The sequence below is a fragment of the Heptranchias perlo genome, chromosome 3, assembly GCF_035084215.1.
Source record: "Heptranchias perlo isolate sHepPer1 chromosome 3, sHepPer1.hap1, whole genome shotgun sequence".
In the NCBI taxonomy this organism is placed as follows: Eukaryota; Metazoa; Chordata; class Chondrichthyes; order Hexanchiformes; family Hexanchidae; genus Heptranchias; species Heptranchias perlo.
This window is the reverse complement of record NC_090327.1, coordinates 62,216,206-62,474,233: the sequence shown is the minus strand read 5'-3', so window position 1 is coordinate 62,474,233 and position 258,028 is coordinate 62,216,206. Positions and strand designations below refer to the sequence as shown.

The following is a 258,028-nucleotide window of genomic DNA, read 5'->3' as shown; positions in this document are numbered from 1 at the left end:
GAAAGGAACGCTGATTGCAGGTAAGTGCTCAAGTGGGTCCAAACTTGCGTGCTGCCTGCGCAGGGGCCATTGGGCGCGGGATACTACCGCATCGCGCTACCCACGCCCAAAATCATCGCCTATCAAATTTTTCCCCCTATGCCTCTATTTATGACGTATCCTCATTTAGCTTCATGATGGGAGATTCCTACATCCCTTCCATATGACCTGAAGCTCTGCACTCTCACTGATTGCTGTTTGATCTTGTGTTGTCTTTGTGGCACTACACATCTTCAATAAGAATTTTATTTTCACAGGTTTGAAATATCAGTGTGAAAAACTATTGATGTGATTGGAATAAAATGCCCATTCTGGCTGATCTCCAATTTTGAATGCTGTTACTAAGGTGAACTGTATAAAATAATCTAACACTATAGGTCATACTTTCCTCTGAAAATTATTTTTTAAGAAAATGTATAAACAAAGTTGAAATACTTGTAAAAAGCAGTAATTCACCAGGCCTGGCATCAGTCAGCGTGATGCAGCATGGTACCCAATTGGTGCCCCACAGCTCACCAGTCGAAGCCTTCTCAAAATCAGCCATCTCAGACACCGCTCTGCCCAGGTTCTGGCTTTAATGTCCTTTCTGTAATGGAGAAACTTAAAACTGCACAGAGTTCTCTAACTGTAGCCAAACCACCTGGCTGTACAAATTTATCATTACCCCTTCACTCGTGTACTTTATGCCCCTTTTATAAAACTCGAAATGCTATTGGCCTTTTAGTGGTTTTATCTCTTTGTACCTATGTATTTGAACTCTTAGGTCTCTGTTCATCTACACCTTTCAGCATCTTGTTTAATTAATTGAGTACTGAAGGTATTTTAGAGCTTTTAGATTATATTGCTGTAAAACTTCTCAAGGATTCCACCTGTCTCCCACCGTAATTCCAGCCGGAGACCAGTGGAACACCCAGAAAAATGCGGAGATCTGAGTTGCTGCCATTTCTCAGAGTTTCTTGGTTGTCCTTTAAGGTGCAGAACCTCCGTCCACCTCTTAAAAGGCAAATGACAACAAGAGGGTGGAGCCAGGGCTGGGTTTCCATTCACTGGGAGATCTTGCCCTTAGGCTGGACTGGGATCCAGCGCATCAATGGATGCCAATACGTGTACCAGCCCTCACAATGGATGCCAATACGTGTACCAGCCCTCATCAATGGATGCCAATAAGGTGTACCAGCCCTCACAAGGGCTGATGTGGTCCAGATCAGACAAAGAAAAGAACTCCTTTAAAAGAAAATTAACAGAGCAGCCCCCTTGCCCAAGGGGGCCGAAGGGACCATGGCTGGGGTCGGGGTGGGGAGGAGAACTGAGAAAACCCACCTTCCCCCATGGCAGTCGAATTTTCAGTGTGCATGGGACATACAACTGCCAAAGATGTGCCCAAAGTGGCACTTGTACCCACCTGTTCCATGAAAGTGAGGTGCGTAACCGCTGGGATCAGATCCCGGAGAATTTTGGCCCCTACTTCTTTAATATCAGATGGAAATTGTTACACTTCTCAATCCACTATCCTCAGAAAAGAAAAATAATCAATGTTTCATTTTGAAAGCAGGAAAAGATTTGGTCTTTGATCTGCTTTAAGTATTTCTTAATAACTCAAACCTACTGATTTTAAAACAACATTTCTGGACACTCTATTAGTGGATATCATTCAAGGGTACAAAGGATATCAGGATGAAGCAGAGTTGTTTAATCTCTGTAGATAAAAGGAGTTCCTTTTACTTCACTGGATGGCATCTCTGGAGACTTTTGAAGAGATTTTGAAATCTCTTTAGATTTTGTTTCTGATTTGAAACCAAGGGCTTCGTAAGCTTTGATCCATGTTTAACAGGAGGCAAGAGCTGATGCTAATACTGCACCTTTAGCCAAAGATGTTGGAAGCAAACCAATGTGAACACAATAGTTGCAAGTAACCTGGCAAATCCAGGACAAACATCAGCCAGAGACTTCTGCACAGCTTCCTGTGCACTGACCTAAATTTGGAGAGAGCAATAACATCAGAAAAAAACACTAAAATAAACTAACTTTCTTCATCAAAATAATATGGTGACCGCTCTTACTGGATAAAGCGCCCGATACAACAATTGGACTAATGATAGAAAAATGAAAATTCTGTTGAAAGAAGAATTGGAACAGATCAGTATCAAGGTTTGATGAATAAAATTTGCATTGATGAAGTACCTTTTCACTCGCACCAGGTATGATATGCTGATGCAGAAAATACTCTCCTGTCAAACATCTTTAAAATGTTCTAAACAGATTCTCCTCTGAGTTGTTGCCCATTTTGGGAAGGATTTGGGACAGTAAAAACAGCAGAATGGGTTCTTTAAGGCTACTGCCTAAAATCCATCCTAAAAAAGTCATACCTGCATTCTCCTCCCAAAACCCTGCAGTTCCCTTTAAGACCCGCTAAAATTTCTTAGTGCCCCATGTAAATGGGGCCAAGGGATGTGGCCAGCTCTTCTGATCCAATCGCCTCCATTTCTGCCCCATACTCACCCCAAATAATTAACACCACTATAAATCATGTAGTAGAGGATTTATCAGGTATTCCTGAGATGGATTCAGTTTAAACGAAGACATTTTGTGTGCTCATACTGACCGTTGGTGTTTCTTTCCATTTATAGTGTTCTTTGCAGTGTTCTTTAGGGGTTGAATCAGGACTTTTGCTATTACTTTTAATCAGCTTGGCTCAAAGTACTGCCCAGCACTCTAGACATGGATTTCCCTGTGGGAATACCTTTATTTTTGTGTTATGAAGAGGAGGATGATAAGGATATACAAGAGGACAGATTAGAGGCTTTTAGAGTCAGACAGCATAGGAGGCATCTCTTCCCTACATGTAAACACTCAGTCACCGGGATCTACAGACCAAGAAGGTCTTACTTAGACTTCTCTAAACGTCTGTGTCTCAGGAGGATATGTTTCCTCCTGGAGGTTATTAGGGAACTATGTCAACAATCATTGTTTCCTTTCACAGCATGTTTGTGAGGCAACTAGAGATAAACAAATTCTCAATCTGGTTTTTAGCAGTGACATCCATGTGGGGAACACGTGGCCAGTTTTGATCATATCATTAGGTTTAATCCTATTGGCCAATCTATTGCTGGTCCCAGATTTTAAGATGGACAACTGTACAAAAAATGGCTGAAGAACTGGCAAAAGTTGACTGGGTAAACCTACTAGATAGGCAATCAAGTACTGAAGACAAATGAGTTCTATTTAAAACCATTCTCAAACAGAATGAAGCCATATATGTCCCAATGGTTAAAAGAAGGGCACATGGTTGTTGAGGAATGTACAGAGGCAAATTCGAATGAAACAGAAGGCAGTCTACACTCTTAAGGCAACTAACTCACAGGAAGACAGGGAAAAGTATCACATGCAATTAAGGAAGACAAAAACAGCTATATGATTAGCCAAGAGATCTCTGGAAAAGAAGATGGTGCGGCATTATGGTAGTAATAGCAAAAGCTTTTTCTAGCTATGTCTGTAGTCAGAAGACCATAAAGGACCATATAGGGCTACTAAAGCATGCTGTAGGGCAGATTCAAACTGATTTCAGGTTATGGCAGAGTTGCTAAATGACTATTTTACATCAGTCTATACTCCTGTAGATGATGTTTATGTTCCAGATGAAGGGTGCTTAGTATTGAATAGCGGCATTAATATTAAAGTAGATAGTAATGTCATCTTGGCTAGATTAGGAAAGCTCAAAATTGATAGGGCTCCAGGTATATCCATCCAAGGGTGATTAAAGAGATGGGATAGTTACTCTGTGAGCCCAATGTCTGTATCTTTAATAATTCATTAGAGTCAGAGATAGTTCCCTTAGACTGGAAGCTAGCTCATGTAGTTCCTATTTTCAAAAAAGAAAAATCAGAACCAGGGAACTACAGGACTATCAGCCTGACATCAATTATTGGGAAGGTGCTAGAAGGGATCGTAAGAGATGCCCTTTAGGATGACTGGGAAAGGGAAGGGGCCATTAGAAATACACAACACGACTTCCAAAAGAATAGGTCATGCCTAACAAATTTGATAAGAGTTTTTTGAGGAAGTCGCTAGAGTAGTGGATGAGGGTAATCCAGTAAACATCGTCTACCTGGACTTTCAGAAAGTCTTTGATAAGGTAACCTCACATTAGGTTACTTCAGAAGATAGAATCTTGTGGTATCAGTAGAAATTTAACAAGATGGATTAGGAATTGGCTCCAATCTCGCAGCCAAAAAGTGGTAGTTAATGGATGTGGTTCAGCTTGGAAACATGTTACTTGTGGTGTCCCCCAGGGATCGGTCCTAGGCCTGCTACTCTTCATGGTCTTTATTAATGACCTGGACAGCGATGTTGGGAGTATGGTAATTAAGTTTGCAGATGACACCAAAATCTGTGCAAGGGTTAAGATGGTTGAGGAGTGCAGTCAAATCCAAAAAGATTTAGATGTGCTAGGGGAGTGGGCCACACATTGGCAAATGGTGTTTAACTTAGATAAATATAGTGTTATGCATGTTGCCAACACAGAATACAGGTATCATTTGCAGGGAACAATATTGAAAGAGGTCAAGTGACAAAAAGACCTTGGTGTTATTGTGCACAGATCACTAATGTGAGAAATTGTAGCTAAAGCTAACAAGACATTGGGCTGTATTAATAGAACCATTCAGTATAAATCAAAGGACACCATTTTGTCACTATACAGGTCACTGGTCACACCGCATCTAGAGTACAGTGCCCAGTTTTGGTCCCCCCACATGGTGGGTAATATAACGGGTTTGGAAAAGGTCTAGAGGAGAGCTACAAGAATGATTCGTAGCCTAAAAAACATCTCAGCTACCCAGATAGGCTCAAGGACCTTGGTCTATTTACTTTAGAGCAGCATAGATGGAGAGGTGACCTGATAGAGGTCTATAAAATAATTAAAGGCTGGATAGCATCGCTATTAATAGATTATTCCAGTTTAACAGATTGGAGAGGACCAGGGGACATGTGTTTAAACTATGGAAGAGTAGGAATAGACTGGATGTTAGGTGGTTCTTCTTTTGCCAGAGAATTGTGAGCTTGTGGAATACATTGCTGGCTGGTGTGGTGGGTGCATGCCTTCAAGAGGAAGCTGGACTGGTTCCTGACTGGGGCAGAGATCACATCATCTGTGTCTTTATAGATAAGTGTCTTTATGGATAACACTTGGTTCGTGTGATCTCCTGGACTGGTTTCGATCGTCTGAGTGTATCGGAGAAAAATTTTACAGAATATTTTTTCGCTTATTCGCGATGGGTCCTTTCTGTTTTTTGCCTCTCCCAGGAGATTACATGGCTGCGGGGGTGGTTGTGAGTGGGGGAGGTCAGGGGAGGGAAGAAGTGTTTAGCCATGGTGGTCTGGCCATCATGGTGTAGGGTAGGCTTGATGGACCAATCGGTCTTTTCCTGCTGATCAATTTCATAAGAACATAAGAAATAGGAGCAGGAAAAGGGCATATGGCCCCTCGAGCCTGCTCCTCAATTCAAAAGATCATTGCTGATCTTCGACCTCAACTCCACTTTCCTGCCCAATCCCCATATCCCTTGATTACCTTAGAGTCCAAAAATCTATCGATCTCAGCCTTGAATATACTCAATGACTGAGCATCCACAGCCCTCTGGGATAGAGAATTCTAAAGATTCACAACCATCTGAGTGAAGAAATTTCTCCTCATCTCAGTCCTAAATGGCTGACCCCTTATCCTGAGACTATGCCCCCTAGTTCTAGACTCTCCAGCCAAGGGAAACAGCCTCTCAGCATCTACCCTATCAGCCCTCTCAGAATCTTATATGTTTCAATGAGATCCCCTCTCATTCTTCTAAACTCCAGAAAATATAGGCCCATTTTACTCAATCTCTCCTTCCTTAGGTAAGGGGGCCAAAGTTGTACACAGTACTCCAGGTATGGTCTCAACAAAGCCCTATACAATTGCAGCAAGACTTCCTTACTCTTATTACTCCAACCCCCTTGCAATAAAAGCCAACATACCATTTGCCTTCCTTGTTGCTTGCTATACCTGCATGATAACTTTCTGAACACCAACATTTAATACATCCTCACCATTTAAAAAATATTCTGTTTTTCTGTTCTTCCTACCAAAGTGAATAACCTCACATTTCCCCACATTACACTCCATCTGCCACCTTTTCACCCACTCACTTAACCTGCCTATATCCTTTTGCAGCCTCCTTGCTTCCTCCTCACAGCTTACTTTCCCACCTAGCTTTGCATCATTAGCAAACTTGGATACATTACACTTGGTCCCTTCATCTAAATCATTAATATAGATTGTAAATAGCTGAAGCCCCAGCACCGATCCTTGTGGCAACCTGAAAATGACCTGTTTATTCCTACTCTATGTTTTCTGTCAGTTAACCAATCATCTATCCATCTAATATATTACCCCCAACCCCATGAGCCCTTATTTTGTGTAACAACCGTTTATGTGGCACCTTATCGAATGCCTTTTGAAAATCCATGCATACTACATCCATTGGTTCCCCTTTATCTACCCTGCTAGTTACATCCTCAAAAAACTCTAATAGATTTGTCAAACACAATTTCCCTTTCATAAGACCATGTTGACTCTGCCTAATCATGTCATGATTTTCAAAGTGCCCATTTACCACTTCCTTAATAATTGATTCCACCATTTTCCCGACTACTGATGTCAGACTAACTGGCCTGTAGTTCCCTGTTTTCTCTCTCCCTCCTTTCTTGAATAGCAGGGTAACATTTGCTACCTTCCAATCCACTGGGACTGTTCTAGAATCTCAGGAATTTTGGAAGATCACAACCAATGCATCCACTCTCTCTGCAGCCACCTCTTTTAGAACCCTAGTAGGTAGGCCAACAGGTCCAGGGGATTTGTCAGCTTTTAGTCCCAATAATTTCTCCTCTACTTTTTCTTTACTAATATTAATTACTTTGAGTAATTGAAGACAATACAAAATATTTGTTTAACATCTCTACCATTTCCTTATTCCCTATTATAATTTTCTGTCTCAGCCTCTAAGGGACTCACGTTTACTTTCACTACTCTCTTCCTTTTTACATACTTGTAGAAGCTCTTACAATCTGTTTTTATATTTCTTGCTAATTTATTCTCATATTCTATTTTTTCCCTCTTTATTAATTTTTTGGTCATCCTTTGCTGGTTTCTGAAACTCTCCCAATCCTCAGGCTTACTACTTTTCTTGGCAACATTATAAGCCTCGTCTTTTAATCTAATACTATCCTTAACTTCTCTAGTTAGCCACAAATGGATCACTTTTCCCGTGGAATTTTTATTTCTCAATGGAATGTATATTCATTGAGAATTATGAAATATTTCTTTAACTGTTTTCCATTGCCTATCTACCGTCATGTCTTTTAATCTAATTTCCCAATCAACCTTAGCCCACTCGTCCCTCATACCTATGTAATTGGCTTTGTTTAAGTTTAAGACGCTAGTTTCGGACTTAAGTACGTCACCCTCAAACTCAATGTGAAATTCCATCATATTTTGATCACTCTTTCCCAGAGGATTCCTTACTGTAAGATTACTAGTTAACCCTGTCTCATTACACAAGACAAGATCTAAAATAGCCTGTTCCCTGGTTGGTTCCATGATGTATTGTTCTAGGAAACTGTCTCGAATGCATTCCATGAACTCGTCCTCCAGACTACCTTTGCCAATTTGATTTGCCCAGTCTATAAGAAGAATAAAGTCCCCCACGATTATTGCATTACCTTTGTTACAAGCTCCTCTTATTTCTTGACTAATACTCTGTCCAATGGTATAGGGGCCTGATAAACTACTCCCACCAGTGTTTTCTTCCCCTTGTTATTTCTTATCTCCACTCATACTGATTCTACCTCCTGATCTTCTGAGCTAAGATCCTTTCCCACTACTGTCCATATGACATCCTTTATTATCAGGGCTACCCCCTTCCCCTTTTTCCATTTTGTCTGTCTTTTCAAAAAGTCAAGTACCCTGGAATATTTAGTTCCCAATCTTGGTCACCTTGCCACCACTTCTCAGTAATGGCTACTAGATCAAACCCATTTATATAATTGTGCCATTAATTCGTCTATCTTGGTACGAATACTTCATGTGTTCGGATAAAGTGCCTTTAGTTTTAACTATTTACTATTTTTCCCTGATTTGACCTTATTCACTGATGCACAATTACCGTTAAAAGCTCTGTCCCTTCCTGTCACACTCTGCTTATCTTTACCCAAATCACTACACTGCTCTATGGCCTTGACTTTTCTCTTTAGATTTATAAATGTCCCTTACCTGAACGCTCTCCCCCAACCTTTTTAGTTTAAAGTCCTATCTACTGCCCTAGTTATTCGATTCGCCAGGACTCTGTTCCCAGCCTGTGGAGTCTGTCCCAACAGAATTGCTCCCTCTTTTCCCAGTACTGGTGCCAGTGCCCCATGAATCAAAACCCATGTCTCCCACATCACTTGAGAAACATATTTAACTCTCTGATCTGTTTGACCTTATGCCAATTTGCACATGACTCAGGTAGTAATCCAGAGATTATTACCTTTGAGGTTCTGCTTATTAATTTGGACCCTAGCTCCTCAAACTCCCTCAGCAGAAACTCATTCCTAGTTCTACCTATGTTGTTGGTTCCTACATGAACCATGACAACTGGATTCTCCCCCTAATGCTCCAAGTTCTTTTCTAGCTGTGAGGAGATGCCCTTAACCCTGACACAGGGCAGGCAACATAGCCTTCAGGACTCTCGGTCACGGCTACAGAGATCAGGGTCTATCCCCCTGACTATACTATCCCCTGCCACTACCACATTCTTTTTTACTCCCACCACTTGAATGGCCTCCTGTACCATGGTGCCGTGGTCAGTTTGCCCATCCTCCCTGCAGTCTTTGTTCTCATCCATACAGGTAGCAAGTACCTCGTACCTGTTGGACATGGTCAAGGGCTGAGGCTCCTCCATCACTGTATCTTGGGTCCCCATACCTACCTGACTTGCAGTCACATCCTCCTGTCCCTGACCACTGACCAAATCTAAACAACTACCTAACCTAAGGGGTGTGACTGCCTCCTGGATCAATAACTCTCCCCCTCCCAGTCTGCAGCTCGGACTCCAGCTCAACAACTCTGAGCCTAAGTTCCTTGAATTGCAGACACTGCAGATGTGGTTGCTCGGGATCTAGTTGGTCTCCATCAACTCCCACATGCTGCAGTTATGACACATCACCTACTCTGCCATCCCTATCTAACCTTGTTTTTTTTAATATATATATCTATTGTTTTATATATTTAGTATGTTTGTATTGGCTGGCTTGCTTCCCACAGGTGCAGGAAGCAATTGATGGAACCCATGTGCAACTCAAAACCCCCTAATGAAACCCCCTCTATTTTATGAAGAGTAAGGGCTTCCATTCCTTCAATGTACAGTTCATATGCATTAATCACCTGATCCAACATCATTGCCAGATAGTTGGGAGCTGCCATAACTCTTATCATGTAACAATCCACCATTCCAGCCCTCATGACTCAAGGCCATGTATCCGGATGGTTAATTGCAATGTAGGGCTATCCTCACCGCTCATAGCTGATGATTCAAGTGAGGCTCCCAGACAGGGAGAATAGATATAATAAGGAATATGCAACTTCAAGACGTGACATATAACATTGGCATTCTGAAGTCTCGTCTTAGGTGCCTGGGTAAATCGAGTGGGATACAGTCCAGCCTAAGTCTCCAGCATCATTGTAGCACATTGCATGCTTCATAATATTGCCATGAGAAAAGGTTTGCTGCTTCTGGAACCTGAAGGCATTGATGATGATGAAGGGGAGGAAGCATCTGCAGCCCCACAGAATGAGGAGGGTGCACAAGAAAGAGAGGAAGTTGAACAGGAGAGCCAGCAGCCAGCTGGCAGAACAAGGAGAGCACAACTGATAGCCCAGTGCTTTCAAAAAATAAAGGTACATTCACAAAATAAAGTCACTGCCCACTTAACAGTTCTCCATCCATACCCTCACAAAGTCTCTCAAAAAGGAAGACATTTCAGAAGTTCTGTTGCAGAAGATGAAGTTATCAAAGCAGATGATCACACAAGTGCACTGTAAAAATATCTACTACAATGAAAGGAACAATGAACTTGCATTTATACAGCACCTTATCATTTCTTCTGGAAGTCCCAAAAGTGCTTTACAACTAACGGATCAATTTTGAAGTGCAGTCACTGCTGTTATCTAGGCAAACATGGCAACTGACTTGCACACAGAAAGGTCCCACAAACAGCAAATTAGATGAATGACCAGATAATCTGTTGAGAGGATAATGTTGGCCAATTCACAAAATAGCAGATAAAAATTGCTCTGATTCTGGCCTTCTGTGCATTCCCACACACTCAGCTCCACCTTTGGTGACAGAGCTCTTAATACCTCTACACCAGCTACATACAGAGCGGGAGCATAGTTAAAATTAGCTCCATGCTGTGGTATGGATACAGAACAGTCAACTCTCTGCCCTGGTCTCCAGAGTAATTGTGATATGCTGCACGTTGCTAGCAGTGAGGAACCTCATCTGCTTTTACGTCCATGGGAATATGAACAGCAAATCAAGGCAATGTCTCAAATGCCTTTTTAGTCAACCAAAAAGTGGTATTAACAACATATTTAAAGATGCTTGCAAATAAGAGTACCATACTCTCGCAATTTAATATAATGATGTGTGTGTTGATGGGGGATGGGGAGAAATTATACCAAAAATAAATTATGCTGCAGTGAACAGAATTTTTAGCCTCACTTCAGAATAAGTTCTGTGTGTTAGATTATAATTTGATACTGTCCAATTCAGGACCTGCTTGGAGAAAATATCTGATGTAAATACTCACCAAGGTATATTTAGGATTGATAGATACAAACTGAATGTCAGCCTGCCTTATAATCAAAGTTTCATTCACTGTCAATTCTGCATGTTCTCAAATGCTTTCTTAAAGTGTCATTTAAAGGGAAATTGCAGTCACAGTCTGATTGACAGACTTCTTGTGCAGTGTTCAAACTGGAAAAGTGTATTTTCAGGTGTGTGCCTAATATCACAGGCTCATTTTACAAATACATGCTCTGGGGATTGCACCCCCAACTTCTCAATATACACCCCCACATGCAATCCTAAAGTAATGCACTGTTTACTTTTTGTTAGGGCATAAAACAATGTTTTCTGGGCTGAGGCCTCTGCCGAGGGGTGACCTGGTTTGGGAGTAAGGTAATGTACATCTACAGCTGATGCATCCAGCTGCTGGTTCTCTTCAGAAAATATGTTCTGTGTGTCAGACTATAATTTGATACTGTCCATTTCAGGACCTGTTTGAAGTAAATATCTGATATAAGTACTCAACAAGCTACATTTAGGATTGATTGATAGATACAAATTGACTATTAATCTGCCTTGTAATTAGAGTATTATTCACTGTCACTTTTACAGGTTCTCAATACAAAATAAGAACAATAGTTTAATATGCTCAGTGAAGCTAAAATAAAGTCAATTAAATGGGACATTTGATTTTATTGTGAATATTTATTGATTTTATTGCACCAATCACACTTGAGATTCAGTGCATTTTCCTCAAGAGTTATTATAATTTAATTCCAGTATATGGTCTATTTTATGATCTGAAATGTATTGCTTTTTTCACATCATAAGGGAACATACTGTATTACCATATGTAAAACTTGAACTCAAAAGGTAAAGAATTGAGGGCAAATGAGTTGGGAATAGATTAATGCATTCCATAGAACCCTTAACAAAGATTTCTAGACATTTATTCGTAAAGGCTCAGTTGTTCATTTCTGAGGACATTATTTTGATTTTGTTCTGTGACACTGGGCTTTAGAACAGATCAGCAGTTGACTTTGCAAATGATTATGAACAATGTTTGTTCAAGTTAGTCTACAAAATGATCCTTGTCGGATTCAAGCAAGTAAGGTGCTGTGGCCTTATATAGAGTTAGTGCTGAGGGGTGACTTTTGGTCATGACAGTATTGACAACACTATCTCCAAAACCTGATCGGTTTATGAGATTACTAATCAATAGTGTAGTTTTCAAGTGGAGTGGAGATGGAGGGTGGGATAAAATTGAACTAGAATGCACAGTCATAATTTAATCTCCATTTTAAAGTCAGAAATTCTATCCTTATTTTCATGTAATACTTCGGTTTTATATTAATACATTTATAGTTACATATTAAAATTTATAGGGCGCTAAATTGGGCCATGTAGAGCCCGTTGTTTCGGCACAACACGGCCTCTGCAACATCCAAGATGGCCATCTTGGTATAGGAGTTTGTGCAGGTGCAGATAATGAACGCTGGAATCAAGTAAAGTAGGGAGAAAATGACTTCAATCAGTGTGCAACGCTGATTTAAAGTGATAGACATCATCTTGGGACTTAACGCTCAACTCAATGCACAGTCTTAACCCCGACCATCTGAATGTGTCTTAGAATGCCTGGAGGACCCCCACCGGTGCTATGTAAAGGGACCATGCAGGATTTACGGGTTAGTGACTGGATTATTGCTTCTGGCTGCCGAGACATTTGTAACTGTTTTTTGGAGGTCTCCTAGACTTCAATACTAGGACGCAGGGACATAGCCTAACATTTAGAGCCAGAACATGCAGGAGTGAAGTTAGGAAATGCTTCTACACGCAAAGTGTGGGAGACTTTTGGAACTCTCTTCTACAGACGGCAGTTGATACTTGCTCACTTGTGAATGTTAAATCTGAGATTGATAGATTTCTGTGAACCAAGGGTATTAAGGGATATGGGGCTAAGACGGGTATATGGAGTTAGATCACAGGTCCACCATGATCTCATTGAATGGTGGACTAGGCTCGAGGGGCTAAATGCCACGGCCACTTGCTGCCTCTTGATATGCGGAACCTTCTCCTGCAAGAAAGCGGGACGTGTGTCTGGGTGATGTGCTTGTCACGGTTGAATAGCTGCCAGTGTGTGTGGCCTGTGAGTTGTGGGTGGGTGGCTTGAAACAGTGGTAATGTGTAAGTGTGAGAGGAAGCATCTGATTGGAAGAGTTGAGTACTGATGGAAAGAGTTTGTTGGTATGTGGGTGATGGGGGTGTAGTACGTGGTGCAGTTGGTAGGAGAGGCCACTTGACAGTTGACCTCACTCACCTTGCCCACTCATGTCAAAGCATTGAACTTCTTCCTGCACTGCATCCATGTTCATGATGATGTGCCCCTGGCATTGAATTCGTCCCCCGCTGCCTCCCACTGTCTTTTGAGTATATGTCTGGAGGGCCTCTTGCTCCCCCTGCCCACTGCGATTATAGGATGTCCCTCCTTCTGTCCACCTCTTGCACCCAAGGTCTCTAATGCATCAGCAGAGAACCTTGGTGCATGCACTCTCGCAGGCCTGGTACCAACTCAGAATGGCGGATTGGTGAGGCCTGGCATGCAGATTGGAGGATGTGGGATTTAGTAGTGCGCAACCTTTATTCATTGTTTTAACAGTGTGATGTCTGATCTCTGTTCAGACTCCATGCAGACAATAGACTGTTATTTTCAGCAAATAACAGGTACAAGCTACCTTTAAGAGATTTCTAAGAAACATCCTCCCTTTAAGAGATTGAGCTCCCTCTGGTGGTGGAAAGTGCAAGTTGCATTGATTCCATGTGCAAGGCTGATTGCAGGTAAGTGCTCCCTTGGGTCCAAATTTCCGTCTTACCTGCCCAGGATCCGTCGGGCACGGAGTGTTAGCGCATCCAAACGGATCCTTATCAAATTTTTCCCCCATAGCACTTTGGGAATCTGAGAATTAGAGTTGGTTAGACATTAGAGTTTCTCTGCAGTACAGGCTGAGAAGCAAATTGAGGCACAACAGCATCACTACTTGTGGGAGGGTATAATCACAGTGTGACAAGTTTACATAGGCAGTTTCCATTATAAATGTGGACATAGAAAAGTTGACATGAAAGTGTGTCACAACAAAAAGTAAGATTTTGAATGTATTAAGGATTACAATGTATAAATAATTTAAAATCTTGCATATAGCACATTTCCTGTCTAGAAACCCTACTTCCTGCATCCCTAATTGAGTAATACTTTTAATGTCAATGTTTTACATTGAAAATCAGTATGTAAACATTTATAATGGAAAACATTATCTAAAAATGTAAACATTTCCTATGTAAACAGTAGCCCTTCACAGTGTAGTCGAAGGCTGTCACTAGTTGGTGAAACTGTGAACCAGTTTCCCAGCTCTCTCTCCATCTCCAGTAGCCATATTGTTTTTTTGTTTGGTGCAGAAGTAAGTTTGGGTTTGTTTTTCATATTAAATTTCTTTCACTTAACTTTTATTTGTCATCTTATTTATTTATATTACTTTTTCTCAGTCTCCTGCTGTCACCCTCAAGCCTTTTGTTGACAGTCAGCCCTCCTCAGGTACCATTCTGAGCTTCCCCACCATCACCTCCTGGTCTCCTTCCCTGCAGCCCTGCTTTTCTTTCTCCCACCGGTGGCCATGTTCCTGTGCCCTGTTGGGCCTTCCCCTGCTCCTTCTGGCCCTGCTCTGTCACACACTGCTGCTGCCTGACTGCTTTCCATGGCATCCAGTTCTTCCTTCCTTCCCACCTAACCTGCTGCGTCAGCCCATTCCCTGAACTCTAACCCTTCCCACTTGTCTAGTGGCCTTCCCGCCCAGTGGGTGCTTCAGCTCCCACACAGTATGTGACAGACCAGCCCCATCATTGCTCCAACGTGAAAACTATACTTCTGCTTGAATGAATAAATGTAAATGGAACTACCGAAAATCCCATGGGGCTTCACAGCCGGCGGCCCTTCAGCTGTGAAAAAGGAAATAACTCCAGCCTCCAAAAGTTGTACTGGGCTTTGGGCTAAATGGTCTTCAACTGCCAAATAAATAATTCTGCCCTGCAAAACTTCGATCAGGCTTCGCAGTGAGCTGGGCTTCAGCCAGGAAACATATGAATCAGGTTTTCAAAGATTTCATCGGGCTTCAGAGCAAGCATCATTCCAACTGCCAAATAAATATCAGGCCTCCAAAAATTCCATGCTTTCAGCCTTAAATTAATGAATTAAATAAATACACTCTCAATGAATACAATCAGCCTTCATAGGGAACCTGCCAATCACAAATCAATCAATGAAATTAGTGTTCCTCAATAGGTACAATCAGGCTTCAGCCAACGCATGCAAACTACAATTTAATAAATTTAGTAAGTGTACCCTAAATAGCAATGGGTCAACCACAATTTAGTCAACTAATTAACTGATCACTAAATATATAAAATCGGATTTTGACAGTAGAACAGTGAGGTGGTGGAAACAGATTCAATAGTAACTTTCAAAAGGGAATTGGATAAATACTTGAAGGGAAAACATTTACAGGGCTATGGGGAAAGATCAGGGGGTGGGTGGGACTAATTGCTAGCTCTTTCAAAGAGCTGGCGCAGGCACGATGGACCAAATGGCCTCCTCCTGTGCTGTACCTACTATGAAATTAAGTAATTAATCCTCTATAATTGTCTTTAGGCCAACCACACCACCTTCAAATGAATCTAAATGTTGCCTAAATACATGAAATGTATGTTAAAATAGCCATTAAACACGAGACCAGACCTCGGTAACAGTAGAACAGGCACAAAATAATTAATCGTCTCAACTATATCATCATTACCATCGCACCACATCTATTTCATTATAAAACACTGAGGCTGAGAATTTCATGGCCTCTGTCCAGCAGGAACAAAGTAGTAGCGCTGCAAAAATCACAAGGCTGAACTTTACTGTCTCATTCCCACTCTTGATCTGCCTCTGGGCATTTTCTGTTCCAGGCGGGAGCCTACTTGCAACATGTGCATTGGAGTCCTGTCATGTACGTAGGACCCAAAAACAATTTTGATCTACCATGGAATCCACATATACTGTGCCTATTGATATTAGTTGTAGAGCGGCCTAACTGGCAGTCCTCAAAGGGATTGCTGTAGGCTGCTCCAAAACCAGGTACGTTGCTGCTCCTTCTAGCCCTATAAAAATCTTATGGCCTGCTGCCAGCCTATCTGCACCCCACCCAGCGGTAGCCTCTCCCCACCTTTAACATTGAACCTTTAGCTCAGCCCCACAGTGGAGCTGCCAGATTTCTCGACCTCCACCCCCACCCCACAAAGTGGCGAGCTGCCTGTCGGAGCTGGTTCAACGCCTGCAGCTCACTGATATCATGCAGGTGAGGCCAGGCCATCAAAACAGCTCGAGCCTCTCACCAACAATATCCACCCAAAGTCAAAATTACCCCCACTATTTCCGAACATTCCCCATTTGGCACAGCAACAAGCATCTACTACTTCCTCCAAGTGTCACACTTCTTTACATTTTCTCTCCCATACTTTGTTAATGACACTCCTGTTGTTATAAAACAGTATGTTTAGTGTTCCTGTGAGAGAGGGGACATCCCACTTGCCCAGAACCAACATTGTATTCACTGGTATCTTGAGGCAGGCAGTTGCCTGACAATTGCTCCTGAGATATGCCACTATTGGCTCATGCACCCACTAGCCCTCTGATTGCATACTTCAGCAGGATCAGTGCTGAAGGGCACTGGCAGATGCAATCCCAGCGTAAATGCCAGGAACGAGGCCCATGTCATTTTAAGGCTTATAATTTTGTCACAGCTAATGATGCTCTTCAGGAAGTCATGGGTTCAAGGTAGAATATATTTTGTGAAAATCTGTAGTTGAGATTAATATTAGAAATGCTTCTTTAGTAGCAGTTTAAGTTACAGTATTGTGGATGATTGGTAAAAACTGATAAAAATAGGAATTGAAAAAGTCAGATATAATTGAAAGCTATGAATTGAAGTACAATAATTTGATATTAAAATGTTTGATAGAAATGTTGTGTAGAACAAGTTTCACATGTTTCTCAATCCTATCCCAGGAACTGGGTGAGCTTCATCGTAAGAAAAATGCATTTTGTTTCTGACATACTTTGTTTTCCCATGGGGAAGGAAGAACATTCCTCAGTGAAATAACCTGAGGCAGGTTTCATCTACCTGATCTACCAACTACCTTTATATTAGATGTTGAACATCAAAGGATGATTTTGAATAAGTCAGCTGTCTGCCGCCTTTTCAGTCAGGGAACAAAATGGATGCATGTCCTTGTGGATTTGAGTTGATTCTGTACACTAGGAGGGAAAGGTCAAAAGATACAATGGATATCAAATATGAGTACAATCATCCTGGTTTTATCTCCATAATTGTTGTTAGATGCAATGTTACAAAAGAAAGAAAAAAAGATTTGTATTTATATAGGACATTATTACAGTTCTCAGAAAAATCTCAAAGTTCTTCATATAATGGATTACTTTAAAGAGGCTAGTGTATAAGCAAAATTAATTTTCTCAGAGTAAAGCAATATGTAATGAGGACTAAGATACAGGATTTAATCCAGAAATACATTATTGAAGTGTACCATTTGTGAGTAGACTAGAATAGAATCTCACTTTAATGGGTGGGTGTCCATTGTTCTGTAACACCTCATACTGATAACAAAATCGTTGCAAATTCAAAAATATTATTCTAAATGACAAACTCAATGTTCAACATTTGACATAAGCAAGTTACCTAATCTCAGCATCATACTTCAATCAATTTTCAGCTTTAGTACTTATTCAAAAAAAACTAAATGCCTTTTTAGTAGACATGCTCTAGTGCTGTGTATCTGAGTACCAAAGATGCACAGGAACTTGAGCACCAATTTTAATCTAACGCACCTGGCGAGAAATTGGTGCCCAATTTATACCCCACCCAATTTTACGCTCCACTGTCTTAACTGGAGCTGAAAATCAAACGGAGTGTAAATTAGGTGTCCGACCCGAACAGTACAGCAATTAAGCTTGAGTGGCTGTAGAGGTACATTGTGTTCATGGTTTCTGTTGTATCAGAATCTTGTCTGTCAACAAAATGGGTGACATACCATGTTCCAAAGTGCTGCACTCTAAGGTTACTACAATCTTTTCAGTAGTGCCAAATGCAAAAAATTTAAACAGTAGTTTTCAGACCAAAGTTACTGGGGGTAATTTTGACTTTGGACAATAGTGTAAAACGAGTGATATCGGATCAGCAATGGAAATGAAAATCGGAGAGATGTATAACAGGCAGCTGATCCGATATCGCCCGTCTCACACTATCGTCAAATGTCAAAATTAACCCCCTTATCTGAAGATTGTACTGTTGACACTTTTCAAATTTGTCACCGTTGAAAAGATTGCAGCATATTAGAAAATAATAATTTGCCTCTTATTTGTGATCAAGGAATTTTGCTTTCTTGTAATGTCCATCAAAGTTCAATGATTATTTAATGAAGGTCAGCATGTATGACAAAATTTCTCTATTATTATCACAAGACCCCTCAAATAACTCTGCACATGAACATTTAATATTAAAAAATGATCTTTCAGTCCCAGATGAACATCATCAACAATAACACCCATGTACTCATTCCAAAACAACCAATAAGAAAAACATTACTATACATACTATATAATAAAATTGTCGTAAATTTCACAAATAAATATTTAAAGGCTAGATTTGAACCCCTCCCGCCTGACAAGAACGTGGCGTACAGGGGGTTAAAACCGCGGCACTGTACAACTCACCATGCCAACCTTGCACCATTTTAGCAGGCATGTATTGGAGATCAAGCAAGGTGCTCGCCCCAGACATGCGTGGACCTCATTGAGATTCAAACGTTGTGGTCCAATGATGTTAATCAAACCCCAACGCTATTTTAACTTTGTGTCATGAGGTCAGCACCTGGTGCCTCATCAGGGAAACCCAATGCTAAGAAGCAGCAGGCCCAGAAAACGGCCGAGTAGGTAAATATAATTTTTAAAAATTATTTTGGTTCCTTGTGGGCCAAGAGGTGCAGGAATGATCGTCTGGGCCCCACAGGAAACCTAGGGCCTCCCGTGCCCCAGGCTTCCCTCACCCCATGATCGCTTCCAGAACACCCCCAGATTCACCTTAGGCAAGGACCGTTCCAGCGGGTGCCCAGCCGTGGCCTCCTTCCGCGCTCCCCCGCTCTCGCCCTGTCATTGACGCTGGGGTGAGGTGGGAGTCAGACCTAACTTATTTAAATGAGGCCCAGAAGTAAAAATGGCATGGGCCTCCAGTCAGCGAGCTAGGGCTAGCATCGCCAGCCCACGCTCAACCCTCACCCCCAGTTAAAATTGTGGCTTTTGTATCTACAGATGTTGTGAGGTTATTATTTTGCTCAAAGTAAATGAGAATGTTGCTTACTTTGCTTATTATCTGTTATTATTTTTTTAAAAGGTGCAATGCCCAGCAGTCAGGGCATTGCACCAGTAGGTGGCACTGTCAGCATAATGTCACATAACATCATGTTAAATGACAGGCTCACCCCAAAGACTCTCAATTTAACAATTGTTGGATAGGAACTTCCCAAACAAAAATCAAGGATAAAATACAGTAAAAAGGTGCTAAGGAAAAAGGAAATGTGAGGAATCAAAAAATTAACAATCTCCTGACAACCCTGGCAGCAGAGAACAGTGTGAATTGTCAATCCAAGCACATAAATGGTGATCATGACTATAGAGAAGAACCAAAGGAAAAATAAAATTGTTTTCCTCAGATATAGCAACCGATGGGTGAGGACCAATAGGCAACCAAAACACAAGATGCAAATAAATTCGGCAACTCTTAAGAGAGCATAATGGTGAAATAAAAGGCGAAAATGTTTTGAAGTCCACATACGTGAAATGCCCTGAACAAAATAACCATCCTGTAACAAAGTTCAATCTTATAGTTTACAGCAAGCCCAAAAAATGAACTACACCTAGCCTGAATAGGAAACGGTCCCATTCACCCCTCCACTGAACAGAAAACGAACCGCACCCTCCCCCACTGAGGAGAGATGTGCCTGCAGGCCCCTCGATGCCAAATGATGGGAAAATGACCTGTTTACACTCTACACACCATGAGGAGAAAATTGCTCAATGCTCCCATCCCACTGAGGAGAAAATAGCCTGCATTTCCCACCTCCACCCCCCCTCCCCCACCTTGAGGATGTGAAGATAAGCCATTGAAACCTCCTCCCTCAACTGTTTAGGACAAATTGGGCCATGGAACCCCCCCCCCCCCTCACCCCACTGCCAATGTTGGTGAGAAACTTGGCCACCATCCCCCTGAAGACGAATCCCCCCCCCTCCCTGCCACCCCAGTTGATTAGAAAATAGCTTGTCGGGGCCCCTGCTGAAGAGAAAATTTCCACCACAACCTCTCTCCCTGCAGATTGCAATATCATCCAAGGCCCCCCTGTTGTCCGTGTCTCTCTCCCTCCTCCAACCGCTCTCTCTCTCTCTCTCTCTCTTCCTCCCTGCTACCACATCTCCTCCTCTGCCATGCTCTACTTCCCCACATCCACTTCCCTCATCATCTCTTCTCTTTTCTCCCTCTCCCATATCTTACTTTGCCCCCTCCCCTGCCTGTCCCTTTGCTTTTTCCCTCCCCTCCCTCTCTTCCCCTCACCCCAATTCCAGTCCCCCTCCCTGTTCTCACCCTTTCCTCTCTCTCTCTCCCTCTACTTTTTTCCTCTTCCCTCTCCCTCTCCTTTTGTCCCCTCCCCATCTGCCTTCTCTCCCCTCAACAACCTTGGTCCAATTGTCATCTTCTAACCCTGCTAGACTTGAAAAGTGCTGTTTTCTGTAAATCTGTAGGTGTCACTTGATCAAAAGCAGCATTGAAGTTGGTTAACCACAATATATTGTAAGAGACAATTGAAAATATCTCATTCCAGACATAACTGTATTTTGAATGCATCAGAATTTGAAAAATTCAGGGTTAAATGCAGAATACTGGCTAGTGCATTCAATATAACAAACAGTGACATGAGTAATTTTAATAATTCTGAAGCAGTGACATCAAATCAACCTTGTATCTCGATGGAATTCTCACAGATGCAGTCCATTACCTTGCCATGTTGTATGAGTAAGCAGTATTGACACAGTGCTGAACAGAATCTTAAACTAAATTCATGCAGAAGCAGGCTAGGCATCCCAGGGAGCCACTCAGTTAAATCCAGCTCATAAAGCAAATGTCATCATTTAGCTAGGGGGCATAAACACTAAACTATAGCTGTAAAACAAGAATAATTTGCTTATAACTGTAACCTGTGTGCATCAAGTAATTGTAAAATTACTGCCCCCCCCTTTAATTAATGACAATTACTGTAATCAAATCCCTACACTTTCTAAAAGATTTTGAGATGAAAGAAAATTATACTACTTGGTGAAAGCCGTCAAAATAACATTTGAAGAAGAAACATGGGCCAGAATATTCCTCGGTGCTGCTTCCGCTCCGTTGGCGTTACTTTGCCAGAAGAGAGGCGGGAACCCCAATTAACGTGCCTAAAAGGGGCTTCTGCTGCACTTCTGGGGAAGCAACGCCAGGGGAAATGGAAGCAACTCCGAGGAATTTCTCTGTCATGGAATTAGGCAGTAATACCTGACAAATCCTAAACTGGATAGTACTGATAATTCTCGACTGCTTGTGGTTTTTTGTTTTGCTTTTAACTGGAAACATGATGTGCAAAATATTAATAGAACATTACAGATACCCATCTATTATGGTTGGGGCTTTCTGCCAACATTATTTCCCAGTTGTTGGCAGAGATGCAGTTTCCATAAGTGGACCGAGTCTCCTATGAACTGAAACATGCACTTTTATGCGTGCCACGAGTGGGATAGAGTGCTATATGACTAGCAATAGATTTACACACCAGCATTTGTTAAGAAAGTACAGCTGGATGTCTTTAATCATTTAGGCCGGTTTGCATCACTGCAAAGCAATAGTTTCATACCACTTTGGCTTCAGACCCGATGCAGTATAATAGCAACCAATGCGATGCGAATTGTCGATAATTTCCAGACCTTACATCACTAACACTTAACCTGGGTACGGTGGTATAGCGGTTGTGTGCCTGGACCAGTAATCCAGAGAACGTGAGTTCATATCCCACCACGGCAGTTTGAGAATTCTAATTCAGCTTAAAAAATCTGGAAATAAAAAGCTGGCATCAGTAAAAGGGACCATGAAGCTGTCAGATTGTTGTAAAAACCCAACTAGTTCACTAATGTCCTTTAGGGAAGGCAACCCGCCATCCTTACCTGGTCTAGCCTATATGTGACTCCAGTTCAACACCAATGTGGTTGACTCTTACCTGCCCTCTGAAGTGGCCTCAAAGCTGTGGCAAATCAGCTACCAGTGGTTCAAATAGAAGGCCCACCACCACCTTCTGAGAGCAACTAGGGATGGGAATTAAATGCCAGCCTTGCCAACGATGCCCGCATTCTGAGAACGATTTAATTTAAAAAATAGCAGCTTTTTAAACTTAATCTTCTCTGCTAAATTTCACCAACATTTAGATGCAGATGAACTCCACTTTCCCTGGCTACAGGGTGCCACAGAGCCAGCAATATATTTTAGGTCTGTCATCTCCAGATCAGTCTAAGCCAATACCAGAAGTCTTACCATCTCTATAAATGTTTGCGAGGTTCCCAGAAGGTGCACAATGTATGTGAATTTTATATTATCATCTTACACATTGCTTTATATTCATTTATATTCCTTTTAATGAGGTGATTTATTAGGATCGTAAAGATTCAAAATTGCAATTTCAAACACGCACAAGATTTTACTCGTATAAGACAATTTTTTTCCAATTACATGAATCTTATTCTTAATGATATCATGAATTTACAAAAAAAGTATTGTAATCTATATACTACCACTAAAAAGGTCACTTTAATTACACTTCATAGGTATTTCATTGGCTGTAAAGTGCTTTGGTCATGAAAGGCACTATATAAATGCAAGTCTTTCTTTTTTATTACACAATGAACCCAATAGCAGCTAGTACAATGACTAGTTACAAAAGAATACTATTAATAGCTCACCAATATGTCAGTATTTTCCAGAATGTAGCTTTTGATTTGCTTTCCAGATGACTGCTTAATATCACTTTGTACTTATGTGGGTGGGTAACAATCATCCTTCACACAAACATAAGTGTTATCAACAGTTTAACTGAATCTTTTAGGCCCCAATTTTAACCCCCCGCGCCCGATGGGTATGGGGTGTGCGGAGGCTTAAAATACTTGCAGCGATCTCCTCAAGTGATTTTCGTTTTAACAGACGCATTCTGTCCAGCCAGCAAGGTTCTCGCACCAGGCAGGCGAGGGCTTCAAGGATACGCAAAAGTCAGGGCTTGATGTCATCATTCAGACCCCAAATGCATTATAACTCTCGGTAGCTGTGTTTGGCACCTGGTGCCGGTCTCGCCAAGGGGACCGGGCGCAAAGGAGCAGCAGGGCCAGAACAGGGCCGAGAAGTGTAAACAATTTTACAACACCAAGTTATAGTCCAGCAATTTTATTTGAAATTCACAAGCTTTCGGAGGCTTCCTCCTTGAGAGGTAAGTATATTTTTAAAAAGTTTCCTTGTGGGTCAGGAGGAGCAGGCAGGCTCTTCCGAGCTCCACAAGAAAACCTAGAGCCCCGGACTTCCCTCCCCTGACCAATCATTACTGATAAAGTATATAAGAATATTGTATTTATTTCATTGTGCATTCAACTGAAAAATTCAAAGGAATGAGTGAAAGTGGATATGTAGTGATCCCAGATAAAATGCCTTATAGAGATAATAACTTGCATTTATATAACACCTTTTAACGTAGTGAAACGTCCCAAGGCGCTTCACAGGAGCTTCGGATGGGCTAAGGCAGGGGCGGAGATGAGCGATATTACGGAGGTGGAAGTAGGCGATCATGGTGATAGAGATGATATGGGGTCAGAAGCTCAGCTCAGGGTCAAATAGGTGGCGAACAGTCTTGTTCAGCCTCCGACAGTGGCCTGGGAGTGTGATGGAATTGGTAGCTAGGGAACAGAGTTTGTGGCGGGGGCCGAAGACAATGGTTTCGGTCTTCCCAAATTATACATTGAAGAAATGGTCTGTGTATTAAGGGCAAGTTGTTCACAGCCTGGAATTTTCCAAGGTAATAAAACACACAAATTTCATAAAGAAGTAAAGAAAGAATATGCATTTATACAGTGCCTTTCACGCCTCATGACGTCCCAAAGCGCATCACAGCCAACAAAGTACTTTTGAAGTATAGTTACTGTTGTAGTTAGAGAAACACTGCAGCTAATTTGCACACAGCAAAATCTCATAAATAGCAATGAGATAAATGATCAACAACAAAAACTTGCATGTATATAGTGCCTTTAACGTAGTAAAACGTCCCAAGATGCTTCACAGGAGCGTTATCAAACAAAATTTGACACTGAGCCACATAAGGAGATATTAGGACAGGTGACCAAAAGCTTGGTCAAAGAGGTAGGTTTTAAGGAGCGTTTTAAAGGAGGAGAGAGAGGCAGACAGGTGGAGAGGTTAGGGTGGGAATTCCACAACTTAGGGCCTAGGCAGCTTTGAAGGCACGGCCGTCATTGGTGGAGCGATTAAAATCAGGGATGAGCAAAAGGCAAGAATTGGAGGTGCGCAGAGATCTCGGAGGGTTGTAGGGCGGGAGGAGGTTACAGAGATAGGGAAGGGCGAGGCCATGGAGGGATTTGAAAACAAGGATGAGAATTTCAAAATCGAGATGTTGCCGGACCAGGAGCCAATGTAAGTCAGCGAGCACTGGGGTGATGAGTGAACGGGACTTGGTGCGACTACTTTAGAGATAGTTATAATATCTTAGTTATAATATCTAATTTGTATATTTTAGGCTTTGACCTCTAACGACCTCAGAATTGACTGAGTCATACAAAAAGTAAAAATGTACATGACATGGAAAATATGATAGTGGTGACAGATCAAACGAGATGCAAGAGCATGATTCAGCTGATCTGTTTAAAAAAACTACCGTAGGCATTTACTGGATCAAGTATTCATATCAGCAGAATAAGAGGGACACATAAACAAATAATTAAAAGAAACAGCCAATACTAGAATAGCAAAAAATATAAAATAATTTGAAATGCCCATTTTTATCTGTGGCATAACACAAGACAAGGTAGATTTTCTAAGTTCTGGCATTTGGTGACGTACCTCACATGGCCCACTGCTATGATTTTTCGATGCAAAGCTCATGGCAAGAGGTACCTCAGCATGTGTGATGATTTGGAATCATGCTTAGAGGATTAACAGAACACATACAAAAATGTCTCGAATGTTGTCCAGCTAGTTTTGACCTCTAATATAGTAGAATCACATTATGTAATGTTAGCACACAAACCCGTTAATGAACTCATATGAAATTCCTCTGCCTGCAATTTTAACAAAAGTGAATCCGTCTATGCTAATTTTACATTGAATGATTTCAATCCATTCGTTTCCAGGCCTTTTAAAATCATATTGGATGTTCAGTTATTATTATTATTATTATGAGTTTTTAAAAAAAGCTCACATTTTGTTAAAATTCCACCAGCAGTTTTTTATCAGAATGGTCGTACTTCAAAATGTACAGATAAATATGAAATTTACAGGTATATTTCTAAAGGATTTAAAGTTACGTTATACTTTAACTAATGATGGTCATAATAGAGAAATGTTAGCTAGACCTTAGCAGCTTGTGCAAATGGTTCACAGAAGAATAGATGATTATTGATATTTTTATCTATCACACTGAATAAGTTCTGATTATGTTGCTCATGAGTTCAGATTTCTGTCTTTCAGAGACTTATCATGGAAACAGTAAACACTCAGGGCTTTTTGTAAAAATAAGGGCATTTCCACTACAAAAATTATTTTACATAAAAATGATCCGCTTTGCCCATTTGAACCCTTCATTTCTAATCATCATATTCCTTAACACTATTATCTTGCATAAATCTCATATCTATAACACTTAAATGTCTTGTAAATTCATAAAAATTTCCATCTTTGGAACACCAGAAGTACATTTAATTGCAGGGATGCTTTCACAGAGATACCTCCAATAAGAAATCTTATGTACATTAAGTGCTTCAGTGACACCCCTCACTCAGGAAGTATCCCACGATAATGTTTGACTGCAGTCCATGAGGAAACTCCAGCACAGTACTGGAATCAGAAAAGGTACTATATCCGCAAACTCTCGAAATTTCAGTTCATCTCATTCAATGACTGTTTGCAGCTTATGGCACAGGAAATGAATGCAAGCTGACAACTTTTCTCCTGAACTGGAAGTCTTGTATCGAAATCCCTCATGGCAGTGCCATGTTAAATATTTATCTTCAGCAGAGCAGCAACGACTCTTCCAAACTGGATAGAAAGAACAGGAGTCCATCAGTTACTGTACTTGGCCTTCCCAGCAATAGGCTGACTTCCAACATAGAGAGGATCCATACAAGCAACTTTGGTGGCAAAGAAGGAGTGTATACAGTGCAGTACTGCAAAAAGGTTGGAAAATTCCAGCTCCTGCATCAAAAAAATAGAGAAGAGAAAAAAATATATATTTTAAAACATAGCATTGAAGCAGAAACTAAAAGGGGCAATTTTAACCCTGCCTGCCTGGCAGACACCGGACGGGCAGGCAGATGAAATTGCCCATGGGACTCGCCCGTCAATGCCACCCACCAATCATACAGGCTATGATTTTAACCTGCTCTGAGAAGGATAACTGCTTTAAGTATGCAGATTGAGCTCTGTTGACATCATCAGGGCCTGATTGCTATTATAGCCATGGGCCTGAGCGAGGAAGTAGTTGTGGGTTTTCCACTAGGCAAACCCAACGGGAAGAGGAGTTGGGGCCAGCAGATGCAAAAAGAGGTAAGTCTTTTTACTTTTTAAAAAACTTTTTTTTACTTTCCTTGTGGAGCCAGGTGCCCCTGCCCCAAGCTCCCCCCAACGATTGACTTATCTGAGTGTTGGAGCAGTCTCCTGTTGTCCCACATTGCATTTCCTCTCGGTGGAGAGCTGCCGTTTTCTGCCAGTTTCGAGTGGGAATTAGACCGGGAACATGCAGATGGGGCCCAGGGTTTGCTGGCCGCCTTGGCCCCCACCCACTTGATTCCTACCATAAGTTAAAATCAGGCCTTAAGTCTACAGAGTCTCTGATCAATTTTCTACTTCTCAATTTTATTTCAGATTCATGTTCCTAAAATTAGACCATTTACTGATTAGTGTAGTAGAGTTTTCATGATCATATGCAAGTACCCCTGGTATTGTTTGGTAAGTCTTTGGCTTTTCATCTGCTACGATGCCTTAAAGGTACCATAAGATTTCTTTACTGATTTCACTGAAAGTAAACATGCAGGTGCAGCAAGCAGTATTGTGTTCAGTTTTGGACTCCTGACCTAAGAAAGGATCTACTTGCCATCGAGGGAGTGCAGTGAAGGTACACCAGACTGATTCCTGGGATGGCAGGACTGTCGTATGAGGAGAGATTGGGTCGACTTGGCCTGTATTCACTCGAGTTTAGAAGAATGAGAAGGGATCTCATTGAAACATATAAAATTCTGACAGGGCTAGACAGACTGGATGCAGGGAGGATGTTTCCCCTGGCTGGGGGGTCCAGAACGAGGGGTCACAGTCTCAGGATACGGGCTAGGACATTTAGGACTGAGATGAGGAGAAATTTCTTCACTCAGAGGGTGGTGAACCTGTGGAATTCTCTACCACAGAAGGCTGTGGAGGCCAAGTCACTGAATATATTTAAGAAGGAGCTAGATAGATTTTGAGACACAAAAGGCATCAAGGGGTATGGGGAGAGAGTGGGAATATGGTATTGAGATAGAGGATCAGCCATGATCATACTGAATGGCGGAGCAGGCTCAAAGGGCTCAATGGCCTACTCCTGCTCCTATTTTCTATGTTTCTATGTTCCAAGCTAGTTGATGGCACCTTCCTTATGGTTACACTGAATAACATAATATTTACCTTACTGTTTTGACCAATGCTGTTGTTTTTATGGAGTTTATTTCTCCAATTGTATTGGGAACTATACGACCTTAAATAAGTTTGGTATGAAAATAAGAGTTAGCACAGCCAACTCTCACTGCTTGAAAACACACCAACATCAACATGTCAGATTGAGAGGAGAGCAATTTGAAAGCAGCAGGGTCTGTTACTCAAGAGGAACAGGACAATAATCACACTGGATCGCAGCCTACTAAAGGATTGATTAAGAAAGGGAAGATAGATTATGAAAATAAATTAGCAAAAAATATAAAAACAGATAGCAAGAGTTTCTACAGTTATATAAAAAGTCATATAAAAGGGTAGCTAAGGCAAACGTAGGTCCCTTAGAGGATGAGACCGGGAAATTAATGGTGGGAAACATGGAGATGGCAAAAATGCTGAACAAATATTTTGTTTCAGTCTTTACAATAGAGGACACTAAGAATATCCCAACACTGGACAAACAGGGGGCTCTAGGGGGAGAGGAGCTAAATACAATTAAAATCACTAAGGAATTGGTACTCAGTAAATTAATGGGACTCAAGGCGGATAAATCCCCTGGACCTGATGGCTTACATCCTAGGGTCTTGAGGGAAGTGGCAGTAGGGATTGTGGATGCTTTGGTAATAATTTTCCAAAATTCTCTGGACTCAGCAAAGGTCCCGGCAGATTGGAAAACTGCTAATGTAACACCCTTATTTAAAAAGGGTATTAGGCAGAAGGCTGGAAATTATAGACCAGTTAGCCCAACATCTGTGGTGGGTAAAATTTTGGAGTCTATTATTAAGGAGACAGTAACGGAACATTTAGATCAACATAATTTAATAGGACAAAGTCAGAATGACTTTATGAAGGGTACGGTAGCATAGTGGTTATGTTACTGGGCTAGTAATCCAGAGGCCTGGACTAAAATCCAGAGTCATGAGTTCAAATCCTGCCACGGCAGCTGGCGAATTTAAATTCAATTAATTAATTAAATTCAATTAATTAAATAAAAAAATCTGGAATTAAAATACTAGTATCAGTAATGATGGCCATGAAACTACCGGATTGTCGTAAAAACCCATCTGGTTCACTAATGTCCTTTAGGGAAGGAAGCCTGCCGCCCTTACCCGGTCTGGCCGAGATGTGACTCCAGACCCACAGCAATGTGGTTGATTCTTAATTGCCCTCTGAAATGGCCGAGCAAGCCACTCAGTTGTAAAATCTCGCTACGAAAAGTCATAATAAGAATAAAACCGGACGGACCACCCGGCATCGGACCACTAGGCACCGGACACGACAACGGCAAAACACCAAGCCCAGTCGACCCTGCAAGGTCCTCCTTACTAACATCTGGGGACTTGTGCCAAAATTGGGAGAGCTGTCCCACAGACTAGTCAAGCAACAGCCTGACATAGCCATACTCACAGAATCATATCTTTCAGCCAACGTCCCAGACTCTTCCATCACCATCCCTGGGTATGTCCTGTCCCACCGGCAGGACAGACCCACCAGAGGTGGCAGTACAGTGATATACAGTCAGGAGGGAGTGGCCCTGGGAGTCCTCAACATTGACTCTGGACCCCATGAAATCTCATGGCATCAGGTCAAACATGGGCAAGGAAACCTCCTGCTGATAACCACCTACCGTCCTCCCTCAGCTGATGAATCAGTCCTCCTCCATGTTGAACACCACTTGGAGGAAGCACTGAGGGTAGCAAGGGCACAAAATGTACTCTGGGTGGGGGACTTCAATGTCCATCACCAAGAGTGGCTCGGTAGCACCACTACTGACCGAGCTGGCCGAGTCCTGAAGGACATAGCTGCTAGACTGGGCCTGCGGCAGGTGGTGAGCGAACCAACACGAGGGAAAAACTTACTTAACCTCGTCCTCACCAATCTACCTGTCGCAAATGCATCTGTCCATGACAGTGTTGGTAGGAGTGACCACCGCACAGTCCTCGTGGAGATGAAATCCCGTCTTCGCACTGAGGACACCATCCAACGTGTTGTGTGGCACTACCACCGTGCTAAATGGGATAGATTCAGAACAGATCTAGCAGCTCAAAACTGGGCATCCATGAGGCGCTGTGGGCCATCAGCAGCAGCAGAATTGTATTCCAGCACAATCTGTAACCTCATGGCCCGGCATATTCCTCACTCTACCATTACCAACAAGCCAGGGGATCAACCCTGGTTCAATGAGGAGTGTAGAAGAGCATGCCAGGAGCAGCACCAGGCGTACCTAAAAATGAGGTGCCAACCTGGTGAAGCTACAACTCAGGACTACATGCATGCTAAACAGCGGAAGCAACATGCTATAGACAGAGCTAAGCGATTCCACAACCAACGGATCAGATCAAAGCTCTGCAGTCCTGCCACATCCAGTCGTGAATGGTGGTGGACAATTAAACAACTAACGGGAGGAGGAGGCTCCGCAAACATCCCCATTCTCAATGATGGCGGAGTCCAGCACGTGAGTGCAAAAGACAAGGCTGAAGCGTTTGCAACCATCTTCAGCCAGAAGTGCCAAGTGGATAATCCATCTCAGCCTCCTCCCGATATCCCCACCATCACGGAAGCCAGTCTTCGGCCAATTCGATTCACTCCACGTGATATCAAGAAACGGCTGAGTGCACTGGATACAGCAAAGGCTATGAGCCCTAACAACATCCCAGCTGTAGTGCTGAAGACTTGTGCTCCAGAACTAGCTGCGCCTCGAGCCAAGCTGTTCCAGTACAGCTACAACACTGGCATCCACCCGACAATGTGGAAAATTGCCCAGGTATGTCCTGTCCACAAAAAGCAGGACAAATCCAATCCGGCCAATTACCGCCCCATCAGTCCACTCTCAATCATCAGCAAAGTGATGGAAGGTGTCGTCGACAGTGCTATCAAGCGGCACTTACTCACCAATAACCTGCTCACCGATGCTCAGTTTGGGTTCCGCCAGGACCACTCGGCTCCAGACCTCATTACAGCCTTGGTCCAAACATGGACAAAAGAGCTGAATTCCAGAGGTGAGGTGAGAGTGACTGCCCTTGACATCAAGGCAGCATTTGACCGAGTGTGGCACCAAGGAGCCCTAGTAAAATTGAAGTCAATGGGAATCGGGGGAAAACTCTCCAGTGGCTGGAGTCATACCTATCACAAAGGAAGATGGTAGTAGTTGTTGGAGGCCAATCATCTCAGCCCCAAGGCATTGCTGCAGGAGTTCCTCAGGGCAGTGTCCTAGGCCCAACCATCTTCAACTGCTTCATCAATGACCTTCCCTCCATCATAAGGTCAGAAATGGGGATGTTCGCTGATGACTGCACAGTGTTCAGTTCCATTCGCAACCCCTCAGATAATGAAGCAGTCCGAGCCTGCATGCAGCAAGACCTGGACAACATCCAGGCTTGGGCTGATAAGTGGCAAGTAACATTCGCGCCAGATAAGTGCCAGGCAATGACCATCTCCAACAAGAGAGAGTCTAACCACCTCCCCTTGACATTCAACGGCATTACCATCGCCGAATCCCCCACCATCAACATCCTGGGGGTCACCATTGACCAGAAACTTAACTGGACCAGCCATATAAATACTGCGGCTACAAGAGCAGGTCAGAGGCTGGGTATTCTGCGGCAAGTGACTCACCTCCTGACTCCCCAAAGCCTTTCCACCATCTACAAGGCACAAGTCAGGAGTGTGATGGAATACTCTCCACTTGCCTGGATGAGTGCAGCTCCAACAACACTCAAGAAGCTCGACACCATCCAAGATAAAGCAGCCCACTTGATTGGCACCCCATCCACCACCCTTAACATTCACTCCCTTCACCACCGGCGCACTGTGGCTGCAGTGTGCACCATCCACAAGATGCACTGCAGCAACTCGCCAAGGCTTCTTCGACAGCACCTCCCAAACCCGCGACCTCTACCACCTAGAAGGACAAGGGCAGCAGGCGCATGGGAACAACACCACCTGCACGTTCCCCTCCAAGTCACACACCATCCCGACTTGGAAATATATCGCCGTTCCTTCATTGTCGCTGGGTCAAAATCCTGGAACTCCCTTCCTAACAGCACTGTGGGAGAACCGTCACCACACGGACTGCAGCGGTTCAAGAAGGCGGCTCACCACCACCTTCTCGAGGGCAATTAGGGATGGGCAATAAATGCCGGCCTTGCCAGCGACGCCCACATCCCGTGAACGAATAAAAAAAAAGGGGGAAGTCATGTCTGACAAATTTGCTTGAGTTCTTTGAGGACATAACGTACAGGGTGGATAAAGTGGAACCAGTGGACGTAGTGTATTTAGACTTCCAGAAGGTATTCGACAAGGTGCCACATAAAAGATTATTGCTCAAGATAAAGAATCACTGGATTGGGGGTAATATTCTGGCATGGGTGGAGGATTGGTTATCTAACAGGAAGCAGAGAGTTGGGATAAATGGTTCATTCTCGGACTGGCAACCAGTAGCCAGTGGTGTTCCGCAGGGGTCGGTGCTGGGTCCCCAACTCTTTACAATCTATATTAATGATTTGGAGGAGGGGACCGAGTGTAACATATCAAAGTTTGCAGATGATACAAAGATGGGAGGGAAAGTAGAGAGTGAGGGGGACATAAAAAACCTACAAGGGGATATAGACAGGCTGGGTGAGTGGGCGGAGATTTGGCAGATGCAATACAATATTGGAAAATGTGAGGTTATGCACTTTGGTAGGAAAAATCAGAGAGCAAGTTATTATCTTGATGGCAAGAGACTGGAAAGTACTGCAGTACAAAGGGATCTGGGGGTCCTAGTGCAAGAAAATCAAAAAGTTAGTATGCAGGTACAGCAGGTGATCAAGAAGGCCAATGAAATGTTGGCTTTTATTGCTAGGGGGATAGAATATAAAAACAAGGAGGTATTGCTGCAGTTATATAAGGTATTGGTGAGACCGCACCTGGAATACTGCATACAGTTTTGGTGTCCATACTTAAGAAAAGACATACTTGCTCTCGAGGCAGTACAAAGAAGGTTCACTCGGCTAATCCCGGGGATGAGGGGGTGGACATAGGAGGAGAGGTTGAGTAGATTGGGACTCTACTCATTGGAGTTCAGAAGAATGAGAGGCGATCTTATTGAAACATATAAGATTGTGAAGGGGCTTGATCGGGTGGATGCGGTAAGGATGTTCCCAAGGATGGGTGAAACTAGAACTCGGGGGCATAATCTTAGAATAAGGGGCTGCTCTTTCAAAACTGAGATGAGGAGAAACTTCTTCACTCAGAGGGTAGTAGGTCTGTGGAATTTGCTGCCCCAGGAAGCTGTGGAAGCTACATCATTAAATAAATTTAAAACAGAAATAGACAGTTTCCTAGAAGTAAAGGGAATTAGGGGTTACGGGGAGCGGGCAGGAAATTGGACATGAAGCTGAGTTCGGATCGGTCAAGGCCCTGTGTGTGGCGGAGAGGGCCCAGGGGCTGAGTGGCCGGGTCCTGCTCCTACTTCTTGTGTTCTTTCGATTTGAGGTTAGGATCAGATCACCCATGATCTTATTGAATGGCGGAGCAGGCTCGAGGGGCCGATTGGCCTACTCCTGCTCCTATTTCTTATGTTCTTATGTACTGTACCATGAAAACAACTTATAGTTGACCATCTTCAGGGTCTATTTAAATATATCCTGATGGATCCTCATCTTGAGCCTCGAATTAAAAAGAAACCCAATGTAACCATCTGGATTTCCCAACTGCACCATGATACTGGTTCACCTGCAGCAGAAAGACCTACTGGGATTGGCACTTAAAAGCAACTATACTTTGCTTCAGTGCTAAAGGCCCTATTACCTGCAGGGAAAAGATATCAATCACAGTATTCCTGTTCCTTCCGATTGAAATCTGCTGACCTGGCTAGGTCTGCTGAAACAGGCCAGAAGTGCTGAGATAGGCATTCTTACCCCTTCAGTCAATCATCCCAAAACACATTACCAGTATCATTGTCTCCACACCATGGATACCTTATAAATAGCGAGTGTATTTGCTATTTCACTCCTTCAGCCAAAAGATCACAATAAGAATGTATACAAGTGTATGTGTGAGAAAGGCATGCTTACAGGCTTTTCGGTTAAAAATTGTTAAGAGCATCAACAAAACAGTGTTCCAGTAATTGTTAACCTTTAGCTAAAGATTGCTTAGATCTTGTCATAATAGTAGGTCATGAGACACCATGGGGGTAATTTTAACCCCCAAGGACGGGTGGATTGGGGGCGGGTGGGAAGGTAAAAATTGTAAAAATGTAAAACCGACCCCAACCCACCTCCAATCTGCCCACTGCCGGTTTCAACGGATACGGGTCGAGGGGTGGGCGACCAATCCGCTCTCAGGAAGCGAGTCGGTCAGTAAAATCTTTTAAGGAGATTGCGGGCCTCCATTTTAATAGCTTTTTTATTTTTAACTCCAGGGGGCCGGGATTCCCGGGCTTTCGGATTCTCGCCATGTAAGAGGAAGCGAGAAGGCCCGGATCAATGGGATTTTATTGTACTGCTTGTGGTCCAGGAGGAGCAGGAGTGTTTCCTTCAGGCCCAACAAGCTTCCCTGCCGCGACCCCCGCCCCCCCCCCCACGATATCTGACCCCCCCCCATGTCTCCGACCCCTCCCACAATGTTCCACCCCCATGTCTGCGACCCTCCCGATGTTCCACCTCCCGTGTCTCCGACCGCCCCCCCCCCCCCGATGTTCCACCCCTCCGATGTCCAATCCCCCCCATCACCTATCCCCCTCCCCCAATGACTGCCCCCCACCCCCAAGACCAACTCCATTCCCCAATATCCGGCTCCAAGTCCCCCGATGTCAGACTTACCTGGCATCCATTCCCCGGCTGCTTTCCCATCCGAGAGGCAGCCAGCGTGTCAATCTCGCTGGCTGTCAGGCAGGAGGCTTGCTTTAAAAATTTAAAAGACGCTCTGACCTCAAAATCGTCAGGACATCCAGGAAACCCATACTTCCAAGTTTCCCATCTGGAAATGCTCCCTCCCGCTCTCTCCACTGCTCAGAGTAGATATCCAGGCCCATGTCTCCATTAGTATCTCAGGTTTATAGTGTGTCACGGTCTGGGAAACTGTTAGTTGCCTGTATCTGTATTGTTATGGAATGTACAGGAGTCAACAGATTGATTGACGTTTGGGCCCAAAATGAGAGGAAGGGGGAGGCTCAATGTCCTGTATGAACTAATGGATGGCTGTAACATATACATAGCAAGACTTAAAGCGTACTAGTTAGAATATTCTTGGAGTGATTGAACAGCTCATTATCTTATCGCAGAGTCGAGTTTGATCACCTCCGGAACCTTGTGCCAGTTTGTATCCCAACATCTTACCTTTGTAGTATGGTATTTTAACAACTTTTACTACTTATCTTGTACTGCAACACCTAATAAAACATTATGCTAAGAACAAAACACCTCCTCGCCTTTTTGATTAAAGACTGAACATACTCCATATGTATTACACATCCTTGCAGTAATTGCAGATTTATAACTGCAGCCATGTATAGCAAACTAGAAAGGTTATATCAACAGCAACTTGCCTTTATAGAGCACCTTTAACATAGGAAAACATCCCAAGGTACTTTATAGAATCATAATCAAACAAAAATCAACATTGAGCTAAAGGTGGAGATATTACGAAAGGTGACTAAAAGCTTGGCCAGAGGTGGGTTTTAAGGAGTGTCTTAAAGGAGAAAAAGGAGTCAAAGAGGTGGAGAGATTTAGGGAAGAAATTTCAGAGTAGAGGGCCTAAAAATCTGAAGGCACGCAGCCCACAATGGTGTGAGTGGATTTGGGGATGCACAAGAGGCTGGATTTAGAGGAATGCAGAGTTCTTAGATGGAGCAGATTACAGAGATTGGGAGATGGTGAGGCCATGAAAGGGTTTAAACACAAGGATGAGAATTTGAAATTTGGGCAGAGGGGGACCGGGAGCCAATGCAGGTCAGCAAAGACAGGGGAGATGGGTGAGTGAGACTTGGTACAGGGTAGGATACGGGCATCTATGACCCCAAGCTGAGCTTTTGACCTCCAATATCCTCTCTATCACAAAGACTGGCTACTTCCACCTCCGTAACATTACTAATTTCCGCTTCTGCCTCAGCCCATCTACACCCCCATCTCCCCCCACCCCGAATTCTCCGTTCCTCTGTCTTAGGCCTCTTGTGCATCATCCCCCTTAGCCCCACCATTGGCAGCAAAGCCTTCAGTCACCTAGGTCCAATACTCTGGAATTCCCTCCCTACAAAACGCTCCACCTTTCCACCTCACGCTCATCCGTTAAGACGCTCCTTAAAACCCACCTCTTTGACTAAGGTTTTGTTCGCCCCTCCTTGTATCTCCTTCTATGGCTTGAAGTCCTTTTATTTTGTCGTACATTATCAAACGTCTTTTGAAAGCCCATATATATAACATCAACTGCACCAACTTCATCAACCCTCTCCATCATTTTAATTTTGTATAGTACCTCAGGCTACCAATGAGATAATGGGGCCCTTATTCTGGTTGGTAAAAGATGCCATAGGTTTGACTAGAAACCAGATAAAACTTCATTGTTGTGGGGGTTGATTAACTGGTGCACTTTCTGTGAGTGTCACTCTTCAATGGAAGTGTGGGGAAACAGAATCATCCCTATAGATTATTAGTCAGAAAATTAAAGTTAAAATAGAGTTTAATAAAAGAGAGAAAGAGGGAAAATGGTGTATGAGAAAGACAAGGTAGGGCAGTAGTTAGCATTTTAAAACTATTTTGCCTTCATTTATGAATTTTAAAGGGTATATTTGTTTAATATAAAATTAATATTATAGAAATAAAGCTATTCTTGATCTCTGTACTACTGTTACTGTAACACCGGGAGATTTTTCAGCATCGGTGTCCATGAAATGTTAAAAACAGAAACGTCTGGCCCTGAGAGTGACTGGTGATCCATGAATTGAAGATATCACAGTGTACAAAATCAGAGAATGTTCATCAACATTCTCCAATGTGGATTGCTTCCCAGTTTTTGAGTATTTATGATTTTTTAACACCAATAAAACTAAAATATCCAAACTGTGCCAGAGTTCAGGAACTCCATAGATTAAAGATGGGTATGTCAGCAAGTGCAAATCGGGTGCTTTGGAGCTCAATTTGCCTCTTCCCTAGTCAGAACATGGTCACCTCTGGGACCTGGCCTGGATCTGAATCCAGTCCACCAGACACCTGGGGTGAACATTTATCTCTGACAGCTCTTAATGGAATTGTTTTTTGTTGGTCATAGTTCCATTGTGAAAAACTGCCTTCCCAATACACATGGGGCAAAACCCACTTATTATATAAGAGTTGTTTTTTAATATACTTTCTCCATGGAAACTCTACAGTACTACTGCATATAATTTCTTCAATTTGTGTCACATATCAGTGGTCTGATTTCCAGAAGCCAATGTGAATAGACTTTAGCACAGGGCATCCTCCCTGAGGACCTCAATAGCCCATTCTCCAGCTGAAAACACAGACATTGTAATCACTTCTCTGGAGGATGCCAAAGTATCTAATTGAAGAACACATGTACTTTTCAGGTAAATATTCTCTTAGGAGAGTTCAATAGTTCATCTCTTTTTTAAAAAATCTGTTGACTGAAGTGGACAGTTACTCTCTCTTATTTTCAACTTGATGAAAATATTCCAGTGCCACAAAAAGATAAATGCACTATAATTATTTTTTTTAAAGCACCATTAACACAGATTTGTCTGGTCTGACATCAGTTTCACACTACATTACCTTTGCTTCAATTTGTTTAGTGTCGATGTTCTGGAATAAAAATTTAATCTTGCTTTTTCCATCATCTGAAGAACCTTTCAGCTGTGAAAATTTGTATCTCCAGAGAACAGCCTGTAAAAGCACGTGAAAAAAAGGTTAATGGCAAAAGAGGTTGTGGGGTGACACCATGCTGACATTTTCTTTCATAGCACATCTCAATTTTGTAACAAAATGGTCATATCTTACTTACTCAATGCAGAAGGGCTAATCTTCAATCAAACATGCAATATGTTTCAATTAGATTAGTTTAGCTGGCAGGAGAGTCAAGAGAAATCATTGCGATTATCTTTCTTACTCTTCATTCAGTCATTTCGTACTCAAACTTTGAGCAAACTGGTTGAGTTCCTGGTTTACCGATCTCCATTCAACACTGGAAAACTGAATCTTTCATTAATTGAGTTCTCCCTCCACCTCTACACAACAAAATACAGCCCCTCATTCATCACACTCTTGCACTGAGATATTTGGTATTTCATTGATTGAGCGCTGTCTGTTTTACACAAAGTCATGATACGGGAGCTATTTTTCAATCTCATGGACAGTCATTTATAATGAAATGTCAGCAACTGGGTTTCAAAGAGCTCTACAAGGGAAAAAATGCTTTAAGGTATTTTGGGGTATGATTCCATCAAATCCATGGCAAAATGCTTCCAGGTTTTTCTCCTAATTCACATAGTAGTAAGCCTTTTTTTTAGGTAATAATAAATCTATTACAGGCAAAAGGCATATGCACGACTGCATACAAAATACTTTTGCACACAAGCTATTTACTTGTATATTTCTCTTGTGATTATAAATGTATTTAATGACTGTGGAATGATCTATTCATTCATTGCTTGAGATTTAACCATTTTTCACATTCTTAAATCCAGTTTGTACCACTTCAGAATGTCAGTTTAGCTCAGTTGTAGCACTCTCATCTCTGACTCAAAGATTGTGGGATCAATGCCCCACTCCTACGACTTGATCACATAGTCTAGATTGAAACTTGAGTGTAGTACTGAGGGACTGCTGTATTGTGGAAGGTGGCTTTCATATAAGACATTCAACTGAAGCCACACCTGCCTGCTCAGATGAGTATAAAAGATTGCATGGTGCTATTTGAAGAAGGACTGGCAGTTCTCCTGGTGTCCTGCACTCAACTGCACCACCAACTCAAAAAAAAACAAATTATCTGGTCATTCATTGATTTTTTGTTTATGGGTCCTTGCCATTTGAAAAGTGGCTATTGCAATTGCCTATATAACAACAGTGAATACAGCTCCAAAAGTAATTTATTGGCTGTGAAGCTCTTTGGGATGCTCCGCGGATGTGAATGATGCCATGTGAATGCAAAGAATTTCTCCTTTCTTTATGATAGATGTACTAGATACAGAAGCATTGGATATGATTCTAATTACACTCATGAGGCAGTCGTGTAAATTTATTGTTTGTGGGTTGTAAAGTAGCCTTGCCTTGAAACAACCCATCTAAATTAGCTAATCTTTGCAGTGATTGTACCTCTGCATTTATTCGCAGCTCTCCCAGGCTGAAGAGGAGCAAATAAAAATCACCCAGGATTCCTGCTTCCAATTGTTATCCAGTGACCCATGGTGGAAGTGGTGTATGTAAAGATAGAACTGAGCTTGGATTTGATCAAATAGGCCATTGATCCTGACTATATAGAGTCACACAGAAGGAATGGCCACTTGATTGAAGCACTGCTGGGCTGCATTCAAAATTGAACCAAACGCTTTAATAGATATGCCTGGAATTTCCATGGAGGTCCTCCCGGTCTGCTGCCAGGACCCCAGGAGAAATGGCATAAACGGCTAAAAACAGCCACAGAGGGTAGGTGCTGATGTTGCTCGCAAGCTGGTGGGTCACTGGCCTGGATTTCCTTGGGCCTGTTAGAAAAATGGCAAGAAAGGATTTCCATTCATTCATGTGATCCCACCAGCATGTGACTGCATTTTCCTTAGGGTGGGCTAATTTACTATTCAGGATGGGTTTAGAGAGGGAATCCTGCTCATGATTAATTCTCTGCTGCTGGTGGGGGGGTGAGGGTTGGGTCGAACTGCAGCAGTTCAAAGGCTGCTGCAGCTTAAAGGGCCAGAACCACAGCATTTTCATTAGGAGGAGAGACAGAGTGAGAGATAGAGAGATAGACAGAGATACAGACAGACAGGGACAGATCTGGAGCTAGAGCTCAAGTTACAATTCCAGTGGCAGAGGGAGGTGCAACATTGGAGCGTTTGCAATGGCCAAAGCCCCCAGATTTTCAGAAGCTGTGTTGGAGGTTTTGTTGGCAGAGATATGGGCAAGAAGAGAAAGGCTCTCTGGCAACCAGGAAAAGGAAGCTCCAGCAAAGAGAGGTTCAGGAAGATTGGAGGGAGGTGACTCGGGTGGTCAGTACCACTTCACCCACCCCCTGAACAGTTATTCACTGCCGTAAATGTTTTGGTGACCTCACTAGGTTGGCCAAGGTAAGTAAAGGCACAAATGCCCCTTCAGATGCTGGAAGCATGACACACCTCTGTACTACCCATATCCGCACAATGTAAAAGAAGAAATGGATGAGTCAGTTATTAAACACAAGAAACCTCATCAACGCCCCCACCCTTCACAGCCACACATCATTCTCCTACTATCCCACTGACCCATATCATATTTGCTTCCCATGTTTGAGTGAAAAGTGAAGAGATTGCCACATTGCCCTCTAGTCCGCCACTACTGGGACCTCTGGCCACTGCTGGAGAGCTCTTGAGGTCTTTCGATTGTGCCTGTCAGTAAAAATTTAACATCTTGATTGAACAATTTTCAGCCTGATTCCAGGACCCCTGCAGACCCTCTGGATGGCCCTCGTGCTAGTTTTCTTCAGGAGCCCCCACTCTCAGCAGCCCAACAAGTATAGAGAGAGGATGCTTAGGCAGGGGTCCATGAATGTCCCCTCCCACCTCATTTAAATCAGAACATTAGCCCTGCATCTCCTACAGGTGCAGGCCCACGAACATTACCAGCGAAATCCAGGAGCAGTGTAAGAGGAGCAAAAATCTGATGTAACGGTCTCTGCCCCATTTTCCTCTTCCTTGTGCCTGGGGATTGCCAAATCCTTAGGTGTAGGGATGAGAAAAACCTATCCTGTGAGTGGTCTGTCTAGCAGCAGTGAGATATGACTTTAATTAGCACAGCGAATAAAGCTCTCCATTCTCAGTTAGTAAGCTGGACAGGTTCACAAACACTATAAATATTTTTATATGTTATGTGAAAAGGAACTGATTGGTTTATGTTCACATTTGAATATGAAATTATATGAATGGATTTGAATAGTCAATAATTAGATATAGTTAAGAGACCTTCACTATTAATGTTGATTAATTTACCATATTAACTGATATGGCAGTGATTTTCAACTAACTTTACAAGGTTTAATTAAATATAAAGAAAGTGACTTTCGATCATAAAAGAGCTTGAGCAAGAAATATACCCCAAAATACTGACGTATTATAGCTCATAAACTACAGGGCATTAATTCAAATTTAGTTATCCATGTGGTAGAAAGTATCTGACATGAAGGGTTTTCTGTGAAGAAATCTAATTAAAGAATGCTTTGATTCAACTTTTGTGATAGCTTTGCGATAAAGCATTGCAAATTCATTTGAGGCCTGCAGTGCTTGAATGTTGAGCTGAAAGAACATTGCAGTAATTTTCAACTAAATTGATGTTAATAAAAAGGCAATCTTAAATTTATTATCTTACCTTTGATACAGCATCAAAGCATACAAAACCCATATTGAAGTCTATTGTCAGTCCCATGAGGTGACTCTCCAGCACACATGCGTAGGTCTTACACTGAAACAGTAGGAAACAAAATAGTGCACAAATAGTACTGCTTCTGGTCACAGAGAGATTGCACTGAAACACATCTCAGGAAAATGTTTTGGTGATTAACTCCCCTCAAGAGACACAATTCAATTTCATAAATATTTGGGGCCATCTTACCACATACTGGGCACTAAATTGGGCTGTGTAGCCCCTGTTGTTTCGGCGCTACACGGCCTCTCCGACATCCAAGATGGCGTCTTGGACGCGCACGCACGTTTCCTGCGTGACGTGCTCCAGACGCCATCTTGGTATAGGAGTTAGCGCAGGCACAGATAACGAACGCTGGAATCATGTAAAGTAGGGAGAAAATGGCTTCAATCAGTGTGCAACGCAGATTTAAAGTGATAGACACCAATTTGGGACTTAACGCTAAACTCAACACACAGTCTTAACCCCGACCATCTGAATGTGTCTCAGAATGCCTGGAGGACCCCCCACCAGTGCTATTTAAAGGGACCATGCAGGATTTACAGGTCAGTGGTTGGATTATAGCTTCTGGCTGCCGAGACATTTGTAACCATTTTTGGAGGTCTCCTAGACTTCAATACTAGGACGCGGGACATAGCCTAACATTTAGAGCCAGGATGTGCAGGAGTGAAGTTAGGAAATGCTTCTACACGCAAAGGGTGGGAGACGTTTGGAATGCTCTTCTGCAGACAGCAGTTGATGCTAGCTCAATTGTGAATGTTAAATCTGAGATTGATAGATTACTGTGAACCAAGGGTATTAAGGGATATGGGGCTACGACGGGTATATGGAATTAGGTCACAGGTCCACCATGATCTCATTGAATGGTGGAACAGGCTCGAGGGACTAAATGGCACTGCCACTTGTTGCCTCTTGATATGCGCCACCTTCTCCTGCAAGAAAGCGGGACGTGTGTCTGGGTGATGTGCCTGTCATGGTTGAATAGCTTCCAGTGTGTGTGGCCTGTGAGTTGTAGGTGGGCGGCTTGAAACAGTGGTAATGTGTAAGGGTGAGAGGAAGCATCTGATTGTAAGAGTTGAGTACTGATGGAAAGAGTTTATTGGTATGTGGGTGATGGGGGGTGTAGTGCGTGGTGCAGTTGGTAGGAGAGGCCACTTGACAGTTGACCTCACTCACCTTGACCACTCATGTCAAACCATTGAACTTCTTCCTGCACTGCATCCATGTTCATGATGCTGTGCGCCTGGCATTGACTTCGTCCCCCGCTGCCTCCCATTGCCTTATGAGTATATGTCGGCAGGGCCTCTTGTCCTCCCCTCCCCACGGATATAGGATGTCCCTCCTCCTGTCCACCTCTTGCACCCAAGGTCTCTGGTGCATCAGCAGAGACCTTGGTGCATGCACTCTTGCAGGCCTGGTACCAACTCAGATTGGCAGATTGGTGAGGTTTGGCGTGCAGATTGGAGGATGTGGGATTTAGTAGTGCGCAACCTTTATTCAATGTTTTAACATAACTCATCAGTGTGTAAACATAGGGATGGGACCTGCATCTGTGTTTTACGTGTACGATGTCTGATCTCCGTTCAGACTCCGTGCAGACAGTAGACTGTTATTTTCAACAAATAACATGTACCAGCTACCTTTAAAAGATTTCTAAGAAACATCCTCCCTTTAAGAGATTGAGCTCCCTCTGGTCGTAGCAAGTGCAAATTGCATTAATTCCTCGTGCAAGGCCTGGAAAGGAAGGCTGATTGCAGATAAGTCCTCGGGTGGGTCCAAACTTGCGTCCTGCCTGCATAGGGTCCATCGAGCGTGAGGTACCAGCGCATCGCCCTACCCCCGCCCGAAACGGACCCTTATCCAATTTTCTCCCCCCCCCCCCCCCAATATTTGAACGGTGACAAGATAATTATGGATGGGGAAGGCCATTTGGACCATCTAAATTCATCCATCCAGGAAGATGCTAAAGTCTCTCCATTACAGCATCCAATTGTTTCTTAAATGATTCCAGGGTATTCGCATCCACTACTCTATCTGGATATCTATTCCATACTTTGATCATTCTCTGTGGAGAAGAATTTCCTGACATCAATCCTAAATTTACCTTTTACTAATTTGAACCCGTGTCTCCTTGTGCTAATCTTGCAATTTAAAATAATAAACCAGATTTATCTTTTCCACTCACTTAACTATCTTATACACCACTGGAAGATCATCTATGCAATGCCTCCTGGGACAGAACTGATGTAAAGGAAGAAAAAGACTGGAATGGAGTGGATGTGAAAGCAACAGAGAAAAAATATCTGAAAATCACACAAGCACCAAAGGTCACAAACCATAGCACTATACATTAATTGGATGCTTTCTTCAGCCACTATAAATTCTACCCGTTAGCTTGACATATCATTGTAACTTTTACAAAGTACCCTCATGGAATAGTTACTGGTAATAGTTTATAATCATTTGCTAACTTAAATATAATATAAATTCCCCTGGCTTGTTCATTCTGATAGTGATTCCTATTTCCAAACATGTAGAGTTGCATCAAATCCCCTCTTGGTGTACAGTTAAGCTAGGAATGCTTGCACTGCTCCTCAACCTCCCCAGTTTTTTTGTATGATGTGGAGATGCCGGTGATGGACTGGGGTGGACAAATGTAAGGAATCTTACAACACCAGGTTATAGTCCAACAATTTTATTTTAAAATCACAAGCTTCCGGAGATTACCCCCTTCGTCAGGTCACCTGACGAAGGGGATAATCTCCGAAAGCTTGTGATTTTAAAATAAAATTGTTGGACTATAACCTGGTGTTGCAAGATTCCTTCGTTTTTTTGTAGTTCATTTTATATTTAGTTGAGGATCAAATTCCTTTTTTCAGCAGGGTTCATAAAATCATAGAACACAGAAAGAAGTTATTCGGCCCATCGTGCTTTTCCTTTACAAGTATATATCCAATTCCCTCTTGAAAGTTACTATTGAATCTGCTTCCACCGCCCTTTCAGGCTGTGCATTCCGGATCATAACAACTCGCTGCATAAAAAACTAAACACGTTTATTATATTTTAAATTTAATAAAAGTTATTAAACTTCAGATATTTATTGTTCTAATTTAAAATGCAATTGAATGTTTATCATGTGTTGTGAAAAGGAAACTGTATCTAAATTCTCCAGAATGTCTAAGCCTGGAGAATCCAAGGGAGCTTCAGTGAATTATATTTTAAGCACTTCGCTTAAATAAAACCTAGAATATATCATTATGCTGCAGTCCATTACAAATGTGTAAACATTTGAGAATCACGAAAGTTCCTTTAAAAAATGCTATTTAAGTTTGAAGTGAAGCTCGTGCATTACAGTCTAGAATAAAGAAGGTTAACACGTATCTCATTAAGGTATATAAAATATTAAATGGTATTGATCAGATAAACCTAAAATATTATTGAATCATAGACCAGAAATTTCATCATAAACCAGGACTGGACAAAATAAAATTTAAACTAAGAATTTGGGACAAAAAAGATCTTCTTGTGGATGCAGAGGGCATGACTGAGGCACTAAATTAATACTTCGCATCGGTCTTCACTAAAGAAGAGGATGCTGCCAGTAGCAGTAAAGGAGGAGGTAGTAGCGATATTGGATAGGATAAAAATAGATAAATAGGGTGTATTTAAAAGATAGGCAGGACTCAAAGAAGGAAAGTCACTCGGTCCAGATGGGATGCATCCTAGATTACTGAGGGAAGTGGAATCTGCTGCCTGTATCCTAACTCGCACAAAGTCCCGTTCTCCCATCACCCTTGTGCTCGCTGACCTACATTGGCTCCCGGTCCACCAACGTCTCGATTTTAAAATTCTCGTCCTTGTTTTCGAACCCCTCCATGGTTTCACCCCTCCCTATCTCTGTAACCTCCTCCAGCCCTACAACCCTCCGAGATCTCTGCACTCCTCCAATTCTAGCATTTTGCGCAACCCTGTTTTTAATCGCTCCACTATTGGCGGTCGTGCCTAGGCCCTAAGCTCTGGAATTCCCTCCCTAAACCTCTCTGCCTCTCTCTTCTCCTTTAAGACGCTCCTTAAAACCTACATCTTTGTCTAAGCTTTTGGTCACCTGTCCTAATATCTCCTTATGTGGCTCAGTGTCAAAATTTGTTTGATAATCGGTCCTGTGAAGTGTCTTGAGATGTTTTACTGATTTAAAGGTGCTATATAAATGCAAGTTGTTGTTGTAAGGGTGGAAATTGCGAAGGCTCTGGCCACAATCTTCCAATCCACCTTAGATATGGGGATGGTGCCGGAAGACTGGAGAATTGCAAATATTAAACCCCTGTTCAAAAAGGGGGAGAGGGATAAAACCGGCAATTACAGGACAGTCAGCCTAATGTCAATGGTGTGGAAACTTTTAGAGACAATAATCCAGGTCAAAATTAACTAGCACTTGGAAATCTATGGGCTAATAAATGAAAATCAGCATGGGTTTGTTAAAGGAAAATCGTGTTTGACTAACTTGATTGAGTTCTTTGATGAAATAAAGGAAAGGGTTGATGAGGGTAGTGCAGTTCGTGCTGTGTATATGGACTTTCAAAAGGCATTTGATAAAATACCACAAAATAGACTTGTTAGCAAAATTTAAGCCCGTGGGATTAAAGGGACAGTGGCAGCGTGGATATAAAATTGGCTAAGGGACAGAAAGCAGAGAGTAGTGGTGAACGGTTGTTTTGTCAGAATGGAGGGAAGTATATTGTGGTGTTCCCCAGGGGTCAGTATTAGGACCACTGCTCTTTTTGATATATATTAATGACCTGGACTTGGGTACAGAGGGCATAATTTCAAAGTTTGCAAAATTTCACATTTGCGAAATTCGCATCAGCGAAAATCAGAAATGTAGTAAACAATGTGGAGGATAGTAACATACTTCAGGAGGACAAAGACATACTGATTAAATGGGCAGACACATGGCAGATGAAATTTAACACAGAGAAGTCGAAAGTGATACATTTTGGTAGGAAGAATGAGGAGAGGCAATTTCAACTAAATGGTACAATTTTAAAGGGGGTACAGGAACCTAGGGGTATATGTATGCAAATCTTTGAAGGTGGCAGAACAAGTTGAGAAGGCTGTTAAAAAAGCATACGGAATCCTGGGCTTTATTAATAGACGCATAGGGTACAAAACAAGGAAGTTATGGTAAACATTTATAAAACACTGGTTGGGCCTCAGCTGGAGTATTGTGTTCAATTCTGGGCACCACACTTCAGGAAGGATGTCAAGACCTTAGAAAGGGTGCAGAAGAGATATACTAGAATGGTACCAGGAATGAGGGACTTCCGTTATGTGGAGAGACTGGAGAAGCTGGGATTGTTCTCTCTAGAACAGAGAAGGTTAAGGGGAGATTTGATAGAGGTGTTCAAGATCATGAACGGTTTTGATAGAGTAAATATGGAGAAACTGTTTCCTGTGACAGAAGAGTCAGTAACCAAAGGACACAGATTTAAGGTGATCAGCAAAAGAGCCAGAGGCGACATGAGGAAACATTACTTTAGGCAGCGAGTTGTAACAATCTGGAATGCACGGCCTGAAAGGGTGGTGGAAGCAGATTCACTAGAAACTTTCAATAGGGAATTGGATAAATACTTGAAGGAAAAAGATTTACAAGGCTGTGGGGAAAGAGCCGGAGAATGGGACTAATTGGACAGCTCTTTCAAAGAGCCAGCACAGGCACAATGGCCTCCTCCTATGCCATACCTACTATGATGCTACGATACTATGAAAGGAACAGAATCTTACTCAAAGACTTTGGAATAATCTGCCTGGTCAGGGTAGCAGAGAAAAAACATTAGGGGCATTTAAAATGAAGTTGGAAGTTGTAATGAGAGAGTTAGGGGACCGGAGGGATGAGCTTCGATGAGCCAAATATTCTTTCCTCATCCTTAAGTTTTTTGCATCCCTTTGTTTGTTTTTAAAATAAGGAAGTAATACATCTTGAATGCTGCTTGTGTGTGTTGTAAAAACCACTATGTAGGAAAAAGTCCACTGTCTCTAGATGTCTCTGCTGCTTATGAAAGCAGTTTCAAAGTTCTAGATACTTTGAATTCTCCGTGTTTAACTTTTGAAAATCCAAGTAAGGCTTATTCAACAGATCCCTTTAGTATCTTATCACCTCCACGACAATGGAGCAGAGGCAAATGTAACAGTTAAGGGTGTTGTGAAATTGTCAACACCAATCTTGGCAAGCCAGTCCTAGATCCCACTGGGATGTCAGTGAGAGCCTAGACAATAATGTACTCATATATGTGTAGACATAACCTGAGGATTTTAAGTTTCCAGTCATTTCAGTTTATAGCTATAGTTCTTGTATAAGCTGCAACAGAAGCATTTCTGACAATTCAAAAATGCTATTATATTGCCAGGACATTATATTCATAATTTATTTACTTAACCAAATCACAGTGACAGTAATATATAAGCCTAAAACAAGTAAAGGATTACAAAGGTAAAGATGAAAAATAACTGCAATTGCTAGAAATCTAAAATGAGGAAATTCGGAAGAAGGAGCTACATCCAAAACCAATCTTATATCTTTTCAGCTGCTCGAGGACTGCCATGAGCATTTTTTATTTTTATTAAATCTGTAAATGTAGGTCAAATCAAGCATTTTTAATTTGAATCAGATTTGGCCCATTCACCATTTAAACAAATACATTGAATCATAACAATTGGAAACAAAATGCAGTTTTCATTAATTTAATAGCAAGAATAACTCAATCAGTTACTGTGGCTACTATTCACACTTCACAACCACTATAACAACATTTGAGCCACAAGAGATTGCTTCATCAGCCTGATCTTATAGGAGTGTCGTTTGGGATTATGTGAACCTTTCTGCTCCGGGTTGATTTAAAATCTATCAGAAAACATATCAAAGTATAGAATCATAGAATCTTACAGCACAGAAGGAGGCCATTCAGACCATTCTGCCTGCTCTTTGAAAGGGCTATTCAATTAGCCCCACTCCCCTGCTCTTTCTCCATAGCCCTGCAAATGTTTCCTTTTCAAGTATATATCCAATTCTGTTTTGAAAGTTAACTTTCTCCTACATTAAACTCATGCTGTTCCTGGGATAATAATAGGGTATGGTAGCCTGGGAGTTATGGTAGTGGACTAGTAGCTTAGCTGCCAGGTGTTCAAATCCCACCATAGCAAGTTATTCAAAATATCTGGCAATTTGTGGACTAGTACTAGAAAAAAATGGCCTTAAAGGCTGGTTCACTAATGTCCTTCAGGGAAGGGACCCACCATCCCTACCTGGTCTAGCCTATAGATAACTGCAGTCCTACACTGTGTGGTTGACTCTTAATGCTCTCAGAGTAACTAGGGCTAGGCAATAAATGCTGTCTTGCCAGTGTTAGCCACATTCCAATAATTATGTAATTAAAACAAAAGCTTTTTAAAATGAATTGACTTTGAAAGACTGGCTATACCAATAGCAAAAAAGTACTCTGGGAAAAGTGAGGGACAGACCTGAAATGAAAATAGCAATGCTTTTATTTAAAGTCTTAAATCATTTGGACTGTGAAATATGATCGGTATTTTGAGAAGTGAGATAGCAATTGCATTCTAAATCAGAAGTTATAGTCAAATAAGACAGTGGAGTCTTACTCTTTGGAGAAAGCTGCTAACAAAAGTATTGTATTGCAAATATTCATCTTTTATATCAGCAATGCTATTTCACAGAAATGTTAGAACAATTGTATTGATTGCCAATTTGATATATATGAAGTGATGCAGATCACAATCTGGAAAGTAAAAAGATAATAGAGTAAATCAGCACATTGAAAACAACAACCCATACCAACTTCATTGGGCTCCTGGTTGCTTACAATGTTGTTAATTCTTCATTCCGCTCTCACTCTGACCTCTCTGTCTTTGGCCTCCTGCACTGTTCCATTGAAGCTCAACTGAAGCTTGAGGAACAGCACCTTATCTTGCTACTAAGCACTTTACAGCACTCTGGCTTTAACATTGGCTTTAACAACTTCAGACCTTAACCACAGCTCTTATTTTCTCTTGGACAGATGAGCTGGTAATGTAGGATGAGTGCACCAGTGCTTTCGGGAACGGGGGAGGTTGTAGGCTAGTGCTTGGGATGGGGGTCCCCTATCGGCACACAGCACCCCTGATGACACCTGCATTTTTCTTTTCCACACTCCCTTCTTGGCTTTGTCAGATTTTCTATGCTGCCCTCCACTGCTATTCTGCTGTAACCATTTACACATCCTCTGGGTCTTAGATACATCTTTTGTTTCTCTAATTTCTCTCTGTATTGTCTCCTTTTGTCTTACACCATTATGACTTCTTTCATTCAATCATCTCTTGTCCTCCACCTAATCACAGAACATCCTTTTGTTCTCCCCGCTCCCTTTTCCTTGGTTTTGGTACTCCTTATAAACTATTCATCAGTAACTTCTTCCGATTCTGCCAATTCTTACAGCATTTTCTGTTTTTATTTCAGAAACTGCAGTATTTCATTTTTTGTTTTCACTATATAACTTCCAATGGGCTGATTTTGATCTCCTTTGTTAATCTGCAGCACACTAAACCGATAATTTATACTTATATTTATATATTTAGTAGTACTACTGTTTGTTTTGGCCTATGAATATTTCAATGAAGGAATAAATGTGCTCTGGCATATTGCTACCCGACTGGTAGCATTTTAATGTTCATCGTTAGAAGGAACTCACAGCATAAGTGAATCTGAGGGCCATTAAAGCCAGTGTGTCTATATTTTTTAGGAAAAGGAGAAGAGGTAGTGAATTTTTTGCGATCATTAATGTGGAGGATATCAGTTTTGGACAATGGCAAGTTTTTCCATTTTGACATCCAGTATCGGTACCGAACATTCCCAGTTCAGGGGCAGCATATATCAGATTATAGGCCACTTGCTTCACCATAATAGACAAGCTATAACACCTTAAGTTTCTAATCTTGGCTATCCCAACATGGAAGGACTATGTGGAAACTAAGTGGTCAAAATGAGAATGAGAACCACTGCTTTGTTTTGACAGCTTAAGGGTGACATTGTCAAAGGCCTAGTCAAAGATAAATAATATTGGAGGCAGAAAGATATTTTGGAATTTTGTTTGAATTAAATTTTGTGTTTGAGGGAGAAATTTTGCAGTCCTTTCTGAAGAGATAAAATGGGTTGGGTTTGGTAGAGTCCATATTAGTGTGGATTGTATGTCATCTGTGAAAAGACGGGACTTGAGAGGCCAAATAATCTTTTGTTGCTCAATGCTTACTTATGTTGTTATAAAGATGTGCTTAACCCCAATAGACTGCCAAGGATTTGTTTGCTTGCATTTTACTTCTCAATGGGACTAAGTGGGAAACTAAATATTATGGGGATGAAATTCCTACTTCGCGGTAGTGCGAAACAGGTGATAGCGAATTGGCAGCCTCTTTTACACTTCACCCAATTTTGACTTCTACTGACTTCAATGGCAGCAAGTGGCAGTGGCATTTAGCCCGTTGAGCCTGTTCTGTCATTCAGTGAGATCGTGGTTGGTCTATGACCTAACTCCATATACCCAATTGAGCCCCATATCCCTTAATACCCTTGGTTCACAGAAATCTATCAGTCTCAGATTTAAAATTCACAAGTGAGCTAGCATTAGCTATCTCTCACCCTTCACGCCTGCACGTCCTGACTCTAAATGTTAGGCTATGATCCCTTGCCTTAGTATTCAAAGAGAGGAGACCTCCAAAAACAGTTACAAATGCATCAGCAGCCAGAAGCAATAATCCAGCGACAAACCTGTAAATCCAGCATAGTCCCTTTAAATAGCACTGGTGGAGGGTCTTCCAGGCACTCTAAGACATGTTTGGATGGCCGTGGTTAAGACTGTGCATTGGGTGGAGCGTTAAGTGCCAAAACGGTGTCTATCACTTTCAATCAGCATGGCGTCCAGCGCACATCATGCTAGAAGCGTGCATTGGCATCGAAGACACCATCATGGATCTCCGGGAGGCTGCGTAGTGCTGAAACAACGGGCGCTACACAGCCCAATTTTGTGCCCCCTCACATCTCTGTTCCTCCACCACCTTCTCCTCTTTGAAGATCCTCCTTAAAAACCACCTCTTTGACTAAGCTTTTGCTCACCCCACCCATTTTTTGTCTGATTATATTTCTGTGAAGCACTTTGGGATGTTTTTCTACTTTAAAGGCACTATATAAATGCAAATTTTTGTTGTTGGAATAAGGTAAATCCTAGATTTTAAAAAGTGCTCAATTGTGTGAGGCTAAAGGAGCAATTGTAGACTAGTGAGTCTATTTAAAATAAAGTGATAGAGGACTTGGGTTTAAGTTGACTAGGGCTGAGATAGTCAAAACCTCTGACCCGCTATCTTACAATTTTCTGTCCAGGAAACTATGGTCAGAATGTTCAACTTCGGGGGGGATGTAAAGTGGGCAATGTGGGATCGTCCACTCATTGCACACCCTGCCTGATTTTCATTTCCATTGTGGAAAGGAAACTCGGGCAGGGTGTATATCGGGCGGCCGATCCAATATCGCCCGTTTTACACCCCTTGTCGAAGTTGGAAGTAACAGTGTAGGTTTCATTTAATAGACTGAATCTATTACTGATTTTTTGTTTTGCACAATTGTGCCTTTCTTTTGTTCTATAGATAATGTAAAAAAAAATGAAACATTTTTAAAAAGCATCACCTTCAAGAGTTTTTTTAAATCTTCACTTTTTTTATGGCAAATCTCAGAAACAACTTTTAATCTAATCCCTTGAGACATTTACTGGCCCCAGAAAACATTTAATCAGTGGCAGAACAATAAGAAAGGTTGAATAGGGAACTGTAATGTAAACATCAGCCTCAAAGTTAGGCAGTGGAATACTAGAGTACAAATACTTAATGTATTGGTTTGCTATTCCTCTCTTTATTCTACTTTAGGAAGTAATCCAACTATTTTAAATGGGCTAACACCTTTACTAAAGTAGCAAAGGGAGGAATTTCAGACAAATGCATTAAATGTTTGCAAGCTGATATTCTGTGGGGGGACTTTAGGACCCACATGTCTTTAATACACAAAGCACTCCTCCAGTGTCCATCATCAACAAGATACAAGGTAACTGAAGGAGAAATTTTAGCCCTGACTTTAACTCAGGGCAGGAATAAAGGTGCGTGAGGGGTGTGGGAGGGCCTCAGTTAGGTAGTCAGACTCTGGCTCCCGCCCAAAGAGGATGGGAATAATGTCACCACCGGCGGGTGAGAGTCAAAATTCATCAGGAGGCCGCTGGGGATCCATGGTAACGGTGTTTCTTTAAAAATTTGTTCATGGGATGTGGGCGTAGCTGGCAAGGCCAGCATTTATTGCCCATCCCTAATTGCCCTTGAGTCTGGCAAGGTAAATCATAATCTGGGGGGGGGGGGGTAGGGAAGCCCATGGCAGAGGATGAACTAAGGTATCCCTGTGGGGCCAGGAGGAGCACTTCTGCTTCTCATGACCCACAAGGAACATTTAAAAATAAAAAAAACACTTACCTGAGCCTCCTGAGGCGAGGATCCCTGCTTTCACTGGTGGGTCTTAGTCGGGCCCATGGTTAAAATGGTCTGTGTGTCTTGTTGACATCATCGGTATGTCACACTGCCAGTTAAGTCAGGCCCCCACTCCTTTGGGTCGGGCAAGCAAAAATGGTGGGGAGCAGGAATGCATCAGGAAAGCAGCACAAACACCCCCACCCCCCACCCACCAGCTTAACTCCTCGCTCGCACTGTTCCCATCAGGTGGGGGTTAAAATCTATCCCTTAATTTCAGGGCAACTGTTAGATTTGGGTAAATGCATTTATTTAAAGGTAAAAGTAGTCAAGCCTTACGTTAACATTCTTTTTGCCTAATTATTAGCCCCATTCAAGCTGCTGCAGTTCCTTTCAACTATTGTTTGGTTAGGTTCTACTTAGCTATTGATTCACCTCCCCCCCCCCCCCCACCCCCCGTTTCATTACATAACTTTTGATATTCTCTGCAATCCTTTATTGCCCATTTGATTCTGTGGGGTAGATCTTGACTTTGTGTGACAGTTAATAGCAAATCGGCAGCCCGTTTAATATCTCTCCTGATTTTTATTTCTACTGACTTCAATGGAAATAAAAATCATGAGAGATGTAAAACGGGCTGCTGATTTGCTATCACCTGTTTTACACTGTCACATGAAGTCAAGATCTATCCCTGTGAGTCCCACTCTCTTGCACCTTTTATTGTCATTTTTATAATTTCCTCAACACGGAAAATATTTCAAACTGAATGGATTCCACTTGCTGAGCAGCCATTGATAAGTGTGGAGAGCCTGAAAGCAGTTTGTCAGATGGCTATGATGATGTTGCACCTCTGGCTGAATTTATATGAGATTCTAGGGATTAAATGTTTTTTTTTTGTCTTTCACCAGATTGGAGAATAGTCAATATCACAGAAAATACTTCCATTTAATTAGAGAAGCAAACTTTTTAAAGTAAAACCTGATGTTAAAAGCAGACAAACTTGTTGGATCGAATGTGTTTTTCCTGTCACTAAAAATTCTTAACCCCCCTGTGTTACCCAGTGCATTTAAACCAACAGCATCAAGTAATGACATCATCATCTGGCAATTTAACACCATAGTAAAATTATCAACTATTGTGATCTCATTAATGATTTATTAATTGTTCGTTTTAATGCCATGATTCACCAGGAGAAAAGGGAATGAGTATGATAACTTTTTTCTCTCTCTCTATCACTGTGAATTGTTCACATTAAATAGATAATGCAAAATCAATAAATCATGAATGAAATCACCAATGTTGGCAGCACGGCCATAACTATCTGTTCAAAAGAGTGATTGGCTGCTCTCAGTAAGTGGAAATTGTTCACATGAAACTAATATTTTACATGTAGTTGATATGTTGAAAACGAACAGTGCCAAGACTTAGATATACAGGAATGTGAGGAACACATATTAAATGGAGCCTGAAGCTTACTTTCAATATATATCCATTCAGACGTCTATTTATCCATGATGGCTTAGCTTTGGTAATACCTGTATTCGTTCCACCTCCAAGAAGGTAGCTGTCTGAAAAGCCTTTTCCCAGAGAATGAGTTCATCTTCTAATTCCACACTGAAGACAAGGTCCTCTCCATTTTCTGTCTGAACACTAAAACAGTGTTTCCGCCGGTCCCACAGATCACTGTCCTGATGAAAACCTGAAGTTATATAATCTGGCATACATCAATTAATATTTTCACCTAACACACAGACATTAAGGATATATATCACAAAGGCAACATTTGATGCTTGAAAGGTGTTTATGTTTAAGTTTCATCCTGAATATTGCAGGAAGTGAATCTTTAACAAAAAGCTTTGGCAAGTCTTTCTTCTAAATTCACTTCCAAATGATGTTGCAATTTGTCTGAAAACGTGTCAATGCACAAAGACATCTGTGTGTTGCTTGTACATGGCATCATTGTGATGATAAATGACATGCAGCCTTTCCCTTTTCCCACAGGCCAAATATTTTAAGTTCTAGCCTCTGAAACTTTTTTCTTTCAACTCAGCATCATATCACTTAGTTTTTTAATGAAAAGGCAGATATTTCAAAATTACTGTTTGAGGGGGCTGCCTTTGACTATCTGGTTTTAATGGCAAAAGGTATCGGATATAAAGATCATAAGACCATAAGAGATAGGAGCTGGAGTAGGGCATTAGGCCCCTCGAGTCTGCTCCGCCATTTAATGAGATCATGGCTGATCTGATTTTTACCTCAACTCCACTTTCCCGCCCTTTCCCCATATCCTTTGACTCCCTTGCTGATCAAAAATTTGTCTAACTCAGCCTTGAATGTATTCAATGACTCAGCCACCGCAGCTTTTTGAGGTAAAGAATTCCAAAGATTTATGACCCTCTGGGAGAAGAAATTCCTCCTCATTTCCATCTTAAATGGGCGACCCCATATTCTGAAACTATGTCCTCTAGTTTTAGATTCCTCGATGAGGGGTAACATCCTCTCAGCATCTACCCTATCGAGTCCCCTCAGATTCTTAAATGTTTCAATAAGATCTCCTCTCATTCTTCTGAACTCCACAGAGTATAGACCCAACCTGTTCAATCTTTCTTCATAAAACAACCCTTCCATACCCGGAATCAATCTAGTGAACCTTCTCTGAACTGCCTCCAATGCAAGTATATCCTTCCTTAAATAAGGGCACCAGAACTGTACGCAGTACTTGGAGGTGTGGTCTCACCAGCACCCTGTACAGTTGTAGCATGACTTCCCCACTTTTATACTCCAACCCCCTGGAAATAAAGGCCAATAATCCATTTGCCTTCCGGATTACCTGCTGTACCTGCTGCACCTGTGACTTCTTGTGTTTCACATACGAGGACACCCAGATCCCTCTGTACCGCAGCATTTTGTAGTATTTCTCCATTCAAATAACATTTTGATTTTTAATTTTTCCTACCAAAGTGGATGACTTCACATTTTCCCACATTATATTCCATCTAACAAATTTTTGTCCATTCGCTTAACCTGTCAATATCCCTTTGCAGACACTTTGTGTCCTCATCACAACTTGCTTTTCCACCTATCTTTGTATCATCAGCAAATTTGGCCACAGTACACTCTGTTCCTTCATCCAAGTCATTGATATATATTGTAAATAGTTGAGACCCCAGCACTGATCCCTGCGGCACCCCACTAGTTACAGATTGCCATTTTGAAAATGACCCTTTTATCCTGACTCTGTTTTCTGTTAGTTAGCCAATCCTCTATCCATGCCAGTGTATTACCCCCAACATCATGAGCTCTTATCTTGTGCACTAATCTTTTATGTGGCACCTTATCGAATGCCTTTTGGAAATCCAAATATACTGCATCCATTGGTTCCCCTTTATCCACCCTGCCCATTACTTCCTCAAAGAACTCTAATAAATTTGTCAGACACGATTTCCCCTTCATAAAACCATGTTGACTCTCCTTGATTGTATTATGGGCTCAATTTTACGGGGAAATTGCGGGTGCTTTGAGGACGGGGGGCTCTGAAAATCGCGGAAATCCCATTCAGGTTCAGAAGCTGGCTCCAACCCGCTGACTTCCGAGTTTCCCAAGGACACACCAGTTAAAGAGCCAAATGTACCTCATTGAGGTACTTAAGGCACTTTACTTGTGACGGATTACTTGGTTATAACGATTTTTAACTTACCTGGGTGGCTTGCCCACCGCTTCTGATTCACGCCTGGTGAAACCAGATGTGAAGGGCCGGATCAGGGAAAAAGAAACAAAATAAAGTACATCAAAAACTATTGAAGGAAGTTAAAACACAAAATCAACCCAACTTTCCACTCTGCTCCGATGTCTGATGTCTCCCTGTCTGATGTCCTCCTCTTCACCCCTCCGATGTCCCCCTCTTCACACCCCCACTGTCCTCCCGATGTCCCCCTCTTCACTCCCCCCGATGTCCCACCGATGTCCTCTTCTTTACCCCAGATGTCCCCTCCGACCTTCCCCTCTCCCACCGATCTTCCCCCTCTCCCACCGATCTTCCCCCCTCCCACCGATCTTCCCCCCTCCCACCGATCTTCCCCCTCTCCCACCGATCTTCCCCCTCTCCCACCGATCTTCCCCCCTCCCACCGATCTTCCCCCCTCCCACCGATCTTCCCCCTCTCCCACGGATCTTCCCCCCTCCCACCGATCTTCCCCCTCTCCCACCGATCTTCCCCCCCTCCCATCTCCTGATCTTCCCCCCTCCCCCCTCCCCTGATCTTCCGTTCCAGCGCCGGATGACATCTCGCTCTCTCTCTTTCTCGCCGCCCCCCCCCCCCCACCCCCACCTCCTCGGGTTGCAGCTCCTGATGGCAGCCGGCCTGCCAGTCAGGCTGGCTGCTGGGCGCAAAACCCCAGACAGCACGTTAATCGTCAGCAATCACCATGCGATCGTACACCTTCAGCCCCCCACCCCCCCGCTGCTGCCAGCCCGCCACCATTTCAAAATTGAGCCTTATGAGTCTCCAAATGTCCTGCTACTACTTCCTTAATAATGGATTCTAGCATTTTCCCAATAACAGATGTTAGGTTAACTGGTCTATAGTTACCTGCTTTCTGTCTCACTCCCTTCTTGAATACATTTGCGGTTTTCCAATCTGCTGGGACCTTTCCAGAATCCAGTGAATTCTGGAAGATTACAACCAATGCATCCACTATCTCTGTAGCCACTTCCTTTAAGACCCTCAGATGCAAGCCATCAGGTCCAGGGGACTTGTCAGCCTTTAGACCCATTAGTTTACCTAGTATTTTTTCTCTAGTGATAGTGACTGTTTTTAGTTCCTCCCTCCCCTTTGCCCCTTGATTATCTACTATTATTGGTATGTTATTAGTGTCTTCTACTGTGAAGACAGATACAAAATATCTATTCAATTCCTCTGCCATTTCCTTGTTTTCCATTATTATTTCCCCAGTCTCATCCTCTGAGGGACCAAAGTTGAGATGTAACGGTGGATCTCTATAAATCTTTAGTAAGGCCACTGTTGGAGTACTGTGTGCAATTTTGAGCTCCACACGATAGGAAAGATGTTGAGGCAATAAAAAGGATACAGCACAAATTCACTAGGCTACTGATTGGTAAGAGGGAATACAAATACAAAAAAAGACTTGAACAATTGGAGCTGTTTTCATTAGAAGAGAGAAGATTACGATGTGATTTGATAGAGGTGTTTAGAATTATGAAGGGATGGGATGGTGTAGATAGAAACAGACTGTTTGGAGTAATTGAGGGGCCTAGAACAGGGGGACATATATATTTAAGATTAAACGTAAAAGATTTAGGACAAAGAGCACAAGAAACTTTTTTACACAGAGGATTGTGAGGGTGTGGAATGCTCTAGAGGTAGTGACTGAAGTAGAGACCGTGCGGGGGAAATTTGACTGCTGCCCAAAACAGGTGCGAAGTCAGTGGAGCGGCTGCACTGCACGCCCAAAGGCAATTTTCAGATTTGGGCCTTATTTAAAGGTCACCAGCAAGCTGCAGGCATCAAACGAGTGCTCCACTGCAGATCAGCAGTTGCAGGAAGGCGAGAAATTGACCTGCTTCCATGTTGAACCGGCTAACAGGCACTTCTGCTCCTTCTGGCCCCACAAAAATTCTCCCAAAACAAATCTGGGCCTTTTCTTGTTTGGTCACCAACGATCCCTTTAAGGAACGCTGGTTAGGCTACTCCATGCCGAATACAAGTGGGCTGTACACACTCCACCCATTTGTACCTGAAAGTTGCAAATGGGGCCCTACAAGCTGTGTAAAACCCCCATTTGTATCTTTAAGAAGACTTACATCTATAACAGGTGGTTATGCATCTCGCACATTTACAGTCCTGCATCAGCTGGGCCTTGGTGCTCTGCCTCCGATTTTCAACCGCCTCAGGCGAGAAATGGGTGGCTGGCAGTTGAAAATCTCCCTCCATGTCACCAACGCAAATAGATATAAACGGATATGATATAACAGCAATTACAGAGACATGGCTGCAGGGTGACCGAGGCTGGGAGCTGAATATTTAGGAAGGACAGACAAAAAGGAAAAGGAGGTGGGGTGGCGTTGTTAGTAAAGGATGAAATCAGAGCAATAGTGAGAAAGGATATTGGCTCAGAAAATGAAGATGGAGAATCAGTCTGGGTGGAGTTAAGAAGCACCAAGGGGCAGAAAACATTGGTGGGAGTTGTCTATAGACCTCCAAACAGTAATGGTAATGTAGGGGATGGGATCAAACAGGAAATTAGAGATGCATGTAACAAGGGTACTAATGTAATCATGGGTGACTTTAATCTGCAAATAGACTGGCCAAACCAAATTAGCAATAATACTGTGGAAGATGAATTCCTGGAGTGTGTACGAGATGTTTTTTTAGACTAGTACATTGAGGAGCCAACCAGGGAACAGGCTATCCTAGATTGGGTATTGTGCAATGAGAAGGGGTTAATTAATAATCTTGTTGTGCGGGGTCCTTTAGGGAACAGTGACCATAATATGATAGAATTCTTCATTAAGATGGAAAGTGAAGTAGTTCAATCCAAAATTAGGGTCCTAAATCTAAACAAAGAAAACTACGAAGGTATGAGGAGTGAGTTGGCTATGATAGATTGGGAAGCTTCATTAAAAGGTATGACGGTGGATAGGCAATGGCTAACATTTAAGGAACGAATGCATGAATTGCAACAATTATACATTCCTTTCTGGCGCAAAAACACAAAAGGAAAAGCGATCCAACCATGGCTAACAAAAGAAATTAAGGATAGTATTAGATCCAAAGGGGAGTCATATAAAATTGCCAGAAAAAGTAGCAAGTCTGAGGATTGGGAGCAGTTTAGAATTCAGCAAAAAAGTACCAAGAGATTGATTAAGAGAGGAAAAATAGAGTATGAGAATAAACTTGCAAGGAACATAAAAGTGGACTGTAAAAGCTTCTACAAGTATGTAAAAACAAGATTAGTGAAGACAAATGTAGGTCCCTTACATTCAGAAACAGGAGAATTTATAATGGGGAACAGGGAACTGGCAGAGCAATTAAACAAATTAGTTCTGTCTTCACGGAAGAGGACACAAATAACTTCCCAGAAATGCTTGGGAACAAAGAGGCGAGTGAGAAGGAGGAATTAAAGGAAATTAGTATCAGTAAAACAATTGTGCTGGAGAAATTAATGGGACTGAAAGCCGATAAATCCCCAGGGCCTGATAATCTGCATCCCAGAGTACTAAAAGAGGTAGCCATGGAAATAGTGGATGCATTAGTTGTCATCTTCCAAAATTCTATAGATTATGGAACAGTCCCTGCAGATTGGAGGGTGGTAAATGTAACCCCATTAGTTAAAAAAGGAGGGAGAGAGAAAACAAGGAACTACAGACCGGTTAGCTTAACATCAGTAGTACGGAAAATGCTAGAGTCTATTATAAAGGATGTGATGTGATAACAGGACATTTAGAAAATATCAATGGGATTAGACAAAGTCAACATGGATTTATGAAAGTGAAATCATGTTTGACAAACTTACTGGAGTTTTTTGAGGATGTAACTGGTAGAATAGATAAGGGAGAACCAGTGGATGTGGTTTATTTGGATTTCAGAAGGACTTTGATAAAGTCCCACATAAGAGGTTAGTGTTCAAAATTAAAGCACATGGGATTGGTGGTAATATACTGGCATGGATTGAAAATTGGTTAACAGACAGGAAACAGAGAGTAGGAATAAATGGGTCTTTTGCGGGGTGGCAGGCGGTGACTAGTGGGGTACCGCAGGGATCAGTGCTTGGGCCCCAGCTATTCACAATATATATCAATGATTTGGATGAGGGAACCAAATGTAATTTTTCCAAGTTTGCTGACGACACAAAACTAGGCAAGATTGTGAGTTATGAGGAGGATGCAACGAGACTTCAAGGCGATTTAGACAAATTGAGTGAATGGGCAAATACATGGCAGATGCAATATAATGTGGATAAATATGAAGTTATCCACTTTGGAAGGAAAAACAGAAAGACAGAGTATTATTTAAATGGTGATATATTGGGGAATATTGATGTACAAAGGGACCTGGGTGTCCTTGTAGACCAGTCACTGAAAGAAAATATGCAGGTGCAGCAAGCAGTTAGGAAGGCAAATGGTATGTTGGCCTTCATTGCAAGAGGATTTGAGTATAGGAGCAAGGTTGTCTTATTGCAGTTATACACGGCCTTGGTGAGACCAAGGAGTATTGGGTGCAGTTTTGGACTCCTTACCTAAGAAAGGATCTACTTGCCATAGAGGGAGTGCAACGAAGGTTCACCAGACTAATTCCTGGGATGGCAGGACTGTCTTATGAGGAGAGATTGGGTCGACTCGGCCTGTATTCACTCGAGTTTAGAAGAATGAGAGGGGATCTCATTGAAACCTATAAAATTCTGACAGGGCTAGACAGACTGGATGCAGGGAGGATACTTCCCCTGGCTGGGGGGTCTAGAATGAGGGGCCACAGTCTCAGGATACGGGGTAGGACATTTAGGACTGAGATGAGGAGAAATTTCTTCACTCTGAGGGTGGTGAACCTGTGGAATTCTCTACCACAGAAGGCTGTGGAGGCCAAGTCACTGAATATATTTAAGATGGAACTAGATTGATTTCTAGACACAAAAGGCATCAAGGGGTATAGGGAGAGAGCGGGAATATGGTATTGAGATAGAGGATCAGCCATGATCATATTGCATGGCAGAGCAGGCTTGAAGGGCCAAATGGCCTACTCCTGCTCCTATTTTCTATGTTTCTATGTTTCTATTTATGAGTAGGTTAGATAGATATTTGAAGGAAAGGGGGATAAAGAAATATGTGTACAAGATGGGGACATGGGATTAATCATATGGAAGATAATCACCAACATGGACTGGTTAGGTGGAACGATGTGTTTCCATGTTGTCATTTTTAAGTAATGCCATGGAATTCTGTCCTGTCCACCAAGGTTAGACTGTACAATTTAGAAAATTCATTTTTTAAACTTTTGTGGAGTTCTCCGGAAGTTTTGCAAGGTTTGCAAAAAAAGAGTAACTTGTAAGTAAAACTAATGATTAATCACAGGGCTGAATTGAGACAGCATATCCTCTGGGAGTCAGGGGCATCTGTTTTTCAGTTAAAGTAAAGCTCCTAATGTTAAAACAAATATGGTAATTTGGATCATCAGTATCCAAATGCTTTCCCTAATTCCGCTGACAATATTTTCCCTAATATTGAACCACATGTGTGTGTTATCATTGGAGTAGTTTAATTTTATTGCCATTACTTGAAGCAAATGCAAGTTGAATAGGTTAATACCCAGTACACAAATCCTCTCTGTCATCATTCATAAGCTCATTCATCACTGCAGTAACTGTTTACATAGTTGAAAACAATCCATCTACAACAGGCCAGTATAACTCCAAGAGCTTTGCATCTTAAAGCTACCTCCACAATAAAGCTCATTGTCCACTATAAGAACAGTGGCCCTGCTGAGCTGATTCCCAGAACTACACGGAAGTATTCACATGGAATAGTGGCAAGCTTTGTTGATAGCTATTTTCCCCGAATACCTATATTTTGCTTCTTCTTAATAAGAAATATATGTACAAATTGATTAAATATGAAACATGATGAGGAGTGGCATTTTCCTGGAAAAGGCAGTGGTGAATTAGACCTATAATCCACCTCTGTTTGTGGCACTCATTAGCTGTTATGCCTAACATAACTAGCTGGTTTTATTTCCCCAACATAACACTACTCCCCATCTTTAATCCTACACTCTTTCGGTTGTAGTTTCTCGATTACCACATGACTGCAACTTAACTGAGTCTCTCAGAGTCTTAGAGCTGTGATGGAGGGTACATTTTCCAATAAGTTATTCTCATTGCTTTATAATACGGTTAACCCAGTTTACATGTTTGGACGGATTTCTAAATTTAAAAAGGAAAAAATAAATAACAGAACACAAAGGAATCCAATCAATAGAAGACGAATGCATTCAGCCAGTTGAGCTGACAAAACTGTTACCCACTGTTTTAAAGCTAGAGCACCATTAATGCATGCCTTGCTTCCAGAGCATAACAATGCAGCAAAAAACAAAATGAAATACATCAAACTCTGCCTTTCGATTCGTGCTTATGCTACACCTTTTACAAAATAATATTTTAGCAATAATTCTTGAAAACATTTGACTTGAAATGTGCCTTTGTGAATATAAATGTAAAAGACTCAACACATTTGTCTGAAATTCCTTCATTTGCTACCTTAACAGAAGCGCTAACCTATTTAAATTAATCACCTGGAAAAACCGAGAACACCTTGAATCAGATGTGATCAATTTTCCAATCCACACACCCATTGAGCAAGGCTCTACACTGGGGAGGGGGGCTTGCCTTACAAAATTTTCCTAATAATATGAAGGTGCTTAATTTTTACCAATACTCGATATTAGCAGCTATACTTCTAGTTTAGAATCACAAAATATACACCATAACAAAACCCATTAGAATATTGTAAAAATGAATTCAAAACAACATACAATAATGGCTCATTTTTTTAACTCTTCGGGCTTTTATAGCCCATTAAATGAAATCCATAAAGTGATGTTCCATCACTTTGAAGCACTAGTGACAGAGCTCAATGGCAAGTCACTGAAATTTATGTCATGGATTTCTATATGGTTCAAAGTAATGTTTGCTGGTGGTTCAAAGAGCACTTCAGTCCAGTTCTGCAGATACTAATAGAATCTGTTTGCTCATACCTTAAGGATTTTGCACATAATTTCATATACTGTGTAACTCCTCACAGCTTTCGTCCAATCCCATGTGGTCACCTGAGGAAAGAAATGATCTAGATGTTTAATCGTTTGGGTTATTTAGCTTTAATGCAGCATGCAGACAACATACGAGCATACGAATTAAGAGGAGTAGGCCATTGGGCCCCTCGAGCCTGCTCTGCCATTTGATAAGATCATGGCTGATCTGATTGTGACCTCAACCCTACTTTCCCATCTACCTACTATGACCTTTGACTCCCATGTTAATCAGGAATCTTTCTAAATCCGCCTTAAAAATATTCAATGACCCTGCCTCCACCACTCTCTGGAGAAGGGAGTTCCACAGACTCACGACCCTCTGAGAGAAAAAATTTCTCCTCTTCTCTTAAATGGGACACCCTTTATTTTTAAACTGTGGCCCCTAGTTCCAGTCTCTCCCACAAGGGGAAACATCCTCTCAGCATCTACCCCTTCAAGTCCCCTCAGGATCTTATATGTTTCAATAAGATCACCTCTCATTCTTCTAAACTCCAATGTATACAGGCCCAACTTGTCCAACCTTTCCTCATAAGATAACCCCCTCATCCCTGGAACATGACTGGAACTAATGGAACATGATTAGTATTTGTGATAATAGAATGCATAATGTTATTTTTTTTTAAAAAGGATAATGTTTAGACAGGACTGAAAATTAACTGGTTTATGGACCAAATTGAGTCATAGGTTTTGTAATGATGAAAAAAAATCTTCCATCACCCTTTTGAAATAACTTTTCCCCACTCTATCTCCCCGCCATCATTTCCTCATCCTGGCTAGGAGGTGTATGGACAGCCTGCTCTCTAACCACCTGTTGGGAACTATATGATAGCATCCTGGGTTAGTTCACCCTTTGACTTTCCTTTTCTGAGAGGAACCAGCACGTCCACCTTTCCTTGATAGGCTGTCCAAGGTGAAGAATTAGCTGTACGCTGAAATCAAAGACATGAAATACACATTTTTTTAAAGGAGTCAAATTCCTAACTTGCCTGTCTAGCCTTTAGAAGGCTTCATACTTAAGTACTGGATATTAGTAATAACAAAATGCTGATTATTTTCAATCTGTTTTATGATTTGCTGTGAGCTTTTACACATTTGGAAAGAAAACATCCACCAACCATTGGCCCACTTCTGCTAATAAAGTTTCCAAAAGAAAAGCTAATGCCCCCTTAACATTAGAGTGGAGCAACTGACAGCATTCCAACTTCAATGACAGTTCTAGTAAATCACATGAGGCCATGCAGCTGCCTCCAGTAGGACTAAAATCCATCTAAAGAAGGCTTTTTTCATTATCTTAAGGCAGCTGTGACCCCCCCCTCCCACCCCCAGCAAATATAAATGCTGCACCGGAGAGTGAAGCTGTCATCTGTTCTGGTTGCGGGCAGGTTGAGTGCTCAGCCTGACCGTACAAGTCACTGAAGCAGTGTCCCACTCACTGGCCTATACTGGTCTAACCCTTTCTCAGTCATTGGGGAGAGTCAAACAACCAGAAAACGAAGAGGCATATTTTCCCCCGTGCTTAAAGTTAATGGAAAAATATTTTACTAAACTGACATTGGTGTCTCATGATGGTTTTGAATAAGAACTTTCCTTTACCTTTATACACAAAGGAAAATATACCCCAAAGTTGTTTGTCCTCGCTCTGGTGCAGTCGAGTTTCTTCCCCCCAGTGAACAGTTGTTTGTCCTCGCTCTGGTGCTGTCAAATTTCCTTCCCCCCAGTGAACAGTTGTTTGTCCTCGCTCTGGTGCAGTCGAGTTTCTTCCCTCCAGTGAACAGTTGTTTGTCCTCGCTCTGGTGCTGTCAAATTTCCTTCCCCCCAGTGAACAGTTGTTTGTCCTCGCTCTGGTGCTGTCAAATTTCCTTCCCCCCAGCAATATAAATAGGAACAGATTCCAAAGCAGTTGCATGCTTGATCTGTATTGCAGAACAGCTTCTTGAAGTGGTTATAACTCAGTCTAGGCTCTAAGTCATGCAATAGGTAGAGACTGATCTTTCACCTGTGACCTGGTTTCAAATAAGATCCAGATTGTTAAGGTGAAAGTGTCCTGTGTCGTGTTTAAAGGTTCATCATGAAATCAGTTTCGACAGTCTTAATGGGGCTTCTGGATGATGCATATATAATGCAAAACTGTCCTTAATTCATCTACAATTACCAACAAATTGTCAGGCTCACCCAAAGATGTGGGAAAATTCATACTTATATAGTAGGAGGTATTCTTCTCTTCTGAGGTTGAAGTTAAAGTAGAAAATGCTGGAAATATACAGTAGGCTGATCAGCATCTGTAAAGAAAAAGAAACAGGTTATGATGTTTCGGCCTCAGACCCTTCTTTAGAATGGGTTAAGATGAAGGGTACATATCCGAAATATCATAATCTGGTTTTTCTCTACACAGACGCTGACCAACCTGCTGTGTATTTCCTGCATTTTCTGTTTTTTTATTTCAGAATTCCAGCGCTTACAATGTTTTTTTTATTTCATTTGATACAGCACAGAAGGAGGCCATTCAGCCCATCTTGCCTGTGCTGGCTCTTCGGTAGAACTATCCCACTCGCCTGCTCTTTCCCCAGAGCCCTTTAATATTTTCCCTTTAAGTATTTATCCAATTCCCTTTTGAAAGTTATTATTGAATCTGGTTCCACCACCCTTTCAGGCCGTGCATTCCAGATCATTACAATTCGCTCCGGAAAAAAATATTTCCTCATGTCGCCTCTGGTTCTATTGCCAGTCATCTTGAATCTGTGTCCTCTGGCCGCCAAGCCTTTTGCCACTGGAAACAGTTTCTCCATATTTACTCTATCAAAACTGTTCATGATTTTGAACATCTCTATCAAATCTCCCCTTAACTTTCTCTGTTCTAAGAAGAACAACCCCAGCTTCTCCAATCTCTCCACAAAACTGAAGTGCCTCATCCCTGGTACCATTCTAGTAATTCTCTTCTGTACCCTCTCTAAGGCCTTGACATCCTTCCTAAAGTGTGGTGCCCAGAACTGAGCACAATACTCTAGCAGAGGCCTGACCAGTGTTTAGCATTACTTCCTTGTTTTGTACTCTATGCCTCTATTAATAAAGCCCAGCATCCCATATGCTTTTTTAACAGCCTTCTCAACTTGTCCTGCCACATTCAAAGATTTGAAATCAAGTCTCTCTGTTCCTGTACTCCTTTAAAATTGTACCATTTAGTTAATATTGCCTCTTCTCATTCTTCCTACCAAAGTGTATCATATTATATTTCTCAATGTTGTATTTCATCTTCCATGTATCTGCCCATTTCACCAGTCTATCTATGTCCTCCTGAAGTATGTTACTATCGTCCACATTATTTACTACATTTCCGAGTTTTGTGACATCTGCAAACTTTGAAACTATACCCTCCATACCCAAGTCCAAGTTATCAATATATTTATTGGAGGAGAAAAGTGGAGCTCCAGTCTGCGTTAAGCTTATATTGTACCTGACTCTGCGATTCTTGATCAGTTGGTGCAAAAAGTGGAGAAGTACTTCCTTTCCCAGCATTGGTACCACATACCTTAACTACAAATTCACCAAAGATACAAAATACATATAAATAAAATTATATTTAGAAAAAGTTAACTCAGAAGGATGTTTCATTTATTTGTGACAGTATGACAAATAAATTCCAAAGAGCAACCAATAAACCAAAGAATTGAGAGTCCTGTGTTAGCATGACCATCGCCGAATCCCCCACCATCAACATCCTGGGGGTCACCATTGACCAGAAACTTAACTGGACCAGCCATATAAATACTGTGGCTACAAGAGCAGGTCAGAGGCTGGGTATTCTGTGGCGAGTGACTCACCTCCTGACTCCCCAAAGCCTTTCCACCATCTACAAGGCACAAGTCAGGAATGTGGTGGAATACTCTCCACTTGCCTGGATGAGTGCAGCTCCAACAACACTCAAGAAGCTCGACACCATCCAGGACAAAGCAGCCCGCTTGATTGGCACCCCATCCACCACCCTAAACATTCACTCCCTTCACCACCAGCGCACTGTGGCTACAGTGTGTACCATCCAAGGCTTCTTCGACAGCACCCCCAAACCCACGACCTCTACCACCTAGAAGGACAAGAGCAGCAGGCACATGGGAACAACACCACCTGCACGTTCCCCTCAAGTCACACACCATCCCGACTTGGAAATATATCGCCGTTCCTTCATCATCGCTGGGTCAAAATCCTGGAACTCCCTTCCTAACAGCACTGTGGGAGAACCTTCACCACACGGACTGCAGCGGTTCAAGAAGGCGGCTCACCACCACCTTCTCAAGGGCAACTAGGGATGGGCAATAAATGCTGGCCTCGCCAGCGACGCCCACATCCCATGAACGAATTTAAAAATATATACGCTTTTTAGGAACATTTGGCCAAATCTAATTAATTTCTGCTTAACCGGTCACATTATTTTAATTGTCTTTTGAGTTCTTCCAGATAGAGTGAATTAATATTGTGTTGTATTTAGGATGACAACTTTTATGTACATACTGTTATTTCTGAGGACACTTAATGACCACAAGTATGACTGAATTAAGGAACAATAGCATGAAGAATAGAAGCACAAGAGATTCAATTTCATTTCTAACAAAAAAAAATCAGATAACTATTTGTACTCTGAGAGTGATAACAAGAACATTCCAAAAACTTAAACAAGTAAAAATAGGAATTACAAACAACTGAATCCATTTAAAAAAACATCATTCTTGGGATGTGAGTGTCGCTGGCACTCACATCTCAAGTCCATCCCTACTTGCCCAGAGAAGGTGGTGGTTCTGGGCCTTCTCCTTGAAATGCTGCAGTCTTGTGGTGATAGTGCCCCACAATAGTGTTAGGTGGGGATCCTCCTGGATTCCTACTTATTAAAGGAACCACCGAGTAAACGCGCTAACTCGGATGACAGCATTCACTGGTATTTTATCTATCAATTGTTAGTAGCCAGTGATGACTAGAGCATAACCATGGAAATATCAATATTTAACTATATTGACCCATCAATTAGAAACAGATGTAAGGAGTCGCACAACACCAGGTTATAGTCCAACAGCTTTATTTGAAATCACAAGCTTTCGGAGCTTTGCTCCTTTGTCAGGTGAAGTGAAGAGATGCATATAGGCACAGCATATATAGTCAGAGAACAATGCCTGGTGATTACAAATAATCTTTCTAACTGCCCTTTATCATACCTCGGCAGAGAGATAATCACAGCAATCATAGGTGTGAATGGTGTTCAAACAGGTTAGTCAGGGAAACATTACATCCAAGAATACTGAGGTGGGGTCACAAGGGGTCAAATGTAGCAGATGCTGGGGTTTGTATTAAAAACAGATAACCTTTTTTTGCTGGAAATCGCAGCAGGTCCGGCCGCATCTGTGTATGGAGAACAAGCCAACTACGACTTGAGTCTGGATGACTCTACGTCAGGTGGGGTTACATGTAGCGTGACATAAACCCAAGATCCCAGTTGAGGACGGCCTCATGGGTGCGGAACTTGGCGATCAATTTCTGCTCTGTTTTTAATACAAACCCCAGCATCTGCTACATTTGACCCCTTGTGACCCCACCTCAGTATTCTTGGATGTAATGTTTCCCTGACTAACCTGTTTGAACACCATTCACTCCTTTGATTGCTGTGATTATCTCTCTGCCGAGGTGTGATAAAGGGCAGTTAGAAAGATTATCTGTAATCACCAGGCATTGTTCTCTGCCTATATATGCTGTGCCTATATGCATCTCTTCACTTCACCTGACGAAGGAGCAAAGCTCCGAAAGCTTGTGATTTCAAATAAAGCTGTTGGACTATAACCTGGTGTTGTGCGACTCCTTACATTTGTCCACCCCAGTCCATCACCAGCATTTCCACATCAATTAGAAACAGATACAAGTATCATGGCAGATTCATAGAATCATAGAAGTTTACAACATGGAAACAGGCCCTTCGGCCCAACATGTCCATGTCGCCCAGTTTATACCACTAAGCTAGTCCCAATTGCCTGCACTTGGCCCATATCTCTCTATACCCATCTTACCCATGTAACTGTCCAAATGCTTTTTAAAAGACAAAATTATACCCGCCTCTGCTACTGCCTCTGGCAGCTCGTTCCAGACACTCACCACCCTTTGAGTGAAAAAATTGCCCCTCTAGACCCTTTTGTATCTCTCCCCTCTCACCTTAAATCTATGCCCCCTCGTTATAGACTCCCCTACCTTTGGGGAAAGATTTTGACTATCTACCTTATCTATGCCCCTCATTATTTTATAGACTTCTATAAGATCACGCCTAAACCTCCTACTCTCCAGGGAAAAAAGTCTCAGTCTATCCAACCTCTCCCTATAAGTCAAACCATCAAGTCCCGGTAGCATCCTAGTAAATCTTTTCTGCACTCTTTCTAGTTTAATAATATCCTTTCTATAATAGGGTGACCAGAACTGTACACAGTATTCCAAGTGTGGCCTTACTAATGTCTTGTACAACTTCAACAAGACATCCCAACTCCTGTATTCAATGTTCTGACCAATGAAACCAAGCATGCTGAATGCCTTCTTCACCACCCTATCCACCTGTGATTCCACTTTCAAGGAGCTATGAACCTGTACTCCTAGATCTCTTTGTTCTATAACTCTCCCCAACGCCCTACCATTAATGGAGTAGGTCCTGGCCCAATTCGATCTACCAAAATGCATCACCTCACATTTATCTAAATTAAACTCCATCTGCCATTCATCGGCCCACTGGCCCAATTTATCAAGATCCCGTTGCAATCCTAGATAACCTTCTTCACTGTCCACAATGCCGCCAATCTTGGTGTCATCTGCAAACTTACTAACCATGCCTCCTAAATTCTCATCCAAATCATTAATATAAATAACAAATAACAGCGGACCCAGCACTGATCCCTGAGGCACACCGCTGTTTCACAGGCCTCCAGTTTGAAAAACAACCCTCAACAACCACCCTCTGTCTTCTGTCGTCAATCCAATTTTGTATCCAATTGGTTACCTCACCTTGGATCCCGTGAGATTTAACCTTATGTCACAACCTACCATGCGGTACCTTGTCAAAGGCTTTGCTAAAGTCCATGTAGACCACGTCTACTGCACAGCCCTCATCTATCTTCTTGGTTACCCCTTCAAAAAACTCAATCAAATTCGTGAGACATGATTTTCCTCTCACAAAACCATGCTGACTGTTCCTAATCAGTCCCTGCCTCTCCAATTGCCTGTAGATCCTGTCTCTTAGAATACCCTCTAACAACTTACCCACTACAGATGTCAGGCTCATCGGTCTGTAGTTCCCAGGCTTTTCTCTGCCGCCCTTCTTAAACAAAGGCACAACATTTGTTACCCTCCAATCTTCAGGCACCTCACTTGTAGCTGTCGATGATTCAAATATCTCTGCTAGGGGACCCGCAATTTCCTCCCTAACCTCCCATAACGTCCTGGGATACATTTCATCAGGTCCCGGAGATTTATCTACCTTATTTTACCTGTCTTTCATATGTAATAGGAACATAGTAATAATTACTGATAAACATTGCTAGCCAGGAGAATATCATTCCTAGTTTATTATCTATTGATTACATGCAGTCACTAAATGAAGAGATAAAAAGAGGACTCTGCATATCCTGGTGACCCATCTGTTAATTATAAACTGTGTAACTATCGTGTGAGAGGTAGGAACAGAATGAAATCTGTGCACCAACTGAAAGATCTTTTCAAATGGTACATTTTTGAGACAATACATGGATTGGATTCATAACAATGAAGCCACTATGTTCGGATTTCTCCTTTTAGAAAAATAAAGCACGGGTTGTTATTCACGAAGTGCCAAATAGACATCGAAGCATTGCAGCAGGCTTTTATAAGCATAGGTTATTCAGTACCTGTATTCATGAAGCAACGGAGTTCAATGAATAGGCCTAGTATTGACATTCTAGTTGAACCTAGTTGTTCAATAGTTGAGACTACAGCATCATGAGGAGGGCCAATAATAATTGGCCAAAAGATTCTTAGCACTATTTTAACTTAAATTATTAAATATATTTATCCAAAAGTAAAGTTTGCTTTGAATTGAAATTTCTGTTATGATGATCTTAGTTGTTGCTATTGCTTTTTGCTTAAAATAAATAAAAGACTTGCTTCAATTTATATCTGCAGAAGAAATCAGAAATAAATTTAGTCTGAACTTGTCAAAAGATAAAGAAGCTGCTCCTTCATCATGACTAAAGAAGATAATATATAAAAATGCGAGCCGTAACTTACACTTCACATAGTACTGCATGCATCTGTATAATATCTTATCATTCTCAATAAAATACATTAACTGCATATTTTTAGTTGTGTACTAAATTAAAAATGTATGTTGAATAAGTCAAAACTGAACAGAATCACTTACCGGAGGCGCTGTAAATTTGTATAGGCAAGAGCCTCTCACAGCTAGATACTTTGGTGTATATAATTTATCCTGCAGCGAGTCTGGTTCCCGGTCTTCTACCCAGCCCATGTAGACTATCTGACAAAGAAATCAATAGTATTGACTAGCCTTACATTTTAATAACTCTATAGTGCTGTTAAAATTACGTATGGAGCAAAAAGGAGCATTCACCTGAAAAGCATTTCATATCAACATCTATTCTTCTGCTTTATCATTTTATTTAAGCCTTTTGTATATATAATTATCTTTGCCCTTAACACCAATTTTTTTTTGCCTTAAGGGTTATATAAATTTTTTGTAAAGTAATAATGATGTGTTTAATTCACATTTTAAGCTTCCATTCTCCAAAAGCAGTCCGTTAGACAGTTCTTAAAACACAGAATCATAGAATCATAGAAATTTATGGGATAGAAGGAGGCTATTCGGCCTATCGTGCCTGTGCTGGCTGAAAAAGAACTATCCAGCCTAATCCCACTTTCCAGCTCTTGGTCCATAGCTTTGTAGGTCACGGCACTTCATGTGCATATCCAAGTACTTTTTAAATGCGATGAGGGTTTCTGCCTCTACCACCCTCTCAGGCAGTGAGTTCCAGACCCCCACCACCCTCTGGGTGAAAAAAAAATTTCCTCAGCTCCCCTCCAATCCTTCTACCAATTACTTTAAATCTATGCCCTCTGGTTATTGGCCTCTCTGCTAAGGGAAATAGGTCCTTCCTATCCACTCTATCTGGGCCTCTCACAATTTTATACACCTCAATTAAATCTCCCTTCAATCTCCTCTGTTCCAAAGAAAACAACCCCAGCCTATCCAATCTTTCCTCATAGCTAAAATTCTCTAGTTCTGGCAACATCCCTGTAAATCTCCTCTGTACCCTCTCCAGTGCAATCACATCTTTCCTGTAATGTAGTGACCAGAACTGTATGCAGTACTCTAGCTGTGGCTTAACTAATGTTACTACGGTTCCAGCATAACCTCCCTGCTCTTATATTCAATGCCTCGGCTAACAAAGGAAAGTATCCTGTATGCCTTCTAAACCACCTTATCTACCTGTCCTGCTACCTTCAGGGATCTGAGGACATTCAATCCAAGGTCCCTCTGTTCCTCTACACCTCTCAGTATCCTACCATTTACAGTGTATTCCCTTGCCTTGTTTGCCCTCCCCAAATGCATTACCTCATACTTCTCCGGATTGAATTCCATTTGCCACTTTTCTGCCCACCTGACCAGTCCATTGCTATCTTCCTGCAGTCTACAGCTTTCCTCCTTACTATCAACCACACGGCCAATTTTTGTATCATCTGCAAACTTCTTAATCTTGCCCCCTACATTTAAGTTTAAATCATTGATATATACCACAAAAATCAACGGACCTAGTACTGAGCCCTGCAGAACCCCGTTGGAAACAGCCTTCCAGTCACATAAACACCCGTCAACCATTACCCTTTGCTGTACCCTACCCTGTATGCTGCTTGACACCAGGGGGCTCTAGATTTGGGAGTCCCAGCTTTTATCTTTGTGGGAACATATTTGCTCTAAACCCTCACTTTCTCCTCTGTGAATGCCTCCCACTGCTCTGACATTGATTTACCTTCAAGTAGCTGCTTCCAGTCCACTTTTGCTAAATCACATCTCAGCTTAGTAAAATTGGCCTTTACCCAGTTGAGAACTTTTACCCCTGTTCTATCTTTGTCCTTTTCCATAGCTACACTAAATCTAACTGAATTATGATCACTACCACTAAAATGCTCTCCCACTATCGTCCACTCCATTCTCCACTTGGGGAGAGAGGGTACTTTAGAGCTGTACAAAAATATAATATCAACCAATGCTGTGCTATGAATCACTTGGTATGAATCACTGTTATGAAGGGAAATCAGTACTGTTCATCTATCTAAAAAGGTTCTTGGACCTAACAGACTTTGTTTGCTTCTATAAATTCTTCTGTTCTTATGTTCTAGGGTTCTTGTGATGAGAATACATGTTGGCTGTAGGTCCCCCACTCCCTTCAATTTAAACTTCACATCCTCCTGTTTAAATTCCTTCATGGCTTTGCCCCACATTATCTCTGTAACCTTCTCCATCCCTACAACTTCCCTGACTCTGTTCCTCCAACTCTGGCCACTTGTGCAATCCCCCACTTCCCTCTTTACCCTACCATTGGTGGCTGTGCCTTCAGCTGCATTGGCCCGATGCTCTTAAATTACATGCCTTAGCCCCTCTATCTCTCCACTTCCCTCTCCTCCTTTAAGAGCCTCCTTAAAATTCAATGGGGTAGTTTTAACCTAATTCACTGGGCGGGAAACCCATGGGATGAGGAGGAACCCTAATTTTACACTCCACCCAATATTACTTTTCATTGACTTCAATGGAGAGTAAAATTGAGCGGGGTGTAAAACCTGTCACTTTTCCCACCTCTTTGACCAAGCTTTTGGTCACCTCATCGCCACATCCCCATCCTGACCTGGAATTTCAACCCCACCCAGCAGGGGAGGCCACCGGCCGCCCATTCACTACTCACTACATATAAACTACTTTGGGGAGGTGGGATTCAGCAACTGGGCTGAGTTTCCTGCCTTCTGCCACTATTATTGCCAACCCAAAGACCACCAGGAGAGGCGTGGTGGCTTTCCCCGGGCCAGCAGTGGAAGGTGGGTGTCCTTTTTGGAGGAGAGAGCCTGATAGTGGGTACCTTTCCCACTCCTCAGACCCAAACACTGATCTTTGTTAGGCTTTGGTTAAGTCTGGCGCCAGATCTTCTGGGCATTTCTGTCACCTTAAATTCTATCTCTTCTACTGGCAGCAATTGCGCTACAATACTATCTGCATCTTCCCTTTCTGGCAGCAGCGGGTCCCTTCTTTCTGCTGGGGATCCTGCTGTGAGCCCACCCTGTAGGCTTAACAAGCACCAAATCTGGAAAGTGGGATTGGGGGGCACGAGGCATCGGAAAGTTGGGCTGAAGTCCCACCCTGACCCTTTCCAATGGGAAATCCAGCCTCTTAACCATCCAATTAGGAGTAAGTTAAGGCAATTAATCAGAGGTTTATCCAAATCTATTACCTCAACAAATGAGAATGAGGCACATGACATATACTAATGTATATTGATGAATTCCCAATGATTTTGACATCACATACTCATGACAATTGAGGAAGCAAAATAGAGACAAAAACTAAATTGCAACAGTATTTCTGCCTTGCTAAAGCAGAATTGTTTATTTTGTTAGCACAGTTCAGTAAATTTAAAAATGACTTCTTTGACACAATAATCAATGTCATCAAGAGCAAGATATGTGGGATCAGAATATCTCAAAGTGAACCTCAACAAAATTCTGAACACCACAGGATTGTTGAAAACAGACTCATGACCTCAATCAGATAGCAAGATGGAGTAAAATAGGGAAGCCGTAAGGTTCTGAAAAACACTTTTGTGGCCTAAGCACATGGTTGCCAATCAGCATCACCTAGTCTAAAAGTGAGATCATCCTCGAGTATGAATACTCCAATGAGTGTGAAATATATTCCTCTTTTTACATATTCTCCCACTGCAGCACAAGTTTGAAAGCATGGCTGATATTTACTTTAATCACCTTGCCAAAAGCAAGTTGTAAAGTCATGAATTCACATGAATAATCTTCTGTGTTCATATACTTCAAACAGGATTGAATTTCACTAATTGAATAATCTAACAACATCCATACAATTGTTCTGTTTGTTAATATTGAAATCAGTACTGATATTGGCACCTTGCACAGTTTTATACAATTGAGTTATGCAGAGTTCATTCATTCTGCGGGTCTGAAAGCATTAATATATTCATGTACAACTAGAAATTACTGTTGGTTTAATTACAGACAAATGCTTAATGGGTTTGAATTACATTGATATGTCTGCTATTTTAATGGATGCATTATTCCATTTAAATATACAAACATATTAGGTGTTTGTCCGTTTATATCACAAACACTAATGTCTAACCTGTGATGTCTTGATTTGTGCCATTGGCAACACAGAAATTATTTCTTCCACAGAAGAGTTGCACTTCTCTAAATGTTACATTTATATCTAGTACCAGTGTGTCCGTTATGAATAATTCTCAAATTAAATGTGCGAAGGTGGAAAAGGAAAAAGGCAAAAGTTTAAATCACTGATGTTAGTATATAATTACTCCACATGGATCTGAATGACCTGTACACTCATTTTAACTGACCTGCTTTGAAAGGATATTAAAAACATAACTTAAAATATCACATAGAGTGGACTTAATCAAAATAAGAGTGAAACATGAATCAGGGAATTCTAGACAAGTAAATGCAACACTGAAGGCAGTGAAGATATTTGAGTAAATTTTATGAAAAAGACCATTGCTTCTTTCAAGGAAAAATAATAAATATTTGAAGAAACAGGTTACTCGGGAGAGGGCAGGAGCAATTTTCATGTGAAGCACATATTGAGAAGGCAGTGGGCAGGGTGTGTGCTGTGTCCGTCTGAAGGATTCAGCCTCGGGCCAATTTTGTGGTTGGGCCCAATTTAAATTAATTTGATGACCTGCCAGTGTGAAATGCGCTCCCTTTAGGCAGCTCGCCATTTAGGAGGGTGAGAAATCGAGTAGGGCAGCATATGAAGGGCCTACAGCAGCACCTTAAAGGGGAGGGATGGAACTGTCAGGAGTGAAAGGAAGTGCCAGTTTGTTTTTTGGAAAGCAGCCAAAAGGCCCTGCAGCCGGCAGCTATTTCAGTCCCTGATTCTGGGTGCAAGCTCCTGCCAAAAGGTGGGCTGGTGTTTGTGGTCTATGCTAATGACTGAAATCGGAAATATAGGCGGGTTCATGTCATGTCGAGGGAGTGCATTTCAGGTGGAAGGGGAGGAGGAAAATCGGGCCCAATAATTCTTTGAAGAACATTTAAATTAGGATTAGGGCCTTTCCAATGAATATAATTTAAAATAAATTGCAGACACATTTGACAAAATTCTTTAAATGTGATTTTAAAAGAAGAATGAGGTTCGTTGGGCTAATGGCAAATTAACCATCTGCATTGAAAAATGGCTTGACAGAGGATGATAAAAAAATGAAGAAGGCTTTGTCTTGAGGGTGGTGACAATTAAAATTCTGCAGGAATCTATTTGGGGATCGCTGCTATTTACACTATTAATAAACGATATGGAGGAGGGTAGCTCGAGTAATAGGACGCTGGCAGATGATGGGTATATGAGAGATTGGTAGCATTCAAAAAGATCTGAACTGAATAGGCTAAGCAATGATAGATGATTATTAAAGGTATTTAATAATCATTGATGATTATTTAGTTTGGAGCATATGAAACCAGTATCCAAAATGCTGGTCCTCCATATTTGCATTGCTAAAACTGGCTCCTTTAACTCAATGACAGAATTATAGATCCACTTATTTGTGGCTCTAGTACAATTCCTCTATTGGGATAAGGGAGCCAGTTTTAGCAATGTGGATGCACGGAGCTGGGGTACACAGACAGCACTCTCCTACAATCCAATCCAAAAAAAGGACCATTGTAAAAGCATCTTAAGAGTGATCCTTAATCCTGGGTTGCTACTTTTCTTGCACATTTTTTCAGAGCTGCATGGATCAAGATCTACTCAGAGACATTGTAAACTTGCTCGAGGATACAAATGCTCTTTCTTGTTGAAATGCACATCTCCATCAGGGCAGGATAATTTGTCATTTTTTAAAAGACAACAAATATTTTCATAACTATATATTTTTAATACATATTAGAGGAGTACTTTAAACAAGAAGTATTCCTCCTAGAATTTTCTTCTCCTTTAAACTTCCACAGCTAAGTGCTGAAAACTGTTTACAGCAACTCTTAAAAAATGTTCAGGAAAGTAAATCTTACATGATAGGTACACATAGAGGGTTTGATCAATACCTTTGTTTAAAAACCTACTTTGATTTAGAATTGTAATAGTTTTCTCCCAAGAACCAAATAAAGCACTGTAATAAATTTGTCATTCTGTGAGTTCACAGGCTATTTACACTTGGAAAAATTGATGGCTTTTGCACAAATGCTGACAGTATATCAATAATATAATGAAATGAAAAAATACTATAATATAAACAGATTAATGGGCTACATTGAGCAGTTAGGAGTCAAAATACCTTGATGGGAAAAAAACAGGAAAGAGGAGTTACACCCTATCAATCTTAGTCCCTTCATGGACCATGTACATTTTAGTCTATTGTGAACTCCAACCCACTTATTTTGTTGCCTGAGGGAAAGTTCTGCATAATTTCTCATTGATCCCCAAAGTGAATGAAGTAAAACTCCAAAATACCTATCTATTCAAATATCTCCTATATTCAACCATGGGCAGTAGGTTTCCACAAATTACATTTCCTTGGTCACAGCAGCTCAGTAATGATTGTATTCCACAAAATATTTGGTTATCTCTACAGTTATCCCTGTAGCCTTCAATCACATTTCTGGTCAGATGATTATCCAGTTTTGTTGTGAAGGAGTTTATCAACACACCATCAGTTACATTTACTGGGTCTCTGTCCCACAGAAACACTATCCTGTCAAGAAAAACATATATAATCTTTTGTCTCGCAGTATATAATCTTGCAGCTGTGTTTATTTTGAGTCTGTGTCCTCTATCTCTATGTTCCAGCAGCCTTCTTGTATATTTTAAATAAATGGATCATGCTCCTCCTCTGTCTTCTTTTTGGTACGAAATTCACCTCTGTGAAACTCTTTGTAATGTTAAGCCTGTCCTGAAATAATCCTTGCAGTTCTTCTCTAAACCTTCACCAATACATAAATGCTCTTTTGAAGATAGGCTGCTCAAAACTGTCTGGTGCTCCATCATCAATGATCTATACAAGGTTAGAATAACTTACCTCAACTTACAGTCAAACACCCTCAAGATGCATCCTTGTGCTTACACTCAATAAGCCTTGTTGGCAGTAGCCTCTCAGTCAATAATCCTACACTGCTACCCTTTTCCTTTTCCATCTTTGTCAGTGCAACTCACTCATTCTGTACAATTTTAATGTATAAATTTTCTGCACCAAAGTACATTAGGCCATATTTAATCCCCATTAGAATTTATCTGTCATTTCTTAGCCATTTCATTGAAATTTGTCCAGATGTCTTTTAATGTCCTTGTACATGTCCTTGTTAAATTTGAACTTTTGATAGAGTGAATCTGAATATAGGATTCACTGAATCTGAATCAAAAGAACAAATTTATCCCATTCTTGTTCTTAGTAGATTCGATATCACCACAAAATATAAATATAATATTTTTAAAGCAGCAGAAAAATATTTAGCACCTAAAGGGTTACTTGGCTGCATAGTCCAGATCTATGAACACCTGAATAACCTCATTAATAATATTAATAATCATTTAATTAACAATTAATGTACATGGGGGATAGTTATGGGCCATCAGCCTTTATTTCAAGGGCATTTTGGCTCCAAAGGTAAAAAAGGCATTGAAGATGTAGTGGATCTGGCTGACAAAAGCATCAATCTGATTTTATTAGAAGTTCCACCTTACCTGTTGGTTTACAGGAAAATTTCTGTTTATCTTTTTAATCTGAGGGAAAAAATATTGAATTAGAAGTATTAAAATGTGAACTAAGATAGTAAAGTAGCACTGTACAATGAAAGAAACGATATGAATAGAAACCTGTATTAATATAGCATTTAAATTATCGTTCTACTGCTTTGTAACGGTGCAATACCATTTTCATCCCATTCACCTATCCAGATCATAAATGCCTGGAGCAAACGTAGGGCACATATTCAAGCTGCAACTTATAATTGAAAGCTTTGGCACACTCACATCCTCAAAGGACTTTACGCATAAAACCATTACATCCTAACCTACCTGCATGATGCAAGATCATTTACTAACACACAAGATGGGTTGTATACGGGGCACATTTGTCTATTACTACACACTCCCATCAATTTACAATATCTCAAGACTGTTCCGACTTACATGTCAAGAAAGGCAAATGATACAAGGGAACAGACCGAAACTGGAGGAGGATTCAGAAATTACAAGCCCTTGACTCCCTTGGAGGAGGTCACAAGGACTATCCTTGCCTGTGCAGGCTTCCCCCAAGTCCAGGGCTAGTACCATGCAGACCTTATCTTTTCCTCCTTCTCACTTACCCTTATACAGGCATATACATAATCACACAAACATCAAGCACAGTATCTTACAATGTAGGCTCTAATTGAAGGTGTGGCCTGGACCCAGAGTTCTAACCTTTATTCCATTTCTGTCATTGTAGCCCTGGGAGAGCAGCCTAACAGCACTGCCAGTGGCCTAAAGTGGCCATTCAGTGCCATCCTTTGCCCTTTCTCCCCCAATCTCCTCTCTTCCACTGTTTAAGTTCCACTGGCTCTAATAGTGGTTGCATTTTAGCCCTAACTACAAGTTCAAGCTGCAAGTTTAAAGTTACCTGAGCCCACTGCCCATCCCCCCACCATGCCTGCTCTTCATTTTCATCAGTGAGCACTGGATTTTTGCTCAAATTTGGCTTCCAAATTCCTGGACTTCTCTGCCGTCAAGACTACACTACTCCACTGGACTACATTGCAAGACTCAGCTGCAGTGACTCTGATCTGCTATTCAGTTGCTTAAATTTTAAGATAACTTTGTCTAGCCTATAGCCCATCCCCCACCGCTGCTGTTACCTGCTGAGCTTATGATGTGGAGATGCCGGTGATGGACTGGGTGGACAAATGTAAGGAATCTTACAAAACCAGGTTATAGTCCAACTGTTTTATTTGAAAATCACAAGCTTTCGGAGGCTTCCTCCTTCGTCAGGTGAGTGTGGAATTCCATGAAAGGGTACCGCATATATAGTCAGAGAACAATGCCTGGTGATTACAGATAATCTTTCCAACTGCCCGTTATCAAGGAAATCAAAGGAGTTGAATAGTGTTCAGACAGAGAGACATTACATACCAGACTACTGAATATACAAACGGTCAGAACCCAAAGACAGAGAGAGAGAGAGAAACATCCGAAAGGAAGAGAAAGAGAGAGAATGACCAGTTGTTATTAAAAACAGATAACTTTTTTTTCGCTGGTGGGGTTACGTGTAGCGTGACATGAACCCAAGATCCCGGTTGAGGCCGTCCTCATGGGTGCGGAACTTGGCTATCAATTTCTGCTCGACGATTTTGCGTTGTCGTGCCTCTTGAAGGCCGCCTTGGAGAACGCTTACCCGAAGATCGGTGGCTGAATGTCCTTGACTGCTGAAGTGTTCCCCGACTGGGAGGGAACCCTCCTGTCTGGCGATTGTTGCGCGGTGTCCGTTCATCTGCTGCTTCTGGATCTTACTGTGACCTCCAACCTCGCCACTGTTTTTCCACCCTACCGAGCGATTCTGCACACCTCCTGGCTCTTCATTCCCATTGAATTACCTCCAGCAGTGCGTCCTCTGATACACTTCAAACGAGAATTTCCTTCAAATCGCTTCTGGACCCACTCGCCCTCCGCACCTGTCTCCGAACCTGGACATCAGTTCGTCGATGCTCCAAGCAGACTCCACCCCATCTACATCAACCTTATCCCACCACGGGACCTCTGGCTTTAACTTTAGACTCCCTCCTGTTGTCTTCTCTCTATTTGCTGTTTATTACCAGGGAATATTGGGGATTAAATTGGATAGGGCCGGAAACCGGGCGCGGATATCGCGATTCACGATTTACTTGTGCCCGATGCTTCCTGCGCAGGCAGGGCAAGACATTCGCCCTGCCTGATGACTTACCTTTAAGCAGCATTAAAAACAAGGCCTGACACGAGGATTCAAGGAAATGTGCACTTTCCACAAGCAGGGGGAGCCCCAATCTCTTAAAGGGAGGATGTCTCTTAAAATGTCTTAAAGGTCACCAGTACCTGTTATTTGCTAAAAATAACAGTCTGCTGTCTGCACGGAGATCAGACATCGCACACGTAACTCACGGATGCAGGTCCCATCCCTATGTTTATAAACTGATGAGTTATGTTAAAACATTAAATAAAAGTTGCACACTAGTAAATTGCACATCCTCCAACCTGCATGCGAGACCTCACCAACCTGCCGATCTGAGTTTGTACTGGGCTTGCGAGAGTGCATGCACCAAGGTTCGCTGCTGATGCACTAGAGGCCTTGGTGCAAAAGGTGGACAGAAGGAGGGACATCCTATATCTGCCAGGGGGGAGGCGGGTGGCAAGAGGACCTCCAGGCATAGGCCCAAAAGGCAGTGGGAGGCAGCGGGGGACAACGCCAATGCCAGGCGCACAGCACCATGAAGTTGGGTGCAGTGCAGGAAGAAGTTCAATGCTTTCACACGAATGGTCAAGGTGAGTGAGGTCAACTGTCAAGTGGCGTCACCTATCAACTGCGCCACTACCCGCATCCACTGCTCCATGCACCACATCCCCCATCACCCACATACCAACAAACTCTTTCAATCAGATACTTCCTCTCACCCTCACACATTACCGCTGTTGCAAGCCGCCCACCCACAACTCACAGGCCACACATACTGGCAGCTATTCAACCACGACAGGCGTATCACCCAGACACCTGTCCCGCTTTCTTGCAGGAGAAGGTGGTGCATAACAGGAGGCAGCTAGTGGCAGTGGCATTTAGCTCCTGGAGCCTGTTCTGCCATTCAATGAGATCATGGTTGATCTGTGACCTAACTCCATATATCCGCTTTCGCCCCATATCCCTTAATACCTTTGGTTTACATAAATCTATCAATCTCAGATTTAGAATTCACAATTGAGCTAGCATCAACTGCCATTTGCAGAAGAGCGTTCCAAAGATTTCCCACCCTTTGTTTGTAGAAGTATTTCCGAACTTCACTCTTGCACGTCGTGGCTCTAAATGTTAGGCTATGTCCCCGCTTCCAAGTATTCAAGTGCAGGAAACCTCCAAAAACAGATACAAATGCATCAGCAGCCAGAAGCAATAATCCAGCAACTAACTTGTAAATTTTGCATGGTCCCTTTAAATAGCACTGGTGAGGGGTCCTCCAAGCACTCCAAGACATGTTCAGATGGTCGGGGTTAAGACTATCCATTGAGTTGAGCGTTAATTTCCAAAATGTTGTCTATCACATTAAATCAGCGTTGCACACTGATTGCATCCGTTTTCTCCTGATTTTACATGGTGCCGGGATTCGGTATTTGCGCATGCGCCACTACCTATACCAAGAAACAACGGGCGCTACACGGCCCAATTTCTAGCCTATCTATCCTAATCTTACTAAGTAACCATGCCTATGTAACATGAGTTTCCGTGTCCATTCGCATGCATGTTTTGGCTGCCGCTCCAGACCCAAGCCCATTGCTTCTTTCTCTCCTTTTTTCTTCTTTTCTCTTTACCCCTCCAAGGCCCCTCTCTCCTGTCATCATGCCTCCTTTCATTTTTCCCCTCTCGAGTACTTTGCCTCCCAAAATCCCTACCCCAACCCTTCAGCACTTCCTACTCTCCTGCCACCGTCGCAGGCTCGACTCCCTCTTAGATAAGCCTACAGCTTCCCTCTGTTCCTCTCTTGGCATCCTCCAAAGGACCCAGCGAGGCACTTATTGCTGCCTTATTACGAGCAGCAACCCCAACTGCCCCATCCTACTCCCTCACCGACCTTCCCGAATCCCCAATTTTAATCGCTCCACCATTGGTGGCTGTGCCTTCAGCTGCCTAAGCAATAAGCTCTGGAATTCCCTCCCTAAATCTCTCCGTCTTTCTACCTCTCTCTCCTCCTTGAAGACGCTCCCTAAAACCTACCTTTTTGAAACAGCTTTTGGTTACCAGTCCTAATATCTTTGTGTGGCTCGGTGTCAAATTTTGTTTGATAATAGTTGTGGCAGGACCTGTAGATATGGTTGGTGGCATATAGGAACACAGGAACATAGTAGGCCATTCAGCCCCTCGTGCCTGCTTCGCCATTTGATAAGATCATGGCTGATCTGTGATTTAACTCCATGTACCTGCCTTTGGCCCATATCACTTAATACCTTTGATTGCCAAAAAGCTATTCTATCTCAGATTTAAATTTAGCAATTGAGCTAGTATCAATTACCGTTTGCGGAAGAGAGTTCCAAACTTCTACCACCCTTTGTGTGTAGAAATGTTTTCTAATCTCGCTCCTGAAAGGTCTGGCTCTAATTTTTAGACTGTGCCCCCTACTCCTAGAATCCCCAACCAGCGGAAATAGTTTCTCTCTATCCACCCTATCTGTTCCCCTTAATATCTTATAAACTTCGATCAGATCACCCCTTAACCTTCGAAACTCTAGAGAATACAACCCCAATTTGTGTAATCTCTCCTCATAACTTAACCCTTGAAGTCCAGGTATCATTCTAGTAAACCTACGCTGCACTCCCTCCAAGGCCAATATGTCCTTTCGAAGGTGCGTTGCCCAGAACTGCTCACAGTACTGCAGGTGCGGTCTAACCAGGGATTTGTACAGCTGCAGCATAACTTCTGCCCCCTTGTACTCTAGTCCTCTAGATATAAAGGCCAGCATTCCATTTGCCTTCTTGATTATTTTCTGCACCTGTTCATGACACTTCAATGATCTATGTACCTGAACCCCAAAATCCTTTTGGACATCCACTGTTTTTAACTTTTTACCATTTAGAAAGTACCCTGTTCTATCCTTTTTTGATCCAAAGTGGATGACCTCACATTGTTTACATTGAATTCCATTTGCCACAGTTTTGCCCATTCACCCAATCTATCAATATCGCTTTGTAATTTTGTTTTCATCTACACTGCTTACAATGCCACCAATCTTTGTGTCATCGGCAAACTTAGATATGAGACTTTCTATGCCTTCACCTAAATCGTTAAAAAATATTGTGAATAATTGAGGCCCCAAGACAGATCCCTGCAGGACTCCACTAGTCACATCCTGTCAATGTTTTCAGGCGTTTTACCCATTAACAGATTTGCCCAGTTTACTGTGGACAGTCTCTGTCTCATCCCATTGAAGTCGGCCTTACCCAAGTCTAGAATCTTAGCAGCTGATTCACTTTTTTCCCTTTCAAACACTACCTTGAACTCGATCATGTTATGATCGCTATTGGATAGATGTTCACGCACAGTTAAGCTGTTAACTAAATCTGGTTCATTACTCATTACTAAATCTACTATGGCTTGCCCCCTTGTTGCCTCTAGGACATACTGCTGTAGAAAACTATCCCGGACACACTCAAGAAATTCACTACCTTTCTGACAGTTGCTAGTCTGCTTTTCCCAATCTATGTGAAGGTTAAAGTCCCCCATTAAGACCACTATGTCTTGTCTAATTTCTGCATTTATACAATCTAGCACTTCAGTGCTGCTGCCAGGGGTCCTATACACAACTCCCACTATAGTCTTAGATCTATTTCTCAATTCAACCCATAAGGTCTCTGTTGGCTGCTTACCTCTCGTTATATCCTTCTTTATCATTGAAGTGATTTCATCTCTAATCACTAAGGCTACTCCTCCCCCTCTTCCATTTTCCCTCTCTCTCCTGTAGACCTTATAACCCGGTATATTTAGTTTCCAATCCTGACCATCCTGCAGCCATGTCTCAGTAATAGCTATCATGTCATACACTCCAATTTGAATTTGAACCTGTAGTTCATTTAATTTATTCCTTATACTCCGTGCATTTGTATATAGAACTCTTAGTTGGGCCACACACCCTAGCCTGACCTTCAGCTTTGATGCTGGGTTAATCGCCTTACGCCTTCTAGTTTTCACTATTTTCTGTATTGCCTAAAGTACACTTTCTTTCTGCTGCTCTACGCTTTTCCCTTTCACTTGTTCTTGAACAACTGTTTGTACTATTTGTATCGTAAATTTCCCCTAGGTCTTCCCCTCTCTTGCTGCTCTCAACTTTACTCCCTTCTGACTCCCCGCTTAGGTTCCCATCCCCCTGCCACTCTAGTTTAAACCTTCCCCAACAGCACTAGCAAACACCCCCACATGGACATTGGTCCTGGTCCTGCTCGGGTGTAACCCGTCTTGCTTGTACAGGTCCCACCTTCCCCAGAACCGGTCCCAATGTCCCAGGAATCTAAATCCCTCCCTCCTACACCATCCCTGCAGCCACGCATTCATCCTGTCTATTCTTCTGTTCCTATACTCACTAGCACGTGGCACTGGTAGTAATCCTGAGATCACTACCTTTGAGGTCCTGCTTTTTAATTTTTCTCCTAACTCCTTAAATTCACCTTGCAGGACCTCATCCCTTTTTTTAACCTATGTCGTTGGGTAAAGCTAGTTTGGCTCTGATGCTTGCTGATCTCCCTAGCATGCCCTCTTTCATCTTATACAAATGCAATTCATGGAACACTTATTTGGGGAACTTTAAAACTAACTCCCATCCTTTATTTTAACTTGACTTGGCAACCACCATGGGGCTCCCAGAGCACCCATGAAACTTTCACCGACCTTTTATGTATCCCCTCTTGTTTCAAGCTTTTCCTGCTGAAATCTCAATTACAGTCAGCTTTTCAATGATTTTTACAAGCTCTTTTTGTTTCAGTGTAAACATGTTCTGGTACAATAAAGGTTCTAAAAATAAATTTTAAAGCTACAACAAATACATCTTTTAGGAAGAAAAGCAAAATGACTGCAATAAAACGGTACCAGAAAACTTAGAAGTTAGAAAAAAAATAATTTGACTCCTTAAGTGCTACACATGGATCTTCCTTATGCTCAGTCTAGATAGGCAAACAGATGAATGCATTTTAATGCTTAAATTTTGTGTGAGATCTAAGCTGCCCTAAATGGGCAAATCAGGCAGGGATTTCATGAAAGGTGGCCAAGGTGGTATCACACTGCTTCTGATAAATTAATCTTGCTCAAATAGGTTGGCTTAAATTGCAGAAATACTACAGATTCTGTACTGTTGCGGTCTGTAAACTACATTAAATTGATGAATAATGTGTCGTATAACTGGACCTTCAGAGTACCCAGCAAAATATTTTGTATAATATTAATTTAATTAAAACAATATTCATTCTCAATCTCCAAGGTGAGGGCTTACAGTCCTGGAAATTGATTTTTTAAAACTTTTGCTCAGTGAAAATATTAAGTATTCCCAAGCCACAGATCAGTTGTGGCATGAAGACATTTACAATGCAATCGACCACAACTCCAGCCTCAAAGAACATTTTCTACCGCATTAGTGTGTGTAGTATCAGTCCCTGTGACATTTCAGGCCAATGTTGTCAAATATGTTTCAGTTAAAGCCTTACTTAGGCAATTTAATGCTGTGGATTGAGACTGTTCAAATTGATATCATTGGAGATCATTAAGAGTTAGCTTCGTTAGGCAGAATGCAGGCATAATACAGTTATCTCTACAGGCAACATACAAAGCTTGATTAAGGTTAGAGAATTCCATTCTATGTGGGTGTGTGGGTGGGGGACAGGCACATTCTTCTGAAGTAATATTTTAAGGAAATAACCCATTTCATTGTTGGTAAGATGCCTGGATAAAATCAGCACTCTCCCCTTCTTTAGTTCCCAACTAATATTGGGAACAATATCAGAATCAGATCTGTACCACAATCAAATATTAAACAAGATGATTTTGTGGATGTAATTAAATATGCTATAATATTCATTGAACAGTATAATTTAGATGTTAAATAACCATATAAACGTTGTTTAGCGTATTACTGTCACTTACTGTAATGATGCCTGAAGCTTTTGTAAAACCTCGCTGTTATTTTCTAATCATAGAAGTACCAATGATTCTTTAATTATCATTTTGCCACTGGCAAATGTGGACATTTTTTTCAGATGATTAAATGGAAACTTTTATGTCTTGATAGACAAACAACATAAGTCATATATAGCAATCCACTTGCTTGCTGAGGTCAAAGGCAAAAACTTCATTTTTTTCTTGAATGCAATGATCCATACTTACATTGTGCTTGGTAAGGTTGGATATATTAATTGCTAGTGCTTGTAGCCAGTCTATACAGTCTTCAGCAGTGAGACACTGAATTACACCACTGCATACTCCATCCACAGCAATTACTTGAAATGCATTTTGCCTAAAAATGTCACAAAACATATGAATAGAAATATTATCAAATATTATACAGTAACCTCGGTAAAGATTGAGAGACACTGGCCTGGATTTTCCTCTTTGGGGCGGAGTTCCTGCAGGGCGGGACTTCCGCCCACCCCTCTGAATTCGTCTCAACCCTAATCCATTTCCCTAGGTCCGATTTGACTTCAATTTAAGATATTAAAAAAAAGTCTATCAGTACTTTTCTTATGTTAGATTGAAACTAACCATCAATGATGTGAAATATAGAAATTTTACCAGAATTCATCATAAATGATGCCCAGACTGCTGTCATAGTGGGCTGGATTTTCTTCTGTGTTCCCATCCAAAATCAAAAGGGACAGCAGAAATGGTGGGAAAATGGGGTGCTGTGGTCTACCGCTGCCTCCCCACCCTGATCTGGATTTCTCATCTCTACCAGGACTGCTGCTGGTTGCCCTTTCCTGACATGCAAATGCTGTTGGGGAGGCGGAGCCCTGGTTTCTGGGAGATTTTCCTTCCATCCACCCCTTTTACTGTTACTCCCCAGGACCACCTGGAGAAAGGTGGCAGTATGCCCGGGTAGTGACAGTAATGGCCCAAAAGTCTCCTGATGGAGGGAGTGGGCCTATTATAGACCTTTGTTCCCTGCACTTTAACTTCTGGCTCTGCCCTGCACTTTAACCTCAATTACAAATACGAAATTTGAACATTAACTTGCTGCAAATAAGTAATATTTTGAACTATTACCTGGAAATATCAGTTCCTGGAATATAGTGTGACAATCGAGAATGAAGAAGGGGAATGAGTCGCAGATCACACCATCGCTTCTCCCACTTCAGGCCTGAGGATGTAGGCCATGAAGAACACGATAATGAATCCTGAAAAATATTACTCATATTACACTTTCTAACAGTAACTCATTTTTTGTAAAGTTTTTGCAAACAAATACAAGTTATTATAATCATACTGTGATGTTTCTTTTATTTAATTATATACTGAAGCAGTAAGATGACGTGGAATATCAAATCAAGCACATTTATTGATAATTCTGATATAGAGAATCTATAATGCTCTGTTAATGTTTTGACAAATACTTTGACAGAAGGTTTGGGTTTAAATAATATTATACCGTTACATTCTAAAAGGGAGGTCATTTTAGACTCCTTGAAGTCAATATAAAAATTCTGAATACACTTCAGCAGCCATCAGCAGCACTGTAGCAAAAATATTGAATGCTTGTTTGTTAGCTCTCACATAAGAATCATGGAGGTGTAATTCCTCTTAATGCACAGGCAGTGGATTAAATAGTTCAAATTTTGCACTTTTTCTGCACTTAGAGGGACACACAACTTGTTCTGCGTGCTTTCTTGGGTGCACCTGCAAGAATTCTGCTTAACAAGTTATACAGATACTGAACTGGTATAGCAGCCTGTGGGCCAAAGCAGCTGTGGAGTGTGCAATATTCAGGAAACTGGAACAACAATGTGAACAGGAGACACCATCATTTACAGATGAACATCTGTGGGTTACAGTTGATGTTGTCTGGGTAAAAACAACTATTTTGTAAATTGTAAACAATTTTACAACACCAAGTTATAGTCCAGCAATTTTATTTTAAATTCACAAGCTTTCGGAGGCTTCCTCCTTCGTCAGGTAAATGTAAATTTTGTAGGGTGTGAAAGAGCAACCCACTAATAACACTCTCCTAGTTTGCAAAATTAAAAATGTGCACCTTATCTGTGCAATTATGTTTCAGCAGATGCAAAGCAATAAATGTAGTACTCTGTGATATATGCCATGTATTGTCTGTGCAATCCCGATTCCTAGCACAGATCCCACTGAAGAACAATGAACCCAATCAACATGATTGCTAGTAGACAGGACTTCCCATTCTCAGAACCAAATAATCCTCAGAGACCAAGGACAAACAAATGATTTCAATCTCTAAAGCAATACTGTGCCCAGCACAAGTGCAACAATGCCAAGAAACCTGAACTACATAGAATTACATAGAATGTACAGCACAGAAATAGGCCATTCAGCCCAACAGGTCCATACCGGTGTTTATGCTCCACACGATCCTCCTCCCACCCTTCTTCATCTAATCTCATCAACGTATCCTTCTATTCCTTTCTCCCTCATGTGTTTATCCAGCTTCCCCTAAAATGCATCTATGCTAGTCACCTCAACTACTCCTTGTGGTGGCGAGTTCCATATTCTAACCACTCTCTGGGTAAAGTTGTTTCTCCTGAATTCCCTATTGGATTTATTGGTGACTATCTTATATTTATGGCCCCTAGACCTGGTCTCCCCTGCAAGTGGAAATATCTTCTCTACATCTACCTTCTCAAACTCTTTCATAACCTTAAAGACTTCTATCAGGTCATCCTCAGTCTTCTATTTTCTAGAGAAACGAGCCCCAGCCTGTTCAATCTTTCCTGATAGGTTTAACCTCTCAATTCTGGTATCATCCTAGTAAATCTTTTTTACACCTTCTCCCGTGCCTCTATATCCTTTTTATAATATGGAGACCAGAACTGTTCACAGTACTCTTAAGTGTGGGCTAATTAAGGTTCTATACAAGTTTAAAATAACTTTCCTGTTCTTCAATTCTACCCATCCAGTAATGAACCCCAGTGCTTGGTTTGCTTTTTTCATGGTCTTATTCACCTGCGTCATTACTTTTAGTGATTTGTGTATCTGTACCCCCAGATCCCTCTGCTCCTCTACCCCATTTAGACACTTATTTTCCAAGGAGTATGTGGCCTCCTTATTCTTGCTACCAAAATGTCCACCTCACACTTAGCTATATTGAAATTAATTTGCCAATTATACGCCCATTCTGCAAGTTTGCCTTCCTGTATTTTGTCGATGTCTTCTTGTATTTTGTCGATGTCGTCCTGTATTTTGTCCATGTATTGATGACCTTCACCCTGAATTTGTAATCAAATATATAATGGCCTTATAAAATATAGATGTAAATAAAAGTCTTGGGAATTCAATAAAAAAATAAAAGGGTAGATTTTCCAAGTCTTTGTCCATGATGAGGTACCAGTACATATTGGAAAATTGAGGCACCTTGCCAGCGATTTACTGATACACACTGGTAGTGGTTGAGGACTCACTCGCAATATCTACCCTATAATTCATACATGACATTATTGGGGCATTTAAACTCTTAATGTTATCTCTTATTGCTCAGTTTCTTTTGATTGCTAGCTCCATGTATTGTCACTTTTTTACAATATATTTTCATGTACATATAAGTTAATGTAATTTTCTTGTCATAACACTCATGCTAAAATGATCACAGCTCTCTGTACTTGAGTTTCTACTAAAATCCATTATAACAGCGATAGTTGGTTCAGGTATTTTACAGTGAAATGGGTCGCCTTGAACTTCTCTCAGAGGAAAACTGCTTCCTACTGGGAGAAATTTTGTTATTGCTATTGCCTGCTTAATGCCAATTTTGGGCTGCCAAATTGAAAGTGACAGTAACAGCAATGTACTGCACCATTTGCTGATGGAAAGGATCAACCATCTGACTTCATGCAAATTCACTGTAAGGAGATAATTGGGCATATCATAAGCAAAATACAATAAAAGAAAAAACTTCAAAGCATGTTACAAAAATAGTGGTCCAGAATTTCCATGGGGATTTTCCCAATCTCCTGCCATAATATCAGTAGGACATTGGTGGTGCCCCCGGAGAAACAGAGTAAATGGCAACTTTCAGCCATTTACACCATTTTTCTGGAGATTCTGCTGGTCTCCCACTGAAGTTAAGGCGATTTGGAGAAGCCCTGCAGAAATTCAAAGCCAATATAATTTCAGTAACAAACACAGTCCTGAATTTCCACAGGTTTCTCCCAATATCCTACCATAACTTTGGTAAGAGATTGGCGGAACCCTAGGATAAGTGGAGTAAATGGCTATTTTTACTCATTTACACCATTTGTCCCCTACCAAAGAACCCATACAGAAATCCCAGGTGCTGCTCCTAGGTTGTGGCATTGTCTGTAATGAGTGCCAATTGTGTTGTTGGGAAGATTGGCAGGAAGTTTGTGACTGAGCTACTGGGGCACATTTTCCTTTGTTTGCTATTTTTTGTGAAAAAATAAACATGGGTATAAAGCAAGGAACAGGACTTTGTACTCATGTCTATCTACTTGCTAAAAATAGCAAACAGAGGAAAATATACTCCACTATTGAAGCTACTACAAATAGGAAATAGTTTTGGCACATCAAGTTTAAATGTAGAATTTCATCTTACTGTAATATTGGGATGGTAGTTAAGATGCAATCCACTGTCGCAAAGTGGAGAAGATGTACCACTGCTCTGGTCACTGGGGACACCTGTAAGCAAATAGAAAATACATTGATATACAGTCAAATTCAAAGCTGATTACTTGTGGTTTGCATTACGTTCAGTAATACTTATAGAAGGATCCAAAACTGCAGTATTCCCCCAGATAACATGATAAAAAAGCAAAGGACAAGAAAAGAAAATTTGGTACATCTAGCCAATCGCTCCCACAGGTCATTTACAATCCTTCTGAGCATGGACTCTGTCCCATTTATTTAATCTCCTGACAGAGAAAGGTTTACATACATACTCCCTGACAAATAAGTTAATCAGACAGAATATCTAGCTGGTTGTTTTCCATAGATTGCAGCTAACAGGTCAATGATTAGAACACAAATTTGGAAAACCAAACCAAACATAAAGTAGAAAATGGATAGACTCTAGAATGAGGTACCTTGGTGGTAGTCAAAAGATTATTTGTTAAATTTTTTAAAAATCTATAATGTTAGCCTTTTAGATAATGAGTTGGTGAGTTCATTCAATAGGATTTTGTTAGACTTTGGACCAGAAACCCACCAATATGAACTCACCAGTAACAATGCTCATTTTGTGCTCTCAAGTATCTAAACAGCCACAGCCGTTATTCGAGCAGTGGAGAGTGGCAACTCGAAGGAAATTAGGAGGAGCAGTGAATCCAAAGAGCTTCTACAAATACATAAAGGGCAAAAGGGTAACTAGGGAGAGAGTAGGGCCTCTTAAGGATCAACAAGGTCATCTATGTGCGGAACCACAAGAGATGGGTGAGATCCTGAATGAATATTTCACATCGGTATTTACGGTTGAGAAAGGCATGGATGTTAGGGAACTTGGGGAAATAAATAGTGATGTCTTGAGGAGTGTACATATTACAGAGAGGGAGGTGCTGGAAGTCTTAACGCGCATCAAGGTAGATAAATCTCCGGGACCTGATGAAATGTATCCCAGGACGTTATGGGAGGTTAGGGAGGAAATTGCGGGTCCCCTAGCAGAGATATTTGAATCATCCACCGCTACAGGTGAGGTGCCTGAAGATTGGAGGGTAGCAAATGTTGTGCCTTTGTTTAAGAAGGGCGGCAGGGAAAAGCCTGGGAACTACAGACCAGTGAGCCTGACATCTGTAGTGGGTAAGTTGTTAGAGGGTATTCTGAGGGACAGGATCTACAGGCATTTGGAGAGACAGGGACTGATTAGGAACAGTCAGCATGGTTTTGTGAGAGGAAAATCATGTCTCACGAATTTGATTGAGTTTTTTGAAGGGGTAACCAAGAAGATAGATGAGGGCTGTGCAGTAGACGTGGTCTACATGGACTTCAGCAAAGCATTTGACAAGGTACCGCATGGTAGGTTGTTACATAAGGTTAAATCTCATGGGATCCAAGGTGAGGTAGCCAATTGGATACAAAATTGGCTTGACGACAGAAGACAGAGGGTGGTTGTAGAGGGTTGTTTTTCAAACTGGATGCCTGTGTCCAGCGGTGTGCCTCAGGGATCGGTGCTGGGTCCGCTGTTATTTGTTATTTATATTAATGATTTGGATGAGAATTTAGGAGGCATGGTTAGTAAGTTTGCAGATGACACCAAGATTGGTGGCATTGTGGACAGTGAAGAAGGTTATCTAGGATTGCAACGGGATCTTGATAAATTGGGCCAGTGGGCCGATGAATGGCAGATGGAGTTTAATTTAGATAAATGTGAGGTGATGCATTTTGGTAGATCGAATCGGGCCAGGACCTACTCCGTTAATGGTAGGGCGTTGGGGAGAGTTATAGAACAAAGAGATCTAGGAGTGCAGGTTCATAGCTCCTTGAAAGTGGAGTCACAGGTGGATAGGGTGGTGAAGAAGGCATTCGGCATGCTTGGTTTCATTGGTCAGAACATTGAATGCAGGAGTTGGGATGTCTTGTTGAAGTTGTACAGGGCATTGGTGAGGCCACACTTGGAGTACTGTGTACAGTTCTGGTCACCCTATTATAGAAAGGATATTATTAAACTAGAAAGAGTGCAGAAAAGATTTACTAGGATGCTACCGGGACTTGATGGTTTGACTTACAGGGAGTAGTTAGACAGACTGGGACTTTTTTCCCTGGAGAGTAGGAGGTTAAGGGGTGATCTTATAGAAGTCTATAAAATAATGAGGGGCATAGATAAGGTCGATAGTCAAAATCTTTTCCCAAAGGTAGGGGAGTATAGATTTAAGGTGAGAGGGGAGAGATACAAAAAGGTCCAGAGGGGCAATTTTTTCACTCAAAGGTTGGTGAGTGTCTGGAACGAGCTGCCAGAGGCAGTAGTAGAGGCGGGTGCAATTTTGTCTTTTAAAAAGCATTTGGACAGTTACATGGGTAAGATGGGTTTAGAGGGATATGGGCCAAGTGCAGGCAATTGGGACTAGCTTAGTGGTATAAACTGGGCGACATGGACATGTTGGGCCGAAGGGCCTGTTTCCATGTTGTAACCTCTATGATTCTATGATTCTATGAATGTCTATAGCCTGATTCATGGCTATGGAAATGCATATTGCTTAACTATGCAGAAAAGGAATAGTCTTTTGGAGCTTCAGGGGTGACAACCAATATTGTCTGTCATCAAACAATGGCAATAATATCTTCCCTAAGAGATGTGTGTCTCATCAAGGGTCCAGATCTTGATGAAGGTCTGGAAAAAATTTCACAACCACAAGAAAAGCATCAAGCTGAGCCAACATTACAGTAAATCAAACATTAACAATAAAGTCATCCAGAAAATCAGGTGCAGCACAAATTGGGTGTGGTGAACTCTGTGCCCAATTCTGTGATCTGTGTTCCCACTGAGTTCCAGAAATAGAGGCTCCGATTTCAACGGGGGTGGGAACAGTGTGCACGAGCCCTGAAGTGGGCGACGTCTCCTGAAACAATGGAGACTTCGAGCCCCGGCTGATTTTAACAATTTCCATAAATTTTGTTGGACTTCCACCTAAACCCGGTCAGATCCGCTTCTTGGCTGGTGGGCGGGAGCGGGAATTTGGGTGGCAGGAGGCCGCCATCGGGGAGCCGCGAGAATGGTTCCCAGCTGTCAGATAAGTGGTGTTGGGGTCGGTTTGCACTAAGGGAAGGAGGGAGGGGAAAGCCCGAGGCAAGGAAGGCCCAAGGTTCCCTTGTGGGGCCCGGCGGAGCAACCCTGCTCTTCCTGGCCTTTAAAAAGTTTTACCTACCTGGGCCTCATCTTGTCCATGATCCTGCTGCCGGCAGGTTTGGTTTGATGGGGAAGCCACCACTGCTCCCCCACTCAGGCCTCAGACTAAAATTGCACCTGATCTGCATATTTGAAACAGGACCCTGCTGCCTTCCTGCAGGTATCCTGCTAGTTTGCTCAAAGAGCAGGTTAATATTGGTACACACCAGGAAAGTGCTCAGCACATATTGGGCAGCCAGCAGCTGCTGACCCTCATATAACGTGGCCCTGTTGTTCTTGATGTGCTGTGAGAGATGTGAGCCCATTTGTGTGCAGACATATTGCCTGTGCAGTGGCAGCATTGTGCTCAGGCTACATAATTATGTCAAGTTGATTTTGCTAATTTGCACAATAATCCTAGTACCCGAATCTCTGATAAAGAAAGATTCAAAAATAGTAGGGTTCTAGTGGAAGAAAGTATTATTATCCACCTCCCCTCTTCTTTTGCATTTGAGAAACTGATGGTTGAAGTTATCTGACTCTCATCAGAACAAGCTGAATTGATTTAAAATCTAGCCTGGCTTTCCATGGACCACATACATTTTTAGTCTGCAAAAGTCAGTTTAATTCAATTTTGGTTTCATTCACCTCTAACATGGGAAATGTACCATTGCCTCAATAGATTGTTACTTATTAAATCAAGTAAATCTTGACCTAAGGCCAGTGTTCAAGCAAAAGGTTGGCACAGTCTTGTTTTATCACATACCGATTAACTCAAGCTGACCCTCTTACAAACTGAATAACTAAACAGTTAGAAAATCTGTGCAGTGGAATGATAGAGAAACAATATGTGAACAATAATAATAGTGTTTAGCCAGCGTCATTCATTGTATAAAAAGATAAACAATGCTTACATGTGCAGTCTTCATACAGGGGGAGTTTCAGAAAGGCAGGTGCTCTCTTTAAAAATGAAACCGTAAGAGTTACTTCTTCCCCAGCATTGCGCAGAACTTGAACCTGTGGTTCATTACAAGACATCAGTAAAGGTAAGAAAATTGAATTCATTCAACAAGCAGCCAGCAGCCAGTACTGAATATTTCCATTTAAAGGGGCCGTAATTTTATCAACATAAACCTCCAAATTATAGATGCTCTCAGTGAAAGAAAATAAAAATAAAAAGTATCAAAACAAAAAAGGTCAGGTATTTTTTCTAGCAGACTTGATATGCGAATGAGTAAGTCTACTAATTTTATTGCCTGCAAGGGAGGCAATAGGGGGAAACAGTTGAGAACATAAGAAACAGTCTCTCAGCATCTACCCTGTCAAGCCCCCTAATAATCTTATATGTTTCAATGAGATCACCTCTCATTCTTCTAAACTCCAGAGAGTATAGGCCCATTCTACTCAATCTTTCCTCATAGGACAACCCTCTCATCCCAGGAATTAATCTAGTGAATCTTTATTGTATTGCCTCCAAGGCAAGTATATCCTTCCTTAGATAACGAGATCAAAACTGTACACAGTACTCCAGGTGAGGTCTCACTAAAGTCCTGTACAACTGTAGTAAGACTTCCTTACTCTTGTACTCCAACCCCCTTGCAATAAAGGCCAACATGCCATTTGCTTTCCTAATTGCCTGCTGTATCTGCATACTAACTTTTTGTGTTTCTTGTACGAGGACACCCAAGTCTCTCTGAACAACAACATTTAATAGTTTCTCACCATTTAAAAAATATTCTGTTTTTCTATTCTTCCTACCAAAGTGAATAACCTCACATTTCCCCACATTATATTCCATCTGCCACCTTCTTGCCCACTCACTTAATCTGTCTATATCCCTTTGCAGACTCTTTGTGTCCTCCTCACAGCTTACTTTCCCACCTCGCTTTGTATCATCAGCAAACTTGGATATATTACACTCGGTCCCTTCATCTAAGTCATTAATATAGATTGTAAATAGCTGAGGCCTAAGCACCAATCCTTGAGGCACCCCACTAGATACAACCTGCCAACCTGAGAATGACACGTTTTTCCCTACTCTGTTTTCTGTCCTTTAACCAATCCTCTATCCATGCTAATATATTATGCCCAACGCCATGAGCCCTTACTTTGTGTAACAACCTTTTATGTGGCACCTTATCGAATGCCTTTTGAAAATCCAAATATACTACATCCACTGGTTCCCCTTTATCTACCCTGCTAGTTACATCCACGAATAAGTTTGTGAAACATGATTTCTCTTTTATAAAACCATGTTGACTCTGCCTAATCATATTATGATTTTCTAAGTGCCTTGTTAGCACTTTCTTAATAATGGATTCCAGCATTTTCCCGACGACCGATGTCAGGCTAACTGGCCTGTAGTTCCCTGTTTTCTCTCTCCCTCCCTTCTTGAATAGCGGGGTAACATTTGCTACCTTCCAGTCCACTGGGACCGTTCCAGAATCTAGAGAATTTTGGAAGTTCATAACTAATGCATCCGCTATATCTGCAGCCACCTCTTTTAGAACCCTAGGATGTAGGCTATCAGGTCCAGGGGATTTGTCGGCTTTTAGCCCCATTGGTTTGTCAAGTACTTTTTCTCTATTGATTTTAATTGTTTTAAGTTCCTCACTCACATTTACCCCTTGGTTCCCCACTATTTCTGGTATGCTTTTTGTGTCTTCTGCTGTGAAGACAGATACAAAATATTTGTTTAATGCATCTGCCATTTCCTGATTCCCCATTATAATTTCTCCTGTCTCAGCTTCTAAGGGACCAATGTTTACTTTTGCAACTCTCTTCCTTTTTACATACTTGTAGAAACTCTTACAATCCGTTTTTATATTTCTTGCCAGTAGTAGAGAATAGAATGGTTTGTGAAACATTAATGTGTGATGAGCTGTCAACATTAAATCAATACCAGAAGTGACATTTTTGATCAGCAAATGTGGTACACACTGAAACACATTTATATATAAAGAACTGTGATCATTTTTAAGAGTGACAGAGATCAGAATCTAATGTCAAACTAAAATGAATGATTGCTGCTTCCAATGAGTTGCACTTGTAGGTCTATGTATTGATGGGATGAGAGAAAGAGACCGCTGTTTGGCATCAATGAGCTAGGTTGTGACTCAAAAGCACATGCAAATCAGAAATGGAGAAAGGTCAAGTATCTGTTGAAATATTCGTTACAAGATTATGGACAAGTTTTGCTTCATTTCTCTGGACTTTCCATTTAATAGGTAAGATGAGTTATTATCATTTTGCTCATGGCTATCTTAGCCGGAATCACAAAAGATGATAAAAAATGATAAAAAAGTCATTTGCATATTTAATGGGATGACTGGATTTCCTCACTGCTCTGAAAACGGCATTGTTAAATACACCAAAATACAGCTCTCCATATGGCTAGCGTAGAAGTAGTCCATCATGTAAGTAAAAGGAAAATTGTCATCTTATAACAGCTAAAAGCTATTGGGGGTAATTTTAACTTTGGGCGATGGTGTAAAATGAGAGCTATCGAATTGGCTGACCATCATGCTTCGCACCCGATTTTCCCTTCCGTTGACTTCACTGCAAAGGACAATGGGGTGTGGTGTATAATGGGCAGTTAATTCGAAAGCTCTCATTTTACACCATCGCCCAAAGTTAAAATGAATCCCATTAACTCTTTTTGGCTTTCAAAAATTTTGACTGGTATATTTTTTCTTGATTTGTATGCATGTATATATGCAGTTCTTGAATTGTAAACTCATTACTTCAGGTCATGTATTAATAACCTCGTAGATTTAATTACAGTGTTTTACATCGAGTCTACAGCACAGAAACAGACCATTTTTTTTATTCGTTCATGGGATGTGGGCGTCGCTGGCGAGGCCAGCATTTATTGCCCATCCTTAATTGCCCTTGAGAAGGTGGTGGTGAGCCACCTTCTTGAACCGCTGCAGGTGAAGGTTCTCCCACAGTGCTGTTAGGAAGGGAGTTCCAGGATTTTGACCCAGCGACGATGAAGTAACGGCGATATATTTCCAAGTCGGGATGGTGTGTGACTTGGAGGGGAACGTGCAGGTGGTGTTGTTCCCATGTGCCTGCTGCTCTTGTCCTTCTAGGTGGTAGAGGTCGCGGGTTTGGGAGGATTTGGCCCAACTGGTCTATGCTTACGTTTATGCTCCACATGAGCCTCCTCCCGCCCAACTTCACCTAACACTATCAGCATACCCTTCTATTCCTTTCCCTCTCGTGCGTTTATCTATCTTCCCCTTAAATGCATCTATGCTATTTGCCTCAACTACTCCTTGTGGTAGCACGTTCCACACTCTTACCAGTCTTTGGGTAAGGAAGTTTCTCCTGAATTTATTAGTGACTATCTTATATTTATGACCTCTAGTTTAGGACTCCACCACAAGAGGAAAAATTTTCTCTACGTCTACCCTATCAAACCCTTTCATAATCATAAAGACTTCGATCAGATCACCCCCCAGCCTTCTCTTTTCTAGGGAAAAGAGCCCCAGCTTATTCGGCCTTTCCTGATAAGGATATCTTCTCAGTTCTGGCATCATCCTTGTGAATATTTTTTGTACCTTTGCCAATGCTTCTATATCCTTTTTATAATATGAAGACCAGGACAGTGCACAGTACTCCAAGTGTGGTCTAACCAAAGTTCTGTACAAGTTTAATGTAACTTCCCTGCTTTTCAATTCTATACCACTTGAAGTGAATCCCAATGCTTGGTTTTTGCCTTTATTATGGCCATATTAACCGACGTCGCTTCTTTTAATGATTTGTGTATCTGTACCCCGAGATCCCTTTGCTCCTCTACCCCATTTAGACTCTTATTATCCAAGCAGTATGTAGCATCCTTATTCTTCCTACTAAATTGCACCACCTCACACTATATTTCAATTGGTTGCCAATTACATGCCCATTCTGCAAGTTTTTTATTGTCCTCTTGCATTTTGACACGTTCTTCCTTTGTATTAACTACACTCCCAAATTTGGTGTTGTCTGCAAATTTTGTACTTCTGATTCCAGAGTCTAAATCATTAAAGTAAATTTTGAAAAACAATGATCTCAGCACCGATCCCTGTGGAACATAGGAACAGGAGTAGGCCATTCAGCCCCTCAAGCCCGCTCCGCCATTTGATAAGATCATGGCTGATCTGTGATCTAACTCCATATACCTGCCTTTGGCCCATATCCCTTGATACCTTTAGTTGGCAAAAAGCTATCGATCTCAGATTTAAAATTAGCAACTAAGCTAGCATCAATTGCCATTTGCGGAAGAGAGTTCCAAACTTCGACAACCCTTTGTGTGCAGAAGTGTTTTCTAATCTCACTCCTGAAAGGTCTGGCTATAACTTTTAGACAGTGTCCCCAGTCCTAGAATCTCCAACCAGCGGAAATAGTTTCTCTCTATCCACTCTATCTGTTCCCCTTAATATCTTATAAACTTCAATCAGATAACCCCTTAACCTTCTAAACTCGAGAGAATACAACCCCAATTTGTGTAATCTCGCCTCGTAACTTAACCCTTGAAGTCCGGGTATCATTCTAGTAAACCTATGCTGCACTCCCACCAAGGCCAATGTGTCCTTCCGAAGGTGTAGTGCCCAGAACTGCTCACAGTACTCCAGGTGCGGTCTAACCAGGGTTTTGTACAGCTGCAGCATAACTTCTGCCCCCTTGTACTCCAGTCCTCTCGATATAAAGGCCAGCATTCCATTAGCCTTATTGATTATTTTCTGCACCTGTTCATGACACTTCAATGATCTATGTACCTGAACCCCTAAGTCCCTTTGGACATCCACTGTTTTTAACTTTTGCCCGTTTAGAAAGTACGCTGTTCTATCCTTTTTTGATCCAAAGTGGATGTCCTCACATTTGCCTACATTGAATTCCATTTGCCACAGTTTTGCCCATTTACCCAATCTATCAATATCGCTTTGTAATTTTATGTTTTCATCTACACTGCTTACAATGCCACCAATCTTTGTGTCATCGACAAACTTAGATATGAGACTTTCTATGCCTTCATCTAAGTCGTTAATAAATATTGTGAATAATTGAGGCCCCAAGACAGATCCCTGCGGGACTCCACTAGTCACATCCTGCCAATGTGAGTACCTATCCATTATCCCTACTCTCTGTCGCCTTTCGCTCAGCCAACTTCCTAACCAAGTCCGTACTTTTCCCTCGATTCCATGGGCCTCTATATTAGTTAACAGTCTCTTATGTGGGACTTTATCAAATGCCTCTGGAAGTCCATATAAATAACATCCATTGACATTCCCCTGTCCACTACTTTAGTCAACTCTTCAAAAAATTCAATCAGGTTTGTCAGGCACGACCGACCTTTCACAAATCCATGCTGGCTCTCTCTGATTAACTGAAAATTTTCGAGGTGTTCAGTCACCCTATCCTTAATTATAGACTCCAGCATTTTCCCCACAACAGATGTTAGACTAACTGGTCTATAATTCCCTGGTTTCCCTCTCTCTTTCTTATCTTAAAAAGCAGAGTAACATGTGCAATTTTCCAATCTAGAGGGACAGTGCCTGAATCTAGAGAACTTTGAAAGATTATAGTTAGGGCATCTGCAATGTGCTCACCTACTTCCTTTAAAACCCTGGGATGGAAACCATCTGGTCCTGGGGATTTGTCACTCTTTAGTGCTATTATTTTCTTCATTACGGTTGTTTTCCTTATGTTAATTTTATTGAGTCCCTGTCCCTGATTTAATATTAGTTTTCTTGGGATTTCCGGCATGCTATCCTCTTTTTCGACTGTGAATACGGACGCAAAGTAATTATTCAACATGTCCACCATTTCCCCATTGTCAATGACAATATCCCCACTTTCAGTTTTTAAGGGGCCAACACTGCTCCTGACCACCCTTTTTTTCCTAATATAACTATAAAAGTTCTTCGTATTGGTTTTGATATCCCTTGCAAGTTTCTTTTCATACTCTCTTTTTGTAGCTCTTACTATCTGTTTTGTGACCCTTTGTTGATCTTTGTATCTTTCCCATTCGCCAGGATCTGTGCCATTTTTTGCCTTTTTGTATGCCCTTTCCTTATGTCTTATACTGTCCCTTACCTCTTTAGTTGTCCATGGCTGTTTTTTTTGGCAAGTAGAGTTCTTGCCCCTCAGGGGTATAAACCGGTTCTGTATCATGTTAAATGTTTCTTTAAACATTCCCCATTGATCATCAGTCATTTTACCCATTGACGGATTTGCCCAGTTTACTGTGGAAAGGCTCTGTCTCATCCCATTGAAGTCGGCCTTACCCAAGTCTAGAATCTTAGCAGCTGATTCACTTTTTTCCCTTTCAAACATTACATTGAACTCGATCATCTGATGATCGCTATTGGATAGATGTTCACGCACAGTCAAGCTGTTAACTAAATCTGGTTCATTACTCATTACTAAATCTAGTATGACTTGCCTCCTTGTTGCCTCTAGGACATACTGCTGTAGAAAACTATCCCGGACACACTCAAGAAATTCACTACCTTTCTGACAGTTGCTAGTCTGCTTTTCCCAATCTATGTGAAGGTTAAAGTCCCCCATTAAGACCACTATGCCTTTGTTACACGCTTGTCTAATCTCTGTATTTATACAATCTAGCACTTCAGAGCTGCTGCCAGGGGTCCAATTGGTTAGGAAATTGGCTGAGCGAAAGGCGACAGAGAGTAGGGATAATGGATAAGTATTCACTTTGGCAGGATGTGACTAGTGGGGTCCTGCAGGGATCTGTCTTGGGGCCTCAATTATTCATAATATTTATTAACGACTTAGATGAAGGCATAGAAAGTCTCATATCTAAGTTTGCCGATGACACAAAGATTGGTGGCATTGTAAGCAGTGTAGATGAAAACATAAAATTACAAAGGGATATTGATAGATTAGGTGAATGGGCAAAATTGTGGCAAATGGAATTCAATGTGGACAAATGTGAGGTCATCCACTTTGGATCAAAAAAGGATAGAACAGGGTACTTTCTAAATGGTAAAAAGTTAAAAACAGTGGATGTCCAAAGGGACTTAGAGGTTCAGGTACATAGATCATTGAAGTGTCATGAACAGGTGCAGAAAATAATCAAGAAGGCTAATGGAATGCTGGCCTTTATATCTCGAGGACTGGAGTACAAGGGGGCAGAAGTTATGCTGCAGCTATACAAAACCCTAGTTAGACCGCACCTGGAATACTGTGAGCAGTTGTGGGCACCGCACCTTCGGAAGGACATATTGGCCTTGGAGGGAGTGCAGCGTAGGTTTACTAGAATGATACCCGGACTTCAAGGGTTAAGTTACGAGGAGAGATTACACAAATTGGGCTTGTATTCTCTCGAGTTTAGAAGGTTAAGGGGTTATCTGATTGAAGTTTATAAGATATTAAGGGGAACAGATAGGGTGGATAGAGAGAAACTATTTCCGCTGGTTGGGGATTTTAGGAGTAGGGGGCACAGTCTAAAAATTGGAGCCAGACCTTTCAGGAGTGAGATTAGAAAACATTTCTACACAAAAAGTGTGGTAGAAGTTTGGAACTCTCTTCCGCAAACAGCAATTGATACTAGCTCAATTGCTAAATTTAAATGTGAGATAGATAGCTTTTTGGCAACCAAAGGTATTAAGAGATATGGGCCAAAGGCAGGTATATGGAGCTAGATCACAGATCAGCCATGATCTTATCAAATGGCAGAGCAGGCACGAGGGGCTGAATGGCCTACTCCTGTTCCTATGTTCCTATGCACAACTCCCACTATAGTCTTAGATCCTTTACTATTTCTCAATTCAACCCATAAGGTCTCTGTTGGCTGCTTACCTCTCGTTATATCCTTCTTTATCATTGAAGTGATTTCATTTGTAATCGCTAAGGCTACTCCTCCCCCTCTTCCATTTTCCCTATCTCTCCGGTAGACCTTATAACCTGTTATATTCAGTTCCCAATCATGACCATCCTGCAGCCATATCTCAGTAATAGCTATCATGTCATACCCTCCAATTTGAATTTGTGCCTGTCGTTCATTTAATTTATTCCTTATACTCCGTGCATTTGTATATAGAACTTTTAGTTGGGCCACACACCCTCGCCTGTCCTTCAGCTTTGATGCTGGGTTAATCGCTTTACATCTTCTAGTTTTCACTTCATCTGTAGTGCCTAAAGTACACTTTCTTTCTGCTGCTTTACGCTTTTCCCTTTCACTTGTTCTTGAACAACTATTTGTACTATTTGTATTGTAAATTTCCCCTGGGTCCTCCCCTTTCTTGCTGCTTTCAACTTTACTCTCTTCTGACTCCCCGCTCAGGTTCCCATCCCCCTGCTGCTCTCGTTTAAACCCTCCCCAACAGCAGTAGCAAACGCCACTGTATGGAACACCACTTCCTACCTTTTGCCAGTCTGAGTAGCTACCCTTAACCCCTACTCTCTGTTTTCTGTTTTGTAGCCAGCTTGCTATCCATTCTGCTACCTGATCCCTGACTCCACATGCTCTGACCTTAGTCATGAGTCTACGATGCGGTACCTTATCAAAGGCCTTTTGAAAATCCAAATATATTAAATCTAGTGCATTGCCCATGTCTACTCTTTCTGTTGCTTCTTCAAAGAATTCAATAAGGTTGGTCAAGCACGACTTTCCCTTCTGAAATCCGTGCTGACTATTCTTTATTATATTTTCAGTTTCTAGATGTTTTTCTATTACATCTTTGAATAAAGATTCCATTGTCTTTCCTACCAAAGACGTTAAGCTAACTGGTTTATAGTTCCCTGGACTTGTTCTATCTCCATTTTTAAATGGAGGAATCACATTAGCTGTCCACCAGTCCTCTGGCACTATTACCTTTTCTAATGAATTTTTATATATATGTAATAGTGCCTCTGCTATCTCTTCCCTAACTTCTTTTAATATGTGCGGATGAGGGGTTTTATCCTCTCTAAGTTTGATTAGTTTATCAATTATCTCCCCCTTTTCTATCTTAAATGTCTTTATATCTTTTTTGATCTCTTCTTCTAATTCAGAATTCAACAGAAAAAATCTGACCTTAACCAATAAAATGAAAAGCAAAGGCATAACTTAGATTGGGCTCTGAGCCTTCATGCCCTTAAAAGGGAAAGTGAGCTGTGAGGAGGACGTAATGTGCTCAATTTTAAAAGGGTGGCGGGTTGGTAGCGGGGGAGGTCAACGGGCGCGCGGCAAATCCGAAAAATAAAAACTTACCTTTCCCCACACGACCGTGAAGTAATCGGTCCTCATTAATCTTGTCTCCGGGTTTCGCGCCCAGCCGCCAGCCTGATTGACAGGCTGGCTGCAGATGGGAGCTGCAACGTTAAAGTGAGGGGGGAGAAAGAGAGAGAGAGATGTCGTCTGGCACTGCAAGAGAGAGTTGTGGGGGGGGGGGGGGTACAAAGATGAGGGAGGGAACAAGATTGGGGGGGAAATCGGACATCAGAGCCGGGGGTGGGGGGGGGAGGAAGACCTTGGAGAGCCACCGTAGAGGGAGACATTGGAGAGGGAAATATTCGGGGGGGAGAGATCGGAGAGGGAGACATCGGGGGTGGAGACATTGGAGAGGGAGACATCGGGGGGGGAGGGGGAAGAGATCGGAGGAGATATCGGCGAGACGTCGGACATCAAAGAAGGGGGGTGCAGGTGAAATTGTTTCAAAGGTAGGTTTATTTATTTTTTTACATTGTGAAATGTTATTTTATTTCATTTATTTACTTTATTTTTGACTGATCCAGCCCTTCACGCCAGGCGTGAATCGGAAGCCATGGGAAAGCCGCCCAGGTAAGTTGAAAATCGTTTTAACTACCTAACATGTAAGAAAGTATCTTAAATACCTCACTGAGATACATTTGCTTCTTTAAATGTCGTCCCCCCGACTTTAATTGCTGGAGGGACCTCTGGGTTCAGGAATGGCGCGCGCACCCAGATGCGTCTTTGTGAGACGTGTAAGTCGGCGTGTTGGAGCCGGATTTGTTTCCCCCCTCCTCATTTCCCCGATTTTGTGGCCCCGAACTTCCAAATTAAAATTGAGCCCATAGAGTCTGCAAAGGGACATAGACAGGTTACGAGTGGGGAAGAAGGTGGCAGATGGAGTATAATGTGGGGAAATGTGAGGTTATTCACTATGGTAGGAAGAATAGAAAAACAGAATATTTTTTAAATGTTGAGAAACTATTAAATGTTTGTGTTTAGAGAGACTTGGGTGTCCTCGTACAAGAAACACAAAAAGTTAGCATGCAGGTACAGCGGGCAATTAGGAAAGCAAATGGAATGTTGGCCTTTATTGCAAGAGGGTTGGAGTAGAATCATAGAATCATAGAATCATAGAATCATAGAAGTTTACAACATGGAAACAGGCCCTTCGGCCCAACATGTCCATGTCGCCCAGTTTATACCACTAAGCTAGTCCCAATTGCCTGCACTTGGCCCATATCCCTCTATACAGATCTTACCCATGTAACTGTCCAAATGCTTTTTAAAAGACAAAATTGTACCCGCCTCTACTACTGCCTCTGGCAGCTCGTTCCAGACACTCACCACCCTTTGAGTGAAAAAATTGCCCCTCTGGACCCTTTTGTATCTCTCCCCTCTCACCTTAAATCTATGTCCCCTCGTTATAGACTCCCCTACCTTTGGGAAAAGATTTTGACTATCGACCTTATCTATGCCCCTCATTATTTTATAGACTTCTATAAGATCACCCCTTAACCTCCTACTCTCCAGGGAAAAAAGTCCCAATCTATCTAACCTCTCCCTATAAGTCAAACCATCAAGTCCCGGTAGCATCTTAGTAAATCTTTTCTGTACTCTTTCTAGTTTAATAATATCCTTTCTATAATAGGGTGACCAGAACTGTACACAGTATTCCAAGTGTGGCCTTACTAATGTCTTGTACAACTTCAACAAGACATCCCAACTCCTGTATTCAATAGTATAAGAGTAAGGAGTATAAGAGTAAGGAAGTCTTGCTGCAATTGTAGAGGGCTTTGGTGAGACCTCACCTGGAGTGTTGTGTACAGTTTTGGTCTCCTTATCTAAGGAAGGATTGACTTGCCTTAGAGGCATTGCAGCAAAGGTTCACTAGATTAATTTCTGGGATGAGAGGGTTGTCCTATGAGACGAGTTTGACTAGAATGGGCCTATACTCTCTGGAGTTGAGAAGAATGAGAGGTAATCTAATTGAAACATATAAGATTATGAGGGGGCTTGAGAGCGTAGATGCTGAGAGGTTGTTTCCCCTGGCTGGAGAGTCTAGAACTAGGGGGCATAGTCACAGGATAAGGGATCGACCATTTAAGACTGAAATGAGGAGGAATTTCTTCATTCAGAGGGTTGTGAATCTTTGAATTTCTCCACCCCAGAGGGCTGTGGATGTTGAGTCGTTGAATATATTCAAGGCTGAGATCGATAGATTTCTGGACTCTAGGGGAAATCAAACGATATGGGGATCAGGCGGGAAAGTGGAGTTGTGATTGTAGATCAGCCATGATCTGATTGAATGGCGGAGCAGGCTCGAGGGGCCGTATGGCCTACTCCTGCTCCTATTTCTTACGTTCTTATGTTTTAATGCTGAGTCTGTTGTAAAAGTACAATCAGAATGTTCAAAATGTACATTTTTCTGACAATGAAAGAATCCCTACTGTCGTAGCAGACATCAGCTAACTCAGCACAAACCAGGGATCGAACAGGAAATATTCCTGGTCTGTAAGTTTCAACCTTAATAAACTCAAATGATGAGGCAGTCCGAGCCCGCATGCAGCAAGACCTGGACAACATCCAGGCTTGGGCTCATAAGTGGCAAGTAACATTCGTGCCAGATAAGTGCCAGGCAATGACCATCTTCAACAAGAGAGAGTCTAACCACCTCCCCTTGACATTCAGCGGCATTACCATCGCCGAATCCCCCAACATTAACATCCTGGGGTCACTATTGACCAGAAACTTAAATGGACCAGCCATATAAATACTGTGGCTACAAGAGCAGGTCAGAGGCTGGGTATTCTGCGGCGAGTGACTCACCTCCTGACTCCCCAAAGCCTTTCCACCATCTACAAGGCACAAGTCAGGCGTGTGATGGAATACTCTCCACTTGCTTGGATGAGTGCAGCTCCAACAACACTCAAGAAGCTCGACACCATCCAGGACAAAACAGCCCGCTTGATTGGCACCCCATCCACCACCCTAAACATTCATTCCCTTCACCACCAGCGCACAGTGGCTGCAGTGTGTACCATCCACAGGATGCACTGCAGCAACTCGCCAAGGCTTCTTCGACAGCACCTCCCAAATCCGCGACCTCTACCACCTAGAAGGACAAGAGCAGCAGGTACATGGGAACAACACCACCTGCACGTTCCCCTCCAAGTCACACACCATCCCGACTTGGAAATATATCGCCGTTCCTTCATCATCGCTGGGTCAAAATCCTGGAACTCCCTTCCTAACAGCACTGTGGGAGAACCTTCACCACACGGACTGCAGTGGTTCAAGAAGGCGGCTCACCACCACCTTCTCAAGGGCAATTAGGGATGGGCAATAAATGCCGGCCTCGCCAGTGACGCCCACATCCCATGAACGAATAAAAAAATACTATTCCTCTGAACATTTATTGTTACTGAAGGCTACATAACGTTTAGGATCTATTATGAGGCAAAAGTGTTACCAACTGAGCCAAGCAGGTAAATAGTAAAATAGCAAGGGAGGTGTGGTACGTTCACATTAAAGATATTTGGTTACTGCCTTAAGGGGAAGATTGGTTTTAGTTTTTCAAAAACACAAATTTTATGGGCTTTGAAGACAAAATCATGTCTGTCTCAGAAAACAGAATATTTTCTCCCGAGCAATGCAATTTTGTTCAAGTTCATCACTATTTCTATTTTTAAAATGCTTGTTGGGACTTCTAATAATTGCAAAGCAGGGCAGTTGGTGAACTATAGACCCGACTCGCCAGTCATCAGCAATGTTAAGAAAAAAGCCAACGTTATTAAGAAGTAAATGTTGGCAGAAAGCTCTAAAGGTGATTTGTTCATATGTAGTGCTGCTCTGAGGATTCCCACAGCTCTAAAGAAGGAGTAAAAATGGCTGTGAAATATGCGTGAATAGGGTGATCCTGAGGTTTCACACAGCATTTATCAGCTGCACAGTCAAATTGAAAAGGGTGTATTTTACTCCTGGTCAGAATTAACTTAATGAAAGAGAAGGTTTTAAGTATCAGTGCACGCTAACAGAAATGAACAGTGCAGACAGCACCTGCAGCACCTCATCAGAAAATCAGGATCTTCTCATGCATCAATAAGCCATTTCACACAAAGATTGTTCACTGCAAAACTAGATTAATAAACTTTGACATTTATACCAGGCTAGCGGCTCATTAGCTGCTTGTGAAGGATTAAAGGAGCATTATTGAAAGTGTGTCCAGATTGGATAATATTTCTCATTACCACTAGTGAAATCATAGGGGAGATTTTTTGCTACAGCGCTCCTGGAAAATGGTGCAACCTAGCCTATGATTTTCCAAACCATTCAGGGCTGGGGGTGCACAATTTCTCGATAAGTACCACAAACATTCACCAGCAGCGTTAAAGTGGAAAATCTCCTCCCCATTGTCTTACGAATCACACATTTCAAAACGAAGGGGGTATTTTTAACCTAACCCACTGGGCGGGAACTCACGGGATCAGGTGGAACACTGGTTTTACACTCCGCTCTGTATTACTCTCCATTGCCTTCAATGGAGAATAAAATAGGGTGGGGTGTAAAACTAGAGTTCCACACGATCCTATGTGTGAGTCAGGTTAAAATTGCCCCTATATTTGTTTGCAAGATTGCCTTAGCAGTTTATAAGCTATGATGAGAAACGTGCATTTTTGTTCTTGTTTCATTTGGAGCTCAGACTGCTGCTATCATGGCTTTGGGTACCACTGTTGAAAGGGGCTTCCAGGGCGACACAGCAGTCCAGCAATCTGTTCTCCAGCAGATCACCAGGATTGCTGAAGCACTGCCCCAGGAAAGTGGCAGTGGTGCCATGGATGATGAACCTGCTGTCCTCTCTCAGGATGACAGCATTCTTGCTCCCACCCTTGCCACTCTGTCAGTGCCCTTGCTGTTGTCTGTCAGCCAGACAGGCCAGACTGCTGCAGCCCATGCCGGGATTGTGCAGTCTGAAGACGGGCCCTCTCAGCCCAGAGCTGCTCGAGATTGTCCTCCAAGGCCATCTGCAGTCTCCTCAATTGAAGGTCAGCAGCCTTCCACCACCCATGATCCAGCCACTGAGGATGCACCTCATAGGAGCACTAGGAAAGGTAAAGGCACACGGACAAAAGGCACTAAGGGAATGCACAAGGGTGAATAGTCTCCTTTTGTTTGCATCATTTCATGTGTTCATTTATAAATGTGGATTTCAATTTGCATTTGGTGGTGGTTTTTATTTCTGTTATGAGCTGAGGGAGGAAGCAATGTGAAATCGTAAGGAGGACGATTTGATGGTCATGTGAGAGAGGAAAGGTAAGGAGTGTGGGACTGTTGGTGAATGGGGAGGAGTCATTGAGGTTACTGGTATCACTCATTAATAATCTGATCACACAGAGCCCTGGCAGACAGGGCCTGTCTACCTTGTAGCCTCCCTGCCTCTTCATCCACTTCCTGCTGCACTTCCTCCTCTTCCTCTGCCTCTTCCTCTTGCTCAGGTTCTTGCCTGATAGGCGGTGGCAAGGGCTGTTCCCTCATAATGGTGAGGTTGTGCAACATACATCAACAAATCTTGATACCTGCTCAGCTGAGTATTGCAGGGCTCCTCCAGAGTGGTCTGGGCAGCAGAAGCATTGCTTGAGGATGCCTATGGTGTGCTCTATAATGTTCTGTGTGGCAGCATGGCTCTCGATGTAGGCCTGCTGTGCACGTGTGTGTGCATTCCTGACTGGAGTCATGAACCATTTTTTAAAAATTCGTTCATGGGATGTGGGCGTCGCTGGCAAGGCCAGCATTTATTGCCCATCCCTAATTGCCCTTGAGAAGGTGGTGGTGAGCCGCCTTCTTGAACCGTGGCAGTCTGTGTGGTGAAGGTTCTCCCAGAGCGCTGTTAGGAAGGGAGTTCCAGGATTTTGACCCAGCGACGATGAAGGAACGGCGATATATTTCCAAGTCAGGATGGTGTGTGACTTGGAGGGGAACGTGCAGGTGGTGTTGTTCCCATGTGCCTGCTGCTCTTATCCTTCTAGGTGGTAGAGGTCGCGGATTTGGGAGGTGCTGTTGAAGAAGCCTTGGCGAGTTGCTGCAGTGCATTCACGAGGGGATAACCTTTGTTGCCCAGTAGCCAGCCTTTGACTTGCCATGCTGGGTAGTGAGCATTGACTTGCATGATGTGCTGCATGTGGTCACACACCAGCTGCACATTGAGGGAATGAAATCCCTTTCTGTTCATGAATATGGCCGAATTCAGATGTGGGGCATGCATGGCATGATGCATGCAGTCAATGGCATCCTGCACCATGGAGAAGCCTGCAATGTGAGCAAACCTCTGTGCTCTCTCCTGCTGCTTGTCTCTGGCAAGAGGGAGTGAGATGAATCTGTTTCTGAGTGCATACAGTGCCTCAGTGACCTTCCTTATACAGCAGTGTACTGCAAACTGTGAGATGTTGCTTGTATCTCCAGCAGCAGCCTGAAAGGAGCCAGAGCCATAAAAATTAAGCACCACGGCAATGCTGTCCTTGCCCTGCTCTGAGGCTGCAGTGGTGGCTGCAGCAATTGATAAATATCAGTCACGACCCCTTTAGTAAACTGTGGACGTCTAATGCACTGGTCGTCGTTGAAGGTGAGTTCAGAGAATTGCTCCCTGAAGACCATCCGCAGATATGGCCTCTTGCTGATTGCCCTGCTCCTCCTCCTCCCTCTTCTCGCAGCTAGTCTTGTTCTGTGTGGCCTCTCTTCATTCTCCCAGTCATGTTAAATTCACAGAGGAAGCCCTAGCAGGCCACTCATGTCTGAGGATAACTTTTTTCAGCCCTATACTTTAAATGCCACTAAAAGTACTGCAAGACCAGCCAGACCACTCCCTGTAGAGTATTGAAACTTTAGCCAAGTAGAGGAAATTCCAAAAACACATACAATTGCACCAGTAGCCAGAATAAATACTCCAGCAACTAACCTGTAGGTACTTCATGATCCCTTTAAATAGTGCTGGTGGAGGGGTCCTTCGTGCTGTTTAAGTCCTGTTCAGCTGTGCGAAGTTAAGACTGGGCATTGGCTGAAGTTTGGTGTTCCAAAATGTCACCTGCTGCTTCAAATCAGCATTGCACACTGATTCGCATCATCATCTCCCTCCTCGACATGCTGCCGGCAGTCGTTAGGTACGTGCACAAACCCCTTTACTAAGATGGCGTCCTGCGCACTTCCCGTCAGAGTGGGCACGCGCATTTCGGACGCAATTTTTGGGGCTTAGGTGTCCGCATAGCACTGCAAAACGGGTGCTACACGGCCCAATTCTGCCCCCAAGAAGTCCAAACACTGCCCCTATAATATAATTGTACTGCAGATGGACTCAGCCAATTTCAGCTAAAAAAAATAGGATTAATGGTCTCCAATAAGTATATTTGAATGGTTATAAAAATAAACGAGAAATCAGTAACAGGGTATCTACAATTATTTATGTAGTATTAAAAATTGACTGATAATCCAGTACTGTAATGAAATACTATAGAGGTATTTTTCTATCCACAATTCAATATGCTCTGTACAGTCATCCACTGGTTATAGACATACTTGAAAAGGGTCACAGTTACTAAAATAAATAATGCGTATTTTCTTTTTTTTTATTCGTTCACAGGATGTGGGCGTCGCTGGTGAGGCCAGCATTTATTGCCCATCCCTAATTGCCCTCGAGAAGGTGGTGGTGAGCCGCCTTCTTGAACCGCTGCAGTCCGTGTGGTGACGGTTCTCCCACAGTGCTGTTAGGAAGGGAGTTCCAGGATTTTGACCCAGCGACGATGAAGGAACGGCGATATATTTCCAAGTCGGGATGGTGTGTGACTTGGAGGGGAACGTGCAGGTGGTGTTGTTCCCATGTGCCTGCTGCTCTTGTCCTTCTAGGTGGTAGAGGTCGCGGGTTTGGGAGGTGCTGTCGAAGAAGCCTTGGCGAGTTGCTGCAGTGCATCCTGTGGATGGTGCACACTGCAGCCACAGTGCGCCGGTGGTGAAGGGAGTGAATGTTTAGGGTGATGGATGGGGTGCCAATCAAGCGGGCTGCTTTATCTTGGATGGTGTTGAGCTTCTTGAGTGTTGTTGGAGCTGCACTCATCCAGGCAAGTGGAGAGTATTCCATCACACTCCTGACTTGTGCCTTGTAGATGGTGGAAAGGCTTTGGGGAGTCAGGAGGTGAGTCACTCGCTGCAGAATACCCAGCCTCTGACCTGCTCTCGTAGCCACAGTATTTATATGGCTGGTCCAGTTAAGTTTCTGGTCAATGGTGACCCCCAGGATATTGATGGTGGGGGATTCGGCGATGGTAATGCTGTTGAATGTCAAGGGGAGGTGGTTAGACTTTCTCTTGTTGGAGATGGTCATTGCCTGGCACTTATCTGGCGCGAATGTTACTTGCCACTTATGAGCCCAAGCCTGGATGTTGTCCAGGTCTTGCTGCATGCGGGCTCGGACTGCTTCATTATCTGAGGGGTTGCGAATGGAACTGAACACTGTGCAGTCATCAGCGAACATCCCCATTTCTGACCTTATGATGGAGGGAAAGTCATTGATGAAGCAGCTGAAGATGGTTGGGCCAAGGACACTGCCCTGAAGAACTCCTGCAGCAATGCCCTGGGGCTGAGATGATTGGCCTCCAACAACCACTACCATCTTCCTTTGTGCTAGGTATGACTCCAGCCACTCAAGAGTTTTCCCCCTGATTCCCATGGACTTCAATTTTACTAGGGCTCCTTGGTGCCACACTCGGTCAAATGCTGCCTTGATGTCAAGGGCAGTCACTCTCACCTCACCTCTGGAATTCAGCTCTTTTGTCCATGTTTGGACCAAGGCTGTAATGAGGTCTGGAGCCGAGTGGTCCTGGTGGAACCCAAACTGAGCATCGGTGAGCAGGTTATTGGTGAGTAAGTGCCGCTTGATAGCACTGTCGACGACACCTTCCATCACTTTGCTGATGATTGAGAGTAGTCTGATGGGGTGGTAATTGGCTGAATTGGATTTGTCCTGCTTTTTGTGGACAGGACATACCTGGGCAATTTTCCACATTGTCGGGTAGATGCCAGTGTTGTAGCTGTACTGGAACAGCTTGGCTAGAGGCGCTGCTGAGATGTGGGGGGAGTGCAGAAAAAGCATGCCTTTGTTTGATTGGGATTTATTGAATTGTGCAAAAGGGGTAGAAACCTAGCAAGTCTGGGTCCCACGCTAAATTTCAGCCCCAAAACCACAATTTTGCCAGAATTCCGCATTACTCCTAGGGAAAAATTTCTAGGCTATGATCGTTAACGGAAACCAAACCTCTGACTTTATACATAGCAAGCTTACAAAGTTGTTCTCCACTTCTTTGATTATAACTAGAACCTGCAACATACCTTATTTTCTTTGTGTTTTGTTCTGAATTTTGCTACCAATGTAGTAGGAATTATTATATAAATTAATTCTTGGAACATTGCCTAGAAACTTGAAATATTAGACATATTAGAAATAAAGAACTTGCTTTTATATAGCACCTTTTATGAACTCAGAACATCCAAAGTGAGACTGCCAAATCTAGAGCCCCCTGGGTGACAAGGAGCATACAGGGTAGGATAAGGCAAAAAAGGAAAGCTTATGTCAGATACTGAGAGCTCAATACAGCAGAAAGCGTAGAGGAGTATAGAAAGTGCAGAGGGGAAATTAGAAAGGAAATTAGGAAAGCACAGAGAGGGCATGAAAGAATACTGGCAATTAAAATCAAGCAAAACCCAAAAGTGTTTTATAAATACATAAAGAGCAAGAGGATTTCTAAGGAAAGAGTAGGGTCTATTAGAGATCAAAAAGGTAAACTATGTGTGGAGGTGGAAGATGTGGGTATGGTTCTTAATGAATACTTTGCATCTGTCTTCACAAGAGAGGGGGACAATGCAGAGATTGTAGTTAAAGAGGAGGAGGAGTGTGAAATATTGGATGGGATAAACATAGTGAGAGAAGAAGTATTAAGGGGTTTAGCATCTTTGGAATTCTTTACCCCAAAAAGCTGTGGAGGCTGAGTCATTGAATACATTCAAGGCTGAGTTAGACAAATTTTTGATCAGCAAGGGAGTCAAAGAATATGGGGAAAAGGCAGGAAAGTGGAGTTGAGGTAAAAATCAGATCAGCCATGATCTCATTAAATGGCGGAGCAGGCTCGAGGGGCCGAATGGCCTACTCCAGCTCCTATCTCTTATGGTCTTATGGTATTATTAGCATCTTTGAAAGTAGATAAATTGCCAGGCCTGGATGAAATGTATCCCGGGCTGTTAAGAGAAGCAAGGGAGGAAATAGCCAGGCTCTGACAATCATTTTCCGATCCTCCCTGGCTACAGACATGGTAGATTGGAGAACTACTAACGTTGTGCCATTGTTTAAAAGGGGAGAAAGAGATAGACCGAGTAATTATAGGCCAGTTAGTCTAACCTCAGTGGTGCGCAAATTATTGGAATCAATTCTGAGGGACAGCATAAATCATCATTTAGAAAGGCACGGGTTAATCAAGGACAGTCAGCATGGATTTGTTCAGGGAAGTTCGTGTCTGACTAACTTGATTAGATTTTTTGACAAGGTAACAAGGAGGGTTGATGAGGGTAACGTGTTTGATGTAGATTTTAGCAAGACATTTGACAAGGTCCCACATGGCAGACTGGTCAAAAAAGTAAAAGCCCATGGGATCCCAGGGAAAGTGGCAAGTTGGATCCAAAATTGGCTCTGTGGCAGGAAGCAAAGGGTAATGGTTGACGGGTGTTTTTGCGACTGAAAGGCTGTTTCCAGTGGGGTTCCGCAGGGCTCAGTACTAGGTCTGTTGCTTTTTGTGGTATATATTGATGATTTGGACTTGAATGAGGGGGGGCTTGAGCAAGAAGTTTGCAGATGATACAAAAATTGACCGTGTGGTTGAAAGTGAGGAGGAAAGCTGTAGACTGCAGGAAGGACTGGTCAGATGGGCAGAAATGTGGCAAATGGAATTCAATCCAGAGAAGTGTGAGGTAATGCATTTGGGGAGGGCAAACAAGGCAAGGGAATACACAATAAATTGGAGAATACTGAGAGGTGTAGAGGAACAAAGGGACCTCGGAGTGCATGTGCACAGACCCCTGAAGGTAGCAGGACAGGTAGATAAGGTGGTTAAAAAGGCATACGGGATACTTTCCTTTATTAGCCGAGGCATAGAATATAAGAGCAGGGAGGTTATGCCAGAACTGTATAAAACATTGGTTAGGCCATAGTTTAAGTACTGCGTACAGTTCTGGTCACCACATTACAGGAAAGATGTGATTGCACTAGAGAGGGTACAGAGGAGATTTACGAGGATATTGCCAGGGATGGAGAATTTTAGCTATGAGAAAAGATTGGATAGGCTGGGGTTGTTTTCTTTGGAACAAAGGAGGCTGAGGGAAGATTTAATTGCGGTATATATAATTATCACGGGACTAAATAGAGTGGATAGGGAAGACCTATTTCCCTTAGCAGAGGGGGCAATAACAAGGGGGCATAGATTTAAAGTAATTGGTAGAAGGATTAGAGGGGAACTGAGGAGAATTTTTTTCACCCAGAGGGTGGTGGGGGTCTGGAACTCACTGCCTGAAAGGATGGTTGAGGCAGAAACCCTCAACTCATTTAAAAAGTACTTGGATGTGCACTTGAAGTGCCGTAACCTACAGGGCTGGAAAATGGGATTAAGCTGGAAAGCTCTCTTTTGGCTGGCACGGACACGATGGGCCGAATGGCCTCCTTGTATGCCGTAACTTTCTATGATTCTATGAAAGCACTTCACAGCCAATTAAATACTTTTTAAGCACAGTCACTGTCGTTTTGCCAGCAAATGCAGCAGCCACTTTGCAGATAGCAAAGTCCTACCACAATGAAATAAATGACTAAATAATGGCCTAGAAATTTGGTTACCCTGCGCACAAATATTAGGGTCCGAGGAGGGGGATCATGAGCCTCGGGAGGGAGACTGAATGGATAGTAACTTCAGTTGAATCACAATGTCCCACTGTCTGCTCTCCTGCAGCCCAACAGCATTGGGCAGTCATGCAATGGGAATGGAATATTGCCATCTCTCAGGATGACAGCACATCTGGACCCTCACCATCCCATCAACCAATGCCCACCCTTGTATCAAAAAAGCTGGCTGGGCCATACTGACCCAGTGGCTGCTGAGTTTCTGCAGTCTGCAGACGGGACCTCTCAGACCTGAGTTCCTAGGTGGCCAACCATGAGCATCTCTTGAGCCCTTGATTGAGCCTCAACAGTCTTCCACCTGCGATGTTGCAGCCAATGGAGGAGCATCTCATAGGAGCACTAGACTAGAGAAGCGAGCTCTTAAGACAGACAATAAGGGCTCACATCTGGGTGAAAACAGGGAGTTTTCCTATAGCAGCTGACATGAACATCAATATTGGTCTTTGGGTGAATGCAATTTATTCGGAGGTGGAAAGACTGGGACAGATGTTGGACATTACTATTAATGCAGGGAAGTTGTAAATGTCCAGTTGAAGCGCTCTTCAATGAGCTGTTGAAGAACTCTGGCTGCAGGCAAATGTTGGAGCCCTCCACTGCCTTGCCATCCTATGTGTCATCAGTGACATCTCCCTCATCAATAAGAAGATCCTCCGCCCAATGGTGACTCTGTGTGCTGGCCCTACTGCAGAATAAAGTTATGTTGCATTCAGCAAACCACTATCATATGGGACACTCTTTATGGGCTGAATTACAGGGTGACACCAGATCTCTCCAGGCATCAGAATCATTGCTTGAGGACGCCGTCGGCCTGCCCCATGAGAGCTCTAGTTGACCCATGACTCTGATTGTAGCACAATTTGGTCACTGAGTGTGGGTTCCTGAGAGGAAACATGAGCCAAATGTTCAAAAGATAGTCCTTTTCCCCAGGCAGCCAGGCTCTCACTTGCTGTGCAAGGGCAGAGAGTGGGGGAGGATTGCTCTAATATAGAAGCATTAATGCAGCTGCCAGGGAAGCAGGCACAGACCTGCATGATACACTGCTGGTGATCATACGCCAGTTGCACACTAAAGGAGTGAAATCTCTGGCTATTTATGAAAGCAGTGGGGTCATGTGAAGGAGCCTGCAGGGTGACATTGGTGCGGTCAATGAGGCCCTGGACATGGGGAAGTCCTGTAATCTTTGCGAATCCCAGAGTCCTGCTGCTTCCAGTTGGCCATGAGGAAAGTGATGAAAGTGTTTGCTCTAACAAATATGGCATCAGTCACTTGCTTAATGGAAGCATGAACTGATAACTGACTGATGTTACTGATATTCCCTGTAATAGCCTGGAAAGAGCCAAAGGCAAAGAATTTGAGGACTGCAATGACCTTGACTGCCACAACTAATGCTATGCTAGTTCTGGCAGTTGGTTGCAGATCTTGTTGCAGGAGATGACACAACTCTGTGATAGCCTCTCTAGAGAACCAAAACCTCCTTATGCACTGCTCCTTAGAGAACTGCAGGTATGTTGTCCTGGGCCTATAAGCTCCATTGGGAAGGTAAGGATTGCTGCGAGCACCTCTCCTTCTATTTGCTCTCCCTGCAGCTGCAGGTTTGTTTGCTCCTTTCTCCTATTGCTACTCCTCCTTCACCTCTTCCTCTTGCCAGAGTGCAATTGCCAAAAGGATCCCCATGAGAAAAAAATGCAATGCCAGAAGCCCCTTAAGAGTTCAAAATATTCTACAGCAATTGCAAGCACTTTAACATTGTCTGAGAAGCAATAAACCACTATGTAATCCAAGAAAAAGAAGTTAGGGAAGAGATAGCAGAGGCACTACTGCATATACATGAAAATTCATTAGAAAAGGGAATAGTGCCAGAGGACTGGCGGACAGCTAATGTGATTCTTATATTTAAAAACGGAGATAGAACAAGTCCAGGGAACTATAGACCAGTTAGCATAATATCAGTGGTAAAAAATAATAATGAAATCTCAAAGATGTAATGGAAAAACATCGAGAAACCGAAAATATAATTAACAGTAGTCAGCGTGGATTTCAAAAGGCGGAGGGAATGTCATGCTTGACCAGCCTTAACTGAATTCTTTGAAGAAGTAACAGAAAGTGTAGATAAGGGTCATGTAGTAGATGTAATATATTTGGATTTTCAAACGGCCTTCGATAAGGTACCGCATATTAGACTCATGACTAAGATCAGAGCATTTGGGGTCAGGAGACAACAACAACAACAACTTGCATTTATATAGTGCCTTTAACATAGTAAAACGTCCCAAGGTGCTTCACAGGAGCGATTATCAAACAAAATTTGACACTGAGCCACATAAGGAAATATTAGGCCAGGTGGCCAAAAGCTTGGTCAAAAAGGTAGGTTTTAAGGAGTGACTTAAAGGAGGAGAGAGAGGTAGAGAAGCGGAGAGGTTTAGGGAGGGAATTCCAAAGCTTAGGGCCTAGGCAGCTGAAGGCATGATCACCAACGGTAGAGTGATTAAAATCGGGGATGTGCAAGAGGCACGAATTTGAGGAGCACAGGGATCTCGGAGGGTTGTAGGGCTGGAAGAGGTTACGGAGAAAGGGAGAGGCAAGGCCATGGAGGATTTTGAAAACAAGGATGAGAATTTTAAAATCGAGGCATTCCCGAATCGGGCACCAGTACAGGTCAGCAAGCACAGGGGTGATGGGTGAACGGGACTTATGTGAGTTAGGATATGGGCAGCAGAGTTTTAGATGAGCTCAAGTAGTAGAATGGATAGTAAGCTGGCTACAGAACAGAAAGCAGAGAGTAAGGGTTAAGGGTAGCTACTCAGACTGGCAAAAGGTGGGAAGTGGTGATCCCAAGGAACATTGCTGGGACCACTGTTGTTCACAATTTACACAAATGATTTGAACTCGGGAATCAGAAGTACAGTTTCAAAATTTGCGGACGACACCAAATTGGAAAGTATAGTTAATACTGAGGAGGACTGCGACAAAATACAAGAAGACTTAATAAACTTGCAGAATGGGTGAGTAATTGGCAAATATATTTCAACGTAGTTAAGTGTGAGGTGTTATATTTTGGTAGGAAGAATAAGAAGGCCACATATTACTTGGATAATAAGAATCTAAATGGGGTAGAGGAGCAAAGGCATCGAGGGGTACAGATACACAAATCATTAAAAGTAGTGATGCAGATTAATAAGGCCATAAAAAAAGCAAACCAAGCACTGGGGTTCATTTCTAGGGGGATAGAGTTACAAAGCAGAGAAGTTGTGTTAAAATTGTATCATACCTTGGTTAGACCACATTGGAGAAATGTGCACTGTCCTGGTCTCCATATTATAAAAAGGTTACAGAGGCACTGGAGATGGAGCAAAAAAGATTCACAAAGATGATACCAGACCTGAGAGGATATCCTTATCAGGAAAGGCTGAACTGACCAGGGCTCTTATCTCTAGAAAAGAGAGGGCTGAGGGGTAACCTGATAGAGGTCTTTAAGGTTATGAAAGGGTTTGATAGGGTAGACATGGAGAAGATGTTTCCACTTGTGGGGAGACCATAACTAGGGTCCAAAAATATAAGATAGTCACCAATAAATCCAATAGGAAATTGAGGAGAAACTTCTTTACTCAAAGAATGGTAAGAACGTGGAACACGCTGCCACAAGGAGTAGTTGACGTGAAAATAGCATAGATGCATTTAAGAGGGAGCTAGATAAGCACATGAGGGAGAATATACTGATAGGGTTAGATGAAGTAGGGAGGGAGGAGGCTCGTGTGGAGCATAAATGCCGGCATAGACCAGTTGGGCCGAATGGCCTGATTCGGTGCTATACATTCTATGTAATTCTATGTAAAAATGTCTCCCAAAACATTGCCTGAGAACAACTGAGGATCCCTTCTAATATTGTTGGAAATGGCCACCTCCCAGCTTGTACCGCACATGGTTTGTGAGCAGAATCAGGAACTGGGGGTAACAGTGTGGGAAGAGACTAAAATGGCATTGGAGGTTGTAACTACATCATGAGACCCCGAATTGTATTTATTAATGAGGCTCCTGTCTGTTTCTGGTGTGAGCCCGAACAAGGTCCACCCAAAAATCAGAACAGCCAGAAGCTTAGCAATACATCGGCGTTTCAACTGTATACACAATTTTGGTCCCACTATCACTCTATTTTTAGGTGAAATTGGGGTGGTAGGGACACAAAAATCGCCCACTAAGAAACATGCCCTCTTAGTGACATTGTTTATTCACTGAGCAAGAGATTGAAAGTTTATGACAATTGTATCCAACTAAATTGGAATTATTATATTGTTCACTGTGTACTAATGACACAGACAAGCTTGTAATAAGTGTGGTAGAGCGGATTATTTGTTTTGTACAATTTAAGTTCTTGTTTTTGAGCAGCAGCAATATTTACTACCACAGCAATCTGTGGAATAGCTTTGATTCTATAGCTTTTACTTTTCCCATCTGACTCTAAGTACAGTATATATAATGTAAGTACAGTACTCTACTCTAAGTATAGTACGTACAGTACTCGAAGACTCTAAGTACAGTATATATACTGTAAATACAGTACTCTAAGTACTCCAAGTATAGTAAGTACAGTATTCGAAGACTCTAAGTACAGTATATATACTGTAAGTTCAGTAATCTACTCTAAGTATAGTAAGTACAGTACTCGAAGACTCTAAGTACAGTATATATACTGAGTACAGTACTCTAAGTATAGTAAGTACAGTACTCGAAGACTCTAAGTACAGTATATATACTGTAAGTACAGTACTCTACTCTAAGTATAGTACTCCAGATCACGAACCCACTCAAGTCCACATACAACTCGGATTACGCTGAGAGACTCTGCCGCCGTACCTCTCGCACACTCCGCAACCATCTCATACACCAACTCTACAGCAGACGCCACAACCTCGAAACCAAGATAGAGTCCATACTCTCAACCTGTACTCAGGACACAGCAGACCAGCTACGTTATACTGCCAAACAAACGAGGCAACGGAACTACGCTGCCTACATGAAAACCAAGAGCAGGAAGCTTGAGAAACTCGGCATCACCACCAGTAACGACCAAGCTTCCCCTGGTACCACGGTTGCAACCACAGGGAAGTCTATTGTCAATTTATCCGACCACACCCTTCAACCAGACGAAATCGAAGTTCTCAGCCGAGGGCTCAATTTCTGCCCCACTACCAAAATGGACCCCACTAGTCTCGCGGCGGACACAGAGGAATTCATCAGGAGAATGAGGCTCCGGGAATTCTACCACAAACCCCAAGATTTCAGCAGCGAACCCAATGAGACAATCGACGATCCGGAACAGCAGACAGAGGGATCCGCGGTACAGCAACCGAAGAGGAAAGAGTCAAACTGGACTCCTCCGGAGGGTCGCTGCCCTCAGCTGGACATGTATGCTCAAGCTGTCAGGAAATGCGTCAATGCCAGATTCATCAGCCGCACTCAGAAGACAGTCCAGAATGTCACCCGAGCACAACGCAACGCCATCAACGCTCTCAAGACCAACCGCAACATCGTCATCAAACCAGCGGACAAAGGAGGAGCCATAGTCATACAGAACAGAACAGACTATTGCAAAGAAGCATACCGACAACTGGACAACCAGGAACACTACAGACGGTTACCCGCAGATCCGACCAAAGAACACACCCACCAGCTCAACAAACTGATCAAGACCTTCGATCCAGACCTTCAAAGCATCCTACGCACTCTCATCCCACGTACTCCCCGCGTGGGAGACTTCTACTGCCTCCCAAAGATACACAAAGCCAACACACCCGGACGTCCCATCGTATCAGGCAACGGAACCCTGTGTGAGAACCTCTCTGGATACATCGAGGGCATCCTGAAACCCATCGTACAGGGAACCCCCAGCTTCTGTCGCGACACTACAGACTTCCTACAAAAACTCAGTACCCACGGACCAGTTGAACCAGGAACACTTCTCACCACGATGGACGTCTCGGCACTATACACCAGTATCCCCCACGATGACGGCATCGCTGCGACAGCATCAATACTCAACACCAACAACAGCCAATCTCCGGAAGCCATCCTACAACTCATCCGCTTCATCCTGGATCACAATGTCTTCACCTTCGATAACCAGTTCTTTACCCAAACACACGGAACAGCCATGGGGACCAAATTCGCACCCCAATACGCCAACATTTTCATGCACAAGTTCGAGCAGGACTTCTTCACTGCACAAGACCTCCAACCAACACTATACACCAGATACATCGACGACATTTTCTTTCTATGGACCCACGGCAAGGAATCACTAAAGAGACTACACGATAACATCAACAAGTTCCATCCCACCATCAAGCTCACCATGGACTACTCCTCAGAATCAGTTTCTTTCTTGGACACACGAATCTCCATCAAAGACGGGCACCTCAGCACCTCACTCTACCGCAAGCCCACGGACAACCTCACGATGCTCCACTTTTCCAGCTTCCACCCTAACCACGTCAAAGAGGCCATCCCCTATGGACAGGCCCTGCGAATACACAGGGTCTGCTCAGACGAGGAGGAACGCGATGGACACCTACAGACGCTGAAAGACGCCCTAGTAAGAACGGGATATGACGCTCGACTCATCGATCGACAGTTCCGACGGGCCACAGCAAAAAATCGCATAGACCTCCTCAGGAGACTAACACGGGACGCAACCAACAGAGTACCCTTTGTCGTCCAGTACTTCCCCGGAGCGGAGAAACTACGCCATGTTCTCCGCAGCCTTCAACATGTCATCAATGAGGACAAACACCTCGCTATGGCCATCCCCACACCTCCACTACTCGCCTTTAAACAGCCACCCAACCTCAAACAGACCATCGTTCGCAGCAAATTACCTAGCTTTCAAGAGAACAGCGTCCACGACACCACACAACCCTGCCACGGTAACCTCTGCAAGACATGCCAGATCATCGACACAGATACCACCATCACACGAGAGGACACCACCCACCAGGTGCATGGTTCATACTCCTGTGACTCGGCCAACGTTGTCTACCTCATACGTTGCAGGAAAGGATGCCCCAGAGCATGGTACATTGGCGAGACCATGCAGACGCTGCGACAACGGATGAACGGACACCGCGCAACAATCGCCAAACAGGAGGGTTCTCTCCCAGTCGGGGAACACTTCAGCAGTCATGGACATTCATCCACCGACCTTCGGGTAAGCGTACTCCAAGGCGGCCTTCGAGACACACGACAACGCAAAATCGTCGAGCAGAAATTGATAGCCAAGTTCCGCACCCATGAGGACGGCCTCAACCGGGATCTTGGGTTCATGTCACGCTACACGTTACCCCACCAGCGAACAAATGTTATCTGTTTTTAATATAATGGGTCATTTGCTGGCTTTCTCTGCCTTCCGGATGTTTCTGCCTCTCTCTGTTTTTTTTCCTGTTTGTTTTTTTGTTGAATGTGTATTCGGGGGTTCTGCAGGTGACACCTCTCTGTCTGAACACGGTGATTGCCTTGGCAACGGGCAGTTGCAGGGGCAGTCTGTAAACACCATGTATTGTTCTATATGTATAAATGCGTAGGCTTCGAGGAGCTCCTGAACATTTACCTGAGGAAGGAGGAAGCCTCCGAAAGCTTGTGAATTTAAAATAAAATTGCTGGACTATAACTTGGTGTTGTAAAATTGTTTACAATTGTCAACCCCAGTCCATCACCGGCATCTCCACATCATATAGTAAGTACAGTACTCGAAGACTCTAAGTACAGTATATATACTGTATTAGAGAATCACTTTCCATTTGGACCCTATACACTTCACTTATTCAATGTTACCATCTGTAATTTGCTGTGCGTGCACACCATAATACCCTTGTCTCCCAACTGGGCAAAAAATAATTTTGTGTTAATTATACTTCAAGGTTACTTATACACAATTACCTGGTTATTTTATTTGAGAATTCGCTTACTGTCAGCCTCATTATCTGTGGACTGAAATGTTTGCTTGCTCCTGTTCCTCAAGGTCATCTGTTAGGGATTTTATGTATCCAGGTACAATGTTGACTTGCATGAGTGCTCCCCATGCTTGAAGCCCGTGAAGAAATGGTGTGTAGTCATTTGTTACTAAAATCCCTCCAACCGGGCACTTTGAGAATATAAGGAAAAAAAATAGAAATACAGATTTTTAAAATAAGTGAATTCTGTGACCAGAATTTTTGAAACTAATGTTCTGAAATAGCATGTGTTGAACCGAGAGTAAGCAAACATTTCATTCCACAGATAATGAGGCTGACATCAAGTGAATTCTCAAATAAAATATCCAGGTAATTGTGTATAAGTAACCTTGAAGTGTAATTAACACAAAATTATTTTTTTCCCAGTTGGGAGACAAGGGTATTATGGTGTGCACGCACAGCAAATTACAGATGGTAACATTGAATAAGTGAAGTGTATAGGGTCCAAATGGAAATTGATTCTCTAATACAGTATATATACTGTACTTAGAGTCAGATGGGAAAAATATGAGATATATTAATGTATCATTGCACAGCTGCCTATCTTTATTAATGGTAATACAACTCATTGCAACACTAATGGGTTGAAGTCATGCCGTGTGATATTAATAGCAAACATGTTAATATGTTCTGATGAAATTCCTTTGCTTGCTATTTTAATTGGTTTATTATAAATTGGCTAACAATTTCACTAAAATAGTGGAGAGAGGAATTTCCCATGAACATGTTAACACATTCATTACTAATATCAAAATGCCTATATTTGTATATTGTTTTATCCCAAGCTTCCTCTCTTCTCAGTGCTACCTTGATGGCAGGATGTGAATCAGCAGCTAGGCTTGTCCTTGGATCCTCTGTTGGGGGCGCAATTGCTAGAGATTATAATGGAGCTGTCATGCACTTGAAGGCCAACTGCAGGACTGTGCACATATTGAAAATGGTGCTGCATAGGTGACAGTGGACTCTTCCAACGGAAACATCAGCTGCCGTGCATTCCTATCTCCTCAACGACCTTAACATGGGTTTGATGCTCTGCAAGCATCTTTCTTTGAAATGCTAGAACCTTTGAGATTAGGGTCCTATGCCTCCTCCGCTGAGGGCATGTGTCTGCTGTCCCTTCAGATAGCAACAGCTGTCCCTTCACTACAACCCTATGCTTCTCCTCACCAATCCTCTAGTGGCATTTCAAGTGTTATGGTTCATCACGTGATCATTCTTCACTTGGACTAAATAACCTCTCCTGGGTGGGTGACCCTGGGCTAAATCTTGCGAGAGGGGAGAACAATGACTGGGTGGCTGAAATGTGACATGGGTTAAATGATGCTGAGGGGCCGGGTTTCTGCAGCTTCTGTTCTTCAGCATATTGCTGGGTTTCCCCAGAAGGGCACAAAAAGCAGGACAAATCCAATCCGGCCAATTACCGCCCCATCAGTCTACTCTCAATCATCAGCAAAGTGATGGAAGATGTCGTCGACTGTGCTATCAGGCGGCACTTACTCACCAATATCCTGCTCACCGATGCTCAGTTCGTGTTCCGCCAGGACCACTTGGCGCCAGACCTCATTACAGCCTTGGTCCAAACATGGACAAAAGAGCTGAATTCCAGAGGTGAGGTGAGAGTGACTGCCCTTGAAATCAAGGCAGCATTTGACTGAGTGTGGCACCAAGGAGCTCTAGTAAAATTGAAGTCAATGGGAATCGGGGAAAACTCTTGAGTGGCTGGAGTCATACCTAGCACAAAGGAAGATGGTAGTGGTTGTTGGAGGCCAATCATCTCAGCCCCAGGACATTGTTGCAGGAGTTCCTCAGGGCAGTGTCCTAGGCCTAACCATCTTCAGCTGCTTCATCAATGACCTTCCCTTCATCATAAGGTCAGAAACGGGGATGTTCGCTGATGATTGCAGAGTGTTTAATTCCATTCGCAAACCCTCAAATAATGCAGTCCGAGCCTGCATGCAGCAAGACCTGGACAACATCCAGGCTTAGGCTCATAAGTGGCAAGTACCATTCATGCCAGACAAGTGCCAGGCAATGATCATCTCCAACAGGAGAGAGTTTAACTAGCTCCCCTTGACATTCAACGGCATTACCATCACCGAATCCCCCACCATCAACATACTGGGGGTCATCGTTGACCAGAAACTTAACTGGACCAGCCATATAAATACTGTGGCTACAAGAGCAGGTCAGAGGCTGGGTATTCTGCGGCGAGTGACTCACCTCCTGACTCCCCAAAGTCTTTCCACCATCTACAAGGCACAAGTCAGGAGTGTGATGGAATACTCTCCACTTGCCTGGATGAGTGCAGCTCCAACAACACTCAAGAAGCTCGACACCATCCAGGACAAAGCAGCCCGCTTGATTGGTACCCCATCCACCACCCTAAACATTCACTCCCTTCACCACCGGCGCACAGTGGCTGCAGTGTGTACCATCCACAGCAGCAACTCGCCAAGGCTTCTTCGACAGTACCTCCCAAACCCACGACCTCTACCACTTAGAAGGACAAGAGCAACAGGCACATGGGAACAACACCACCTGCACGTTCCCCTCCAAGTCACACGCCATCCCGACTTGGAAATGTATCGCCGTTCCTTCATCGTCGCTGGGTCAAAATCCTGGAACTCCCTTCCTAACAGCACTGTGGGAGAACCTTCACCACACGGATTGCAGCGGTTCAAGAAGGCAGCTCACCACCACCTTCTCAAGGGCAATTAGGGATGGGCAATAAATACTGGCCTCGCCAGTGACGCCCACATCCCATGAACAAATAAAAAAAAAGTATAAAGAGAGGTTGGCATGGGTAGCTGAGTTACTTGGTTGGTGTACTTTTAGGAAAAGTTGTAAGGTAACGTTTTGACAATATTTTAAGATGTCAGTCTGCACTTGGGTGGCTGGAACTGACATGATGTAGTGGCCAGCTTTCAGCTGACATCTCCTCTCCTACTTCTTTGTCAACTGCTGGTTCCTCTGTGTGCCTGTGTAGTAGTTTCAGAGCTTGAACCTCAAAAGGGGTGAAAAGCCAAAGGCTTGGTGGGCCTCCCCTTGTGGCATTTCACAGCTGGGCATTATATGTCATCTTATCTTTCAAGAAGAAGGTACAGAATGTGAATGAACTTGCCTTGCCATCAGAAGGAATGCAACCCAGGTGCAAATGAAAATTCCTTAATGGGAGTGAAAATATGCACAACAATGCAGTTATTACATCAGCAAGGCAGTCACATATTTTCTCTACATGTTAGGCTGTGAGTGGAGGATCAGTTGCAAGATAAGGAAGAAATTGTGAAGGATCTTGTGCTTCCTTGTGGATTTCTCAGGGAAATAGACATGGTGAGGTAGATTGAGAGGCTAAGGTGATGGCAATGGTCAACATGCTTTCAACCTACCTTTAAGGGCAGCTGTCACTGTCTCCTCTTTTCTCAGCTAACCTGGTCATTAAACTTATGGTATTGAGCAGGCATACAAGGATTGTAGGAGATGGCAGTGACTGCCAAAGCCACCTCCTTCTACTCCTTCCCTCTGATCCAAAGCTAGTCAAAAGGAATTCCAGTGCTCAGTCAGTGAATCTGGGGGCTCTGTGGCCCAAATAATAAATCTCAAGCATTGTTGCTTTCCGAATTGAAAATGATGAAATTGGCTTCCTGGGCCATCCCACTGCTTCAGTTACTTAAATACTGCAACATCATTAGATTTCCCTCCTACCTCTCCTGAGGCTGGCAGCCAGTAAAGAGCAAACATATTATGGGAGCTGCCCACATTTGTGCAAGGAAGTGGCGTCATGAAATTTCATTGCGTTCACCATGGTGAATGGGGGTGTGGTCCTGGTTCACTTCTGACAAGGACTTGGCCACTGAGAAAAATCTAGCCCACAGTATATTGCCATGTAAGCACCGTTTGAATAGGTGTTTCTCAGCTAGCACCTCACAGCACCCTGCATTACTCACTCCACCTCAGCAAGCACCAGTAGAGGTATATCAACCTAGAGGGGATTCATCAGTTTCAGGAGGTAGCACAGGTGAATCACAGAGCACATGTGAGGAAGAGCATGTGGGTGGTGGCAGTGGAGGAGGAGATTCCTGTTGGTCAGCTCACGACATTCCTCATTTGCTGAGCTCAGGGTTTTGGAACTCATGGAGCCTGTGTATCTGAGAATGATTGCCTTCTGGAGTCATTTGGTATTGAGCAGATGATCTGCAGAGGAGTCCACCGGTCACATTTGTGCAGTCGTGCACAATCAATATCAGAACTGCAGCACACCATGGAGTACATGGCAACTTCACGGGTATCTGCAGCTGAGGCTGCAGTGACAACGTTCCTTTACACAATGGGAGTATCTCCCGTGAATGCTCACAGTGCTGGGATGGAGGCCTAGGGCACAAATGTAGAGCAGGTTCTCTTATCCAGTTTCAACATGTTGGGGAATTGGACAGAGAGAACCATTCCACAGGGCTTCACAGGGGTCTTCTCCCATGCACATCAGTGGATATGTTGAGGGATTGCCCAGAAGTGTGGCTGGAGTAGGCATAAATAAGGCTCCCCACTGAAGGCAATGCCATATCCAACCCATCCACTTGTTAATTGTATGATTTATATCAATTAGTGTTAATTGTATTCAGGTGGTGAGTATCAATTGGGGACTCTCTTGTATCCTTTTTATAGGCGAGCTTAGCTAGGATGTGTGTAAGGGGAATTTTTATGAATAAAGGCTGGGAAACAACTAAGGACAGGCTCTAGTATTCTATCCTTCACCACATGGCTATCCAATTTTAACAACCCTCCACCATTCATGTTCCAGAAAGCTGGCAAACCAGCCAGCCACCATAGCAGTGGATATGGTGGAACCAGTTGTGTGACTTGTGCTGTTGTTTACAGGTCAAATAGCATATCACTACCTCCCTTGTAAATCTCAGTTTGTGAAGGCGGTTCTAGTCAGACATTCCCAGGTAGGTGTGCATCGGTCTATAAACACGGCTATGTAGTAAAGGTGAATATGGGCAGTCTGCCTCTGATGTAAATACGCCTCTTTCACGTCACTTCCTACACCCTCTTCTTCCACCTCCAAAAACTCAAGCAGAGGGGGCCACGAATTTTAGCAATTCTTGTTCAAGCAACCAAAATGAAGTCACATTCTGGACTAAACTTGAATGTTTCTGGCCTTAACACCCATTATTTAATGGGCTGGCTATTTGCACATTGAGATCCCACAGAAAAGAATGGGATTTTATGCCTATCCTCATTTCCATGCGATTTACATGAGTCTGCCAAATTACCACATGTGAGAGCATCAGACCAAAAGGACCCACTAGAAATTGTTACACAATATGTTGAGTCGGGATCTAGCAAAATGGATCCCCACATGCTTTCCCATCTCCGCTCCCCCCCCTGCCCAACTCCATGCTTGCTTTGCATATTTCTGCGCAGACTGGAATTTCTACCCCTTAGTCACTAGGTTTTGGGGTCACTGAGATCCCCTTCTTCCTCTAGTATGTGGAGCTGTACAGCCCTAAAAATTAAAATGCATATATTCAAATGGAGGTTTACAAAGCAGGAAATTTTCAATAGTTTACTTGGCATAATGCCATATAACCTGGAATACTTGCATGCATATCTGAGGCAAACACAACAGTAATTTAAAAAAAATATAGGGGGGATTTTCCACATCAGTGCTCCTGAGGCACACAGAGAACGCAAATCAGGAAATTGCCTGTGGTTTTTCATCCATTAAAATAAAGTGGAATATCTTCCCTTATATTTGGTATTGTTTTTATTTTTGGCAAATTGAATTTGGTTGTATGTAGTGATCACATTGATGTTTTTCCCTTCTGGTATAAACATTGCTCCTGGCATGTGAAAGGTTTAAATCTGCTGACTTCTCAAGTACTTATTTTCTGAAAGGATGTCAGTTTAACACAGGTGTCAAAATGTACATGTATTTCTGGATGAGCTACACAGCAAAAAAAGAAACAAGAATTAGAAATTCATTTTGTACTCACCACTTCTTCATGTTTGCAATTCCTAACATTTATTCCATTTATCTAATGGTGCAGGGAAAGCAGGAAAGGAAGGAAAAAAACTTGGTGACAAACCTAAATTCACTGCAATTATCTGTGGTCAGCAGTAATTATACTCGATTAATAAAACATTACAGCGTACACACCTGAAGGATAGCATCTCCGATAAACAGCAAGCCAGATAGGTCAGCTTTGCAAATAGTACAGGAGAAAAAAAATCTTATGTCAAGCTACTTCATATTGACATCTAAAGGTTAAAACAGACTATTAATAAGACAATTATGTCATACCTCTTTGTTCTTTTGAGATTTTCGATATAATGACTGGAATATTGTGTTCAGCTCCACCCTGAAGAAATAGAATTGCAGGAGAACATTACAGATAGGACATCTCAATGACTTTTTTTCAATAATAGTTCAGGTGTCTTTACATGGGTGATTGGTTATAATTACTATTGTACATTTTAAATAAAACCAGTGACATTAAATGGTAATGGGAAGTGAATGAGATGAGATTTCATGGGGCTTATTTCAATGTTCAGTACGCCCCATCTGCACTAATTTTTGGGTGCAGACGAAGTGCACGGGACCGCAAAATTCGGTGGCAATCATTTCTGCCGGATCGCTGCCGAACTTCGGCTCTGTACTAATTTACGGTCAGACTTGGGGCAGGTGTTGGAACCTCTTCTCCAGGAGGGAGGACCTTTAAAAATTCGACTGCGCTATTCTTTGGTGTGTGCTGGGATGCAATCCGCAAAATTGTGTACTTCCAGTTCATGTCTTCCATCCATTAAAATCACAGGCTGGGCGAGTGTGATTTTGTGATTATGTGCTCCTAGCATGTACCAAGGTTTTCAGGAGAACTTGTGCCAGTTATGGTTAATTATTTCTTTTTTTGCCTAGGCTCTTTTTCCTAGCACCTATGGGTTTCCCAATGGGCATCCTCTAGACTGACACATTCAGAGGACAAGGAGAACCTGTGGAGGGTGATCCTGCTGCCCAAAAGATACTCTGTGTCTTGCCACCAGCACCTACATCCCAAAATCTATAGAAATGGATGAAATCTGGTGGAGATTCCTCTTCTGATGGCTTCACTACAATACGTGAATACCTGACTAACCGTGATGCTGGATGGTACTCTTAAAACATTCCAGTCAAAGCATGTCATGCTTTATCAAGTATTGCATGCCAGGGTGATTTCCAACCAGCGTTACCTGATTGGTTGACGACGACAACAACAATAACTTGCATTTATATAGTGCTTTTAACGTAGTAAAATGTCCCATGGCACTTCACAGGAGCGGATTATCAAACAAAATTTGACAGAGAGCCACATAAGGAGATATTAGGATAGAGGTAGGTTTTAAGGAGCATCTTAAAGGAGGAGAGAGAAGTAGAGAGGCAGAGAGGTTTAGAGAGGAAATTCCAAAGCTTAGGGCCTAGGCAGCTGAAGGCACGACTGCCAATGGTAGAGCGAAGGAACTCGGGGATGTGCAAGAGGAAAGAACTGGAGGAGTGCAGAGATCTCGGAGGGTTGTAGGGCTGGAGGAGGTTACAGAAGCAGGGAGGAGGCGTGGCCATTGATGGATTCGAAAACAAGGATGAGAATTACATAAACTCTGTAATATAGTTATCCTCCTCCTAAACGTAGTGCAAATTTTATATAATTCTCTCTTTAATATGGAACTCATATCCAGCACCTCTTACAAGAACATCTTTTACCAAACTTAGGGGATTTAACACATTTTTAGTGCAAAAGAATCAGATGGTCTTCAGCAATTTTTGGCCCAGATGTTCCTCGGAACTGCTCCCACCCTGCCGCTGTAACTTTACATATGCTAATCGGATCAGATGACAGGTCAAGGCCAGTGTGAAGAGATTCAGGAAGCTGAAGAGACTCTCCACGTAAAGCTTTTACTTTCTTTTGTGGAGGCAGGAGGAGCAGGAATGCCCCACAAGGAAACCTTTAGCCTCCTTTGCCCTGAACTGCCCCCAACCCTACCACGAGACGACCCCAGAACCCATTTTCCCACATTTAATCGAGAGCCAGTGGGGCCACCCGATTTTCCGGAGGCCAGAAGTCGCTACCCACCCATTCAGGGTTAATGAGGCCCAGCGGTTAAAATCGTCATGGCCTCATACCTCCGCGTGTGGGTGGGAAACTAACAAAAACCAGTGGTTAATGGCCGGAAATCCATTGGCGGTTAAAATCTCCCTGCACCACCACCACTATCCCCCAACTCCCCCCCGTCCCCGGCTCATTTATGCGTGTAAACGGGGTTTCCGCCACACTTCCAGTGAAGTGAAAGGGGCTGAGGAGGAATTTATGGGCCTTTGAAATACAGTCATCAAAATAATTACAGTTAATAATCGCACTGCAACAATCTTTGTACAGGATTCTTCATCATCTTGTCAGGTTTTATGTTCAATAATTACCAGCATCTGCTAATTATTATTAACCTCATAAAAAGGCATGGAACAGCTTCGATAAAACAAACAGGAGCAAACTAACTGAATGTGACATTTGCTTCAAAATGTTTTGAGTTCACATTGGGAATTTATTTTGGGAAAAGTTCAATGGTAATATTCTCTGAACTTCAGCTCTGAAGGAATTAACCTCTGGAGATATATATTATTAATATCGCATTCTTGGTTTGATTATAAGAGGCTTATTACCAAGATGACTTAACAGAGTGAAACTCTGCTATAGGGAAATTTTCTTTCTAAATAATAAAAAAATCCAGTTCAGGAAAGTGCTGATACCATGGAACTCAAACCATTTATTGTTACAAAGGAGTGGTGCTGAACTTCTACTGTTAATATATATCATCAGAAGAACAGAAATGGTAGTTCGCTCAGCAAGTTTATCCAGTGAAGCCACACAGACTAGGAAGGTTCCAGGTTCAATCCCTGGTCTGTGCTGAATTATCTGATCTCATCTCAGATGGGAGCATGAGTGCTGCAATTGACCTCAGCATCTCTCGATTAGAGAGGAGAAAATCGGAGCGCATTGCCACTCCTGCTCACTATCCAACAGACTTTGCTGAATGTGCACAGAGCTGAACTTGGCTGTGATGCTCTTGCAAATAAATAGCCTGCTGGCACTAACCAACAATGCTCACACATGGATAATAGCCGCTTGGATGAGTTGCTGGAGAGAACCTGGCACCCGTAGAGCCACACCCCAGCAAGAAATCAAAGCCTTCATGAGAGGTGAAGAAATAAAATGGTGGAATGGAGAAAATAAAGATGGCTGAAGAAGGATCCGTTTGTACACATGATATTATTCAATGTAAGAGAGCATAGGGTAAGAGATATGTTTTTCTAAGAGATAATGTGCTGGGGTTCATTTGACAAAATTCGAGTTCAAATGTTTCCGTATCAAGTCTTCATGTTAACATTGACTATTTAAATGGACACTAAAACCCATTAGTCCTTTTTAATGTATACTGTACTGTATACTGACTGAGTTATTTCACAATAATCAACTGCGAATTATTCCTTAGTAAATCTTCAGTAATGATGTTATAATTGTTAATACTCTTGTATCAATATCATCACGTGCAGTACACTGGTATTTGGCATCCACAGTGCCAATTTAATAGTAAGTAAAGCTGTCCTAATTTAAATACAATATTTGTTAGTCAAGTATTATATTTTCAGATCTTTTGTGAACTGTTAAAAAAAAGATATTGGCGTATATTTCCCGCCACTTCCCCATTTTATACTGACACTGATTTTTTTTTTAAATCAACATTGACAACTAGAAGATAATGCACTCGATTATCTTAAAACCAATGGGGCTTAAATTTACCTTGGACAGTCCAATAATTTCACAAACGGGTGGTCAATTCACTATCGCCCATTTTGCGCTACTCCCAGTGTTCTTTATTTTAAATAGCTTGTATTCTGTTGACACCTCCCTTGCACTTCTCCTGTAGAAAGATATTTTCAGTACCCTTGTGTTGCTTGCCGTAGGACCATGTGCCTCATCAATATTCAAAATTCCCCCAGGTCTTTTACTGATATAATGCTAAATTGTGCAAGCTTCAGACTGCAAATGACGTGCAAGATCATTATTTTTAAAGCCATTTTTCTGATCCAGAAATAGCCACTAGACACTGCAGTATAAAAATGGTGAATGACAAATGTTGTGCATCTGAAAAACTATGCAACAAAGTAATTCAGGTAGATTTTAATTCATTGGAGGTGTGCCAGCCACCCGCCTCTCCCCGGGGAAAAGAGGCCAGAGCCATATTGAGGCCTAGGCCTCCTTTAAGTGGAACTGGCGAGGTGTAGGTGCCAACCGGATGTCCCGATGCAGCTCGCCGGTTTCGGGCCTGAGGAGCTTTGGCCAGTTCCTACGCCGAGCCGGCCCGCAGGTAGGTCTTGGGAAGGGGAGCAGGTGAAGAGTAGGGGACGAACCTGGGTCAGCAGCGGCCCACACTATTCTTGTGGAACCAGGAGGAGCTTAGGCTTCTCAACGCCAGCATACATGGGTGGAGTGTGCAGTACACATTCCGCCCTCCCTTAAAATTGAAGTCGGGGTCCTAACTATGGCATACAACCCTGATTTCTATAATTTAGAGACCTAAAGCAGCCACATGCTCCAGCCACCAAAGGAAGGGCCCCTTTTAAATTGGCAGTGGCCAGAGCATTGGTCTACCTGTCAATTACAAGTATAAAGCACTGAACTCTCAAACAGAAGAACTTGAGGTAAATTTTTATCTTCACCAAATGGGTGGTAATCTGGTGGAGCCAATTACCCACCTGTTATAGAAGCCATCTGATTTTCATTCCATTGAGATCAATGGGCTAAAAATCCAATGGGTTCTATAACGCACGGGCGATGCACTCTGCCAGATTACCACACAAGTGTGAAATTCACACTCAACCTTCATCTTGGAGGAAACTACTGAAAGTCTCAGCCAGGTCATCTGGGGAAGGATTGGAAAAGTTTTCTGGGAAGGAGACCTTTCCCAGATCACTCATAGCTTCTCCCTTATGGGTTTACCAAGCAGTATGATTAGAGATTCCGTGGAGTATTCATTGCTACAACCCTGCTAGCTTCTTGATTGAGGAGCAGAGAGGAACAGAAAGGGCCTTAGCTGGGAAAGAATGTGGAGGAGAAATTATGCAAAGGCAATTAATTTTAACTGGATAAATTGCTCAGAATTTTCTTGACAACACCAAATCTTGACAACATTGCAAAGAATAGACTAGAAATTCAAAAGAAAAGTTTCTCAAATAATTAACAACAATTTTTTAAAAAGACACCTTTATACTTAGACCAAATCCACCAATTGTTTGTCTTCTGATTGTAACTGTTCTTTCCTAAAGAAGGAACACAATAGTTTGGATTTTAGATTATGTAATACACTGTAAATGTAAACATTCAAATACTAAACAATTCTCATATCATTTAAAACATCAAATTCTAACAGGTAATACAGGTGTTTTCCTACAGTGTAAGGTTCACAAGACTCCATAGAGGTATCCTATGAGTCCTTGCTGGCAGTGGGAAGCCACACCCGTCGGCGGTGGGGATCCTCACCCGTCGGCGGTGGGAAGCCTCACCCATCGGCGGTGGGAAGCCTCACCCGTCGGCGGTGGGGATCCTCACCCGTCGGCGGTGGGGATCCTCACCCGTCGGCGGTGGGAAGCCTCACCCGTCGGCGGTGGGGATCCTCACCCGTCGGCGGTGGGAAGCCTCACCCGTCGGCGGTGGGGATCCTCACCCGTCGGCGGTGGGGATCCTCACCCGTCGGCGGTGGGGATCCTCACCCGTCGGCGGTGGGGATCCTCACCCGTCGGCGGTGGGGATCCTCACCCGTCGGCGGTGGGAAGCCTCACCCGTCGGCGGTGGGAAGCCTCACCCGTCGGCGGTGGGAAGCCTCACCCGTCGGCGGTGGGAAGCCTCACCCAATGGCAGTACCGATCGGAAATTTGGGCACCTACTGGCCACAGTTTCTCAACCGTTCACTTTAATGGTCCAAAAAACCATGGAAGCAGTGCGTACCTGAATTTCTGACAGATTCTGCCAATGGGCAAGACTCCCCATGACGAGCACAAACTAATAAAATTATCCTCTATAGGTTTTTAAATTATTAAACCTTTCTATCAGCCTACAAAGCATAAAAGACATAGGGGTTGAACCTGTGCTGTGCAACATGAGCAACAAACGTGTTAACTAATTAGCTGCATTTTTTTCATATATTATCTTAACCAAGGTTTTAAATTGTTCAAAATAAATGGGTTAATGTCTCTGTTAAAATAATGGAAAACCAAATTTCATATCGGCACATAAACCATTCATTGTTAATATTTCTGTTATGTTTTGTGTTCTTTGATTTTTTTTCACACTGAGGATTTGGGAATGTGCTATGTTTAAGTTTTGTGTTTTAAAACAAAGTGAATTTCCACAGGTTTTTCAAAAAAGCCGCAGGTTGCAGGCATTGAAACCGGATGAGCCAGTTTGTGGAATGTGGTGGCTCATAGTCTATTTCAAACAGGGCCATCCCAGGGCTATTTATCTAGGATTTCCCCAATTCAATTTGAGAAGAACAGGAGATGTTTTCTTTAAACCTGCACCCCACAGAGGTGGGAGAAGTAGCAAAATTTATTGACAGGCCTTTTGGCAAATCATTAATCAGGGAAGGAGTCAGAGGGATAGCCTTCCTCCTGGCTGGGTGTGCAATAAAAAGGGCCAAAGAGGCACATAGTCAGTCAGTCAGTCAGCTAGATCTGAAGAGGAATCCTAGCCTAGCGAGAGAAAACTCACTCATCTCAAGCCCAGAGCCAGTCAGGAATTACTAGACTGACAGGGAATTACAAGTTAAGTGAGCCCACTAATAGGGAGAGTTTGGTGATTTTTTTAGTTTTTCTTCTTGAGGACTGTTGTGTAGTTAATTATATTGAGATGAGATTTGACTACACATGTCACTCTGTACGTTTACTTATCTGTAAAATAAAGCAGCTTAACGATTTGTATCTAGTCTCATCTCACTAAAGTGCTTCAGTCCCCTTTTTGGAAAGATTGGAGCATTGTATGTGAAGGCACATGTGAAAGATATGATATCTGGTTCAGAATGCAAGGCCTCCTATTGTCACAGCCCAGGTTACGCTGTCATATAATTAGATATTGGGCAGTATGGGCACACTCCTGAACATAAGAGACTTGGACTGTTTATGGAGTAACCAGGACCACTTACCTGAAAGAATATTTAAGGCAGACCTGAAACTACAACAATTGTGCAGCGCAATTCCAAGTCGATGATGTGAGAAAACTGGATGATCCAACAGGTTAACATACCGTCCTCACACCTGTGAAACCTTTGATCAAAAGTAGCGCAGAGTAAAAGGACCTGTGCCAACTGTGAAATGAAATGAGTTTGGGCAGTCTCAGCCCAATTCCCAGACCTTGTAGGTAAACATTTAAATCTACTCATAATTAATTAATAAATTGGCAACATCACCCAGAGAGACTCCAAGCTGGTATGGGAAATAGAAAATGTCACAATGGAGAAACTACTAGGCTGCGAATAGGCTCAAAGAAAACCAACCAAAACCTATCACCACCTTTCATATAGTTTCTGTTCCAAATAATGATAACCAATCAGGCCATCAAATATAAAGGCAGAAATTAGAAAACAGATTTATATGTATAAGTCAGAAAATTGTCATTTTGTAGATGTGTGGACTGTTTAAAGTGCTACTGTTTTCATGAAAAAGTGTTTGGCAAACATTGTTTTGGCTAGGAAGGCGAATAGCAAAAGGAGCAAGGTATCATTTTATCATACAAGTGATGCGATGTTGCATCTGAAAGCAGCATTGAGTTGGCAAGAGTGATATAAGGTTAATAAGGTTGTAATGTTGAACAGATGGGTTCCATGGGCGCCTCTGGAGACAACAATTCCCTTGCTTGGTCAATATGAACTCTGCCAACAAAGAGAGAACCATCACTGGAAAGGTCCAGTGGCGATAAGTAAACTCAATTTCAAACAATTGTGCATGTGGAGTTCTTGGTCTATTGTTTTGGTGCAATGGAATCTGCCCGGTAATATGAAAGGGACAGATTCCACACACTGGGAGCCTAGAGTGTTACAGAACCACTTATTCTTGAAATGGCTTTGTGTTACAAACAGGGTATTAGTTCCAATTCAAAGCTCATCCCTATTAACTATCCCATTTTGTTCTATGTGCCAGCTGTTCTGACATGTTTTATACCTGGTTGAGTGGGCAATACATCTATTATGGGTCAATTAAAGATGCATTTCCATTGAGGCTTCTTTTTTATATTGTGTGCTTAATCAGTGAGTCTATTAGTTTTGTTAATGATATTAACCTCAACCACAAGCCATTTACAAGACTGTTGAATGGATTTCTGTTTGGACTGACAATTGTCACAAAGCTTCTTCAAGATGGTGACAGAAACATTGAGCTCTAAATTGAACATCGTTGCGCCCATAAAACGGGTGCAACAATGACAAATTTAGCAGTGGGAAGACCCACACCTGAACTGCACGTATGGCTAGGCCACTGCAACATTCGGCAGGACCTTTTTTTAGATGGCGATGGTAGCTGCCTGAAGTGGGCGCAGACCTCGTTTCAATATTGAAATGAGCTCCTATGCCTATTTCCAAACCCGTTTGTGAAATTGGTTAAAAGTATTTGGTCCTTAAAGCCTGAAGGGAGGTACAGATTTCTCAGTGCCTTGATTTGGAGATCCTTAAACATGGTGATGGGTTTCCGTACAGGTTAGACACCTGCCTGACAAAACCATAAAACAATCAGTTGATTGCTACTGGAAAGAAATATTTTTAGAAAGTATGTCGAAGAACTTGTGTTCGTGCACAAATCTTTGAAGGTGGCAGGACAAGTTGAGAACACTGTTAAAAAAAAGCATATGGGATCCTGGGCTTTATTAATAGAGGCATAGAGTACAAAAGCAAGGAAGTTATGCTAAATACTTTATAAAACACTGGTTAGGCCTCAGCTGGAGTACTGTTTTCATTTCCGGGCACCACACTTTCGGAAGGAGGCCAAGAGGGTGCAGAAGAGATTTACTAAATTGGTACTACGGATGAGGGACTTCAGTTATGTGGAGAGACTGGAGAAGCTGGGGTTGTTCTCCTCAGAGCAGAGAAGGTTAAGGGGAGATTTCATAGAGATGTTCAAAATCATGAATGATTTTGATAGACTAAATATGGAGAAACTGTTTCCACTGGCAGAAGGTTCGGTAACCAGAGGACACAGATTTAAGGTGATGGACAAAAGAACAAGAGGCGACATGAGGAAACATTTTTTTACGCAGCGAGTTTTATGATCTGGAATGCACTGCCTGAAAGGGTGGTGGAAGCAGATTCAATAATAACTTTCAAAGGGAATTGGATAAATACTTGAAGGGAAAAAAATTACAGGGCTATGGGGAAAGAGCAGGTGGGTGGGACTAATTGGATAGCTCTTTCAAAGATCCGGCATGGGCATGATGGGTCGAATGGCCTCCTTCTGTGCCATTACCTATGCTACAGTCCCACTGCTAGTGAATATGTAGATGATGGGATAAATTTTATGGGACACTGCACCCCTGGCACGACTTTGCATGCAACAGAGATTGCAAAATTGTGGGCACACTGCAATGGAATATCATGGGCAGAGCATCCACAATTTTGTGATCACCATCCGTTGAGTTCATGGCCCTGGCACACAACACAGGCTATATCAAAATCTACTCTAATATAAATGGTGAAATGGGTCTGTTCCTAATTCCTGTCTTAGCACTGCTGTGTAAATTCTTCCAGGATATTTTAACTCACTCCCTCAAGTATTGTTCAGCCTTCTGGTGCATTTCAAAAATAGCTTTGATGTCCAAGCAAAAAAAAAATCAAGGCAGTAAGTCAAGCATGGGGGAAGAATTCCACATAGAGCTGAAGATTGGCATCAGGCAGAAAGCCAATGTATGCTTAATCTTCAATGAACCAGAAAACTCTTTCAACAAACAAATACATTTTACAAATGTAAAGCTCACATTGACATTTATCAATGTCATATGACTAAGCTGTGTGTTTAGTTGATGCCTTGTGCTCATGGGTGCTTGCTGCCATTTTCACACTTGCTGTGTTTTATTCTCCAAATTGCCATGGAGGCATAAGGATATCCTCGTCTGAATCCCAAAAGTGTATTTTATGTCTCCTCTCCTGCAGACTTAGACAGCATACCACAGACCGAATTGTTTACCACATGATATTTTGGGCACTGATTCATAAAAAAAATGACAGTTTCACAATAAATCTAGTAAAAGATGAATGTACCAACACAAAAAGTAGTTGCCATTCATTCTAAATAACAAATGTATCGGACATCAAATATTAAAATTTTTGAAAGGAAAAGTATGTTACTTACACTAGAATAGAAGGCTTCACTAGACACACAGATAACGTCTTGCTCCTGAATTGTTAAAATGTCCTTTGCTAAGTGCAATCGCACTTCAAAAGGCTCTTGAGTTCCATCCTGTAGCAAACAAATTCCTGTCTTTGTCTTGAAAAAGAAGAAAAAGATTAGACAGATTTAAACAAAATTGATATTGTTTTAGTTGGAAGAGGTACCAGTATTCTTTGTGACCATAGGTTTCAAAATACTACGGGCAGAATTTTTCATCCTGACACGAATGTTTAATACATAAGATATACAAAATAATATAGATTATAAAAGCCTGAAGAGCAAATTGTATTTGTGCTATGGATGAAAAATATTATGCCTCTTCCCATAAAACATGGCAACACAGAGGCAGGGCTTTTGCTGGTTAAAGTAGAAAATGGGGCCTTTAATGCAGTGAAAAAGGCTCAGATGCCCATCTTTTCAGAGGTGACTGGCACATTGCAAACTATCCTGTGTAGGTCCTTCCCTCACGCTGAAGGCAGGTAATTGTTGTACATCTAATGAGTAATCTCTGAAACTTGTGATGACTGCTGCTAACAGGCATTACCTGGAGGCTGGTTATGAAAACTTGTGCTTATATATCCAGGGCTTGGTGCCCATCATGATTGAGTTGAAGGAAGTCAAGCAGCTGCCACTGAAGATCTGTACCCTTGATTGGTGGAAGCACCATTCGATAAAGTGTGGAATATGTCCATTCTGTGATCAGAAGGATGATGGCAATGACCTTTCAAATTTTATGGTGAGTTGCACTGCGCATTGTGCCACTTATGAGCAGCCTCTCATACTTGGGACCCGATATTAGGAGGGAGGCAGGTTGGCAGCGGGGGGGGGGGGGGGTTGACTGAGCGCGTGGGTAACGCGCCCAGTGAATTCCGGGTGCTCTGCACGCGATCGCAGCCTAATTGAAGGTATTTACATGTGCTTCCAGGTTTCCCGTTCCAGACCTGCGCAGTGGGTGCACTGCGCACCCGCATCACAGGCTGTCAGCAGGAGGAGCCCTATTTAAAGGGGCAGTCCTCCTATGCTCCTCCTGCAGCAAAGAAACAATTTTGGATCATGGAGCAGGCCAGAGGCAAGGCTGCTCCAAGGTTCTCTGACTCCTCACTCCAGGTGCTGCTCGATGGGGTGAGGCGGAGGAGGGGAATTTTTTTCCATCGAATGGGAGGAGGTGTCCTCCCTTCGCCACCAAGAAGGCCTGGCTGGAGGTGGCCGAGGAGGTCAGCAGCAGCAGCAATGTGTGCCGAACCTGGGTCCAGTGCAGGAAGCGATTTAATAGCTTAACCAGGTCAGCCAATGTGAGTATACTTACACATTCTCCCACACTCTGTCTTCCACATCACCTCCACCACCACACAACTCCTCCTGCACTGCCACCACAACGCTCTCGCATCACTCCTCACATCCACTCAACCATCATCCTCACCTTGCCTGCACTTACTCACCGCCCCAGTTCCCATTCGAACACTACCACGCAACCCAATCCTCATACAATCTCATGGCTATGTCTCACACGCACCCTCCCATGCATCTCCCTCACGCTCACCCCCACCCACAGCAATGCATGCAGCAGGTCACCATGCAACCGTCACTCAATCACGCCTCTGTGGTTTGCCTTGATAGGAGAAGAGATGCCAGAATGCCCGGGAGAGGGCAAGGACTGGAGTGGGCCCGCCACACCAGGTGGCCTTAACAGATGTGGAGCAGTAGGCACTCGAAATAAGCCAGACACTGGAATGCCTCTCCGTGGCAGACGCCGAGACTGGGATTGTACAAGCGGCTGGTGACAGAAATCTAACACTCAGCACTCATGATAGCGAATGATCTTAGCATTACTTGGCATCTGCAGCACCTCAACATCTGTCCACATGCCTAATATTGCTTTCTGTTCTCTTGCAGGGCCATCTGTGAGTGCCGTGACGTCGAAGGGTGATTCCTCAGAGGACCTGCTGGCCTCTGAGGGTGCATCGTCACATCTGAGCCAGCCATCCACGAGCGCATATACACACCTCGGTGGGTCCCCGTCCTCACTTAGTTGGGCTTGCACATGGTGAGTCACCACGCACATGTGAGCATGAGCAGACCCTGGTGGCAGGGGCGGCCGTGGAGAGTCCCCGTCGGTGGAAACACTCTTCTCCAGGCTCTGCTCAGCTGGACCCAGATGCTGAACCCTGGGGGCCAGCCATGAAAAGGAGTCATCGAGGGCCAGTAGCACATTGCCGGGTACTGGAACAGTTGCCACGCGCACTCTCCACAATCGCGCAGAGGATGGAGGTGTCCAGTGGAATGGTGGCACAGGTACAGGAGGGTATCTCCGAGATAGTGTCACAGGGATGTGAAGGCATCTCTGAGATAGTGACACGGGTAGGTGCGGGAATGTCTGCAATGGAGGAAAGGCTAGCCTCCATCGAGCTTCAAGCACGGCTCAACAATGAGTCCATTCAGGCCCTAACAACGGCTGTTCAGATTCAGGGTGAGCAACATTCTGCTGCCTTAAACAGACTGACAGATACCTTACAACTGGCCTTCCAAGGCTTCACACAAATCCTCCAAACTGTCGTCCAGCAGGGTGAAAGGAGTGATGTGGGCCTGGGCCAGAAGAGGGATGATGGTGAAAGGGGACATGGAAGTGGGTATGCCACTCAAAGCCCTCCCACGTCTCACCCGTTGCCCCCCTCTCAACCAGTGCCCGGAAAGCTGCTCCCTCTCCAAGTGGCCGAGTCTGCTCCTGCACAGGTGCAGGTGGAACAGTCTTTGGAGGGGCCCTCACGGGCACCGAAACCCAGAGGGTGTCCGCACAAAGCATCTCATCGGTCAGGGCATGGACAAGAGCAACCAGCCACTACCTCTGCTGAAGCCACAGGGGTAGCACCACGTAGGGATTCCCGTAAATGTAAGGCAAAGGTTTTGTGAGCACAAAGGGGGAATGCACAAGGGTGTAAGACAAAATGTCATGTTTTTGATTTACTTTTGTTTGTTTTGCAAAAAAACATTAAAATTTGTTATCACCACTACTGCCACGTCTTTGCAAATCTTGTCTGGTTTGTGCAATAATGTCTTTTCCTGAGGATCACCATGAAGACCCACAACTGATGCCACCCATTGTGTCACTGCAGAGTGGGTGCAGGTGTATTTGCAGGGCTCTTTTGTACAGACGACTGAGAGACGTCGGCGATGTCCCCAGTGGCACCCTGGAAGGACGTGGAGGAGAAGTTGTTGAGGGCAGTGGTGACTTTGACAGTGACAGGTAAGAAGATGGTGCTCGGGCCAGCCAGGAGCAGCTTGGCATCAGGGAGGTTGCAGATGTCCACGACTACATGTCGAGTGACTCTGAGCCTCCGTGTGCACTGCTGCTCAGAGAGGTCCAGGAAGCTGAGCCTCAGTCTTTAGATCCTGTGGCGAGGGTAGTGCCTTCTGCGACGCATCTCTCTCTGCGGTTGCCCTCCCTCCTGCTGTGCAGGTGGATGTGTCACAGCACTGTGTTGTGGAGCTCCACATGTCAGAGGTGGACGGCGTGGCCGCGAGGCTGGTGATGCTGTTCGTCCTCCGAGGAGGTCATGACTGCAGCTACGGCGGCCTCCATCCGGAAGATGTACGTTTGAGGGGGTCCGCAAGGTAGGTACATGTCTCTGGACACCGGGGTTAAGGTTCCAAGTTGGTGAATTTTATTGTTAGGAGGAGCGTGGTGGAGGCCAACCTTTGTCCAAAGTGACAGAGTGGCCTCCTGCAATGAGTGAGGGTCTCTCCCCCCCCACACCTGTCAAATGGACCTTTGCAGCTGCCACAGGCTGATGGCTGCAACACATCCATTTCAACTGGGAGTGTTTCCCCCAGTACGTTAAACGCTCAGTTGACCTGAAAATCCCACCCCTCCTAAAATATCCTCCAAATCAGGTCTCCTAACGACCTGATGTATCCAATTAATTGATTTAAGTGGGATAATTAAAATGGGCAATTAAAGCCGGCGGGAGTCCTGCATGCGGGGGCTGCGCGCGCATCTAAGCGCGTCGCTGGGGAACCCGGAGGTGGGCGGGTTGAAGTCGGGCTCCAGACCCACCCCGGGAATCCTCAATTTTCGGAGCCCCCCCGCCACGAATGCACCCGGTTGGACATCCGAAAATCGAGCCCTTGCTGTCTGCCTAGTGCGAGCTAGGGAAATACTGCAAAGAATTGACAGACCAATGGCCTGTTTCTGACTGTAACATTTTATGATTCTAGATCCAGGTAGTGTGCCTTTGGTGCCATTTGTCATCTCTGGCTTAGTTGTAATTTGGCTTGGTTGCAATATCTGATTCATATCGGTGAAAGGAGTGCAACGCCATTTACTTTACTTTAAATTGGTGTGCTGTGCCTTCGATGATCATTTATACTCACAACCACTGTACTATCATTATTGTTGGCCACTACCATACTTTTGCCATGGGAATTAATGTTGACAGCAATTTCTAGATTTCCATTCTGTAATTGTATACATAGGTAGCATCGAGAGTTAATTAGGGAGGCAATGCTGTCATTCATGTGAGTAAACACCTGGATCAGATGTAAGTGATCAGCAAGTTAAAAGGTATCCTGTTAAAACAAGGAATAAAGACCAAGACAGTGGGGGCGATTTTCAACTGCTGTCCGTTTCTCGCCTGTAAAATGAGCGGCTGGCAGCTGAAAATCGTGGGAGGGGTTGGCACCTCGGTCGCCCCATGGAAGGCTAAGGACCACCTAATACAGGTGGGCCTGTAAACGAGTGAGCAGCTCCTTACATGTGCAAATCAGGGTCCTGTGCTGGTTGTAGGACCCCGTTTGTAATTCTCAGGTATAATCGGGCAGAACATGCCGAACCATCGGTCCTTAAACGGACCAATGATGGACACTGCACAAAAGGCCCAGTAATTTTGGGGGGAAATTTTTTGAGGGGCCTGGAGAAGCAGGAGTACTCTGGCTCCACAAAAAGTACTGCCACCCATTACTGGCATTCTCATCCGAGATCGGCTCCCCACTACCCCTAGGTCTGATCTGCCAGCCGGCTAGGCATAGGAGACGGATGATTTTCTACCCTCCCCACAACCAGCAAGCTGCAGCAGAGCGCCTGTTTGATGCCCGCAGCTCGCTGGCTGCATTCAAATGAGGCCCGAACCTTCAGGCCTCTTTTGGGTGGAAGTTGAAAATCCCCTCTCCCATGTTCTTGTAAAGGGAGTGATCATTTTTTAGTTTATTCAGAACAGATTCTGTGTACAAAATAGATAAGGGGGAAATCGCTACCTTGTTGAATCATGTGCTTTGTAATTCTGTTATCAGCATGGCCACAGCAATGCCTAATCTGCCTGTACTTGATGTACATTTTATCTTGTCCTCAGCTGCAATTTGTGGTTAAAGAAGTTTGAAAAGACAATGATTGGATTTAATATTAGTGATTCCAAGAAGAAAAAAAAGATCTATCCCTGCAACATGATGGAGAGGAGTTACAAGAAAGCTATGACAACCTGACAGGAGATGATGATTAGAACAGAACCTAAGCAGCATTAACCAACCATTTCAGGACCAAAAATAAACACTTAACAAAAAAGAAACTCCCCATTGTTGGGCTTCACACAATGTGGGAAAGCCAGGGATTCCGCTTTATATTCAATTAAGGCAACAAAGTATGAGTTCCAGGGTATAGATTGATATTTTGCTTTAAGAAAGTTCCATCGATGCACTTTGGAGGAAGATTGTAATCTGAATGAAGTGTCGGATTTAGTACAGTTAATTGACTTATCAAAAAGACTGAAGATGTGGAAAGTGAGCCAAAGATCAGTGTTCAAAAGTTAAATATTAAGCACTAATTGCCAAATTAAAGCGGCGCAAAAGTTCAAGGCAAAGAATATTATTTCCATGGTGACATGTATCCTCGAGGATACATATCCATTATAAATAAAATCATGTTGAGTCCTGTAACAAAGTGAAGCATTTTTTGTGCTGCTGGTGGTTCCAAAGTATGATAAAGAACTTGAGAGCTGAAATGAAAACAGCAGATCAGGGCAATCCACAGAAGGGCAAAGCTCACCAAATCAGAAACATATCACAGGACACAGCTAATAGGAGTTCAGAAAAGATGAAATGAAAGACAGTAAATTGGAGAAAAATTAAACTCTTGCATCAAATAAGGATCTTACAACTGTGCTACAGGTTGAATGAATATCCGTAAAAATACGAGTTGATTCTCGGTGCCCAAGAAACATTACTGATCAGTAAAACTCTGATTTAAAGCTGAGACTACAGAAAAGCTCAGTGAAGATGTTTCTGTATGAATCTGACACAACTATGTCAGTGCCCAATCAGTTCATATCATTCATAAAAAGAGAAAAGAGAGTCACAGATGGGGACGTATACATCCTGAGATCTAACCCTAGTTGCTGAGTATAAATGAATTCATAGAATCATATAAATTACAGCAGAGGAGGTCATTCTGTCTATTGTGCCAGTGCCAGAGCTAGCTCTTTAAGTAGAGCTACCTGCTCTAATTCCTGACAATTCCCATATCCTTTTATGATGTGGAGATGCCGGTGATGGACTGGGGTGGACAAATGTAAGGAATCTTACAACACCAGGTTATAGTCCAACAGTTTTATTTGAAAATCACAAGCTTTGCTTGTGATTTTCAAATAAACCTGTTGGACTATAACCTGGTGTTGTAAGATTCCTTACACATATCCATTTATATACTTCCTTTTCAAATACTTATTTGGTTCTTCTTTAAATGAAGTTATAGTCTGTGCGTCAATGGCCATTTGTGTAAAGTATTCCATATTCTAAAAACCCTCTAGTGAAAACATTTTTCCTACTTCTCATTTATTCTTCCAGTGATAATTCTACGTCTAAAACTCCTTGTTACCAACTCTCCAACCACTGGGAACAATCTTCCACTGTTCAACCTCTCAAAATCGTTCATAATATTTAAAACATTGATTAGGAGCCCTCCCCAACCTCCCCCTACATCTTCTCTGTTGCATTGAAAAAAGCCACAGTTTTTTCTCAGCCTTACTTTATAACTACAGCCCCTCATTCTAGTGAATATTTATTGTATTCTTTCCATGGCTCTAATATCCTTCCAGTAACGGGGTTAACAGAAGTACACGCAATACTCCAACTGTGGCCCAACCAATATCTTGTACAAAGTCAATAACTTACTTTTATATTGACTGCCCTTTCGCATGAAACCCAGAATTCTATTAACCCTTAACGGCCTTCTCTACCTGTGTTCCCACTTTTTGAAAAAATCTACATATCTCCACCCTTAGATCTTTCTGTTCCTCCAATCATGCTCTTTAAGGTATACTTCCTTCCACTGATCTTTTTCCCAAAATGTACCACTTCACATTTCTCTGCACTGAGCTGTATCAGTCACCTATCTATCTGCTCTGTCTATGCCCTCCTGTATTCTTTTGCATTTTTACTCACAATTTGCCATAATCTTTTATCTCTATCTTTTAATTCAATTTTTCTTATCCTTTCTTTATTTCACTTTATCTAACTGATTTTACATTGATTGAACTGTTGTAGCTTGTACTTCCTGGTTCTGACTGTGCGGCTTGTCAGGGATGTTTCAATCCGATTGGTTGAGGGGACAGAGAGGTCCTTTCCCCCCTCACACGGCTCACAGATGCCTGGGAGAGGATGCTGCACTTTTTGCAGCTCACCATTAGAGGCGTCGAGGGTCGGGCGTCCAATCCGCTCTCAGGAGGCGGGTCAATAAGGTCAGAAATGGGGATGTTCGCCGATGATTGCACAGTGTTCAGTTCTATTGGCAACCTCTCAGAAAATGAAGCAATCCATGCCTGCATGCAGCAAGATCTGGACAACATCCAGGCTTGGGCTGATAAGTGGCAAGTAACATTCGCGCCAGACAAGTGCCAGGCAATGACCATCTCCAACAAGAGAGAGTCTAACCACCTCCCCTTGACATTCAAAGGCATTACCATCGCCGAATCCCCCACCATCAACATCCTGGGGGTCACCATTGACCAGAAACTTAACTGGACCAGCCACATAAATACTGTGGCTACAAGAGGAGGTCAGAGGCTGGGTATTCTGCGGCGAGTGACTCACCTCCTGACTCTCCAAAGCCTTTCCATCATCTACAAGGCACAAGTCAGGAGTGTGATGGAACACTTTCCACTTGCCTGGATGAGTGCAGCTCCAACAACACTCAAGAAGCTCGACACCATCCAGGACAAAGTAGCCCGCTTGATTGGCAACCCATCCACCACTCTAAACATTCACTCCCTTCACCACCGGCGCACAGTGGCTGCAGTGTGCACCATCCACAGGATGCACTGCAGCAACTCGCCAAGGCTTCTTCGGTAGCACCTCCCAAACCCGCGACCTCTACCACCTAGAAGGGCAAGAGCAGCAGGCACATGGGAACAACACCACCTGCACGTTCCCCTCCGAGTCACACACCATCCCGACTTGGAAATATATCGCCGTTCCTTCATCGTCGCTGGGTCAAAATCCTGGAACTCCCTACATAACAGCACTGTGGGAGAACCTTCACCACACGGACTGCAGCGGTTCAAGAAGGCGGCTCACCACCACCTTCTCAAGGGCAATTAGGGATGGGCAATAAATGCTGGCCTTGCCAGCGACGCCCACATCCCATGAACGAAAAAAAAAAGTCAGCAAAATCTTTTAAGAAGGCTGCGGGCCTCCATTTTGACAGGTTGTTTATTTTTAACTCCTGAGGGCCGGGATTCCCGGGCCTTCTGCTTCACACCATGTAAGAGGAAGCGAGAAGGCCCGGATCAGCAGATAAGTGCCTTTATTGCACTGCTTGTGGGCCAGGAGGAGCAGGAGTGTTTCCTCCAGGCCCAACGAGGTTCCTGCCGCGATCCCAAACACACGATCAGCCGATGCCGTCCCCATGTCTGAGTCTGCCTCCACGATCTCTGAACCCACCCCCCATGATCTCCGACCCCCCTCACGATCTCCAAACCCCGCCACGATCTTCGACCCCCTGATGTCCAACCCCCCCGATGACCCTCGACCCCCCCCCACCTAAGACTTAGCTGCTGGCATCTGCTCCCTGGTGCTCTTCTGTCCGACTGACAGCCAGCTTGTCAATCTGGCTGGCCTGTCGGGCGGGAAACTTACAGAAAAAAAAGTAAAGACGTCCTTACGTCAAAATCGTAAGGACGTCCAGGAAACAAGAACGTTCAGGAAACCAGTACTTCCAGGTATCCCATCAGGAATTCCCCCCCCCCCCAACCCTCTTCCCGGGTCCCCATTAAAATTTACCCCTAGGAGTTTGAACTGGGACGTGTTCCATTCTCCAGCACTAACATCCCTCATCTTTATGAGACAGGAGAAATTATAATAGGGAATAAGGAAATGGCAGAGATGTTAAACAAATATTTTATATCTGTCTTCACTGTTGAAGACACAAAAAACATACCGGAAATAGTGGGGAACCAAGGGTCTAATGAGAAGGAGAAACTTAAAGTAATTAAGATTAGTAAAGAAAAAGTTTTAGGCCTGATGGCCTAAATCCTAGGGTTTAAAAAAAAGGTGGCTGCAGAGATAGTGGATGCATTGATTTTGATCTTCCAGAATTTCTTGGATTCTAGAATGGTCCCCTTGGACTGGAAGGTAGCAAATGTAACCCCGCTATTCAAGAAAGGAGGGAGAGAGAAAACAGGGAACTACAGGCCAGTTAGCCTGACATCAGTAGTAGGGAAAATGCTAGAATCTATTATTAAGGATGTAGTAACGGGGCACTTAGAAAATCATAATATGATTCGGCAGAGTCAACACGGTTTTATGTTTTCACGGAAATCATGTTTGACAAATCTATTTAAGGCTGTAACTAGCAGGGTAGATAAAGGGGAACCAGTGGATGTAGTACATTTGGATTTTCAAAAGGCATTTGATGAGGTGCCACTTAAAAGGTTGTAACACAAGATTAGGGCTCATGGGATTGGGGGTAATATATTAGCATGGATTGAGGATTGGTTAACGGACAGAAAACAGAGAGTAGGAACAAACGTGTCATTCTCAGGTTGGCAGGCTGTAACTAGTGGGGTGCCGCAGGGATGGGTATTTGGGCATCAGCAATTTACAACCTATATTAATGACTTAGATGAAGAGACCGAGTGTAATGTGTCCAAGTTTGCTGACGATACAAAGCTACGTGGGAAAGTAAGCTGTGAGGAGGACACAGAGTCTGCAAAGGGATATAGTCAGATTAAGTGAGTGGGCAGAGGGTCGTGAATATTTGCAATTCTCTACCCCAGAGTGCTGTGGCTGCTCAGTCATTGAGTATATTCAAGACTGAGATCGATAGATTTTTGGACTCTAAGGGAATTGAGGGATATGGGGATCGGGTGGGAAAATAGAGTTGAGGTCGAAGATCAGCCATGATCTTACTGAATGGTAGAGCAGGCTTGAGGGGCAGTATGGCCTACTCCTGCTCCTATTTCTTATGTTCTTATGTTTATGAGTGCCAAAAAATAAATGCCAAATATTTAATTTTTCAAGATTCCATTAGCATAAGCGACAGAAACCTGAGGAATCAGGACAATAATGTTAATTTTGCATCTCTCAAATGATGTAACAACCTCTTACTTAGTCAATAGCAATTGTAAACAATTTTACAACACCAAGTTATAGTCCAACGATTTTATTTTTAATCCCACAAGCTTTCGGGGGCTTTCCCCTTCCTCAGGCGGTGTGGAAATGACAATTTCGAATCCTTCGCATTTTAAGATCACATAACAAAGCCTGGTGATTACTGCCCGTTGCCAAGGCAATCACAGTGAGCAGACAGAAAGGTGTCATCTAAAAGGCCACTGAATATACAACCCCCAAAAAAAAGAGAGAGACAGAACGAAGACAGTCAATGACCCGTTATATTAAAAACAGATAACATTTGTTCGCTGGTGGGGTTACGTGTAGTGTGACATGAACCCAAGATCCCGGTTGAGGCCGTCCTCATGGGTGCGGAACTTGGCTATTAATTTCTGCTCGACGATTTTGCGTTGTCGTGTGTCTCGAAGGCCGCCTTGGAGTACGCTTACCCGAAGTACCTTGGAGTATGTTTACTCGGGTAAACATACTCCAAGGCGGCCTTCGAGACACACGACAACGCAAAATCGTCGAGCAGAAATTAATAGCCAAGTTCCGCACCCATGAGGACGGCCTCAACCGGGATCTTGGGTTCATGTCACACTACACGTAACCCCACCAGCGAACAAATGTTATCTGTTTTTAATATAACGGGTCATTGACTGTCTTCGTTCTGTCTCTCTCTCTTTTTTTTGGGGGGGTTGTATATTCAGTGGCCTTTTAGATGACACCTTTCTGTCTGCTCACTGTGATTGCCTTGGCAATGGGCAGTAATCACCAGGCTTTGTTATGTGATCTTAAAATGCGAAGGATTCGAAATTGTCATTTCCACACCGCCTGAGGAAGGGGAAAGCCCCCGAAAGCTTGTGGGATTAAAAATAAAATCATTGGACTATAACTTGGTGTTGTAAAATTGTTTACAATTGTTAACCCCAGTCCATCACCGGCATCTCCACATCTTAGTCAATAGCAGGCAAAGGTGTTAATCCAGCTCTGGAGAGCAGGTAACTGTAGGAAATTAAGCAGAACAATGAATCAGTACATCACAATTCAGTGGCAAGGACATCTCCAGATTTTGAAGGACTGATTTTTAGATCCATGGCATTAGAATAAAAGCATTTGCTTTAATGTGTGTAATCAATCGCTTGAATATTAAAATCAGAACCAAAGGGCAAACTATAATTAATGTTTTAAAAACCGGGTGTAAGATTTGTTTCTCTAACTTGTATTGAATTTTGAAACATATATCTTGTAAAAATCCACACCTGCACAGTCTCGCTGGTCAGGAAGGGCATCACAAATAGGTCACTTAACACTATAGGGTCGATTCTGTGATCTGCACTCGCAGCTCACAAGACTGCACTGGGAGTACAGCCTTGTAATATTTACACTATATTTAAATTAACTTCCTGATTAGTTCTGGCCTCTTGTGTACTTGTAATAATTCATTTAAACATCCATACCTTGGGACTTTTAATTTTGCATGAAGGAGAATGAAATATACAGTGAAGCAGCGCATTGGAGCTTTTAAACACTTAATTCCTCATCTGTTTGAAGTGCCCTTCAGCCAGTGCTACTCAGCTGATTAAGTGCCAATGAGCGCAGTGCAATAGACTGTTTAAAATTCCGATGGTAGTTGATGGGGTGGATGATTAGACACCAGTCTTCTCAAACCATTGGCAACACAGAACTAGTTAATGTAACAATTGCAGAAAAAATCACGTTGAATGGATACTCTGCCAAAGTTGTTCAATTTTTGAATTAACTCCACTTCAATGGGTGAGATAATTCCTATCTGATCATTTTAATTTACCCACTGGAAACCTGCCCAATTTTTCTTTGAAAGCTCACTAACAAGGCCTTAACAAGCAAATAGCAGACTTCTCAAAAAATAGTTTATTACCAATTGCACTCCTTTCTTGGCGCAGAAATCGGGGAGTAGCTGAGAAAAGGAAAAACTGAGTTTATTTCCCGTTTTCTGCCAGTTTAACACCAGAATTGACATTATTGCCATTAAACAACATCAGAAAACATGCCCATGCATAAAGTGGTGTTTACTGGTTAATGCTGATGTCTATCTTTTCATTGAAATTAGCAAATGTAGGCAAAGGCAATATTCCTTCCAGGGAGTATTAAAGATCTTTTGGCAAGGAGAATGTTCCAGCAATGCTAAAAACTGAGACAAACCCCAGGCAATTTACTAAAACATGATTATTTCTGGAGAAAAAAATTCCATCTTTTTATTTGCTGTTTTATTTTTTCTGTAGAACTGTGTACTATGTATCATTTAATCATTCTGTATCGTGCAAATATCAGATGTGATGCATTTTAAGCTTTTTTTTTCCAGTTTGGCTTTCTGCCAGTTCAGGGTCAGTCTGTTGAAGAATTATTATTTGCAAGGAACATTACTGATTATGATACATTCTGCTAAAATGTGGCATTGTTTGATCAGGCTCACGGGAACTTATATTTTTGGAACTATCATTTCCAACAGTCCTGGTGACACTTTGAACCTCCAGGACCATCTGAGAATTGTTGAATATGGAACTAATGATGAAAGATGTTTTGATGAAAAATGAACTGCGTGATAATGGATTTCATAACCCACAAGCCAGAGAACCAACATAAAGAAGTACCCTATTTGACCATAACTCACTAATTTCTTCATTTTATTCTTGTCACATGTTGACTTTACATTTCCGGATTCAGGACTCGGTCACTTCCACAAAATTGTTATTCTTGTTTCATGAAAAATAAAATCCTTGTGCTGGAGGAGTCAGATGCACAAAGTAACACAAGCCGACTGTCAGGCAAAAAAGGCAAGTTACACGGTACTTAGCTTCAGATGGCATTCTTGTGATAGTAGTTGAGGAGTTTAATAAGGAGTGACAAAGGCCAAAGGGTGCAGGAGAGGCCAGTAAAGGGCAAATAGAAGACGACATGGAAGGAAAACCAATGAAATTAAAAGGATGCAGTCAAAAGAAACAAATATTGAAGGGAATAGTGCTGGAAATATTCAACAAGTCAGGCAGCATCTGTGGAGAAAGAAACAGAGTTAATTTTTCAGGTCGATAACTTTTCGTCAGAACTGGAAGAAGTTGAAAATTAAACGGATTTTAAGTAAGTACAAAGCCAGGGAAAGGGAGAGAGGAAAGAAAAAAAAAACAAAGGTCTGTGATAGGGTGGAGGGCAGGAGTGATTAAATGACAAAAGGGATGATGGTGTAAGGCTAGGAGGGTGGTAATGGGACAAGTAAAGAAACAAAAGGTGGGTCTAGAGGAGCTGTAAATGGCAACATCAGAACCATTACCAGCACCTGCTGTCTGAAAAAATGGGAGCCGTGATTGTGATCTGAAGTTATTGAAATCAATGTTGAGTCCAGAAGGTTGTAAAGTGCCTAATGGAAAAATGAGGTGCTGTTTCTCGAGCTTCCGTTGAGCTTCATTGAAACAGTGTAAGAGACCGAGGACAGAGAGGTCAGAGTGGGAGTGGGACGGGGAATTAAAATGGCAAGCAACCGGCAGGTCAAGGTCACACTTGTGGACTGAGCAGAGGTGTTCAGCAAACGCTATCTGCATTTGGTCTCCCCAACGTAGAGGAGACCGCATTGTGAGCAGTGAATACAATATACTAAATTGAAAGAAGTACAAGTAAATCATTGTTTCACCTGAAAGGAGTGTTTGGGGCCCTAGATGGTGGGAAGGGAGGAGGTGAAAGGGCAGGTGTTGCATCTCCTGCGCTCGAACGGGAAGGTGCCATGGGGAGGAGAGCAGATGATAGGGGTGATGGATGAGTGGACCGGGATGTCGTGGAGAGAGCGGGCCCTTTGGAATGCTGAAAGGGGAGGGGAGGGGAAGATGTGTAATGTTGTGGCATCATGCTGGAGGTGGCAGAAATGGCGAAGGATGTTACACTGAATGTGGAGGCTGGTGGGGTGGAAGGTAAGGACAAGGGGGACCCTATCATGGTTCTAGGAGGGAGGGGAAGGGGTGAGGGCAGAAGTGCGGGAAATGGGATGGACACGGTCGAGGGCACTGTCAACTACAGTAGAGGGGAATCCTCAGTTGAGGAATAAGGAAGGCATATCGGAAGCACTGGTGTGAAAGGTGGCATTGTCAAAACAGATACGACGGAGAGGGAGAAACTGGAAGAGGGGAATAGAGTCCGTACAGGAAGCGGGGTGGGAGGAAGTGTAATCAAGGTAGCTGTGGGAGTCAGTGGGCTTATAATAGATATTGGTTGGCAGCCTGTCCCCAGAATTGGAGATAGAGAAGTCGAGGAAGGGAAGGGAAGAGTTGGAGATGGACCATGTGAAGGCGAGGGAAGGGTGGAAATGTGAAGCAAAGTAGATGAAATTTTCCAGTTCGAGGCGAGAGCAGGAAACGGCACCAATACAGTCATCAATGTACCAGAAAAAGAGGTGAGGGAGGGGACCTGAGTAGGACTGGAACAAAGAATGTTCCACGTATCCCACAAAAAGGCAAGCATAGCTGGGACCTATATGGGTTCCCATAGCGACATCTTTTATTGGAGGAAGTGAGTGGAGTCAAAGGAGAAGTTGTTCAATGTAACAGAAGTTTAGCCAGGCGGAAGAGGGTGGTGGTGGATGGAGACTGGTTGGCCTCTGTTGAAGGAAGAAGCGAAGGGTCCACAGGCCGCCCTGGTGGAGGATGGAGGTGTAGAGGGACTGGACGTCCATGGTGAACAGGAGACAATTAGTGCCAGGGAACTGGAAACTGCTAAAGTGGCAGAGGACATCGGAAGAGACTGGACGAGGGGAGAAAAAATAGAGTCGAGATAGGAAGAAAGATAGTTCCGTGAACGTGTCCATCCCATTTCCGGCACTTCTGCCCTCACCCCTTCCCCTCCATCCCAGAACCATGATAGGGTCCCCCTTGTCCTCACCTTCCACCCCCCTAGCCTTCACATTCAATTTATAATCCTCCACCATTTCTGCCACCACCAAACACATCATCCCTTCCCCATCCCTTTCAGCATTCCCAAGGGACTGTTTCCTCCACGACACCCCGGTCCACTCCTCCATCACCCCCAACACCAGCTCTCCTCCCAACGGCACCTTCCCGTGTGAGCACAGGAGATGTAACACCTGCCCTTTCACCTCCTCACTTCCCACTGTCCAGGGCCCCAAACACTCCTTCCAGGTAAAACAGCAATTTACTTGTACTTCTTTCAATTTAGTATACTGTATCCGCTGCTCACAATGGGGTCTCCTCTACAATGTGGAGACCAAATGCAGGTTGGGTGATCGCTTTGCTGAATACCTCTGCCCAGTCCACAAGCGTGACCTTGACCTTCCACTCATCCCACTCCCACTCTGAACTCTCTGTCCTCAGCCTCTTACACTGTTTCAATGAAGCTCAACAAAAGCTCGAGGAACAGCACCTCATCTTTCAATTAGGCACTTTACAACCTTCCGAACTCAACATTGATTTCAATAACGTCTGATCATAACCACTGCTCCCATTTTTTCAGCAGGTGCTGGCAATGGTTCTGATGTTGCCATTTACAGCTCCTCTAGACCCATCTTTTGTTTCTTTACTTGTCCCATTACCACCCTCCTTGCCTTACACCATCATCCCTTTTGTCATTTAATCACTCCTGCCCTCCACCCTATCAAAGATCTTCCCATTTGTTCTTTCCTCCCTTCCCTTCCTCCCCTCCCCCCCACCTTTCCCTGGCTCTGTACTTGCTTAAAAACTGTTTAATCTTCAACTTCTTCCAGCTCTGACAAAAGGTAATCGACCTGAATCATTAACTCTGTTTCTCTCTCCATGGATGCTCCCTGACTTGCTGAGTATTTCCAGCATTTTCTGTTTTTATTTCAGATATCCAGCATCTGCAGTATTTTGCTTTTGATTCAGGTATTGAAGGAGTTCAGTAAAGAAACGATGAAATGGAGAAGAACAAGTAGGGAGTTAATTCAGCAAGTTAGAGGGATAGACTAGGAAGGAATGCGGTGAAATGGAGAGGAACTAGTTTGCTGGGCAAGTGGTGAGGTGCAGAGGCACTTGGTAAGAGGTAAAATGGCAAGATGGAGATGAGACATCAAGAAACGGAGATATAAGCTACAAAGCTGGGCGATGTGTTGGAAAGAACAGGCAATATGGGAGAGTGGTGAGAGGCAGAGGATAAGTTGGATGGTAGAGCTGTGGAATAAAGTAGGGTGGGTAGAAATATAGAAAGCAATAGACAAAGAAAGAAATCATTTTTATTTATATGGTATCTTAACATCCTCAGGACATTTATAAGTGCTTCGAAATCAATGACGTTTAATGTGCAGTCACTGTTGTATGTGAGTAAAAGTGGCAACCATTCTGTACACAGAGATGTCCCTCAAACCGCAAATGAATGACTGACCAGCTAATCTGATTTTGGTGGTGTTGGTGGAGGGAGGAATGTTGGTCACCACACTAGTGCCACAGGATCTTTTATATCCACTTGAGCAGGGAGACAGATCTTAGTTTAATGACTCAACCAAAAAACAGCATCTCCGACAATGCAGCACTCCCTTGGTGCTACACTGAAGAGTCAGTTTAGATTACATGCTCAAGTTCATAGTGGAGTTGGAACCCACTATCTTTAGAGGTAAGAGTGCTGCCAACTGAGCCAAACTGATGTGGAAGATGAGGAACAATGGATATGTGCATCCATCATACCAATACAAGTTTAAAATATGAAAGTAGTTCCAACAAAAATAAAACATTGTGAATAAACTTGTTTCCCAGACCACATGTAATACAAACCATTATGCCCCAACAATTTCTTCACCACTCAGTATGTAACATTATGGTTGTATTTAATGATGATCTGACACTCACTGATAAGACCAAAAGATACCAGGCTTCCCTGAGGCATCTCAATCAGGATTCAGTAACTCCAACATATTGTGTAGTCAAGAAATTCTCTAACCATTGGTCTGTGCTGCATAGAGAAGGCATTTTCTCATTATGTGCAACTTCTTAGCTATCTGTACAACTTTAAGCAGGATATGATATTAAATGGGCTACATGCCATCACAGGGTTTAAGTGTATTTCTTAACTAAATATATACTCCAAAATTCTTACTTTAAGCCCTTTTTCCAAAAGCAAGGTTGATTTTTTTGCAATGTTAGCCTTTGTAGCTGTTAAACTAGCAGCACATTCTCAGACAACAGTAATGGAGCAGAGCTACTGGGAGTGGAGGAGGTGTGGGCTGATGCTTGGGCTGGGGATCCCCGATCAGTACACGGTTGGCAGGGTGGACAGCACCCCTGGGGTCTACCTGCCTTTCTCCGCCATATTCCCAGGCCACGCGAGCCTTCTCCTCTTTGCTAGATTTTTCATGCTTCCCTCCCCCTTTACAATTCTGCTGCAACCATTTACACCTCTAGACCCATCTTTTGCTTATTTACTGTCCCCTTACCACCCCCTTTTGCCTTGTACTATCGTCCCTTTTGTCATTTAATCACTCCTGGCCTCTGGCCTCCACCCCATCACAGACCTTCCCCATTGTTCTTTCCTCTCCCGCTCTCTTTTCCCCGGCTCTGTACTTGCTTAAAAACTGTTAATCTCTCTAACATCTTCCAGTTCTGATGAAAAGTCATCAACCTGAAATGTTAACTCTGTTTCTCTCTCTACAGATCTTCTGATCTGCTGAGTGTTTCCAGCATTTTATAACACACTAAGATAGCCTAGTTCTTTTGAGCTCCACTTCACATTTTTTTGTTGATGCCTCCCACTGAAAAAGTAAATAATCACTCCCATTGGTTTTCCTAGTTTTTGCCCCAGTCCACTCATGCCCATAATCCTTTCCTGTGATACTCACACACCACCGAGGACAGCAGGGTGAGGGGAAAAAAATCTCAAGGAACCAAAGTGATTGATTGTCTGCACAAGACTGTCAATAGATGCCAACCCACCCCATCCCAATACAAAGAAGTCTCAAAATGATGGTCACCAAGGTAAATGTTAGAATGTAAAAAAGGAAAAGTGATAGAAATACTGGAATACAAAGCAGATTAACGAATCTCTAAAATAGGAAACATGAGTTGTCAAAACCCCATTTTCTGTTTTTCAGCATTTTCTATTTTTATTTCAGATTTTCATCATTTGCAACAATTTTATTCAAATAATAGAAAACATATGATGATTCCCTCCCACCCATCCCCAAAAGTGAAGCGAAGCATTAAGAAAGAATTTTACTGATACATTGCCCTGCAGGTAAAAGTAATAAAAATATACATGCTTAAAATAGAGAAATTAATGCTGCTGTTAAAACAGCAGATAGAGGAATGTTATATGAATGTGTTAAGTGCATGTCCACTAATATCATCAACAATACGTTGCAACCTTATATCACACATCCCGAATAGGATATAAATTCTAGGTTGATTGAACATACGAATTAAGAGCAGGAGTAGGCCATTCGGCCCCTCGAGCCTACTCTGCCATTTGATAAGATCACGGCTGATCTGATTGTGACCTCAACCCTACTTTCCAATCTACCTACTATAACCTTTGACTCCCTCGTTAATCAGGAATCTATCTAACTCAGCCTTAAAAATATTCAATGACCCTGCCTCCACCGCTCTCTGGGGAAGGGAGTTCCACAGACTCACGACCCTCTGAGAGAAAAAAATTCTCCTCATCTCCATCTTAATGGGAGACCCCTTATTTTAAAATTGTGGCCCCTAGTTCTAGTCTCTCCCACAAGGGGAAATATCCCCTCAGCATTTACCCCTTCTATCCCCTCAGGATCTTATATGTTTCAATAAGATCACCTCTCATTCTTCTAAACTCCAATGTATGCAGGCCCAACTTGTCCAACCTTTCCTCATAAGATAATCCCCTCATCCCAGAAATCAGTTGAGTGAACCGTCTCTGAACCGCTTCCAAAGCAATTAGGTCCTTTCTTAAATAAGGAGACCAAAACTGCACACAGTATTCTAGATGTGGTCGCACCAATGCCCTGTACAACTGTAGCAAAACATCTCTACTTTTATATTCCATTCCCCTTGCAATAAATGACAACATTCCATTTGCCTTCTTAATCACTTGCTGTACCTGCACACTAACTTTTTGTGATTCATGTACTAGGACACCCAGATCTCTCTGTACCTCAGAGTTCTGCAATCTCTCTCCATTTAAATAATATACTGCTTTTCTATTCTTCCTGCCAAAGTGGACAAGTTCACATTTTCCCACATTATAATCCATCTGCCAAATTTTTGCCCACTCACGTAATCTATCTATATCCCTTTGCAGACTCCTTGGGGCCGAATTTCGGATGGCCGAGCGAGTGCATTGGGGGCGGGGGGCTCCGAAAATGGCAGAATCCTGGAGCGGGTTCGGAGCCCGGCTCCAACCCGCTCACTTCCGGTTTCCCCAATGATGCGTTGGGATGCACGCGCAGCTCCCGCATGCGGGACTCCCACCAGCAATTAAAGCCGGCGGGATGACAATTTAGATACTTATCTAGGTAGTTGAGGTACTTGACAGACCTCATTGACTGGAGATTTTGGCAGGGGTGAAATTTTGAAGGATCCTCAGCGTGTTTCCCGTGCTGTGGGAAACACTCCCTGTTGAAGCAGACGTGTTTCAGCCAGCAGCCAGTGGGAGATACAAAGGATTATTTGACAGGTGGGGGGAAAACCTCATTTATTGCAGCAGGGCACTCTGTCACTTCAGACAAAGTTTTGGCTGCAACACCTTTGTCTTTCCACTCAAAATTATTAATTTATACCCTAAACTCTGCTGTGCAAACAACATTTACCTACTTTGCGGACCCCCTCAAACACACATCGTCAGGATGGGGGGCGCCATGGCTGCATTCATCACTTCATCCGAGGACGAGCAACATCACCAGCCTTGCCAGGCACGCCGTCCACCTCCGCCACGTGGAGCTCCACAACACAGTGCTGCACCACAGGCACCTGCACAACAGCACGGAGGGCAACAACAGAGAGAGCGGCGTCGCAGGAGGCACTACCCTCGCCACAGGGTCTACAGACCAAGGCTCAGCTACCTGGACCTCTCTGAGGAGCAGTGCATACGGAGGCTCAGGTTCAGTCGCCAGGTAATCGAAAACATCTGCAGCCTCCTTCATGCCGAGCTGCTCCCGGCTGGGCCGAGCAGCATCTTCTCACCTGTCGCTGTCAAAGTCACCACTGCCCTCAACTTCTTCGCCTCCGGATCGTTCCAGGGTGCCACTGAGGACATCACCGGGGTCTCTCAGTCGTCTGCACACAAGTGCATAAGGCAGGTCACCAACGGCTTGTTTCGCAGGCCCTCGCACTATGTCAATTTCCCCATTGATGACCTCAGCCAGACAAAGAGGGCAGTGGGATTCCACGCTGTGGCTAGCTTCCCACGGGTGCAGGGTGTAATCAACTGCACCCATATAGCAATACGAGCACCTCCACAAGAGCCAGGACTGTTCATCAACAGGAAGGGCTATCTCTCCATCAACACTCAGCTCAACTGTGACCACCACAAGAGATTCCTTCACGTGTGCGCCAGATACCCTGGCAGCTGCCACGATTCCTTCATCCTCCGGGAGTCCATCAACCCGCCCCTCTTCCACGCACCGAACATCTGCAAGGGCTGGCTCCTCGGGGACAAGGGATACCCCCTGCACACGTGGCTTATGACAACTCTGAGGAACCCCACCACCGAGCAACAGCATCGATATAACGACAGCCACATCGCTACCAGGTCTACAATTGAGCATGCTATAGGGCTGCTCAAGATGCGCTTCAGGTGCCTTGATCATTCTGGCGGAGCGCTTCAATATGCACCAGACAAAGTGGGACGCATTAGAGTCGTCTGTTGTGCCCTGCACAACATTGGACAACAGAGAGGGGTGCGGCTGGGGGAGGCCCCATCCACATCTGCCACCCATATTGAGGAGGAGGAGGAGGAGGACGAAAAGGAGAAGGCAGAGGAGGAGGAGCAACCCATGGGCAGAACAGCGGCTCACCTGGCTGCTTGTGAGGCCAGGGAGTCACTGATATGTGAACGGTTCTCCTAACATCAGACTGTGTGAAGAGTCCAGTCCTCACCACCAGGACAGAGGAGCGGCCACACCAGCCCCCTCCCCCGCCACCTGCACAAAATAGTCGTGCAACTACACATACACCCACTGTAGAGTAACCCAATGGGTGGCATCAAGTGTGGGTGTTCCTGGTGAACCTCATGAAAGGGACTTATTGCACAAGCCAGTCAAGAATGGCCAAGATGTGGCAGTAGTGGTGACAATATAATGCTTTGGGCTGACACCCTCCGGGTTTCAGTGCCCGTGAGGGCCCCTCCAAAGACTGCTCCACCTGCATCTGTGCAGGGGCAGACTTGACCACCTGGAGAGGAGGCAACATTGTGGGTACTGATTGAGAAGGGGGCAACGGGTGAGACGTGGGAGCGCTTTGAGTGGCGCCCCACTTCCATGTCCCCTTTCACCATCATCCCTCTCCTGGGCCAGGCCCACATCACTCCTACCACCCTGCTGGACGACAGTTTGGAGGACATGTGTGAATCCTTGTTTTTGTTTTATTCGTTCATGGGATGTGGGCGTCGCTTGCTGCTGCCCCTTGATCATTCTCCTTTTAAAGAATGGCCCCCAGGTTCAGCATCTGTGTCCAGCTGAGCAGAGCCTGGAGAAGAGTGCTGTCACCGAGGCGGACTATCCACAGCTGCCCCTGTCACCAGTATCTGCTCGTGCTCACATGTGTGTGGTGACTCACCACGTGCAACCCCAACTAAGTGAGGAGGGAGACCCACCAAGGTGTGTGTATCTGCGCTGGTGGGTGCCCCCTCAGAGGCCGGTAGGTCCTCTGAGGAAGTGCCCTCCGCCGTCACAGCAGTCGCTGAAGGCCCTGTAAGAGAACAGAAGGCAATATTAAGCATGATGACAGATGTTGAGGTGCTGAAGATAGATAGCTATACAAAACCCTGGTTAAGCTATACAAAACCCTGGTTAGACCGCACCTGGAGTACTGTGAGCAGTTCTGGGCACCGCACCTTCGGAAGGACATATTGGCCTTGGAGGGAGTGCAGCGTAGGTTTACTTGAATGATACCCGGACTTGAAGTGTTAAATTACGAGGAGAGATTACACAAATTGGGGTTGTATTCTCTCGAGTTTCGAAGGTTAAGGGGTGATCTGATCGAAGTTTATAAGATATTAAGGAGAACAGACAGGTTGGATAGAGAGAAACTATTTCCGCTGGTTGGGGATTTTAGAAGTAGGGGGCACAGTCTAAAAATTAGAGCCAGATCTTTCAGAAGCGAGATTAGAAAACATTTCTACACACAAAGGGTGGTAGAAGTTTGGAACTCTCTTCCGCAAACGGCAATTGATACTAGCTCAATTGCTAAATTTAAATCTGAGATAGATAGCTTTTTGGCAACCAAAGGTATTAAGGGATATGGGCCAAAGGCAGGCATATGGAGTTAGATCACAGATCAGCTGTGATCTTATCAAATGGCGGAGCAGGCACGAGGGGCTGTATGGCCTACTCCTGTTCCTATGTTCCTATGTTCCTAAGGCATGTTAACAACATTTGCTATTGTGAGTGCTGAATGTTAAAGTTCTGTCACCAGCCGTTTGTCGGGTGGCAGTCTCGGCGTCCCCGACGGACAGGCACTCGAGGGTGTGGCTCAATTCAATAGCCTCCTTCTCCGCGTCCATGAGGACGACCTGATGTTGCGGCCCTCCTCCGGTCTTCGCCTCTCCTGTGCACTCTGGACTCTCTTCTCCTATAAGGGGGAAAGTGGAGAGGCGTGAGTGAGGGATGGTGGCGTGGCCAACCGCTGAATGCATTGGTTTGGGTGAGGCTGACCGTGAAAGAGATGCATCTGAGGGTGAGTATGAGACAGAACCATGAGATTGTATGAGGATTGTCTTGAGCGGTCATGGTGGGATGATTACTGGGGAGGTGAGTAAGTGCAGCTAAGTTGAGGATGAGCTCTGAGTGGGTGTGAGGAGTGATGTGATAGAGTAGTGTTGGCAGTGCAGGAGTTGTGGGATGGGGGCGATGATATGGAAGATGGAGTGTAGGAGAATGAGTAAGTGTACTCACTTTGGCTGACCTGGTCAGGTCATTGAAGCGCTTCCTGCACTGGATCCAGGTGCAGGAGACGTTGCTGCTGCTGCTGCTGACCTCTTCTGCCACCTCGAGCCACGCCTTCTTGGTGGCAGAGGCAGACCACTTCCTCCTGTCCGCCGGGTAGAAGATCTCCCTCCTCCTCCTCACCCCATCCAGTAAGACCTGGAGTGAGGCATCATTAAACCTGGGGGCAGCCTTTCCCCTCGGCTGCTCCATGGTGCTGTGTGGCTGTTTGCTGCAGGATCAGTCATTGGAGGACTGCCCCTTTAAATAGGGCTCCTCCAGCTGACAGCCTGCGATGCGGGTGTGCAGTCCGCCCGCTGCACAGGTTTCCGAGGGGAAACCCAGAAGCCAAGTTAAGTGGCTTCAATTTACCCGTGATCGCATGGAGAACGGATGGATTTTACTGGGCGGGTTACCCATGCGTCCAGTCGCCCTCCCGCTGCCAACCCGCATCCCTGGTAATATCGGGGCCCTTATGTCCTCTTCGCAACTTACTTTCCTACCTACCTTTGTGTCATCAGCAAATTTAGCAACCAGACATTCGGTCCCTTCATCCAAGTCATTGATATAGAGTGAACCCTAATATATGGCACAGATCAGGCTGCAATACATAATGAACAGAAATGGAGCCATGTTTTTAAAGTTTTGGATAAAGCAGTTTACCTGGTAGATTTTGGATATTGTGTCTGATCTGCGTTCCCCTTGTCAAGCACTGGCTGTAGAATATCTGCCTGGGAAGTTATCCACACACTTTGCCTGCCCTAGCAATGCCTTAGCATGACTTATCCAAGCCCATAAGAGCTCAGTCACTTCACCCTGACTGTAGTATGAACTTCAAGCATCTCTCTGTAACTGTCCACCAAAACTCACAAAAAACTATATCTGATAAACAGAAATAAAGTGTACAATTTGACAAGTTAGCAATGCTAATATGATGAACTGTTTAAGTGGGCTCTTGTTGTCTTCAAAAGAATTGCATTTTTTTCATGAATGGAAGAGAAAGAAAAATGTCAATAGTCAGCAATTAGATGAGAGATAAGTGGATGTTACTGATTATTATATATTGTATTGTGAGGTAGGATATTATTACCATCCTCCATTACTCTGGAAAGGGGGAGCCCTTTTGTCATTTGTGTGAATAGTTGAGCTAATGGATACTCTAGGACTATTAATACATTTGGGAAATTAGTCAGGTGTTAATAGGGAGGTTATTTTAGGGCAAAATTTTACAAATTCTTCAGAGGAAGGGAAATTGCTTCCCTAGTTAAAAAGCAAGCTGGGAGTTATTTGCTGCATATTATATCAAATATATTAGAGGATCTCCCAAGCTATTGCTCAGAATGAGTTAGAAGGGTTATACCATGTAACACACAATACATCATTACTTGATGAGGTGATCTCCTACGGTGTTACTCACAAGCAATTTTTTTTCAAAATTTCTCATTCCTTCCTTCCTATGATTGTTTCTCTGCTTGTTTCCTATTCCCTAAATTGTTTCTGTCTCCCTTTCTCTATCTTCCTGTCTATATTCCACTTTTGTTCTGTATGTGGCTCCAATAGATTTTCTTTTATTTCTGTCTCTATGCGGTGTTCTTCAAAGTACATACTGCTGGCAACAAACCTCATCCACCAGCAGTATGTGTTCAAAAACGGGGGGCAGTGGGCCCATCATTTTCCAAAATGTGCTGGCGGTGAGTAAGATTCGTCAGCACCAGTATGTTCTTGGAAAATGTAATTTTATATCTTGCTGTTTGTCTCTGACTTTTTTTTTAACTATTCAGGTTTCTTCTTCCCGATGTCTTCTCTGCTTTCTGTATGCCCCCAATTATCGCCAAATGCCCTTCTATATTTGATATTATTCAATCATACTGGATAATCTCTCGTGGTGTTGCTTATAGGTAATCTGGAGCATGGTCACGATGGCTTCATTCTGAGCTGGGGTAAAATGCATGGCAAGGGGCATAGAACAGAGCACAATGGACGTGGAGGCTCAGGAACAGAGGATAGTAGTGAGAGCGGAGAGCAGAGCACATTGGTGGGGGGGGGGCTGGGAATTGAAGCACAATAGGGCTGGGCTGCGAATGGAGTACAGCAGGTAGGGATGGAAATAAAGCACAGCAGGAGGGACTAGGGAGTGGAGCACAATGAGGGAGGGGAGCACAAATGGAAGCAAAGTACAGATTTTTAAAATGGAAACCACCACTGGACTTCAAGAGAAGTTGGGGTATCCTATTTAAAGCACTAGCAACATTTTTTTCCTGGATTTAATCCACTGTGGAGAAATGGATGCTGAGCAGAAGTGGGAGAGTTAGCAGAGAAAACCAAACATATGATTGAATAGAAGGTTTCAATTAAGCTTTTAAAGTTCAGAAGAGAAGAAGTGAGCTCCAATAAGTAGGGCCTAGATGTCTGAAGCATCTTCCACTGATGGTGAATTGATGCGCAGGAGATCTGAGTCAGAGGAACAAAGGGTAGAATGTAAGCCTGGAGGAGGTTGGAGGGGTAGGTTGAGATGAGACCATGGAGGCATTTATAGATGAAAATATTGAATTTCATGTGTTGGGCTACAAGGAACCAGTGGATCTTGGCAAGGACAGGAGTGACAGATGAGCGAGACATAGTGCAGGACAAGATGTGGATGGAAGAGTTTTGAACAAGTTGGAATTTAGGTTAGATGCAGCTCAGGAGGCTGGCAAGGAGGGCATGAGAGTATTCAAGTCCAGATATAACAAAACAAAGAAACATAGAAAATAGGAGCAAGAGTGGACCATTCGGCCCTTCGAGCCTGCTCCGCCAATCAATGTGAACGTGGCTGATCCTCTATCTCAATACCATATTCCCGCTCTCTCTCCATACCCCTCAATGCCTTTTGTGTCTAGAAATCTATCTAGCTCCTTCTTAAATATATTCAGTTCTTGGCCTCCACAGCCTTCTGTGGTAGAGAATTCCACAGGTTCACCACCCTCTGAGGGAAGAAATTTCTCCTCATCTCAGTCCTAAATGTCCTACCCCGTATCCTCAGACTGTGACCCCTCGTTCTGGACCCCCCAGCCAGGGGAAACATCTTCCCTGCATCCAGTCTGTCTAGCCCTGTCAGAATTTTATATGTTTCAATGAGATCCCCTCTCATTCTTCTAAACTCGAGTAAATACAGACCGAGTCGACCCAATCTCTCCTCATTCGACAGTCCCAGGAAACTGTCTGGTGAACCTTCACTGCACTCCCTCTATGGCAAGTAAACTGCACACAATACTCCGGGTGTGGCCTCACCAAGGCCCTGTATAACTGCAGTAAGACATCCTTGCTCCTGTACTCAAATCCTCTTGCAATGAAGGCCAACATACCATTTGCCTTCCTGACTGCTTGCTGCACCTGCATGTTTACTTCCAGTGACTGGTGTACAAGGACACCCAGGTCCCTTTGTACATCAATATTCCCCAATCTATCACCATTCAAATAATACGCTGCCTTTCTGTTTTTCTTTCCGAAGTGGATAACTTCACATTTATCCACATTATACTGCATCTGCCATGTATTTGCCCACTCACTCAATTTGTCTAAATCGCCTTGAAGCCTCTTTGCATCCTCCTCACAACTCACAATCCCACCTAGTTTTGTGTTGTCAGCAAACTTGGAAATATTACATTTGGTTCCCTCATCCAAATCATTGATATAGATTGTGACTAGCTGGGGCCCAAGCACTGATCCCTGCGGTACCCCATTAGTCACTGCCTGCCACCCGAAAAAAGACCCGTTTATTCCTACTCTCTGTTTCCAGTCTGTCAACCAATTCTCAATCCATGCCAGTACATTACCCCCAATCCCATGTGCTTTAATTTTGCACACTAACCTCTTATATGGGACCTTATCAAAAGCCTTCTGAAAATCCAAATACACCATATCCACTGGTTCTCCCCTATCTATTCTACTAGTTACATCCTCAAAAAACTCCAGAAATTTTTTTAAGCATGATTTCCCTTTCATAAATCCATGTTGACTTTGTCCAATCCCGTTAATGCCTTCCAAGTCTCCTGTTATCACATCTTTTATAATAGACTCTAGCATTTTCCCCACGACTGATGTTAGGCTAACTGGTCTGTAATTCCCTTTTTTTTCTCTCCCTCCTTTTTTAAATAGTGGGGTTACATTTGCCACCCTCCAATCTGTAGAAACTGTTCCAGAGTCTAAAATTTTTGAAGATGATCACCAATGCATCCACTATTTCCAGGGCCACTTCCTTTAGTACTCTGGGATGTAGATTATCAGGCCCTGGGGATTTGTCAGCCTTTAGCCCCATTAATTTCCCTAGCACTTTTTTTTTACTAATACTGGTTTCCTTCAGTTCCCCCCTCTCACTAGACCCTTGGTTCCTTAACATTTCTGGGAGGTTATTTGTGTCCTCCTTTGTGAAGACAGAACCAAAGTATGTGTTTAATTGTTCTGCCATTATAATTTCCCCCGTTTCTGTCTGTAAGGGGCCTACATTTGTCTTCACTAATCTTTTTCTCTTACTATATTTATAGAAGCTTTTACAGTCAGTTTTTACGTTCCCTGCTGGTTTACTCTCATACTCTATTTTTCCCCTCTTAATCAATCTCTTTGTCCTCCTTTGCTGAATTTTAAACTGCTCCCAATCCTCAGGCTTGCCGCTTTTTCTGGCAATTTTATATGTCTCCTCTTTGGGTCTAATACTATCCCTAATTTCTTTTGTAAGCCACGGTTGAGCCACCTTTCCTGTTTTATTTTTGTGCCAGACAGGAATGAATAATTGTTGTAATTCCTGCACACGTTCTTTAAATATTAGCCATTGCCTATCCACAGTCATCCCTTTTAGTAAAGTTCCCTGATCTATCATAGCCAACTCGCACCTCATACTTTCATAATTTCCTTTATTTAGATTCAGGACCCCAGTTTCGGATTCAACAACTTCACTCTCCATCCTAATGAGGAATTCTATCATGTTATGGTCGCTCTTCCCTAAGGGACTACGCACAACAAGATTGTTAATTAATCCTTTCTCATTGCACAATACCCAGTCTAGGATCACCTGTTCTCTAGTTGCTTCCCCAGAAAACCATCACGTACACACTCCAGGAATTCCTCCCCCACAGTATTATTGCTAATTTGGTTTGACCAATCTATATGTAGACTAAAGTCACCCATGATTATAGTTGTACCCTTCTTGCTTGCGTCTCTAATTTCCTGTTTAATGCCCTCCCCTACAGCTTCACTACTGTTTGGGGCCTACAGACAACCCCCACCAACATTTTCTGCCCCTTGGCTTCTTAGCTGCACCCATACAGATTCCACATCGTGATTTTCCGAGCCAATATCCTTCCTCACTATTGCATTGATTTCCTCCTTTACTAACAACACTACCCCACCTCCTTTCCCTTTTTGCCTGTCCTTCCTAAATATTGAATACTCCTGGATGTTCAATTCCCATCCTTGGTCACCCTGCAGCCATGTCTCCGTAATCGCAACTATATCATAACCGTTACTATCTATCTGCGCTGTTAATTCATCTACCTTATTACGAATGCTCCGTGCATTACAATGCATCACTCCCTTTAAGCAGTCTGATATCTACAATTTTCACAGTGGTTGTCCTGATCTCCTGCCAAAACTTAAATTCTCCCCCTCGGTGTCTTATTGTTGTGGGAGTTGACTCACACTGCCCTATTTCATCCAAGACCATGTCTGAATAGGATGCTTTCTGCTGTTATCCTAACATCAACCTTCATTGCTGCCTTGTAAAGAAAGAACTTGCATTTATATATCACCTTCTCAAAACTTCAGAATGTCCCAACACATTTCACAACCAATTAATTATTTTTGAAGTGCACTGTTGTTATGTTGGAAAACTTAACAGTATTTATGCACAGCATGGTCCAAGAAACAATAAATGAGATGAATGATCTGTTTGTAGTGGTGTTGATTGAGGGAGGAATGTTGACCAGGATATTAGGAGAACAACACTAACCAGCACTCAAAACTTAATCCAGACTGGCACTCCTTCCGTACCAGGCCAACACCAAATCATCTCCAGAGCAACAATCTACATAGAATTACACAGAATTTTATAGCACGGAAACAGGCCATTTGGCCCAACTGGTCTATGCCAGTGTTTATGCTCCACGTGAAGCTGTACTTCATTCTTTCTGCCTCCAAGAATGCAACTCCACCATTGCTATTGATCCCCCTGTCCCTGACTTGCTTTCATTACTCACACCTCTGCATCTGTTAAGGTGTCAGCTGTGGCTCAGTTGGTAGCACTCTTACATCTGAGTTAGAAGGTTGCGGTATCAAGTCCCACTCCAGGGACTTGAGAACAAAATCTAGGCTGACACTCCAGTGCAGTACTGAGGGAGTGCTATAATGTCGGAGGTGCCTTCTTTCAGATGAGACGTTAAACTGAGGCTCCACCTGCCCTCTCTGGTGGATGGAAAAGAGTCCATGGCACTGTTTTGAAGAAGAGCATTTGTGTGTGCACTACTCTCAATACAACATCCTTAAATGTGTACTTTTTTTTAAAGACAAATTGTGAATGTTTCATTACTTGCTATATGATTTTTGGGCCATTTTATACAGTTTCCCCTGTAATTTGCTCGCTCTACAAAAAACTGTTTCAATTACATCAGCTCCAATATTTTTCTTCATCATTTGCATTGTCCTTTGTGTAAATTCATTATAGAAAGATACTTTATATTCTCTCGCCTGCTGAAATAATGGAACTTATTTTAAGCATCCAAAAGCCTAAGCCATTGAACCATTTTGCTGCATTGTTGCATTCTCAGTGCATTCACTAGAAGCAGCATTCTGAATATATTGCAAGGTACATTTGCAAGATACATTTTGCCAAGCAAACATTTCTCCTTAAAAAGCATGCACAGCATTTTTCCCCTATTGTCTTCGTCCAACATGCAAGGTGTAAGACAGAAATGAACCTACCTCCTCAGCCGCAGTCCTGAAATCCATGTGCTACAGCACAGAGAAGAATGCTGGCCTGCAAAACACACGGAGGGAAAGGCATCAGCCTAATCAGAGCAATTTTAATTAAGCTATAATGAACAAGAAGGCATGCATAATTGATGAATATTGCAAATTATGTAAAGTTGCTTGCATATTTTATCCCTCGATGCATTGACATTCTTCTGTACAAAATAAAAATGAAGACTGAAATGAATTTCCAATTAGCAGAAAAAGAACTGAAAATAATTTAGGAGATGCTTTGATCTGGAAGAACACATAAGAATTTCCTTTTATTGTTGCTGCATGGCTGATCAGTACATCCAACAACCGCACTTTGCCTGAAAAAATGTGTACATCCCAACACTGGAAAACAATAGCCCAGATTTTGCTGTCAAAATAATGGTGGGGCTAATGGCACTCGCCTTTATTTATCGGAGTGAATGTTGACACCACCGCCAGGCCGATGGCGCGCATGCGTGTGGCATTTCTCAAGCCTGGCCCAAGTGTTAAGTGCTGTGTTGAAGCACTATACGTTGTTGAGTTTTGCACTTAAGCCATGTCGAGAACTTCAATACAGTATCTTCAGTCACAAATTACACATTACACTTCTTCATTAATGGTCCCAGTGGTGTTATTCTCACAGGGGGTTTCTCACCATCGTTTTTTTCAAAAATATACTTTATTCATAAAATTTACAGCAATACATACAATACAATTGTCATATCACATTCCAAACATACACAATAAAGATCATACAATTTGCAGGTTACATCAAGTACAGTTCAATGAACACATTGTACATAATTACAGTTCATGACACTCTAGGGTGCCTCATTGCATCACAGTCAATACAGATGATTCATTACAGATTCATTACAGTTACATTACATTTCATTACATAAGTTTGAATTTTACATTCTGCCCGAGGGTTTTTTTTCCCTGATTTCAGCCCCTGATACAGTGGCAGGAAGGCTCTAAATGGTTGCCTTTCCCCACAGAGCCTTTGCAGCGGCCGCACCCATCCTCAGTGCGTCCCTGAGCACATAGTCCTGGACCTTGGAATGTGCCAGTCTGCAACACTCGGTCGAGGACAGCTCCTTGCACTGGAAGACCAGCAAGTTTCGGGCAGACCAAAGGGCGTCTTTCACTGAGATGATGGTCTTCCAGCAGCAGTTGATGTCCATCTTGGTGTGCGTCCCCGGGAACAGCCCGTAGAGCACAGAATCCTGTGTTACGGAACTGCTCGGGACGAACCTGGATAGATACCACTGCATCTCTCTCCAGACCTTCTTTGTAAAGGCACATTCCAGAAGGAGATGGGTGACGGTCTCGTCTCCACCGCAGCCTCCTCGGGGACAGCGTGCGGTTGTGCTGAGACACCGGGAGTGCATGAATGATCTGACGGGAAGGGCCCTTCTCACCACCAGCCAAGCTAGGTCTTGGTGCTTGTTTGACAGCTCTGGCAATGAGGCATTCTGCCAAATGACATTGATAGTCTGCTCGGGGAACCAACCGACAGGATCCACCATCTCCTTTTCCCGCAGGGTCTCGAGGATGTTTTGTGCGGACCACTTGCTGATCGTCTTGTGGTCAAAGGTGTTTTTCTGCACAAACTTTTCCACGAAGGACAGGTGGGGCGAACGGTCCAACTGGACGGAGCATTCCATGGCAGCGTGGCCAGGCCCATCCTTCTCAACACCGGGGACAGGTAGAACCTCAGCACATAGTGACACTTTGTGTTTGCGTACCGAGGGTCTATGCACAGCTTGATGCAGCCGCACACAAAGTTGGCCATCAGGATGAGGGCCACGTTGGGCAAGCCTTTCCCCCCTCTCTCTGGAGATTTGAACATTGTGTCCCTGCGGACACGGTCCATTTTTGATCTCCAGATAAAGTGGAAGATGGCTCGGGTGACTGTCGCAGCGCAGGAACAAGGAATGGGCTAGACTGCGTCACGTACAGCAACACCGAGAGCACCTCGCACCTGATGACCAGGTTCTTGCCCACGATCGAGAGGGATCATCGATCCCACAGTCCCAGTTTCTGCTTCACCTTGGCAATACGCTCCTCCCAGTTTTTGGTGCACGCCCCGGCCCCCCCGAACCAGATCCCCAGCACCTTCAGGTAATCCGACCTGACAGTGAAGGGGACAAAGGATCAGTCAGTCCAGTTCCCAAAGAACATGGCCTCGCTCTTGGTGCGATTTACCCTGGCCCCCCACGCCAGTTCGAACTGGTCGCAGATGCTCATCAATCTGCGGACCAACAGCTGATCCGAGCAAAAGATGGCGACGTCGTCCATGTACAGGGAGGCCTTGACATGAGTGCCTCCGCTGCCTGGGATCGTCACCCCTCTTATGCTCGCATCCCTCCTGATGGACTCAGCAAAGGGTTCGATGCAACACACGAACAAGACGGAGGAGAGAGGACAGCCTTGCCTGACTCCAGATTTGACTGGAAAGCTTTCTGATTCCCACCCATTGATTGAAACTGCGCTACTGATGTCTGTGTAGAGCAGTTGGATCCAATTGCGGATTCCCTCCCCAAACCCCATTTTGGAGAGCACGTCCATCATGTACGTGTGGGATATTCTGTCAAAGGCCTTCTCCTGGTCCAGGCTGATCAGGCAGGTATTCACCCCCCTGACCTGTACATAGGCGATTGTATCCCTGAGTAGCGCCAGGCTATCAGAGATCTTCCTGCCGGGTACGGCGCAGGTCTGATCGGGGTGGATCACTACCTCCAGGGCTGACTTGACCCGATTGGCCTTGGACAGAATTTTGTAGTCCACGTTAAGTAGTGAGATGGGTCACCAATTTTTGATTTCTTCCCTCTCCCCCTTCTGCTTGTAGATGAGGGTGATGATGCCTTTCTTCATGGAGTCTGACATGCTGCCAGCCAGAAGCATACCCCCGTACACTTCCAGCAGGTCTGGGCCTATCCAGTCCCACAGAGCTGAGTACAACTCCACCGGTAAGCCGTCGCTTCCGGGAGTCTTACTCTTCTCGAAGGAACGGACGGCCTTTGTCAATTCTTCCAGAGTTAGCGAGTGATCCAGACTCTCCAGCTTGCTGTCGTCGAGAACCTCCGTGATCGACGACAAGAAGGATTGGGAGGCCGCGCTGTCTGTGGGCTTCACGTCGTACAGTCCGGCATAAAAGGATTTGCAGATCCTCAGTATGTCGGGCTGCGAAGACGTGACCGAGCCGTCCTTTTCTTTCAGGCTGCTGATCACAGAGCTCTCTCTGTGCACCTTTTGGAAGAAGAAACGCGAGTAAGTCTCGTCCTGTCCACGGAGCGGACTCTGGACTGGAAGATGATCTTGGAGGCCTCGGAGGCAAAGAGCGAGGCTTGCTGGTCCTTCACCTCTCTGAGTTCCTCCCCGACATCGATCCCCATTGACTGCAGCAGGAGAAGATTCTGCATGCTTTTCTGGAGTCGGGACATTTCCCTCTGCCTCTCTCTCTCGCCTTCTGAACACCTTTGAGGATGAAGAACCTCTTGATGTTTGCCTTGATGGCTTCCCACCAGCGCACTGGGGAATGAAAGAGGGGCTTTACGGTTCTCCAACCTTTGTAATCCCTCTTCAGTTCTTCAATGTTTCCCGTGGTCAACAGTTTCACGTACAGCTTCCATGTCCCCCTGCCCACTCTCTGATTGTCCTGTAAGTGACAGTTGGCCAGGAGGAGGCAGTGGTCAGAGAAGAACTCCGGAGTGACCTTGGTGGATCTGACCTTGAGTGTCGGGGACGCAAACAGGAAGTCTATCCTGGAACGGACGGACCCGTCTGGTCTGGACCAGGCCGCTCCTTTTGCAGGGTTGTTGAAGACGTCGCACAGCTTGGCATCTTTCACTGCTTCCATCAGGAGTTTGGACGTGGCGTCCAGTTTGCTGTCAGCTCTGCCAGATCGTCCAGCCGCATCGATGATGCAGTTGAAGTCACTGCCGAGAATGACCGGCCTGGACGTCGCCAGCAGCAGTGGGAGCTGCTGGAAGACGGCCAGCCGCTCGTTCTTCAGAGCCGGGGCGTACACATTGATCAGCCGGAGCGGAGCATTTTTGTACATTACGTCTGCTACAAGGAAGCGACCCCCCACCACCTCCTTTACTTCGGTGATGGTGAAGTTGCCCCCCCGCAGCAAAATCCCCAGGCCAGAGGCACGGCAATCGTTGCCTCCCAACCAGATCGACGGCCCGTGGGCCCACCGCTGCGACCATTGCCGGTAATTGCTGAACTCCTGCAAGAACAGCAGGTCGCTCTTGATCTTGGCCAGGAAGTCCAAAGTCGACACATATCGCGTAGTGCGTTTAACGCTACGCACGTTAATGGATACGACTTTCAGACCCATTTTAACAACAGTTTAAAGTCTCACCCGACAGTCCGTTTGCTGTTTCCAGCTCTTGGCCGTGTCCCTGCATCCAGGTGATCTGTGCAAAGTGTCGTTTCTCACCATCACTCCTGAAAGCGTTGGTAAGTGCCGGGGTTACAGTTAACATCCCACAGAATTGTAATGGGAGTGCTCCAAAGTTGAGTACCTTGTACAGTCCCACTCGGTAGCGTTGACTGCATCAAATTACACATTCCAGGCAAAGTGTTGGATGATTATGGTCCTCCCAATTCCTGGTGGTGCAACTACAAATCTTGTTAATTACATTGGGTGGTGTCACTAAACGCAGCCGTTATTTATATGCAAATAGAACAGCAACTCCAGGTGTTAAACTCAAATATCCAAAAGTTGCTGTCTGAGTTGCGCATTCCATCATTAGCTTCTTGAAAACGGTATCTCGCTGTCTGCCTCTCCATTGAAATATATTGAATGTCGTGTAGTTGCTGTATTTGCGCAGTTTATATGAATTAAACACTCACAGGAAGTTAAGCCAAGTCATTTTGAGTCTAAGTACTCTTTTAACGATGTGTTAAGTGTTAATTACTGCTAATGAACCTCTCTGACACTGAAAATTAACTATTACATTTGTGAAGTCTCATTCCTTTAGGTTTTAATTGTTGGAGATATTAAAAATATAAAATTTTAAATAATTACATTTTTAAAAAACTTTTCCTTTGTCTCTTTCTTCTCTCTCTCTTAATCCAACCTTTCTTTCCCTCTCTTTATTTCTCTTTCTGTACCTGATTTGACATTGAATTCACCCACTCTAATTTACACTTCCTTCTCAATCCTTGAGCTGTTAATTTCATAATCCTTCAATCTGATTGGTTAAGGAGATACACAGTTGCTTGCCCTGTTCACTCAGGTCCCAGATGCCCTGTTTCCCTCGCTGACATGTTATCAGCTTGCAACTTACCTTGCAAAAAATTTAAAAACCTAAATGTGCAAGAGCAAGTCTAACTAAAGGCAGACGCCATTGGACACCCTGCTACAGCAAAATCTGGCTCATTATATTTTACAGAACTGTGATCAGCACGAGGTAAACTAATTGAAAAGCCATTGGTTTCAGCAATGGATTTCCTGGTGATGCTGGGGGCACAGTGCCCTGAAGTAAACTGGACTATGTGAAAAAATAAATCTACTTACTTTCTCGTGTTGTAAAGGTTAACTTTGTTTTATTCAAATCTCTAAATCCTTCAAGGAATCACTATTTAAATGTGTCACATGCATTACAAGTAATGAAAATTTAAAACATGCCTTAGGTGGACAAGTATATAATTGGGGAAATATATATTCATATATATATACACACATGTATATCAGACTGTGAGTAATCTTACTGTTTTTCTTACTGTTAAGCAGGCTATGTATCATAAGGGCAATGGAACAAGAAAAGGCCATTCAGCCCCTCAATCCCAATTCTTCCACATCCTGTGTAAGTTTGCATTGTAATGAACTTCAATGCACTTATCTAGTCTCCTAGGAGAAAGCACTGCTTAAATACTTCCTAATCCATAAAAAGTAATCAAACAAAATTCTAGAATCTATCTATCCAAATATCTTGATTTTTCCACCCCGGCCGTTGTTTTCTACAGATGACATTCCCTTATTCCCAGCAGCACAGGTACCATAGTGTTCCATACTGTATTTGATCATCTTTGTCTTTACTTATTCCTGTAATCTACAATCCCATTACTAACCAGATGTTTATTCAGTTCTTTTTTGAAAGAGTTAAGTGGAATGCATCAATGGCTTTTGGTGATCATACTTTGAGGAAAAGTGGAGCATCTGGCTGAGACTCTACCTCTGTTGATATTGTTCACCTGAGAGACACATTTAATAAATCCATTCCGGGAAGATAGAATCACCATTCACTTGTTATCATTACTTACTGATTCCAATTCACAACAAGACTCTTCCATCCATTTGGTACATTCCTTGCAGTCTTAACTCTTAGAAATGTGAATCTGGCTATCAGTAATTAAACTAATAATGCCCCAGAGATGTTCTGAGACTGGGTTTGAAACATAGACAGAATTAAATATGGGCATCCCATCACTGTCACTGAACTGCACAGCACCTGGTATTGTGGTATATTAATCGTTCAACATTGGAAGATCTAATAATTTCCAGAACTTATATTCAGCACAAGGTAAATTAATTGAAAAGCCATTGGTTTCAGCAATGAGGTTTCAGCAATGAGATTTCATGCCAGTGGTGATGCTGGTGGGTCGGGGGCAGTGTACTGATGTAAATTGGTCTGTATGGAGCAAATGTTCTCAATCCAATCAGTATCTAATTATTGCAGAGATTTTTGTGAGGACTTGTATCTGGTTTAGAGCACTAAACAGCTACTTGCTGTGTATGCTTAGTATGTTAGAAGAGGCCTTCTTTTGACCTTGAGTCATTCAGTGTTCTGAAATACAGCAGCAACCTTGACATTAATGTTAGCTGCGTCTGCTCCAAAGAGATGGGTTTATAATTTGTTCTAATTATCATAGCAAATTCTTGGATGCAAACCTTTCACTTTGATTTTAGAAACAGAAGGCAACATTAACCATTTAATGAAGTGTAGCAGTAACACATATTCAAGCCAATCGATTAGATGATATTTCAATGTAAATTAAAATCTGGTGGCATATGTTAAGTATCTCTATTAGCAAGTCAATCAGACAGACTAGCAATAGTATATTACAGCACAGGATTTAGGTTAGGCACTGACCAATTAGATTTCTAATACAGATTTAAATTAAACATTGGTTGATGTGGATTGAAACTGTATGAAGTTTCAATCTCTATAACATCTGTGTGTGTGTTGGTTTTGGAAGGGACGTTTGATCAGGCTTGGTGACAGTATTGAAGTTATTGCCATTAACTTGTTCAAATGTTCACTTTTTTGACATAAAATACTTCAAAACAAAAAAAATTGGACCCCAAACTTTGGTCTATTATTGTTTACATCAGTTTACATTTGAATACTTTATTGAGTTGTCAGGATTGTCACTTTTCTACTAGTCAAACCCTGCAATTACAACAGACTCGGGTTTGAAAACAACACATTTTAATAGTTTGTTATTAGACTAGTTTAAATTGAAAGTTGTAAAACATATTCAAGAAAGTAATTGTTTAAAACTCTATATACTATTTTACATCTCCACAATGTTCTGTTTATAAAGGTATACTGTGTGCTTCAGTTCTAGATTGAGGAGCTTTCCATTATTAAGAATTGAAGTGAGATGGACTAATGCAGTCAATAATGTCAAGCTATTAAAATACAATGCTTTTGAAATATGCACAGTAATAGTGACACACACAGCCAGAATGTATACGTGTTCTGTGCAAATTCAAATGCTATTTTTATTTCTAGAGCTTTACAATTTTTTTGCTGAATTTGTAGAATCAAATTTCACTTTAGTGATTTATGAATGGCAAACATCTCTGAAGAAAAAGTCCTTAGAATTATCAAACAAACACCATCTGAATTTAGAATTGCCCTTGCTAAAAAAAAAATCAAAATATTAAAAATGAGAATAATTTATGCCACTTATATGGTTTAAAAATCATACTCAATATTTAACTACTGAATTTCGAATTTGCCCTGCATGCAAAATGTATTTATGATGTTGCCCCTCACGATCTGGTTAGTTTCTCTTACTTAAGGGTTGAATCCATATTGAATATGCAAAGTTGATGTATCTAAGCTTATTCATAGTAAGGCATTTATATAACACAATACGAACAACAGCTGCAACGGTGCAATATACATTTTGTTACAGCGATAGGATCAAAATAATTCATTAGCTGTATATCAGACAGTAAACCTGGATTTTAAGGAAATTCGTAAGAAAGGAAGCAAAGTAATTGTCTTTGTTTACAGAGGATGTATTTTTCTCTATTTTTATTGGGATTATCGTGATGAATTAATATGTTACTATAATTTTCTGAAATACAAAGAGAAATAGTAGACACTAATGTATTATGGGGCAGAACTTGCTCCCGAAATAACGGAGGAGCTCAACAGCGCTCTCCGTTTTTAATGGCGAATTGCAGGAGCAAGTTCCCATGTTTGCACATGTACACTAAAATGCAGAAATCATGAACTTGCTCCTATTGGTTCACCAGCGATTTGACAGCTACGAATTAAAGGGCCATCGCACGCTGATATCATTGAAATCACTGAAAAATCGCAAACTTGCTCATCCGCCCAGCTGGGAAGTAACTAATTACGTCTCCAAACAGGTATGCTCAAAAATACCAGGTCGAAACTAAGTTTTAAAAGCACGGTTAGTCTAAATGACTACCAAACAACTAAAAATTACATTTTAAAAATGTGGAGTCTCATATTATTCCTTATTTTAATAGGTTTTGGTCATTAAAAAAAAGTTAAAATTTTAATGACCAAAACCGATTAAATTTCTTTTTTACTTTTCCCTTCCGTCTCTTTAATTTAATTCAATTATTTCTTTGGCTTTTTAATTTAAAAAATTAAAATTTTTATTTACAATATCTTCCAGAATACTAACTTTAAATGAATGCAGTCTGCTTGCCTGCTTGTGGGCGTGACTTCTCTTCCTGACAGATTTTGTGGGCGTGTCTTCTATTCTCACAGACTGTTCCATGCACATCAACTTACGCTGCTCAGAGGCTGAGTTGATAGCACACAATTTTTTAAAAGTTCAAAATCAAGCAAGTCGACTCCACAGATCCCACAGTAAGTACATTCATTAATTTAATTCGCAGGAGCTGCGGTGAGCATTGCCATGCCGCTCTGCACAAGTTCTGGCCCAATATATTGAAAATCTTGTGTCTGCGTGCACTTCCTGTCTCATTTTCTCCTGTTATAAATTCCTATGTCTACATTCAGAATGCAAATTGCCGATGTAAACTTGGCATGGATAGGATGTTAAACTGAGTCCCATCTATCCTCTCAGGTGGACGTAAAAGATCCCATGGCACTAGTCAAAGAAAAGCAGGGGAATTCTCCCGGTGTCCTGGCCAACATTTGTTTCTCAACCATTATCATTTATCTCATTGCTTTTTGTGGGACCTTTGCTGTGTACAAATTTGCAGCTGTGTTTCCTTTACATTACATTACAACAGTGATTACACTTCAAAAGTCCTTCATTGGCTGTGAAGCACTTTGGGACATACTGAGCATATGAAAGGCACTGTAGAAATTCAAGTCCCTTTCATCTCTTTCTTTAATTACCCCCTCCCACCATAGTGCTTCGGCCTGACTATAGAGAAACTCCAATCTATGGATGTTGTTTATATCGACTTCCAGAAGGCATTCGATAAAGTCGCTCATAGGAGACTGTTAGCTAAAGTAGAAGCTTATGGAATTGAGGGCAAATTATTGACCTGGTTACGAAATTGGCTGAGCGGCAGCAGACAGAGAATAGGGATAATGGGCAGGTACTCAAATTGGCAGGCAGGATGTGACTAGTGGTGTCCCACAGGGATTTGTGCTGGGGCCTCAACTAGTCACTGTATTATTAACGGCTTAGATGACGGGATAGAGAGCCACATATCCGAGTTTGCTGATGACACAAAGATAGGCAGCATTGTAAACAGTGTAGATGGAAGCATAAAATTACAGAGAGATATTAATAGATTAAGTAAATGGGCAAAACTGTAGCAAATGGATTTCAATGTAGGCAAGTGTGAGGTCATTCACTTTGGACCTAAAAAGGATAGATCAATGTATTTTCTAAATAGTGAAAAACTCAAAACAGTGGAGGTCCAAAGAATCTTAGGGGTTCACATAGATCATTAAAATGTCATGGACAGGTACAGTAAATAATCAAAAAGGCTAATGGAATGCTGGCCTTTATATCTAGAGGAATAGAATACAAGGGAATAGAATATGCTACAGCCATTCAAAGCTTTGGTTAGACCACATCTGGAGTACTGTGTTCAGTTCTGGGCACCGCACCTTAGAAAGGATATATTGGCCTTGGAGGGAGTGCAGCATAGGCTTACTGGAATGATACCTGGGCTCCAAGGGTTAGAATCACAGAATCAAAGAAAGGTTACAGCACGGAAGGAGGCCATTCAGCCCATCATGTCTGCGCTGGCTCTATGCAAGAGCAATCCAGCTAGTCCCACTCCCCCGCCCTATCCCCGTAGCCTTGCAAATTTTTTCCTTTCAAGTACTTATCCAGTTCCCTTTTGAAGGCCATGATTTAATTTGCTTCCACCACCCCCTCGGGCAGTGCATTCCAGATCACCAACCACTGGCTGTGTAAAAATGTTTCTCTTCATGTCACCTTTGATTCTTTTGCCAATCACTTTAAATCTATGTCCTCTGGTTCTTGACCCTTCCGCCAATGGGAACAGTTTCTCTCTATCTACTCCGTCTGGACCCTTCATGATTTTGAATACCTCTATCAAATCTCCTCGCAACCATTTCTGTTTCCAGAGAACAACCCCAGCTTCTCCAGTCTATCCTCGCAACTAAAGTCACTCATCCCTGGAATAATTCTAATAAATCTCTTCTGCAACCTCTCTAAGGCTTTCACATCTTTCCTAAGTGTGGTGCCCAGAACTGGACACAATACTCCAGTTGTGGCCGAACCAGTGTTTTATAAACAGTGTTCACCATGATTGCCATACTTTTGTACTCTGCCTCTATTTATAAATTGTAAACAATTTTACAACACCAAGTTATAGTCCAGCAATTTTATTTTAAATTCACAAGCTTTCGGAGCTTGTGAATTTAAAATAAAATTGCTGGACTATAACTTGGTGTTGTAAAATTGTTTACAATTGTCAACCCCAGTCCATCACCGGCATCTCCACATCTATTTATAAAGCCCAGGATCCCGAATGCTTTTTAACCGCTTTCTCAACTTGCCCTGCCACCTTCAATGATTTGTGCACATATACCCCCAGATCTCTCCGTTCCTGTACCCCTTTTAGAGTTGTGCCCTCTAGTTTATATTGCCTCTCCTAGTTCTTCCTACCGAAATGTATCACTTCGCATTTTTCTGCGTTAAATTTCATCTGCCACGTGTCTGCCCATGCCACCAGCCTGTCTATGTCCTCTTGAAGTCTATCAGTATCCTCCTCACTGTTCACTACACTTCCAAGTTTTGTGGCATCTGCAAATTTTGAAATTGTGCCCTGTACACCCAAGTCTAAATCATTAATATATATCAAGAAAAGCAGTGGTCCCAGCACCGACCCCTGGGGAACACCACCATAAACCTCCCTCCATGTCCAAAAAACAAACGTTCACCACTACTCTCTGTTTCCTGTCACTTAGCCAATTCTGTATCCATGTTACTACTGCCCCCTTTATTCCATGGGCCTCAATCTTGATGATAAGCCTACCGTGCGGCACTTTATCAAACGCCTTTTGAAAGTCCATATACACATCGACTGCATTGCCCTCGTCTACCCTCTCTGTTATCTCATCAAAAAACTCTATCAGGTTAGTTAAACACGATTTGCCTTTAACAAATCCGTGCTGGCTTTCCCTAATCAATTCACACTTGTCCACGTGACTGTTAATTTTGTCCCGGATTATCTTTTCTAAAAGTTTCCCCACCACTGAGGTTAAACTGACTGGCCAATAGTTGGTGGGTTTATCCTTACACTCTTATTTGAACAAGGGTGGAACGTTTTCAATTCTCCAGTCCTCTGGCACTACCCCCATATCTATGGATGTTTGGAAGATTATGACCAGTACCTCCGCAATTTCCACCCTTACTTCCCTCAGCAACCTAGGATGCATCCCATCCGGACCGGGTGACCTATCTACTTTAAGTACAGCTAGCCTTTCCAGTGCCTCTTCTTTATCAATTTTTAGCACATCCAGTATCTCAACTATATCTTCCTTTACTGAGACTCTGGCAGCATCTTCTTCCTTGGCAAAGACAGATGCAAAGTAATCATTTAGTGCCTCGGTCATCCCCTCTGCCTCCATGAGTAGATCTCCTTTATGGTCCCTAATCGGCCCCACCCCTCCTCTTACTACCCGTTTACTGTTTAAATGCCTGTAGAAGACGTTTGGTTTCCCTTTTATGTCGGCCGCAAGTCTATTCTCATATTCTCTCTTTGCCCCTCTTATTTCCTTTCTCACTTCCCCTCTGAACTTTCCATATTCTGCCTGGTTCTGACTTGTGTTATCAACCTGACATCAGTCATACACCCCTTTTTTCCGTTTCATCTTACTCACTAACCCTTTTGTCATCCAGGGAGCTGGATGTTAATTTACGAGGAGAGACTACACAAGCTAGGGTTGTAATCCTGGAATTTAGAAGATTAAGGGGTGATTTGATAGAAGTTTTCAAGATATTAAGGGGAACTGATAGGGTAGATAGAGAGAAACTATTTCCGCTGGTTGGGGAGTCTAGGACTATTGGACATAACCTAAAAATTAGAGCCAGGACTTTCAAGAGTGAAGTTAGGAAACACTTCCACGTGCAAAGGGTGGTAGAAGTTTGGAACTCTCTTCCGGAAACGGCAGTTGATGCTAGCTCAATTGCTAATTTTAAATCTGAGATTGATAGATTTTTGTTAACCAAATGTATTAAGGAATATGGGGCTAAGGCGGGTATATGGAGTTAGGTCACAGATCAGCCATGATCTCACTGAATGGCGGAACAGGCTCGAGGGGCTAAATGGCCTACTCTTGTTCCTATGTTCCAATGGTGCAACAAATTCTACATCTCTGCTTCCCAAATTTCCATAAGCTTTGCCAGAGTTTTATGTAAAATTAGGAAAGAATGTATGACTTTAAAATAGAAGCTGAAATATGCCTGCACACCCTGGTCCAATTATCCCCCACCTCCTACCATCTTTATTTTGGAGACCATAGTTGGTTTTCACCCCCATGTAAAATTTCACGAGAGGTCAATTAGAGCTTACATAAATGTGAAAGGATTATCGAGTGTGAATGTTGAGAAAAGCAGTTAATATTACCTGTGGGAATTCCATATTATTATTCCAGGTTATTTAAGAAGAAAATGTATTAGCAAGCTGTCTGAATAGAAAAATAAATTTCAGTTTAAAAATGTTCAAATTAACTATTGGGATGTTTGCAAGGCCATGCTCTAAGAGTGCTGCCACAGGCCCCCTTCCTGATCTTACCCCCATGTCCCCACTGCCAATCATTGGACACTGGAAACTGGGGCCTAAAAGATAGTCCCTGCATCAAAATTCGAAACATGCTTCCATGATTTACACGTGGCCACCCACATATCGGTGGGCACATTTGACGCCACGGGATTGCCCTACAGAAAACAGGGGCGATGTGAAGACGCAGCAGAGCACGTTCCAAAACATATTCCCAACCCCATCCACCCTAGATCCATTGGAAAATCAGTGAGATAGGGCTGGAAGGCCTAGACTGTTATGCCAGTAAGGATTGGTTATTTGTATATTGGTTAAAGTAAGAATTATTTGGAGTTTATTAAGATCATTGGAGGAACCAAAAAGGAAAAATAAAGAAATTATGGTATAAGAGAGTGCTAATGAGTTGAAGTCATAGATGAAGTAGTTATAGGGACTTGGAAATATAAAGGTAGAAGGCACAGATACAGAAGGATAAGAAGAAAGGGAGATGTTGTAATGTAAAGAGGAATGTTCTGAACAAAGAATATCAATAAGAAATTGTGGGAATTCCATATTTAGAAATGTGGCTAGTAAGGTATTTAGAAGAGGTACGGTAAATGTTTTAGAGGATATATTGCAGTATATTTACTAAATATTCCATACAGATATAGGAGAGTAATAGCAAGGCCTAAATGGTTAAATTGGGAAGTTAAATTTAGCATAAAAGAAAACTCAAAATGTTTTGAAAGATTTCAGAGTATGGAGAAGAAGGGAAATTATAAAACGAGATTAAAAATTGCTTTTAAAAATTCCAAGATGAAATAAATTAACTGTAAAAAGAAATTGTAAAGGATATAATAGGAACATAATCAGAGTTTGGGGAATATGATTGTAGTGTTAAAATGAAAACAAGTGGAATCGCTAAAGATAAGGGCAGTTGAAAATATTACTGGCAGTGCAAATTATTTATTTATGACAGCAGTTTTCATTAAAAAAATGGTTGTATACTGCCCTTTACTGCACTTGCACTTGATAAGAGATTCATCTGAATTCATGGAGAGGATAGAATTGAAATGGGCATTAAAAGCTAAAGAGCCTGAATATTCATAAGGAAATGGAACTAAATGAAACACATCCAAAAATACTTTAAAAAATGGTACAAAACAGGAGGGTTCCCTCCCAGTCGGGGAACACTTCAGCAGTCATGGACATTCATCCACCGACCTTCGGGTAAGCGTACTCCAAGGCGGCCTTCGAGACACACGACAATGCAAAATCATCGAGCAGAAATTGATAGCCAAGTTCCGCACCCATGAGGACGGCCTCAACCGGGATCTTGGGTTCATGTCACGCTACACGTTACCCCACCAGCGAACAAATGTTATCTGTTTTTAATATAACGGGTCAGTTGCTGTCTTTTCTATGTTTCTACCTCTCTATCTCTGTTTTTTTTTTGTGTTTGTTGTTTTTTTTGGTGATTTGTATATTCTGAGACCTGGCAGGTAACACCTGTCTGTCTGCACACTGATTGCCTTGGCAACGGGCAGTTGAAAAAACTGTCTACTCACCAAGCATTGTTCTGTGAATTATAAATGCGATTTCATTTCGAGGATTTCATTTTCACATCGTTCACCTGACGAAGGAGGAAGCCTCCTAAAGCTTGTGAATTTAAAATAAAATTGCTGGACTATAACTTGGTGTTGTAAAATTGTTTACAATTGTCAACCCCAGTCCATCACCGGCATCTCCACATCTTAAAAAATGAGGGTAAAGGAGGGGAAGCTGTGGATAAAATTATTTTTCAGCTCACAGGAGTACAACCACAAGATTGGAAAGTACCTAAAGCTCCATTTCTTTGAAAGATTAGAAACATAAGCATCAACCTTTTAGAATGGTATATGCAGTTGAAATGGAGTTGCCAACTCTGGTTTGAGGCATTCCTGGAAGTTTGATCACGTGATATTCTGACCACGTGATGCCGAATCATGTCATGCCTGATCACATGACTTCTACAAATGTTATTGGATTTATCTCACAAAGATTGGGTCCCCTGCAGGTGAGAATATTTGATTGTGGTTTTGAGCCAGCAGCTGTAGTGCGACTAGTTCCAAGAACCAGGAGGCCACCCATGAGCAGGAAAAGAGGGGAAACCGAAGGTGGGGGAAGAGGGGAAACCGATGGTGGGGGAAGAGGGGAAACCGAAGGTGGGGGAAGAGGGGAAACCAAAGGTGGGGGAGCGATGGAAGGGAAGGTGGGGGAGCGATGGAAGGGAAGGTGAGGGAACGATGGAAGGGAAGGTGGGGGAGCGATGAAAGCGAAGGTGGGGGCGATGGAAGGGAAGGTGGGGGAGGGATGAAAGCGAAGGTGGGGGAGGGATGGAAGGGAAGGTGGGGGAGCGATGAAAGCGAAGGTGGGGGAGCGATGAAAGCGAAGGTGGGGGAGCGATCGAAGGGAAGGTGGGGGGGCGATGAAAGCGAAGGTGGGGCAGCGATGGAAGGGAAGGTGGGGGGGCGATGAAAGCGAAGGTGGTGGAGTGATGGAAGGGAAGGTGGGGGGCGATGGGAGGGAAGGTGGGGGAGCGATGGAAGGGAAGGTGGGGGCGATGGAAGGGAAGGTGGGGGGCGATGGAAGGGAAGGTGGGGGAGGGATGAAAGCGAAGGTGGGGGAGGGATGGAAGGGAAGGTGGGGGAGCGATGAAAGCGAAGGTGGGGGAGGGATGGAAGGGAAGGTGGGGGAGCGATGAAAGCGAAGGTGGGGGAGCGATGAAAGCGAAGGTGGGGGAGCGATCGAAGGGAAGGTGGGGGGGCGATGAAAGCGAAGGTGGGGCAGCGATGGAAGGGAAGGTGGGGGGGCGATGAAAGCGAAGGTGGTGGAGTGATGGAAGGGAAGGTGGGGGGCGATGGGAGGGAAGGTGGGGGAGCGATGGAAGGGAAGGTGGGGGCGATGGAAGGGAAGGTGGGGGGCGATGGAAGGGAAGGTGGGGGGCGATGGAAGGGAAGGTGGGGGGCGATGGAAGGGAAGGTGGGGGGCGATGGAAGGGAAGGTGGGGGGCGATGGAAGGGAAGGTGGGGGGCGATGGAAGGGAAGGTGGGGGGCGATGGAAGGGAAGGTGGGGGGCGATGGAAGGGAAGGTTGGGGAGCGATGGAAGGGAAGGTGGGGGAGCGATGGAAGGGAAGGTGGGGGAGCGATGGAAGGGAAGGTGGGGGAGCGATGAAAGCGAAGGTGGGGGCGATGGAAGGGAAGGTGGGGGAGGGATGAAAGCGAAGGTGGGGGAGGGATGGAAGGGAAGGTGGGGGAGCGATGAAAGCGAAGGTGGGGGAGCGATCGAAGGGAAGGTGGGGGGGCGATGAAAGCGAAGGTGGGGCAGCGATGGAAGGGAAGGTGGGGGGGCGATGAAAGCGAAGGTGGTGGAGTGATGGAAGGGAAGGTGGGGGGCGATGGGAGGGAAGGTGGGGGAGCGATGGAAGGGAAGGTGGGGGCGATGGAAGGGAAGGTGGGGGGCGATGGAAGGGAAGGTGGGGGAGGGATGGAAGGGAAGGTGGGGGCGATGGAAGGGAAGGTGGGGGGCGATGGAAGGGAAGGTGGGGGAGCGATGAAAGCGAAGGTGAGGGAACGATGGAAGGGAAGGTGGGGGAGCGATGAAAGCGAAGGTGGGGGCGATGGAAGGGAAGGTGGGGGAGGGATGAAAGCGAAGGTGGGGGAGGGATGGAAGGGAAGGTGGGGGAGCGATGAAAGCGAAGGTGGGGGAGCGATCGAAGGGAAGGTGGGGGGGCGATGAAAGCGAAGGTGGGGCAGCGATGGAAGGGAAGGTGGGGGGGCGATGAAAGCGAAGGTGGTGGAGTGATGGAAGGGAAGGTGGGGGGCGATGGGAGGGAAGGTGGGGGAGCGATGGAAGGGAAGGTGGGGGCGATGGAAGGGAAGGTGGGGGGCGATGGAAGGGAAGGTGGGGGAGGGATGGAAGGGAAGGTGGGGGCGATGGAAGGGAAGGTGGGGGGCGATGGAAGGGAAGGTGGGGGAGCGATGGAAGGGAAGGTGGGGGCGATGGAAGGGAAGGTGGGGGCGATGGAAGGGAAGGTGGGGGGGCGATGGAAGCGAAGGTGGGGGAGGGATGGAAGGGAAGGTGGGGGAGCGATGGAAGGGAAGGTGGGGGAGCGATTCGCAGAAGGGAAATCAGAGGTGGGCGGAACTTTGATTCCACCAGTCACTAATGGTAACTCACTGAAATTGCACCGATAACTAATAGTAAATTGGTAACACTCAGATTCCCCTCATAACCAACAGTAATACAATAACTCACTGATAGTCCATCTGTAACTGGTAGTAATAGGTGTAATGCCCTGATATGCTACCTGTAACTAGTAGTAATCCTATAACCCTAATATTCACCCTGAAACCACAGCCAGAATCCCCTTGCACTGCACAACATGCAGTCATGCTTCCCAGTCGATGCTGCTTTTAATAGGCCCGATCTTTCTCCCTCTCTCCTTGGACTCCGATTTAGACTCCGGTTCTGTGTGAAGGTGACAACTCTGAACTTTGAACCTCAGACTTCACACATCAAAACTGGGCGGCACAGACCGACCTAAACCAAACCGAGAGATCATTCGTCGGGCAGTGGGCTCGGTGTTTGGGGCACTTCTCATAAGGCACATCATCCTCAACTCAGCTCAGCATTAACATTTCTAAACCACTGCCTGAGCTCGAACTCGATAAAGGAAAGTTTTCATCGAATTATCGGAATTACAGCACAGGAGGAGGCCATTCAGCCCCCAGTGCTGGTGCTCGCTCCTGTAACCCCATTCCCCCAAAATCTTTTTATATTCCTCCTTTTCAAATATTTATCCCATTCCCTTTGAAATGAAGTTTTAGTCTCTACCTCAATAGTCACAAGTGATGAAGTGTCCCACGGTCAAATAGCCCTTAGTTCAAGAACCTTCCTCCTTCCTTCTCCCTTGTTTCTTCCAGTGAGAATCATTGGTTTCCATTCCCTGGTTCCTCATTCGTCCACCAGTGGAAGGAATCTTTCACTATTTACCCACAGTAAGGTCCCCAGGTTTCACTCGCCCCTTTAGTGGCTGCTCCTCTCTCAGTGCCGCTCCCACTCACCACGTTGCTGCTCCTGCTCCTGGCTCTGTGGGAAATGCTGGTCCCCATGCCCACCTCAACCCATTAGCCCCCCCACACCTGAGCCCCAATCCCCCAACCCCTTGTCTTCTTCTCTCCCCCGACCTCCTATCCCTTAATCCCCCATCCCAAGTTTCCCTCATTTCCTGAGCCCCCATTCCCCGAGCCCCCTTTCCCCATCTCTCCCCTGGGCCCCCATTCCCCGTCTCTCCCCATTCCCCAGTCTCCCTCTCCCCCGAGCCCCCATTCACTATCTCTCCCCATTCCCCAGTCTCCCTCTTCCCCGAGCCCCCAGTCCCATCTCTCCCCCCGAACCCCTCTCTCCCCCGAGTTCCCATTCTCCAGTCTCAATCTCTCCCCCGAGTTTCCATTTCTCCCCCAAGCCCTCATTCCCCAGTCTCCATCTCTCACCCGAGCTCCCATCTTGCCCCCATTCTCCAATCTCCAAGCAAGAATAGCAAGCTTAGCAAGAATAAAAACATTAATTACAAGTCTTATAAAAGGCATAGCAAACCTATTAGACTCCCCTGAGGAAGTAATAAACTGATAGATGATGGTAATTTGATGGATGAAAACTTTCAGAAGACCTCACAAACATGAAGAATATGTCATTACATATAAGCTACAAAAAGATCTGGATGTAATGGAAAACATTATTATAATGTTTGAAAAGAAACTGCAATATCAGGTTATAGAAAGTTATCCGCAGAATACAAATCCAAGGGAGTGATACTGATACTTTATACAGCATTAGTCAGATCACATTTTAGTCTGCTACTAATAACATTGACTTAAACCAATAATGGAATATGTGTCTTGGCACGAACTCTGGCAGGACTAACATTAACGATACATTTGCTGTTTTCTGACTGCTGCTGACAAATTTGTGCAAATATTACCAATATTCCAAAAAGAGTCCCCAAAAGTGCTACATCTACCCCAGACTGCCGTGGATCTAACATTCCAAAGTAGACCCAAAGGTCAGATTCAAATCAACCACTCCCAGACCAAAAAGACACCCAAAAACATCACTATTTTTCCTCGCAGCACAAGACTGAAGAATATTGCACATTTTGCACAACACTGCCAAGAATCAGGAGTGGACATATGTGGAGAGCAAAAATAAACATAGATTTTTTTTAAACTCCTGCCTTTAAAATACTATGGCTCAGGACAAACTCCAGCCACCTTTTGCTACCTGTAAGGCAGCAGTAACCTTAAGATGATACCATGAAACTGGGTAAATTTCCCTTATCTCCGACAGCCTGAAAAGGAGCCCTTTGTATTCCAGTGGCCTAGACAGGGGTAAGTATCTAGACCCAAACCCGCAAGGTTTGGTTTTCCCAGGGTTCTAAAGGAGGGTTCAATTTTAGTTTAACATCAATTTTGGGTTTTGTGAATAACAGAACTTCTGGATCCCTGATACTGAAACCAAACCTAAATCCCCTAAAAGTGGGAATAGTTATCCTGAGCTGTTAGTTATTTTTAAAAAACGTATTGAAGCCTTGGGATTGTTGTTAATACAATGGGGCAAATCTTAACACCCCCTCACCACGACAGGCAGGAGAGGGTCAGGGGTGGGGGATAAATTGTTAAAAATGTCAAAACTGACCCCCAACCCACCGTGAACGCGCCTACTTCGGTTTAACTGCAGCGGATTTGAGGCCATCCAAGTAACCTGCTCGGGAGAGGCAGGTTTGTAATTTTAATACTTAAATGAGGCTATGTTCCTCAGATTTTGGCAGCCATTTGAATTTCATGGCTGCGGGTCGAGTTTCCCAGGGCTCGGGAAACCCGGCTGCTTAAGGGAGATGGGAGCTTCAGATCCAGCAGGTAAATGCTTTTCCAGCACTGCTTGTGAGCCAGGAGGAGCAGGAGTGCTTCCCCGGCCCCCCAAGCAAACCTTTTGCCGGGATCTCTCCCTCCTCGCGATCGACCGGCTCTTCCTTTGTGATCTCTATCCCTCACCCCTGCGATCTCTATCTCTCCTCCCCCGCGATTTCTATCTCTCCTCTCTCACAATCTCTATCTCTCTCCCCCACCCCGAGCAATCTCTATCTCTCCCCCACTGCGATCTCTATCTCCCTCCCCCACCCCATGATCTCTATCTCTCCCTCCCTCCTCGCTGCTGCGCTCCGAACCCCCCCACCCCCACCAACCCCTGATCTTTCCGATTGTCGGGGACCACCCCCGGCGGTCCCCGGCTGCTGCCTTCTCAATCTGGTCAGCTGCTGGGCTGGAAACGGAGTAAAAAAATTCTAATGAGGTCCTGCCATTAAATTCAACAGGATCTCCGCCTTTCCAGTATTCGGGGTTTCCCGGCTGCTGACATGCAGCTCTGCTCCCTCCACGCCTCCCCGTAAATAATGGGGCCAATGTTATAAAGGAATCAAAAGAGATACATAAATACATTTGTATGAAATTTTCCTCTTTAACATAGCATGATACCTAATTTGGAAAGGTGCGGTCGACAAACATTACAATGGCTGCCCTCACAAGTACAAGAGCAACAACAACAACTTTCATTTATATAGCAGCTTTAAGATAGAAAGGGCTGTAAAGAAGGAGAGGGAGGTGGAAAGGTTTAGAGAGGGATTTCCAGACGGTAGGACAAATACGGCTGAAGACATGGCCGTCACTGGTGGGCGAAGGATGGGGGTCGGGGGGGGGCGGGGGGGGCTGGCGGGTAATGTACAAGTTGGAGGGACACAGAGGTCTAGCAGGGTTGTAGGGCTAGAGGGAGGTTACAAAGATAGGGAGGGGCGAAGCCATGAATGGATTTAAACATGAGGATGAGAATCTTAAATTGAAGACGTTGGGTGACCGGGAGGACAGGGTCGATTAGTATGCTGAAGTTGCAAACAGTTTGATTCAGGCTGAGACACAGGAACAGGAGTAGGCCATTCAGCCCCTCGAGCCTGTTCTGCCATTCAATGAGATCATGGTTGATCTGGCTCCATATCCCTTAATACCCTTGACTAGCAAAAAGCAATCGATGTCAGATTTAAAATTATTAATTGAGCAGGCATCTACTGCTTTTGTGGGAGAAAGTTCCGCACTTCTACCACCCTTTGTGTGAAGAAGTGTTTCCTAACTTCTCTCCTGAATGGCCTGGCTCTGATTTTAAGGTTATGTCCCCTTGTCCTGGACTCCCTCACCAGCAGAAAAAGTTTCTCTCTATCTACCCTATCAATTCCTTTCAAAATCCTAAAAACCTCAATCAAATCACCCCTTAACCTACTGTTTCCAAGAAATACAAGTCTAGTTTCTGTAATCTCTCCTCATAATCTAACCCTTGGAGCCCTGGTAACATTCTGGTGAATCTGCGCTGCTATCCTTCCAAGGCCAATATATCCTTTTAAAGGTGCGGTGCCCAGAACTGTACACAGTACTCCAGATGTGGTCTAACCAGGGCTTTATATATCTGCAGCAAAACTTCCTCCCTTTATATTCTAGCCCTCTAGTTATAAAGGCTAACATTCCATTAGCCTTTTTGATTATTTTTTGTACCCAACTACAATATTTTAGTGATCTGTGTACATGTACCCCTAAATCCCTTTGGACCTCCACTGTTCCTAGCTTTTCACCATTTAAAAAATACTCAGATCTTTCTTTTTTTGGTCCAAAATGGATGACCTCACACTTACCTGCATTGAAAAACCATCTGCCTCAGTTTTACCCACTCACTTAATCTATCAATGTCTCTTTGTAATTTTATGCTCCCATCTACAGTACTTACTATGCCACCAATCTATGTGTCATCGGCAAACTAGGATATATGGATCTCTATTGTGTTATTTAAGTGATTAATAAATATAGAGAATAGTTGAGGCCTCAGCAGTGGTTAGGGAGGGGAATGGAATTGATGACAAGGGTACAAAGTTTGTGGTGGTGGTTGAGGACAAGGGCTTTGATCTTCACAATGTTTATCCAAGACTGAGTGTCAGATAAGCAGTCTAACAACACAGAAGCAATGGAGAGCTCAAGACAGGTGGTGGAGTGGTAGAACTGGATGTTCGCAGCATTCATGTGGAAGCTGACCTCATGTCTTCGGATGATGTTGGTAATGGGCAGCGTGTAGGTGGGAAAAGAAGTCATTGCTGAAGATGTTTTGGCCATGATTTGATAGGTAATATTGGAACCAAGTGAGGGCAGTCCCACTGAGTTGGACGGCAGAGGGGAGATGTTGGAGATGTGGTCAATCGTATCAAAATCTTCAGAGAGGTTGAGGAGTATGAGGAGGGATAGTGTACCACAGTCACAGTCAGAGAAAATGTCATTTATGACTTTGATTAGGGCCATTTTGGTGCTGTGGCTGGGGCAGAAACCAGGTTGCAGAGTTTCAAACATGGAATTGCGGGAAAGATGGGCATTGATTTGGAAGGCAACAACATGTTCAAGGACTTCGGAGATGAAAGGGAAGTTAAAAATGGGATGGTAGTTTGCAAGGACACAGAGGTTGACGGTTAGTTTTGAGAAGGGGGTAGATGATGGCAGTTTTGAAAGGGATGGGGTCAATACCTAAGGAATGACAACCATTTACAATGTCAGCTAGCATGGGGGCCAGAATGGGTAGTTGGGTGTCAAGGGAGCAGGAGGTGGGTCTCATGGACAAGATGAGCTTAGAGAGGGCATGAGGGGAGCTAGCATGAAAGGCCTATATTACATTTCCCTCAGATTACATCTTTACTTCTTTGGTCTATTGTTTTTGTAGTAAGAATTGTAAGTCACTGCCATATCATTCATGCTGCCTTCGCTTGTTCCATTTCTTTTCCATTCATAGGTCACACCAGTTAATAATAAGGGCAATGGAAATAATAACTGGAAACTGCTAATGTGCATGAACACAGAATGAATAAGTAGAAGATATTTATACAAGTAAGAGAGACTACAGGAACTGTAATATTATAATCATGAAGGTACATAATGTACACTCCAGGGACAATCACAAGGGAGTGATGAAAATGCAAACAATTTCATGGAGGTAATAAGGCACTGCTGATGTTACACTAGATTTAGAAAATGTGGATTTGCTGAAATGTTGGCTCTCTGAGGAGTGTACTAGGAAGAATTAAGTGTGAAGCAGTACTAGAAAATGATAGAAAAAAAAACGCTTAAGGATATTTTAAGAATATTCAAAGGATGCATTTGTTGTAAGAAAAAGAGGGAAATAAAAAAGTAAACAATGGCTAAATAAGGTGGCGAAGAATAATTTAAAGGATAAGAATAATTATTTTAGAAAGACAAAGAAATGAATGAAAAGTGCAGACTGCGAAAAGCGGTAAAAGGGAATTAATAAGCAGATAATTAAAAGCAGCAAGAGGAGTCAAAATAGTTATTTTTACCTATGAATGTATAATGTTAAAGGCCAGTTTGATATTTCAATAGATGGAACAAGTAAATTTATCACAGGAGAAATGTGGAAATAGCCTAGGTGTAAAATGACTTCTTCACGTCCAAATGTTAATGAATGACCACTATGGGGTGCAAGAATAAAGAAACCTGGAGGTGTACGTACACAAATCTTTGATGGTGGCAGGACAAGTTGAGAAGGCTGTTAAAAAAGCATACGGGGTCCTTGGCTTTATAGATAGAGGCACGGAGTTCAAAATCAAGGAAATTATGCTAAACCTTTATAAAACACCAGTTAAGCCCCAGCTGGAGTATTGTGGTTAATTCTGGGCACCACACATTAGAAAGGATGTCAAGGCCTTAGAGAGGGTGCAGAGGAGATTTACTAGAATGGTACCCTAGATGAAAGACTTCAGTTACGTGGAGAGACTGGAGAAGCTGGGGTTGTTCTCCTTAGAGCAGAGAAGATAAGGGGAGATTTGATAGAGGTGTTCAAAATCATGAAAGGTTTTGATAGAGTAAATAAGGAGAAACTGTTTCCAGTGGCAAAGGGGTCGATAACCAGTGGACACAGATTTAAGGTAATTGGCAAAAGAACCAGAGGCGACATGAGGAAACATTTTTTTATGCAGCGAATTGTTATGATCTGGAATGCACTGCCTGAAAAAGTGTTGGAAGCAGATTCAATATAACTTTCAAAAGGGAATTGGATAAATACTTGAAGGGGGGAAATTTGCAGGGCAAGAGCAGGGGAGTGGGACTAATTGAACAGCTCTTTCAAAGTGCCGGCACAGGCCTGATGGGTCGAATGGCTAGCTTCTGTGCTGTATAATTCTATGATTCTATGGACAAATTCCAGAACCAGTCAAACTGGTTTGGCAATATTCAAGATCTGTTGAGGTTAATAAACAATATGTTATCAAAGTAATAAATATCTGGAATAGGAATACACTGTGGATTCCTCAAGGAAATGAATGAGGAAGTAGATAAACACTTACTAATATTTTTAGGAGCTAAATAAATGCAGGTGTTGCACCTAAGGACTGTAGGATATCAAATGTAATCTCAATATTCAGAAAAGAAATAAGACATAAATCAGGAAATTATAGACCTGTTAGTGGCAGAATAAATGGTGGTGAGCATTCTAACCAACATTGTCAATATTCATCCAAACAACAATGACATTACAGTGGGTAGTCATCATAGTTTTAGGTCGTGTTTCACAAATCTACTAGAATTCTTTGAAAAGTATTCAGTAAATGCAATTTGCTTGAATTTTCAGAAAGCATTTGATAAAGCCCAGCACCAAGAAGATATTAAAGAAAATTTAAAGGTGTATAGAAAATAACAGAAAATTTATCAGTTGGATTAAAAATTGTCATGGCAATAGAGATCATTAGATGAAGACAAATCAACATGGCTCTGTCTGGGGGATATGACTACTTGGGGTAGATTTTGACTTTGTGTAATAGTGTGAAACGGGTGATAGTGAGTTGGCAGCTTGTTTTACATCTCTCCCAATTTTTATTTCTATTGACTTCACTGGAAATAAAAACTATGAGAGATGTAAAACGGGCTGCCAATTCGCTATCACCCATTTTACACAATCGCACAAAGTCAAAATCTACCCTCTTGAGCCCCTTGGAAGCCTGTTTTGCATTCTGTACTATATTATTCGTAAATGACATGGACGAGGATATTTCTTAGTAAATGATAACAAAGTTATGCAACCACAGTGTGGACAAGTTTGATAGTATTCAAAGGGATCGTGAATAAATTGAGTAGGTAGACTAAAGAATGCCAGAGGCAATTTAAGAGATAAAAAGGGAAAATGCTGGAAATCTGAAATAAGAACAGAAAATGTTGGAAGCATATAGCAAGTCATCTTCCATTTGAAAAGGGAAAGACGCGTTAATGTTTCATAATAGTCCTGATGAAGGGTTTCCACCAAAATATTAACGTATTTCTTTTACATGCTGACCGTGCATCATTTTCAGTTTTAGTTCAGAGATAATTTAATGTAGATACAGGCAAAGAATTGTACATTGATATCGTGGATGCCGACTTGTGCAAAACAAAATGGGGAGCAGGACTGAGGCACAGTATGCATTTCTTCTTATTTCAGAGTAATATGAGCTTACTGGAATGCCTGAAGGCCAGCAGCATCAGACTGTACTATTGACCACAGTTTATATTGGCAAAACGAAAGGCAGCTGAGTTTATCAATACAGTATTGAGTGTACCGTGTTTGTACAGAAACAGCAACTTGTCTTTGAAACGGGATCATTGAGTGATAAGTCTTCTCCCACAATGTAGCAAATGAATCTGAACTGGAAGTACATTCTAGTTTTCTGAAAATATGAATATAAGAACTGATTTGATCACTCACTCGCTGTGTCGAAGTAAAAGAGTTTAGCACATCTCTAATTAAAAGATGGAAGTTTAAAATCCACCGAATAATCCAGAGCAGCCCAATAATTCTAGTGATAAAGCAAAAGAATCCAAACCAGACAACCTGGGCTAGAAATTGGTTTGCACCGGCTGACCAGAGTAAACTGGGCACAGGGAACGATCCCTGCGCCGAAACAAGCAGGCTTGAGGCCCGACCGATATTGACATATTCAAGGAGCCTAACGACTGTTTTAGGCTGACACCAGGAATGCCTCTACAGTGCCTGCACGAATACGGCGTCAGACACATTTCCGAGGTTGTTCGGGCACGGGAGGTTGACCCCTTAAATTGGATTTCTGTGCCCCTGTTTTCCTCCAGTAAAATCAGCACAATGAGGTCCCATTTCACCCCACCCTCCCCCCGAGTCCAAACAAAGTTATTTGATATGGGTTACATCTTATGCTGCTTTTACCAGGTAGATACTGAAGCACATATTCATTAACACATTGAGCATTTTCATAAAATAAAATCAAGGATGATTCCAGCTTTTGCAATTCAACAGCCAAACTATTGTCTTATTGTGGAGCTACTGGGTGGCTATAAAATTCAACAACTAATAATTGTCAGCCATGGACCATTTTATCTGTTGTTCAAGCTGAAACAGAAAGCAGATGCTACATCCAGCCCCAAAAGCCCTTCTGAGGAATTTCGGAGCTTCTACGTGCTTTGCTCAGTGATCCATGTGTATCACTGGCAGTTACTCTTTAATTTAGTTGACAGGTGTTTAAATCCAAGAAACCCTGGTAACTATTTGGTTAGTGTTCAATTAAGCTGAAATGTTCAAATCATTGAGTTGGTTTGGAACATTCAAAAAAAAAGTACAAGCCAATTAGATCTATTTTTACAATTCATAGACCTATTTTTACAATTCATAGACCTATTTTTACAATTCATAGACCTATTTTTACAAGTGATAGACAGACCTATTTTTAAAGTCCTAGATCTATTTTTACAAGTCACAGACCTATTTTTATGTCAGAGACCTATTTTTATAAGCCGTGTGCTCCAGGACTCAGTGGTAGCAAGAAATTATGCTTCCTGGGAATTTCTTTGCTTAGGTCATCAAAGCATGTATGTATTAAAAGTCTCGGGACAAAATGTAAGACACCTGTACAAAAAGGCCCTTCAATGTACATTCAATATTAAAATGTTAGTTCTGTGGATTCTGAAACCTGCTGTGCTGGGACACGTACAGAGCTAAGGGTTTTATACGTACTTATCACTGTACAAATACTACCCATTAAAGGGACATCTTCTGTTAAACACATTTTTTTCTTTTTTTTGGAGCAGGAAGAGGCAAAAGAACTCTATACCCCATTATGTCACGATGATGTTGGGGCAGAAAATTACCAACCTTTCCAATGGACCTTGCCAGAAGGGCCAGAAATTAGAGAAGGACCTGGACATGTCAGGATTTCCACAGGAGTTGTAAGGGGTGGAGTCCCCTTCTGTCTCTTACAAGGGCAGCAATGTAAGGGAGGTGGGGCTGGGGCAGGAACTTCCTAGCCCTCAGAAGGACCTGGCAGGATCGCTGGCTGTATGTCTGTTGAGACTAGGTCATACCAACCCCGCTATTCAAGAAAGGAGGGAGAGAGGAAACAGGGAACTATAGGCCAGTTAGCCTGACATCAGTAGTAGGGAAAATGCTAGAATCTATTATTAAGGACTTAGTAACAGGGCACTTAGAAAATCATAACATGATAGGCAGAGTCAACACGGTTTTATGAAAGGGAAGTCGTGTTTGACAAATCTTTTAGGGTTTTTTGAGGGTATAACTAGCAGGGTAGATAAGGGGGAACCAGTGGATGTAGTATATTTGGATTTTCATAAGGCATTTGATAACGTGCCACACAAGAGGTTGTTACACAAGATTAGGTCTCATGGGATTGAGGGGAAATATATTAGCATGGACTGAGGATTGGTTAATGGACAGAAAACAGAGAGTAGGAATAAACAGGTCATTTTCAGGTTGGCAGGTTGTAACTAGTGGGATGCCACAAGGATCAGTGCTTGGGCCTCAGCTATTTACAATATATATCAATGACTTAGATGAGGGGAACGAGTGTAGTGTATTCAAGTTTGCTGATGATACAAAGCTAGGTGGGAAAGTAAGCTGTGAGGAGGACGCAAAGAGGCTACAAAGGGATATAGACAGGTTAAGATTGGGCAAGAAGGTGGCAGATGGAGTGTAATGTGGGGAAATGTGAAATTATACACTTTGGTAGGAAGAACAGAAAAGCAGAATATTTTTTAAAAGGTGAGAGACTAAGAAATGTTGGTAGCCAGAGGGATTTGGGTGTCCTTCTACATGAATCACAGAAAGTTAACATGCAGATACAGCAAGGAATTAGGAAGGCAAATGATATGTTAGCCCTTATTGCAAGAGGTTGAAGTATAAGAGTAAGGAGGTCTTGCTGCAATTATATAGCGCTCTGGTGAGACCACACCTGGAGTAATGTGTACAGTTTTGGACTCCTTACTTAAGACCTTGGAGGGGGTGCAACGAAGGTTCACTAGATTGATTCCTGGGATGAGAGGGTTGTCCTATGAGGAGAGATTGAGTAGAATGGGCCTATATTCTCTGGAGTTTAGAAGAATGAGAGGTGATCTTATTGAAACGTATAAAATACTTAGAGGGCTTGACAGAGTAGATACTGAGAAGCAGTTTCCACTAGCTCGAGAGTCTAGATCTAGGGGTCATCGTCTCAAGATAAGGGGTCAACCATTTCGGACCGAGATGAGGAAAACTTTCTTCATTCAAAGTGTTGTGAATCTTTGGAATTCTCTACCCCAGGAGGCTGTGGATGCTCAGTCATTGAGTATATTCAAGACTGAGATCGATAGTGGAATTGAGGTAGAAGATTAGCCATGATCTTATTGAATGATGGAGCAGGCTCAAGGGGCCGTACGGCCTACTCCTGTTCCTATTTCTTATGCTCACATAATAGCGAAAGTGGGCCCCACAGCGGTGATGGGGGGGTGGGCGGGTGTTGGTCAAACCCGGTATTGTGGAGTGGACCGCTGAAGAAAAAGGGGATAAGTTTTATTCTAAATTGCTAAATGCAACTCCTTTATAAACGACAAGAAGCTAGGAACTGTGGAGGAGCTGAGAGATTTAGGGGTCCAAGTACAGAAATCACTAAAAGCGAGTGGACGAGTATATAAAATAATTAAAAGGGCTAATGGAATGATGGCCATGATCTCAACAGGGCTGGAATACAAAGAGATGGAAGTTATGATACAGCTGTACAGAGCTCTGGTTGGACCCTATCTGGAGTATTGCATTCAGTTCTAGGCACCGCACCTCAGGAGGGATATATTGGCCTTGGAGGGGGTGCAGTGCAGATTCACCAGAATGATACCAGGACTAAAATGGTTAAATTATGAGGACAGGTTGCATAGAGTAGACTTGTATTCTCTTGAATACAGAAGATTAAGGTGTGATCTAATTGAGGTGTTTAAGATGATTTGAGATAAAAGGATTTGATGGGTAGATAGAGAGAAACTATTTCCTCTGGTGGGAGAGTCCAGAACAAGGGGACATAACCTTAGAATTAGAGCGAGGCAGTTCAGGGATGATGTCAGGAAGCACTTCTTCACACAAAGGGTAGTGGAAATCTGGAACTCTCTCCCCCAGAAAACTGTTGAGGCTAGTGGTCAATTTAAAATTTCAAAACTGAGATTGATAGATTTTTGTTAGGCAAGGATATTATGGGTTACAGAACCAAGACAGCTGGATGGAGTTAAGATACAGATCTGCCATGATCTAATTGAATAGTGGGACAGGCTCGACGGGTTGAATGGCCTACTCCTGTTCCTATGTTCTTATGATTGCTGGAGGGGGCCCTAATACAACCTTCCTCCCTGGACCGGCACACTTCTGCTGCAATTTGAGGCTGTGAGGAGGTGAAGATTCAAATATGAGTGTAATGTAAAATATAAAAATCAAAGTATCTAGAATAAGAAAGCCAGGAAAGTGAGTGGACATTTGCAATTCACAGGCAGCGCATAGGATCTCCTCTTGACCTTGTGAACGTTGGTGGGATCAGCTGTGGAAGTCCCAGTGCCTCATCTGGCACTTAGGCCAGGAGGCGTTGCCCCCACTGATTATTGTCCTTGTTATGAATAAGTGAAATAATGATGCTTTTCAATGTAGTTTACATGTGATGAGTTTCTAAACAAATGATTAAAGGTTTGCAAAACATTTTTTCCTGAAGATGGTGATTGAACAATAGAATAACAAAGTTTCTATGATAACACAAGGCTATTGCACCATTCACAATAACTTATGGAGACTCATATGCAATATTGCAAATGACACAAGTTGAATCATACTGGCACACCAAGGATTTGCCTAAATACTTCAATGGTATACACAGCCAACAACACGTGCAACAGAGATAATCCTAACCACAGACTTCACTTTGTGATTCATCTAATAAAATGAAACTCATTGGGGCCGATTTTAGGATGGCCGAGTGGGTGCGTTCGGGGCGGGGGGGGGGGGGGGGGGGCTCCTAAAACAGGAGAATCCTGGAGCGGGTCTGGAGCCCGGCTCCAACCCACCCACTTCCGGGTTCCCCAATGCACGTTCGGATGCACGCGCAGCTCCCGCATGCGGGACTCTCACCGGCAATTAAAGCCGGCGGGATGACAATTTAAATATTTACTTACCTAGGTGAGGTACTTGACAGACCTCATTGACTGGAGATTTTGGCAGGGGTGCAATTTTCATTGATCCCGTGCTGTGGGAAACACTCCTTGTTGGAGCAGACGCATTTCAGCCAGCAGCCAGTGGGAGATGCAAAGGATTTTTTGACAGTTGGGGGGAATACCTCATTTATTGCAGCAGGGTACTCTGTCACTTTAGACAAAGTTTTGGCTGCAACACCTTTGTCTTTCCACTCAAAATTATTAATTTATACCCTAAACTCTGCTGTGCAAACACATTTACCTACTTTGCAGACCCCCTCACACTCACACTGTCAGGATGGGGGATGCCATGGCTGCATTCACCACTTCATCCAAGGACGAGCAACATCACCAGCCTCGCCAGGCACGCCATCCACCTCCGCCACGTGGAGCTCCACAACACAGTGCTGCACCACAGGCACCTGCACAAAGTAGTCGTGCAACTACACATACACCCACTGTAGGGTGACCCAATGGGTGGCATCAAGTGTGGGTGTTCATGGAGAACCTCATGAAAGAGACCTATTGCACAAGCCAGTCAAGAATGACCAAGACGTGGCAGTAGTGGTGACAATATAATATTTAATGTGAGTTGAACCTAAATCAAATATAAATAAAAAACATGACAAACTGTCAAACACCCTCGTGCATGTCCTTTGTGCTCACGAAACCTTTGCCTTACGCTTCCTACTACTCCTACGTGATGCATCCCCTGTGGCTGCAGCAGAGGTAGTGGCAGGTTGGGTGAGGCTGACCGTGAAAGAGATGCATGAGAGGGTGAGTGTGAGACAGAGCCATGAGATTGTATGAGGATTGGGTTGAGTGGTAGTGGTGGGATGAGTACTGGTGAGGTGAGTAAGTGCAGGTAAGTTGAGGATGAGGTTTGAGTGGGTGTGAGGAGTGATGTGATAGAGCAGTGTTGGCAGTGCAGAAGGATTTGTGGGGTGGGGGCGGTGATGTGGCAGACGGAGTGTAGGAGAATGAGTAAGTGTGCTCACTTTGGCTGATTGCAGATTGCCTTTTTTGAAGCGCTTCCTGCACTGGATCCAGTGCGGAATATGTTGCTGGTGCTACTGACCTCCTCTGCTACCTTGAGCCAGGCCTTCTTGGTGGCAGAGGGAGGCCACGTCCTCCCATCCGCCGGGTAGAAGATCTCTCTCCTCCTCACCCCATCCAGTAACACCTGGAGTGAGGCATCATTAAAACTGGGAGCAGCCTTTCCCCTGGGCTGCTCCATGCTCTAATTTTGGCTGTTTGCTGCAGGAGCAGCATTGGAGTACTGCCCCTTTAAATAAGGCGCCTCCAGCTGACAGCCTGTGATGCGGGTGCGCAGTCTGCCCGCCGTGCAGATTTCCAACGGGAAGCCTGGAAGCCAAGATAAGTGGCTTCAATTTCCCCGCGATCACGTGGGGAATGCACCGATTTGACTGGGCAGGTTACCCACGCGCCCAGTCGCCCCCCCCGCTGCCAACCTGCCTCCCTGGTAATATCGAGGCCATTATAGTGAACCTGGGACTGTGTGTATCTGATTGTAAGTTCATGTTTACTTACTTTTACTTTGCATGAAACAATAAAGAGAACAGGATTACAGTGATACATTACTCCATCATTGTAGGAATGCTCGAGTAGCCATCTGCTGGCAACGATAGTGCACTTTTCTTGTAAAATCAATCTTTTGGCTCGCACAATGTTGTAAAGCACCAGTCTGCCAGGAAACACAGTGATGGAAAATAACAGATGCTTTGTTCCTATTACTGCACACCTCCACTTTCCAATTGTGTTCTATTTAATTGGCAAGCAGTCATCCAGAAAATACCTTGGCAAACTCAACATTATTTTGTGCCAAAACACAGCATCGGCACAATAGCAATTGGTAAGAAACAAGACCTGAACTGACTACGATTGGAATAATCTCAAATTAGTCCTCATCAGCAATCAGTCTCTAGATGCCTGAATGTGAATCGCATTGAATGTTCTATCAAGTAAAATGCAATGCAGTGGTGCCAAGAGTAGTGCCAGATAACATCATTTGTCATTAGCAGATTGCCTTTGTGAGTAGTGCAAGTTCCTCCACTATTTGAGGTTATAATGTTTTGCTCCTTTAGGATTTAATAAGTGGATGTTTGCATACTGCCATTTGTTCTGAGGATGTTAAAAACTTGAAAGATGAACAGACTGATTTTTGGATTCAAATAAATTCAGCCTGCATAACTAATTAGATAAATAAGTCACTAAAATTTCAATATCCATATAATACTTGATTACAAGTCATACACCATGAATGACAGTAGCTTCCACCAAAACTGCAAAGCGTGCAAATATAACCCCCTGCTGTGAGGGTCGGCCTGCAGCATCCCGCGACATACTCTCAATGGTAGACTGCAGATGACACCACACAGACTGGAGACAGACTCCTCCATGCTCTCAGCCGTGTTGCTGATACTCCTTGGTAGGCCACACAATGCATTATATAATTCCTTGTGTGATGCTAGTAGTTTTCTTTGCATGGCTGGACCCCTGAACGCCCTATCTGTGTCCTCCTCAGTAGAGGTGGGAGGGGGCCTTGCCCTCCTGCGAGCTCTCTCCTGGGCTATCCATTCCACCTGTACCTGCTACTGCACACTTGTGCCTGGTGTCTCCTCACATGCAGACACCTCTGTCTGACTATCTAACCCACCCAGGATGGTAGTATCTGAGCTAGCGCCTTGGAGGGATTGAGCGCTCGACGGTGCATCCTCAGGAGGCTATTCCTCCTCCGAGGTTTCCAGTGGAGGAAGATCTTGTGGCTGTGAAGGACATAGAGGAAAGAGAAAATGCACAAAAGGTAAGATGGCAGATAGAGGCTGAACATTTGCAGGTGACACTCTTGAGACTCGGCTTGAAGTTGTGAAGCTTACTGCATCTTTGCTGAGGTGAATTAAGGGTTACAACTAATATGCTGACACCTTGCTCAGGTAATCCATCAGCCTCGCCTTTCCCGATGATCATAGCTCCCAGGGCACTGATCTCCAGGAACCCCTGCTCCCCTGGCTTAGAGCAATGATGCTGGGTGTTCCTCCCCCGTGTTGTGTGCTGTCTTGTGCTGCCTTGTGCTGCAGAAAGAAAGGGTGAGAGTTAGTGAGTATCGTTGAGATGGTCAGTGGAGATGTGTGGGGATTGTGCATATAGTGGATGTGTTGAGAGAGGTGTAAGAAGAAGCAAGATGGAATGATGATGGGGAGGTGATGAATGAATGTAAAGGGAAGTGTGCATAATGTCAAGTGAGTATAGAATGGTGAGAGAAGTTGGTGGTTGTGCAAGTGGTAGTATGTGAGAAGTGAATGGTGTTTGTGTGTGGTGTGAGGAGAGGGAAGGAAGAGGTGAATATGCTTGTAATGAGGAAGAGAGGTATCACAGTGTGTCTTTGTGAAAGGACGTTAAAGGGTGTGATGGAGGGGAGGAAATTGTTGAGAGAGTTGGGGGAGAGGGTGAAAGGAGTGCTGTGAAGTGCTACTGAGAGAGGTGGAGAGATGAAGTGGTGTACTCACCCTTGCTGCTCTCGTGAGGTCACTGAACTTCTTTTGGAATCGCAGTCATGTCTGGGGGTGATGCTGGTGCCATTCACCCTGTCTACAAGTTCTGTCCGGGCCTGGACCCCTGTTGTCCTTGGGATGCTCCTGCAGGTGGTGGAAAGAGGAGGACCTCCCTCCTTGCACTCACCACCTCAAATAAAACCTCCAGGGAGGCATCTGAGAATTGAGGGACAGCTCTTCTCTCTCTCTCTCTCTCCTTCCGTCAGGTTCTGCAGTTTAGGGAAAGGCTTGCTCCCAGACCAGTCAAATGAAGTTGTACAGCAGTAAATGCAAGCAGGGATGTAAGAGGTGCGTCCCCACTCTAAATACTGTTCAGAGAGTGGACCCAGAAGTAGCATGCGAGAGTCTGGCAGGCTGCCCAATTCGCACCTGGATCAGGAGGGCAGCCTGCCATGCCTATTTAAATGTGGCCCAAGAGATAAAATGGCCCAGGCCTCACATTGGCGAGCCTGAGAGAGCTTCACAATCACCCCGCTGATCCCACACTCGCTGCTCACCCCAAGTTAAAATCAAGGCTTGAATATTGGATCGTTGGCCAAAGAAAGAAAGAACTTGCATTTGTTTAGTGCCTTTCATAACCTCAGCTCCTGGAGATAGCTGAATTGAATGAAGTTATTGCTAACAATTATAAACAGAGCTATATAAAGAATTTTTAAAGGTATCAATGAAAAAAAATCACATACTCAATTGAACTTATAACTTTGTTCCCATGAAGGTGTGTTTTTCTCATTCATACCATTAAAAATTGAAAGTTGGGTCAGGGTCAGCCTAACTATGGAGCCGATCAGGATCGGACTGACAGGGAAAATTGGGTCAGGGTCAGGTGGGGAATCGGGAAAAAGGAGGCATCATCTTAAAATTAGATCTAGACCATATAGGAATGAAATCAGGAAGCGCTTTTTCACACAAAGGGTATTGGAAACCTAGAACTCTCTCCCCCAAAAAAGTTATGGATGCTGGGACAACTGAATTTTTGAAGACTGAGATCAACGGATTTCTGTAGGATAAAGGTATCAAGAGATACAGAGCAAAGGCAAATGGAGTTGAGGTACAGATCAGTCATGATTTAATTGAATGGTGGAGCAGGCTCGAGGGGCTGAATGGCCTACTCCTGTTTCTATGTCAGGCTGACAGTGAGAGTTGGACTAGGGTTGGATTGATGTCAGGAGTTAGGTTGAAATCAGGCTTACACCAAAAGCTAGATCAGGATCAGACTGACAGTGGGAGTCAGGAGAGGTTTGTAGGTATCAATGAGCGGCCAGGTCAGGTTAAAAGTGAGAGACAAGTAAAGATTGCAGGCCCAAACATTTGCGGGTCCAAGTACCAGGATACACTCACTGGAACCATAGGTCGGGGGACCTTTTTCAATTTAAATATTTATGATGGGCACATCTCGGAAGCCTGCCATAGTGACAGAGGGAGGGAATAGTGGCAGAGGCCCACTGCTATAAAGTCCCCTGGAAGCCCCAGTTTCAGCAGTCTTCTGATTGCAAAAGAGGCTTATTTCTACCCTATTGCTAATTTTCTCTTCAGTTGAGCCAACCTTCCGCTAGTCGAGAGCTCGTACATCTCCTTTCACCTGGGGTATAGGATCCCAGGCCCAGGCACCTCCCAGCCAACAAGTCCCCTCCCCCTGCCTTTCCCCCTGTGATGTAGGGTACCATTTTTTGGGTAGTAAGAGCCTCAGCATTCAGTGTTCATAGGATATTTATCATTAAGACTATCACAGCTGAGCCTAATTCTGTTGTCATCCAATATCTACACACATTATCTTAGAACAGAGATCGCTGGATAATAATTAGCAGGAAGCTTAGCTGATTTTCCCTAATCCAAGGACAGAATAGCCAATTGGGCAGTTCATATTGCCATCCTGGTTGTGATGTGCTAACTCAGCAAAGACTGGGAATTCAACCTTGGACCTCCTCCTCACTGAACATTTTTGTAGCCCTATCTACAACCGATGCTCCCCATGAGTGCGGCTCCCCACTGGGAATGTGGGATCCTGGAATCACAGCATGTATTTTTTTCATCATCAGAAACTATTATTAATTTTAATTGATTTTAGTCCATGCTTTGTTGGCATAGTGACATCTGCTTTTAACTGATTGTTTTGTACGATCCCTGTTTAAACAATGAGTTCTTCCCCAGTGGAACCAAACACAATTCAGTTGAAACTAGTTAACCCTAATTTGAATGCAGCTGTACCAAAAGTTGATAGAATGGAACTGGGATTAAGCTGCATTGTGGGAAACGAGCCCTTAACACTGGCCATGCTTCAATAGTATGGCAATAAATCTGGACAACTGTACTAAAAAAAAACAATACAATAACAACTAGAATGGAAAACTTTACTGACAGGAGCCTAAATCTAGAGCAGTATTATCTTTTGATGGGCAGTATAACACCCTTCATATGTCTTCGAGTGAGGAATATTACTACTCAGTCGGAGGTAAGAGCATTTTCAGTACCATTTCTGTTTGATAACGGACAGCAAATGTCACCTTGAATGTTTTTCAGGCTTGCTTTTTTATTTAAATGTATTACTCATTATTGAAAAGTCACGGACTTCAACTGAATTGTAATACAATATCTGCAAATGAAATGCACTCACCCTGCACTGATCAAAATTGGACAGCATTGTATGCGTCAGGAGATATAACAGACTGACAAATCATGATAAGCTTTTATTTAGTCTTAATATTTTAACCTCTCTAGGCTAAACCCTGAATAAGCTGTTGCATGCTCTGCAAATACTGCAGCTGTGAATTCATTGCCCATTTCACAAACTCTTCGATAACCAAACAATCTCCGCAGCTGATTTAGAAATGGGACCAACATTAAGTAGATGACGACAATGAATAACTTTTGAGGGAAAATATTGGATGAAATTGCTTTAGAAAAATCAAATAGATTAATGTGGCTACAAGAGCAGGTCAGAGGCTGGGTATTCTGCGGCGAGTGACTCACCTCCTGACTCCCCATAGCCTTTCCACCATCTACATGGCACAAGTCAGGAGTGTGATGGAATACTCTCCACTTCCCTGGACAAGTGCAGTTCCAACAACACTCAAGAAGCTCAACACCATCCAGGACAAGGCAGCCCACTTGATTGGCACCCCATCCGCCACCCTAAACATTCACTCCCTTCACCACCGGCACACAGTGGCTGCAGTGTGCACCATCCACAGGATGCACTGCAGCAACTTGCCAAGGCTTCTTCGACAGCACCTCCCAAACCCGCGACCTCTACCACCTAAAAGTACAAGAGCAGCAGGCACATGGGAATAACACCACCTGCACGTTCCTCTCCAAGTCACACACCATCCCGACTTGGAAATATATTGCCGTTCCTTCATCGTCGCTGGATCAAAATCCTGGAACTCCCTTCCCAACAGCACTGTGGGAGAACCTTCACCACAGCAGCAGTTCAAGAAGGCGGCTCACCACCACCTTGTCAAGGGCAATTAGGGATGGGCAATAAATGCTGGCCTCGCCAGCGACGCCCACATCCCATGAATGAATAAAAAAAAATGTAACAACAAGATTTAGGACAATTCCATAAAATGTCCCCAAAAAGCCATCTGTAGCAGTGAAAGCATTTGTAGAAATTGCTTTTAAGATTTTTGTAATAACAGTACATTGCATGTAAAAATAGAAATCATAAGAATTACGATCTTCATGAAAAATAACAGAACTATTATTGCTCAAATGTATTTAAATGATTCAGAATCATTGGTTTCTCAGAATGTGCTAGTTTTAGCTTTACATGGTGATTGTAATGGCCCAGAATTTGCTGGAACTGGGCATCTCGCGGCGTGCCCCATTAGTTACACTTTTTCCCTCACCCTTCATCTCGAAAAATTGCAAGTTGCTGGAAGTGAGAGGTGATAACAACGTGGTGAGGGTATCAGGGCATCTGGGACCTTGGTCAATAACGGGACCAACAGTCTGGCTCCTTAACCAATGAGATTTAAAGATTGAGAAAGAAACAGAGGAACAACAGAGAAGGAAATAGGGTGAATTAGAGTCAATTCAGGAACAGAAAGAGAAATAAAGGGACGGAAAGAAAGATTGGATTAAGAGAGAGAAAAAAAGACAGATAGGAAAGTTAGAAAATAAATTTTAAATTTTAACTTTTAAAAGTCTCTATCAATAATTTACTACCTGTAGGAATGAGACTCCACTTTTTTAATTGTTCCCTTTCTGGGATGGAGAGGTTGAATGACATTGCAGGAACATAAACCTCGTCATTAAAAAGGTACTTATGCTGTTAAGTACTAACCCTAACATTTTGTGGTGAGATTAATTGGCAATTAATGTGCAAATGCAGTAATTTCTTGAAATTCACAGGGAGGTTGGGGGCGAGCTGCCGTTTCAATGAGGCTAACGATGGAGCGGCGCAAATTGTCCAGCAACCTGTGGTGATTCACAATTCACAGGGTAGCTCTTCCTCACAACAAGTTGCTGGACAATTTACACACTAATAACAGCGAGTGCATTAAACTCACTGTTATTTTGGCAGTAAATTCTGGGCCATTGTTTAAATGGCATCAAAAACACTGGTATGAATATTACAAGGTTTTTCTGCTGTATTATAAATCATCACCGTGCCCTTTCATGAGCATAGAAGACACTCTAAACAAGGAGAGGAATGGTGTGTTCAGCATCTTGTTTTGTCCTGGGATGATTTATAAAATCTTTTACAATGTTACTGCCTGATATTTATCTATGCGTTGACAGTGTGCAGACTTCCATCTCAGAATCTGTTTGGTTATCATGCGGAGACTATAATGGAGCCTTGAGCAGACATTGTCAATGTGAAGCTAAGATTCTCCAAGTAGTATCGTAGTATGTTACAGCACAGAAGGAAGCCATTCGACCCATTGTGCCTTTGCCAGTTCCTTGAAAGAGCTGTCCAATTAATCCCACTACCCCGCTCTTTCCCCATAGCCCTGTAATTTTTTTCCCTTCAAGTATTTATCCAATTCCCTTATGAACTTCCTTGCTTTTGTACTCTATGCTTCTATTAATAAAGCCCAGGGTCCCTTATGCTTTTTTAACAGCCTTCTCAACCACCTGCAAAGATTTGTGTACATACACCCCCAGGTCTCTCTGTCCCTGTACCCGCTTTAAAATAATAATTTATATTGCCTCTCCTCATTCTTCCTACCAAAATGTATCACTTCACATTTCTCTGTGTTAAATTGCATCTGCCATGTGTCTGCCCATTTTACCAGTTTGTCTATGTCCTCCTGAAGTCTGTTACTATCCTCCACATTGTTTACTACATTTCCGAGTTTCATGTCATCTGCAAACTTTGAAATATTCCCTGTATATCCAGGTCATTAATATATATCAAAAAGAGCAAAGTGCCACCATAGAATTACATTAAGATGTTTTAATTTGTAGTCTATTTATTGCATGACGTGAAAGTTCTAAATAATAACATGCTGATAAAATAACAGTGTGAGAAAGATGCACGGCATTATTGAGGTACAAATTAGCCAGCAACTTGTGGTGAGGAAGAGCTCCCTGTGAATTGCAAATCACCACAAGTTGCTGGACAATTTTTGTTGGAGATTTTAAAAATGTCAAATCTTAAACTTGAAAATGTTTTTCTTACCTTTCCTTGCTGTCTCTTTTTTTTTTCTCTCTCTCTTAATCCAATCTTTCTTTCCCCATCTTTATTTCTCTTTCTGTACCTGATTTGACTCTAATTCACCCTCCTTCTCAGCCCTTCCTCTGTTTATTTCTCAATCCTTAAATCTCATCGGTTAAGGAGATACACTGTTGGTCCCATTGTTCACCAAGGTCCCAGATGCCCTGTTGCCCTTGTCATGCCTTGCCTCAACTCGCACTTCTAGCAACTCTGTGGGCAAAAAATGTTCGAGCTGTAAGGTGCAGGAAAAAATCTAACTAATGGGGTATGCCTTGAGATGTCCTGTTCCAGCAAATTTTGGGCCAATAACTAGAGAAGCAGAATTCCATAGAAAGCTTTTAAAGTTAGATGTTACTAAAGAATTCATTAAAATATTGATTTGAAATAATTTCTACTGCCCAGTTTATTTAATTGGCACAGCTCACTGAGTATTGGATGTTGCGCTGGGTTACAGTGGGGCACTGCCAATCTTTGGGACCTGGATTTCAATCAATTTATCCTGTAGGGGTGAGTTTTCCCTTTCTAATAGAGGCAAAACCCAGCAAAAGCCTTAGATGAAATGAATTTAAATAGTTTCAGTTTATGGTGGCTACAAGTAGCTTATCAAAAATTTACATGGACTGCCGCTAAATTTGTCATATCTCTCAGAAAGGTCATAAAGATAGCTGGTGTGAGAAATCTGAAAATGAACTGTGGTGTTGTAGAGACTTGTCTTTTGAGGTTGCGCATAAGGTACTTGTGATGAATAGGGAATTCTGTCACATTTCAGATTAGAAGTCCAGATATATTTTTAATATCTACCAGTCGATGTCCCATGGGATTGCACACAAGGAGTAAAGACCAAGTGTCGTTTTCAGGTAAAGTGGGGTTACAGGGCACGGGACAATTGGACAGGAATAATAGAATGTAATTAAGTCCTCAGTTTAAAGTATTATATTTTATCCTTTTTCTATGATTCAATTACAAATTCCGATATCCACGTTTATAATGGAACCTATCAATGTAAACCTGCCGTTCTGTAACTATACCCATGACCAGTAGGGATGGTAGAAGAGGAAAGGGGAGCAGGGAAGGAAAGAGTGAGCAGGGGAAGGGGAAAAGGGAAAGGGATGTAGAGGGAAAGAAGGAGGAGGAAAGGAAGGGGTAGGAAAAAGGGGGAGAAGGAGAGGTTAAAGGGGTAAGGCATAGAGAGGGGAAAGGGACAGGGGTAAGGAGAGCGGGAGGGAGAGAGGAGACGTGAGAAGGATTTGGAAAGAGGGGAGAACGAAAGGGAAAGGGGTTGGACAGAGGGTGAAGGGGAGGGAGAAGGAGGGGGAGAGAGATAAGGCGAGAAGAGTAAGGAGGAAATGGTTTACAGTGCAGAGGGAGAGGGAGAGGAGAAGGGGAAAGAGGGGGAAGGGGAAGAGGAGGAAATGGGAGGGGAGGATATAGGAGGGAAAGGGAAGGGGAGACAGATTAAGTGGGGAGCAGGAGGAGGTGAAGCAGTGAGAGTGACAACTTCCTTGCTAAACACTGAAAACTATACAGGGCGATTGTGATAAGATAACATGACAACACAACTAACTAAATTCTGCACTACTGTAAAAAAGATGAATGGGTAATTAATCAGAAGGAATTGCTGACCTGTGACTGGGCCTAATTAGTGCCTTTCATATCAATCAGCTGAACCCTTTGATTCTTGTGCTGCTCAGTAAGTTACTGGCTGTGTGGCATATGCCAGAAACAGTCAATCCACTTGTGATACATATTATGCTGCAATTAGCCATGTGTAAATGTGTATTGATAACATGTTAAACTTATACAATTTATTGTGTATCACTAAATGTCTGTCACCTCAACAGACAAGGATTTATCTACTTGCTACATCTTGTTAAGTCACAAGCATGGCTTGATGTCTCAATCTGAAACAGACCTAAAAACGTGCATGGATATATCTCACAAAATTGACTGTGTTGTTGGCCGCCTGGCACATGAGCCGTTCTGCAAAGTTAATAATTGGTTTTCCATGTCTTTAAGTTGCTTTGTTTATCTGACAAATATGTCTTACACTTCATTCCGACCAGCTAGTGGAAAGGTTTATGGCGAACAGACTGGAAATCTGCCCTGGACCCTTATAATTACAGTGCAATTGTCCAGTATGGTTCTGCAGCTAGTTACTAAGATCAAATTGTTTGAAACACTAACAGCTACATTAATGAAAAGAGTTCAGGATTTTCTTTCAGTCAGGCGCATAAAACAATAGTTACCTTTCAACAAAGAAAGCTGCGAGTGTCACTATAAATAATTGAGACATAACAGGCCTGCCTTTGTTTTTGTAAATTATTCTTAGCTCAGAAGGGGTGAATCAGTGCATTTGAGTCTTCATTCCAAATAAAGGTCTCACTATATATGTGGATTTAAGCTGCACAATACAAATGAAAAATTAGATTCAGAAGTACACCTGCAATTATTCTTTTACAGTAATTATTCATTCCTATAGTTAAGGAAGAGTGGCAGCACTAGTCAATCATTTCAAAAATCAATCAGTTACAAAGAATATATTTAACCTCCTTGTGTTTATTTCCATATACTGCTGCTTTATTTGGTTAAACAGCAAGTGCTGGGGGAACTAGCATGAACCCAAAAGCATGAGGGAGCTGAATTAATATCAGTACATACACTGGAGTAGATTTTAACTTTAGGGTGACCAACCTGCGAGGCTGCCACAATTTTGAGGCCCAGGCCTTATTTGAATTCCAACCAACGAGCTGCAGCAGGGTGCCTGTTTAGTGGCCACAGACCACCAGTAGCATGATAATGAGGTCTGGCACTCAATAATGGACTGGGCTTCCCGTCAGCACAACCCATCCAGGACAAAGCAGCCCACTTGATTGGCACCCCATCCACCACCTTAAACATTCACTCCCTCCACCACCGGTGCACCATGACTGCAGTGTGTACCATCTACAAGCTGCACTGCAGCAACTCGCCAAGACTTCTTCAACAGCACCTCCCAAACCCACGACCTCTACCACCTAGAAGGACAAGGGCAGCAGGCACATGGGAACAACACCACCTGCACGTTCCCCTCCAAGTCACACACCATCCTGATTTGGAAATATATCGCCGTTTCTTCATCGTCGCTGGGTCAAAATCCTGGAACTCCCTTCCTAACAGCTCTGTCGGAGAAACTTCACTACACGAACTGCAGCGGTTCACCACCACCTTCTCAAGGGCAGTTAGGTATGGGCAATAAATGCTGGCCTTGCCAGCGACGCCCACATCCCATGAATGAAGAAAAAAACCTAGCATAACCTCCAAAACTTGCTCCATTTATATTACAGAACTGCTTCCACTGGAAGTTAAAGTTGTACAGAGCTATCTAGTAATCTGAAATGGGATTAATGTATAAATAACATCTGCTCAGAGAAGGAAGCAGACATTTTGAATTAAGTTTGAGACATGCAGCAGACAGTGTCCTCCTGAGAGTTGTTGTCCAACTAGTCCAGAAACCTTCACAACATCCTGCTCTTTAACCTACCCAGTGAGTTCAGCTGGAAAGTGCAATTTCTATTTATTTGTTCTCGGGATGTGGATGATGCTGACTCAGCCGCATTTATTGCCCAACCCTAGTTGCCCTCAGAAAGCGGTGGTAGGCCTTCTCCCTGAACCGCGACAGTCCTTGTGCTGATGGTGCTCCCGCAAAGATGTTAGGTAGGGAATTGCAAGATTTTGACTCAGCAATGATTAAGGCATGGTGCGAGATATCCAAGTCATATTTGTACATGATTTGCTGGGGAACTTGGAGATGATGGTGTTCCCATGACCATTGCTGCTCTTGACCTTCTTAGTGGCAGAGAGTGCAAGTGCTTTGAAGCAACCTTGTTGAGTTGCCACAGTGCATCCTGTAGATAGTACATACTGCAGTCACAGTCCACCAGCGATGGAAGGGGTGGATATTGAGTCAAGCAAATTGTTCCGTCCTAGATGATGTCTACCTTTTTGGATGTTGTTGCGGCTGCACCCATCCAGGCAAGTGGTTAGTATTCCATCACAGTACTGAATTGAGTCTTGCAGATGATGGAGATGCTTAAAGGGGTCAGGAGGTGAGCCACTTATTACAGAATATGCAGCCTCTGTCCTGTTCAGTGTCGATATTGGTGGTCCAACTAAGCATCTAGTCAGAAGTGATCCCCAAGTTGTTGATGGTGGGGGTCCTCAAGGATGGTGGTGCAGGTAAAGGTCAGGGAGATGGCTGAGCTTTATGTTGTTTGGGATGGTCATTGATTGGCACTTATATAGCGCTAATGTTACCTACCACTTGTCAGCATAAATCTGGAAGTTATCCAGGTTTTGCAGTAGACTGGCGTGGGTTGCATGCATGTGGATATCTGGTGAGGACAGGATCGGACTTGATTTGATGCTCCTCATGATAAAATAACCCGCTAACAATTAGTGTCCAAAACTCCGCTGGATTGGTAGGGCGCAAACCCAATGGATCTAACTGGGGGATTGGTTGAAATATGAGGCTTGGAGAGGATCCGCTGGTTTTACGCCATCTTTAAGTTCTGCCCTAAATGCTGCTGGAAGTGAGGAAGGATATAAGATGCGCCCACCCTAACTAAAGTGCAGCCATGCAAATGATGAGTTTAGGCCAGGATGACAAAATGGGGGTAACTTTCAACTTCAGCAGGGGTGGAAAACTGACCGTGTCGGATGGGCCGCCCGATATACACCCTGCCCGATTTCACTTTTCATTAAAGTCAATGAAACAACAGATTGGGATCCTACAATTGGCAGGACGTGTGTCTTTGTCCCACCCAATAATATTTAAAGTTGCTGACCTTGGGATTTGTGATGGGATCAGCGTTTGGTTGGTTGGGTGGATGAAGTCCTGTGCTACAGCACTTGTGCTTCAATACAAGCACCAATATCTGATTACCGGTTTAAGTTGCTGCTTTGTGTGCATCAGTGATTCTCATGTCAAGATAAATAAACTTCTGAGAGTTCCCCTGAACATGTGTTTTGGATTCAGGTCAGTATATTCACAGCAGGTGGATTACAGCTTACTGGGTAGAGCTTGTTATTTCTACAGTTAACATTTTTTAACCAAGGGACTTGATTCCATTTCCTCTGACAATCAAAGTAACTGCACACAGGTATGTTTCTCTTTGAAATCAACAGGTCATGAGTCGGGTGGCAGAACTTGGACACTTCAGTTTTAAGACCGACTCTGCCATTATTGCTAAGTAAACTGACTGAAAACAATTCTAATTGTGAATCCGTTGGTCTCTAATTTGCTATAAATGTAAATAAAAACAGAAATTAAATAAAACCCGGACTTCAAGGGTTAAGTTACGAGGAGAGATTACACAAATTGGGGTTGTATTCTCTAGAGTTTCGAAGGTTAAGGGGTGATCTGATCAAAGTTTATAAGATATTAAGGGGAACAGATAGGGTGGATAGAGAGAAACTATTTCCGCTGGTTGGGGATTTTAGGAGCAGGGGGCACAGTCTAAAAATTAGAGCCAGACCTTTCAGAAGTGAGATTAGAAAACATTTCTACACACAAAGGGTTGTAGAAGTTTGGAACTCTCTTCCGCAAACGGCAATTGATACTAGCTCAATTGCTAAATTTAAATGTGAGATAGATAGCTTTTTGGCAACCAAAGGTATTAAGGGATATGGGCCAAAGGCAGGTATATGGAGTTAGATCACAGATCAGCCATGATCTTATCAAATGGCGGAGCAGGCACGAGGGGCTGAATGGCCTACTCCTGTTCCTATGTTCCTAAAATGCCGGAAATGCATAACAGGGCCATCAGCGTATGAAAGAGTGGGTTCACCTGTAACCTGTCATTCTCCTCCAGTTGCTGACTGGCTGGCTGGCTGTGCTATGGCAGCATTTTCTGCTCTTACTTCAGTCTTACAATTGTCTGTTCGCTTTGTAGCGAATCTTATCGAAATAAAATACAATCAGTGTACAGTTTGAGTCCACCACAGTAATAAACCTCTTTTCTCCTGTATGATTTCATCAAAAGGTTTTCAAATGGATTACACTACAGAGCCAATTTTTCTAGCTTGTGGTGCTGCTGGCAGCACATATCAGGAAGTCATGGGTGCACTGCCCATCTATTCATGGGGAGAATAAATTCTTGATATGGGCTCGCCCTTCCTTTCTGGCTCCGTTTCTTTTGGCCTCCAAACATTCCAAAAGCAACCAGGGGAGTTAGGATGTCAGCAGCTCTTCTCTGGCTGCTGGCACCCAATATTCTGATCCTGAGCCACATGGTGCAGACTGTAGTCTTAAAAGATCTGGTCATTTTCCTGCTATCATTGTACATTATCTTGTGTTCTTCTGTATGAATTCTACTTTTTAATTTCAGTAAATAAATTTGGTTAGTTAATTCATAATCTGAGTCCAGCACAAGTGTGATATGTTGTTAATTAATGCCATTTTCTGGAGTTGTTTGGAGAGAAATAAAATGCAGGGGGCACTAGCGTTCTTAGATTGTGCTAGTCCTGAAGGGTATGAGAGTTCTGCTTTTCCAATAAGTGTATCTTATGTTCCCTTGTTAGTAGAGAGCGTAATGTACACTTATGGGAAATGTAGCAAGACCATTACAAGAGGGAACGGTTCTTTAAAATCCCGTAAAAATACATCACACCAGTGGCAGCCGACCGTGAAGATCCTGTCCCGTCACACAAATTAGTATTTCCTGAAATGGTTGTCTCTTGCAGCACTGTCCATAGCACAGCATTCTCCTTTGTGACAAAGGCATTGTTTTGGAGCAGCACTTTAACACATTCAAAGTGAGTCAGCGCGGTATAATTGCACCTGACCCGGCAGATTGTCCATTACAATGTCAGGCTGTCTCAGCTCTTTTTCAAATTACTTTTACTGATTAAATTAGACTAACAGGTGAAGTTTATATTCTCCTCCATTTCAAATTGCAGCATCCTTTTATGTTGTATATCTCCTTCCCCTCCCCCACTATGCTATGTTGTAGCTGCCAAAAGCGGAGGATAATGTAGCCAGGTCAAAGACAGAAAGAGAAGCCAGGCAGCGAAGTTTCCCTGGACCTCCTAATGCTCACAACGCTTTGAAGTGCAGCTGAAGGGCGCAGAGCACGTGTATTTTCAGCACATTGTGGAGATTTACTTGCAGCTCATATACTTGGTCACCACCTTTATTCCTTCCGACACGGCTTGCTTGGCCAACTGCCTGGGCAGCAGCAGATTCACGGTGGTCTGGATCTCCCGGGTGCTGATGGAGTGGCGCTTGTTGTAATGGGCCAAACGGGAAGCTTCACCTGCGATGTACTCGAAAATACCGTTCACTAAGGAGTTCACGATGCTCATGGCCTTGGAGGAGATGCTGGTGTCTGGGTGACCTGCTTCATCACTTTGTAGACGGAAATGGAGTAACTCTCCTTCCTTGACCTTCTCCGCTTCTTACCGCTGTTTGCTGACACTTTGTTCAAGGCTTTCTTGGCGCCTTCTTGGGTGCTGCTTTCTTCTCCTCAGGCATTTTCAAACTCAATTTCAGACACGTGCAGTTAGCAATATTGCCAATGCTATCTTATCACAGAAAGAATCCTGCAGGCACAGCGGGAGGACAAACCGGAACTAGCAAACTCCTTAGAGAAGTTCCATCAGACCACCTCCTGGTCCTGATAGTCTCCAGCTGGAGGGTGTTGGCTCTCTTCCTGCCTGGTGCAGCTGCTCCCTGAGCATCGTGCATAGTCTTCTCTTGCTAGTTGGTGTCACCGGGTGTGAGTAACTCAGATTATTTCTGTTTTCCATCATTAAGGGGCAGATACAAGTTGGCTTGCAATTCTCCCTCAGTTCCCAGATTGGAAAGTATCATCTGATCTTCCACCTTCCTTGCCACATTATTACATAAAACTTCTTTCATCCTCTTCAGACTTGTGCTTTTTTCCATTCGCGCAGCTCTTGTAGTGACTACTTGTGCACGTGTTGATGGAAGAGAAATACAGACTCCAGAAATTCTTTCATTTACTTCAGTAATGGTCACGAATCCAAGGAAATCCTCAATTCTCTCCGTCCACCATTGTATCACCTTCAACCAGCATCTCTCTGTCTTTTCAATATTTGGGATTTTTAAACTGGTTTAGAGACTTGCTCACCCCTTATTAACACGTTACCTAGATACCTCTCTAAAATTCTAGTATGTTTACTTTTTTAACTGAATAAATGAGAGGAATTTCACGCGAACATATTAATTGAAATATCAGTAATAGTGCAAAGAGGAATTTCTGTTCATGTCGTCAGTATGTACTACTGTTTGTATGTAGCCCGAAGAATGTTCTGCTTCACCTACATACAGTAGAGCAGGAACTCTCTCTCATAGTGAAGTATGCTTTCAATCAAGAGTCTAAACCACTCCTTGCAATCAAATAGTGTCTCAGAGAATCCTTCACTGTTCTCTTTTATTTGATTGCCAAATGAAATCAAGTACACTGGAATTCTGCTATCTTCAATGAACCAGGGGACCAAATTAGGAGTTCAGAACACACTGTGCAAATAACAAAAAAAAGTAATGATGGTTAAGTCAAGAACAAATGAATTGATAACTACCAAAACTGCTTTTTTTTCAAAATCTGACAGCTCATACTCAGCAATGTTGTCACCAACAGGTACAGAAAGTATCACAAATATTTGGTGAAGGGTGAAGCAGTGTCTGCATAACTCAGGACCAGTTTTCATTTCTTTGTAAATGATGTGAATTCAGTGAATTCACAAGCCCTGATTGATAGCAACTTTCAATGATTCATGTCATATTATTTGACGTCCCGCATTTTATATTGCTACAGCATATTATGTGCATACAGGAGTTATTATTACGCAGAACTGTCTAGTAGAGGTCTATGTTCACAGTAATGCTATCTGCCATTTAGTTTGGTAGTAAAATATCATATTGTTTTAATTTCTTTTAATTTTAGTTCCCTGGAAGCATTGTGGAAATGAGCAAACATGGAGTCATTGGGGGTTATATTGGATAACCCCTGAAACCGGCCGCGGTGGTCACGGTGCGCAATTAACCCGCACCTGGTCATTGAGATGCAGGCAGCACATCACATCCGTACTGCCTGATGATTTACCTGATTGCTGCGAGCAGCTAGGTCTACCTATGTTGTTGAGTGGCTGCTCTCCAGCAGGTGGCTCTGAAATCGCAAGCGGCTAGCACCACTTAAAGGCAACCTGCACCTCTTATTTGCAAAATATAAGATACGGGTCCGTACGGAGTCAGAACGGAGATTAGACATCGCACACGTAAAACACAGATGCAGGTCCCGTCCCTATGTTTACAAACTGATGAGTTATGTTAAAACATTGAATAAAGGTTGCACACTACTAAATCCCACATCCTCCAATCTGCACTCCAGATCCCACCAATCTGCTGATCTGAGTTTGCCTGCGAGATAGCGTGCACCAAGGTTCTCTGATGACGCATTAGACGCCTTGGTGCAAGAGGTGGACAGAAGGAGGAGCATCCTATATCCACAGTGGGGGGGAGGGGGGCAGGAGTCCCTCCAGACACATGCTCCTGAGGCAGTGGGAAGCATTAGGGGATGAAGTCAATGCCAGGTGCATAGCACCATGAACATGGATGCAGTGCAGGAAGAAGTTCAATGATTTGACACGAGTGGTCAAGGTGAGTGAGGTCCACTGTCAAGTGGCATTTCCTACCAACTGCACCACTAGCCGTATCCACTGGTCCATGCACTGCACCCCCCCATCACCCACCTACCAACAAATTCTTTCAATCAGTACTCAACTCTTCTAATCAGATACTTCCTCTCACCCTCACACATTACCACTTTTGTAAGCTGCAAACCCAAACCTCACAGGTAACACACACTGGCAGCAATTCAACCATGACAGGCATATCACTCAAACATCTTGCTGGACACTCACCGACTCACGTCCCGCATTCTTTCAAGAGAAGGTGACCCATAACAGGAGGCAGCAATTGGCAGTGGCTCCATAGAACATGAACCTGCTGTCCTCTCTCAGGAGGACAACATTCCTGCCCCACCCCTGCCACTCCGCCAGTGCCCTTACTGTTTCCTGTCAGCTAGCCAGCCCACTCCCTGTAGAGTATTGAACTTTATTATAGGAACCCCATTGGAAGATAGGAACAGGAGCAGGCCATTTAGCCCCTCGAGCCTGTTCTGCCATTCAATGAGATCATGACTGATCTGTGACCTAACTCCATATACCCGCCTTAACCAAAGGTATTAAGGGACATGGGGTTAACAAAAATTTATTAATCTCAGGTTTAAAATTAACAATTGAGCTAGCATTAACTGCCATTTGCGGAAGAGTTCCAAACATCTACCACCTTTTGTGTGTAGAGGTATTTCCTAACTTCAAACCTGAAAGTCCTGGCTCTAATTTTTAGGCTATGTCCCCTCATCCTAATATTCAAGTATAGGAGACCTCCAAACACAGGTACAAATGCATCAGCAGCCAGAAGCAATAATCCAGCAACTTTAAATCCTGCATGATCCCTTTAAATAGCGCAGGTGGGGGGATCCTCCATGTTGTTTATGACCTGTTCAGCTGTATGAGGTTAAGGCAGTGCGTTGACTGGAGCGTTGGATTCCAAAGTTACATCTGTCCCTTTAAATCAACGTTGCACACTGATCTACCGCATATTCTCCCTACTTTACACAGTGCCAGCTTTCGTTATCTGTGCGTGCGCAAAAGTCTTTACTAAGATGGCGTCTGGCGCATGTCACGCTCGAAGTGTGCGTGCGCATCGCAAACGCCATTTTGGGTCCTTAGAAGACCACGTAGCGCCTACAAAATGGGTGCTGCGCGGCCCAATTTAGCACCCAATGTGCTGAATACAGCAGTTGAATTGTCCCATGGTTGTGCAGTACAGTTTGTCACCACCATCAACAACAAGAACTTGCATTCCTATAGTGCCTTTAACGTAGTAAAATGTCCCAAGGTGCTGCCACAGGATGTTAGCAAACAAAATTTGACACAAAAGCTTGGTCAAAGAGGTAGGTTTTAAGCAGCGACGTAAAGGAGGAGAGAGAGGTAGAGTGACAGAGAGGTTTATGGAGGGAATTCCAGAGCTTAGGGCCCAGGCAGCTGAAGATGGTTTCTGCCACTGCCATCTCCAATATCAGCAGGAGGTGTCTCTGCAAAGTGTTTAAATTTGGTACTAGTTTTTATGTCTGGTATGTGTAGTATGGCTTGTAGACAGGTGAAAGTTAATTACAGACCAGAGGTACAATTGTTTTTGTCTTGATGTCCACGCATACAATTGTTTTTGTGCTGCTGTCAGGTAAATTCCACAATACCAGTAACCAAGGCAAATAGAAGATGTTCTGCGTAAAATAAAAGAGGTACTAAAATAAACTAAGTTTCTTTGTTCAAATGTTAATAAACACCTTAGGCTTTATTCAACAGACCCGTATATATTCAGTTCGCACTCAAAAGATTTGTATCAGTTACCCTTCGCAGTTACACTTTAGAATTCAAGACTATAACATGCTCAATCCCACGAGTGACCTGACATTACAGGGGTATTCTGAGACTATGACAACAATAACTTGGGCTCTTTGTTCATTCCCACTAAAAAAGCAGCACCATTGGATGAAATATTGGTGTTTTCCCTGTTGGGTGTTATGTGTTTATGAGATTATTACTAATATCATATGGCATGGTTTCAACCCAAAGATTCATTAATACATAAAGTGGAATTATGGCATATTTCATTTGTTTAATTTGGGAACATCCAGAACAACAAGTAGCTGCAGTGAAGATTTTAATGTAACTGCATCAACAAATCCAAGAGCATCACTGCATTTCCCTGGCCAGTGTTGTATTTGTTAGGTCAGTCTAGGGGCTAGAAATTCATCTTGGATAGTTGCGTTATTGTACCGGTCGCCTGTTATACAAAACGGGCGCTATTGCACCGGCCGCCTATTATACAAAACGGGCGCTATTGCACCGGCCGCCTGTTATACAAAATGGGCGCTATTGCACCGGCCGCCTGATATACAAAACGGGCGTTATTGCACCGGCTGCCTGTTATACTAAATGGGGCGTTATTGCACCAGCCGCCTGTTATACAAAACGGGTGTTATTGTACCGGTCGCCTGTTATACAAAACGGGCGTTATTGCACTGGCCGCCTGTTATACAAAATGGGCGTTATTGCACTGGCCACCTGTTAAACAAAACGGGCGTTATTGCACCAGCTGCCTGTTATACAAAATGGGCGTTATTGCACTGGCCACCTGTTATACAAAATGGGCGTTATTGCACTAGCCACCTGTTAAACAAAACGGGCGTTATTGCACCGGTCGCCTGTTATACAAAAGAGGCGTTATTGCACCGGCCGCCCGTTATACAAAACGGGCGTTATTGTACCAGCCACCTGTTTTACAGAAGGGGCATTATTGCACCAGCCGCCTGTTATGCAAAACGGCCGTATTGCACCGGTCGCCTGTTATACTAAATGGGCATTATTGTACCGGTCGCCTGTTATACTAAACGGACGTTATTGCACTGGCCACCTGTTATACTAAACGGGCGTTATTTTACCGGTCGCCTGTTATACTAATCGGACGTTATTGCACTGGCCGTCCGTTATACTAAACGGGCATTATTGTACCAGTCGCCTGTTATACTAAACGGACGTTATTGCACTGGCCGCCTGTTATACTAAACGGGCGTTATTGTACTGGTCGCATGTTATACTAAACGGACGTTATTGCACTGGCCGTCCGTTATACTAAACGGGCGTTATTGTACCGGTCGCCTGTTATACAAAACGGGCGTTATTGTACCGGTCGCCTGTTATACAAAACGGGCGTTATTGTACCGGTCTCCTGTTATACAAAACGGGCATTATTGTATCGGTCGCCTGTTATACAAAATGGGCGTTATTGCACTGGCCACCTGTTATACAAAATGGGCGTTATTGCACCGGCCGCCTGTTATACAAAATGGGCGTTATTGTACCAGCCGCCTGTTATACTAAACGGGCGTTATTGCACCAGCCGCCTGTTTTACAGAAGGGGCATTATTGCACCAGCCGCCTGTTATACAAAACGGGCGTATTGTACCGGTCGCCCGTTATACAAAACGGGCGTTATTGTACCAGCCGCCTGTTTTACAGAAGGGGCATTATTGCACCAGCCGCCTGTTATGCAAAATGGCCGTATTGCACCGGTCGCCTGTTATACTAAATGGGCATTATTGTACCGGTCGCCTGTTATACTAAACGGACGTTATTGCACTGGCCACCTGTTATACTAAACGGGCGTTATTTTACCGGTCGCCTGTTATACTAATCGGACGTTATTGCACTGGCCGTCCGTTATACTAAACGGGCATTATTGTACCAGTCGCCTGTTATACTAAACGGACGTTATTGCACTGGCCGCCTGTTATACTAAACGGGCGTTATTGTACTGGTCGCATGTTATACTAAACGGACGTTATTGCACTGGCCGTCCGTTATACTAAACGGGCGTTATTGTACCGGTCGCCTGTTATACAAAACGGGCGTTATTGTACCGGTCGCCTGTTATACAAAACGGGCGTTATTGTACCGGTCTCCTGTTATACAAAACGGGCATTATTGTATCGGTCGCCTGTTATACAAAATGGGCGTTATTGCACTGGCCACCTGTTATACAAAATGGGCGTTATTGCACCGGCCGCCTGTTATACAAAATGGGCGTTATTGTACCAGCCGCCTGTTATACTAAACGGGCGTTATTGCACCAGCCGCCTGTTTTACAGAAGGGGCATTATTGCACCAGCCGCCTGTTATACAAAACGGGCGTATTGTACCGGTCGCCTGTTATACAAAACGGGCGTTATTGCACCAGCCGCCCGTTATACTAAACGGGCATTATTGTACCGGTCGCCTGTTATACTAAACGGACGTTATTGCACTGGCCGCCTGTTATACTAAACGGGCGTTATTGTACCGGTCGCCTGTTATACTAAACGGACGTTATTGCACTGGCCGTCCGTTATACTAAACGGGCATTATTGTACCGGTCGCCTGTTATACTAAACGGACGTTATTGCACTGGCCGCCTGTTATACAAAAGAGGCGTATTGCACCGGTCGCCTGTTATACTAAACGGGCATTATTGTACCGGCCGCCTGTTATACAAAACGGGCATTATTGCACCGGTCGCCTGTTATACAAAACGGACGTTATTGCACTGGCCGCCTGTTATACAAAATGGGCGTTTTTGCACCGGCCGTCTGTTATACAAAATGGGCATTATTGCCTGTTATACACCTTGCTTGATAGTCAGTTCTATTGAAGTTAATGGAACTGAATATTAGGCAAGGCATATAACAGGCGACCGATACCAAACCGCCAGTTTTGTGTGACCACTTAAAATGAATTTCTCCACTAAATGTTTTAAGGAGTCCTCTTAACAGTTGTTATGGCCTATCTAAATTGTCTACTGATTCATAGAAGACCGAATGAAGAAGTAAATTCAAATATATCAACTTGTTTGCCAAAATTTCCATTTAAACATTTAAAATATGGGCAGAAAGCAGTAAAAGGTAATCTGCAAGACCATTTTGTTTCCTCTTAATTTTATTGTGACTGCTTGGTATAACCAATAGAGATTTAAGAGAAAAGCTAGACTATGTAATTGTTATTCATAACACTGGCTCCATGCATTGCAATTAGCAGGCTATAGCGTGATGGTTATAAATTGAATGTATTTATTAGTGGACATTTGGGTTGAGGCCACGTTAAGTGACATTTCTGCATTTTTATGAAATTTATCTATTTGCTAGTTAATGGTTAACGCCTTCATTAAAATAAGCGACAAAGGAATTTCTTATAAATGCATCAACACATTTGTTATCAATGTCATAGCATAATTAAAACCCATTTTCAGTCATTAATGGATGAACTGGCATCAGACGTATATTTTGGTGATAAGGAACAGACTCACTTTTTAAAATTCTTTTCTAGTTCTCATGTATCTTGAAGGAAGATAAAGCATAACAGCAAAAAGGAGATACATTTATCCATATAAGAACATTTCATGCATCATATTACAAAGGGCAGAAAATTAATTAATGAAAATGACTGTAAAATGACTTCTGTAATAAAATGTGCTCTGAAGGATGACCTGTGCATTTGGAATAAAATGGAAAAAGTTCATTATGTCTCTGCAATATTTCTTTATATTGCTATCAGTTTCTCCTCTTCTAGTCTACGGTTTCTATCCAACATTATCACTCAGGTATGTGCAACTATAATGTGTGCAAAGCATTACAGATGTTGTAATTTTCCTGAGCATCTGAAATCAATCTGTATGGAAACTAAACGACTGAAGAATTTTTAAATCATGGTAAACAGTGGAAAATTGCCCTCCTCATCTGGTATTGAAACTTTGCAGTGAGTGTAAGAGATCGCAAAATGGATTATTTGACCTTTTTGACATTCAATGTGATGATGTACTCATGCTGGGAATTATAACTTAGCAAAAAGGTTGAGGAGCTGGAAACGAGAGATGAAAATCCTTTGTTGAATCATTAAATCATACTAACTTTAAAACCACGCTGAGTTTTAACAAAACGGTTTCATCACGTACATTTTGAAGATAGGGATGTGCGAAGAAGAGAATTCAGGTTATCTCGTAAGATCTTCTGATTGTTAGGATAAATTTTGAAGTCATGCAATTTTAAATCACATGGTTAACAAATATGGTCCAAAACAAAAGCAGAAAATGCTGGAAATACTCAAACCTTTTGGTTACAATTGAGATCTGAGTCTAGAAATTACTGTTGAAACAGAGGTACATAGGAATTGCTAGACAAAAAAAGACCACTGTCCAGCTAGTTCACCTTCTACCATCCTTGTAGTCGCATGATACAACAATAGCGGGGTTGTTGACTAATCATAGGAATCATTCCCTATCAATTAGTCTACAACGGACCCAGACATGACTCAAGGAAACACCCAGTGGTGGCAAGCTTTGGAAATCAAGGCGGTTAAATTGGATAACCCCCGAAAACATGTTTGGGGATCACGGTACGAGATTAACCCGTGCCCGTTCGTTGCGTTGCAGGCAGAATCATTAAATTGATGCTGCCTGCTCTTTTACATGATTGCTGCGTGCAGCCAGCGGTACCCGCTCTGTTCATTGACAGCACGCATCAGCAGGGGGCCCGATATCATAAGTGGCTAGCGCTACTTCAAGGCAGCCTGCACCTCTTAAAGGGGAAGTGCATTGTGGCTGCAAGAAGCAGTGGGTATCCTTTGTGAACTAAATATGTGCTGTAATATACTGAAGAATGGCTGAACACGTGAGAGAGCGTGCACCAAGATTTTCTGGTAATGCACTGGAGGCCTTGGTGCAAGAAATGGTGAAGGAGGGACATCCTGTATCCACAAGGGGGCAGGAGGCCCTCCAGACATATGCTCAGGAAGCAATGGGAGGAAGTAGCAGTGGAAGTCAATGCCAGGAATAGAGCTCCAAAGGATGCAGTGCAGTAAGAAGTTCAATGATATGACATGAGTTGTCAAGGTGAGTGAGTTCAATCTTCAAATGGCATATCCTACCAACTGCACCACTAGCCTCATCCACTGCTCAATTCACTACACCCCCATCACCCATGTACCAACAATCTCTATCAATCAATTCATTGGTTCAATTCATATGGTTTACCTCACCCTCATACACCTAGCACTGTTGCAAGCCTCACATCCACAACTAACAGCTCACCCACAACTCACAGCTATTCAACCATGACAGCCACATCACCCAAACATTTTACAGGGCACTCACTGACAGACTTCCCTCTTTCTTGCAGGAGAAGATGGCACATATCAGGAGACTGCAACAAACAAATAGAGGAGGACAGGCACACCTACACATCCTCACCCCCATGGAGAAGACAGTACTGGTCATTATTGGAAGGGGCATCGCTGAGGCCGTGGCCACTGGCGGTGCTGGAGGGATCGATGATGAGGGTCTCTGCATACTTAATCCTTCTCTCTTCCCACTTCTCTCCCATCACACAATCTTTTCTGACTCACAAGCTGCAGGTGGTGTAAGCACACATTTCTGACTTTCTCCTCTCCCCTCACCACAACCCAAGCCTTGTCCCTTTTTCATTTCAGATACCCAAGAACTGGAACCATCCCAGTCAGAAGAGGAAGAGGAAGGAGGCAGTGATGATGAAGAGACACCGTCACTTGATCTTACACTAGCAGCCACCAGCTCAGAGACTGTCACTGCACGTACTTTAGAGGCTAGGATAGAGGAGGGATCTGCACGTGTTGAGACACCGGGCACAAGTGTGCAGGAGCCAGGACGGGGGGGAAAGGATACCGCAGGTGCCAGCTCGCTGGAAAGCGAGGTCGCACACTAGTTCTGCTGCAGAGGATTCAGGTGAAGACGTCAATGGCCCAGGTTGCAGAAGAAGGCTGATGGGCATACAACCATATACTTGGAAAGAATGGGCTTCAAGCTCTGCACAAAGGCGGTGCCAAGTTGAAGCTGGACTCCTCCATGCTCCTTGACATTGTACGCAGGCTTTCTGGCATCAGCACACTTGTGGAATCCAGCTTGATGCAGTGCCTGATAACCAATGTCACAGCTTCCATTGCAGCACGAACAGCTTCCACCAAAGGTCTGCTTGCTGCATTGGAAGCTCAGACTGCTACCATCGTGGATCTGGATACCACAGTTGAAAGGGCTTCCAGGACGTGTGTTCTCCAACAGATCACCAGGATTGCTGAGGCATGGTGCCACCCCGGGAGAGTAGCAGTGGCACCATGGAACAGGAACCTGCTGTCCTCTCTCAGGATGACAGCATTCCTTCTCCCACCCCGCCACGCTGCCAGTGCCCTTGCTGTTGCCTGTCAGCCAACCAGGCCAGACTGCTGCAGCCCAGGCCGAGATGGTGCAGTCTGAAGCTGAGTCCTCCCATCCCAGAGTACTCGAGGTCGTCCTCCAAGGCCTTCTGCACTCTCCTCAATTGAAGGTCAGCAGCCTACCATCACCCATGCCGCAGTCACTGGGGAAGCACCTCGTAGGAGCACTAGGAAAGGTAAAGGCACACGAAAGACAGGCACTGAAGCAATATATAAGGGTGATTAGTTTAATTTTGTATGCATTGTTTAATGAGTGAATTGATAAATTTGGATTTGAATTTGCATTTGATTTTGGTGGTGCTTTTTCTTCTGCGGTGAACTGAGGGAGGAATTAATATGTATTGTCAGAAAGAGGACGATGTGATGTTCAGTGATGGAGTAAGAAGTGTGGGACTGTTGGAGAATGGGGAGTTGTCCTTGAGGTTACTGTTATCGCTCATTAATAATCTGATCACGTAGAGCGCTGGCAGAAAGAGCCTCTCTACGTTGTAGCTCCACTTCCTCTTGCACTTCCTCCTCCTCCTCCTCCTGCTCCTCAGGTTCTTGCCTGATAGGTGATGGCAAGGGCTATTCCCTCATAATGGCCAGGCTGTATAGCATGCAGCATAATACCACAAATCTTGATACCTGCTCAGCTGAGTACTACAGGGCTCCTGCAGAGTGGTCCAGGCAGCGTAAGCATTGCTTGAGGACACTGATGGCATGCTCTATAATGTTTCTTGTGGTGGCATGGCTCTCATTGTAGGCCTGCTGTGCACGTGTGCGTGTGTTCCTGACCGAAGTCATGAGCCATGTCATGAGGGGATAGCCCTTCTTGCCCGGTAGCCAACCTTTGACTTGCCATGCTGGTTCAAATACAGGTGGAACAGAGGACTGCCACAGAATGAAAGAATCATGACTGCTGCCAGGATTGTGGGCAATCACCTGCATGGTGCACTGCCTGTGGTCGCACATCAGCTGCACATTGAGGGAGTGGAATCCCTTTCCACTGATGAATATGTCTGAGTTCAGATGAGGAGCACACAAGGCAATGTGCATGCAGTCAATGGCACCCTGCACCATGGGGAAGCCTGCAATCCATGCAAAACCTCGTGCTTGCTCCTTCTGCTTGTCTCTGGCAAGAGAGAATGAGATGAATGTGTTTCTCATTATATAGAGAGCCTCGGTGACTTCCCTTATACAGCAGTGAACTGCAAACTGTGGGATGTTGCTTATATCTCCAGCAAAAACCTGAAAGGAGCCAGAGGCGTAAAAATTGACAACCACGGTCACCTTGACAGCCACAGGCAATGCTGTCCTTGCCCTGCTTTGAGGCTGCAGTTGTGGCTGCAGCAGATGATAGATTTCAGTCACGAGCTCTTTTGTAACCGAATACATCTGATGCACTAGTCGTCGCTGAAATTGAGGTAAGAGAATTGCTCCCTAAAGACCTTCCTTGGATATGGCCTTCTGCTAAGTGCGCTCCTCTTCCTCCTCCTCCCTCTTCGAGCAGCTGGTCCTGCTCTGCGTGGCCTCTCTTCATTCTCCCAGTCATGTTCAATTCCCAGAGGAAGCCCTAGCAGGCCACCCATGTCTGGGAGCAACTTTTTTCAGATTCAATATTTTAACTGGCACTAAAAGTACTGCAAGACCACCCACACCACTCCCTGTAGAGTACTTACTTAAACTTTAGCCAAGTTTCGGTAACCTCCAAAAATGCATACAAAAGCACCAGCAGCCAGAAGAAATAATCCAGCAACTAATCTGTAAGTACTTCATGATCCCTTTAAATAGCGCTGGTGGGGAGTTCCTTCATGCCATTTAATGTCGTGTTCAGCTGTGTGAGGTTAAGGCAGTGTGTTGACTGGAGTGTGGAGTTGCAAAATGGCAGTGGTGGCTTAAAATCGGCATTGCACACTGATTCACATCATATTCTCCCTACTCTACATGCTGCCGGCGGTCGTTAGGTGCTTGCGCGCAAACCCCTTTACCAAGATGGCATCCTGTGCACTTGAGTGTGCGCACGCAATCCAAACTCCATTTTCAAGTCTTAGTTGGCTGCGTAGTGCCTAAAATACGGGTGCTACATGGCCCAATTTAACCCGCTATAGGTCCAAAGTCACCTGTTCCTTCAAAACAGTTTATATTGGGACTAATTGGATAGCTCTTTCAAAGAGCCGACACAGGCATGATGGGCCGAATGGCCTCCTCCTGTGCTGTACCTACTATGGTACTATGATACTTACTACATGTCACGTCTCAAATTACTCATATACTGAACCCCAAATTGTTATTTTCTGAAAGAAATCTAGATAGAGAATGCCATAAGGAAACATAACTCTCTGGTGGTCGACTGGTGCAGCGTGCTAGTCACCCACCCATTCCTGACGGCAGGAGGCCTGAGCCATTTCAAAGCCCAGGCCTTATTTCCGCAGTGAACTGCACACCTCGAATGGTGCCCCGCTGCAGCTCCAATCAGGTGACCCACGGTTAGGCTGGGGGGGGGGGGGGGGGGGGGGTGAGGGGAGTGGGTGGCAAAACACTTCTGCTCCTCCTGGCTCCACAAAAAAATTCTTGGAAAAAGTTTAGGGGCTGTTTTTGGAATGGCCAGCAGTGGCCCCTATGAGGACTACTAATTAGGCTGCTCAATGCCAGGACACACGGGCAGACCGTGCACAGTACACACTCCACCCACGTGGCCCTGAAAATTGCAACCAAGTTATGTGATAGGGCCCTGATTTACATCGTTCAGATGCCTACCGCCTGAAATCGGCAAGCGTTCAGCCGCCCTTGGGAAAGTCCCTTTAAAAGCTGCTGTGGCCAATGTTGGCATTAACGGAGCAGTAAGTCCACTGACCCCATTCTGAGGCTGTTACCCACCCCGTTAACGCTGAATTTGGCTAGTTGAAATTGGCCCCCTTAAGTGCTTGGACACTGATATTGCCAACAGTGATTTCTAGGCTGTGGGAACATAGAAACAGGAGTCGGCCATTCAGTCCCTTGAGCCTGTTCTGACATTCAGTTAGATCATGGCTGATCTGTGCCTCAACTCCATTTACCCACCTGTACTTCATATCTCTGATACACTTATCTAATAAAAATCTGTCGATCTCAGTCTTGAAAATTTCAATTGTCCCAGCATCCACAGCCTTTTGGGGGAGCAAGTTCCATTTTGTGTCAAGAAGTGCTTTCTGATTTCACTCCCAAATGGTCTAGCTCGAATTTTATTCTCTATGGATTACTCTACCAGAGGAAATAGTTTCTCTGTCTGTACCAAATCACTTAATCATTTTAAAGGCCTCTATTAGATCACCCCTTAACCTTCTAAACTCAAAGAAATACAAACCAAGTTTATGTAACCTATCATCATAACTTAACTCTTTAAGCCCTGGTATTATTCTGGTGAATCTTCGCTATACTCTTTCCAAGGCCAATATATCTTTCCTGAGGTTCAGTGCCCAAAAGTGAATGCAGTTCTCCAGATGGCATCTGACTAAGGTTCTGTACAACTGAAGCATCTCTTCCTCACTTTTGTAATGCAACCCCCTTGAGATAAAGGCCAACATTCCATTAGCCTTTTTGATTACTTTTTGTACCTGTGCACTAGCTTTTAGTGATTTTTTTTTATTCGTTCATGGGATGTGGGCGTCGCTGGTGAGGCCAGCATTTATTGCCCATCCCTAATTGCCCTTGAGAAGGTGCTGGTGAGCCGCCTTCTTGAACCGCTGCAGTCCGTGTGGTGAAGGTTCTCCCACAGTGCTGTTAGGAAGGGAGTTCCAGGATTTTAACCCAGCGACGATGAAGGAACTACGATATATGTCCAAGTCGGGATGGTGTGTGACTTAGAGGGGAACGTGCAGGTGGTGTTGTTCCTATGTGCCTGCTGTCCTTGTCCTTCAAGATGGTAGAGGTCGCAGGTTTGGGAGGTGCTGTCGAAGAAGCCTTGGCGAGTTGCTGCAGTGCATCCTGTGGATGGTACACACTGCAGCCACGGTGCGCCAGTGGTGAAGGGAGTGAATGTTTAGGGTGGTGGATGGGATGCCAATCAAGCAGGCTGCTTTGTCCTGGATGGTGTCGAGCTTCTTGAGTGTTGTTGGAGCTGCACTCATCCAGGCAAGTGGAGAGTATTCCATCACTCTCCTGACTTGTGCCTTGTAGATGGTGGAAAGGCTTTGGGGAGCCAGGAGGTGAGTCACTCGCCGCAGAATACCCAGCCTCTGACCTGCTTTTGTAGCCACAGTATTTATCTGGCTGGTCCAGTTAAGTTTCTGGTCAATGGTGACCCCCAGGATGTTGATGATGGGTGATTCAGCGATGGTAATGCCGTTGAATGTCAAGGGGAGGTGGTTAGACTCTCTCTTGTTGGTGATGGTCATTGCCTGGCACTTGTCTGGCGTGAATGTTACTTGCCACTTATCAGCCCAAGCCTGGATGTTGTCCAGGTCTTGCTGAACGTGGGCACGGACGTTTAGTGATTATGTACCTGCACACCTAAATCCCTTGCTGCTCCACAGTACCTAGTCTCTTACTATTAAGAAAGCAGTCTGATTTGTGTTTCTCAGATCCAAAGAGGATGACCTCACACTTCCTCACATTGAATTCCATTTGCCATAGTTTTCTTCCCACTCGCTTAGTCTATCTATGCCCCTTTGTAACTTTCTGTTCCCATCTGGACAACTTACTGTGCCTCCTAACTTAATGTCATCTGCAAACTTGGATATACAACTCTCTATTTCTTCATCCAAGTCATTAATATATGGGGTGAAAAGCTGAGGACCCAGTATAGATCACTGGGGAACATCCCACCAATCAGAGAATGTTCTTTTCATCCCGACTCTCTGTCTCCTACCTCCTAACCAATTACAAATCCAAGATTACCTCTGTGCATTTCACTGTTGTTAATAATCACTTGTGTAGAACCTTATCAAACGCCTGCTGGAAGTCCATATAGATAACATTCACAGACTCTCCCCTATCCACCATGCTAGTGACCTTTTTTGCTGCTATATAATTAATGTAAGTCTTCACATTTTCTATTGGATTGAATGGAAATCATATCGTGCATGGGAAGCATTTTATCTGAAAATTTGGTTTTAATCTGAGACGATCTTGAGATGTTGGCTCCACCAGGGGAGAGTGATAAATCCCAAAGTCAGAATCTGAACTGGTCCAACTTGGTATGTTCTTATTCCATAGAATCATGGATTGTTACAGCACAGAAACAGGGGACTTGGCCCATCACGTCGTGCCAATGTTTTCTCGACATGAACCATCTAACCTAATCCCATTCCCCTGCTTGCTCCCTGTACCTTTTAAGAATCTATACTGCATCTTTTTCTATTGCTTTTATATCCTTCTTATACTGGAATGCCCAAAACTGAACACCATACTCCAACTGCAGCTTACCTTGTTTTGGTATTTTATGCCTCTAGATACAAAATCAAATTTCCACTTGCCTTTATTCTAGCCTTATCTACTTGTGCCACCACCTTTAGTGCCTAGTGTATCTGCACATCAAGCTATCACTATTGCTGTATTATATTTAAAAGTTTACCATTTCAGGTGTATTTTCTTCCTTATTCTCACTTTCAATTTGAACTCTGCATTCCAATTCTCCCTTTTCTTATATCTCCAAGTTTCATGATGGTTTAACGGTGGGTTCGTGTTTAGTTTTCTTTAGCTATTACTCATAACAATGTCATAAACAAGTACAGAAAGATTTTCTCTGGTCAGTACTTCTGATGAATTGAAAATATATTGAAAAAGAAAACATGCATTTACAATTGCACTAGAAATACCAACTGAAGGAAATCTTTGCACATTTACTTATGATGTCACTACATATAGCAATTCATTTCCACAAGTTTCATGATGGTTTAGTGGTGGATTTGTATCCAGGTTTAATCATGGTCTAATGATGATTTCCATCCAATCTAACACTCAATTCCCTGGTGGTCCAGTGTTAAGCCTATGCCTGATCCATTACAGTCTAGATGGCAAAAATATCCAGGTTCGCAGCTGGTCCTGTTGATTGGATGAAGAAATTATCCAAGTTTCCCATCAGAACACTGATGTATTTGCAGCCACCTGCCTTGCAATCGAGTATTAGGTTTGTGTCCAATTTCCGAACAGACTAGTGGAAGAAATGAATCCAAATTTGTTGATGGTTTAGCTCGAAATGCCACGGAAGAATTTTGCCACATTCGCACAGTAACCTCATGCTACTTAATTCAGAATATCCACATTTTCAGGCTCTGTTCCAAATTTGTGGAATTAATTTATTCGAAGAACATCCCTAGGCTGCATTGTATGTCTTGTTCATGCCAGGCAATCATGTTCTGCTCCTGTAGCAAAACAAGGACACTTTTCTCCTCAGGATCCATTAGCTCAGACATTCTTCTACATTCTAAGCACCTATATGATTGATTTGTTTTCCAGAAAATTATTCCAGTGAAGTGCTGATAACTTCTTTAAAGATTCATTCATAAATATTCACAGATAATACTCATGTTGATTTAATTGTATTTGGATTCTCAACTCCATTTTCAGACTAGATCCAGATGTTATTAAGTTAATGACCTCTTTCTGTTACAGTGCTGCTGCTAACAGCAGCCCTGATTTCAGCAGCAACTCAGTGCTATAAATAAGATGAAGCTTCCTCTGGAAGCAGCAGCATCACTAGTGGCAAATGTAAATGTCGGCCCTGTTTTTCTCTGGCCATTGATGGTTTGAAGGCTGTTTAAGCATCGCCACTGGAAAACTGCAGGAGACTGTGGCAAAAATTACGGGGATTTTCCTTCACTTCTTATAGCTGTTGTGAATATTGGTACTAACTGTTGCTAAATCTGACTGTTAAATTGTTTTAAAATAATTTCATGGAATATTAAATTTTTAGTCCCCCTCCCTTTCCAGTTCATGGAGCTACTCTTCCCCCTCCCAATTCACACAGGTATTCTTTTCCCCTTCCCTCCAGTTCACCGTGGCACTGTTCTCCCTCCTCTAGTTCGTACTGGCACTATTCTACCCTTCTCGCTCTAGCTCATGCTGGCTCTTTCTTCCTCTGCTCTAGTTTCCATTGGCACTCTTTTCTCCCCAGTGTAAGCTGGCAGTCTCTCCGCCCACCCCACCCCCGGCCCTCCATTTCATACTGGCAGTCTTCACCTCTTGTCCCAATTCACATCAGCACTCCTCCCCCTCCCCTCCCCCGCCCCACCCAGTTTGTAATGGCACTGTTCTACCCCATCTCCCAATTCATATTGGCACCCTTCCCACCTCTTTCCTCTCTCTCTGCCCCTCATAGTTCATGATGCCAGTCTTCCTTGATTCACCCTTCACCACTGCTTTGGTTCCTACCTGTACTGTTCCACGGGATTGAACTTTGCTGCAGACTGTGGGTAGAAAATGTTCATTCTGCAAAATTATTGCAAGATTAGGAACTCTTGCCCATAACATGCAGCAGACTTTGGTACCAGATAACAGCATATGGTAGGAGTAAGCAGCAGAATGGAGCAGGACAATTTTTATTGGGTGTTGCAATTTTTATGGGGTGGGATGATTTTTGCAGTTATTTCCCAAATGCATGTTAAAGAATCTTGTACAAACACTTCACAATGTTGGACACTTTGTGGGCTAAATATCGACTGCATGGCATATGTATAGGGTATTTTTTTCTTGTAAGTCTTGCAAGTTCATTTAGGCTTCAAAATTGACTGCTTATTCTAGCAAAACACATTCTGAAGTCTGAAGGTTACGAAGCAGCAAATCATCCAACTTTCATTTGTTTGAAAGGTAAATAGAAAATCAAACCAATTAATCGTAACATTTTTAAAATAAAATTAATTCAATCCTTCCAGCCATTATATGCAACAACATTTCCCCGTCTCCAACAGTTTAATTTTCTGGTCTCCTATATTGTGACTGCCTTGTCATTCATAGACATTGACTTAGAAATTCTGCATGGGTACCATTCTGGCAATTATGCTGGGAATGCACCTGTCAAGGAATTCCCCCACCAACACCAATAAAGTTCACAGGGTCAGTGGAAGGGCCACACTTCAACTAGTTTTGGCAAGTTATACCTGGTGAGACTAGGTATATCTGTGTCGATGCTACACCGGGTCCTGACTTTTGGGGACTCTCTGTCCCCTGACTCCACCTCCCAACTCCCTCCCACAAAGCCATTCTGGAAAACATGGCTGAGTTTTCACCCATTCTGGTGGAATTCCCACCAAACTCACAGCAGGAGTCTGCCAAGACAGCCGTGCACTTTTGGGACCAGTGTCATTATAACTCACTGCATCCAGTGTGAATATTAGTTCATGCACATTCACTGAGAATGTCTCTACTCAATACCTATCTTTTGAAACTTAACATACCTTGGAATTAATTAGGTAAATTTTAGCTGAGAGCAGGGAAGGGCGGGGCGTTTTCCGGGTACGAAACCTGGAAGGAAAGTGGGCGGGTCGCAAAATGAGGCCCATCAATGGCACTTCCGGGTTTCGCACCCGGCAGCCAGCCTGATTGACAGGGAGGCCAGCTGCAGCAGGCCACAGCTGGGGATCAGAGGGAGGGAGGGGTCATAGGCCAGGAAGAAGATCAGTGGGGGGAAAATCGGTGGGGGGGGAGGGGCTGAGGAAGAGATCGGTGGGGAGGCTGAGGAAGAGATCAGAGGGCTGAGGACAAGATCGCAGGGCTGAGAAAGAGATGAGGGAGCTTAGGAAGAGATCGGAGGTCGCTGGAGGTCAGGTGACGAGTTGGAGGTAGGTGGAGTCCACCATGAGGGGGGCGGGGGGAGGGGCGCGGGGGCGGCCGATCGCAGGGGATCCTGTCAACCAGGTGAGCTTGTTGGGTCTGGATGAAGCACTCCTGCTCCTCCGGCCCCACAAGCAGTGCAATAAAGGCACTCACCTCATAGATCTGGCCCTTCCCGCCTGCTTTCACCTGACGTGAATGGGAAGCGAAGGGAAACCCAAACAGATAAGGTTAAATTCATTTTATTATTCCAATACACAAAATATTAAGTACCTCAAGTATCTCAAAGAGGCACATTGCCCTTTTAAGTATCGGCCCACCAGATTTAAGTGGGGGTGGGACTTCCTGGTGTCTTCTCTCCACACTGAGACAAAACTGCCTCGGTTAAACTCAGAAGCAGGCGTGTTGGAGCTGTGATGCCATCCCGCTCTGAAAACTGAGTATTTTTACTCTCCACCCACCCCCAACCCACCTGTTCTTGAGGGTTAAAATTTACCCCAATTAGTTAATCAAAATGTAATCAATTTGTCATCAGCCTTTCAGTAAGTGAATTCTGAAGTCAAAACTATCAGCTATGAGTTAACTATATTTCACATGTGTCTTGGTGCAAGGTAGATCAATAATATGTCGGAAGTTAAGAAAATGGGATATCCACCAATGTATTAGAGATTTTACATTCTAATCCACCAATGGCCGTATAGGGACAACTGTAGCTATTACTTCTGTACCCATTTTCAAAGCAGTAGTTGAGTCCTGCATTTCCCCACCTTCAGTGCTGAGTGCTGAGGAAACACTGGCTGAAAATAAAATGTTATTAAAACAGTGTACTGCCCTCCCAAGGAACAGTCCTTTCACACTTCTCATCTCACTTTTCATTTTACATCATGAAAAGAGTAAAAGGACTTGCCCTTGGGAGGGCAACACATTGATGTAATTTTATTTCCAGTCACCATTCCTACACTGTCTTGCATTATTTTGGAGTGCTATTGCACTCGGTACAAAAGTCACAAATGCAACTCCTAATGAATAATATTAATCCAGAAATTCCTATTAAAGTTAGCTAGGTAAGAGGAAATACCTAATGGTTTCTGACAGGATAACAACTCTGCTTCTTCCTTGTACATAACCTAACTGATAGCTACTGGCAAAACTATCAAATGTACATATTTTGTAAATGTAACAAAACACTTATTTTGTTCACTGCCCTTCACCTGTGAAGACCCAAATTCAAATTCAGCCGAAGGAAACGAGATGAAAATCTATGTTCCCTGATGGTTGCAAATGAATTGAGTTCAGCGAGTGTCACATTAATCTCCAGTCAACCATGACTTGCGTCCCAAGCACAAAATAGCCTGAGATTTATCACTTAAACTGCTGCATCTACTGCAAGAGAGAAAAGTAAAATCCCCACAACAACTGGCATGAAGCAGATAGTAATGAGTTTTGATTTCACTTATTAAATCTTTATTAACAAGAGAGAGTCTAACCACCTCCCCTTGACATTCAACGGCATTACCATCGCCGAATCCCCCACCATCAACCTCCTGGGGGTCACCATTGACCAGAAACTTAACTGGACCAGCCATATAAATACTGTGGCTACGAGAGCAGGTCAGAGGCTGGGTATTCTGCGGCGAGTGACTCACCTCCTGACTCCCCAAAGCCTTTCCACCATCTACAAGGCACAAGTCAGGAGTGTGATGGAATACTCTCCACTTGCCTGGATGAGTGCAGCTCCAACAACACTCAAGAAGCTCGACACCATCCAAGATAAAGCAGCCCGCTTGATTGGCACCCCATCCACCACCCTAAACATTCACTCCCTTCACCACCGGCGCACTGTGGCTGCAGTGTGTACCATCCACAGGATGCACTGCAGCAACTCACCAAGGCTTCTTCGACAGCACCTCCCAAACCCGCGACCTCTACCACCTAGAAGGACAAGGGCAGCAGGCGCATGGGAACAACACCACCTGCACGTTCCCCTCCAAGTCACACACCATCCCGACTTGGAAATATATCGCCGTTCCTTCATTGTCGCTGGGTCAAAATCCTGGAACTCCCTTCCTAACAGCACTGTGGGAGAACCGTCACCACACGGACTGCAGCGGTTCAAGAAGGCGGCTCACCACCACCTTCTCGAGGGCAATTAGGGATGGGCAATAAATGCCGGCCTTGCCAGCGACGCCCACATCTCGTGAACGAATAAAAAAATTAAAAAAAATTAACGCATCAATGCTTCACTGTCTTCATTAGTGTGATGGTTAAATTTAATAGACCCTACAACGTATCTGGGTTATAAAAATTAAAAATAAATTAAAAACTTTAAAGATTTGCTACATAATTTGAAAACGCCACATGCAATATAATAATAAAGATGAAGTCCCACTGGGCGATGTAGAGGTGACACATGCTGAAACACCACAGATTGATGAATTGTGGGTTTGCACTCGCACTTAAGAAGCAGCCCGGAACCTGTTGTTGCCTCCACCTCCACAGTTGCATAGAATGGAGCTGTGGTGTCATCACAGCACAGAACAGAACGCACTCTGCATACCAGCTTCAAGGCCATAGCAGCCATGTTGCACACTGCTGTATCTCAGGTCTTCCAGGATCTGATAGCTGCCATTAGACCAGCCATCCCGCTGATCAGTGATGACACAAGTCCAGAGCCCAATGGAATAGCGATGGCCGGAGTCCACCTGCCTGATACTGTTGTCAGGACAGCAGCACATTCCAGGTCTCTGGCCTTCCCCCTCAGAGCACCACACCAATGGAAAGTAGAAGGCAACACCAGGCTGCCCAGGGACAAGTTCCAGAGATATAGCCAGCAGCAGCTTCCTACCAGGAACAAGCTGCCATGTGAGGAGGGTCACTTCAGTCCTAGGACCCTTTTGCAGAACACCAGCAGCCAGTGACTTCTTGTGATACTTCTTGTGAGCACATGAATAGATGAAAGGCACATGTGGCCAGTGGCCAGCCAGGGGAAGCACGGTGTTTGGAAAGTGTAGGTTGGCTTGTGTTCACTTTGGACTTTGTTATACTAAAATAGAAGTGCACTGATGTCGCACTTAGTTATTCATGAAGGTTAGAGTCATACTAGAAAGCGTGCACTTATTTGATGCTAACATTCATTCAGGTGATGATTATCAGCTTGGTCATCTACAGGAAAAGAGGACTGTCATGTTCTAGGATGGATACTGAAGGAATGTCCCTTTATTTGAAAAGTGGGGGACAAAGAGGTAAGGCTTTTATAAGTCCAGTGTTTTAAATGGTAGTCTCCCAAAATGAGTGTAGATACCGCCATCCTCTTAAAATTTGGGTAGCTGTGTCCCGGTAACTTCAGTTGACATGTTTGCCACTTTAAATTGAAAATCTGTCAAACTTTTCTTTCCTACTAAAAGCACATGAGTAAACTGTGCCATTTGCTTCAGCTACCTGGAGGATCCCAACTTATTTTCAGGTTCCTTGTTCTTTCACTCCCAAATTCCTTCTCCCAGTCCCAAAACGCTCAGCCTGCTTTTCTGTTGATCAAAACCTAAAAGGACATTTTGCATTTGTCCTTGAGAAATAGGTATTCTTGCTATTGGCTACTAACCTCTTCCGACTTTTATTTCTTGGGACGATAACTTTTAGCATTTTGCAATCTTTTGAATTATATGTATGCGTTATAAATTAATTTGTTAAAAGTTTTATTTCTATATTAAATCATAATATAGTAGCTAATACACCTAGTTTGGTACAGTAAGACATTATCTATACATTATGGATTCATATATTCTTTATCAATGTTCTGTCATATCTGCAAATCAAAACATCCTTTGTTACAATTCCATTAAATTTTAGTTTTCCAGTCTTTCAGTTAAAAATGATTAAGGTAGATTATTATCTTTACTACCTGGGCATTAAGCATCACCTGGGCAGAGTGCAGAAAGGAAAATCTGGCAGGGAGGTTCGCCCCTTACAGAACCCATCGAATTTTCCTTCCAAAATGGGTTCTGTTACTGGCATGCAATCCTCCCCACCAGAATTTCCTTTTGGCACTGTATGCAGGCGATGTTTAACAAATCTTACCATTGATTCTATCATGCAATCTTGGGCCAAATATTTGTCTTAACAAAAAAAAATGGAGGATGTCTATTTTTTTCTGTGATTAACAACCTTATAATAAAATTATTAGATACGTGACTTGAAATGAGCAATTCCTGAGAATTCAAATTTGTTGGTGAATCATTAATAATGGAGAAAAACAGGCATTCTCCCATTTTCTTTATCAAAACCTCCCTTAATTTCTAAAGCCTTGAAATTACACTGTGAGAATATTAGCAAATGAATGCCTAATTCATTCATATGAAATTCCTTATTTCACTATTTCATTGGAGGTGTTGATCCACAGATTAATGCCTGTGTTAAAATTTGAACCAAAGAATTGCATACGAATATGTTAAACATCCATACACTAATATTCTCACAGAATAGTTTCAAGATGCAAGTATTTCACAGCACTTTTATTTTTACACTGTCCTGTTCTACTACTACAATATTAACTAATCACTCTGCATCCTTTTATATTAATACTCTAGTTCTTCCAATGTTCAGCCGGGAACTTGTGGAAATGAACAATTCCACAGCAATTGTTAAACTCTTTTCAGGGTTACAGATATGTGACATTTTGCAAATTGCTTTCTTTAAATCATTGTTACACTTCAGTAAGTTTTCATTGGATTTTGCTCTTTTCCCTTGTTCCTGATTTATGGGTCACTGTTTTACTGCCCCAGCAATAGGATATCCTCTGATGGTTATACTTGGCTTCATGTGGTCAACTTTGTCAGCAGCATTTCTATTCAGGCTTTGTACAAGAAGCACACAGCTTTATGTGTTCCAGTTAATGATGCACTTTGAGGGCCTGGGCACCTTTGGCTGTGATGGTAAGGCTTGAAACCTTGAAGTTCAGTACAGTAGTGATCTTTTATAATTTGTTCTCGGTACCTGGGTGAAAATGGCAGAGCCACATTCATTGCCCATCCCTAGCTGCCCTGAAAACGGTGGTGATGGACCTTCTCCTTAAATCACTGCAGTCCTTGTGGTGATGGTACTCCCAAAGTGGGGTTAGATATGGAATTCCAAGATTTTGATTCAGCGGTGATTAAGGAACTGCGATATATGTGCAAGTCAGGATGGTGAATAGCTTAGAGGGGAACTTGGAAGTGATGGTGTCCCCATGAAGTTTTTTTTTATTCGTTCATGGGATATGGGCATTGCTGGCGAAGCCAGAATTTATTGCCCATCCCTAATTGCCCTTGAGAAGGTGGTGGTGAGCCGCCTTCTTGAACTACTGCAGTCCATGTGGTGCAGGTTCTCCCACAGTGCTGTTAGGAAGGGTGTTCCAGGATTTTGACCCAGCGACGATGAAGGAACGGCGATATATTTCCAAGTCGGGATGGTGTGTGACTTGGAGGGGAACGTGCAGGTGGTGTTGTTCCCATGTACCTGCTGCTCTTGTCCTTCTAGGCGGTAGAGGTCGCGGATTTGGGAGGTGCTGTCGAAGAAGCCTTGGCGAGTTGCTGCAGTGCGTCCTGTGGATGGTACACACTGCAGCCACAGTGCGCTGGTGGTGAAGGGAGAGAATGTTTAGGGTGGTGAATGGGGTGCCAATCAAGTGGGCTACTTTGTCCTGGATGGTGTCGAGCTTCTTGAGTGTTGTTGGAGCTGCACTCATCCAGGCAAGTGGAGAGTATGCCATCACACTCCTGACTTGTGCCTTGTAGATGGAGTCAGGAGGTGAGTCACTCGCCACAGAATACCCAGCCTCTGACCTGCTCTTGTAGCCACAGTATTTATGTGGCTGGTCCAGTTAAGTTTCTGGTCAATGGTGACCCCCAGGATGTTGATGGTGGGGGATTCAGCAATGGTAATGCTGTTGAATATCAAAGGGAGGTGGTTAGACTCTCTCTTGTTGGAGATGGTCATTGCGTGACACTCGTCTGGCGCAAATGTTACTTGCCACTTATCAGTCCAAGCCTGGATGTTGTCCAGGTCTTGCTGCGTGCAGGCATGGACTGCTTCATTACCTGAGGTGTTGCGAATGGAACTGAACACTGTGCAATCATCAGTAAACATCCCCATTTCTGACCTTATAATGGAGGGAAGGTCATTGATGAAGCAGCTGAAGATGGTTGGGCCTAGGACACTGCCCTGAGGAACTCCTGCAGCAATGGCCTGGGGCTGAGATGATTGGCCTCCAGCAACCATCTTTCTTTGTGCTAGGTATGATTCCAGCCACGAGAGAGTTTTCCCCCTGATTCCCATTGACTTCAATTTTACTAGGGCTCCTTGGCGCCACACTCGGTCAAATGCTGCCTTGATGTCAAGGGAAGTCACTCTCACCTCGCCTCTGGAATTCAGCTCTTTTGTCCATGTTTGGACCAAGGCTGTAATGAGGCCTGGAACGGAGTGGTCCTGGTGGAAAACAAACTGAGCATCGGTGAGCAGGTTATTGGTGAGTAAGTGCCGCTTGATAGCACTGTCGACGACACCTTCCATCACTTTGCTGATGATTGAGAGTAGACTGATGGGGCGGTAATTGGCTGGATTGGATTTGTCCTGCTTTTTGTGGACAGGACATACCTGGGCAATTTTCCACATTGTCAGGTGGATGCCAGTGTTGTAGCTGTACTGGAACAGTTTGGCTGGAGGCGCAGCTAGTTCTGGAGCACAAGTCTTCAGCACTGCAGCCGGGATGTTGTCGGGGCCCATAGCCTTTGCTGTATTCGGTACACTCAGCCATTTCTTGATATCACGTGGCATGAATCGAATTGGCTGAAGACAGGCTTCTGTGATGGTGGGGATATCGGGAGGAGGCCGAGATGGATTATCCACTCGGCACTTCTGGCTGAAGATGGTTGCAAACGCTTCAGCCTTGTCTTTTGCACTCACGTGCTGGACTCCGCCATCATTGAGGATGGGGATGTTTGTAGAGCCTCCTCCTCCTGTTTAATTGTCCACCACCTTCACGACTGGATGTGGCAGGACTGCAGAGCTTTGATCTGATCCGCTGGTTGTGGAATCACTTAGCTCTGTCTATAGCACGTTGCTTCCGCTGTTTAGCATGCATGTAGTCCTGAGCTGTAGCTTCACCAAGTTGGCACCTAATTTTTAGGTACGTCTGCTGCTGCTCCTGGCATGCTCTTCTACACTCCTACTCTTGTCATTCTCGGTGGTAGAGGTTGCAAGGCTGGGAGGTGCTGTCAAAGTACATTTAGTGAGTTGCTGCAGTGCATACTATAGATAGAAAGACTTGCATTTATATCGCGCCGTTCACGACCTCAGGATGTCCCAAAGCGCTTTACAGCCATTGAAGAACTTTTGAAGTTGAGTGACTATAATGTAGGGAAGCATGGCAACCAATTTGCGCACAGCAAGTTCCCACAAATAGCAATGTGATAATGACCAGATAATCATACAAACTGCAGCCACAGTGTGTAGTGGTGGAGGGGGTGGATATTGAGTTCAATGGCAGAGATATTAATCAAGCAGACTGCTTTGTCTTGGATGGTGTAAAGCTTCCATCCAAGGTGAGTGGGGACTATTCCATTACATACCTGACAAGCCTTGTAGATGGTGGAGAGGTATTAAGGGTTCAGGGGTTGAAGGAAATAATATGTTAAAAATTGATTCGATCATGGGGTCAATGTGAAATATTTATTATGAACAGAATCTAACTATTTTTTCAGATATCTCTTTGAAATGCATTTAACCAATATTTTGTGCATTTCTCCATTTTAAATGAAAGTTTTCTAAAGCTAGAGGAATGCTATTTAGTATGTGACAAAATGCTGGTAAGTCTGTTTTGCAAAATGTGAAACATTTAACACTAATGGAAAGTTAGCTGCAAACTGGGCAGGAGTGGAAAATAACCATATTAGAGCCCAGTTTAAACCTGCTTGCCCGGCAAGAACTGGGCAGGTGGGTGGTTAAAGTGGCGGTTTGGCACTTACTGCTGCGTTCCCAACAAAATGCCTTCTTTTCATAGACTGTAACCTGGCGTAACTGGGTCCCGCTCCAATTTTTTGTGCAGTAATTGCTATGCACACCCCAAGTGAACCTGAATCTGCTGGTAATCAAAATACTGGATGTACATGATATTTTTTATTACCAATTTTGTGTAAAGTGATTTTGATAGCAGAACTGACAGAAAACTGACCAATTACGATGTGGATCTTTTCCTGCTAATTTCTCAGAACCCATTTTAGGATGACAAAACTATTCAGGGCAATGGTACAAAAGGACAAATGGTTTGTCAAAGCTTTCTTAATCCAATCTTATATCACTGATTATGGACATCTTGGGCCCGATATTAGGAGGGAGGCGGGTTGGCAGCGGGGGGCTGATTGGGCGCGTGGATAACGCGCCGAGTGAAATCGGTGGGTTTCCACGCGATCGTAAGTAAATTGAAGCCACTTACCTTGGCTTCCGGGTTTCGCGCTGGAAAGCTGTGCAGCAGGTGGACTGCGCACCCGCATTATTGGCTGTCAGCTGGAGGAGCCCTATTTAAAGGGGCAGTCCTCCACTGACTGATGCTGCAGAAAATAGGCAAAATTACAGCATGGAGCAGCCCAGGGGGAAGGCTGCTCCCAGGTTTAATGATGCCTTACTCCAGGTCTTACTGGATGGGGTGAGGAGGAAGAGGAAGAGGGAGATCTTTCACCCGGTGGACGGGAGGAAGTGGCCTGCCTCTGCCACCATGAAGGCCTGGCTCGAGGTGGCAGAGGAGGTCACCAGCACCACCAACATATCGCGTACCTGCAGGAGGCGCTTCAATGACCTAACCAGGTCAGCCGAAGTGAGTACACTTTCTCATTCCCCTACACTCTGTCTGCCACATCACTGCCCCCACCCCACATCTCCATCTGCACTGCCAACACTACTCTATCACATCACTCCTCACATCCACTGAGCCCTCATCCTCATCTTACCTGCACTTCCTCACCTCCCCAGTACTCATCCCACCACTACCACTCAACCCAATCCTCATACAATCTCATGGCTCTGTCTCATACTCACCCTCTGATGCATATCTTTCACGGTCAGCCTCACCCAACCTGCCACTACCTGGGCTGCAGCCACAGGGCTTGCATCACATATGTGTAGTAGGAAGCGTAAGGCAAACGTGTCGTAAGCATGAAGGGGATGCACAAGGGTGTTTGAGGGTTTGTCATGGTTTTTACTTATATTTGATTTCGGATCAACTCACATTACATATTATATTGTCACCATTACTGCCACGTCTTGGCCATTCTTGACTGGCTTGTGCAATAAGGCCCTTTCATGAGGTTCTCCATGTACACCCTTGATGCCACCCATTGGGTCACCTTACAGTGGGTGTATGTGTAGTTGCACGACTACTTTGTGCAGGTGCCTGTTGCACAGCACTGTGTTGTGTAGCTCCACGTGGCGGAGGTGGACGGCGTGCCTGGCGAGGCTGGTGATGTTGCTCGTCCTCCAATGGAGTGATGAATGCAGCAATGGAACCCCCCCGCCCCCCATTCTGACGGTGAGAGTGTGAGGGGGTCCACAAAGTAGGTAAATGTGTTTGGACAGCAGAGTTTTGGGGTATGATGTGATAATTTTGAGTGTGGAGACGACGGTGTGGCAGGCAAAACTTTGTCTGAGGTGACAGAGTGCCCTGCTGCAATGAATGAGGTATTCCCCCCAACTGTCAAGGAATCCTCTGCATCTCCCAATGGCTGCTGACTGAAGCACGTCTACAACAACAGGGAGTGTTTCCCACAGCATGGGAAACACGCTGAGGAGAGTCTAAAATCACATCCCTGCTAAAATCTCTTCCCAATGAGGTCTCTCAACGACCTCAAGTACCTCCCTAACTATCTAAACAGTCGTCCCGCTGGCTTTAATTGCCAGTGGGAATCCCGCATGCGGGGGTTGCCCGTGCACCGATTCACGTCATTGGGGAACCCGGAAGTGGGCGGGTTGGAGCCGGGCTCCGGACCCGCTCCGGGATTCCCCAATTTTATTAACCCCCCACCACGAACGCACCCACTCAGCGATTCCTAAAATTGACCCCCCTTGTTTCTCTAAAAATGAACATACAAATCAAAGGACCAGAAACCCATAATCCTGTTCAACTACCATAACAATGGCAAAGCAAGACTTCCAACCTGCTAGTAACCCACGTGCCTGACCCTTTTGGGCCGCTATGACGGGCAGGAGAGGGTCGGTGGTGGGGGGGGGGCGGGGGGGAAGGTGGGTTTATAATTTTAAAATTGCGTAACATGATACCAACCGGCAGCGTCTGCGCCTGCCACCATTTTTACGCCAGCAGGTAGCAAGCTGTGCGTGTGACCCGTCTTGGAGGGGTGGGACAATTCATTATAATATTTAAATCACGGTGCAATTGGGGGCCTTATTTAAATTTAATGATTGCCGGCTGGGTTTCCCAGGGCTCGGGAAACCTGGCAGTGAAATGGAGACGGAAGCAGATGGCTGCAGAAGGTAAGGGCTTTTTAGAGCATTCCTTTTGAGTCAGGAGGAGCAAGAGTGCTCCACCTGGCCCCTCAAGCAACCTCTCCTCACTGCCACGATTGGCCGTCCCTCACCATCAAGCCCCGATTTTCCCTCCCTTCATCCCTCCCAATTGCTGGGCTCTGACCTGCCCCACCAAGCCCCAATCTTTCCTGATTGCCGGGGACCACTGGGGACGGTCCCCAGCTGCGGCCGCCTTCCGCTGGCTTTCCCGTCCAGCTTGTCAATCTGGCTGGCTGACGGGCGGGAAAAGGAATTTTAAAAATGAGAATGAGTTGCTGCCGTTAAATTCAGCAGGATCTCCATGTGGCCAGGATTTAAGTGCTCCCCCCCCCCCTCCTACAACCTCACTCCCTTGCTCCGTCCCCGCCTCTCCGTAAATATTGGGGCCCGTTAGTTTTCCTGGGTTCAGGCAATTTGCATAATGCTGGCTGATGCTGTGCCAGTTGCTTGGGGGCAAAGCTGGAAGATCTAGCTGAAGATTTTGCTGACAGGTATCAGCAAATTTGTCCATTTGCTAGGAAGGCTGTTTGCACGATGACGAAATCAAAGTTTCTTCAGTGTTCCAGGCTATGAAATTGGCAGGCAAAGAACAGTGGGGGAGGGGGGCAGGGGATTTTTGAAATTCGCCCAAAATGGGCATGAAGCCATTGGAACGGTCCTGTCACCCGCCCAAAGCTGGAATCATCAAGTCTGAACCATTTCCAGACTGTGCCTCATTTGAATGTAGCCACCAAGCTGGGGGTGCCAAACGGGTGATCAGCTGCGACCTGTCCGGTGGTGGAAGGGCAGGAAATCGGCCGGCTCCTACGCTGAGCCAGCCAGCAAGTCATCCTCGGGGAGGAGTGAGCCAATTCCGGAGAGGGCGAGCATGGGCTGGCAGCGGGCTGCTGTATTTTTGTGGATGCTCTGCTCCTCCTGACCCCACAAAAATAAAAGAAAAAGAAGTCTGGGGCCCTTTTGTGGAGTGGCCACCAGTGGTCCCATTAAGGACAGCTGGTTTGGCCACTCGCTGCCTGGTCAGTACAAATGGGCAAAGCTTGCACAGTGCACACTCTGCCCATTTGTACCTCACAATTCCAATCGGGGTCCTTCAATGGCCTAGAACCACAATTTCCATATTTGAACAGCCTCTGCCCAAAAAGGTTGGCGTACTGCTCGCCCATTTACAAGCCCACCTGAAAATTGCATCACGCGGGCCTTTGGCGCTCAAGGGATGGCCGAGCTTCCCCACCGATTCTCAGCTGCTAACCAACCATTTGTCAGGTGAGAAATGAGTGAACTGCCAATATAAACCACCCCCGGTATCTGTGTTTCTCCACTGTCTTCGCAATCTCCAAAACAAGTTTAAAAATGAATGAGATTGTACCGCAGAGAGAGAAAAGCAGCTTCCTCTCAGTGTACTGCAGCTACACAATGCAGCTGCATAATTTGTCCAACTGCCCTTTAGCCACTATAACCTTCCTGACACAACTCAAGCACACATAATGAGCCAACACCTGAATTATTCTCACTGAAGCCAAACATAACACAATATGGCAATGGGTTAACGTGCTCATTACTAATATCAAAGAGTGCAATATCCACTTGTGCAAAAATGTGTCAGATTCTGTCGTCACTATTGTTGAAACAATAAAAGAAAAATGAGTCAGTGGGGGCCATAATTCCCATGGTAGCAGTGTCAAGTGGCTTTGACTAGTTGACAGAATCTATTATTACCAGACTCTGCAGCGTGAAGGCTGGTGGTGAATGGTTGAGCTACGTGGGAATATAACTGAGGTTTCTGATTTCAGATAGAGTTGAAATGCCTCACTATTGCACAAATTCTGGTTGCAATGCCAAGAGTAGTCACTATTTCACTTTTCCTGATAATCTTTCAACCTTTGACTGCATTTTCCTTTTCTTTACCTAGCTTTCAACATGTGCTCTTGCTATCCATCATAGAACATGAGTGACTTTCTGTCAATTTTCTGATGCTGAATATTATAAATGCACCCAATTTGTCCAGCATAAAAATAGTGTCTACTGCTTCTAACCTTTACTGGACAAGTGTGACATTTGTCCATTCCCACAGGTGCCATCCTGTGGCCTCTACGAGTGGGATTGCTGACTTAGGAGGTACTTTTACAAGATCGCTTTCCCAGTACGGTGTTTTGCCCACCAGGAGTGTGCATCAGGAATCTGGATCTCAATTTTCCTTCCATTCACTTTAAAAATCACGGGGGTCAACATACTCAAATTCCCGATATGCGTGCTGACAGATCAGGCTCTGCATCAGTAGCGCAAAATCAGAAAAATGTCTCTAAGTGATAGTGAGTAAGATGAAATGGTAAAAAGGGGCGTATGACTGATGTCAGGTTGATAACACAAGTGAAAACCAGGCAGAATATAGAAAGTCCAGAAGGGAAGTGAGAAAGGAAATAAGAGGGGCAAAGAGAGAATATGAGAATAGACTGGCGGCCAACATAAAAGGGAATCCAAAAGTCTTCTGCAGGCCTTTAAACAGAAAAAGGGTAGTAAGAGGAGGGGTGGGGCCGATTAGGGACCATAAAGGAGAACCATTCATGGAGACAGAGGGGATGGCCGAGGTACTAAATGAGTACTTTGCATCTGTCTTTATCAAGGAAGAAGATGCTGCCAGAGTCTTAGTAAAGGAAGATATAGTTGAGATACTGGATGGGCTAAAAATTGATAAAGAAGAGGTACTTGAAAGGCTAGCTGTACTTAAAGTAGATAAGTCACCCGGTCCAGATGGGATGCATCTGAGGTTGCTGAGGAAACTAAGCGTGGAAATTGCGGAGGTACTGGCCATAATCTTCCAAACATCTGTAGATACGGGGGTGGTGTCAGAGGACTGGAGAATTGCAAATGTTACACATTGTTCAAAAAAGGGTGTAAGGATAAACTCAGCAACTATAGGCTGGTCAGTTTAACCTCAGTGGTGGGGAAACTTTTAGGAACGATAATCCGGGGCAGAATTAACAATCACTTGGATGAGGGTGGATTGATTAGGAAAGCCAGCACGAATTTGTTAAAGGCAAATCGTGTTTAACTAACTTGATAGAGTTTTTTGATGAGGTAACAGAGAGGGTAGATGAGGGCAATGTAGTTGATGTGGTGTATATAGACTTCCAAAAGGCATTTGATAAAGTGCCTCACGGTAGGCTTATCATCAAGATTGCGGCCCATGGAATAAAGGGGGCAGTTGCAACGTGGATACAGGATTGGCTATGTGACAGGAAACAGAGAGTAGTGGTAAACGGTTGTTTTTTGGATTGGAGGGAAGTGTACAGTGGTGTTCCCCAGGGGTTGGTGCTGGGACCACTGCTTTTCTTGATATATATTAATGACTTGGACTTGGGTGTACAGGGCACAATTTCAAAATTTGCAGATGACACAAAACTTGGAAGGGTAGTGAACAGTGAGGAGGATAGTGATAGACTTCAAGAAGATATAGACAGGCTGGTGGCATGGGCAGACTCATGGCAGATTAAATTTAACGCAGAAAATTGCGAAGTGATACATTTCGGTAGGAAGAACGAGGAGAGGCGATATAAACTAGAGGGCACAGCTACTTTACAGCAATAAAACTGAAATTATTCTTTAAAGACAAAGTGTTTTTCTAAAGCAATGAAATCATATACAATGGTCAATGCCACTGAAATTAGATACTAAATGCAAAATACAGGGTTTGTATTTTAACATGTCAGAAGTTCAGCAATTGAAAGGGGTACAGGAACAGAGCGACCTGGGTGTTTATGTGCACAAATCCTTGAAGGTGTCAGGGCAGATTGAGAAAGTGGTTCAAAAAGCATATAGGATCCTGGGCTTTATAAATAGAGGCATAGAGTACAAACGCAAGGAGGTTATAATGAACCTTTATAAAACACTGATTCAACCACAACTGGAGTATTGTGACCAGTTCTGGGCACCGCACTTTAGGAAAGATCTGAAGGCCTTAGAGAGGGTGCAGAAGAGATTTACTGGAATGATTCCAGGGATGAGGGACTTTAGTTACGTGGATAGACTGGAGAAGCTGGGGCTGTTCTCCTTGGAACAGACAGTTACGAGGAGATTTGATAGAGGTATGCAAAATCATGAAGGATCTAGTCAGAGTAGATAGAGAGAAATTGTTCCCATTGGCGGTAGGGTCAAGAACTAGAGGACATAGATTTAAGGTGATTGGCAAAAGAACGAAAGGTGACATGAGGAAAAACTTTTTTACACAAGCAGGCGGTTAGGATCTGGAACGCACTGTCAGAGGGGGTGGTGGAAGCAGGTTCAATCATGGCCTTCAAAAGGGAACTGGACAAGTACTTGAAAGGAAAAAAATTGCAGGGCTACGGGGATAGGGTGGGGGAATGGGACTAGCTGGATTGTTCTTGCATAGAGCCGGTGCGGACTCGATGGGCCGATTGGCCTCCTTCCGTGCTGTAACCTTTCCATGGTTCTATGATTCTATGATTCTAATCCCAATTAAAAGTAGTTTTGTACTGGGTGCCCATTCCCATGGGAAACTGGATTGAGACTGCCTAAACTCCTTTCACTTAGAACACACTTAGTCAGCAAATAGGTAAAATTCCCACCCCATAAACCTGAGCTGGGTTTGAACCCTGATTTCAGAAGAGAAAGATCAGTACCTAACCCAGTGGAGGTATGTGCTGTAATCAAAGGTAGCAGTACTGTGGAGGGGGAGGCTGGCATTTCATAGGACTGGAGGGGGGAACATGGGATTTGGTTTACTGGGGGATTCCTGGAATTGGGCAGTAAGTTGGGAGAACCTAGGATTAACAGCATGGAGGAGGGGATCCCAGAATATACAGCACTATGGGAGAGAGGGAGCACAGGGTCCACCAGCACGGGGTGGAGGACCCCAAGAAATAGGATGAGACTGGGAAAAGAAACTGGGAGATGGTACCGGTATCTAATAGCATTGAGGAATGCAGTGACAGGGCTGGCAACACTCGGAGAGTAATTGACTCGCAGGAACTCCTAACCATGGGAAAGTGGAACTCCGGGTATGGGGGAGCAGAAGGGAGGGACAGCTCTTGAAGTCTGAGAGAATAGAGAAGGGTGGATCCCGGGGTTTGGGAATATTGAAGTGGGCACACAGGTCAGTCAGTTTTGAAGGAGCCAGTGTATAGTAGCAGAATGGGGCCAGTGTATGGCAGCATTAAGGGATGGCTTGCCCAAGAGAATGTTGGCTGATTCACTCCTGACCAACCACAGCCAGTTTCCCTCTGTTCGGCAGTCCCTCCATAAGTTCCCAGTCTGTTAGCCTGGGTCCTGACCTAAAACTTTTTAAAGGCAAAATGTGTTGCCACTGTACCGCAAACAGTGAGCATATACAATACTTTTTGCACTTAAAACCAAATTCACGCTGGAACCACAGTCCGTGTTTAATTACAACAATTAGACTTTCTGGCCTTAAAGAGATAGCCATCATAAACAGAGCTCCACCATAGCAGCAAAATAATACATTGTGCATCACATAATAAAATACCATCATTATCTAAGTACATCTGAGAGAAAACCTAAAAATAATAGCGGATTTATTGTCAGCAATGCCATCGGAAATCTGCTAGTGATTATAATATTCTTGTGTCTAGCATGGATTTTATCCATCACACTTCAGGCATCACATAATTAACATGGTTATAGAGCAAAACTGTAAAATTGGCCCTAATTTTCCTAAGCTGCTAATTTTTAATAATATTTCGGGCTCACTTTAGTGCTCTTCCTTAAGCTGAGCAGTTTTTCTTCACTTCCACCCAGGTCCTATTGTTTCTGCAGACTTTATTTGCCCTTTAAATGACCTACTCCCAACCATGCTTTAATCACTTCTTATTTGTGGCCCTAACTCACACGCAAAATATGTAATTGCAAAGCTCCATTACAGTGCCCACTAAAACTGGGACCGCTTTATTAGCAATAAGTGCACACTTTACAGGTGCAACGTAAAATTTGGACTATGGCTTGTTAAATACTTGAGAAGTGTTAAAGGATCATTCAAATTGGACATTCCCATGTTTTCAGGATTAGGGAGCTGAAGAAAGCCTCTCGGCATTATTGATAAAAAGTGAAATTTTGGGTTTCTTATTGAATAACATTACATCAGTAACCAACGTTCTTTAGGGTCTTTGTCCCCTGTTTACAAACTCCCAGTGGTGTTTTGTCCAGTGCGGAATATAAAGCATTTCAGAAATGAATTCCTATGAAATCATCTGGAATAGAAATGTGGAAGATTTGTAAATGACCATAAAGAAACTAAACTTCCAGTTAAAGGCCGAAACAATGACTTGGCATTTGTCCATGAAATTGTGCTGTGCTCCTCTATCTGGTGCTCACTCTCCTGTGACAGCTGGATACGGAGATGCAAATTTACTCAGATTACATGCTTTTAGCTGTGAAGGACCCACCTTTTGTTGCCGAAACTCTATCAGCCTTCACATTAAATCTTTAAAAACCAATCAGCGCCCAGTCCAAGCTCTAGAATTACTTGAATTGCTAGTGGGCTTCAACTCATAAAATGAAATATGTGCCAACTCTCTGTTCGCCAAAGATCAATACTAAATTGAGTTAACCAATCGTTTATTTAGTTATCTTAATTGTTTCTCTTACAATCCTCCAGCCATAGAGGATTGTAAGAAACAGCTGTTTGTCCACCCATGTACATTTGCTAGGTTGTTCTTAAAAGTTTTGAGGTGAGAATTGTTCATGAGAGATATTGTTAAACTTTTCATGTTTTGGTGCTAGATGTCCTCTTGGGCTCAGTGTCACTGGTCACTCCTGTAAGTAGCCCTCACAACCCTTATCCTACTTACCTGATTTCCATCTTGGGGCTGATATCTAATTTGAAGGTGGGAACCAAATCCAAATAATTCAGCTCTGATTGTCTCCAAAGATTTTTTTTTAGCTAGTTAAGACTTAGTGGTCATAGATATAAACAAATTAATCTCTCACACCTAATAGAAGAGTCCTGCTGCTCAACTAGTTTTCTTGTCTGCAGACCAGACAGCAAGGTTATGGCCCAACAAGGTAAACCCTAACTCAACAACAGCATAAATTGATACTATACAAGCTGGCCTCGTAAAAGTGGTAGTGCATTGATCTCTCAACAACAATAACAACGTACATTGATATAGCACTTTTAACGTAATAAAATGAGCCAAAGTGCTTCACAGGAGCATTATCGGACAAAATTTGACACCGAGTCAAATAAAGAGATATTAGGACAGGTGACCAAAAGCTTGGACAAAGAGGTGGGTTTTAAGGAGTGACTTAATGGAGGAGAGAGAGGTACAGAGGCAGCGAGGTTTAGGGAGGGAATTCCAGA

General features: G+C 43.5%; 2 protein-coding genes across 2 annotated transcripts; both read right to left on the bottom strand.

The window, feature by feature from the left end:
- Positions 1–26,125: 26,125 nt before the first annotated feature.
- Positions 26,126–177,086, bottom strand: sntg1 (syntrophin, gamma 1). Its single transcript, XM_067977096.1, has 17 exons — positions 176,784–177,086; positions 142,522–142,656; positions 137,398–137,454; positions 132,412–132,469; positions 132,268–132,311; positions 132,104–132,145; positions 96,862–96,964; positions 92,729–92,811; positions 89,203–89,333; positions 88,327–88,456; positions 79,938–79,976; positions 72,363–72,479; positions 63,902–63,973; positions 54,675–54,827; positions 41,542–41,634; positions 37,765–37,875; positions 26,126–26,533 (listed from the first exon to the last, which is right to left on the bottom strand). The coding sequence occupies exons 1-17, from the start codon at positions 177,084–177,086 to the stop codon at positions 26,402–26,404; spliced, it is 1,803 nt and encodes a 600-aa protein (XP_067833197.1). The 3' UTR covers positions 26,126–26,401.
- Positions 177,087–232,062: 54,976 nt separating this feature from the next.
- On the bottom strand, positions 232,063–232,797 carry LOC137308249 (putative nuclease HARBI1). Its single transcript, XM_067977086.1, has one exon. The coding sequence runs from the start codon at positions 232,795–232,797 to the stop codon at positions 232,063–232,065; it is 735 nt and encodes a 244-aa protein (XP_067833187.1).
- Between the last annotated feature and the right edge of the window lie 25,231 nt (positions 232,798–258,028).

Bases quoted from the DNA above. Each gene is read 5' to 3' on its own strand.
- LOC137308249 (XM_067977086.1), bottom strand. From the start codon at position 232,797: ATGTATTCGGTTACAAAAGAGCTCGTGACTGAAATCTATCATCTGCTG.
- sntg1 (XM_067977096.1), bottom strand. From the start codon at position 177,086: ATGGAAGCAGTGAAAGATGCCAAGCTGTGCGACGTCTTCAACAACCCT. The intron at 132,312-132,411 runs GTATGACATAAT...CTATTTGCAAAG, and splicing joins AATCTCAAAAGAACAAAGAG to CTGACCTATCTGGCTTGCTG. The intron at 89,334-92,728 runs GTAAGATGAAAT...AATATTTTTCAG, and splicing joins ACTACCATCCCAATATTACA to GATTCATTATCGTGTTCTTC.